General features: G+C 42.2%; 2 protein-coding genes across 7 annotated transcripts; both read left to right on the forward strand.

The window, feature by feature from the left end:
- Positions 1 to 73,409: 73,409 nt before the first annotated feature.
- Positions 73,410 to 195,756, forward strand: FAR2 (fatty acyl-CoA reductase 2). Of its 6 annotated transcripts, none has more exons than XM_066183636.1 (12): positions 73,410 to 73,501; positions 132,519 to 132,744; positions 166,337 to 166,512; positions 169,378 to 169,557; positions 174,753 to 174,930; positions 176,056 to 176,100; positions 180,802 to 180,920; positions 181,981 to 182,048; positions 185,377 to 185,548; positions 189,416 to 189,545; positions 190,409 to 190,536; positions 191,218 to 195,756. In XM_066183636.1, the coding sequence occupies exons 2-12, from the start codon at positions 132,556 to 132,558 to the stop codon at positions 191,378 to 191,380; spliced, it is 1,548 nt and encodes a 515-aa protein (XP_066039733.1). In that variant the 5' UTR covers positions 73,410 to 73,501; positions 132,519 to 132,555; the 3' UTR covers positions 191,381 to 195,756. The 6 variants fall into 6 exon arrangements, with proteins under 6 accessions (XP_066039733.1, XP_066039739.1, XP_066039736.1 ...); XM_066183642.1 differs by lacking the exon at positions 73,410 to 73,501 and adding an exon at positions 73,824 to 73,935; XM_066183639.1 differs by lacking the exon at positions 73,410 to 73,501 and adding an exon at positions 73,968 to 74,093.
- Positions 195,757 to 200,527: 4,771 nt separating this feature from the next.
- Positions 200,528 to 206,919, forward strand: LOC136290250 (zinc finger protein 286A-like). The gene is made up of 5 exons (XM_066184628.1): positions 200,528 to 200,546; positions 200,828 to 200,900; positions 202,675 to 203,298; positions 204,740 to 204,838; positions 204,914 to 206,919. Exons 2-5 carry the CDS (start codon positions 200,828 to 200,830, stop codon positions 205,267 to 205,269), a joined length of 1,152 nt encoding a protein of 383 aa, XP_066040725.1. The 5' UTR covers positions 200,528 to 200,546; the 3' UTR covers positions 205,270 to 206,919.
- The last annotated feature ends 259 nt before the right edge of the window (positions 206,920 to 207,178 follow it).

Below are 207,178 nucleotides of genomic sequence, written 5' to 3' on the forward strand. Positions count from 1 at the left end.
ACCAGTTGCTGGAGACATGGGAGGGTATTCTGAAGAAGTGACACTGCTTTGAGCTATTTTACTTTTTCTTTTTAGCATCCAGTGTGACTGCTGGCTGAAACAAGATACAGGGCCAGTTGACTGAGCTGCTGTGCCTGCTCTGTTTTTCACCGCACTTCACAGAGACTCTTGGTTTACTTGATATTGCACAGGGTAATGAACAAAGGGGTAGACCACCCTGGCCATCAACATAGCCAGGGGTATGTATTCATGAAAAACATGCTTTCTGCTTTTCCCCTGAGACCATCACTGTAGAGGGACTAATAAAGGGACAGCAGCAGCCATAACAGCACAGCTGCCCAGCTGAAAAGGGGCTGTGGCACAGATAGATGGATTACAATACCCTGGGGCAAGCAGAAGAGCAATCATGCAAGGCGCTTACTCCATGTCTTATGCATGTTTGAAAACATTTAGACCACAGAGCCTTTTTTGTGCGAGGTAAGAGATGGATACTGGCCAGTGTTTTTCCACAGAGGGATTGACAGGCAAATATGCCATGTGTAAAGGCTGGATGATGAAGCAAACCTGGATGATGTAGCAATTGCAAACCTGCAGGACAGTAGTCTGACTGTGAGAAAGAAAGAGTCCTTGAATCTCTTCACTTCAATGTGGGTCTCCATAATTATAATAAAGGCTGTAGAAGAAAATCAGACAATCTATTTAAACTGGCTTCCTACTGTACATTTAGTAATACTTTTGTCCAGAGCAGTTTGTAAATGTCATTTTAGTAACAGCAATATTTTCCTTATTTCTCATCAGTTTTTCCCAGCTGAGTTTAATCCTATTACTGCACTGTGTGAACTCTCTAAGTAATTTCTTTCTCATCTATTGTTGATATTTTTCAAGCTTTTGTAGGGTCTTACCTTTTTTCCCCTGGGGCCCCTCCTTCCTCTGACTTACTTATTACTAAGCCAAGTTGCAGACAAATGGTTGGTTGAATCCCTAAAGCAAGTTATGACAGACATGCATAAAACAAACACATGTACACACACCCTGAACTGCCCAGAGCGTAGACAGGATGGAGCAAAGGCTCAGAAATTACTGCTTCTCACTGCTCCAAACTTTGACACACAATAAGATGCTGTGACCTAGCTGGGAGTGTCCTGCTAATCCCAGAATTTTTTTCTGTCTTTAAATTGCACAAATGCAAGAAGCTGCCACATCCACATCTCCAGGTTGTATTAAAATCTGGAGGAAACTTTAACTTAACTGTAAAAAAAAAAAACCAACCCAAACCAAATCAAACCCAAAAAAACAAACAAACAAAAAAAACCCCACAAGAAAATAAACCAAAACAAAACAAAAAAACCCACAAAACAAAAACCCTCTTTAAACTATTTAAAAATATATGTTTTGAATCTCACTGGGTCTGATTATTTCTGTGAGCAAGCAGTCAGATCTATAAAGTATGGCAGAGATGTTTTTGACTTAGTACTTTCTAAAGAGGGTTTTATAAATCGACATTGCTGACATTGACAAAGGCAGGCACAGAGATACATGTACACAAAGGTTTTTTAATGTTCTGCTTATGTGAAAAATACAATGCCAGGAACAAACTGGTTGTGGACTTGGAAGAGTGTTTTCTTTGCCTTGTTCTGCTAAAGATTTTCTTCACAATGGTAGTCAATTCATTTCAAGAGAAGTTGGGGGAGTCAGATGATACAGAGTCACATAAATGTGCACAGGTGTCCCAGAAGCATTTTCAAAGATGCCCATCTATCTAAATTTCAAGCCGAGCACTTCTTAAAGATTCCATGTAAAATCTGGTCTGAATGTCTTTTGGGGGCATTCTCCTTCCTCCCAACTAGAGAACAGAAATCGTAAATTCTTTCCTTAGAGTGTGGGGAGGGTGATTTAGAAATTAAATTAGAAAGGTCACTGAGACTGGAATCAAAAAAGAACAGCTTCTAATAATGAACTAGTATGGAGAGATCTTGTATCAGAAGTATTCTCCGTCTTATTGGGGCATCACGGATTGCTCTTAATATTTTCTCTTTTAATCTTCATACAGTTATGATAATGTGTTCATCCTTTTAACTAAAAAGTCTCTCACTTCTTCAGCTGCAAGAATAAATCACGAGACAGCAAAGGCCACCAGTGAAAGCTGTGTACAGTGATGTACATGATGTGATGCTTTGCTGAGTCAGAAGTCCATGGGGAAGTGGGTCTGGGGCAGTGTTTGTGAAATGAAAAAGCATTTCTGCCCATGGCCATCCTTTCTCTGGGAGCTGGAATTCATAGAATCCTCAGAGAACCACAGAATGTGTTGGGTTGGAAAGGACCTTAAAGATCATCCAGTCCCACCCCCTGCCATGGGCAGGGACACCTTCCACTATCCCAGGCTACTCCAAGCTGGATCCAGCCTGACCTGGAACACTTCCAAGGATGGGGCATCCACAGCTTCTCTGGGCAACCTGTGCCAGGGCCTCACCACTCTCTCAGTAAATAATTTCTTCCTGATATCCAACCTAAACCTAATATCTGTCAGGTTGAAACCATTTCCCCTTGTCCTATCTCTGTATTGAACCTCCCTGTTCGATATTTTGTCTATTCATTAAACAATTCTCATTCCTCTTTTCTGAGTCCAGTCTGCTCAGAAACAGCAAGTTTCTCTGTTCAAATACAAAATCAGGCTTGCCTCAAACCTTTCATTCACCACAGAAAATAGTCCCAGTAAGAATTAAACTATCTTAAAATCGCTAGATTGTTAAATTTCCCTGTTTGAGCCTGACTGGCTGAGTACTATCCTCAGAATTACTAGTAGTAGTAACAGAGAACACAACTTTGAACTTTCTTAATAGCAAGACCTTTTAATAAATAGTATTTAGCTAGTAGGTTAAAAGGAAGTTCTGGATTTCAAATTCTCATATCAAACAGGTAAAGTGTGGAAGCAACATGAATAAAAACTGCTTCTGGGTTAAGGAGGTGTCTGAAGAAAGACTCAGAGCCATGCGCTGGTTGATGTGGTGGTGTTGATTCTGTGTTTCTGTGTCCTGCAGAAAGTTTCTAAGGTAAACATGGCCCTGATAAGGTTTATCAGGAAAAGTGCCATCAAACACCACTTGGTGTGAATTTACCCACAGACACTGAGGGTAACTCTAGCTCAGAATGTGCTCTTGAACTGTAATGCTTGCTGTGCAGCATGACCCAATGCTTTGTGCATTCTCAGGGCCCTCTGATATGAATGTGTGTCTTGCCCAAGGCTAAATCTGCCCGTGCCTGCCCAAATATACGTGTTGTAGATGTACACAATTTTAGTTGCACGTATGCTCAAAGAGCCTCTCGCTAGAGATAACTCTTCTCTTGTGAAAAGTGGGGATAAAAGAGAATGTATTTTTTTTTGTTTTCTTAGAAAATTTTAAGATGTTTTCAGCAAACATCTCAGAAGCCTTTGCTGAGTTACATTTTTAAAGAAATCTATTAAAAATATTATTGTGACTTTATGATGAACACTTTTATTTATTTGACATAAAGTTTTCCTTAAAATGGCCTGGGTGGAAAATATGTGATTTATTCCACTCACTGGAGGTAAGGTCCTGTGAAAATACTGACTGATCATCTGCTCTCTCCATCACCAGACAAAAAATTCCTGTGATCAGAATTCTATTTTTCTCCGCCTATGCATTCTTTCCAATATTCTATTGAGACCTAGATAAGAGCTGATGAAAATGTCACATTTATTTAGACCTTATATAAAGTGGGATTTTGTTTAAAAAAAAAAACAACAACAGGTTTTTTTTCCTCTGAAACTAAAAAACTATGACTTACGTAGTCTTTTACAGGTATTAAATTGGCCTGCACAATCTTTCAAAATTACCAAATCAAACTGGGGCAAAATTTGTACTGAAAATTTGAGATCTGAACATAGCTGTTGACAAGAAAGGCTGAAGTCATAACAACATCAAAGGTAATGGGAATTCTGCCTCTGACTTCCCAAAGATTGAATTTAAACTTTCTGCCCAACAGTATTACTTTTTTTACAGCCTCCAATGACCCCTTTTGACTGGCACCCACTAATCTGCTGCTCTGTTTTTCCTCTTTTCTCCTACATCTGCAATGCCACAGAATAATCTCTAAAGAGAAGCAGGAGGTAAACACAATATTTTTAAATGAATCTTGTTTTGTTAAATATAACAGGTGAAGAGAACATCTGCTATGGTCAAGTTCCAACTCATTAATTTATTTTTTGAAACTGAAATTTTCAAAACTTTATTCATGCCATTAAAAATTTTTTCATTCCCCCATTCTTGAGTTCTCACGCACAAAAAAAAAAAAAAAAAAGATAAAAAAGATATTATCTGTCGCCTGACGGACACAAAAAGAAGGACACTCACACAGTCCAGGTGTGAAAACGAGAAAGAAGGAAGTTTATTTTAGGATCAGGGTTTTTGGGTTTTTATAGCTTTTGGGGTTTGATCAGGGATTGTGAGACGAGGTTAACACCTCTCTGACCCCACTGGTCAAACTAGAAGTCCATCAATTTGTCCTTCCCCCTGGAAGGACCACATAGTTTACAAAACATCATTCTTTGTTTATGTTACAAGTAAAAACTCCAGGACAAAAATGTAAAACATCAGAAAACCGAAAAATCAGGGTGATAATTTCCTTTCTCTGTGAAGAAGTTTGAGAATGGTTGGAGACCAGATCTTCAAGGTATGTTACTTTCTAAAGTCAAGCTTTAGAAATAATGCTAAGTTTTAGATAATAGTTCAGTTATTATCAAATTAAGTGAGTTAACTACCTGCATGTATAGAGGAAGACATTTCTGTTCTTTATCCTTGATGCACTTTCTGAGGATTTTAATGAAGGGATACAAGCATTGAAGATTTGTTGATTTTGTTCCTTCACATAACTGTGCAGTAATTGAGACTACTCTTTCCAGACCAACTGATTTTTAAATCTCACTAGCACTGATGAGCCAGATATGTCAAGTTGTTCAGTTCCGTTGTTTTTGAGTTTTTCCTTTCTAAATGAGCCCATAACAGCCACAGCAAAGACACCCACCATAAGGATACACGGATACCTGCAAAGCAAACACAGACTGGGAGTCTCACTCAGTGTCTGAGCTGCAGTTCTTGTGTGCTAGAGCCTCCCACAGCTGCTTCCAAAAATTTCACACTGATGCTTTGTGGCAGTGGAGTGTCCTCACATGCTCCTTTCCAGGGAAGATGTCACAAAAGCAGTAACTAACAATCAGATTGAGCATTAAATGATTTTCCAGATTGTTTCTGCCAGTCAAGTCAATAACGAAGGAGTACTGTTTTAATAATCCATTTTGTGTATGCCTTCAGGTCTCCCTTAGGCATGGATATCACCTTTGTCCAACAGAAGCAGTTATTACATTTATGAATTCTATTTGTGCTGTTCAGCTCTGGAAATATACCCAGGCAGTTTTGCTTTTGTGCTTTACCGCCGAAGTGCCTCAAGAGTGCTGTCCAAAAGTGGAACTTATTGTGCACACAGGTGGATGCTCTGTTTTTCAGAGAACAGTCACAGGCATATAAAAGCACACAAGACAGGAAACTATTTGGCATGAGGCTCATCTCCAAACACATGGAGAGGAATGCATTCTTAGGCTATTTCTATCTTCTCTACCAGTTTGTGTATCTGTTCTGTAAATTCTTCCATCATTTGCCTAGTTCCCGGAAAATGACTTTACCTGCAACACGACCTTCTTTATATCTCCTTTAGGCTCACAAAAGGCATAGCATGGGATATCTGAGTTATCTCTTGTCCACACTTTTCAAAGAAAACCTTCCCTGTCCTACTTCAATAAATTCACCCCCATTCAAAGAAAAACAGCAACAACAAGAAAAAACAAAACAACAAACCACCAAAAAACACCCAAACCCAAAAAGTTTTCCATTCCTTTTTTGTAACTTATCATTGATTTTTTTTCCCCCAAGAGGTATCAGAAATGGTTCTATTTTTCCATGATGTTATTTAATTTTAGTTTATAATCTTCAGTGTGGGTTATCAATAATTTCTATACATGTCTGTAGTTTCACCTATGTAATTTCTATTACCTTGTTCTATTTTATTACAAATATAAAATGGCCTTCTGTATGAACCAGAAAAAAAAAATTTAAAAAAAAAACTTATTTGGAGACTCATGGTCAATTCTGGCTGTAAACAATTTGTCTGATGAATGTGAATCTTTGAGAGTCAAATCTCTCAGAGTTCCCTTGTCTTTCTCCAGATACTGATCATTGCCTTGGAGTATTTTGTGTGTTCTAGATCTGTTTACAGATTTTTGTGACTTCTGACAAGCTCTGCAAGACATTCTGACATAAAATCCCTGTTTCAACACTCCCCCAGACCTATTTTTTACAGCTTTGGAGTTTTCCTTAGAGGAGTAGAACAAAAAGTTTTATAGCTTTGTTGATAAACCTTTTTCATTGTCCTACCCTTTCTCATGTGTTAATACTGTTCTGGAATGAAACAGCCAGAAACTACTGAAAACAGCAAGCACATGAAAGCAAACACTGTAAAAAATAAGATTATCATCTTGGAGTGTCTCTATGGTTGGTGTCTTTTGTTCACATATATAGACTAATGTGGTGTTCCAAATATTATCTGTTGTTCCCCACACACCTAGGGGAGGTTAACTTGACCAGAGTCGCTCTGTTTTTCAATTACTCAATTAATTTTACTGGTGATATTATACATTTTACACAGAACTGAGATGTGTTTCAAGCGCTATTTTACTGGCAGCATAAAACACAACTAAAAAATTGAGGTAGACTCTGAAAAAGTGTGGATCCCTGTGGCTGCTTGCTTTAATGGTGAATGTTGAAGGTTACAGCAGCAATGTTGAGAAACTATAAGAAGTGAATGGTGAAAAGCTTAAAAAGAGTAGAATTGCATTCCATGGTGTCTGAAATGACTGTAGAAAAATTAAAACTGGGGAGATTTCCGAAAGGTTTGGGTAGATTTTTCAAAAGACACGGAATTGACATGACTGAAATAGGAAAACAGGAGATTTAAGCCTTTGCAGCCTCCATTCTGTGTCATCCTTCATTGCTTCAGCTTCCAGGAAAAGGGACAGATGAGTCACTGTCACTCCCCAGCAGAGCACTTACCATACCAATTCTGACTTTCCAGAGCTCCATTTGGAGGCCAAGAGAACTGGCAAAGAACTGTTCTGCCTTTGCTCTCCTCTCACTTCAGACAAACCACCATGAAATCAATAAATGGCAAGTTTGGTGACTTCCACGCTGAACTGCCTTAAGAGAAGAAAGAGGTTTTTTATGTCTTTAGAACAGCTTGAAGTGGTGTATTAAAGAGGTTGCTCTTGGGTGTTTTCACTCCCTTGGTGTATGTACCAAGGCATGAGAAGCTCAGATATTCTGTAAAGAAAATAATGGAACAAGCCTTAATCTCACTGACTGACTCTATGCAGGACAGAAGTTCAGGATTCATGCAAGCTTTAAAAATGCTGTAGGAATAATATCTTTTACCATTTGGGGGAAGAAGGAGGTGAAGAAAGATGAGTTTAAATACATAATTTAAACAGCTTCCAAAAAGAAATGGAGCCTTTCAGTGATGTTTGAGATGGCAACTGCTTTTTAAATGCTATACTGGCATAGCAGTAATGGAAAATATGCCTCAGTGGGGAAAAAAAAAAAAAAAAAAAAAAAAAAAAAAAAAAAAAAAAAAAAAAAAAAAAGAGGAGGTTTCATCATTAAAGGTGTGGCAAAAGGTTTTGTAAATTAAATCATAAATCAGTCAACTTTTAGTTCAATTAGCCCAGCCAAAAATATGCCTATTAAAAAAAAGTCACTTCAGAGTTTAAGGAAAGCCATAAATCATTGCCTAATCACAGTTTTTAGTACCTTAGAATAAAGTACCCTCCCAGTACTGCCCACCATGCTGGCATGTGAGTGGAGTTAATAGGGAGCTTGCCAAAAGTTTTGAAGTGAAAACCATAGGGGTTTTACTCTTTCATTCAAAAAAACACATTAGAGACCTTGGCTATAAATCTTAGCATGACCTGTGGCACTGTTTAATCAATTTACTTCATGCCCTCAAGGGAGATGGTGTGTATCTTAGCCTGTGGTCCCCTTCTGAACATACACAGCAGACCCCACCACCTCCCCGAAAAATCCAACTGGCAATTATTGAACAAATTCACTCTAGTGTTTTAATTAAAGCAGTATTTCTTATTTTAATTTGTGACACTGTGTCAGGTTACTCAGGGCTCTGTTTATAGTGTAGGGAACATGTGGAATAAGTCAAGATGTTATGGCAGGCGGTGAGCTCTAATAAATAAAAGTTGGCTTCCTATCCAATTTGCAGCAATGTTGTGTACTATGGACACCAGCCTTGTGCATCTGATTCAGGGTAAAACTTACATGCCATTTTTCACAGAAAGTCATCCCCACCTGAGGTGGACCCTTGGAAGAGGACAACGGATGCATGCCAGACAACACAGAACATCCTTTTTCTGAATCCACCTGGTCCAGAGAGCAGGAAGTCATGGAAAACTGCAGGAAAAAAGTGACTCTGCTGTGTCCTGAACCTCTGATTAGTGACAGAGAGTATTTTGAGCCTTTTACTAGCACAGAGTGTCAGCTTCTCATGCAGAGAAGGAAGCCTGACACCGCTATATCTGCTCCTCAACCTCCACAGCACCCAACAATTACCTGCTGCTCTGCAAACACTTCACAGCTGAACCATGGTCATGTCCACTCCTGCTTAGCACAAATGAAGGATGAGCAAGAGTGGGAGTCACATCGTGGTGTCTACACGGCTGAGATTTTCCTTAGCATTTCATACAGGACTTATGCCAGCTTTCTCCAGGTGAATAGATTTTAATCAGGCTGATTTGAGGTGCTTTTTTGTGGGTTATTTCTGTCTTTTCTCAGAATTATAGTGAGCCAACTCTCCTTTACTCCCAAGCTCTTGGGAACTGAAAGCATGTGTGTAATCCCATCACTCTATTCTAAAGTTCCTGATGGCAGCACTAATGCAAAGATCCACTATTCCCTATTCTTTTCATAGCAAAGATCCACTGTTCCCCATTACTTTCACACCAGACATGAATAATTATCTACCTCTAAGCTAACAAGAGATTTATCTAATATTCATCTGAGCTCAGCAATTTTATAGGGGGAATGTGTTTAGGGGAAAAGAAGCTCTTCAAAAAACTGTCTCAAATATGATCTCAAAATTTTATGACTATCTGCAACTTTGATTTTCTTCTGAAAGCCAAATATTTATGACACACCCCCAAAAATAAACAAACAAATAAAAATATTTTCCATTTGCAACTAGGGAAATAGCTAAGGCGAGCTTAATGGATTCAGGATTAGTCATTGTGATTCACTTCAAAAATGAGCAGTTCAGACTATTGTACATTTCCTATATCTAGCTATCTAATTTCCTTCAGGAGACCTATAGTTAGTTGAAAACGGTATAAATCTAAGGCCTAAGTCTTTATATTTTAGGCTTCATACTGAGTGATATTTTGTGGCCTCTTGCTGGCTGAAGATCCATGACTTAATATCTGTGGAAAGTCCAACAAGCTCCTTCTGACTTTAACAACCATTTATCTTCAAAGCCCTCTATTGTTCTGCATTCCCAACGGGCACAGAGCACTGTGGTCAGGACAAGCTCTGTGCTAGAAGAGAAAACTGCAAAGTTATTGTTTGGTTTTGGTTTAATTCCTCTTCTAACTTGTATGGTTTTCAGCATGCAGCCTCCTTTTCTTTCAGCTCTAGGGTTGGATTTTCTTTTAGTCATTAATAACCTTATCTAGTTTTACCCATTTTTCTTATATTTTCCCATCTTTATGATACCATTGCCTGCTTCAAAGGGAATTAAATTTCTTTCACGGTATGTTTCTACTGCTAGATTTCTGTCATAGTATATTTTTTTATGTTTATCAGCTCTGACTTTTTATTCTTTATAGTGTTTTGAAAAATGTATTTGCTGTTCATGAAAGGTACCAGACCATGACAGCACCAGAGACAGAAATTTTCTATTCCTGCTACCTTTAAGGTACCTATTTGAATTCTACAGCACAAGGCACTTGTGGAAACTTTTCCATCTTCACAACTACCTTAAATAACAATCTTCTGTGTGATATAAAATAATCGTTTATTTTACCTTCATGAACAGAGTGTCTTGATTAAAGACAAAGAAGTATCCAAAGCCTGTGTATGATCATTAAAGTTTAGCTAGTGCTCTCTCAGGAAAGGCAATGAAGTGGAAAGGAAAGAACTTAAATGGGGAGAGAGAGGCCATATCCAAGTACTTTTCTGGCAGCAAAGGGGGAACCATTGCTGTAGCCACAATGTGCAGTCAAAAGGATTGGTCTAGTCTTCTCAGGTAGGCATAGAGGACAGGACTATATATGCTTTGCCTGGTAAACAGTTCTTCTCATTTTTCCACATGTAACTTGGAAGAACTTGCTTCAGTAAGTTCCAAAAGCCATGATTACAGATCTCGGAGACCTGGATGAGAGAACTCGAGGAGAAAAGAGAGCAAAGGGCTGTGCAGTGGAACACAGCATGCTTGTGTTCCGAGACCCTGTGTCATTTTTCTGGCCAACACATGCTCCTTGTACCTGATGTGTCATTGCTCAGCAGAAAGAGTTTTCCTTTCAGGGTGGCTGAGACCACCCAGACGTTTAGGAAAGTACCTTGGGATACATGGCCACCTCCCTCAGGCTGAACAGGAGATTCCCTACTGCTGCTGAGAATTGAGTTCATACTCATAAAAGGATCACCAGGCAGCCAAGATGGGGAGACAGCTTTTTCAGGAGTTTCTTAGGACTCTCTTGTATAATTCAAATTTCTGCTTACATACCACTGGTGAGAGTAAAGAGCAGCCGTTAAATTTTTTCCTCCTGCCTGTGAGCAATAAAAACTCCTGGTTTGCCTTGAAGCCCCTCAAACTGACTCCCTAACACTGTCAGTGAATCCCAGATAAACCTTCATTCTGCCCGCTTGAAAGTCAGCAGCATCTTCAAGCATTGCAGGGCTTTCCAAGTCTGTGCGGTCATCCCATTCATTACTCATGAAAGAGACAGTGAAAGACCCAAATCTCAGTGGACCCTCTCATCTTTACTCTGTTTGTTTGTTTGCTTTGCCACAACACAAGCAGGAGCCCAGGCAGTCTCAGAGGAGCCCGTGGCTCTTAAGACCAGGTTTTCTAGAAAGAGCATTTAACTTTTGGGTTGCCATGAGCTTTGTTTTTGAATTAGATCAGCCAAGATTTTTATCCCCTCCACCACACCTTCTTTCTTAGCATGAAATCTAGTAGAGGCAAAGTAAAAGTGTCTTCATTTATTTGTTTAATACATAAAAATAACAATAAATCTGTACATAAACAAAAATGAAAGGTACTTCCTGTAAGTTTCTGAAAACTTCCAAAAATAGTCTCAGGACTCAGACAAAATTAATACTGTTATGTAGTCAGAGTTTCCATGAAAGCATCTGTACCTGGGTGTCTGTACAAGTAAAATTGTGTAAATAACTACAGACTCTTTTCTGGCCAAAATCCTTTAACATCTCAACAAATGTGAAGTCCTTTCCTTACTGGAAACATGGCAATAACCTTGTCTGTTTTTCCCAAAAAGCTCTTCAAAGCAGTGCTGATGGAGAGAGAAGTATGTTGTTTCATTAGGGCTCTGTCACTGTCGTGGTGTCCTCAGCGCAGCAGCCAGCTGCCTCTGCTCAGATATGCAAGCCACAGACTCACGTGCATCGTGGCTTTCCCGGGCTGGGGCCATCTGGCAGGGTTGGCTGCCAAGCAGAGGGAGTGGTGGGACAGGACATACGTCTCTGGCTCAGACTGTTCATTTCAGGGTCCAATTAATTCAAGCTTTCCTTCTCCTGGGTGCAATAGATTATCAGTGGAGATGATGCAAGGCAACTTGTAGCTCGTTCTTTTATCTCTGCCACAGAGCAGCAATGCCCTGTGTTGGGATGGGTCATCCATGGGAAAAGTAGCATCTCAAATTGCCAGAGCTTATGCCCAGGGGAATTTTCTGTCAGTGTCCAGAGACAGATGGGATATTAAATCATTACAGCATGACATGAACTACTCAAGATTCACTAACAGCCTGTCGCTCCCAGAACATTGAAAAAGCAGCAGTACAGCACTGTAGCTGGTGATGTGCCCTAGAATGTGCTTTCTATTGAAAAGTCTTGCCAGGTGCTTGTTCTGCAGCCACTGTCCCCTGAAACTCCCCTCCATCCTCTGAACTACCATGGTCCCTCACCATTGAATGACTTGACATCAGTTAGAGCCCATAAAAGCACATCAGCTTTCCAGGGTGCTCTGCTCTGCTGTCCTCATCTTGCGAGGTACTGTGTATTCCTGCTTCCAGTCTTCCCCAGGATCCTGCTAATGAGCATCCTGGAAGCCTTATTAAGCTTAGCTTTCATCTTGGGGAAAAGAATATTATGGCCTCAGGGCAAAAGAAGGAGAAAGGGCAGTTTGTAAAGGTAACTCACCAGAAACAAATAGAAGTAGGTTATGTTTTGCAGGGAAGTTTTAGTGTTGTCACTTATCTTTGAAAGGCTATTTTGGTAACTTTTGTCACCAGAAGAGTGGCATTTTTTCACTTCTTTTGTATTTGTTTTTATAAATATAAGCAAATAAATAAATGTCTCCAGCCAAATAGCAGCTCTTCCTTCCAACTGCTTTCATAAAACTGTTAAGTAAACAGATGGGCCCCCTGGCATGTCTGAGGGGGATGCTGGATCAAATTGCAGGCCATGGCTCTCTCTATCATCCAGCCCGGATTCACAGCTTTGATGTGCGGAAGACAGCACTTAAGCCAAGTCTCTGGGTAGCCCTGAAATCACATACAGTTGGCTCAAAAATAGAGGCTGGGCTAACTACTTCCTCTCACACTGTACTGGCAGGTTTACATTCAGGAGCCCCTCCTCAGTTCCCTATGCATTATCCAGTTCAAGCACATCTGGCAGCATTCACTCCCCAGGAATTGGGAGCCCCAGCCATTGTGTTCAAAGACAATTACTGCTCCTTTCCAGCTGAGAGATCAACAGACTCTTGTGCAACACTATCTCTCCCTTTACCACACAAGAAGAAAAAACCTCAAACATCCTAAAAATACCTTTGAAAATCTTTTGTGAAGAGCAGACCTTTTGTGATTCACCTTTGAAGATGCTCTCAGGCAGGCTTCAGGGCATAGGTGCAGGAATGCAGGTACCACAGCTTGTCATTGTAATTTTCAATCTGACACCGGAGACAACAACACAGACACTGGCATCATTTTCTCACTTGAAGAACTTTCCAATACATAAAACAGTTACCAGACAGTTATCCTGCAAAGATAGTTAGAGCAGGATACATAGGTTAGAAGCTGAAGGAAGCAAGAGGGGACACAGAGCCGTGTTCACTATAGAATGTGTTATTTTAAAAGAAAAAAAAAAAAAAAAGAAGAAAGGAATTTTTTCTGTCTTGCAACAGGAAGTTTCTGGTTTTGTCTGTTGGCAACTTATTATTTCCAAGTACAAGACAGTCTTCCTTGGGGTATACCTTTCAGATGGAGTGGTTGGGCAATAGAAAGGAGAACTGCCTCTTTTCCTTGCCCTGACTGCTGTACAAGAGGGAAAGTGGGAATATTGCTTCTTCCCTGGGAGAATCTCAACAGATAAATCCTGGGGTAGGGAGTCAACAAACATCAACTCTGAGTCAGGGAGAAATTCATGGGCTGCTGAGGAGAGCAGGCACCAGGCACAGAGCCAGGCCTCCCAGGTGATGGGAAGAGAGGAGCTGTTCCCAGGGATCCGGGGAAGTCTGTGCAGAGTTGTTGTACCCCAGGAAGCAGAGGGTGCACATCAAAATCCTGTCATGCTATGAGTTAACCTAAGTGAAATTATCACCTCTTCCAGTGGGCAGGGAGAATTATTGTCAAATTGCTATGTTTTCATACGTGTTAACCTGAACTCCTTCATTCTCTATGTTGTAAAAAGACTCCTACTTTAATTCAGTCTCTCATAAGCGTCAGCTCTGGAGTTTTGGAGTACCTTTTGGTGTTCTGGGGGAATTCTTGCTTTAAGGAAAATATACAAGCAAGTCTCCCTGAAACTTCTGACTGCTTCAAGGTCCTGTAATAACCATGTTAATCCCAACTTTGGTCAGGTCTAAGTCGAAAGTAAAAGTTTGTAGTATTTTTTACTAAAAGAGTGGTAAGAAATTGCTATCTTCCAAAAACACATCAGCGAAAATATATGGCACTCTGTATCTTAGTTTCAATTCCTTCTCCTTTTATGAAAGCTGTCCTGAAAATTCACTTCTCTACTTCTAACAGTTGAAAGAGAAGTCTCCTGTGTAGGCCATTCTTGAAGGTGGTAAATAGTGCTCTACAAAGGTATAAAAAGTAGTTATCTCTTTTATTTTTAATGTAAATTTTCAAAATTTGAAAATGGTGTGAATGAAGTATACATCTTATAACCAGAAAAAAGAGCAACTGACAGAAAAGTATTTTTCTGCTGACTGAAAAACAAACAACCTACAACCAAACTCTCAAAAACCCAAAAAATTAAAACCAAAACCAAAAATGAAACAAGACACACACAACAATTTTGTAGCTTTGGTAATAAGAAAATGAGGCTGGGGAAAAGGGTTCCTCAGGCCCCATATCTTGTCTCTGGCAGTGGAAATTATTATCTACTAACGAAAAAAATGTGTAAGAAACAGGTGCCTATTTCTTCCAGGTGTGATCTTTCCCTTTGTATGCTGTCTCATTCTCTGGAAGCCAATGGTTTGGAGATTTCCTGATCAGAGGATGAAGTGTTGGATAAATATCAGATTCCTACTATGGCTTTCTCCCACAGTTTGTTCTGTCGACATTTTATTCACTGTGATGCAATAATTTCTAGATAAGTGCCACCAAGTACTGCTGCCTGTTCAGCTGTTCAGATACGGGATCCATTTAGAAGGAAATTACTGTATCATAAAAAAAAAACCAAACAGACAAACAAACAACAACAAAAAAAACAGTGTCAGAAAGCTGTCAGACAAATTTGACCTCTAGAATTGGTTTTGTCTGATAGATGTGACTGGAACCTCCCTTCCCATTGGTTTGGTTATTGTTCTAATCTTAGCTTGCAGATAGGTTCCTGAAATGCATAAACTTGGAGAGCCAGTGAAAGATAACTCTCTGCTGAGAGGAAATACTTCTCTGGCAGGTAAGCCAGTGACAACTGAAAAATATTTCTGGAGTATAAGTGATTTGTTCCCCAAATTCCTTGGGAACTTGTAAATATGCTTTGAACACAAGAACCACAGCTATTGGGCAAGAGTATTTCACTTAACAGCAATCAGTGGTTGTGCTTCAGAGAATACAGAACATTCCCATAATGAATCTGTGGAGTGGGAAACAAGAGAAAAAGGCCAACTTCTTATTTAGTTTCCTTCTTCTACCACACACGGCCTGAGTTTATTCTGGGAGGGAAAATGGGACATTCTGGGTAGTTAGCTTGAAAAATAGATACAGTCAGTTCTTCTAGCATTTGTCTTAAGAATTCCTAAACACATAATTAAACTACTTTTTCCTTTACTGTCTCCTATTGAACCCAAAGACCACCTCAAATTTTGTAGGAATAGCAGAAAACAGATTGCATCTTTCAACTGCTTTCTGGGCCTGATGCTAAAAAGGGAGATACAGGGGTTTTTTAAGCATATGTTTGTTAATTACTTTCTTGATGCTATAGTTGAGACAAGGAGGAAGATGAGAAAGAGGGAGATGTGCCAGACAGATGCAAGCAAGGATGTATTGGGTGAAGAAGTGGACAACCACAGTTACATGCTGAAAAGAGATCAATTTTTTCTCCTGTTTCTCTGAATTTCAGTACTAGTGTGAGGTCCTGGATTGACAAGCCCAGAGACTTCGGTCTTCTGTTTAGCCACAGAAACATTAGACTGTGGGTTAACTTCCTGGGGTATTAAAAAAACAAACAAACAAAACCAACCAAACAAAACCAAACAAACAAAAACAAACAAAAACACCAAAACAAAAACAACAAAAAAAAACCCAAAACCAACAAAAAAACCCCAAAAAACAATGAAAAACAAAAATGAAACAGCCACAAACTAGAAATACTTGAGAAGACTGCAGGGGTCAGAGGGGGTGAAGGAGCAGTGAAGAAGGAGTTGTGCACCAAAAGATTAACTAGACAGCATGAAGCAATGGAAACCAAAGGAGACGAGCAATCCCGTGCAATATTCCCAGCAACAGGATGAGAAAGGGGAGCAGCTGCACTGTGTTCACCAAGGTGTTGAGCAGGCAGGAGGGCAGCCCAGGCTGCAGGACAAGGTGGGGGTCTCTGCCAGCACTCACTCCAGCTCTGTGTGAGACAGGTAGGAGGGAGGCAGGAGCCTTTTCAGGAGAGTGATTTCACCTGGGGTTTTGTGGGAGAGGGAGCAAGACGGGTTTTTCCCTGCCCTCGGTGGTACTGCACTTTCTCAGCCCAGCTGACAGACAGGAGCAGTTACACAGGAGACAGGCTGGTCCTTGGGCAGAGCTACAAGTGATTAATTGTATCAAGAAAAAGAAACAGTGTCTCCTTGCTGAGCTTTGTAACGGGCTTCATATAAATTTGCGTGAAATATTATGTGGGATTACTGCAGCCAGCCAGGAGTTTGGCGGCAGGAGCCAAGAGGAGGATGGGACCCCGGCCAACAGGAGAAGCAGGAGATGAAGTGGATCGTGTTTGCCAAGACCAGGAGGACAGCCAAACCATAGCTACAGTAGCATAGTAATGAGAAATGGGAATTGCATTCAGCATCGGCTCTTCTTCTTCTTATCATGATCATTAATGCTCTGCATCTAATTGTCCTGCCCTCCTCCCCAGCCTTGCTGCAGGCCATGGCAGAATGAGGGACAAGAGAAGGTAAAGAAAACAGCATAGAGGTGTTTAAACATAATGCTGCTGGAGCCCGCAGCTGGTGCCATATGAAACCATTTACCACACCCACTAGTGCAGACCAGACACTGTAACAGATGCTCCTTTCTTGAGCAGCAGAAAGGTGAGCAGGACAGAGGTGACACAAAATGCCATTCTCCAAGTATTTTACTCATGCATGTTAAAGACAAGTGAGAATTGGAACTTCAGGGTGACATCTGTTTGATCCTCCTGCTTTCTCTCACTCCTGCACAATTTGTGCTCACTTTGATTCCCATCTTCTTCCCATCTGGGTTCCCATTCCTCTCCAAAGCAGATCCTGTCCTTCAAAGCTGGAGAGGGCTGCAAGGCCAGCTGAAATGTTGGCTCTTGTCTTATGCCTGCACCTGGGGAGTCCCTGGTTGATTTAACCAGAGATGTCTCACCTGGAGCTTCACATTTATGAAAACATGAGGTGCGGCAAAATTTGAACTGCATATCTCACCCTTATTTCCTTTGGGGAAGAGATTGCACTCTCACATGTGAGCTTTTCTCAAGAAATCTGTGTCTGGATCCAGACTTGGCATCCTCCATCTATAACAGCCTGAACTCAGCCTCTTCCCTCAGAAATAGTTCAGATTTTGAACTTTGTGCTTTGGGACTCTTTCTAGGATTTCTGATTCTGCACAAAAATGCCTTGGCCTTCATGAAACCAATAACCGGCGATGAAAGCCCTGAGCAGACTTTCCCAACATGCATATTCTCACAGCTGAGCTACACACTGAAGGTGCTCTGCAGGCAGCAGCCCCTCCTGGCAAGCCAAAGGGGAACTTTGTCATTAGCTGCGCCAAATTGAGTGGCACAAAGCCTGTCTCAGCCACACCTCGTGCTTTGCCCACCTCTGAGGCCTTCACACCCGAGGATGTGCTGCTTTCCCCCGGGATCAAGACTTTCTTGGCAGGGCTGGGAAGTGGGGCACACTCAAACCATTGTGGAATAATCTACAGTCCCAGTCTGTGTCTGCAGACAACCTCCAGCCTGGCTAAGGAAAGGGTGTGTTTTTTCTCTATTTCCCTCCAGCTGGAATCAAATGTGAAATCTTCTCATAAAGGCAAACTGAGAGATTCTTGTTTTCTCGAAGGACACAGGGCAAAGACTTCAACAACTTCTCCCAGCCAACACTGAGGGAGTTCCCCTCCTGGAGGGAGGGTGCCTGCCAGCCTCGTGGGGTGTCAGAGTGCCTGGAAAAGGGCAGCACTGACCACGAGCACCGTGTGCCGCTGACTTGGGATTCATCCCTTTGCTCTCCAGCAAACATCACTGCTGCTCCCCATTGTGTCACCTGGACAGTGTCTTCTCACCAGTTCTTATTTGTGAGGAAAGGGACATCTGTTGTATTGTGCCAAAACTAGTGCTAGCTCTAGGTTTTATTTGAGATTGCCACTGTCCAGAGAAGCTTTGCAAAGGTCATCATACACAGCTTCTATTAAATGGTTCAGGAACCGTTACGTTCCCATGCACATAGAAATATATATTAAAAATATCACACATGTAGTCTCACTTTGAGACTTAAACTAAACACCGTATGTTTAGAAGAAAAACCCACCACTAAAGTAGCTCCTCTTTAAAAAAAAAAGATTTGAAAATGAACTGTTTTGAGGTTAAGAAAAGATCCCTGTAGAAGTAGACATCCTGGAAGAGTAGAATATACACAGCTGGGATATCTCTCTTGTTTTGTTTTCATTTCCTTTTGCAGTCTCTTTGTATTTTAACAAGTTCACTTGGGCACGGCAAGCCAATGCTGGCTGTGCATCTATGTTCACTAGACTGCCTGGGGCTCTCCCCTTACAGAAGTCAGGTCAGTACCAAGCTCTGTACTGAACCACCCACAATCCCAGAGTGGTAGTTTTGCTTTGTTTTGTTCATCATGCACTGTCCCTGTCGCAGAAAAGCGTTTCTTAATTTGGTCTGAACTGAGACAGAGTGAAAAGTAAATTGTTTGTTCTTTCCCTTGAGACTGAGCCCAGAGTTCTGTTTTCTTAAAGTGTTCAAATCAGCCTCAGGTTTTGTGTTGAGGCCAAATACCATGATCTGTATTTCTCTTTTTCAACAAAAGCAAATTTTCTTTCACTCCTCATACCTCTTACTTCTGCTCAAGATAAACAGATGTATTTCTGCCTGTCAGCTGATGAACTTTGTTTCCATTTCACTAAGCACCTTCTGAGCAGCCATCAAGCCTTCCTCTCTTTTGTCATCATATTTTATGAACCCATATGTAGGGTGTCAGGCAGAAGCCAGGACCTCTAGGCTACTCAGGTCCTTTATTTCACAGCTGGAATACAAGTAGCAAAGATCAACTCCCCTGTGCATGGTATCCCCTCACTGTTCTAGCTTTCTCCAAGAAGTAAAATTTTTCCAACTGCACCCATGAAGGCACCTTTGCATTTGCCTATCAAAAGAAATTATGAAGTGATCCTGTTGAGTTGGTTTTGCTGCCTTTTTTCACTCTGAATAGAGTGCCCTGATAAATAAACAGACATGTACAGACTCCACACCCTAGTAGGGAGGAGAGTCATTACTCCTGGCAGGGAGCAGCCTGATACAAGTTGAGATTAAGCAGCAGTAGAAACATAGCAGAGATGTGATCTGGGCTAGAGAGAATTGGAGTTGAAAGCTGAAAAATAAGCCAGTTTATCTGGGCTCCTCCATAAAAGAGCTGCTGCTGTGACAGATACGCAGCCTAATGGCACTTGAAGGGGTTAATACACCTGGAAAGTGCGTTTTCAAATGAACTCTTTTTCCTCTTGGCCACAGCATAAGGCAGTGCTCTATTAGACTTGACCTTTCTTAATGTGAATTAGCAGCTCAGTGGAACAGGATCCAGAAGCCAGAGTCCCTTCCCTTTTCACATCCATGCATTAATGTAACAAAAGCAAAAAGGTGTCAGGAAGGCTAAGAATAACTGAACAGATCTTATGCCAATTTGGAATAAAATACAGGACCCTCCAGAAGTGGAAGTAACTTGGTTGCTTCTGAACTCTAGGTGAGGCAGGCATTTTAACTCACCCACCTCGAAACCGCAAAAGAAAATGAAACATGGGCAAATTCAGGTACTGAATTTAAAATAAAAAATAAATAAAATAAAATGAAACTAGTCAGTTCATCATTTTGGTAGGACAAACAAGAGGAAATGCCAAATTATTTCCCTAGAATATAAATTACATTTTCTCTCCTGAAACAGATTTGCTCAATGCCTTTCAATAAAAGTATGCCCTCACCCCACTTCCACTGATTTCCTGGGAGGGTTTCCTCACCCATTCCCCTCATTCAAAATGTTTCATCAATCTTGTCACCTTGGTTCTACCCTGTCTCATGAGGAAATGGATGGAGCCCAGCTAGACACGAAGATGTGCCATCCAGGAAACCAGACCAAAACTGGTATGTTTAAAAACGTGTTTGAAGGGAGCACAGGATGACGGGGGGGTGGGGGGGGGGGGGGGGGGGTGGAAAGGGAGCAGGGGATGTTTTTCAGCCAATGCTTTACTTCCCCCCTTCTTCTCACACACACTTGCTGTTGTCCAGCAGCCCAGAGAAAGAAATGCTTTTTTTCCCTTTTTTTTCTTGGTGGGGGTGGGAACAAGCAATGATAACCAGATCCTCATGGCACATCTGTCTTTAGGTTCCTATGGGAGCCACAGCTGTGCAAAGAGGGGAGAGCGAGGCGAAAGAGGTGGAAGGGGGTGGTGTCCAACTTCAACTTTCTAGAGATGGAGTTATTTTAAGCAATATCTTTGAAACAAAAACCCGTGTGTTCTCCGTTCTGCAATGCGCTGGGCAAGGCTCAAACACCGGGCTGGGTTGCCCGGGGTCGCAGGCCCCGCCAAAAAAAACAGAGCTCTGAGGTGGGTCTGAGGCAAAGCCGGTCACCAGTGAGGAAGGGTGATGCGGCCAAGCCGAGGGAGCGTGCCCTGGTTGGTAAACAGGGCCCGCAGTACTGATGGCCCCCGCGGCATTTCCCTTCCCGCACGCCGCTGTGCACTCGGCATGCGCTGCTCCCAGCAAATGTTCCATGAGGCATGGATGAGGGATGGGGGCTCGAGCTCTGGGCACAAGCTTTGTGTGCCTTTCACCCTGGGCCTGCCTTTGGTTTGTTTTTCAGGTTTTGATCCACGATCCACCCGGGTCTGGCCGGACACTCTGCCAGCGAGGAGAGTGTCATGCCGGCCTTCAGGCCCGTCCGGACTCGGTGAGGCCATGTCTGGTCACACGCTGCTTCCCCAGCAGCAGCTCCCACCATTGCACCCTGGTCCTCCGCACCTACAAAATCCCACTCTACACCTACAAAATCCCATTCCGCACCTGTAAAATCCCACATTCACTCAAAGGAAAGATTTTATCCACGGTTCCACACTGAGCTCAGGCCTGCATATAAACTGCCTCAAAGGTGACATGTTTCGAGACAGGGAAGCATTGGTTCAAACACATCCTCAAAAGCCAGGTGTTACTGTCAATTGAGTTTTAAAAGCTGTCTCAGAACAGAAAGGCATTAAACTCCATTTTCAGGTAGAAATAAACCATCTGCTTTTCCAAGAAACTCAAAGCTGTCACATCGGTTTTGAGCAAGTGGAAAACCACATTCTTCTCCCCACATCTTATGAAGGAAAATGGGTACAAGGAAGAAGGATTTCAATCTGCCAGTGGGTTTTGGGGTGTGCTTATAGGCTGCTGAAGCTTTGGGACTCCAGGATACATATGAGAGGGAAGGGGCCATCTTAGAGACTTGATAAAATAATGGTAAAATCCTCACCCTGGTTGCCTTCTTGGGAGCCACACAAGAACATTTTCGTCCATTGGAGGAACAATCAGAGAGGGAGAAAAGAGATAATCAGTTATCAGTCAGTTACTATTAACTGTTATAAACAGTTAATACTTGTTTAGTATTTTAAGATACAGATCGACAAGCTTGCAGATGCTACAGCAGTTAAGCATTGTGGAACTTCTTATGGTTAAGGGCTTTGGCATTTGTGAAAATGCACAAGTTGAGGAATAAAGTTTAATTCAAATTAAGTGAACAAATTTGCCCTTTGTTCACTAAATTATTATTTTCCATCTGAATTTGCTGAATGCAAACACCTCATACAGTCAGTGGGGAGCAGAGGGTACTCAGCATTCCTGAGAACTAGCCCCAGGATGTATAAGTATTGCATTAAGTCTTCTTAACATTTCACAGATTTGGCTGATTTTCAAGATCTTTAAAGCATGACAACATACATTTGTCCCCTTTTTTTCTCCCTTTGGTGTGGGTGTGTGCCCATGGTGGGAGTGCTGGTATAAGAATTTATCTCTAAAGCAATCTTTAAATCCAGTCTCTTGTTTTCCCAGGGGTATTTGTTTACATAAACGGCTTTGTTGTGGCAGCAAGCACTAATGTGTTTGAAAATGTGTCACAGAGTAATTAATTTATGCTCATTGCACCAAGCTGTTGGGTAAGTTAGCATTATCCCCATACTGCAGGAAGAGAAGTGAGAAACAAAAATTAACCCATGAGGGGCCTAAGGAGGCTGTCAGAGAGCCAGAAAAGGAACACAAATCTCAAGAATTAACAGGCTAATGCTTTAACCACATGAAATGCTTTCTAAGGTTTGATTCCTTGCCATATCCTTTTTCTGCTTGATCACTTAGGACAAAATGACCTGTCCCCAGATAACATTTTACATGCTGGAACTAAAAATAGGAATTCTCCTTTCTTACTCTTAAATTGTAGTATTGTAAGTATACAGCATAGGAACTTGTGGGAAAAGAAAACTTCTAGGGTTCAAGAGGAAAAACAGATAGAGACCAAGCGTGGGAGAAGAAGAACAATACAGAGGGAAAGAACCTTTGGTAGAGTGTGCAGGGGATCCACCTCCAAATACTTCTCATCATTTAAGGCTTCCCTTGCTGCTTCCCTCCATGCCCTTCGGAGAAATCAACAAGGGATTGAAGAACATTTTGTTTTTAATCTTCACAGGTGATGCATGTATGTGCAAAGGTGTGCCATGCTACTTCTTCAATAGGAATTCAGCCACCTAGTGGGAGAGGCACAGACCAAAAGCTGCAGGAAAAAAATCAGATATCCTTCATTCTCTTCCTTAGGGTTTTGCCCTTACCTTGAAACACAGCTTTGCCAGAGTTTACTGTAGAGCTGAAGAAAGCCTGAGGCTGGTGATTTTTCTGTTGTCTTTTTAAAGTACAAAAAATATAAGATTCTTTAAACAGAACACTGTCACCTCAAGCTAGTTTTCCAACAGCTTTGCAGTGCCAGTCCCAGACTTGCCAAGTCTCACAATCTCTGGCTAAAAATTCCCTCAGCTGTCTCCTGTCTCACAGTCCGTCAGTGCAGGGCTGGCACTTCACTTGGCATCACATCATAGCTTCCCTCTGGTTCTGGGTCCATCTCATACTGCATGGCACCAAATTGTCTGCCACCCATCCACTCTGCGACTGGGGTTTCCAGATAAGAGGTGATTCATCTACTGTGTCCTGCTAAGCCTACCATTCTATTTTCTTCTGAAGGAATCTGCATAGGGAAAAACCCTTTCAGTGCAGGATGCCTTTAGCCATGGAAAGAAAATCCTCCCCTCCACCTCTCTTTCTGTTGTGCTTTCACATTGTGGGAACCTGGGTGGTGTTAAGCTATTTTATTACGCATTGCTTATTGCCAGTGCCTGCTTTTGTTAAATTAGAGCTCCACAGAAGAACATTTTCAAGCTAGAGTTATGTTCCTTAGGAAAAAAATGTAGTTCCAAGTTACCTTTGGGTCTTGAGGAAAAAGCTGGAACATGCTTAGAGTGAGGGTTCCCAAAAGCACTTGGCTCTGACAGAACAGGCAGCAGCTGTCACACATATGCATGAGCCAAAGGACACCTTTACCTGCTCACAGGGTAAGAACATGCCACATCTTTGGGAAGCACAGCTCCAGAGAAAACTGCCTGCCATGTGGCACACACTTCCTCCTTCCTACCAGCATGGCTCTGGTGTAAGGTCTTTGCAGAGCAGCCCCAGAGAAGATGGAGACATTCTGCAACGTTGTAACTTGGGTAGAAATTTCTGACTAGTCATGCAACCAAAGAAAGCCAGGTGCTACCTAGGTAAGGTCCTGTCCACACAGCCATAGAATGACAGAATCATTTAGTTTTGAAAAGACCTCAAAGGTTGAGTTCAACCTCTGACCAAACACCACCACATCAACAAGACCAAAGCACTGAGTCCAGTCGTTTCTTGAGAACCTCCATGGATGGGTGGTCTATCACCTCCTTGGACAGCCTGTTCCAATGTTTGACAACTCTTTCCAGGAAAAAATATCCCCTGATGTCCAACCTGAACTTCCTCTGGTGCAGCTTGATCGCATTTCCCCTTGTTCTGTTGCTGGTGGTCTGGAAGAAGAGACCAACCTGACCTGGCTGCATCCTCCTGTCAGGAGAGTGAGAAGGTTCCTCCTGAACCTCTACGTTTCTCTAGGCTGAGGGTCCCCAGCTCCCTCAGCCAATCTTCATCAGGCTTGTGCTCCAAATCATTCCCCAGCTCCATTCCCTTCCCTGGACATGCTCCAGCCCCTCAGTGTCCATCTTGCAGTGATGGGCCCAGAACTGTACACAGGATTTCAGGTGTGGCCTCACCAGTGCCCAGCACAGGGGGACAACCACTGCCCTGGTCCTGCTGGCCACACCATGGCTGATCCAAGCCAAATGCCATTGACTTTCTTGGCCATCTGACCACACCTGGCTCAGCTGTCACCAGGGCCTTTCCCACCAGGCACTTTCCAGCCAATCTGCTCCCAGCCTGGAGCTGCAGGGGGTTGTTGTGACCAGGGCAGGCAGACAGACTTGGTGCATTCAGATGGCAGGACCCTGCTTTCAGCCTGGAGATGACAGGCAGGCATCACACCCAGGGTGGTACCTGTGTCCTGCAGCGTAATTAAGTGACAACTCTTAACATCTGACCATGAGGTACAATTGCCGCCTTTGCTCAAGAAGAAACACTGTCTGTGGTTCTTGGAGATTTTTGCTGTGCCAACAGCTGTGATGTCATGGTTACAGGCAGCTACAACATATTTCCTTCTGAAACCAAAGGGCTAATAAAAGTCTAAGCACAATTGAAATATTACCTAATTATAGGGTCCACCTAAGCCTTTAATAGGGACGTCTACATTTATCATTTTATTCAAGATAGACCTTTCTCTACCATGCAGGAGGGAAATTGTAGAAAAAATGGTTAAATAGATCATGGAAGACATTCGGCGTCCTTTGTTAGACAGCACAGCATTTTTTACATTCAGAAATGTGGAAAATGCCTCACTTGGGCTATCAGATTCTAGCTGAACTCTTTCGGCTATGGGCAACAAGTCACTTGATTGTTATGTTTGAATACCCCATGAAATGACAAAGATGGGCAGGCCTTGGGATCATGTTGTACCTAAACACTTTAAAGAGGAACCAAGAATCCATGTATACAGGTCCATAGTCATTTGGTAGAAGCCCAGCCAAGAACTTTCTGTGTCATTAAAAACGAACCCCCATGAGCTGCAAGCAATCTGAAGGAAGCAGGTAATACTGTCCTTCAGCAGGAACATAATTAGCAAGATTGGAAAAATAGTGCATAATGAGGTTTTTGTGTCTGGGTGGATAATGAATGCTTTTTTAATGTCTACAGGGCTTTTACAGGTGAAATTTGAGCCAGCATTATGCCAAAACCAGATCGGCTTCCCTCTAAAATTGGCTGCAAGGCACAATCATATTCTCTGTTCCTTCTTTCCCCTTTATCTCTTAAAAGGATAATTCCTGACAATTTACATTAACAGGCAGACTTGGGTAGGGGGGCTTGCTTGCTTACTTTCTGGAAAGTGCTTAAGGTGAAGTCTTCTGTCTCTTCTTAGGAGCCATTTACTTGCACAAAGGGAGGTAGGATATAAAAGATCCTAATATTCCTTACTCTTTAATCTTCCTAAACAGGCTTAATGCAGAGCTCAGCCCCTGCTGTGAGAGGCAGAGCTCTGTTTTGCAGAGTTCTCCAGACCCACTGCTGAGCAGATGACACAATGGGCAGAGCCAGGGGTGGAAGTGGTGATGTGGAGGAAGGGGCTATGCTTCCCAGTGTCCCAGTTTCCAGCCAGTTGGTGACATTGTCAGTGCTCCTGGGTGATGTCACACTCCTGTTGGACATGGAGCCAGGAGCAGTTTCTCTCTGGGACAGTCTCAGAAGAGGCTGCAGGCACAGTCTAGGTCGGAGGACGGCACACTCATGAATTAAAGTATCTTGTAGGATATGTGTGGCATTCTAGGCAGTGCTCCTGGTGTTCCCAGGCACTTGCAGGCCCTTTAAGAAAAGACCTGGCAAGTGCATGTCTGGAGAAGGCACTGCTCTGTTCTGTGTTCCTCTGGGAGAGCCTGTGTGGGAGTGTGAAGGAGGTATTTTCTCTTTGCCAGTGAGCAAAGAAGCCACCTAGAAAATGACCCACTCACTGCCAGTGTTTCACAGTGACTGTTACCCACATTACACCTTGCACAGAGGCACAGCCAGTCTGGAAACAAACATTATGAAAGAAAAATAATGGCTCAGCATTTCAGCCCTGGTGGTTCGATGGGTTTATTTTCACTGCGCCATGGAATGAGTGGGAGAGCTGAGGCTGCTAGAGCTGAGGCTGCTGAGCTGTACTTCTGGACCTGATCTAGTACCACAGAAAGGCTTTGTGCCATGTGGGTGTGCCAACTTGACTGGAGTAACTTGGAACCTTCTGCCCTGTGCTGCTTTACCTGCTGCCGACATCAGCATTCACATTCAGTTTTACTCAGAATCTCCTCTATACCTCTGCCCTCCCACTGTTTCATTGTAATAATAGCCTCCCCTGGCATAACAGAAGACAAAAAAGGGGTACCTTAGTCTGAATTCTTTCTTTTCTACCAGTAGTTCTGACTTTTGGAAGTCTCTGTCCCAAAATTCAACCTCAATTCCTCTTTCTTCTTTTACCAGAGAGTTTAAGCACCTCTTAGTCACATTTTATGAGATGGATGGGTTCTTTTTTCTTTTCTTGTTCTTGGAATATCATTATAAATGGGACACCGAAAATGGCTGCTTTGAGACTGTTTCATTGCCAGGAAATTAGCTGAATTTCTACCTCACATCAAAAAGCGGATATAACTAAGATACTTTCTTCTTAGCTCCTTGTAGGTTTGTGTTTGTCAAAGAAATTAAACCAGTCGGTAACCTCTGCATAGGAAAGCTTCGGGCTTCAAAACCCAGGAGTTTTCTCATGCATTGGCAATGTTGAGTGGATCTCTGCACGCAAACTATCCCAGGACTTTGACTAACTTTTACTCCAACCACTAACCCTTCACTTTCCTGTCCTAGCTAATAAAAATCAGGCAATCCTCATTCATGTCCACCTCTGGGAAGGATGCTACCTTTGTGGTCCGAAAGACAGTCATTTTGCTGTCGATATGGAAGGCCTTTTACATGGATGAAAACTGTTTCTGATCACATGTGCCTGGTTCAGGAAGATTTTTGAACCAGGTCCACCAGATAACCTAAAACACAGCTCAAAATTAATTACCTTCTGAAGTGTGCTGTAAAAAAAATTTATTTCACCTCATTTGTCTCAGACCTCTGTGTCTCCCTACTTGCATCATATGTTTTGGGGTTTTCTTTTTTTCCCAGGCTAACTAGGAGATACAGAGCAAGTAAAGGAGCCAGCAAAACAGACTATCAGAAGTATCTGCTAACCTGTTGATTCACCATTTCGTGAACCCTATGGTGACTTTAGAAACCAGAGATGGAAAAACTCTGTTACATGATCTTATCTATTCCACTGCTAAAGCAGGTTCAAGCATGGGACATTATTAGACAAGCTACTTTTCAGTTTCCACTTCTGTCTTTTAAGTGAGTAGGCTGTATCTACATCAGATGCTACTAGAGCAGAAGAGTCTAATGTTGTAAAAGCTAAAGCATTTGCTTGCTTCTCCAGAGCCTTGTTTACCAGGTTCTGAGCACAACTGAGCAGATGGTTGTGAATAATGAGCACTGCTCCTGTAAATAAGTGGTTCCCTGGACAGGGATCATAGAATTATAGAATAGTTTGGATCAGATGGAACATTTAAAGGTCGGCTACTCCTCCCTCCTCTGCAATGAGCAGGGACATCTTCAACCACATCAGGTTTGTTAGAGCTCCATCCAACCTGACCTTGAATTTTTCCAGGGATGAGGCATCCACCACCTCTCTGGTCAACTTATTCTGGTGTTACCACTCTCATTGTAAAAGATTTCTTCCTCAAATCTAATCTAAATTGACCTTCCTTCAGTTTAAAAACATCCTCCCTTGTCCTGTTGCAAAAGGCCTTGATAAAAAGTTTGCCTCCATCCTTGTTATAGGCCTCCCTTAAGGGCACTGAAATGTGTCCTGGAACCTTTCCTTCTCTAGGAACAACAATCCCGATTCTTCCAGCCTTTCCTCACAGCAGAGCTGCTCCACCTCTGTGATCATCTCGGTGTCCCTGCTCTGGACTGACTCCATGTCCTTCCTGTGCTGGGATCCCAGGGCTGGAGGCAGCTCTGCAGGTGGGGGTCTCACCTGAACAGGGCAGAGGGGCAGAATCCCCTCTCTTCCCCTCCCCTGCTTCCTATACTGGGGGCTCAGCCCAGCACAGGCGGTTTCTGGGTCCCAGAGGCCAGGGCACAGCCAGCTCTCACCACCAGCACCCCTAGATTCTTCTGCCAGGGCTACTCCATCTGCTCATCCCCATCTGGATTGATCCCAGGGTTTGTCCTGACCCAGCTGCAACACCTGACCTCGTTCTCATTAAACCTCATGGGGTTCCCATGGGACACTTCTCAAGCTTGTCCAGGCTCCTCAGGTTGTCCTTCAGGTGTGCCACTGCCCCCTCAGCTTGGTGTCATCTGCAGACCTGCTGAGGGTGTGCTTGATCCCTTAGTCCATGCCATGAAGGAAGACATCAAACAGTACTGGTCCCAGGGTACCAGTTACTACTGGCGAATTTTACAGATAACTGACTGAGTATGAAAACTGGAAATATTTTGAGAGGAGAAGTGAATAAGACACAAATACAATTAGATGACTGAGCAGAAGCCAAATATAATGTTATGAGGTTGTGTTTATTTTTCACCAGCTAACCTTTGTGTTAAACCTGTCAGCAATACCATTCCCAGAAGCTTCAAAGCAGTGAAGATCGCACTGGGAAAACAATCCTGGTTCCAAGGTCAAGAGATATTCAACTTAGCAGCTTTGTTCACATCATTCTCATCAGTTTTGTTCCACTCCTGGTGTTTGGCAACAGGATCCAGTCTTTTCTGCATGATGTAACTTTATTTCACATGAATTTAGAGCTGTTGAAAGGTACAGGCCTTTCTGTCTTAGATGCAGGCTTCTCTGTATAACTATGAGCTAGGCAGCAGCTTGGGAAGATTTCCCTGGTTGTCCTGCCAGGACATCCTAGTCCTGAGGGCAGAATTCATTGCCCATCTCATTCATACTCAAGCCTCCAGTTTTAAAGATATAATTTCACAAATTCTAAATGTAAGGCCCTGAAACAGTCATCTGAACACTTATTCTTGTCCCTTTTCATGCAGTATGGTTGTGAAATTATATATGGGATATGACAACTTTTACACAGGTAGGTAGGCAGGATTTTTCTACCCCTTCCTCCACTCTCCATTCCAGGCAGCAACAACAGCAATTACAATATAGTGCAATGATATAATATAAATGCTGCTGAGAAACTGAATATAAACTTGATTAGTTATTAAAGGAGATCACCACCAACCGTAGCTCAGTTTCATTCCATGAGTGACAATAAGGCCACCATCAGGTACACCAGGGATGGAGACCCAACCATGTTTTAGTCCACATAACACCTCCAGGAGGAGGAATGCCTGTTGGGCATACTCTGACGGCAAATATACAGAGAATGTGTGAGAGGCCTTTGCAAGACCTGGTGCCTTTGCAAGTCAGAGGCACCTCAGGGACACATGTATCCGTTGCATTGGCACTTCAGAGGAAGATGGATGGTCCCCACGGGAAACCTTAAAGGCTTAACTGATTACAGCAGATCATAATAAGGCAAAGCAAATGAGAAACAGGAACTCTTTGAACGTCAGAGAAAATTCATAAACAGAACCTCATAAGCCTACTCAAGTCTTCTAAGCACCTCTGGGACAGAGTGTAGAAAGATATGTGTAGCCTTTTAAACTCACATAGGAAGACAATTAACATAAAAAGTTCCCTTGGCAAAAATAGAACCTTTACACACATGGGAACACCAGAAGGGTTGCTATATAATTAGTTGCTTATCTGCCTGTGTAGAGATGCTTGAAACATGCTGTGTTCCTTTCAAGACCTGTGTGATTTGCCATTCTAGCTTTTCTTACAGGCTACACATGTAAGTCCACTGACTTCAACAAAAAAATTATTCCAAAACCTTTCAATGTAAACATTAGAGCAGCCTAAGTCAGAATCAGGCTTAGTTTTGATGGACACCCAGATTAGGCTGTGGCACAAGTGGTTTATACCTCTCTGAAATGAAAAAAGTAGTCTTAATTCTAAGGGGCAAGGAGAAAAAAATCAAAATATTGTGAATTGACTCTGTAAGTCCCAAAGACTTGTCTTCTTGTTTATGGCAATCAAAAAATTAGACCCCCTACAGTTTTTCTTTGACATTCATCTCAGATTATTTTTTTCACCCTTCGTCAGATATTATTTACATTTTTTTCTTCCTCCTTCTCCTGTTGCATTTTGTCTTCTAGATAGAAATATTTGCCACCTGAAAATATAACAATGTTTAAAATACATGTGCACTTAAATGAACAGACCACTTAAATTCGCAAATGTGAATCAAAATGTATTGTATTCACTAACTGTTGTCACAACCCAGGAATAAGAGAATATCTGGGGTGTAACTGGTTCTCATGCACTGTTTCCAATTTTGCACTGAAGTGAGAAGGTATTTTCACCTATTTGCTTCTGACTCTGGTCCTGGGCAACAAACTCCGTACGATTCAGGCTTTTGTGTGATGTACTGTACACTTTGATAATGGCATATTGCAGAGGACATCAGTCCCCCAATAGAAGCAGGTATATTAAACCCTGATAAAGGATCTCCTTGGGAGCAAAGCATCTCCTGCATAGAATTACAGACTGATACGCTGCTGAGTGGATTTTATTATTAAAAATACATGGTAAATTATAGGCCACATATGCTCCTGATTTCACTGATTTTAAAAATAGAAAGTGAAAGCTCCCAGCTGGGGGCACAGCTGCTGCTGAACACTGGTAGAAATCATAGCCAGGAGTGTCACTTGCAAATGCAGCAGCCTGAAACTGAAGTGGTGGGAGAGTTTGGTTTCTTCTCAGCCTGCAGTTGAATCTTGGGGGTGGGGTGGGTTTCTACAATGGTTGAAGGGTCAACTGCCTCTTCTGTAAGGCAGATGCAGACATGTTTAGCTGTAAGATTCTCAAGTATTGACGGTACTTAGCCAACACTGTACTTCCGGGAACCTGATGTCATTGTTACGACCTCCTTTTAAAATCATTCAAGTTTGAGCACTTAAAAAAATGTATCCATATGGATTGTCAGGATAGAGGTGGTGCTTCATGACAGCAGGTGCTGGTGAACAAGAAGGAGGACACCTATTGAGGACAGCTGATGGCAATTTTCATCATCTACAGAAACAGTGACGGGAAGAACAGAAGGGAAGAGAGAAATGGAAAGTGGCTGTGTTGTGCCTGTTGTGCCAGCATCTCCCTCAAGTAATATCCTGCTGCCTTTTAGATGGAAGGCTCTGCAGGAAGGAGGATATCATGTGCAGGTTATCAGGCTGGACAGCTGCAGGGATCAAGCATCTCCTCTTCCAGCACTGAGTCATTGCTGCCAACGTGACAGTAGAAAACCTGTCCAGTGCTTGATTGTACTATATTTGGTTTGTTTAAAATGCACCTAGTTGTAAAGACTTATAAATATCAGGTGCAGCTTCTTTCCAATATTCAGTACAAAGCAGAAGGTTTTTGTATAAATGGACTTTAAAATGCAAATGTAAACAGCCCTTTGGCTTCTTCTCTTTCAAAGGAAAGAAAGAATGAAACTGTAAAAAGTGGTTTTAGCCTGTTGGTGAGGCTCTGTGCAGGGCCTGTGTAATGAGAGACTCCAAGGAGAGCAACTGCTGCCTCCTGATCTTTAATGTCTACAGTGCTCTTGACTTGTACAGGAGGGAAAATAAGTAATGTTGTCTTGTTTAATCATGCTGTCTTCTACCTTGCTTAGCGTTTACAAACTGGACTAGACCACCTAACTTGAAGACCTGCTTTAAAGGCAATCCTTTGACGGAAGAAACGCCAGACTGGGGAATTTTTGAAACAAGGGCACCCTCTATAGGAAACGAGAATAACAAAGCAACCACAAGCATTTAGAGTAGGGAACATATATTTTCTCTTCTCTGGGTATTTATGCTAAGCTTATGCAAGAATCAATCCCTCTCCTAGTCGCAAAGGAATGGCTAGATATTCTGCCTTTTAAATGTAAAATGAGAAAGGGGTGGGGTTTTTTTTTTCATTATATATCAAAGCTTACAAAAAAATAGCCACCTTCTGCACAGAACCCAGAACCGCTTCACCAACCTGAAGACTAAAAACCATCTTGGCAACTGGTGGTCCAAGTTGTAAATTAATACAGGAGCTCTGGCCACTGAGGCCAAAGGCCACTTTGTTTAGGTTGCTTCTGTTTAAGCTAACTAATTTTTTTCCTGCTTCAAACTGCATCAGCAGCAAATGAGTTTCTTCTGAGCTGCTGCTGGTATTATAAGAGAGCAATAATTGTTCCACAGCATGGAAGGACATGGTAATTGCTGTTCTGTGAGCACTTGTTCTTGCACAATTAGGCTTCAGAGTTCTTCCATATGAAGCAGTGTGAGCTGCAATCCAATGGCTAAGGCTGTGTTAGCAAACCCTCTCTTACCTATCAGCAGAATTTTTTCACAGAGGGTGAAAAGCAAAATGGAAAGGCTACATCAACATCCAGGATAATTCAAAATGATTTTGCTGCCTGCCCCTACAAGCAAGTTGTCTCCTGATTCTCATACAGAAGATGAATGATGGGGTCCCTGCAAAAGATTACATTCCATGTGTGCTTACCAAGTTTCTTGCCTTAGATTTGCTCCTTCTCATCCTCTACACCATCATGTGGTTTCGGGGAGTGAACTGAGAGATGAGTTTGTCACCCAGGCTCTGATTTGTATGTTCGAAGAGTATCAGAGGATTTTTGGATGGTGCCACTATATTTACTTGCCATTTTATCATCAGCCAATTTCATTTTGCCCCGAGCGCCCACGAGCCTGTGTGACACAAAGGATGTGCAAGCCCTAGGAACCACATCAAACAGGAGAGTGGTGCTCTGTCCAGGCTTGCCGGCTGTACCTACTGAATGAAACACGCTCAAGCATTTCCTGAGAAAGTCTGGTGAGTCAAACCAGGCCAGCAGCACAGCCCAGCTGTGTGCATCTTCTGTTTTTTCTTGTGTTACTGGTCCATAAAATAACTAACACCGATTGCCTCAGCTTCAAATCTTGCGTATGTAAATCAATGCTATGTCTGTACCATAGCATCCGCATGGGTGTTGACATAGTATTGTAGTTAAGGGTTCAAAACAGTTTTTATTCCAAGTCCAGTGTTTTCCCTTGCTCCTGAGTTTCTGAAAGGTTCTACTTTCTAGGCTGAAATTTTCCATCACTCTGCCCAGCCAATGGCTTCTGGGAGAAAGTCTGAGGAAAATCCATTCGACCATTCTGTGAAATTGGAAAACAAAACAAAACTTCTCTGGAAAATTATTTAGGAACGTATTAGCTTGCACATCCAGTGGGACAAACACGAGCAGAAAACACAGCTGGGCTTTGACAAGGAAGCTGATAGGAATTTTTTAAGGACATGATTCCCTGCAGATTTACTCTGATGCATCTCTCCCAGTTTCTCCCTTTGCTTGTACTGAGTTAGGTGACAATGGACTTAGATAGCATTTTACCATAGCACTGAAGTTATCTTTTGGAATGTGCTGGGAATGCGAGTGTGTTGTTACTCAGAGGAATGTAAGTGTCACCACTGCGTAAGCAACGTGTACAGTCCCTACCCTGTGGCCCGTGCTGTGAGGGGCTGGAGCTGCCCCAAGTCAGGACAGACACCACAGCTCTGCTGTACAAAGTGTCCTCTTGCAAATGGCATTGAAAACCTGGAAATCTAGAGAAGACACAAGGGGAAAGAAAAAAAATTAGTTCACTTTGGGTGAATTATATCCACTGCAGAGCTCTCACACATGATTAAGTAAATATCATGTGGTATGCACTCCCTCTGTTGACGTTTCTTGTGCGTCCTTTTATTATTTCTAGTAGCATGGGACACAAAAGGCAAAGAGATGTTCCTAAGGATAATATTATCAACATATTTCTACAAATCTCAATAACAGGCATACACACACACACACACACACACACACACACACACACATCCCTTTCTTTTTATCTGTATCTGACTCCTAGCAAAAATCTAATCTTCAGATGACCCAAGGCATACAGGATGAGTTTCTCCCACTTTTGTTTGGCACACATGCCTCTCTGGTTACCCACAAAACAAGGCCAGCAAGTGGCTGTGGATCAGATCCTCGGTGAAATTTGACAGGGTAACGCTGATGAATTGCATCAGCTAGAAGTCTGGCTTGCTGGTGTTTGGGAATTGTGGTGAGGGAGGTGACTAATGTGTTGCAGTGTTTCTTAAACTTTGAGGCTGAACATCCTGAGGAAACTCTGATCTCAGAGCAAACCTTAAGGAAGTGCCTTGTGTATGTTGCGGGAGAGGAAGGCTAGGAGAATGGATGAGAAGGAAAGGATTTTTAGGGGATTTCTAATGCTCAAGACTTGGCAAAACCAGATCTTGGGACAAGCTCACATTAATAAATGCAGCGTGTTTTGCTGAGTCTAGAGAAAAACTGACTTAGTGAGAAAGAAATGGAAAGATCTTGTGTTAGAAGTTTTAAGACGTGCTAGAAATTTTCATACAGAAAAAGAAGGGAAAAAAAAGGTTGAAGTTCATATTTTCACATCTCTTTTTTTCCTGCTCTTTATCTTCTAGCCTTTTCCAAAGAAGCCATTTAGTGTTTGCACCTTTGGACAGGAAATTGTTTCATGAAACCAGTCTGAGAAGCTAAACCTTTCTGTGAGGATCCTGGGCCAGAGCCTTCGTCATAGCTGACCTCTCTTACCCCATGGGCAAACTGAATAGACCAGTGGGCTGTGGCATTCCTGGTAGTCCTTCCTGATTCATTCAGCTGCTTCAGAGTGATCCATTTCCTATCTGATTTGTCCTATCTGATAAGAAGACCAGGATGATAAAGCAATTGTCATTTGGTTAAGGTGAAGCAGAGAAATTGCTTTGGCCAGTGAAAGTGAATTAGGCAAATTCATTTTACAGGCCTCCATCATGTGGTTCTTTAAGAATATCATCCAACTTACCACACCAGGATTTTAAGTTTGGAAATACTAGGAAATTATGATGGCCAGGAGAACAGTGATATAATGGCACAGACATGGAGGGTGAGCTTCAGAGCAACATAGCCTGGTCATAGCAGCCACTGTGAGTGGCTCAAAGTACAACTGTTTGTTCCCTGACATGTGTGAGCCAGGCCTCCCTAGTGCTGAAGGGAGGAGTGGGGGGAACTAAAGCCCTTTGCATGCTCTGCCAATGTGGTCGTCTCTGGAAACCTTAAACACGGGAGCCCTCCTGTGGCAGCTCTTCAGGAGCGTGGTTTTCGTCAGAATAAACTGTCACCAGGAAAAGTGCTGAAGTACAAGCAGAGACAAACACAGCTATAAAAGAAACCTGTATCCATGCATAGTGGGTGTGACTGTGGGTAAACACAGCTACTAAATGTTAGTGGGCAAGCCAATCCAGGTCACAAAACTTAACCTGACCAGCCCAATGACAACCCAGCAAATTAAACCTAGCCTTGAACATTGAAGCTGTTTGCACCTGTGAGAGCCTGACAGGCTGCCTGCAAGCACAGAGCCTCAGCTCCTGTTTATTTGGAAGGTCTGAGGGTAAGGTGTATCCTCTGTGCACCCGGAGTGCCAAGGTGAGCCAGCCTGCAGAAGAAGGCTGAATGCTACACACAGCATTCCCTTCACACAGCAGCGTGGCCTGAAGGTGAATGGATGACTTACAGGACATATTTAAAGCCACTAAGAGATCCAGATGGACTGACAGGGCCTGAAGCCATCCCACACTGCTGGTCGTGACCTTGGAGATGAGGCTGAGCACCCAGGGCAAGATCCACCAGCAGTGGTCATCGGTCTAGCAGGTCCCTGACACAAGGTATCCATGCAGGGAGGCTCATGTGGTCACAGATGACAAAGGACAGTGGGTACAGCCAAAGCAAAAGCCCCTCTGGGGTTCAGGGATCATCACCCACCCACACCCACTTCACTCAGCACCCACTGGATTTACAGCTGGCATTAGTACCCAAGAGGGATCTGGCGGGTGCTCGTGGGAGTTTGATTCTCTGCTGGTCCCACAGTGGCTGTTTCTGTCACAGCCTCTGGTGTTCTGAGCTGCTTAGGGACTTCCAGGCCACTCCCAGCAGATCACACTTGTCCACAGATGAGGAAAGAAATGCCACAATAAGAACTCTTTTCTCGGTATTTGGGAGTAGAAGAAGGGCAGGACTACCCTTTTGGTTGCATCACACACTTCAAACAACTTATCAGCTGGTCATAAATTCACTTTTAAAAGGGTGGTGGTTTCATGCCTCCTTTGTTATGCACTAATTGCTATAATGGCTGTACCCTGTTAACAGAAATGCTCAAACTGAAAAAGACATTTATTAATTACTGGCACTTTGCTGAGAGGAGAACTTCACAAGCATTTCCCCAATGTCAGAAAAGACAGTAAATTTGAATTATTTTGCTCCAAAGTACAAAACTATTGAGGCTTAATGGACAAACAAAAAGCCTTTTGAACAGAAGTAACACATGTTGCCAGATACTGCAACTTGTACCCCCTGGCTAACCAGCACCTACTCTTATGCAGGTTCCAGACCATGTTCTGAACCTCACTTGGTTAAACCAGTGCTTAAACAAACCTCAGTTTGATTATTCAAAGTAGCAGCATCCAAAGATTAAACCTCAGTGTAATTATGTAAGAGGTGGTGTCCAGGAATTTTAATGCAAAGCACCTGCTTTTATGTAACGTGCTAGAATGTAACTCTGGTGTGCAGCACTAGAAGGTAATTAGGTTGAACAGTTTCTCTAATCTTAAGTGCTGTTTTAAAGGTTTTAGATTTTAATTCAGTCAGAAAAAAAACATTTTTAGAATATATTTTAATCTCTCTGTGTTAATGAATTTGCATATTTGGTGATCCTGAAAGTCAGTGAAGTTAAGAAGGTAAGCTTGTTCTTGTGGATAAACACATGCACAGATATATTTGTACAGATGCATAAATAAAAATCTCTCTAATGCTGTTTCCTTTTAATTATATTTTAATTTTATTTCTTTACATGTCTTTTTGCTGTTATGCTAACCTGTCTGGAAGAGTAGAACACACAGAAAAGCCCAGAGATCACTGATGGCTCACTGTCAGGGGTTCAGTGAGACCTAAGTAACACAGGAGTGCCCACTGCTGGGAAATTTCTCTGACCCATAGTGAACTAATATGGTAAGTCTTCGTATTTTGAAACTGGCAAGAGCTGGCAAGTTAACAGTCACCTACTGTGCAAGTCCAGGACATTTTTTTCCCAAGCAAAGTTTCACGGGCCATCCTATTCTGAATTCACACATGGTAATAATGCAATCGCATATCTTGTTTGTTGCTCCTGCCTAATTATAATTTCCTCCTAGAGGAAAGTACAAATATTTCTATAAGCATAAATCTTGATCATGGAGGTAGATATTTATAAAACTAAAGCTCATGCTGCCCTTGTGGAAGGACAATTTTTCCATCACAAAATTAGTAGTACAAAAAAAGTAGTAAACGAAAGTGGAAGACTGGGATGTGCTGTAACACTATGAAAATAAAAGAAATCCTTTGAGGAGACCACTGATTCTGAATTAGTTAGGCACAAGTCTGACCAGCTGTGGCCCTGATGCCCTGGTCCAGATAACTTTTTTTCTGGAAAGGATTTTCACTGTATATGCTGTTTTAAAAAGTCTTCTTAAACTGATCTTGGGGTTGGGGGGGGGTGGGGGGGGGTTGGTTTAGGAGTTTTTTGTCAAGTTTTTTTTTGTTACAAAATTAAAATTAAAACAAATTTTAAAATTAAAAGCACTGGTCTTTAAAAATTCTAAGCCAGTTTCCCTTTCACACAATATGTTGTAATGGTTGCATTTGACAAATGCTCTTCCTGATTTATACAACATTACTTCATTCACTCTGTTCATGGATAATTGTAAAATGAAGCCTTGCCTTATCATTTTATCAGGGAATAATTACTTTATTACTCTACTGTAACCAGACATCATCTTGTCCACTGCAGAATAAAACCAGAAAAAGTCATCTGGATTCCAGGAGAAGTTCTGTTGCTCATGAAAGTATCTTTAATAATATTTACTCAGAAATGTACATACTGGCAAAGAAAAATGTAAAATGTTTTCCTTTCTGCATGTTTCTCCTAACATGAAAGTCCCTTTTTAATTACTTGCTACAGCTGCCAATAAATATTGGGGAGGGAGGGGGAGCAGGCACACAGAGAAGAGCTATTTTAAGAAGCAAAGAGAAGTTTTCAAGGCTCCTTTCCTATTGTTGTTCTGCTGTGATTTTGCTCCTTGAGAGATTTTTAGGTTGGATGGGCTCTTTGCCGTTCTGTGTGAGTTGGGTTTGTGCAGCAAGGAAGAGTCTCAGCCCAGCTTTAGCCTTGTGCTGCCTTCTCTTTCCTTGCTCCTGGAGACTCCAGAAACCTCTCTAGGTCCTGCCAGGTCTTTCTCCTAAAGCCTGTGCGAATTTACCAAGGCTGGGCACATCCTGCAAAGCCCCTCAGTGCCACCAAAACTACAGGATCATGGGGCTCCTCGGATTTGTCAGAGTTTCAGTAACTCTCTGTTCCCTTTGACGTGGCTTTGACAGGCTGTCTCTTGCTTCTTTCTGCACAACCTGTACTTTTAGAAGTACTTAGGTATTTGTGGGTGTCTGGCAAAGCAATCTCAAAATCCCAGCCAGAATGTAAACAAAACACAGCTCTTCAATAAAATTCAATAAATATTGACCAATAAAAACCTGCAAAAAAAATCAGACTGTGCCATGCAACATTAAACCTTGTGAGCTGCTGAAATCCCTCACCTTGGGCCTTTTTTCAAAAGCACCAGAAAAAATACTGTCTAATGTACACAAATACACAGGGACTGTGTTAGGATGGTATGCAGAGGCCAGTTTGTGTATTTACTCCATATTTTAGGGAGTTGCTTTTGAATGTCTCTGTGCATTCAGAAGATCCAGTCTATAAACTCAGATTCTATTGTCAACAGTATTTTCTTTGGAAAATAAACTGCTTTGGCTGAATCTGGACCTGCTCCCAAATTCAACTTAGCGCTTACTTACTAATAAATGGCAGTAGAAAAATTAGGCCACCTAACATAAGCATTAGTATCTGCGTCCATAGAGAGGAGGTATGTATAACAATAGTGGGTGGGTGGACATCACTCAAGCAATTCTGAAAGCCACTTAAATACTAGAATCCACTGTTCTTTATTTATACAGCTCCGAAAGATGGCTCATATGAAAAATCCAGCTAGGCCATAGAGTAGTGCTGCTCCAGTGGTACTTGCCTAATTCCAGACCAAAAGTATATTTTTTCCCCATGGAGGTCTTATAAATATAATCCATCCAAAAATCCTGTGGGAAGGTCTGCACTTCTGGTGAGATATATATATATATATATATATATATATATATATATATATTTATTATTATTATTTTTATTTTTATTTTTTTTTTTTTTAAGGATCAGCTTGTGGTGGACAGGTGGGGTCCTAAGCCTGGGGGAAGATACAAAGATTCAGACAAGGGGCAGGGATAACACCAAGAAGGCTTTGAGAGCAGCTACTGGATACTGAAAGGATTACCCACCAGATAGTGCTCCTCTCGTACTGAGTTTGCTAGTGAAATGTTAGCCAGAAAATCAGAGCCGGACTTCAAAGCCTCAAACCAAATATAGACAGTTTATTCACATTGACTTCAAAATGGAATAATGAGGTGACTAAGTACCATAGACTGGTATCTGGGCTCTAATGTTTATTATTTGCATTTCCTTAACCATTGTATCTTTTTTATACAATTGAATACTAAGAGAATGAGAAGAAAAAAAGCAATTTCTTCTCTTTTTCTCTTCATTTTGTTATTTCTTGTTTATAACCAAGCAGATATTTTGTCTGTTGTTTTGTTGGTTTTTTGTTTGTTTGTTTTTTTTTTTAATAGAAGGGTCCACACATAAAAACTTCTTGGGCAGAAGTTCTTCTCTATTTCTCTGCAGCCAGATTTTTTTTCCCTTTCCCACATACTTCTTGTGCATTTAAAACAGCAGTGATGATACAATGCACGACTCTGCTAAACAAAGGTGAAGATAAAATACACTGGTGTTTCTGCTCACTGTTCTCACTCACTTAATGGTGTTTGGATATGCAAATCAAAGATGGCTTCCAAGCAAGAGTCTTGGAAATGGTTTCATTTCGTTGAAGTTTTATCATGGCCAACAGGAATTGGGTAAGTTGGGACATTTCACACATCCTGGACGTCAGTCAAAATTGTTCTAGGCAAACTAACAGCCATCAGGCATGTCCCATGTGTCAGGCAGATCATGCACACGGCAGAACTGGGAGCACCCTCACCAAAACCAGCTGTGATACACTTTTTAATTTCCAGGGCACTAATGTCTTGAATGCCTTTCAGTGCCTCCATAATGGAATAAAGGGGAAGGGACCAGAGAAACGAGTGGTCTCCCCATGGGAGGGATCAGCCAGCTCCAGTCTGAGGCAGTAAGTGAAACCAGGAGTCATCCATCCACACCTTGACCCCAGTCAAACAAATTTCTCCACACTGCACACTCGTGGGATTCCTTGAGCTGGCTGTTGTTGCCAGAGTTTCTGTTTCTGGGGGAGAGCACGCTCTGTTCATCATTTGGTTTATGTCCTTCTTTAGGACAGCAATCCTTTCCCAAGCAATCTTCCATGCACTGCACAAACCACTGCTTCATGTTCTGAAAGGCCTTTAGAGATTTAAGAGGCAAGTAGCAGATTCAGTATAGTCAACAGCAAGTCAACATTGAGCTCCTCCTGCTTTGCATTCCAAAAACTCCAGGGATTTTACAAGAGAACAAGAATAAATGCAATCTGGGAAAGGGAGAAATAAGCCAAAGGCTATTTCAGAGACCAAGGAAAATACTATACTGAGGATAATTCCTGCCCCTTCTTAACACAGCAAACACCAGCTTTCACAAGTTAAAATGATGGGTCCAAAGTCACAGGCTGGATGGATCCTTCGGTATGGTGAGCCTGATGGTGAGTACATCTCTTGGATAGAATGGACAGAAGTGCAGCTGATTCCCTGGCCCACCACTGAATGCATCAGGAAAATTAACTGAAGTGACAAAGTCAGTTTTAGCAACACGTCCTCAGCCAACATGCCAGTGATGAAAATTTTCCATCACAGAGCTCATCCGTCACCATTCCAAACTGTTGTGCTGTATTTCCCCCTTAAGTTGCCTTGCACTGGCATGACTGTGAGATGACTTGAGCTTTTTCTTTCACATGGAATCAAAAAAATTTGTTGAACCAATGCTGCTCATGAAATGGCCACAGATCTTGGTTTTACAATCCATCAGAATTTTTCCCAGAACTATGGGGTCTGGAAGGCTGAGAAAGTTACAGAGTTGTAAAACTTGAGTCAAACCAATCAGGACTAAATGTGTCATTTTTGAATAGGCTTCCTCATCTGTCATAAGAGAAGAAGCAAGAGCACTGGCTGAAGAAAACACAAAAATTGTTTAACCTTCGTGTGAGTAAGAAGAACTATGAGTGATCTAGTGTGTGGTGGCTCTCTACTGAGGAGCAGAAACTCACTGAAAGATATTTTATAAAGAAGAAGGAAAGCTAACTCCTCTTTCTGGAGAAAATTGCAATTTGGAGGGGGGTTGCAATCCAGGTGGAATCCCAGTTGAAAAAGGTCTTCCCTGTGTGGGCATCTTGTGGTAAATAACTGAGCCTCAGAAATTTATGCCACTGGTCTTTGAGGAAGATCTGGAGTTCGAAAATCTTTAAAGGACCCTTTCAAACCAAACCATTCTATGGTTCCTTGCTTCTAAGATTCTTGCTATCATGGAAAGGGCTTGGCTGCCCGCATGGCTTTGCCACCCCAAAATCAGAGAGGGATTTTAATAGCGTGTGCCCTGCTCAGAGAGGTACATTGATTTACTATTTTTGCCACATCATTCTGGTTTTATCTCCTTGTGTCCAAGGATTTATTTTTTTTTTAAATTCTTTGTTTCAAAGTGAAGACAGATGAGCCACTGAGTTTCAGCTAATTTACTGAAATGTTGAGTGGAGCTGAGAAGCTGTTTGGTGATGATTGCTACAATGAGCTCTTGATGGTACCACATCACAATGTCTATAAATAAACTCCACACTTGCTTGTCTCTTGCAGAAACTTTGCCTACCAGCAAGTAAACCTAAATAACATAATGACAGAACTACTAACACTGTGATGTACCTCTGGAGATTGCCTGGTCCAAAGCCCTCCTCAAAGCAGGGTCAGCCAGACCAGGTTGCCAGGAAGACGATTTGAATCCTGTTTCAAATAGCCCCAAGGAAGGAGACTCCATGACCTCTCTGGGAAATCTGTGCCTGTGCTCAATCACTCTTGGAGTAAAAGCACTTTTGTCTTCTGTTGAAATGCATTTTATTTTTTTCTTTTTCTTGCAATTTGTGCTGATTGTCTGCTGCCCATCACTGGACAGCCCTGAGAAGAGCCTGGTTCTCAGCTGCCTCGCCCTGCTGGCAAAACTCCCCCTTAACACAGCCCAGGGAATCTCTGCCCTGCGTGGCTACAAGTGCCCATTGCTGTCTGACGTTGATCTTGCCAAGCGTGACCCCCAATGGCTTTCCGCAAAGCTGCTGCTCCTGTGAGCAGCACAAAGCCTTTCTTGTAGTGAGGAACTCGAAACTGACCCCAGGATCAAAGGTGGGGCCTCAGCGCTGCCCAGAACAGGGGGACGGTCACTGTCCTGATTGTGATGGCCACACCATTGCTGACACAGGCCAGGATGCCATTGTCCTTCTTGGCCACCTGGCTACACCTGGGCTCATGTTCAGCAGGTCTTGGCCAGCACCATGTGGTCCTTTCCTGTGGAGCCATTGGAAATTGCACAGAACGGTCAGTGGAATGTGGAGAGTTTAGTGACAACTCCAGGGGCTCAGTCTGATTTTGGGACTCTTTGGCAACAAGACAAGTCGGCCCAGCTCCCTTTAAGGTCTCTGTGGCCGCCTTAAGTACCCAGCCCATAGCGCTGCAGGGTGACAGGGGGATGTTGTGACCCAAGTGCAGGTGTAAACTACTGCCTTGGACAGCAGTTCCCACTCTTCCAGAACGTTTGTGTTTATTTGCCGGTCCCTCGTGCCCGGCGGCCGAAGCGCTTTCGGCCCCGCGTTCCCGGCGAATCTCGCAGCGCGGCCACGGCGTAACGGCCGCCGCACTCCGGCCTACAGCCGAACCCTCGGCGCGAGCCCCGGGCCCCTCGCGCTGCTCGGCCACCAATGGGGAGCCGTGGAACGCGCGGGGCGGGCGGGGATTGGTCGGGGTCGTTGGGCGGGGCCCGGAGGGGTCGGTCCCGGCCAGGGGCCGTTGGTGCGGCAGAGGCGGAGCGGCGGCGGCCGGGGCGGGGCCGGGGAGTGGGCTCTGGCGGGGAGTGACCGACCCCCGGCGAGGGGCCAGGGAGGGATCGACCGCCCACGAGGAACTGACTGACCCCCTGCGAGGGAGTGAGTCCCGGTGAGTGGCCCCTAATGAGTGCCCCTCGCTCCGTGCTCTCGTGTCCTGTGCCCATTACCAGCGCTCTCTGATCCACATCTGTACTTGCTGACGGGGAATAAGCATCTGCCTGACACCTGGGGCAGGACTCCCATGCTGAACTGTAGGGCTGCTGGCATTTATTCCCTTTGGGTCACTTTCCAGGTACGTTATTGAGTTACGATCTGGATGCAGTGTCTGGTTTCTCACAAAGCTGTGGATGAAAACCTTTTGCACGAAGGATGGTGGAATGTTGCACTGGCATTTACTCTTCGGTGTTTCACACATCCCAAGGCATTTTGGAATCCTAATGAAGCTTTTGTACCTAGGAAATAAGTATGTAGGGAATATACACAAATATTCTTTGTGTGACATATTCCTTAATGAGTTTTCTTAAGGAAAAACAAGTATATAACAACAATACCCATTTTTTAAAAATTAATACACAAAAAATAGATCAAAATAAAAGACAAGGAACTGAATTTAGTTACCAACTGTCCTGTCTCCCCACCAAAATAGGATGACAGCCTTACATAAAATACATCTTTAGAGCTGTAGAGTAGGTTAGACGTATTACTAGTTTAAAACCACAACAGGTATATATTGCCAAATTGGCTTACCCAGTACTTAATAGAAACTTACTAGAAATGGTATATGTATGTAAGGGATAGTGTTTTGAGGGGTTTTGTCTTGTATGTATTTATGTGAATACGTTCTTTCTCTTCTGCGTGTTTTTGTGTGTATCTTTTCCTGACTTCTGCCGTAAATTTCTCCCTGGCTATGGGGGAGATGTACAAGAAGGTGGTGTCATCCCTACTAGGAAGGTCTTCCTTGGAATCCATGCACACCATGCAATCTTCTGAAGTTATAGTATGTCTGCTCTTAGAGTCTTTAATAACCATTGTGTAGCCAGAGGAAGCATGGACATAAATGCTCTCACCTTCCTCTCATGTTCAGTTCAAACAAAAATAGAAAGCAATCTATGTCATCTTTTAGAATAAGTTATAGCATTTCTTATAATTAGTAAAACTGTTTCTCTGGTAGGCACCACACCATCAATGGAAAAGTAATAGTTGACATTTTTTGCATTAAAATTGTCAGTGGACTATTGCTGGCATTTGACAAGATAGTTTTACCTGCTCAAGCTCCATTAACCCAAGGGACTTGAGCAAAATGTGTGATGTGAACTGTTAGAAAGGGTATTATAGTTGTTACCAACTTGTTATAATAGTTACTAGGGTTTGGGAGAGAATCTAAAGTCAGTTTTGTGAGGAGAAAAACTCAGCCTAACAAAGCCTGGTGGATACAGCAGAGTCTAATGGAACATTCAGAAAAGTGCCTTGGTATTGAATTTGGAGGATGAAGAGAGAGAAGTCATTTCATGAGCACTTGATGGAGCTCCTGTATTCTCTGCATACCCCTATTAATTAAAAGCTGTAACAATGCAGGGTCACTAACACTTCATTTTTTCTTCATACTTTAGGTGTTGTGAATAAATATGAAATCAATGGACTTCCGGCCTGAATCATTACCCATGTGCCTTGCTTTGCAAATGCTTCTTGCTTCCACTTCTTCTCACCTACCATAATTTTTGACAACTGGATTCCTTTCTTGCGGTGTGCCAGAATCTTAGGATATGCAGTGGCCACACTTGCAATGATTAAAGTCTGCTTTTTTGCCTGCCAGTGCCAAAGACTGGTATGTGAATTTTAGTAATAAGAGAATACTAGGTATCAGAGATTAAAATTGTTACATAAAATTCGAATACATTAACTGAATGACAGAATATATTTCACTGGAACACTTTCTTATATAGCCTTAGAAATTGAACTGCCCCTTTGCTGTTAATGCCAAGGTTATTTAAATATTGCAAGATAATCTGGACTCTTTAATCATGGTAGCTTTGCACAGCATGGTGTGGTTCTTTCTGTTCCCTGAGAAATCTTGGATGATTTGTGGAAGAAATTGCCCCTTCAAGACCAATTAAAAAAAAACATTTAAGTCTGTTCTGTAAACTTCATCCTAACATAAGCACTGCATAAGCAGCGCTTCAAGCAGAATCTGAAGGACCATCAGCTTGCTCATCTTCATGCCTAGCTCACTTCACTGTATGCATGGCAGTGCTGTTAAATGTGTTTGTTTCAGAGTACAAAAAAAAAAAAAAAGTTGAGGGAGTGTATATTGGATTAATTTTTGTACTGATATTTCTTATTTATTGATAATCTGTGGTCAGTATCATCTGTGAAGTTTGAAGATTGTCTATCATCTGTCCAATCTCTGTAATAGGGTGGGAGTTTCAACTACAAAATTGTCAGTACTTGCACAATTATTTACTTATTTATGTACTTTTTTACTTAATTATGTACTTATTTAACTTGGGTTAAATAAAACATAATGGGGAAAACCAGCAAAATCTTCTGGTAATTACTTGGAGCAGTTAACAAAGTAGTTTGGATTATTGTAGGAGGAAAAGCTACAACTGCTCACTTGAAGAGGGCACACGAGGCTGAGCAACTTGCAGATTGCTTTAGATCTGCCTAAGGAACAAAATACATCCCAGTCTCGCAGTGTATAACCTTTATGGATTGTCAGTGTTCAATTTACAGGTGGAATGGCGTGGGGAGAGGGGAACTTGCAATACCTCTGGGAAGGGAGGATGCCTTCACACATGGAAAACCTCTGCTTCCTCTGGCATTTCTGAGATCAGGGCTCCGCCTTTGCAGCATAAGGGTGGTTGTAACGGAATGAGATTGCTCAGTTTCAGTTTTACTCTGACACTGGGAATGACAACAGGAGAATGTGCTGTTGCCTTGTGGTGGCATCCAAAGTGTTTTCTGCTTTTAGTTCCCAGTCTAAGGTTCAAGTGTTAACCTAGAGCTGCACTGCCTAAATTAGTTCTCTTCAAAAATGCAGAGTCTTCACTGAAGGTTAAAAGTGATGTGCAGTTGAAGATAAAACTGTAATAGCATTTTTTTCTACTTTATTTCATACAGGATAAAAAAGTCTAAATGTGTGTGATAAATCAAAAGCTTGCTTTGTTTTTAGATGATGGATGCAGATCTACTTTATGGCTACTGGACAGGTAATGAAACTATATTTCTTTAATAATGCTATCTAAACCATTTTTCATGTATTTTCCTTTAAAAATGTAAAAAAATTTTGGACTCCACAGAAATAAAAAATGCCTGTTTTATCATCGTACCAAAGTATAACCCAAAACAACAAAAAATATCTAATAAGTACATGCTGCAACAGCTGCATCTCTATAAAGTAGTATAAAGGGATTAGAGAATCATTACAAGAATGAATCATAGGAAAGGTCTTCTGAGTAGAGGAAGTGAAAACAAGAAACAGATGAGTTAAGAAGGAAAAGATATAAAACGAAAAAACTGCCCACGTTTTTGCAAAAAAAAAAAAAGACAAATATATGTAACTACATCGGGTCCATAGAGGAAATAAAGAATCATATATTTTAAATTTCTAATCTGGAAAAAGATGGTGTAAACTCTAGGATATGAACTAAAAAGGGTTTCAACAGCTATGGAGCATAGTCACGATAAAGGTTTTGAGAAAGACCTTTACCAAAAATATTGTCAACTGGAAAAGAGTTACAGAAGAGATGATGTATTCAAAGCTGAAAGAGGGAAATCAAGCTATGAAACCCTGTTTCTTAAGCAGAATGTAAAAAAGTGAGCATCCAAAAATGCAATCCTGGTACACAGAGAAGCAGCACCAGTTCTCCTGGAGAGAGAATTTCCAAGCCCATGACTTGCTGGATGCTGTGGGGATGCCATAGGAGAAGAAAGTCGAACTGGTAATAAGGAATATTGTGCAACAAACAAGACAGATGCTCCCATCTCCAGGGAATGCCCTGCACATAAGCACTGCAGGAGCAAGATGAGGAAGATCACACCTTTTGGAAACTTGCAGCAAGAGTCTCCGTCCTTCCCAATGCCTCAGTGAGAGCTACCAGGCCGCCCAAGGAGGAAGCCCTTGATACTGGCGTCCCTGCTCCCTCAGTGGCATGGGTATGAGACAAAGAGCCTGATCCCTGAGGATGCAGCTGCGCAGGAGAAGCCTGAAAGCAAAGCTGTGAGTCCAGCCCAGACCAGCAAGGTAATGGCAGAACCAATATCAATCTGTGCCAGAGGCAGTATCCTGGAGCTGCCAATTCCCAGTCGGTGGCTCTGAGGAACATGCAGTTTGTGCCATGGCAGAAGAGCCTTGGCGTGGTGCTGGACAAGATCCTCGAGCTGCAAAGGCATTTCCATGTGCAGCTCAGTGTCTGGAGCAGGCAGTGCAAGAGCAGCAGGAGGAAGATCTCCACAGTTGTGTCACTATTTCAGGAGTCTCTATCACTGCAAGGTCCTGCCTTGTTTTTGGTGCCTAAGCATGATACCAGGGACATCCTGCAGCAACATCTCCTCTATCCTTCTGTGCATACCCTCAATCCCAAATCTCACCTTGAGCCTAATATCAATTTCTTCCATTTTGAGATGCACTCACGCTCCTGGATTTAGTCTCATACCAACGGCTGTTTGTGCAACCCCAGAGCCAATCTCAAGTCCTGGTCGAAGGCAAATGCCAGCTTTAGCCTTAACCCCAATTCCTGCTCTTACCTAAAACTCAGCTGTAACTTCAAAGCCCAGCCCTAATTCCAGCCCCGTGCTAAAACTCAGCCCTAAACTAAATGCCATATTTAGCCCTAAGCCCAGAGCCATCCCCAGTTGCCACTCTAAGCCCAACCCCAAGGGCAGTCTCAAGCCCTAAATGCAGCTTCAAACCCCATCCCAACCTACACTGTAATGCCAGCGTTAGCTGGAACTCTCATACTCATCCACAATTCCTGCCCTCAGGCCAACACCCTCCTTGGACCTAAGCCCAATGGCAGTCCCAGTCACGCTCTCTAGCCCAAGGCCAGCTCTAAGCTCAAGGCCACTCTGATGAATATATTACAGTGTTGGCTTTAGCCATTGTTAGAGTGAACACTATGTGTTTTATAACACTGACTTTTGTTAAAGAACTTTAGCAAAAGTTTAGAGGTCTTTTAATGCAGATGTGTTGTGATACCAATGTTGGTGCTGAGTTGTAATGTTAGCATTTAACCAATGAAGGAATTGAAACCTGTTGAATGTATCAAAAGGTAACAAATGACCAGGACTGGGATAACTGCACACGCTTCAAAAAGGTGGGACAGAGGAGGAACTACGTTAAAATGATTGAATATGTGTAACCGTTTGAAAATAAGTATTAGGCTGATGCAATATCCAGGCCAAATAAGGAGTGTTGCTGTGTTGAGTGGCATGCGTCTGTCTATGGCTAAGCATCCAACACTCTTCCTTTGCTTTATTGACTTTGTCCCCTATTGTCCCTTATTAAACCCGTAAAATTTCAGGTGAGGAGTGGGCTTTGTTTCTCACAGCCACCTTTAGCCCTAAGGTCAGGCCCGGTTCTAAGGCCGGTCTGAGCCGTGACCGCAGCCAAAGGCAGCCCAAATGCTGGGGCGCCGCCGACCCCTCCCGCAGGCCGCCCCCCGTGCTGTGAGCCATGCCAAGGCACTGCCCATCACAGAGACTCTCAGCCAATCAGATTGCTCGACCACGCCCACCCCAAGTCAGAGGGGTACAGAGAGCCGGACCCCCCAAATCGGAGGGAGACGGAGAGTCCTCGCAAGCCCCCCAGAGCGGTAGGGGAGCAGCGACTATCCCCTGTCCCCCTAAATCAGAGGGGCACAGACACAACCCCGGATCCCCCCGTATCGCAGGGGGACAGAGACAGAGGGCCCCCGAAAGCAGAGGGGGACTGAGACCACCCCCGGTGCAGCAAAGGTAAGGAGGATGGAGAAACTCCCAATCTTCCTGTGGGGTGAGAGAGATGGGGGCACGAGGGACAGAGACCCCTCGAGCATCCCCTCAGGGTCAGACAAAATAAAATTAGCAGAAATCAAACTTAACAATACATCAAATGCTTTGACTGATATTTGCTCTCCCAAGAAGTTACTTGTGATGAAATTGCAAACAAATCCCAAAGCCCCGGCTCTCCCCATGGGAGAGGAGAGCGGAACAACCCCAGCCATCCACAGGGGAGTGGAGGACTGAGGTGCACCCCGGTCACCCACAGGAGACAGGAGCGGGGACAACCCCTGAGCCCTCCTCCTAGGTGAGAGGAGGATGAGGCCTCCTGGCAACCGCAAAGGAGAGGTGAGGTTGGGGAAGCCCCTGGTCACCCCAAAAGAGAGGGGGACAGAGAACCTTCCTCCTGGCCAAAGTTAAGGACTAATGCAGACCCCCCTCCATCCCCCGTCGCCTCCCCCAAAGGGGAGGAGGATGGGGACCCCCAAGCCACCCCCAAGGAGCAAGCGAAAGAAAGTTCTCTGGTCCCCCACAAGGCAGATGAGGATGGAGACCACCCAGACCTCCACAGGGAAGAGAAGAATGGGGACCTGACCCCCCCTGCACCTGACCCCCTTCAGAAGGGAGAAGCACAGAGACCTCCTGGCCACTCCATACAGGAGAGGAGGATGGAGACACCCAGGCCTTCCCCATGGGGAGAGAAGGACGGACACCCCCCGGCGCTCCCAAAAGAGAGGAGCATGGAAACTCCACGGCCACCCCAAAGGGGAGAGAAAGACGGAGAAGTTCCTGTGCCCCCCCCTCCCTTCCCCCATGAACCACTTCAGGCTTTGTGCTGCTCACAGGAGCAGCAGCTTTGCGGAAAGCCATTGGGGGTCACGCTTGGCAAGATCAACGTCAGACAGCAATGGGCACTTGTAGCCACGCAGGGAAGAGATTCCCTGGGCTGTGTTAAGGGGGAGTTTTGCCAGCAGGGCGAGGCAGCTGAGAACCAGGCTCTTCTCAGGGCTGTCCAGTGATGGGCAGCAGAAAATCAGCACAAATTGCAAGAAAAAGAAAAAAATAAAATGCATTTCAACAGAAGACAAAAGTGCTTTTACTCCAAGAGTGATTGAGCACAGGCACAGATTTCCCAGAGAGGTCATGGAGTCTCCTTCCTTGGGGCTATTTGAAACAGGATTCAAATTGTCTTCCTGGCAACCTGGTCTGGCTGACCTTGCTTTGAGGAGGGCTTTGGACCAGGCAATCTCCAGAGCTACATCACAGTGTTAGTAGTTCTGTCATTATGTTATTTAGGTTTACTTGCTGGTAGGCAAAGTTTCTGCAAGAGACAAGCAAGTGTGGAGTTCATTTATAGACATTGTGATGTGGTACCATCAAGAGCTCATTGTAGCAATCATCACCAAACAGCTTCTCAGCTCCACTCAACATTTCAGTAAATTAGCTGAAACTCAGTGGCTCATCTGTCTTCACTTTGAAACAAAGAATTTAAAAAAAAAAAAAAATCCTTGGACACAAGGAGATAAAACCAGAATGATGTGGCAAAAATAGTAAATCAATGTACCTCTCTGAGCAGGGCACACGCTATTAAAATCCCTCTCTGATTTCTGGGTGGCAAAGCCATGTGGGCAATCCCAAGCCCAGGACTGAGGTAAATTCCACGTTTAGCCTTAAACGTAATCTCAGGCTGTCATGGTTTGACACTGGCTAAATACCGGGCACCCATGAAAGTCACTCCCTCACCCTTCCCTGTGTTGGGGGTTAGGTTTGTTCCTTCTTTCTCTAAAGAATTTTTTCCCCATAAGTTACCAAGGAGACCAAGTGTTGGGTACTTGAGAGTACTTAACCGAAACAAAGAAGTGGACAAAGTTGGAAGGGAGAGATAATGCAGGTAAAAGACAGAGCTTGAGGCAGCTGTGGGCTCTTCTTTTTTCCGTCGGGGGGGGGGGGGGGGGGGGGGGGTGGAGAAAGAACGGCTGTTGCTGACTGGAAGAGTTTCACTGTGGCCAAAAGGGATCCAGTCCTGAGAAATCTACTATCACCGGTTCGGCCTGAACCGGAGTTTTCTCTGCCACTCGCGGGAGCTGGGCCGGTTCTGTCTCGCCTTCGGCTTCTTCGGTGCTGCTCCTCTTGCTACAGCGTGACCCTGCACCCCCTGCGCTGCCGGGACATCCTGCCTCTGCCTGCCGGGACACCCTGCCATCCCAGCTACCAGCCCGGGACTTTTCCACTGTTTCAGCTTGGTGCTCTGAAGATCCTGCAGAGACACTGAAACCAAACTGCCCTGGGTTTTGTGAAACAAAGCCCTCAAGGTTCTTGGTACTGTTTTCGTTTGTTATTAATGCTGTAGTTGTTTGGTGAGGTTTTTTTGTGTTTGTTTGCTTTGTAATACATACTAGTAAAAAACTGCTATTCCTATTTCCCAAATCTTTGCCAAAAAGCCTCTGATTGTAATTTATAATTGAAAAAAAAAAAAAAGGGAGTGGAGGGGGGGGTTTACACTCTCCATCCCTAAAGAAACTGCAGTTGGTTTTTTTTTTATTACCTGGCAGATACCTGTCTTCCCAAACCAAGACAGATTTTGGCGCCCAACGTGTGGCTTGAGGGCACTGAGAAAAGAAAAGGGAAGAGAAATAGCAGTTCTTAACTAACCTAGTACTTTCTTTTGTGTGCGTTGGATATAAAAACCTCATTAGGCTGCATCATGTGGTCTAACTTAGCCTGGTTTGGATGGCATGTGGTTGCGGCTGTATTCCTTCCATTTGCAGGCCCTTATCTAAACATGGGCCCTATAACTAAGGCTACTGTGACTGTCATCCAGTTTATTTTATGGCTTAATAAGGTGAAGAACTCATAGATTTTTAATTTCCTCTGAAAAGCAGGCACATGGATTCAGGGCTATCGTACACTAACTGTGTGTTTTTGGAGTTACTTTAACAATGGTACCTACTGCGAGGAAATGACACCGGGGGAGTTTTTTTCCCAACCTTTTACCCACCTCTTTGGGTCTGCCCCACCAGTTTTTGACGGGTTTAAATCCTCTCTGAATGCTAATGATATCATACAATGGCTGGTGCTGCTAATAGGCGCATTCTATTTAGCATTCAGAGATAAGGGAAGATTGACCTGGATAACCACCCTGATACCTACCCCACAGAATAGGGATGATACCCCAGAGCCTGACTCTGCCCCACAGCCTGCCTCAGAAAGGACCCACCCGGATTGGGTTGAGGTTCTGGTAAAAGAGATGGGCCAGATGCTGAAGGAGTACATTTCCCCAGCTCATAAAAAACCCTCCCCCTGCCCCGAGAAGGCAGAGACTGATGGTGCAGCAGTGGAACCCACAGACGTTACAACTGTCCAGGTTCCAGCTGAACCACAAGGGCAGCCACAGCCAGCAGCAGTCGCCCCTGTGGAAATAAGGAAGTGTAAAGTAAAATCGTCAGATCCTGGTATTAAAGATAAGAAAAGAGGGCCCTCACAATCCACAGATGAGCCACAAGTTGAGATCATCACTGAGTCCCTGACGTATGAAAGTCTACGTAATCTGCAAAAAGATATTGTACGACGAGGACGTGAGGCTTATACAGCCTGGCTACTTCGAGTCTGGGACCTTATGGGTACAAGTGTACAACTGGATAGTGCTGAAGCAAGGAATTTGGGACCCTTGACTCAGGACTCAGGTATAAATCAGGTATTTGTAAGAGAGCAAAAGCCCCTTTCCCTTTGGGAACGACTTCTAGTGAGTGTGAGAGAGAGATTTGTCCACAGAGACAGAATGCAAGAGCACAACAATAGAATGCGATGGAAGACCCTTGAGGAAGGAATCCAACAGTTGAGAGAAGTGGCAGTATTGAAAGTACTTTTTGGGAGGACCGGACAGCATGATAATGACCCCGACAAGGTTAGATACACAGAGCACATGTTGTGGAATCTGGCAACTCATGGACCATCTCAATAAGCCACATTCATCGCAACAATTAATGCCGAAGATAACCGAGAAACAGTGAGTTCTGTTGCCAACAAGCTCAGAAATTATGAAAGTATGATCAGTAGCCCAATGCAGGCTCATGTCTCTGCGGTGGTGAAGGAACTCAGAGAAGAGATGAGAGAAATAAGAGAAGAGATAAGAAGGAACAGTTCCCATGTAGCACTGGTGCGAGTCACAGGCCCCAGAACCAGAGCCCAACATCCCCCAGCGAGAGAGAGAGAGGGTATACCCCTCGAGCTGACCTGTGGTTTTATCTGCGGGACCATGGGGAGGACATGGGAGTGTAGCATGGAAAACCGACTTCTGTCCTGGCAGCACGAGTACGTGAGCTCAAGGAGAGAAACACTAACAGAGAGAATTCCACTAGAATAAAAGTAGCCTCAGCCTCCCATGAGCAAGCTGCCAGGTATTACGGAGGTGGGAATGCTGTGTCAGATTCCCTCGAAGGAACCTCTACCATGTATGTCCAAGAAGGGAATAATAACCAGTGCTAGAGGGCCCTGCCTCTAGGCAGGAAGAGGCATGGGAAAATCGAGTTTTTTGGACTGTGTAGATTCGATGACCTGGCACATCAGAGCCACAAAAATATGAAGCTTTGGTAGATACTGGGTTGCAATGTACTCTAATGCCATCGGGACATGTGGGGGCAAAACCGATTTCCATTGCCGGGGTGACGGGGGGATCACAGGAATTGACTCTGGTTGAAGCCGAGGTGAGCCTGACCGGGAAGCAGTGGCAGAAACTTCCGATTGTGACCAGCCCAGAGGCTCCGTGTATTCTGGGCATAGACTTCCTCAGGAATGGATATTATAAAGACCCTAAAAGACTCAGATGGGCTTTTGGAATAGCTGCCATGGAGACAGAGAACATTAAGCAATTGAACACCTTGCCGAGACTATCAGAGAACCCATCTGCAGTGGGACTCCTGAAAGTAAAAGAACAAGTACCCGTTGCCACCTCGACGGTGCACTGTCGGCAGTATTGGACAAATCAAGATGCCGTGATCCCCATCCACAAGATGATCCGTGAGCTAGAGAGCCAAAGGGTAGTCAGCAAGACCCACTCACCCTTCAACAACCCCATCTGGCCTGTGCGCAAGTCTGATGGAGAATGGAGACTGACTGTAGACTATCGTGCATTGAATGAAGTGACTCCACCGCTGAGCGCTGCTGTGCCGGACATGCTGGAACTTCAGTACGAGCTGGAGTCCAAGGCAGCGAGGTGGTATGCCACTATTGACATTGCCAATGCATTTTTCTCCATTCCTCTGGCTACAGAATGCAGGCCTCAATTTGCTTTCATCTGGAGAGGCGTGCAGTACACCTAGAACTGACTGCCCCAGGAGTGGAAACACAGCCCCACCATCTGCCATGGGCTGATCCAGGCTGCACTGGAGAAAGGTGAGGCTCCAGAACATCTACAGTACATCGATAACATCATTGTGTGGAAGAAAACTGCAGCTGAAGTGTTTGAGAAAAGAGAGAGGATCATCCAAATTCTGCTGAAAGCCGGGTTTGCCATCAAGAAGAGCAAAGTCAAAAGACCTGCCAGAAAGATCCAGTTCGTGGGAGTAAAGTGGCAAGATGGACAGTGGCAGATCCCCACTGAGGTCATTGATAAAATCACAGCAATGTCTCCGCCGACCAGCAAAAAAGAACCACAAGCTTTCCTAAGAGCCATAAGTTTTTGGAGAATGCACATTCCTGAGTACAGTCAGATCATGAGCCCTCTCTACCTGGTTACCTGCAAGAAGAACAATTCCCACTGTGGCCCTGAACAGCAACACGCCTTTGCCCAGATCAAGCAAGAGATTGCTCGTGCAGTAGCCCTTGGCCCAGTCAGGACGGAACCAGATGTGAAGAATGTGCTTTACTCCACAGCCAAGAACAACAGTTTGTCCTGGAGCCTTTGGCAGAAAGTGCCTGGGGAGACCCGAGGCTGACCACTGAGATTCTGGAGTCGAAGTTACAGAGAATCTAAAGCCAACTACACTCCCACTGAGAAGAAGATCTTAGCCGCCTATGAAAGAGTTCAAGCCGCCTCAGAAGTGATTGGCACAGAAGCACAACTCCTCTTGGCACCCCGACTACCAGTGCTGGGGTGGATGTTTAAAGGAAAAGCTCCCTCCACCCACCATGCCACCGATGCCACATAGAGCAAATGAACTGCCCTCATCACACAGCGTGCCCGTATTGAAAACCCAAATCGCCCTGAGATTTTGAAGATAATTACAAACTGGCCGGAAAGAAAAAACTTTGGTCTCACAGACGAAGAAGAGCAAGAACAAGTGACACAGGCTGAAGAAGCTCCTCTGTACAACCAACTGCCAGCAGAAAAAACACACTACACTCTTTTCACTGACGGTTCCTGTCGCATCGTGAGAATGAACCGTAAGTGGAAAGCAGCTGTATGGAGCCCCACACGACAGGTTGCAGAAGCCACTGAAAAAAAAAGAAGATCAAGTCAACTTGCTGAACTCAAAGCTGTTCAATTAGCCCTTGACATTGCTAAAAAAGAGAAGTAACCAAAGCTCTACCTCTACACTGATTCGTAGATGGTAGCCAATGCTCTGTGAGGCTGGCTAGAAAGGTAGAAAAAAGCCAACTGGCAGCATAGGAGAAAACCAATCTAAGCTGCTGATGAATAGAAAGACATTGCCACTCGTGTAAAAAAGCTGCCTGTGAAAGTCCGCCATGTAGATGCCCATGTTCCCAAGAGTCGGGCTAATGAGGAACACCAAAACAACAAGCAGGTAGATCAGGCTGCCAAGATAGAAGTGTCAAAGATAGATTTAGATTGGCAACACAAGGGAGAGTTGTTCCTAGCTCGATGGGCCCATGATGCCTCAGGTCATCAGGGCAGAGATGCCACCTATAAGTGGGCCCGAGACCGAGGGGTGGATTTAACCATGGACAGTATTTCTCAAGTTATCCATGACTGTAAGACATGTGCTGCAATCAAGCAAGCCAAGCGAGTGAAGCCCTCATGGTATGGTGAGCAGTGGTCCAAATATAAATATGGGGAAGCCTGACAGATTGACTACATCACCCTTCCCCAAACCCGCCAGGGCAAGCGCTATGTGCTAACCATAGTGGAAGCCACCACTGAATGGTTGAAGACCTACCCTGTGCCTCATGCTACTGCCCAGAACACCATCCTGGGCCTGGAAAAACAAATCCTGTGAAGACGTAGCACCCTTGAGAGAATCGAGTCGGACAATGAGACCCATTTCAAGAATAGTCTTATAAGCACCTGGGCTAGAGAACATGGCATTGAGTGAGTGTACCATATTCCTTATCATGCACCAGCGGTCAGGAAAGTTGAACGGTGCAATGGCCTGCTTAAAACTACCTAAAAGCACTGAGTGAAAGAACCTTCAAGAATTGGGATATTAATTTAGCAAAGGCCACCTGGTTGGTGAACACTCGAGGTTCCACCAACAGAGCAGGTCCCGCCCAATCTGAGCCCTTGCAAATGACAGAGAGAGATAAGGTTCCAGTAGTACACATGAAAAGTATGCTGGGAAAAACTGTTTGGAGTTTATTGTGGAATATCACCGACCAGGGTGTGCAGCAGGTCTAGATGATGACAAGCATCCTCTTTGCACAGAACATTCCTGCTAAGAAAGGAACAGACCAGATAAACTGAAACTACTGAAATAAATAAATAAATAAATAAATAAATAATTTGGAAGAGACAGCACCCTTTATATCCCTTGCTAAAATAATTTTTAATTATTCAAGTTCCTTTTCAGCCAAACCATTCCAAAATCAGTGACTTGTCATTGGTGCTGCTTAGTGATAGCATGCATCAAATCCGTTCCTGGTAATCATACAACAGGCGATACAGCCAGCACCTGTGATACTGCTCTCTTGCTATTCATGTTCTTTAGGCTGAGAGTTAAGAGTTAGTGTTGAAAAAACTTACAATCGCCCAAATTTAATTTTAGATATGAGGCACAACTTTTTCTCTCACCACCCATCAATTATATCAAATTAATTGTGACAGCTCAAGCTTTTAACCCCTGATAAAACAGGAGTTGCCTAATCACTGTCATTTAACATGACCAGGCTAAGCCATGTAGCATGAACACCTGTTTCTGTTTGGGGCTGGTTTTTGGTTGGTTGGATGGTTTCCAAAGCATCCAAACATTTCTAGTGTTTCCAAATACTGCCTTCCATTTATCCTCTTGCTTCCACAGAACAAGCCACAGCCACCACGCAGGGCTGTTCTGACATGCTTGGTGTTCTGCAAACACAGACTCGGCAAAGGAAAAGGTGCCTTTGTTTCCTCGACTGGTGTATTTTGTTACATCCAGCTTAATCAGAGCTCACTGCAAAAACTGGCAGAGCCAGCTGAGCTGCTGATGGATGAGTGAGCTGGAAGGTTACTGATCTGTCTGGGCTGGGACTGCGTTAACCAGAGTCAGGGAGTTGTTACACCCTTCTCGTCTCTCATTAGCATTTCCTAGGTGCACCTTCAGGGCCTCGGGATGGAGAAAGCAGTTCATGGTGAATCCCTTGTCTACACTGTGTCTCCACTCCTCCCTGCTGGTGAATAAGCTGAATTAATCCCTCTGACATATTTTCCTCAGCTTCAGGAAGAAATAGAGATCTGGACCTGCACGGATGTTCTCCTGCATTGTCAACAAAATAAATTTGAATACACAACAAAGCAAAATGGAAAATACATCTTCCCAAACCCAACTACACAATGCCACTATACATTTTCAGAGATTTCATAGGAGCTGTGCCCTGCTCCAGCACTTTCCAAAACTGCTTTCAATGAACTATGCAGCAGCAGTATGGTCACCTCAGCGTTCTGCTGAAAGAATTTGACTGCCATTAAAAAGTGTTCGAGAAATGAAAAAAACCACAGGGAAATACTCGTACAATTGCTTTGCACCTTATTCAAGTGAAGGTTGGATGTTACTATTCTGCTTCGGGAGCATTTTGTGCTGCTGTAATTGACTGTGCCAAGTAGATGGCAGCAAAGAATCCTTTTGAAAGGAAAAATAAAAGGAGAGTGAAAATGTGCCAAAGCAGTGTAGGGCAATAAGCTGAAATCAGAATACACAGTAAGGCACTGGTAATTGGGTGTATCCTAGAACTGCTATGTAAGTGTGTCAGACCACGCAGTGCAATGCTGCAGGAAAATCTAAGCTTTCACAGAGCTCATTCAGTGGATTAAATCTCACATGCTTGCACAGCTTTGAAAATTGAAAACAGCATATAAGGCTTTTTCACAGCAGCTAACTTTAGATCCACAAGGAGAATCTTATTAGGCTTCATCTAGAGCAGTAATTTTCAATTTCTTTTCGTTGCTGTCCTTAACAATTTCTTACTGCAGGTGAAAAATCCTGTAAGCTGAATTCAAATACACTGTGAAAAGGTTTGCTGCTCTGAGATACACCTTGCAGCACCCTTAGACGTACCTGTGGAATACAGGATAAGATTATTGCTTTACGGTTGAGGAAAAATGGAGAAGTTGTCCCAGTGTGCCTTTCAGGACTGAAGGAATGCACTGCATTGGACTCTGGACGAGCCTCCCTCTTTTCAGGGTCTGCAGAAGGGCTCTGTGAAGACAGGTTTGCTGTGGCTGAAGCTGCCCATTGGAGGACAAGGAGGCAGCCTAACTATATTAATTAATGAACTAATCATTCACTCTAATCATGATGTGCACTTCACAGAAATTTAATACACACAACACAACCCCCAAATGCCCCCCATCTTCCTCCTTTCCTGAGAATGAACAACATGGTCACAGATTATCTCTGTGCAAATTCTTATTTATCTAATTAATACTGGCAGAGATGAGGGTTATCCTATTCTGTTTTTCTCATTTGTTTGTTCTCTTTAATCTGGCCTTACTCAGACCAGACACAGGACACCACAATCACCTGGATGAGCTGTTCTCTTGACTCATCATCTTTTACAAAACATTTTATCACCTCTGAACTCTCTCTGAAATATGTGTAGTTAAGGTGACTTTGCTGTTTCCTCAGTGTTCTGTAAGTGACAAATAGTGTTCTGTAAGTGACAAATTTATTCCCTTACAAAGTCAGTGTGTGTTAAGAGGCATCAGGAGTGGCTGAAGGGAAATTTGGAGATGAGATCAGGTGGCTGCAGATGGAGGCCAGGACTCCCAGCTTGTGTTACTGCTTTCCTATTTAGACATATCTGACAATCTCATGTGTGAATCTGGGTGACCATGCCACACACCTCAGCTAAAGAAACTCTCTAAACAAGGAGTGAAAGGGATGAATGCTCAGAGTGATTCAAGAGCATTGGGAAGATCAGATAAAGAGGAAAAGTGTTTATTCAAAAGTTGTCTACAAATAGCTTTGGTGCTTATGCATGTGGATTTATTTTTTGCATGATTTGTAACTTCATGATGTATTGAATGATTTCAGTGTCTTCTGACAATACTGAAATATAACTTCTTTCATAAGATTATTAAATACAGTAGCTAATTTGTACCAGGTGAAACATCCCCCCCCAAACACTTGAGCATTTATGCTGTAGTAATACAAGTAACACCCAGTCTAATTTACTAGAGAAGATATCGAGACAATTTTCCATAATACTTTAAAAACCCTCAAATGTTTTATTTCGTACTAAAGTAGAGTACTGGCAGCAGTATTACTCTAATGTTGTTATTAGTAGTGGAAGATAACTAAATAATAACTTTACATTTTAAAAATGCCATATTCTGGTTGACACTTCATATTTCAAAGTGCAATTTAAAAATGGCAAATTCCCTAAAGCAATTTTCTTCAATGACATTTTCTGAGCTCTGCAAAACAAAACCAAAGGAAAACTGGTTCCACAAACTGATTTTCATTTGTCATTTAAACAAAGACAAATTTCGAAACTTAACCAAAAAATAGAAATGCAAATTTCAATCAGTTCTAATGAATCTCTGCAGAATGCTCTATTTTATAGCTAAATTATACAATTGAACCATATTCTTTTGGAAAGGACCTTAAAGCTCATTTTGTTCCACCCTGCCATGGACAGGGACACCTTCCACTACCCCAGGTTGCTCAGAACCCCATCCAACCTGACCTTGGACACTTTCAGGGATGGGGCAGCCAGAGGTGCTCTGGGCAAAAGAAGCTGACAGGATGGGATCCTTTCTGGCTTTTTTTCTAAAAGAAGGGCTGCAATAACTTTATCATTTGTAAAATGTTCCTGCATTGGAATTTACTATAATAAGAGATAAAGTACAAGCCAACCTTTTGGAATTTAATAACAGCCACAGAGTTGGTATAAATTGCTTGAAATATCTGAAAATTTTATCACCTCTTCCCTCTCTGCTGAGGAAATTGAAACAGCAGGGAGTGCTAGGAGAATGACAGAGCTGGGTACAGAGAGCAGGCATCATGACTTCCAGGTCTTTGTGTTCCTTGGTCCAGTGGTTAAAGTACAGGTAGTAAAACTAAATGGACCATGATGAAGTTTTTATTTAAACACAATAGCTCAAGAAATGAATAGGAAACATATTCCAATTTAGAGAAGGTGCTTTAGAGTTAAATTGATTCAGGAGTGATGCACATGAAATCTTTTCTCTTTAAAAAGATTTGAGTTCATGGTACTGAGCTTTTAGAACTCATGTCGTAGTACTAATAACCCCTACTGGGATCCAGGGCTTTACTGGTAAAAATAAACTGTGTTCAACACAGTGCTATGAAACCATTTGTTAGATGAACAAGGGAAAAAAACCCAACTAAATCAGGCAGACATTAATCTGGCATTTAAAGCAGGTCAGACAAAGCAATGCATTTTATTTTTATATTTTATTCATGCTACTTCATTCCCCTCTCTCCATCTCTGTTTAGAATATACAAATCATTGAGTCACACAAATTTTGCTTCCAGGCAATCTAACTCATAGCAACAAACAGAACAATTAGGAAAAAACCCATTAAAATATTAATCTAGAGAAGGAAAGTGCCCTTCTTACAGAATCCAGAAGAATGGAGGTCCAAGGGCAGAAGATGCCCCAGCCCAAAATATTAAATTAGACTCTGAGAATGTGATGCAGTTTGTGGTAGCTGGAAGTTGCCAAAATGTATGGCTAAACATCATCCCTCAAGTGGTATGTTTAATTTGCTCTGCTAACTGCTCCCTTGAACTCACAGCAAGTTTTCAAAAGCATCTTTATTTGGGGCCAGTTATCAAGATATTTGGGCATCTTGTGCCCAATGATGGTTTTTCAAGCCTCTTTTAAAAATTTTATTTAATAGATGTACACATTTTTTCCTTGATTTGTTTAATAATGATTTTGAAGTAGTTGTTATGAGCTGTCTCCTTTTTCAAGCTGCCAAAGCTATCACTAGGCAGAGATTTCAAAGTCTTAGTTCTAAAAGTCATGTTCAAGACTTAGCTTTTGTTAATATTTCTACTGAAATCATAAGACAGTTTTAACCTATCTTTCCTTAGGGCCCTGCTGGGATGTGCAGATCAACAAAGGTATACTGCCTCATGGGGAAATTCCTTGGAATTTCAGAAAGAATTATGTGAACAAGATATTTCACACTTTTTGCAAAATGCTGAAAACCTGCTTGCTTGGGTATATGCACAGATTTACTTCTTACAAAATGGAGGGAGTCTTATTTATGGCAACGTCTGTTTTCAAAAAGACTGTGGACCTTGATCCAACAGAGCTTTAAATCCTCATGATTTAAACTGTACCCAGGTGTACAGTTTTAGCCAATACACTGGTAAAGGCTCACAGTTTTTGTCAGGAAAAGTGCGTATCCAAAAAAGGTCTGCAAGTCTTTATGAATATTTTTACATCACGCCTGAAGTGCTATGGCTTTAGTAAATACAGCTAAGAAAACAAACTTTGAGGGACTATATTCACACATTGAGAGTATTTTTAGAATTTTCCTCTGCTTTAAATGATCTGCAGCTTAAAAAAAAAAAGTTTATGAAAAGCTGGAGCAACATATTTGAAAAATGGTAGGCAGCTGAAGAAGAAAAAAGTTTCTGGAAGTAAACAGTTTCAAAAATTCCTAGTCTCTCAGGATTCTTGTAAAAGCAGATTGATTAGTCCTCCTGCCATATTTTTGAGGCTGACAGATTTTTATATATTTATCTTCTATTGGGAGAAACTGAGGTTCGAATAAAACAAAGTGAAGAGATCACAGTTAATGTACAACAGTCAAAAATAAACAATTGGGTACTTTGCCTCATCATTCACCATGTAAAATGTTCTTCTGTGCTCAAAAATGATCAAAGCTTTGGGTGATAGTCAGACAATATAAATTAGGAGCAGTTCATTGTGTCAGCACACAAACCCCCAAGGTATATTTTCATCACAGCACAAAGCCAGTGTCACTTTGAGCCCCAAACACTGGCAGTAGATCACCTGAGAAAGAACTGTTCCATCCTCTGTAAAAAGTGCTGCTCTGGAAACATCAGAAGTCTTGAGAGGTACATCTCCCTCAGGGAACTGATTCTGGCAGAATCCTTATAAAATAGAGTTAATGCTACACCACCTGATGCACAATTACAAGCCAGTGTTGTGTACATGCAATTTTGCTTTTCTGTAGAACAATGAATAATGCTGTTTTATATGCAGAGGGTTTTAGACCTCTTTTACAAATGTCTTGGAGCTTTGCAGTAATTAATGGACAGCATATATTTTCACTGCAGTTTAAAGTCATGGCAGGAGTGCTCTTTCTTTTTCCTCAGAAGTCCCAGGAGCATTATGGGGTTTTTTTCCCTTCCTTTCCTCCCTGGATTGCAATATTCCACATATGTCCCCTGAAGTCTCACATTTTTACTGAAGCAAGTGTTTCAAATGGGCAGGAGACAATGTTTCCTCTTTAATTGCCTTTATTGATTTCAGCTCTTCGGAAGGGGAGGGGTCTCGAGGGTGGTTTCTGCCCCTCCTGCTCGGAGCTACACTGCTGAGAAGAAGGTGCAATCCATTCTGCAGCTCTTACCGCGAAGTGAGAGTTCTCCTTCTCCAGAATTCCCAAAGAACTGTCTTGGCTTGCACCGAGCCCAGGGATGTCCTGCTCTCTAAGTACTTTGAAGTTACAGCAAGATACAGGAGGTTGTCCATACATCCTTCTGGGTGTTGCGAGTTCAATGCTGTCCTTCACAGATCTAGATTCTGAGTTGGCTCGTTTTCATAGGGAGTTTCTGATATCGATTCAGTCCCATCATGCACCTGGGCTTTGTAATTTACATACTAGGGCTGGCACTGGCGAGCAGGGGGAGTCAGCGTGGGCAGAGAGTAGCCGGAGGAGAGGCGGAGAGTAGGGCTCTGATGGACGGGTCCAGAGCGACAGGGCAGAGAGGAGAAGGAGTCTTGGTGAGGAAACTAAAATGGGGGGGGGGGGGGGGGGGGGGGGGCGGGGCGCCAATGTTGGGGGGAAACAGCAGCAGTCTTACCTAACAAAAGTTAGTAGGATTTTTAAGGCAGAGAGTACAAAAATTAATACAAACACTATTTTATTTAATACTATCGATACAATTTTTAAACTAACTGTGACCTTGAATTTATAACTTTGTAACTACTTTAACATCTGTGAATTGTTTAGACTTCATTTCTCACAGCAATGGTAACAGTAAGTGTTAGCAGTGGGATTGTTTTAGCATGTAAATTCAATCTTGAAGTAGGATGACATGACGAAAGAACAAATTTCATTTTAAGCATTTTAACAATCTTTCTCTCAGTTATCATGTCTTCCATTGTCAATGTGATACTAATTCACTACTCCTCCCATATTAACATTTCAAGGTGCTAGGATAATCTTTTAGCAAAATAGATGAAGAAATTTTTGAAATTTAAAACCCAGAGCTGCTTTATTGATTGATTTTTGTTTGTTTTATTCCTCTCTGTTTTCCTCAGGAGTTCAATTGTTCAATTATTTTTTTCCCCAGTTCCCTTCAGGAAAATCCTATTCACATTCATAAAAGAAACAATTACATGCCACAGAAGCCATATGAAATTCTGCTGAAGAAAATGTCATGCTAGGAATGGAGTGAATAATGATGACTGGAGATTTCAAAGCCAAATGACTGGTATGGATGAGGATTGCAAGGAGTTCAGGAAAGAGAGGCTCCTGCTGCCAAGTAAATCTCCCCCTCAGGGTGGAAAGCTGTCATTCTGCCTCCATTAGGACTTCCCTTCCTCTTCTCTTCTCTTCTCTTCTCTTCTCTTCTCTTCTCTTCTCTTCTCTTCTCTTCTCTTCTCTTCTCTTCTCTTCTCTTCTCTTCTCTTCTCTTCTCTTCTCTTCTCTTCTCTTCTCTTCTCTTCTCTTTCTCTTCTCTTCTCTCTCTTCTCTTCTCTTCTCTTCTCTTCTCTTCTCTTCTCTTCTCTTCTCTCTCTTCTCCTCTCTTCTCCCTAATGTTGATGAACATTCAAACAATGCTTTTTAAACAACTTTGCAGGTCCGATAAATGTCGGACATTTGCATTTGTCCTGAAGACTCAGAACTCGCTGCTACAAGAAAGGTTTGAATGACAGCTGTGAGGCCCGCTCAACACGCATTTTTGTTTTTTTCAGTGTCGCTGCCTTCAGATCTAAACTGCTCTAAACAGAGGGGCTGAATCATGCAATGCATTTCCCATCTGAAGGGGAGGGAATTGTTTTCTGCAACTTCTTTCAAAGCTGGATGATAAATAACTCTCCTTTTTTGCATCAGTCCTCGTAACTCCAGCAAGGAGAGCGCTCAGCCTTCTGCACTGCAGGTTTCGAGGAAGGCGATATTTCTAAGGCATGTATTGCAAAGCTTAGCCTAAGGTGTTGTTTGAAAAAGGAGTGGATAGAGATTGGATGTCTGTCCAAGTCAGATAATACAGACATCCACCACACATCCCTGGGCTAGCTTCTTCTATAGGCCTCTTCAACCTCTCCACCCATTAAATCTTTTAATTAAACTAAGCCTTCGCTTTTCCTACTCCACACACAAACAGTGTTTTCCTGGACGTTTTGGTGTTTTTGTGTTTTTTGTTTTTTTTTCCTCCAAGAATCCTCTTGGACATGATGGAATAATTCATCTCTAGCACTCTCTCCTCCCAAAATTTGTACATCAATTCATCTTTGCTATGAAATCTGATCTTTTTTCTCAAGTTAATTCAGCAGAAGCAGGAAAAGTTATCCTTTAAAAAGCCCAGATTGCTGAAATTGCCTCTGCTGTCTATAATCCATTATATAAGGACTTCTAAACTCAACAAGAGCTACAAACAACAACAAATCTCAAAGTTAAGTTTCAAATATAATTTTTCTTTATAATTCTTTTAACCACGAGCAGTGAAATCTGCAGAAGATTATGGCTTAGTTGGTTTTATTGCTTTCTAGTCTTATTTGTAATTTCTGAAAGTTAATTTCCTCTCTCTCTCTCCTTCTGTATGATAGACAAGCAAATTTACCATTCTCTCCAGCTTTTCTTTCCTTTTCACACAATCAAATAAATTTTCATGTGAAGAAAATGAGCATTCTCAGTGACCAATCACAAAATCACACAGGCAGCTTGGCCTTCTTTTTTATTTTGCTTTGATTTTTTTTTTTTAACGTTTTAAAGTGCTAAAACTCAGTCCAGATTTATCTACTCAGAAACCTCCTGAGGGCCATGCTTGCAGGGTCATAAATGGTAAAGCCTGACAATCACCACAATTATCCAGTGAAAGAGTCAAACATCCTGATTGCCCAAAAAGCCCTTGCTAAGAGAGAGTATTTATGCATAGAGGAGGTTGATGCATTTCTCTCTCCTTGCTTTATGAAAACAGCTTTATGAAAGTACCTTGCTGTACTACCCATAAGGTTTGACTGGATGTGCCATCCTATCAGCTTCTGTTGTGGCAGAACATTCCAACACAAGGTAGTCAAAACAAGGGCTTGAGCAACACAGTTCATCACAAATCTGATCACATCACTGGAAGCTGAAGAGGTGGAGGGATTTAGTAAGCAATGGAATTGCTGAAAATCCACACACACATGCACATGGCCTTCTGAGGTGTTTTGGGCTCAGTGTTCTGTTACTTCATGTGTGCACATGGTGGCCTGAGATGGAAATGAATAACATCATCTCATGCTTCAAAAAATTGTTATTGTTTATTCCAAATGCAGTATTGGCTACCCCAGGTAATGCCAGGCTGTGGCAACTAAATACAGCAGAATACAAGAGAATGAAGCAGCCTGTTTTGAAATGAACTATCACTGTAAGCTATCAGTGAGATTTTCTGAAGGCAAAATAATGATTTGTTGATATGATAAAAACATTCCTACCAGAATAAAAGAAAATAGATCCTGGTCACATGTGAGAAATAAATATTAATATCTAGCTATTATCTCTTTGTACTCAGAAGGTTGTGTCTGTATTTAAATGTTTTTACATATATATTATTTTTTCACAGTGTTGCTGTTATGTGATAGTTAAAAGGACAAAACAAAACCATCCAGTCATCTTTCAACATCTTAGTCCAACTTCCCAGATTACCACAAGCACTTGAGCTCTCTGATCTTTGTTTCAGTTGCATGTGGTGTCTTCTTTATGTTGTGGTCCTCATTTTTATTTTTGCCAGTTCACAATCAGAGGTCTTTGAAAGAGGAATAGCTAAAATAGCTGAGTGTTCTTTTGAATTTGGAAAAATTGAAAACGGAAAAACTTTTGATCCTGATTTTTTTCTGACAACTCATTCCTGCACTCCTGCATAATTGGTAATTTAAGGTTCCCTTTTGTTAAACTATGGCTATCTTAGTTCAGCTGTGTTTACTGTGATCTGTATATCTTCCTGCAATGAAAACAATGCAGGAAGGAGGCTCATCAGGGCAATTTATGCTGCCTGAAAATTTGATTCCTTAGGTTGAATATTTTGCTGTTAAAGGGTTCTAGTTTGTTAAGTTCTCCACACAGCCTGAGGATTGTCGGTAAGTGCAGCTTTCATAAAATACACACATCTTTTCACTCATTTAGATTACTTTTTACAAAAGGATGGAGATCTGTTCAAATATGTTCCTGTCTTTCTTCTTCCTGATGAATTAGATTGGGAAAATGCTGGGAATAGAGATCTCCAGAGGCAAAGGAATCCTATAAATCTTCTTGAGAAGGCTACCCCCACAGGTACTGCCTTTCCTAAAAGCCTACCACTCCCATGCACACAGATGTTGAGCCTGCTTGCTGGGCAGCTGGCAATCCATTGGGAAACTATTGCCCTGTTAAATATTGCTATTTAAACAGGATCATCCTAATTCTTGCTGAGTTGACTTCTGACTTTACAATATTACAGCTTGAGGTTATCTTCCATGTTGTTATTTTTTCTCTTGATTCTCTTTTTCTCTCATTGTCGCTGTCTCAATTTCACTTCAGTCTTTTCTTACGTTGCATGAGATGTAAAAAAAACTCAGGAAAAAAAATCTTCTTTCAAAGCTGGCTGAGATCACACAGCCTGTGCTTCTAGAAAGCAGGCATTGGTCAGGGATAGGTGAACTCCTGTATTGTAGATCATGGCACAGTAATTTTTTCTGGAACTTTAAGTGTTTTGGAGCCAAAAAATTTAATAATTAATTAATAATATTTACAAGTTGTTTGGTGGTTAAGTCTGCTTCTAATGGTCTACTAAGAGTTTGCCACACTGTGAATCTCTTGCTGAAATGCTGAAACTCCCTACTCATGCAAAGACAGTTTATAGCAAGGACTGTATCAGAAAGAAATGTCGGTAAGGAATTGAAAATATCTGAAGGAAGAGCCTGTGCTATCCAACTGCAAAAAGACAAAACATCAGCACTTGTAAAAAGTTAATATTACCAAATGAGATGTAGAAATAACAACATGAATATTTTAGCTGATTTTTATGATGATACAATATTCTGTAATAATTTCATTAATAAACTGGGTTTATGCTTTCTTTAGAGGGGTTGCCAAGGTGTCTGGACTTTCTCTAGCATTCTCAAGGAATATCTGGAATATCATACACCAAACATCAGTAGGGAATAATGGATAGCATGATCTCATATATCTAAAAAATTTGAATGCCTTCAGAAAATGTTGTGTACATTTCTGACTTTCTGCAAAATACTACTAGGTATTCTTTCATGGTAGTATTTCTCTAATTGTATTCCAGGATGGGAAAATCCAATAAAATGAAAAAGTCTTGTAAATGCATACCCCAAAACCTGGTTTTGCCCTGACTTCTGTAAGGTTTTGGAAGCTCAGTTTCATTTCTGAAGCACAGGAAATACTGGGATGCTGTCAGCTTACATTTCTGTCCTGATTTCCAGATCAAACTGTTTTGGATACAGATCAAAATAATAAAAAATTCACAGAAAACTGCTCACAGGTGAAGATTTACAGGTTTAGAGATCAGCCAATCAGGAAATAACCAATCTACCTTTGGATTCCCATTAAAAAGTTGAAAGATTACAGTACAAACATTGTAAGGTCTGTGGTTAAAAAAGCAAGATTAAGGCTTGTGTGACAAGTAGCCTATTTGTGTCTGGCATCAATCACTTAATGCAAAGTGGCTTGGCATTTTGTGATGTGAGGCACTTCAGACATGCACAGACTGTTATTTGTTTAGGCATAATTTGACCTGAAAACATGAGATGTTTAACTAATTATTTGCAGCACTATGACATTTCACTGCTGGTTACTCAGTACTCAGTGCTGCCACTAAATTGGTGAAAAGCGGCAATGAATTTCAAATCACAAAATTATGGAACCATTTTGGTTGGAAAGGACCCGTAGAGATCATCCAGTCCAACCCTTAACCCAGCACTGCCAAGTCCACCGCTAACCCGCGTCCTCAAGTGCCACATCTACATGTGTTTTAACACTTCCAGAGACAGTGACTCCACCACAACTCTGGGCAGCCTGTGCCAATGCTCAATAACCATTTCAGTGAGGAAATTTTCCCTATTATCCAATCTAAATCTCCCCTGGTGACACTTGGGGCTGTTGCCTCTTGCCTGTCCCCTCTGAGCACTGCAGTAGTGGCACTAGTAGGATCCTTTTTTTTAAAAAAAACAACTTTATTAGTATTAGTATTAGTATTAGTATTAGTATTAGTATTGGTATTAGTATTAGTATTCAACAATTTTCCACCTCCTCTTTCTCCTCAGGTATTATGTCCACCTGAAGAAGCTATAAGTGGGTTAAATTACTTTTATTTAAGAAATCTACCTGTCCAAAGTCTCTTTGGCAGCTTTCCATGCATAGCTATGATTTTCCTTCATCACAAACACCAGGTTTGATACAACTTGATCAGGCTGACAGATGACAAGATCTGTAATAACATCTTCTTACTTTTAAATACTAATTGCATTAATTGTAGGCTCAATTTTAAAATTTTCTTCTGAGACCCTAATCTTCACCTGTAGCTTGGCTGAAGACTAACACATCATTGGAAAAAAAAGTGAAACTGTGAAATGTGAATTCCTTGTATTAAGAAAATAAAAGTCACTTTACTTAATTAATTCCCTCCCTCTCATAAGGAAAAAGAAAGAAATATTTATCAGTAGCAAAATGATTTTTTAAAACATGTTTGCAGTATGTGGCAATTAATATTCTGTTTGGAGTTTGACTCCTTTATGACTCTTCAATATATGTTACTCCATTAATCGGAATTTTAGTATTTGTCTAATAGATGATTCAAAAATCATCAACATCTTCCATTAGGTTTCAGTTTGCTTCACTTGGTCTGTATTATAGAATCATGGAATCATTTAGTCTTAGGCATCTAAAAACTGCAGAAGATATACCCTTTCCAAATCCAGAGGAACGACTAAATTGGAGAAGAGGTTAGAGGGCAAGCTGACTTGCTAAATCAGAAATATAAGTGGGTATTGGGAACCACAGAGATAACAGATGTCCTTGTAACTTATTGTTGCTAAATAGGCATTATGTAAAAAGATTTCAATTCAACCCCAGATCATCGAAGCTAGGCAGCCATAAGTAGGAGTGAGTGGTAGGTAAAAATCATTTTAATAAAGACACGATTTTCTGCTTAGAATAAACTTAATAGTTATTGCATTTGACTTTTTTTTTTTTTTGTCAGCCTCAAAGCAACACAAATCTCATAGGTCAAGCTGCTATTTTGTAAAGCTACAGGTACAAATTTCTGGGAGGAAAACCAAGGTTAATTACTTTTGCATGTTTTCTACTTCTTTTTCCCTCTGGATGCTTAATGGAAAAATGATTGCTTTGCTCAGAGTGAGTACCTCACCAAGATTGAATCGCTTGCATTGGCAAGAATTCAGAGAAAAACTGACATCTGGGAAGGAGCCAAGGAAAGCTTATCTTTTAATTAAATGAAGCAAAAAACAACAACAAAAAAAGATGCTCCTGAGTGAGTTTTGAGGACCTGTAGCATATTTCCCAGTGTATCAAACTACTTGCAGTCCTCTTTAGAGGCAACTGCAAGGCAACTGCAGATGTTTTGACTCTGTGCTCTTCTCACACAGTTCATCCTTGTCCATCTCATTCCAAAAAAGCACTTTTTTTTCCTACAAACTCCCACAAGACTTCAGACAGATTATTATTGCTTCTTGAGCTGAAGCCTCCACATTCTCCCCAGCCCTTGACATAGTTGAGAGCTTTCACTGCTACCTTCATTTCCTGGGTTCAAAGGGCAGCCTTTTCATGTTGGCACAAATTCCCTGTTGTTTCTTCATCTTCTTAATCAAATTATGCTCTCAGCATTGCTTTTTTTCTAGAGATTTCTGGGAAACTGTCATGTACCGACTCTGACACGCGAGCAATTTAATGTTCTAATTGGTTCTTAGTTGGGAACTGTTCTTCTAACCTGCCTGCTTTTCAGAAATTTCCCAAAGGAATTTCGCTAAGTTTGCAGATTTGTATGCCTCCTATACAATGTCTCTTGAAAGAGTTTCTGCAGGAACTGATACTTATCAAGCTCTCTATTCAGTGTCCTGAAAGATAATACTTGCAATAGTTCTCTCTCATTCTGGGCATCCCAAAACCAGCTTCCTTTCTGGTTAGTTTTTAAACTGCAAGATCATGGTCTTTGAACAAAGCCACCCCTCACTGACTATTCTTTTATTTCACTTCTTTGTCTATTTGTTCCTCATTTTGGTGTCAAACAGTCACCATCAGTTCAGGTATGGCCTTTTCAGTTTCGACAGAAGCCTGGCCAGCCTGTCCAAGGCAGATGTTTATGTTAAAGAATTTGCCTGTGATGCAGGCAACCAAAATTCTGTTTACTCAGAACCATCCCAGTCACCATCAGTCACTTTCTGCAGACAGCCGGGGCTTCCTCCGGCAGAACCACTTCCTGTGGTTTCTTTCCTTGCAAGTTTCCTTCTGCTACATTTGCAGTGAATGAAATCTGAAACTCCTTTGCAGGAATCACAGAATCACTGAGGTTGGAAAAGACCCTTAAGTTCACCGAGCCCAACCAGGAAAGAAGCTGTAGGTTGTTTTTCCTCGCAAATGCAAAAATGAAATTAAAACAGAGCTTCCACTCTTCTGTTGAGTGCTCCAAACCATTGTGACAGCACCTGGGTATTGGAGAAGGCAGAAGCTTTTCTTCCATCTGTATGAATTCGGTATGAATTATGCTGCTTTACATCCCACCCATTTCTGTGGGATGAATTCCCTGCACAGCTCTCTATGACCCTACTTCAATCCATAGGTGTAATGTAGAAAGCAGGAGACACAGACCTTTTGTCCTGGTTGGATTTTTATGGTCTGCCTGGGTCTTGCAGCCCTATGTCCTGTGTTACATGAAGGGAAGTGGCATGTGTACTGCAAGGCCATCTGGCAGAACGGGGTGAAAATGAGGCAGCTTTGGAGACTCCACCTAGTCTTAGACGGCGCCCAGATGTGCCAACAGGCACTGGTAGGTCTCCTGTGGAAGTGGCAGGCACCTGTAGCCTATAAACTCCCCAGGCAAGGAGCTAGAGGTGGGAGAGCTGCAGTTGTGGGTGCAGTACCTAATCCCTTTGTGTGGGGTGTTCTGCTGACAGCTCTCATGCTGACTCCGTCACCAGTGAGCAACTTACCCAACGTCTCTCGAGCTGGCTTTTCCCCAGCACTAATAAACTGAAGGAAATAATGAAATAAACACAACCTTGTAAAACTCATTAATGCTTATACATGCTGTAAGTGTAATAAGAGCCTATAAAACCGTCACATCTTGCTAATTCTGATGCTGAGTTGAAGATCTGAGGATGTATCTTCTATGGCCGTAGCGAGAAAATAAATATCGGTGGCAAAAGCAGGTATTCCGGACCGAGTAGTTATGCTGCACATCTCGGTTTTTTCCCTAGCGTTTATAAGACGAATTGGGTAATTACTTAATGTGCCTATTTTATAACTCTGTTTCTCTGCACAACATTCCTCCTGACCATTTTAATCGAAACCGTAAATTCTGCTGTAAGCTGAACAGGGTAAGGAGGTGTAATAACCTTGAAGGACACCCGAGGGACCGCTCGCCTTGCCCCTTCACCATGGATTTAGGAGCTTTCGGGGCTCCCCCGCCCTCCCCTGGGTGCCTGCGGGGCTCCAGCGCAGCCCGGCCGCGCTTCCCGAATTCCCGGCCGCGCTTCCCGCATTCCCGGCCGCCGGCTCACGCCGACGCAGGCGGAGCGGGGGAGGACGAGGGTGGGGAAGGGGCTCGGGGAGGCGCTGAGGAGGAGCCGCCGCCGCCGCCGCCGCCACTCGCTCCGGCCCCAGAGAGCCCGGAGGCGGCAGAGGAGCCCCGGCAGCCCGGTAAGGAGGGGAGTCCTCCGGGAGGAGAAGGGAAGGGAGAGAGGGAGCCTTTTCTCGCCTGCCCTGCTGGTTCCTGCAGGGTTGGCGCGGCGTGCCCGCAACCCCCTGCGGCACGGCGGCCGCGGGGAGCGGCCGGGCCGCCGAACGCGCCTGTGCCCCACAGCTGAGTGGCGACGCCGGCCGCGGAGGAAGGGGGTTCTCGGGCACACGCGGGGCCGAGCGCTGCCGGGGGTGGCCCCGCTCTCCCGCCCCGGCGGTGCCCGGCGGCTCCTGCTGCAGAGCCCGCGGCGCTGAGCCGGCCGGCCCCGGCCCGCACCCCGGGCGGGCGCGCATCCTCCCCGGGTCCGCACTCGGAGCAGCGGGGCAGGCACTGCTGCTCCCCGCCTCCCTCCCCCGGCCGGATACACACTGTCACACCCGGAGCGCCACGAGAGGTTTGTGAATTTTGTGTGGGGTTTTGGGGCTTTTTGCGTGATTCCTTGCTTTTTCTCTTTTCCTCCTCCTCTTCGTTGCCGGGAGCTCCTTGCGTGCTGGGGAAGGTGGGGGGCAGAGCTTTGGCAACAGGAATTGGTCGGAAAAGCGGCAACTGAAGGTAACAACCCTCTGGGGCACGGCGGAGGGAAGCAAAGAAATAAAAACCAAAAGCACCCAAGAAGGTGGTGTGGGGGCGAGGGAGAGGAGGAGGCGACGCTGGGGAGGGAGGATGCCCGGGAGGCCGGGGGCCGGGCCGGCTGCAGCGGCTGCCGCGGGGCCGGGAGGCTCCGGCGGGGCCGTGCCGGGCAGGTACCGCGGCCGGGGAGCCGGCGGTGGCCGGGTCGGGCCCCTGGCACCGGGTGCTGCGCCGGGGGCAGCGGCGGCCCCGGCTCCGCCGGCGCTCCGGCTCTTCCTTGGGTGACTTGAAGCCGGGGGGCGACCCTGTGAACGAGGAGAGGATGTGGCGAGCGGCTCCCGCCCTGCCTCGCCGCAGGGCTGGCTACGAGTGGGGGTAAATCGACGGTGCGATGCTGTTAAAAATAAAGGAATATGTAATCTAATTTTGGGGGAGGGTTGCCTTAACGTTGTTCTTGTTTGTTTGTTTTTAATAGAAGTGTGGTTTAGCAATTAAAAACTCTATTAGCAATAGAGTTTTAATCATACGAGGAAAGTGCCTTACTCAGAGCCTTGGTGCTGTTTTCTGTCGCTTGGCTGGGAAATGACTGGTTATCCTTGCTACCCCCCACCCGCAGGGCACCACAAAGATGTAATACAAATTTTGGTACAGAATCCTGTGAGGATATCCTCGGTTCTCTGGAAACTAGAGATATGTGACCTTGTCTTGTCTTATACAGTCCTTTACCTTAATGTTGCTACTCAGAGCAATTTGCTTTTACGTGTTTGCCTTGGAGCCTTTTAAGGGCATAGCTAGGGAAACAACTAAAGACAGACCATTATCTCGTGGGGGGAAGCAGTAAAACTAAATGGGAGTTCACCCAGAAATACTGCACTGTAAATTCAGTCAAAAGGCCAGTTTTGCATTTTTATTTAGACTAGCATGTTTATTTGCTAGCTCTGAAGGTAATTATTAGGCCAGAAAGATGTGTTCCAAAATCCGTATCAGCTCTAATCTTGGTTCACTTGAATTTGTTTTAAAACAAGTGTACGGTTGAACATGATGATCCCAGAAACGTCACAAAATACGAGGCCTTTCAGAAACTTTCAGTACCGAAGCTCACATTGTTTTGGCTTGTTAGTTTAGAGTGTAACTTTCTGTGCCTGCTGGCATTCTGGAAACCACCTCTTAAGAAGTTGGTGGCACAGAGATCTGCTACTGGAGTTTGTTCTGATTTGCACTGCTGTATCAAAAGCGTCATTGCTTCCTGCTTACCTGTAATGTTCTTGACTAGAAAAGTGAAAGTTCTGTTCATTACTGAGTTAGGTACTCATCTTCTGTTGGAAGGAACTACGTAATTCAAAAGCTGCTCTGATAGTTGCTTTAGTGAAGATGTAAAATCCCTTCTGCAATGTAGTGCTTTAACCTCTAGATCTTTTGTGCTGTTCTGTCAACTTGTTTCTGCATAACTAGAGTGCTTTAAAACATTTCCTCTGTGTTTTAGGGTGTTTGTCTAAGGTAAAGTCACCATAAATTTCAGTACATAGGTGATGAGAACTGTGGATGAGAAAACTGAGGGGTGTGGGGATGCATTCACTCAAAGGTATCTGAATTAAACATGAAGCGGTAGCAGATTTAGGCCAACCTTCTGCTATATTTAGAGTATGTTTGAGGATGCATCTGATATTGCAACAAAGCTGCAAATTCTTCAGTTCTTCCAATTCAGGATTCAAGTCTAATCTCTGTCAAGGCTTGTTTAAATTAGAGGTGGTGAAATGTAGTTTTAAAACATCTTGAAGACCATGTGAGAAAAGGCTGAGTAAATAGAACCCATAGCATGTCAGCTGGGGAAAAAAAAAAATCCAGAGATCAACTGCTAGAAAATAGGAAATGGCCTGTTAACAGAGGCACAAAGTTGGTGGCTCTTTTACAGGAAGCAGCTTTGACTGATAAGCTTCTTGTACTTTCCCCAAAGTCAGTTCAGTTTGACAAACCTGAATCTTGGGGAAGTGGGTGAGCTGGGAAGGTGTGGGAGTGTTGGCAGGGAGAACATGGATGATGACAGGGCAGAAGGATTGTGACAGGTACTGTTTGCAGTAGGACCAAAGGCACCGAAACTCATTTGTCTGCATGGTGCAGTAGAGAAAATGAGCAAGTGATCATTGCCTTCAGAAATCTGCTGGATATTGATGATTTAAAGTTCAGTGGCAGAGTTTGGATCCTTGCTTCAGAGGAGCAGCCTGAAGAATTAGACTGTCATTGGAAAACAACTTCCCCCCCCCCCCCCCCCCCATAGATTTCACATAGAAAGCTCCTAGTTCTGAAGAGTTTGCCGGGTTTTTTCCCAATAGCAAGTTATTTTGACCTATACAAGCAACAGATCATGTGAGCAGCTCAGTGGGAGGGGAGAAAACTGTGCTGATGAGTACCTGACTTGTCTGGGGACTGTTGCTTATCTTACTATGTTTTTTGGTTTTGCTGCGTTTCGAAGAAAATATTGGGAATAACAGCTGCAGGGGATAATGTTAGCATTGTCCCATAGTTGGATTATTTTTCACAATGAAAAATTATAGTATTTTGTTTCCCTAAGGATCCTGAGTCCACAAACAAGGCTTAAGAAATGGAAGTTTTAATATTGTCCAGTGATATTAAAATTATTAAAGTTACTAGGAGTGGATCATGGAAAGAGTCAGGCATCACCAGATGTGTCTGGAAATAAGGATAATCTGAAGGACATTCACTTCCCTGGCTGAGGCAGCTATTTCACAAAGGCAGTCGTCGTTTGGGAGCTTTTCACCTGTGCCCAGGTGGAGCTGTGCTGGTGCTCCCCAAACCTTGCTCCCTAAACGTGGGCTCCTCCCTGACCAGGGGGTCAGCCTGCCTGCCTGCCTGCCTCACCTCTGGCTACGCATTCCTGCCCTCCCGCTTGGGATGGGACTATTACTCCTGGCCAAATGCAAATCTGCTCTTCTTGTTGTTCTTGGCCTGGTTTTCAGTTGGATGAATTCCTGCGTCTGACTCAACGCCTGACTAAAACATGCCGAGGGATCGGCAGAGATGAAGATCGCGTGGTTGGGGGAAGAGCGGGCTGGTCCTCCTCACAGCAGAGGACATTCAGCCTCATGAACTCTCTTGGTGCTGTGCTGATGCTTCTGATTTAATTTGGCTCCTATCTGGCCAATTTGGAGAGGGAAGAGAGGTGCCTGTCTGTCTCCAGTTAGCTGTGTAGACATACCCTTCAAGAGTCTGATGAACTGAGTCAAAGAGGAAACTTTATGTCCTTCAAGATAAAACTACAGCGGATGCTTTTTCTTTTATTACAGTTCTTTTCCATTCAGTTTTTGAGTGGTAAGCCTATATTTCCCATTTTTAAGGCCATCTGAGGCAGACATTTTGTCTGTGGCGTTTTTTGTATTTTTTTTGTAATTCTTATTTTCGTAGTGCTTTAAGGCTTTCTTTAGAAAATGGAGCTGTCTTTGAGTGACGTGCAGCATTAAAATTACAGCCAACTAGGTCTTTGCAGAGTGAAATAAAATAGTAGGCATGTAATTAATGTTCTGTTGATAATTACCGAAAACTGGAAACCCTTTTCCCTCAAATCTCTGGCTACATTTGTTGTTAAAGCATGAGGCATATTGAAGGTTTGGCAAAAATACCTGTAATTCAGTTATAATTGTGTTCTGTTCTAAGCTTGTATTAGCTGTGTTTTGCAAAAGTTGCTTGAATGTGTTTCTCTTTGTGTGTACCTCTGCTTAGGCCGTTTCAAGTGCCTGGATATTGCGTGGGGCTCTGTTCTTCCATCCATGGTCACAGAAGAGGTATCTTGCGCCTCAAAAATACTCTTGTTGTGTTTGACTCCAGAGTTTTCTCCTTCCCAGTAATTTTTCTCCTTCTACAGTGTAATTGTGGTGCAGCTGTGCCCATAAAATATGGTTATATTAGGTTTTCCTCAAAGTTCAATTAATTTTTAACCCTCTATACCAGTATCCATCTTCCATATCCACTTTAAGTAGCAGGTGGTTGTCTTGTGGGGTTAACAGAAAAAATACAAAACTTGATGACTGATTAATGTATTCAAGAATGGCAGGACTGGTAACAAACCCAGATGCTTAAAATATAATTTCTGAAGCCATTTTTCAGCCTTCCCTTTGTCCAAGACCAGATCCATGTTTTATTGTGTCCAAAGGTAAGAGGCAATTTTACCATGGGGTGTTCTCTGGAAACAGACAAAAGGTTTTGATTCCAGTTTTGAGTGGCTTGTGTTTGTTTACCTTTGCAACAGACTCAGTTTTCAGTTCTGTTTCTGCAGTGCTGGAAAAAATTGGGACTGGCTGGACCGACAGCTCCTTTTTTTTTTCATTTGTTTGTTTGTTTTGTGTTTTACCTTCCTGAAAGAAGCCATAAACCTAATTGTTGGAAGGAAAAAAGCATTCCCTGATTTAATGTAAATTATTTATTTTACATTAATTTATTTTGCTGTAGATGGTTAAAATAAGCCTTTTCTTATTTGAGGGCTTCTGAATATAATTACACAGTAGTGTTACAACCCTCTCCAGAGTATTCCTCCCAAAAGTACCTTGATACTGTTGGTGGAATTATGTAAACGTTAATTTACCGCAGTTTTGTAAACAGTGCAATAGATAAACAACAAGAAAAAGGTTCTTACAAAGCTCTGAAGTTGTATTGTTTAAAGAAATGTAAAGCAAGAATAAGCGTTACATTGATAATGAGGCAATCACTCTTGTTTCTGAGGAAAATCTAATAAATGGAGATGCTGTGTAGGAAAAGTACCAGGCCTTTTCAGGAGTGTAGTTCCTACCCTTCACTTTAGTAAATGCTGAAAAAAGAGATTCTTAATTTACTCATAAAATGTGTGGGTACTAACAGACCAGAACAGTATTCTACAAAGGTCTTTGGTATGTGTGTACTGTGGAGTTAATGGTGGAGATGGTTACAGGTGGTTCTCAGAGTAGCCAGAGGTGGCTCCATGTAATGATTCATTGGCAGAATAAGAAATTGTCTGAGTCATGTTTATAGGTGTGCAGTGATAGCTCAGAGGAGAGTTACAGCTGACTGGAGCTGATGCTGTGCTCCAGCTGAGGCAGCATGCCCAAAACGACAGCGTGACGCTGGTGCTGTCTCTTCGTCATTAGTGGGTCCTTGTTCCCTGAGCATAAATAGCAGTAACTTGGAGAAGGTTGTATCTGTAGCAGTCAGCATTGCTTTGGCCAAACACACAGCACTCATTGGAAGTACATTTTTCTGTCGCTGCTGTCGTTTACACGTGAAGTAATGTTTTTTTGCCCACTTTCTCTGTTTTGAGCTGTAATGGAATAGCTGTACTTCATGAGCTTTGCTCCCATTACAGAATCGCTCTGTGATTAATTGACATTAAGTTATTCACCATTTGTCAAAGGTTGGCTGTGTAGGGTTGCAGCATCTGAGATGTCCCCATCATCACTAGGGCCTTCAGAAACGGATGCTGGTGCTTTGGGCAGAGCCTTGGCCAGTGGGCAGGTGTGTGTGCTGGGGTGCAGCACTGGAGTGTGCCATGGGGCTCTCTCGTAGGTAACCATCCTTTGGTGTGGTTCGTGGTCTGTGGTGGGTGACTGCCAAACCCAGAAACTCTTCCCACTCTGGTCCTGGCTGGCACCAGCAAACATGTTGGGTGGGTTTGTGTCTCATGTCAGGTGGGCACTCGGCTGCTCAGCCTGGAGCAACGGCTTGCATTCAGCTGGGCTTCTACAGAGAGGCAAAAGCAGTTTGGAGGTGGGATGAAGAACATGAGTGAGTTTTGCCTGTCCTTTCCTGCCTTTGTGGCAACCAGCAAGATCAGCTGCTGCTTTTCTGAAGTAAGGAAAGGAACCTCTTCTTCTGCCAGTATCCTGTGGAGCTTCTAGGATGGTGGAGCCAGGGACTGCCGCAAATCCTTTCAAAACCATCTGCTTTTACCACCTGTCACTGCTTATTCATGAACATGTGGTCTTGTTGGGCATTAGTATTAAAAATCTTTCTCTGTAAGTACAGAAATGAAGAGGTTTCTTCTCCAGTCCCATGCTTGAGCTATAGGTGTGTAAGGCAGGAGTTTCAGAAGTGCTCTGTTCTGAGGGAGAGTGGGGGGAGAGAGAGATAAAAGGACTTGCCTTCCTGACATAAAGCACTTTCTGATGTAGTACACGCTCAAAAAGCGCTTTTATTTTTGTTATCTGTTGGTATGATTCTGTTTAAACCTAATTTTAAGGACAATTTTGAGGTTGAAATTTTGTTACAGAAGGAGCCCTTAGCAAAACTATTGCATATTACTGACATCAGCTTTTTCATTGCTTCTGGCTTTAAGTCAAGGGGAACATCACAGTCCAGGACTGCTTCTAGATTTCCTTTGGCTATTGAATTAAATGTCATTGCTGTAAAGGACCCAACTCCTTTGTTGGACAAAAAATTTTTGAAGAGGCTGAGGCTATTTGTCCCCAGGCCATTAATAAGACACCCAAACTCATGTGAAATGTATTCACATTCCTAAATTGAATGTGACAGACAGAATTACACCCTTAGTTTATCCTCAACTCATATAACTGCATCCTTGCTGCTCTACTTTTGACCCTGCAGACTGCAAAGAAACAACCTGCTTGCTCTTAAGATAAAAGATGTGTTTATACAGCCTCGAAGCTCTGATAGCCATGCAGTGTGTGCAGTAGATCCTTCTTTATTCCTGTGACTGCAGCTGGAACTTCTCAGCCTAGCTCTTTACATGCCCTGTGATCCTTTCTCCAGTAACGTACATTATTGCTTTGATGTGGTTCTGCTTCTACTTCCCTGTGGAGCCCTGCTGCAGGAGGAAGTGAAATCCCAGGTCAAGATGTTACAGGCATTGAACGACACTGGTTTCTACCAGTGACCTCCTTGGAGTCCTCATTGCTGCTATCTTCATTAGATACTCCAGAGCAGTGCATTCATAGTATGGAACAAAATGTCACTGATCCCCTCTGCACTTCTTTGTGCCTTTCTTTGCATCTGAAATAAAGTTGATGACACTTGCAGAGGGGAGAGGGTGAGGAGCCTGGGGATGCAAGGTTGTTTATGCCATGCTCTGCTGTGTGTAGCAAAGTAACCATCAAATCTTGCAGCTAGATGCAGTACTCAAACCTGCCACCTCAGTGGAAAACCTTTGTGGTTCTGCAGATAACCAGTAACATTTGCCATAAAAGTGTTTAGCTGTGGTTGTAATTTTTCTTTATTCTTACCTTTATGTTCAGTGGCTACTGCCTTGTGTTTCCTCCAAGCAGCCAGTGGGTTTCTGCTATACTTGAATTTAAGGTTTCAAGGACCCTAAACAGCACTGTGATTTAATAGGAAATGATGGATCCTTGATTCATTTCCTAGTTAATATTTTTTCATTTCCCCTATTTCCTAATCTCTCTGTCCTTTCCCAGGTGTTTTGGTTTGTTCCTTTGCCTAGTTCTGCTGTCACTTTGCTAAGCTGAGAGAGCTCAGGCTGTGTCCACAAAGACTCATTTCCTGCCAGAGGTGGATCCCTTCACCTTTGTTTTGGCCTATTCCCAACCCCTCATTCTTCTGTATCATCAGACGGACTCCTAGCTGCGTATTACTCTCTTTGGCTCAGAGTAGAATTGAACCATCTCCACCGTGTTCTAAAGCTGTCTGTATTTGCACTAAAATCAGTGTTTTACAGGCACCTGTCTCAAATCTGGCATTCTGCTGTTTGCCACAGGGTCCAAATCAGCTGATCTGTAGAGAACTGTCAGTTTCTTGTACTGGAATGCTCCATACATGGGGCCTCAGGTGTTTTGGCCCAGCATTTTTTTTTCTGCTGGATGTTTGTACTGGCCCATATACAGCTGAAATTGTTTTTCTGCCCTTGTGGATGCTGAGTTTTCCACCAAGGGGAAAGCCTATTGCTTTGGCTGGCTTAGGGTTTTTCAAGAACTGATAAGGCATTGCTTGCAGCTGATAAACTTTTCCACAAAGAGTTTCCAGCAAGCAGATCAAGGAGAAGGTGGAACTGTGTGCTTCCAAGATGAGGCGATGACAACCCACCCATATTTTAAAGATGAGACCTCTGGACTCTGCCAACACAGTAATACTGTTGAACCAGCCACATATGCAAAACTAAACTGTGATCTGACAGCAAGTCAATCACAGCCTACAGATGCATTAGCTGGTCATATTATTCCACTTGGACAGGGGGTGTGTGCCTTAATTCTCAGGTTCTTCTTGGAAACTTTTGCCTGTCAATGCTACATTAACTGTGTTATTGGTTTTCAAATAGTGAATATTTGTGTTTCAATTGTCACCCCTCTGCTGGTGAATGATCAACAGGCTGAAGTTCCATTAATACTGAACACATTTGTCACCTTTTCTGGAAGGCCAGAATTCCCCCAACCCAGGATGCTGATATACACAGGAGGAGAGGTTGATTTGCTCTTGACATTCAGTATGATTTTAAACTTCCAGTCTTAAAGGTTATAGGTTAGCACATCTAGCTGTTGGTATTTAACCTTAAAAATTAGATAAGCATGTTGAAAAAAAGAAAAAATAATACTCAATGCCAGAGATTCTGTAACTGACCATAGATTGCATCCTTGAAGATGGGGAAGTTGTTGCCTTCTGAAGTGACATAATCTGCGTTTATCAAAACCCAGCTCCTCTGCTTGTCACTAACATTTAATTTCCCTGGCAGCCTAGGTAAGTCTTTTTCTGGGAGATGAAGTAAGGTGATCTGGAGCCCTTCGTAGGAACTTGTTTCTGATCTGAGGTTCATGTGTTCAAAATGTTAAAACTGTCACAATACTGTAAGTCTTTCATTAAATGACAGGGTGCCTTCAAGGAGAGTAGTTCTCTTAGTTTCTACATACGCCTACACTGAGCGTGACTAATGTGATTGTGACTGTGAGCCCTTAAGTAAAAAGTGGAATTCTAGAAGTGGGTCTTACAGCATTCCTAGATACAGGGCAGGAGACTTGTACCTTGTCTCCTCAGTAAGCTGAATTTATTACATCTGATCGTTGGAATTAATTAAGACAGTAGGATTTGGTTTTGGGAAATGCATGCAAGTCCTCATATGGATTTTTACTCTAAACATATAATTTTCAGTGTATTGTCTATGTTGTCACTCTAGAGTAGCATTAGCAGCATTTGGTGCTTTGCTTCATGCAGCTTCGTAAAAATATCATCCAGTACTGCTGACTCATTTATAAAATAAAATGGGCATTTCCTTGCACTTACTTTTTCTCTTTTCTTTCTGTCTTTCATTCTTCAAAGATCCTACCTGCTGTGTGTAATCTTACGGCCTTTCCAAGCAAAGTATAGTGCCCAATATATCCTTTAGATGCTTTTTGTCTGAAGTGCTCATAATTGCTAGCAGCAGCTTCCTTTAAATCATTCACAGACTTTTCACTGGAGTGTCCTATAGATAGATGGGTTTTTATTCTGTACAGTGCTATGCAAAAATCTTAGCCAACAAGAAAGTTCCACTTGCACTTACAGAGATTTTGCATCTACTTGATAATTGTTTTGAAAGTTCGGGAAGATGAAGGCCAGGAAAATACAGCAAGGATAACTAATTCCATGATGAAAGGTCATACTTCATTGCCTTAGCTTTTTAAAATGCCATGTTTTTCATACTTTATGAAAATTTACCTTCATTCCTTCAAAAACCAAATTCTGATCTGAGTGCACTGTTAGGGTAAAAGATATCAATTTTGTTTTCATTGTCTTCCTATTCATAAGCTGTAAGCCTACAACTGTAGAGCTCTTTTTTTATTATTTTTTTAGTGTTTCTTCATTGATAAAATAATTTCTTTAATATCTTGCAAATAAATACCTGGTGTAGTATTAGCAATGGAACATATGTCCTGATGTTTTAGCATGAACATGAAAGATCTAATATTTTTCTCCACCAGAACTGCATGCTACAAGAACAAGTTATGCTGGGCCACGGGTAGTGTGGTCTCTATCCTCTTGAGAGTGTTCTCTGCCAGAAAATGTTGATTTTAGTGGTCCTATTAAGTCTGCACTTCGTATTTTTTCACACTCTCATTGAAAATGTGCATTTTCTTTGTAAGAGTGTGGCATTAGTACTAGAAAGCAAAGGAAACATAGCAAAGCACACGAGTGATAATAACTGGTACAAAGTAGGTGAAAATTAGGTAAATGTGGTAGATTTGAGATCAGATACAGAGATCTGCCAGCATGACACAGGCTCGATGAAGAGGAGCAAGGCAGTACTTTGCACTTGTGTTTCCCACTTCACTGTTAACAAAGAACATGAGATTGCTTAACTCTGTTCAGCCCTGTGAGGCACATCTGGAGAGCTGTGTCCATCTCTGGGCTCCTCAGCACAGGAGGGACAGGGAGCTCCTGGAGCGGGGCCAGCAGAGGCTGCAGAGATGATTTAGGGCCTGGAGCATCTCTGACAGGGAAAGGCTGAGGGAGCTGGGGCTGTCCAGCCTCGAGAGGAGCCCCAGCTGAGAGGGGCCTCAGCCCTGGGTGTCCCTGTGAGCAGGGAGGGCTCCGAGCAGGGCCCAGGCTCTGCTCTGGGGGGCCCAGCAATGGCACCAGAGGAACGGGCAGGGACTGATCCCAGGAGGTTCCAGCTGGACATGAGGAAGAACTTCTTCCCTGGGCAGAGCCCTGAACAGATTGTCCAGAGAGGGTATGGAGTCTCCTCACTGCGGATATTCCAGAACCAGCTGGACACAATCCTGTGCTCTGGGATGGCCCTGCTGGAGCAGGGAGGTGGGACCAGCTGATCCACTGTGGTCTCTTCCAACCTGACCCATCCTGGGATTCTGTAACACAGTGTATGCATTGTCTAAACACATGGAGTAGGGAGCAGTGTTCAAAAACTCCATATGGTGGAAATGGCTTCCCTTAGTTTGTTCTGGACACTGAGAATTGGCAACCACATAGTGGGCTTTGTCTGAAGACCTCTGGAAATGCTGCCATTAGACAGCATTTGGGTCCTCCTGTTTTTCAACTCCGAAACAAGTAGCAACTAGTCTGCAGCAGGTCGCTGGTGAAGTCAGAGGAAAGGGTAGATAGCAATCTTGCACTGAGCATTCAGGAAGGTATCCTGGCAGATCTGTCACGACAGCAGTGAGGTTCTTTAGTGTCAGTGAAGGGGAGTCTCACTGGGTTGCCACTGTTACCCTGAAGGAACCACAACCTAGCAGAGTCTAGGAATGTGGAATCTAGTATTTTAGTCCTAAGTTTGAGGTCATGTGTCGGAAAGGTGAGTTAGTATTTTTCTTTATTCCTTCAGTTACTTTGGAGATACTATTAAGGGAAGGGTTGAAAGTTTTCTTTGTGCTGTGAGTATTTCTCTTTTCCTTTAATCAGTATTTTGAGGCTATTGCTCTGAATATTTGGGTTCTCTTCTTTTTAATATCACTGGCTAGTTGTGAGAAGCAATTTTGGTGCTGAGGACTATGGGATAGATGCTTATGGAGCTTGAGGGTAGAGTCCTTTCCTGTTTTAGAAGGGTGGGGTGGGGATAAATGCTGTGTCCTCAGAGCCCAAGCCATGTGGGATTGAGGGCACAGGCAAGAGGTAGCCTGTGTTGCAATTTTTCCCACCAAGCAAGAGGCATAATACCTTCTTGTTTGGAATACAGTTTTGCACAAAAGCAAAGATTGTGTAGGAGAACTTAAATAAGCAGTGCAGCGCAGGAAACAGAATATTTTACTACTTGGAACTATTTAAAAAAGCTGGCTATGTTCAAATCCATCAGGCTGGATGGGATTGATGCTAGGATGCTGAAAGACATAGGTGATGCAACTGCAATTTCTGCAGTTACAATTCTCAATGAAAATATATCAGAGTGGTTCCTGAAAACTAGGGAAAGGCTTCATTTATTACACCCATATTTTTAAGAAGAGAAAGAAAGGTAGTTCAGGGCTAATCAGCCTTCTGCAATCCCTAGAAATATTATGTATCTTGTCTCCAGGGAATTTGTTTCCAAATGTGAGAAGAATGAGAAGATAATCAAAAATAGTTGACCCAAATGTACCAGGGGCATGAAGTATTTGATGAACTTGAATGCCTTTTGTAATTAAATGACCAAATCTGTAGATGTGGGCATATTGGTGGATAAATTCCTTGCTGTGAGGGTGCTGAGGCACTGGGACAGGTTGCCCAGGGAAGTTGTGGGTACCTCACCCCAGGGATGGAACTTTTAGCAACCTGGTCTAGTGGAAGGTATCCCTGCCCACGGCAGGGGGGTTGGAACTGGCTGGTCTTGAAGGGCCTTCCAACCCAAACCATCGTGTGACTCACTGACTCCAGTGTTTCTTATCTCTCACTGAGGAAGTATATGGATTGTTAGATTAATTGAAATTTGCATGTATACTGGAGTTCAAAATGTAGTCTTCCATGGCTCAGTGTCTCACTGGAGACTAATAACAAATGAAGGATTGGGCCAGTGATGTCACCTTTCGGTTAATTACTTAGATGGTGAGATGGAATGCACCCAGAGAAAAGTGATAGATCACATTAAATTGGCACGAGAGAGAGTTCAGTGCATCAAGTGATAGAAATTCAATTCAGGTGCATCTTGGGAAGTCTGAGATTTGGCTAACAGAAAGCTCTTGAAGTTCAGTGAGAATAAACATGAAGTTCTGTGCCTGTGCAGATCAACTCCTTGCACCAACGTAGTCTGGGAGGCAACTGGCTGAACAGAACATTTGTGGGAAAGCTATGGGACATAATGATTGCTGCTAAGTCCGAAATAAGTTAGTGATTCATTTTCATTGCAAATAAGGCAAACAGCATAGTGGTCTCCATGGTCAGCAGATCAGGGGAAGTAATTGTCTTTCTCAGAATTGCTGAGTACTCTGTTTCTTCAGTCAGTCCCAAGGTTCGTCAAATGAAAAGCACAGTGTTTAGAAAATGAAGAGAAGACTACTAAGGTGATTCTAAGCCATGGGAACCGTAAGTAATGAGGAAAGATTAGAGTCTTTGGGCTCTTTTAGTCTGGCCAAAAAAAATAGGAAATGGGGCCATCTTATAGAATCCTGTAGCTTCTTGAAGACAAATTATTACAACTATGGAGATGAACTCCTGTTTGAGGCAGATCATAAAAATAAGGAACAACTGTCACAAATTGCAGCTCAGACTGGTCATTAGGAAATATTTTTCACCACTGAGTAGCACAAAAATTTTAACATGCCACCCAGAGAGATGGTGGGATCTTTCCTTGGGTGTTATGGAGACTTAGCGTGGACCAAGCTGTGGCAGACTTTATCTACCACTGATGAGCATCCTTCTCCAAGCAGAGAATCGAGCTCCTGATCTACCAAGAATCACAACAGGTTTTTCTGTGATTCTGCCCAGGACATCAGGGCTGAGCAATGAAGAGAAAGAATTTTGTACAGCTGTGACATTCCTGTGTCTATGAGGGTGAATCTGAAATGATGCACGAAGGAAGTACTTCTATAAAGACTTCCTCCTTACTGTCAGCTTGAAATGTATCCATGTACCAGGAGTCCTTAACTTTGCATCAGATGTGGGTTTATATTGCCTAGCTATTTTAAAATTTTCTGCTCTTTTGCCATGCCTTGGGAATAAACACCACAATGTTCACATGAACATAGGAAAACAGGCAATTTGTATTTCATCAGAATTATTTAATTTGAATTATTTATTGAGCATTACATCTACTGTAGTCATTACTTCTCTCTTTGTAGGTGTTCTAGGAACTGTAGAAATACAGAAATCTGTTTTTGAAACTTAAGTTGTCAAAAGTAAGAGAAAAAGATGTGAGAAAATCAGCTGTCAGAATCATAATAGATCTGTTTTCACCAATCGGTGTTGATGATTGTTTTCAATTGAGTTGATCCTTTTTTTAAATCTGACTATGATTGATTGCGGGTGCTGCAAGATTTAATTGAAGAGGCCAACTCATGGAAAGTTGAAAAAGTAGTCAGCTAAAAGCCAGGATAATTAGGAGCATGATGTTATCAGTAATCGAGGGTAGGAGCGGAGAGAGACAGAATGGGGTCAACCTTTGACAAGCTAAAAAGAAACACCCAAAGTCCTGGTTCCCCAAACCCACAGCCCAAGTCCCATTGCCAGAAATATGTGGGTGGAAATTCTCTCCCTTGAGGCTGGCCAGGAAAAGGTGTTGCAATGGTATGTTGGTCATCCTTCATGTTTTACCTAACTCTCAGATAAACACTGATGCCAGCTGCATCAGGGGTAGGAACATGCAAATGTGCCTGTATTCACTTCAGGGCTGATTCCAGTTCCAAACCAGTTTTATTTCTTTCACTTACTGCCTGAGCCAAGAAATCCTGCAGACCTAAGTCAAGCCAGTTTAAGGAGGATCAGATCTCATGTAGGTTGCTTGGGATTATGTATAGAACAGGGGGAAAACACCCAATGAACCCCTAAATATTTTGTGTTCTGAATCCAGGAGAAGTTGGCTTAGGCAAGCCTGGATTTAAACTGTTGACTTTAATTGACATAAACTGAAGGAAAGCACTAAACTGAACAAAACCTTGCTTGATGTGCGGTCATCCTTTCCTCATTCAGGATATATCTGTGAAATGCTTTTCCAGACTATGTCTATATGATTAAAATTGGTGTTACTCTTGATTTACTGCACTCTTCTGTACTAAAGGGCTTTGCCATAAAAACAATCCAATGTAGAAATGCTGCTCTGAGTAGATACGGATTTCCTTCTTATGGTTGGTATTGCTATAGCAACGTTTCCCTCCAAGCCATGACTGTAATTACAAAAGTTGCCATTGATCTTAGAAGTAGTAAATTAAATCTGTATTTAGCAATGGACTCCTAATGTCAAATGAAATAAGTACTTGCTTTTCCTATTCATCCCCCACCAAGCCTCAATTTTCATTTCAACAAAATAATTTTATTTTTAGGAATTCAGTTTTTCAGTAAATTGTTTTTAGATGTGAACACAGTTTTTAAGTCTCTGGATTCAGTATGTTTATTGTAGCTTAATTTAAGCATCAGTGATTGCTGTGGCAGTTTTTCCGGGAAGGTTCTTGTTAGGAATGTCTCTGCCTCTGCTGGATGTATTGGGGGTTAATTACGACCTTGTATAGATCTCAGAGGAGGCATACGAGAAAAAGGAAATTATTTACGTGTAGAACATCTTGAAAATACATTTCAAAGAGAAAATGTTCCTGGTAAACATTTCTTGCGTACATCACATTATTCATGTGATAGGAATATGTCTATGTTCATATTTCTGTTTTCAGTCCAGAATTAGGAAGAGCAGTCAGAAGTAAGGGTATGCACAAGGGGTAGCTAAGAAGACAGGATCGGAAGGTCAGTGCCTGTCTTCTTGAGTATGCTGCCTGGAAGTGAACTCTGTGACTGCAGCCAGCAAATCTCACTGTTAGACTACATGCATAAACCCACAAGCACATAGAAATTAGAATATACAAACGTGATTCTGGTTAAACCCCATACATTATGCAAGAGCATTTATGAAATGAACTTAAGAACTCCAGAGTGACAGCAGCTAAGGTAAGAGTGCAATCAGTGTGTAATCATATTTTGCTCAAGATGCTGAGGGGTCATTGTTATGAAAACAAAAGCATAAATCAGTTTTAATTTCTTGGATATGATCTGCTCTTTCTTGTCTGAGCAGCCCAACTGGAAATTCTGAGCTGAGTTTGCAGCTTTGAAAGAAATTGTACCTTTACCTGGATTTCTTGGTTCTGTTCGTCTTGTAGTAAGTGGCTTGTTCATTTAAAATTCCTCTTTGTGCTTAGACTTTAAACTGGATTTTATTTGAGAGATTCAAGGCTCTTGAGGTGTGATATAAATACAGTTTACTGAAGGGCCTTTGTCTCCATAGAATAGTTGAGAAGTGGTTTTGGGCCCCTAGTACCAAAGGTATATGGTGTTAATATCATCCCACCCCTTCTCTTTATTTTTCAGTCAGTTCTGAGAACAGACTCATCTCTACCTCAGGCTGTAACTTAGTTGCCCCTCTCCTGAAATTGCCCGTGCAGAAGAGCCCTGCTGATACCTCTCTCTGTGTGCTTGGTGCCCTAAACCGAAAGGAATGAAGATATTTTTGTCATAAAACATGTAGAGTAGAGGTAAAATCACTTGTGTCACTGGAGAGAAGGAGAGGGCGTGAAGCATATGGCTAAACTTTATCATCAGGGAGCATCACATTGCACAGATGATTTTTTGATCCTAAACATGTTTAAAACAAAGCTGGTTGATGTGTGACTATTGTCCTCACCATGTGGCCGCCTGAGAGTTATTGGAAACACACCAGTACCTCTAAATCTTGTAGTTAAGCTACTTAACCCAGGAGTCTGCATGAACTTTATACATATGATGAGTGTACAGTCTGTTCTGAGTTTGGAATGTTCCTAATGGAAATTTTATATGGACACTAGCATGAGATAACAAAGTATAACATGGTATTTGTAGGCAAAACTTTTTATGTGTGAATGTGGGTCCCAAATGCTGTGAGCCACTTCTGACGCAGGCCTGTTGAGTCTCATGCTTCACGTGTGAGACTTAGTTCATTGGCCTCTCTTCTCTAAAATTCTGTCTTTGTGGATGGTTTCCGTCTGGCTCCAGGCTGCTGCTGATGGTGAATTGGTAGAGTTGGAGAGGCAGTGTTATATGGGGCTGTGCTGCAAGCCAGATTTTGTCTCCCAGCCAAGCCTACCTGTGAGATGTTGAGCATGGAATGCTCGCTTTCTTCCTGACCTGAAAGCTTAACATGTGCCCTCAAGACCCTGAGCTATCACTTCCTTCCAATGTGCTAGTGCGGAGTCTGTCTTTCCCATTGGTGCTAGAATAATCTGGACGGTGTAATTTAATATTCTGGTATTATTTTTAGATTATTATTATTATTATTTTAATCTGCAATGGAATTCCAGAAGAATGAGCGATGTGCATTGGTTTATGGTCACTGAAGATTTTTGGTTAACTCTTTTCATGGTTAAAAAAGGCACTTAAGTAAACTAGAGAACTTAGTAACCAGCAGAAATGGTTTTTTGTGCGTCGGTGTGGGATAACTTAGGGAAACAAAAAAGTGCCAAGGTTTGTTCTGATCTCCTGCTAGACAATACATTATTTGTAACCTTAATATCATGACTACAGCAACTTTCTTTTCAAGGCCTTAGCTGGTACTTCAAAAGATAGGGCTCTATATATGTTTTGCTCTGCTTGCCACACTTCTTGGTCATGAATTCTGACCTTGTCAAGTGGATTGTTTTCATAACTGCTAAGCAACAGCAAAACCCCAAACCACAATGCATTACCAGAGCAGTAGTCTGCATTTCTGTGGCCTCCTGCCATGGGATGGAGTCAGTCTGCATGCTGCAAGTGCAACAAACTGCAGAAACACAGTTTGGCCAGGTTTGAAGGTAAAGCTTCCTTTGGTTGTCTGTGCTATACCATCTTACTAAATACCCTGATTGTGAAGGCATTCAGCGTCGTTCTATAAACCAGAATAATGCAAAGGCTTGGTAAAGGGAGTGTGCTGTCCTACATGGTAGTTACTTGGGTAGATCTAATGCCTCAAAACTGCCTAGTGTGTCCTCCAAAGGCCAGAGGGTATTAGTTCCTGTATGATGCAAACTGAAAGGGAAGTGCATTATCATGCTGAATGTAAGTTTAATACATGACTCAAGTAAATGGTTTTCATTCAGGTATGAATCTTGTGAACTGTAGTAGTTTAGGGGTTTTTTTAAGTTGTTGAAAATGCTTCATTTTCTTGCTAAAAGGTGTTACGAAATGCTGTGTAAATACAACTGCGCAGTGAACTTTTCTTTTTAAATTTGCCTGCTGTAAATTTAGTTTTGTTTAATGAAGCCTATAAACTGAGCAGATGAGTTGGGAGTGTGTAACCTTGGAACCCTTCCTCTTTGCCTGACTCACAGACATTTTGATTTAGCTTCAGGGATGATTCTCCTTAGATTCTGTTATCCTCAAATGGCACTAGTTTTGCCGAGCTTGGCTATTCAGGAAACATAAATCATGTCCTCAAAAAACATGAGAAAGCACTGAATGAGAAAACAGTCAGACAAATGAGCAAATCTTTTTGAATTCCTGAGCTTTAGTCTTCTCACTGCAGTAATTGAGGCAAGAAGAGTAAAATTCACATGTAATCAGGGAGTCCAGGAGCTGGCTGTTCAACAAAAATATTAGTGCAAGTATTGTTCTGGTATTGCTAAGGGTGGGAATACTGTAATATACGTATAGTCTGTAACAGATTTTAGCTAAAGCTAAAAGCAATATATGTTGTGTTGGATGATGTCTACTGGTTCTTCTAGATTCAACTTTTTCCATACATAAGCTGTCGATTCACTTTGCTTACAAGCAGGGCAGTGTTTCTTTCTTTTACTTAGTTGAAGGAAGAAGACACTAAAATCACTTAGGGGTTTACTTATTGCAAAAATTGTTGTGCCATGGGTACAAAACTTGTCCAAAAATGTAACTGTTTTAATCTTCTCTATTCTTCTTGATGCGAAATACAATCACAGCTCACCCAAAAAGATCCTGACAAGGTCTGGCTGAACTCTGTATGGTTTTCATTTTCATCTTTCTGATTTGTTTGGTTTAGGGATATTTAAGCACCTTGTTTCCTTTGAGCGCGTGGTTCTCCACTCAAAGCTTTAACCAGAATACCAAATTTTGGTGATATGCAGTCAAGTGCTCTTTTGCTCCCTAGACTTTGGATGCTTGTATTTTAGAAGTATAAAAGGATAAGAGGACAACCAACTGGTTCATGCATGAGCGAGAATTTTAATTTATCGGTTGTCTTACAACCCCTTGTTTTCCTCAGTTTTCATTTTGAGCTTGTATTTTAGTGTTGCTGAGGACGGAAAGGGAAGTAAAACAGGTTTTTCCCCAGCCTCATGTGGCAGTCATCTGTCAACTTCAGATTTTAGTAGTATATGTCTAAACACCTTTTAGGAAATGTGGTCTGGATAGTTACCATTTCAAACCACATTAACTTTACGTGGCTTAATGTGTGGGACTGTGGGCATTGTGCAGTTTTATTATCTATAAACACCATTTAGCTACTGGTGATTTAACCTTAATTAATGTTACAGTTCCTGGAATTGTGTTTCAATGCAGTCATGGTGAACTTTAAATTAAGATCTAGCAGTCCTGTGCATAAGCATCTCCTAAAGGGTTTGTTTTGTTGGGTTTTTGTTCTCTTGAGTAGGGAATTCTTATTGTCTCTGTTCCAAGGACTTCCACATCTAATATGTAGCATTTTGATTTACAAAACAATTCAGTTACATTTTAATTTACAAAACAATTCACTTACATTTTAATTTTCATTAAAAGTCTCATGGGGTGTAATGGTTTTTAGTTGCAAATTTGGATGGGCATGTAGTGCTGTAATCTTTCTTTTGACTATTTGCCACAGGCCAAGTGAAATTAAATATTTTGGAACATCTTAATTTTGCTGTCTGACAAGTTTCTTCTAAGTGAAAGCAGATGGGTGTTCATCATCAGGAAGGGAAAGGAAGTGTGGCATGCATAACAACAACAACAACCCAATGAGTGTCTGTTCTTTTTATGCAGACTTGTGCAGGTACTTACAGTCTGTGTCTAATAGTGAAATGCAAAGATCTGAAGTTCACTTAAGGTGTGAATTATCATAAGAGTTAGAGAGTGTTGTATTTTATTCATTAATATTTTGCATTTAAGATTCTTGGGCTTTTGAATATTTTGTGTCATCTGTGATTCATATTTAGCTAAAGTCCTATCTAAACAGGTACATATAGTCCTAAATCTCTTTGAAGGGGTAACCTTTTAGAACATTATAATTTGTGTCCAGTTGAAAGAAGTGCTTCAGATGCTGTCCTGACCAGGAACACTTTCCAAATTCATGGATTTAATGAGGTCAGCCTGTCTTATTCTTTACTGTGTTATAGCATGCATTATGTCCTTGTAATTCTCTTACGAGCTCATTCATTATGAAACTCTTAACAATGATGTTTCAGATGAGGCCAATAAAATTAAACCCATTTGCAATTTATGAAATGTAGTCAAGCAAGCTGAGTATGTTCCAAAAATGAGTGTTACAAAATTTCTCTGGAATTGTTTTGAAGCGGTTTCCTAACAACAGATTCATTTCTGTAATGTGTTTTAAAAAGCAACTCTTTATGCTCATAGAAAGCTTAAAAAATTATGTTCTAGCATGAATTCTAGATATAAGAAATTAAGATTCATTGTTTCTTTTAAGATAAACAAGTTCAGAAAATAATACTTGAAATGAAAAGCCATCCTGACAGTTAAGGAGCATTTATAGCAGCTGCATATAACATCACCTGTCTCACAGAGTATTGCAGTCTGCCCAGAAATAATTAAAGGACATGCACTCCTGGGAGAAAGAAGGTATGGCCGAGCTGGCTAAGGGATGCTGCAGTTTTGGTGCAGCAGCTGTGGTAATTCAGTACTACTCAAAACATAGACCACTGAGGGCTTTATCCCCATGTGTATTGCCTTATTTCTTCATCTTCTACTAGTGTGAGCTTTAATTAGTGCTGAGCTTACAACTTCATGATGCACTTGGAAAAATCCTTGCACTTCACCCTCCAAGGCCTTCACCAGTTTCCTGAGAGAAGCTTGCTCCTGCTCACCCTTGTGCTTCTGAGGGGATCTTCCAGTGGAGACAGAGTTATACAACCTGATAATGAGGTTTTTCTGGTTTGGTTTGGTTTTACTCTAAGAAATGGCCTGTTATTGTGTAGGGTATGGCCTGTAGCATGCTTGAATTACTTTATGGGACTTGATTTGGTAGTTGGGAGATTTGAAAGACTTCTCAGAAAACCATTAATTTAGATGACAAATGAACGCATAACTTATTTTCCAGTATTTGTGGTCAAAAGTATGCTTAAATAAAACCTCAAAACAAAACCTGTTTCTCTCCAGGAGGGGTGATACCCATTGCACGCTAAAGTACAAAAAAACAAAAGTGTCATTAATTACAAAATTACGTATCTTGGGGAGTCTATGGTGAGCCATTGAATCTACTCCCTTGATTTCCGGCTGCATTGAGTGCTACTCAGTTGTCCTTGCTAATTTGCAGTTAAATCTAGTTTTGGATGTGGTTGGCTTTTTGATTGTTTATAGGCTTTTTTTCCTCTTGTTAAGCAGTGCATTAAAGTAAAACCTCTTTCATCCCAGTCATGCTAAACGTGCTTCAGTGTGATCTGAGTCAAACAAATACTTGACAACCAAGAGGAATTTTTGCTCCATGCTTGTGGAGCAGCTGAACTTCAGGTGCCACAGACCACATCGTGGAATGGTGTTAAAAGAAACCAGCTCCCACTGAGCATTTCCGTCCAAGGCAAAAATTCTCACTGGGAGAAGATGCATTCCAGTTCTGCCCTAAAAATCCTACCAGAGCACAAGTGACTCTTCTCCTAAGCCACTGCAGATCTTTGCAGCTATTTCTGGATACTGCTCTGAGATGAGAGGAACTGGGTGGGTCGAGAGCATCAGTTGTGCTCCTGTCGGTAGCATCTTCTGTGGCTGGGTGCTGGAAGCTGAGCCTTGACCCAGAGTGGTTGGCAAGAAGTGGAGCAGCTTCTGAGGAGTTGCCTATGCCAAGAAGTGATTCTTTCTTTTGAGGTTTGGCTGGGGATGCAGCTCCTGGAGGGCAGTACTGCTGACACAGCGAATACCGAACTGCTATTCAGAGCTGAACAGCTGATAAAAATGGGGGATGAGAGTGCAGCACTCTGCAAAATCCATGTGCTTAACTCTCAAAGCTGTTTTTGAGAAGATAAGAAAACAGAGACTGAAGATGCCACTTCCACTAAGCTGTATGTCTGTATCTTTTAGAATTAAAGCTTCACTAGACTGTAAAAGGCCCACAGGACCTGATAAATGTGCATTTGAAAAGTGGAAAGGGCAGCACCATCTCCATAATTCCTAACTGGCTTTGGAGCCGAGCACTCCTGGTATCATTTCTTTGATTCATGAGAACAGCTAAAACCTAATAACATTATGGAACATAGTCATCTCTCTAACAGGCTTCCTTTCAGACAACTCAAAAGTTTTTTAAAGCTACTGTTCAAAATTCGTTTCACAAGTCAGGCTCAGAATAGAGATGGAAAAGTTAGGAATTTTTATTTTGCTAATTCTGAGTCAAACTGTGCAGAAGGAAAAAATCCTTGGGAAAGTCAGTTTTCAGGCTGGCTTGAGAATATATTAACTTGGTTTGTCACGCTGTCTTTCTGATTTTTAACTCTGAATTATTTCTGAATTTATGAACATTGGACAAATTTCTTGTCATGCATTTCATTTGACCAAGACCTGCTCCCCGTAAGTGCCAAGGAGAATCAAAACAACCACCTTGTCACTGTTATTCAAAATTGTGCCTTTGAAACTGTTCTGACACTTGTCCAGGCACCCAGGCACTGTGTTTTACAGCTTCAGCCAATCTATTTACATATATGGCAGAAGGGAATCTAATAATCAGATCTAGCTGGAACAATTTCAATAAAACAACTTCTGCAAGTGTTGTCTTCTGGCACATTTCTGCCTGCCTCTGAAGGATCCTCAGTGCCCAAACACTGCTGCTCTGTGGGCAGCGCCTGGCCCAGGATAATAGGGTGTTTGTCATGGAGAGGGAAAGGGATAAAAAGCCTGAGAGCCTCCTTTCCTGGGAGGCTGTGACCTCAGCCCTCAAGGCTCTCTGGAGCAGAGAACTGTGAGGGTCATTCCTGAGGATCTTTCAGCTGTGTATTAAAGATTAAAGTGGTTTTTTTCATGGGAAGGGCATGGTGTCAAAAGCTGAAATTACGGGGTTTGGCATCCTTTAAGATTTTTTTTTGGTTATTGCTGTCCTTTTTCAAATTATTTAAAAGGGTTGTGGGGGTTTTACTCCTGGAACTGTGTTAGTCTTCCTGGAAGGCCACTGCAGCCAAGAGCTGCTGGGTGTTTCTTACATCTTGCTGTGAATATACAGTAGTATCTTTGAATACCAATACTGATAAAAATAGTAATTACAAATAATTTAAAAAGCCCTTGGGAACTACTGTCTGTCCACCTGCAGGAGCACAGTAGTGCTGCAGACTTGAATAGAGAATCTGGGGTCCCCAACACAGGAAGGACATGGGCCTGTTGGTGCGAGTCCAGAGGAGAGACCACAGTGACCAGAGGGATGGAGCAGCTCTGCTGGGAGGAAAGGCTGAGGGAATTGGGATTGTTCAGCCTGGAGAGGAGAAGGCTTTGGGGTGACTCATTGTGGCCTTCCAGTGCCTGAAGGGAGCCCACAGGAAAGATGGAGAGAGACTCTTGACAAGGGCCTGGAGTGACAGGACAACGGGGAATGGCTTCACACTGACAGGGAGGAGGGTTACATTGCGTATTGGGAAGAAATTCTTCCCTGTGAGGCCCTGGCACAGGTTTCCCAGAGAAGCTGTGTCTGCCCCATCCCTGGAAATGTTCCAGGCCAGGATGGATGGGGCTCTGAGCAACCTGGGATAGTGGAAGGAGGGTTCCCCATGGCAGGGGGTTGGAATGAGATGGACTTTAAGGTCTCTTCCAACCCAAACCATTCTGTGAGTTTATGACCATACGATGTGTATGTGCCTTGCACATAAGATAAACAACTCTTTCCTAATTTGTCTAACACCTGTAGGAGGATGGAAGGTGGGATTTTTTTACATCCTTGCCAGGGCACTAACCCTCTTTGTAACTCTAAAGGTTTTTGGCTCAGATGAACAGTTGGTAAAATTAATGATCTTTGGAATTAGTGATAAATGTACCTCTTAACCACAGTGCAATCATGACTCTGTGTTCAGGCTGACTTACTACTTTTGTCTTCTTTCACGCATACTGCTTTATCTCTCTTTTTAAAAATCCTGATAAAACTTTAATTGTCCCATTATTGTCCCACATGTTCTGCCCTCTAGCAGATCTCAGGGATGGAAATGTACTGGCTGCAAAGTCAAAGGTGAATAAACTAAAAAAGATGTATACACATTTTTTCATTTGGGTTTGTTCTGTATTTCTTGTATGTCGTGTTTCCTGAAACATTTACTAAGGAGTTATCTTGTTTATACTGTTAAGCATAAGAAAAGATGAACAAGAATGCTTTCTTTTACTGTCTTTTGAAGAATTTTCACTGCAGAAAGGAAAAGGAAAGAAGAGAAGGAATAGCTTACTTTTTTACCAAGCATTATGCAGTAATAACTGCCTTGGCTTCTAGCAGACATGGTATTTTACCTTTCTGGTGAAGAGCAATAGTTCTTAATGTGTATGCAGCATCCCAGCATGACAGGATCAAAAGAAGTAGACCCCATGTGACAACAGGAACACCACAGGAACTTCATCTCGTGTCTCAGTGGTGCTAATACATCAAGGTTGTTGTGACCTCTCTCTCAGAGTGCTTAAAAAGATAACTGTGTTTAATGATAGCTGTTTGGGGGCTTTTGGGGGGCTTTTCTTTCATCTTGAACTCTGTTTGATTTTATATTTTTCTTTTAGCTGTGTATCTACCAGTATAGAAAAATTGGAGTGTTTTCTTTTTTATTTATTAATAAATGCTGGAGTGAAAGCTTCAAGGGGTCAGGCTAGGTTTAGATAAGAGTATGTAGGCGTGGTAATGTGAGAGCAATCTTGAATTACAGCATCAAACCTAAGGGCAAGGACACGGAAAATTCAGATAAGTACCAAGACTTGTCATCTCCCCAATTTACTGACTGTTTTATGTGTTTCATACTGCCCCAAGCTAGGATGACATGAAAAACAGCAGAAGGTACCAGCATCTACAAACTCTTCAGCTCGGGACCTGATGTTACTCTCCCTGCCTTCCAGTCTCAGCCCCTGGTATGGTGCACAGTGTGAACTCCTTTCTTTCCCAAGCAGTAAATTGGTGGAATTGGCATAAGCAATGTTTCTGAACCTTTTTAGATTTGTGGAAATTACAGTATCTTTCTGGAAATTCCAATGTATTAGCTATATTACAATATTTTTCTCTGTCCCTTCTACCTTCAGATTTTGGCAGTGATTCATAGACCCCCACAGGAGTCTCTGTGTCTGTGGCCACAGTAAGGGACCTGGATCAGTGGCAGGAAACCAGAAGAGAGATGTTAGGAAAGAATAATGTTTGTTGCCTGCTAATTTGATAGTGTCAGGCTGAGAACATCTTAATGTAAACTATGCAAAGAGTGATTTCCAGCAGAGAAAACTGAGCAGCTGCTCCTTTCCTGGCTCTCCTTGCTTCAAAGCCACTGATTTTGCAGGTCAAATGCTACTACCTGGAGTTTTATTGTCATTCACGTGCAATATGTGCATCTAGCAAATCCACTCGCTGGAGATGGTAAGAATTTCACTGTTTCCATCACCTATCCACCTGTGGGAGGGGAAAAGGAATGCGGGCTTTTTAAATTTGGGAGATAAACTTAAGTTCCTTTTCCACAGTAGCTGGAAGGATGAAAACTAAAAGGCAGCCAGACAGGGGTGGCTGGAAGCATTTGCTCAGTGCTGTTTAAAGATATTTCATAGAAATACCATGGAAAGGCAGAAGCTTAATTAGAAGTTCCTAACAAGACCTAAATCTTCCTTAAATGTAACTCTAAATGTGGTTTCCTAGAAGCATTTCAATGTATCTGAGAAATAGAAGGAATCCTGCTGTGATTGACTTTTTATGTAATGCCACATTTTCCATAAATGAGATCTACAGAAAGTTTTTCCTTTACTTCCCCCTCCACTCTGATATCATAAAATAAGCAGAAGATGGTGTATTGTAGAATGCTATCTTGTGCCTCTTTTTAAATTTTTGAATAGCAAATACTAAAATAGAATTTTCATTTCCATGCAAACTTTCCTATTAGCAAAAGAAGATTACAAATACATGTGTGATATTTAGAAGGGTTTTTTTTCCCCCAGGTAGCTTATTATAAAAGCTTATGTGATACTGTGTCACACTGGGTTTGTCAGATAGGTACACATAATTAATTACAAAACTGCCATACATAAATTATTGTTCCTGCCATAATGTGTTAACTAGAACTAATTGGAGTGTATTTTCTTCCAGATGTGCGTATTTTCACTTTCAAAACTAATTTCCTTACAGGTACTGTTTTAAACAGTTGGGCTTTTTTGGTCAAGAACTGTTTCATTGCTTTATACTGATGCAGACTTAAATAATGAGTTCTGGGTCCATGGCTGCAATTTAGCGATGTGAATTGGAAAACAGGATTTTCTGTAGCTTTCTGAACCAAGCTGGTAAACTTTCTGAAATAGATTAACAGAATGAAAAACACTGCTTCTCTGATAAAAAACAGGTTGTTGTTTTCTGCCAATCATGATGTCACCTCCTTGTTTTTTAGATTTGTTTGGCTTCTTAGACTGAGAATTGCACCTTTTCACCCCTGGAAGGGATAATTTCACTCCCATAAATGTACCTATAAAGAAATTGCAGTCTTAAATCACATTAAGGAAATTACCTGTTTCACAGTTATCTCCATTTGTTAGGCACTGAAGCCCAAACGCCTACAGAATACAAAACTGTAGGAATACCCAGGGGAACTTTGTAAATCACTAAAAAAATTAGTAGCGCCAGCCAGAGTTGGAGCTGTAAGTTGTTTCTCTTTCTTCCGGGAAAGGGCTACAAGTTAAAGGTTCTCACGGAAAAAAAGCACATTTATGTTTAATGAACACTGTGTGCACTTAGCTGACATCTTTCCCATTGTTTTCTTTGTCCTTTTTCTTAAAATATTGGTAGATGTGTGCTAGTAAAAAAACCTCTGCCTGCTGACTCTTGTCTTCTTCCTCTCCAACCTGATCAATCCAGTAGTAAGAATGTAATTGAAAATCAAGTTTGTAGGGGCTGTAAAGTGGGAAGGGCCATGCATCTTGTATCAGATACCTTTAATATATTCTCCCACGTTTATTTTTCTCCTGATGTCATGCAATGGCAACAACAAAGTGATAAACACTTCATCTCATCATCCTCCACCCTTCCATAAGAATCACTGGTTGCTGTGCATGGTCTTACCACGCTGTTGCTTTATCAGCTGCTATCATCACAGCCATGGTATCAGCCCTAAAATGGTAATAGGCAGTTTTGATGTTGCACTGTTTGCTTACATTTTCTATGGCACAGTGCCTTCCTTTTGCCAAGTGAATTCTGCAGTACAGGGGCCTGCTAGAGTAGGTGAAGGTGCCAGCTGTTCCTGGAGGTAAGAGCCCCAAGGCAGCTCTTGAACAGGAACCAGAATTCTTGTGTGACAAAGGGGTTTGTTGTCCTGCTTTTCCATGAAGAGAGAAAGTGATCTAGATGTAGCTGTCAGAAAGAAACTGCTCATCCTTGAACACCAGCAAGACAAGGATGTCTTGACTGGGCTGTGCACTATAAACTGCATTACAAAGATGTTGATGCACAGATTCAGTCCACCTTGGGATTGCTTAAAAATAAAAAAAGCCTTTCTGTCTATCCACATCCTGTGGGTGCAGCAGCACACACCCATGATAAGGCAAAGTTCCTAACATAATTTGGGGTGCCTGGGAAACACTGGAGGATGTAACAAAGACTGCAAGATACGTGCAGACCAAACAAGTTATGTGAACTGCAGGTGAGTTCTGGAGTACTCTTTGTGCCTCTCCGGGGCTTTTGAGGGCAGTGTCACAATCAGTCCTTTGCTCATGTAATGTGAAGGGTTTAGCCAGGTTTGTGTCGAAGGTGTGATGGCATGGAGAAGCAATGCAACCAGAGAACCTGCTTCCAGCAGCCCCTTCTTCCTGCAGCTTCCTGGGGGAATGCTGCTCTTGTTACCAAATCTAGGTTGTGGACTCCTGGATGCTGAGTGAGGAAAACACTATTGGGAGAACTGTTGAGTATTCTGAGGGGCTCTAGCCAGCCATCTGCTTTGCTCAGCAGATGCTTCCCAGATACTGGATATGAAATCACGGAGTCATAGAATGGTTTTGGTTGGAAGAGACCTTAAAGATCATATTGTTCCAATCCCCTGCCCATGGCAGGGACACCTTCCACTAGACCAGGTTTCTCCAAGCCCCACCAACCTGGTCTTCAACATTTCCAGGGAGGGGCCAGCCTTAGCTTCTCTTGATAAACTGTTCCAGGGCCTCACCACCCTCAGAGGAAAGAATTTTTTCTTGCTATCTAATCTAAACCTACTCTCTGTCATTTTGAAGCAATTCCCCCTTGTCCTCTCAGTCCAGGCGCTTGTCAGTAGTCTCTCTCCATCTTTCCTGTGGGCTCTTTCAGGTACCAGAAGGCTCCAATGAGGTCAACGCAAAGCCTTCTCTTCTCCAGGCTGAGAAATCCCAGTTCTCCCAGCCTTTTCTCGTAGGAGGCTAAGAGAATTTGAATAATATAACGATTGGGAGCACGCAGTTCATCTTTCAACAGCCCTGTCAGTGAGAGATAGATGAAAAATGAGTTTCTTCTGTGGCATGCTCAGTCATGGGCTGTCATGGGCCGCAGTGTAAAAGGCAAAATGTGTGTCTGTAGATAGGTAATAAACCTGTAATACTTGATCTTGTTCCAGTGGAGGGGGAACTTGTCCTCCTTTTCTCTGGTTGTTTATGTCCAACAGGAAATGTCACTGTGGCTGTATTAATGGAAATTAAGAAAAAGATTCTTGGAGTCAAGGGGATTTTTAAAAATTATTATTATTATTAAAATTGCTACATCTTTAGAGTCTGCAGTCTTAAACCAGAGTTGAGGGCACGTATACAATATAAGCTTGTTATTCCAAGAAGCTAAAATAGCACAAGCAGTAGTATACAAGCAGTAATTCCATTGATTAAAGGAAAGTTTAATTAACACAGGAGATACAGAAAGGGAGAGTCCTGCTCTTGGTAGCATTTTGCAAAGATGGCAGATGATAGCGGATCTATTAAGTGTCCTTCACCTTGCCACACCACAACTCATGCACTGGCAGGTAAGGAAAGCCTGAAGATGAAGAGTCTGCATTCCTTTGTGGATTGGGAGGGAGAAGCTAGAACCCGAGCAATTACTCCACATTTTGATTTTTCACACCCATCTGGTGAAGAGGAGGGGAGCACATTGCAACTCAGATTTGGATGGCTGGAAACATTTCTGTCCCTCATGCTTCCCCAGTTCTGCTCCTGAATTTTTGTCTGCTGGTGCAGGTGGGAGCTGGGCAGAACAAAAAGAATCTCCTTCTACAAGTTCTCTTTCTGTTTTCCTTTCCTAAGCAAGGATTGGTTGGTTTTCTGCAGTATTTTGAAACATGAAAGAAAACAAACCATCTCTGGGCGGATTACCCAGGTGAAGGTGCAGTTATTGGCTAAGAATTATTTGCCATTAGAATTCAGTGCTATCTGAAAAATCAGGAAAAATTACTGGCCTGTGAATTTGAGGAGGAAAACTGTTCTGGTTAAACTGTCCAGGTTCTTAGCGCACCTTTCCACAAGTTATAAGTCAAAGGGATAACACTTAAAGAAAAGCTGTTTAACTTTTTGAATTTTGAAATAAAACAGTTACAGTTCTCTATCCTTTTGAAAGTCTGCTCATCACCCTGAAGTATTAAGCTGTGACATATAATTAACATAGTTTTGAGAATATCTGTTCATTTTAGAGAGACAGCAGTGACAATTCAGTTGCTTGTCTGTTGTGGCTTTGCAAGTGAGACTGTGACTAAGATTTTCTCTGGTTGGCCTCTGAATTTCTGCTCAAGGAGCAGATACCAAGTCTTGGGTTAGCTTCAAGTGTTGGGCTGTCTTCCTTGCACGCCAGAACAATGCTGTGGCTGCTCTAGTAAACACATCACCCAGGTTTTGCATTAAATCAAGCCTGTAGACCTGGCTCTTCCCAGCAGGTAATAAGGGCATGAGTTCTATTCTTTGGTCAGTCCTGGAAAAACTCACCTTCAGAGAACTTCCTATATTGCCAGCCAGCTGCTTTTGAAACAGTCCTAAGCCTCAGGGTTGGAAACACGTTTGTCAGCCAGCTGGGAATCGGAGCATATGTCTCAGTTCCTGCACCTCAGTGGTATTTCATTACGGTGTGCATCACAGATGCCTTCCTGCTCCTACACCCCTTTTTCTTGCAAAATATCACCTCCCTCTCACTTTTGCTTGGGATTCCTCCTGTTCTCTTGTCAGGAGAGAGCTGACTCCTGTTAAAGGAATCAATCTAGGAAGAAGGTCCTAGGTCAGTTTAGGTGAAGTATCAGTTTGCAGTGGGTACAAAGCACTTCAATCTCTGTAGCCAAAATCAGATCATATCCATCTAGATTAGACACAATAGCTGAGATACCTGTTTCTAGGTGGATCAAATTGGGGACAGAGCTCAGGTTCAGGGCTGACCTGTAATGACAAGCTTTACTGCCTCTTGTCACTGTGCCCTTCATAAGACAGTAGACATTATCTTAAGCTTAACACACTAACGCTGCTCACACTTCTGCCAGCTGGAATGGAGCCTTTAGTATAGGAAAACTCCCCCTAAATATATATTCCAGAAAGGAAACAAGCCTTTTACCTTTCATTTTGTTATAAGAAAGCCACCAAAATTCTGATAGCTTTATCTAAAAATACCATAGACTTTGAGAAAGGAAATGACAGGTTTGTCAAAACCCTTTACGTACCAGCACTGAGTAAAACTCAGTTGTTTGGCAATTTCTTATAATATTGATGCTGTGGATTTGGTCTTTTCTCCTGGTTGCATTTCTCCTAACTAAGCTGCATTTGTTCTCCTTGGAGAGTCTTATGTTCGTGTCTCATTGCCATGGTACCCATGTGGAAAGACTTCCAGTAGGTAGAATTTACTCCTGTAGTCACACACTTCCTCATCAGAACATTGATTCAAATTAAGTTGTGACAAAGCCAAAAGAAGTTTTGTTACTGAAACTTTCTCTCAATTGCTGGCAAAATCTGTTCTGACAATACAAAGAGGAGGAAACATCCACCACCACCCCTTCCCCTCCTCCACCCACCCCCTTATTGGCTTTACAAGTTCCTGGCAGAATCTGACAAGTTTTGGGGTGGTTTTTTGGTGTGTGTTAGTGGTTTTTTATGATGTCTTTACAGAACTCTGCTTTTTGGTGTTGCTGGTGAATAGGGCAAGCTCACAGTTAACTGGTAGGCACAGGAAATGGCTGAGACATGAATTCTGAATGAATTCTGATTTGAAACCTTCATCCTGTAACAGCTTCATTGAGTCAAAATATGGTTTGGCTTATTAAAAATTAAGAGTCTTCCTGGTGAGGAAGAGAAATTGTCTTTGTGTTGCAAAGACCCATTTTCCTGAATGTAAAATGGTCAAAATAGGAAGGTACTGCCCACAGCTCTAAGTCTTTTGCAGCCCTAAATGTTGCACGTATTCCTATTTGTGTTCTCTCTTTCAAATCACATCTGTCTGCTTGCTACCTGGGGTTCTTCTTCACGAGATCCAAAATGACTGCCCCAGCATTCAAATCCACTGCTCTTGCTTGGCTTGGGGCAAGTGAGTTTGCTCCAAGCCTGTTATTTTTGCTGGCTGAGGTGCTCCCTTTCCTTTGTGCAAAGAGACTGCTGTTAGATAGAGATGTTAAAATGAGAGGGCTAAGAGGTTGTGTCTGTGCTGCACCTTGGTCTGGCAGTGCCATGGCACGGTATGAGCTGAGAGCTTCAAAGGGACATCCAAAGTGTCAGCCGGCATGTGGGTTAAACGAGCAGTGTTAATTAACTGAGGAACAGTGCGGTCTGGAGGGGATTTTGGTACTCCTTAGGTGCCGGAAGCAGCTTGATCACAGCTAGACCAGGTTATCCCTGCAGTCCTCTGCTGCTTCAGGGTCATTTCAGATGTTCTCCCCTTGGCTAGTGGTTTGGATGGTAGTAATAAAAGGGTTTGGTAAACACATCTCTGTCTGTTTTGCTTTGGTGAGTGTATCGTGTCTTTAGAGCACTGACAATGTTGGGATTGCCTTCGGGTATTTTTGTTTTGTTGTGGGAAGAAGGGTTTGTTTTTTCGGGTTGGTTTGTTGTTTTCTTACGCTGGTGTTTTGGTTTTTTATTAGTTAAAACAAAGGATCTGGTTTTAGTGTGTGACAGAAGAGCATTGTGTGAAGAGTGCTGTTAAGAACGGTAGTTGTAGAATGATGTGTGCTTGTTGTGTTTTATTGTTTTGAGAACAAACACGCCCCTCCTCTCTAGCTGCAATCTGCTGATTCAGTTGAAGAAGCAAGGCCAGCTTTCATCTCTCTTTTTTTCCTTTCTTCCTGTATTCCAGAAACATTTTAGAATATTCATTGTTCACTGCCAGAGAGCTTTGTGCTCTCCTTCTTAGCTTTGCAGTCACCCAGGACTCCTGGGTGCTTCCTGCTGCTTCTGCTCCACATACCACCACATTTTGAGCTGAAGCAAGTAAAAAAGGCCAGTAGTTGGGAGAGAAGGAGGAAGGTTACAGGTATCCAGTCAGAAGAGGTGGGGTTGCCAGCAGCAAGGGGATAAATTGAATTCATTTGTATTTGTGTGAAAGATTTTAAAACTGGCCAGTGACCCAGTGATCAACACGATGGTCACTCCCATGCAGTGACACAGGACTTGCCTTACCCTTTTCTGCAAGGGGCTGCAGAGATTCACGGCAGAGAATGGCAGTGATTCAGTCACTCTTGGTGACATCAGATTTCTGAGGATCGCAGCTGGTGCTTGGCAAAACAAGCATCCTCTGACGGGAAGAGTCAAAGACGTGCACAGGGGGAAGGCCCCTAGACCCGGGGGGAGGATGAAGATGTTACCTCCTTCTCTTGGTGAAGGCACCTTCCATGCCACATAAGATGTCTTGGGCAACAAAGATTTCAAGTCCTCTCCCAATTACATGACTGTTGCAATTGAAAACAGGCAAATCCACACCTTTTTTTTCCAGGCTGTTGTGAAAAAATGAGGAGGTGTTTCTGATGGTGGCAGGAGGGTCAGGTGGCTTGGAGAGAAGGCCTGAATCCTTGGTTCTGTTGGAAGGAGCAGTCCTTCACCAGTGTCTGCATTGGAGCCAGGATTTCTTGGGGTTTGTGTCTTTTGCCATCTGTTAATCTCGTGAGGGGACTGGGAAAGAAAGCATTGATAATATTTGCAGTTACAGTTGAGAATTGTCCACGAGTGCCTGTAAGATAAGAGCTATTTTCCCTCATGAACTTCCTGGTCATTTGCAGTTTGGTGGCAGGTGATGGATGGCAATATAGCTGTTAGAGCAGCCAGATAGATGAGCAAACTTGGAAACTTGCCCTGCCTGAACAGATGTTCCTTTGCACAAACAAGTCTGGAAAGCTCCTCTGAATGGAGAGTACAACCAGATCATTGTGTATAATAGCTCTGAATTTCATGTCAGAGAGATCAATAATTTTGAGAATGGAAAACTTCATAAAATTACTTTTACTGTTCTGATTTAATCAATGAGAAATACAAAAAGCACTCAGCTATGAAATAATTAAAAGTGACAGGCCTGTCATAGGATTTTATCCTATTTCTGTCTCTTTCAGCAAGAAGATTATTTTAATGACGTAATGAGTATTTTACTTTGCAGTGATGTTTGGAATAGAAAAGTTCAGTGAAAGATTGAGAATATATGCTCAGATGACATTGAAATGGTAAATATTGCACCGTTATGAAAGAAGTCAATTTTTAAGGTTTCCAACATTTGAAGTATTCCTTTAAAAGCTGACTTTTTTTGTGTATCTGAAAGTAGTTGTAAAAGCAATACCTCACTGACTTAAAGATGCTGCTGCTACCCAAACCTTTGCAGTGAATTCTGACTCCAGCTCTCATCCCCTGCATCTCACCGGTGTCTGTGTGTGGGTGTAACTTCTGCTCATGTGAGTGTGTATTGTTGTCTTAGAATGTGCTTGCTAAACACCTGGCCTGTGGAGGGGTTCCTATGTTTTCTCAGGAATTACAATAGAACTTTGTAATTTCTGTTGCTGCCTTTGCTAGATTCTAAGCTTGAGAACAGAGGAGCAAGGTCCAACGGATTTACTTAAGGATTAAATATTTATATTGCATCAGGGTTTTCAAAGAGCTCCCTACTTAACTGTTTCCATATAAAACCATAAACGGACCTGGCCTTGAAGAAAAAATGTTCCCCTAACAGTGCCAAAAGATTAAAACCAGTATTTTTAGTATATACTTGGTGGCAGGAAAAAAGCCTAGTTCCTCAGCGCAGGTGAGGACAGTCTGGGGACTTGTACACATTCTGCCGGTGGTTATCCAGCAAATTCCATCTCTAACTAGATGCCTTTCTGACTTGTGAATTAGAAGAACTCTTAAGTCTAGGCTTGGATTAGTTGGACTGATTGACTCAGAAGTGTTCCTAGGCCTGCCTGTAGCTTAGGTCAGGGAGGAGTTTGGTGCCTCCAGAGCAGTTTCACTGACAGTAAGTATCAGGCTTTTCAATCTTACTGAGTTTCCAGAGGAATGCTGTTAACCACTTAATATCTGTCTCTTATGTGTCTCCCCAGCATGTATCCTGTGCTCCTCACTCTTCATGCTTCCTGCTCCCTCCCTGGCTGTAATGCAGTGGCAGTGCTTAATTCTGGGAATAAAGGGAAGCACAGCAAGCTTCCCTTCCCAACACTCAGGCAAATTCATCCCATCATCCCTCACTGAAGGGAGAGGCAGCCTAAGAACAGATTTGATGCTGTGTCACTTGTTTGAAAGAAACATCACACTGATGTCACTGTGCTTTAATACACTGATGTCACTGCGCTTTCATATTAAGACCTACAGATTTTTCCTCTGCCACTCTTAAGTTGGATGAAATCCATTTGTGTACTAGCTCTCTGGGAGTGCTGAGAGCCCCCTTGGGTAGGAAGAGCTGCAAATAAGGGTTTTTTAGTTGGCTTTAAGCATAATTGTGTCTGTGGCTTGTTCACCAGGACAGGTGAGGAAGTCCTGTTTCAGATGGTGATGAAGTGTAGGTTGCACTTCAGGAGTGATTCCTGTCCTTACCTTTCTAAACTAACAGTGGTTTTGGGGAAAGAATGGACAAACCAGTTCAGAGTGTGTGCAGCTACACTGGCAATTTTGGCTGTTTCAGTTTTGGAGTTGGAAGAAGGAGGTTATGCAAGTCTCAGCCTCTACAGCTACAGAATTGTCATACCTAATAGTAGAAAGTCATGAGTCATATTATCACCCTGTTCCATTTTCCTGCCTCTAAAGAGATCTAACACACTTAGAAGCTGAGTGCTTAATGATATCCTTTGAAGTTATTAACTTTGCAGGACAGGCTCTTTAACTGGTCATTCTGGTACAATTAGAAAGTCAGTATTTCAAGTGCACAGAAAAACACTTATTTTCTGAAGACTCCTCAGAGGTCAATGCCTTCACTTGTCCTCCCTTAACCCACACACTGCTTTCAGTCCTCAGCGAGCTCAGGCTGCACTTGTAGTCACCCTCTCCTTTCCTGTCCTCTTGCCACGTGGCCTTCTGCTCACTCTGTTTACAGCTCCCTGGACGACACAGCGGGTGTGTTAAACTGCTTGGTCAACAATGCCTTGTCCTCTGCTTCTCACTCCACATTGTTCCTCCTTCAGTTTTCTCTGGAACCCCTCCTTAGAGCCATAGAATTTTAGAATATCTGGAGTTGGAAGGGACCCACAAGGACCATCCAGTCCAGCTCCTGGCCCTGCCCAGACACCCCAGCAATCCCACCCTGAGCATGCTGTCCAAATGCTTCTAGAGCTCTGGCAGCCTTGGGGCTGTGACCATTCCCTGTGGAGCCTCTTCTGTGCCTGACATCCTCTGTGGGAAGAACTTTTCTCTGATATCCAACCTAAACCTCCCTGCCACAGCTCCAAGCCTGCAGGATACAGTCTGATTTTGTCAATTGCCATAACAACAATTGCTCAGCATCTTCAGCAACTCCAGCAGCTGTTCTCAGTTTCTCTATTTGAGCAGCTAAGAACAAGGTTTTTCTCATAGCTGGGCAGTAAAATTGTTTTGCATATGGTTTCTTAGAAGTTTCTTGCTTTACAGTGTTCCTTTTATGTCAGAGGGAGTGCACTCAAACCTAGGTGCATCCACATTCCCGCCTGAATTACTAGGCACTGAATGAATGCTATAGAAGAATGAAGTCCACCAGAGCAGATCTTTTCTGCTTCTTTTTTCCCCATGTGACTTCTGTCTCTTTTGATCAAATTCCTTATTCTTTTATTAGAATATAAAATCTGAAATAAATACAGCAATGTATCTCTGCCTTACAATGATGCAGTGAGCTGGAAACTGCTGTGTATGGCTTAGATTAGAAAAGAATAATATGCAGGAGAGGTTAGTAAAACTCATAAAACTCTTTTGGATTTGACTTTGTGGAAGGTTGTCCACAAAGAGTGCAATGACTAGGAATAGAGTCCAGTCGTTGTTGGGTCTAGTCTACCAGAGGCCATTCTTGAACCAAAAGCCATATCATGAAGTTAAATTAATTATTACAGTGCATATTGTATTAAATACTACCAGCTGTCCTGCACCTTTTAACAGTTCTGAAAGTAGCTCCACATACCTTCCCTTATTCCTTAACTGTGCTTTTATGTAGGAAAGTCAGAGGGTCAAAATCAAAAGTGGCAGGGTGATATGAAATAACTTTCTTAGCAGCAAAGATGCATTTCATGCATTTTAAAGTAAATTAATTCAAATCTACCATAGCTATTCAGGCAGCTTTATTATAGTACCATTTCTCTGCAGTCTGTTTCAGAGGATTCAAGAATTCTGAGTTGTAGCCATGCATGTTTCCCACTTGACAGGGCTTTTAAATGTTGCATCTTTTCTGGTTTGACTTAATGAAGAAAAGTAGAAAAGGCCGGGTCAGGTGGATGACCCAGGAAGCAGCATTACATTGAAAGTCCTTTACTGCTGCCTCTGGGAATGCTCTGGGGAGGCAGCAGTTCATCTATATTTATTTTAAAAGTGAAATATTTCAGAGTTAAGGGGAAAAGCACTCAGAGGAGACGGAAAGAGTTCTGCAGAAAAGGAGAAAAAAGTCCAGAGCAGCAAAAGGATCATGGGAAGACAGGGAATGATCAAGACAAGTAAGAAGTATTCACAAAACAAAGACAAATTTATTTATCTTTCGGTGGTCAGGAAAATATTTTCCCTTAAAAACTTTTCAAGACACCCTCTCAAAAAGCAACTTCCTGACTGATACCTTTTTGTTTTATTGACACACCAGAACATCTTCTGAAACACTTGTTCATCTCTAATCATTTCTCTGCACTAGGTGCTGATTCCTTTCTTACTTTTTGTACTCTTTCCTTTACATTTTTTGGCCCTTTTTGGGGCTAGTGTCAGTAATAGTAAAGTAGTATTATGTAGGCACTCTGGTCTTCCATATGAGACCTCAAAGTTAGGGCCCAAATACTGCTTGCTCCTCGTATTTTCAGTGGGCAGAAAGAGGAGTGTCCAACAAGGAGAGTCAGAGTCACTTTCCATTGTTTTTTGCTGTCTTTTTTTTTTTTTCTTTTTTTTTTTAGTATTTTGGGCTGTCCACAGTACTGACCTTCAGTGACAGCAGCAGCCAGAAGGAAGAGCACATGGCTGTGCATGGAACAGAGCCATTGCTCATCCCAGCTTCCCACAGAAACCTTCATGGCAATATTCTTAGAGTAGTGATATTACATTTGGGGTTTTCATTCTGATAAAACACTTCAGAAAGGTGTAAAAATCTGCTCCCAGGGTAAAAGGAATAAAATAAGCCAACTCACAGGCTGTGGCTTCCAGAGGGCAGAGACAAAGCCTTTTTTGCTGAATCAGTCTCCATGCTTGGACACTCCCTGGTTTTAGTCATTCAGTAGCTATTTGGAGGCTTTCCCAATGTGGGAAAGATAAAGATATTTGGTTTTGGTTGTCATTAGACAGGCAGTGTTCCCTCAATGAAAAGGAATTGTTTTCTGGGGAGCAGGTTGAGGCAGGAGACTAAGACATCTCCGGAAAGCCTTTCTGGCCAAAATAATTATTGGGCTCCATGGTAACCTGTTGCTCAAAACCAGGACTTGTCATAGTCAGAATCTAGGTGTTTGATTAGTACACTGAAAAAAAAAAAAACAAACAAAACCAAAACAAAACAAAAAACAAAAACCCCAACAAAACAACAACAACAAAAAAAGCAACAAACTATAGAGAAGTTGCATAACTCTGTGAAACTCAGTGGTTTTGTAAGTATTTTTATTTTTTTCTGGATAGAGTTCCTTATTTAGCTTGGAAAAATTAGCTACATGGAAAATTAGCTGTATTTATATCTATCTGTAATATTAAAGTTGTTTTTGCCTAAGCTACAGGATGATTTGTATTGACTTTTGGGGTTGTTTTTTTTTCCCATCATCTTCATTAGTGCTAATGAAGGTTGGTTTTAAGGCCTGTATTTGGAGATATTTGCCAGAGGCCACCGTACCATTTACAGCAAGCAAAACTGAGTGTCAGCTCAGAAAAAGAAACTAAACTTCAGCTCCCCTTTCCCCTTTTATGTGTTTGTTTTCTTCTTCCCTGTCTTTTTTGAGGAAAAATACTATGAAATGTGGTTAGAAGCAGAGTAATATGAAACACAGAATTACAGAAATACAGAATGGTTCATCTTCCAGCTCTAGAAGTTTCTTTCTTCTTGCCCATCCTGAAGATGATCTCATAGGACATTTGCCTTTTATTGTCCATGGGTCTGTTCTCAGTGTCCATTGCATTCCCAAAATACCAGATTGTTTACTTCCAATCAACAAATTCATTCAGGCCCCTTGGATGCTTCCCATCCAGTGCGTCCTGTACCAGGGGTCACACTTTTCTTCCTCAGATTCCTCTATGAGACAGGCACCTGACAAGTCTTAGAGTGCAGACTTACAGATTTATATTTTCTACACAGATGTAGCAAAAATTAAGAGAATTTCCTTTACTGAAGTTAGAGTTTCAATCAAAATACCTGTGAATGGGCATCAGGACTTAGGTAATTTAGCAGAAAAAAAAAAAAAAAAGCAACACCAAAACTAACTGATGGAACCCTGGTTTTCTCACATCCCATGCATCAGTGTTTGTCATTTTTGCAAATAATGACTTATTCCCCTCAAACTGGGCAAAAGCAGCTGTTACTTCATCAGATTTTTTCGAAGGTTTCATTATACTGGAGTATGGGGTGTGATTTGCCACAGTGCATAAACAAAGGGAAGGAGAAGGCAAAATGGAGAAAAAACCAAAAGAGTGATAATTATAAAAAGAAGATCTATTTCAAGTACTTTCACATACTGTATAAAAACATACAATTTAAAATGTTGTACTTTAAATATAGAGGTTTCCACATGGAGTTGACCTAAAGCAGTTTGAAAAATAGAGTTTCATTTGACTTTCAAGTTGCAGGAAACCTGAAGCGGTGTTAAAAAGCTTGTGAAGGTTTGGTTGGTTGTGGGGGTTTTTTTTACTTCCAAGGTGAAGACTTTTACCTTAATCTCTTTGCAGTTCTGACTACTTTTCCTTCTGTGATTGTGCAGTGCCTGGAGCACGTCCTACCCCACGATTCTCCAGCTTCTGATGTAACTGATGATGCCCCACTCTGACTGAGCAGATCTTATGGGCAATTTAAGACAATTTTTACTTTGTACATAGGCAGTCCAAAGAAATTAAGGGTTCACAGAAAGTAATGAAATGAAGTCCACCTTTGTGGCATGATGGTGGGCAGGGGGGAGGGCTGAGAAAAAGTCAGATGCTGCTCCATGATAAAGATACAGGAGAAGCCCCCAAGCTGCTGAAATATGAAATGGAGATGTACCCAATATAGTTTCATGTGTTTAGGCAAAGGCCTTGTGATGCTTCCCTGTGAGGGAGGACTGTAATTCTGTGCCTCATCTCACTCTAATAACAGTCAGCAAATCAGAGAGTTTTTAAAGAACAGCTTAAACAAAAAGATTTGACTGGGAAAGATAAATGAGAAATAGTCTAATAGTAGAAGACATAGCAAGCACTGATTGAGAAGAAATGAGGAGGAGGAATAACTAGAGCTGATTTAAAACTTGGTGTTTCCTTCCCTCAGGGAATTCTCTTGACTTCAGCATTTTATGTTGGGTAGGAATAAAAAAATAAGTTCTGATTTCTTTGCTGGAATGGAGGGTTATCAAAAATCTTGGTTTTCAGAAGGATGGTGTGATTTTTTTTAAGGACCAGTTTGACATTTTGTCTTCCCCTAGCACTCTGAATGGGAATTCAGAGAACTCTGCATTGACCACAGTGAGCTGGGTTCACTGACCAGGCATTTTGCCCTGATAAGTGATATTGATGCACCTCCTGCTCTGCATCTGGAGAGCTCTGGAGGAGTGGAGGTCACAGCACATGCCAGGATTTTGCATGAGGGTGTCTCTGTTGGGAAATACAGCCTGTCAAAATGCACAGTTGATGGTGATAATGGATTGTAGGTTGTAACAAAGGAGGAACATTGGCATGTTGTGTGGAAGAAATGGAGGAAGGTGGTGTGTGCTCTCAAAGGAAAACCATGACACATGTGGTGTTCTCGGTAGAAAAGGGAAAGTAAAATACATCGTTTCTGGAAGCTTACTGAGATGACAAGGAGGTTTTATAATGAGAGAGAAAAGCAGGACATTTATGCAAGCCTTTATAAAGTTCATGTTTAATTCAGCTTTGCCATGAAGATCTCCAGACCAGCAGATGTGCTTCATCCATTGGCTGTACAGCAGCTGTCAGCTGTTATTCTGCAACAAATACTTCTGTGAAAGGGGTATTTATTCATGTGGAATAGGTTTTAGTTGAGATGCTGTTTATGTAAATTTTTTAGGGAGAAAAGGTATCCATAGGAGCTCACACAAATTTCTCTCTTCATTGAGAGTCTCTAAAACACCTGCCCTAGGAGTCACAATAACAGGGGAAAAAAACCCCAATTAGCTCACTTGAGGTATCATGCTACAAAGATAATCAGACTGTTACTTCATTAGTTTTTAGCCTGTGGGCTAAAGTGACTCCTCCAAGGGAAATGGAAGTTGCAGTGGGTAATGTACAATGTAGGCAGCTTGGGGCTGGTCCCTTGATCCACAGCTGCTTTTGAGTGGTCCAGCATTCCAGCAGATCTTGGAAGCCCCAGTGGAAACAAGGGCCCTTTCCTGGGTCTCAGAGCGAGGAGGCTCCCTGTGCTGATGCCGAGACAAGAGACAGAGGGTAGAGATCACTCATCTTTCTTTTCAAGGTGTTTCATGCCCTTCTCTTCTATCTTCCTCCCTACATCAACAGCCTGGGAGTCAAGGGAGGCTGGTTTCAGTAGGAGGTTAGAAACTGCTCAGTCCTTTTGCTTTGGATTGTGGTTTAAGGTCCTAACAGTAACAGCAGCAAGCTCTTCTTGTATATCTTGACTGTGTCAATATTGTACTTTGTTAGTGGGAGGGCAAGTGGCATAAGTAAAACATGCATCTTTTCACTTGGACTTTACAGTGCTTTTCAAGAAAATATGTTGGACACAGCTGAGATAAGTCTATTCTCTGTGGGGAGAGAAAGGGATTTTTTTTTTTCCTGTGTTTCTCCTGCTTTCTTGCTGAACTGAATTTTTTCTCTAAGATAGGGCACAGGGAAGACTTACAGCCTGAGATCTGTTTGCTCTGGTATGTGGAGAAGAACATGAAAGTATTGTATTAGGCTATTTCAGTGAAAACAAAGATACAGTAAACTCTGGAATAAAGGGGCTGTTTTTTCCAGGCATTAGGAAAGGATTGTCAAATCATCTTTATAGATTATATTGTGTGTACAGTAGTTCTGCTCTCGCAGGCTGAAACCTGAGCTATGCTGGAGTTGTTCTGTGATAAAGTGACTTACCTTTCAATTCAGCTGAAAATGAAAAATGCCAAACTCATTGTGGAAAGAGCAGGGTATGTTTTCTAGAAATAGCTGTCAAACAAAAAGCTCACCTGGGCTATAGTGTCAACTTGTCTGTAGATGTTGCAATTCTTTTTGTGTGGTTCATGGTGTGCCATGATTGTGTGTGTCCTTAGAGCCATTTTATTTCCTAATAACATAATGGCATCTACTGCAAACCTCACAGTACCTCCCTGATGGCAAACAGGAGAGGCTACCTGATCCCCACACTGTGCAATAAATGTTTCCATGTTACCTGAGAGTTTGGCTGACTTGCTGGACCAAACTAGCTGCTTGCAGATAAGCTTTGGTAACAGCTGATTTTTTCAGGTGAGTCATGTTCCTAAATCCTTACCCCCTAAGTGATATTAGACCTCCTCTTCAATGTTGGGCTGGGATTTTTCCTTTTAAGTGATCCTTGGTCCTCTCTTCTCCACTACTGGCTGTGACTGTCTCATAGAAAGGATGGATTAAGGCTGATGGTGGCTATCAGGAGTTTCTTTTATTCCTTTCTTGCTTTGTGGCCATAGAGGTTCTGTTCCTACCATAAGTTTCCTAGTTTGGAAGACAAAACTGCACGTTGGACTTAAAGGTCTTTTCCATTCTAAACAAAGTTATGATTCTATAAATAAGGGGAAAGAAAAGGAAGTCTTTGAAGGAGAATTGGCAGAGAATTGGCAAAACATCCACAAGGAGATGGAGGGAGAGTCTGAAATTATTTGAGGCATCATGCAAATCCTGGGGAAAGTTGCTATAGCTGTTACAATTGTTAAATAGTAAAACTGGAGTACTTGCTGAAAAAAGGTGGATGAAATGTTCCTGCTGAGAGGCCAGTGTTTCACTGTGGGAAAACTTTGGCAGTGATACAGGACCTGCAAATTCTTGCTCTTTCCTGCCCCTGCCTCATCCCACTGCTGCTTCACAACACCCTCAGCAGTGCTGACACAGCTCTTTCTCAAGCCACGTCATAAACCAGTTCAGTGTATTTGTTTAATTCACAACATGATTCCACAGGATTTCTTCCTACACATGTCAGGGGACAAGAAAAATATGGCCTGAGCTGCTAAAGGTAAGAATTTCTAGAAAACCTTAAAGCTACTGCCAAACCCTCTGTTTTTAAGCATAGTGCATTTTGGGTTTCATAAAAGAGAGCAGGAGAAGATTGGGATGAGTTTCCCCTGTGAATACACTGCATTGCTTGTCCTAGGCTTTCTGTCAGACCTGAAGAGTATTGAAATTAAGGCTTGTGAATGTACACATTTAATAAATTAACAGGCCCAGGCTCTATCTCGGAGTTAAACTACAGGTAGTCTAAATCTGGAAGAGTCAACCTGCTATAAGAAAACTTTTCTGTACTGTAAAGATGATCTAAGAATTTCAGTATCACTGAGACATTGCTCTTTGGTATGGTGATTAGAGCTCCTGATAGCTTTTATGGAATTTTTGGCACCTGGCAAGCCTGACAACCCACAGCCACCTGGGAAGCCTGGCAGTGCAAAGTTGTCTTTCTTCTACTCTTCCTTGAGTTCATCATTTGACTTAAAGGTCGCAGATAATAGTTTTCATCCTCTGTTACTATTTCTAAGATGATCTACTTGTTCTCTGAAATATTTACATTAAGTTCTTTCTGTCCTGCTAAACACTGTGACTTTCTAGGCTGAATTTGAATGCTGAAATTTACTGAAGAGGTTGAAAATCTACAAAACTTCCTGACTTTAATTTGTAAGAAACAGATCATCCAGGCTCCTTAGACTTGATCTCTTTATATACTTTGAACTTGCGGTACACAGGATCACTCTATTGCATTTATTCGTCAGCCCCTCCTTTTGTACGTCAACAGCAACCATTTTATCCCGTGTTTCTAGGAGATTGCAGCTAGATCAAATAATTCCCAAGTAAGTAGCATCTAAACAAATTTTTTTCTCCCAGCACAAATCACCTACCATCTCCTTCCTGAATCTGTGCTTAAACTTCCTTCTGTCAAAAGGCTCATGCTGCATTCCCAGACATGATTTCTTTCCTTTCTGGTCGTTAAGGGCTGTCTCTTTTACAGGACATCTCTGCCATTCAGTTGTTAAAATCCAGGTTTCTTGGCATGCATTCAGTGTAAGATCAAAGAGGAGGGATGTGGTGGCTAAAGCTACAATGGATGTGCTGGCAGTCTCCCAAAACCTACACTGGCTTCCAGTGCAAATTGAGGCCACCTTGGTGCACTGTTTACTGTGGTTTCAAACACCCTTCTGATAAAACGGGCATCCTTGGGTTCTACTGTTTCTCTGACTGCCACCTTTTTTCTCTTCTCCTGCTAGAAAGGGGTCAAGGAAGAGAATTGGCAACAATTTTAACAGAGCATCTCTGTAGGCTGTGAGTACTCGGCCAGGAAAAATTATCAGGAAGCCAAATACGCTGAGTTTCAGGCCGTTTTATACTGCTGGGGTGGGTGGGGGGGGAGAGGAAAACATGTTTTTCCTAAAATAGTATTTTTTGCTACAGAGATTTCAGGAACTAAAAATTTGAGCAGAGTGAAACACCACTCCTGCTTTGTTTTTCTTTGCTCTCATGACAACAGAGAAGTTGCTTTATGCTATTAAACTGTAGAAAAAATATTGTTGCTGCTACCATGTACTAACATCTACTACTTTCCTAAGAGGTGTAGTTGAGTGGGAGCCCTAATCTGTGGGCAAATTTCAGTAAATGTCTCTGTATTGCACGAAGTATCCTGCCTTGAAGACTACTCTTTGCCAAGGTCAGTGTGTGTTTTGGCTGTTAATAATAAAACTTTTTTCTTTCTTGTGGCAAGCCTAGTGGGGTTACATGCTACTTTTTATGTCCTTGCCCAACTGAGCTGTGTATTTTGGCAGCAACCAGCCTGGCAATCTGTGTGTACCTTGCATCAGCCCCTTCTAATACTACTCTTATCTGGACCTAAGATTAGCAGGAAGAAACCCAAGGTGAGGGATAGCCAACAAATGTCACAAGGCTTGGTGAAGGTGGACAATAATTCAGTTGGTAACACCGGCAAGAGGACCTTGTGCCTTTTGGCTGCTGTTTAGAGAAGCAGGGATTTGTAAAGGTTTAGTTGCTACACCAAGTCATTTAATATTTATTTTCACAGCATCTCCAGGGTTTGGGCTAAGGACAGACTGATCCCGTGATTGCAGAGATCCAGGGAGCTAAGAGACCTGCTTGAGGTGCAGATCTTTTGTATTTCTGCTTGGCACAGATTAATTAAGAGAGGGAGATGTGGCTTATTCTGAATATCAAAGTTTAAAATACACAGAACAGAGAGGTTTAAGATAGAATGTGCCTGCTTTGCATGTCTTAGTGTGATGGAGCTAAAAGCTCCAAAGCAACTTGGTAGTGCTTCAGAACTGGTAACACTTGATATTTCTGTCTTCAGACTATGGGCTTTGTCTCCAAGACCATGAGGTCATGCAAAAGTTAAAGAGAGCATAATTTCTTGGAAAAATAAAGAAGTTATTAAGAAAAATTGAGTAATAAGGGGTTTTTTTCTCAAATGATACGGATAAATCCTTCCTCTTAGATGGGTCCTAAATACCTTCACTTCGGCACACAGCAATTTCCTGTCCCTGCAAGAATGGAAAGGCTTAAAAAAGAGAATAATTAGGAAACATATTTATTTCTGTACCTCTCTGTGGTCCATGAAGCCATGCTAATTTACCAACTTTGTGTGGTCCTGTGAGTTTTCATACTAGACCCTCCAGAGGCACTACCACCAGATAGGCTTCAAAGATTGGCATTGGATTGTTCCATGGAATTTGGCTTCCTGAGGCCTGTGAAGTCAGCACACATACCTCATTTTCAGCTTGGAAATTATTTCAAAATTTAAAATGAGTCAGCTTAATAGGACCAGGTGGGATTTCCTAGAAATAAAAACGATGTCTTTATTTTATTTATTTTTTAAATAGATCATGCTAAGATGAGTTTGGGGGGTGGGGGAGCCAGCATTTCAAACTTTGTGGATATTTTTCTCTATCAGATAATTAAGATATTGTTAAGTATATTAAAAAGTAATTAAAAGCCTCTATTCTCTATAAGAACATGGAAATTTTGAATGCTTCATAAGGGTGAAAATGAAGATTAAGGCAAACCTGTACACTAACTTGGATCTGGCACTGGTTACAACAGGATTATTCAAGTACTTTAAACTTAATTCAGACTTTTCTCAGAGGTTGAGAGCCCAATCATCATTGAATTTCTTCTTTCCATTCCCTGCTTGAACGTCAGTGCACGGAGAATGTATTAGATGACATTGGTACAGTCTGACCATCCTTTTCTGATGCTGCTCTTATGTTTTATTCAGTGCTGGCGTTTTTTTTGAACTTCTGTAAATGTGCCTTGTCATCTCTCATCAGCTTGTCTTCTAAATATTGGAGGAGAAGAAAAGAATCGGTCCCTTCATGTGCAAAAGGAGGAAAAGTTTTCACTGTGCCAGTGTGTGCCAGCATGTGCCAGCCAAAGGGCATTTTCTATTGACATTTTATTGTCTCTTCTTTCTGGAGAAGTGTGTTTCAAAGGCTCCCAGTGCTGCAAAGCTCTCTGCTGCCTCATTATTCAGAGCTGCTGATGTGAAGAGGAAAAGTTCCTTAATACAGATTTCACTAACTCCAGGGAATTCTCTTTAGTTTCCTCTTCCTGCTCTTTTCCCTTTATCTGAAGAGTAAATGTTTGTGTTTCTTGGAGAACTTAGGGCAAAAAAATCTGCAGGCTGTGCTGCCTGTCTTCCACAGAAACCGAGAAGATTTTAAAGGTTTATTTTCCTTGCAGCTCGTGAGAAAATCTAATTTGGAAAGATATCATTTTGATCTTCTAGTTTGGTTTCTTCCCCGTATAATTATAATTTCCCTCCTGAATCCACAGTTTTATCTTTTTTCTCTTGAGTGGAAGGAGTAACTGCATGGCAAGAAAAATAGTCTATCAGGAAACCAGAACTCACCAAGAACCAAAACAAGAACAACAAAATGCTTCTTCATATTAACATATGCAGTCGATAAGGATGAAATTGTAATACTGTAACAACAACTTTGATGAAATCATTATGTCTTACAGCATATATGGTTTTTCTTGCTTTTGTGCTCTTCGGCTTGTGAAATGGATGTTGATTCTGATCCCTGTTGTAGTGTGACCTAAACAATCTCAAGGAATTAAGCACAACTCTCCAAAACACCAGGAAGGTGTTTGGTTGGCACTGCATCATTAATTCATTACCAGCCCCTTAAATGGCCATGTTTCTGATAATGGGAATAATAAAATACATCTTTGCATTGTTTCTCTGGAGTATTTCAGAGATCATTAATTAAGGTGTATAAAACAAGGATTGCACAAAATACAGTACCGCATTGTAAAAATGGTTTTTAGCAGCGGGGGGAGGGATAAACATTGCTGTGTTACTGGTGAAAGATTTTGTGAAAGTTTTCTCAGTAGAAAGAGTTCTGCATACTCGTAGCTGAGTTTCAAGTAAGGAAGAGCTGATGGGGTAGAAAAAGAAGTGTTTATACATTTATAAGAGCAAATAACACCATGGTTTCTGTATTTTGTTGATACCTTCTTGCGAACTGCGCCTTTAAAATCTGTCACAAAATATTGTGGCAGTGGATACCAGATGTCAAGAAATGAGAGGGTCTGAGTCCGTTTCCTAGTGAACTATGTCCTGGTTGACCAAAACCTGCTTTGATCAGCACCTGTGTTAGCAGACTGTGTTGTCACCTATCCACAGCAGGCCAGCTGGCAAATTCTATGAGAAAGATGAATTTTCCAGAGCATGTGAAGAGACGCTTATATGTGTTTTTTAATTTCTTTCATCTCTTGGTCTTGGTGTTGAGGAAACTGTTTTCTGGAAGAGCTCCTTTTCCACTTCATCCATGTTGCAGATCGCCAGGATATCTCCCAGGGGTAGTTTGGTTTTGTGTGTTTAGAAATCTCAGAACTACTTGAAGTTTGAAGCTGCTGTGGGTAATTCTGGGTGTAGCATGGTGTAATCTCTTGGATTGGCACTCCCAGTTCACTGTGAGGTGTCTTCTAGTAAAAGCTGAATGGGAAGTCCTCCACAAGCACGCTGACTCAGATGCTAATCATGGAGTCCTACAGACTCCTCTTTGCTGCTCTCTTACTTTTTTTTTTTTTTTTTAAAGGTACATTTTGTAATCGCAGCATCTCCAAGACATGTTCACCCTGTCCGTGCTCAGTGGGTTTCCTTCAGTTTTCCACTTTGATCAAACAGTGCTTTACTCTGAAAATTATAGCTACTTTGGAGCTTTCCATTAATACCTGACTTGCTTTCATATGGCCAGTGAAGGTTCCTGCTTAGTTGGGATGCTTCTGTATTCCCTGTCAGAGTTTCCAGAGGAGAAAGCCTGCATGTTGTGCTTGAGATCCGAATGAAAAACAAAACTTGCAAACTCTTAGGATAATGTTTGTTGTTGAAAGGGGCCAAGGTGAAACCAGTAGTCTTACTGGGCATGTCAGCTCTTAAGTTTTCATTCTCTGGCCCTGAGCTATCCCACATCCTCAGGAGGAGCAGCAGGGATCAGCCATGTGTGTAACTCCATGCTTCTCTTGCTAGAAGCACTAGATCAAGGATTAAAGAGGTTGGGAGCGCATCCAGACAGGGACAGTCAGACAAAGCAGTGGGAAAAGTCTACTCAGAGTGGTCAGCGATAATGGGAGACAGAAATATGCAGAATATGCCTTTTGTCTCACTGGCTCATATCTTAAGAACTTGTACAGTTTATAATTTTTCTGCATTATGCATCTAAAGTCTAATTTTTTTACTGCTGCCTTTTCCTCACTCTCTCTCCAGAAGCCCACAAGGCCCATACCAGTGTCTCCATTGCCCCTTCCCAAAGCTTCAACTCTGGATCCTTGTAGGAGGAAGCAGCCTCCTAGATTCTCCTCACTGTGGTTTCCTGCTTTTCCAGAGGGTGAGTGAGGTGTTTGTCAGTCCATCACATCTGCACAGTGAGAGTCACCACAAGGCAACAACCAGGCTGGACCTGCCTCAGTTCTGCTGCTGGGGCTGCCGTAGTCTCTGCACCTTGTCCTGCCTCGTTATTCCAGTGCCAAGGACTCCAACAGCATATCTGTCAGTTTGTCATGGTTCTGATTCCAGTAGTGCCAGGATTGTCTTCAACAAAACAGGGGATGCAGGGAAATACTGGAATGCTGGTTGCAGGTGCTGATTTCCCAGCTTGCTGCAGAAGAAGCCAGCTAGCAGTGTGCAATAACCAGTATAAAATTCCCTGTGGACTTCCTGGAATTATATAGGCTTTGGTCATGCTTCTTCCCTGCTCCTGAAGGGTTCAATCCTGCTCTAGACAACAACTTTTCCAGGTGCCATCAAATGCTCTAAGCCTGAAAGATAGAGAAATGTGGGGAAAATGAAAAAAAAAATAAATGCTATTTGTTTGTATTTAGCCTGAGGTTTGAGTCAATGATGAGGGAAAAGGCAAAACTATGGTCTTTCTATTGATAATGTTCTCTTTCAGGTTTCAGTTAAAAAACCCCAACCTGCAGGTATCTTAAATATTTGGGTTTGAAAATGTGTGTCTATATACATATACTTTGCTATGAAATGAATAGTATAGACTCTCATATTCATCTGGTGATCCATTTAAGACTCTTCTTGGTGGGAAATACTTCAAATATTTTGTCTTTCAGCTGCAACCAAGACAAGAGTAGGGTTCTAGACTGCACTTCTTAATGAAATCCCAATGTAAAACTACTCAGGCTGCTGAGCTCGGCTTCCTGTTGGAAAGAAAAATAATTGGAGTTACTTAGTTAACCTGAAATCTGTGTCTGAACACAGCAGGTAATTTTTTCCACTCTGTTAGATCTGAGATCTAAAGTGTGAAATGTCATTTTAGCTTGCTGTCACAGGACTGCTAAACTTATTATTGCAGTCACCACAGCTACTGTATTATCTGAACTCATCAAGACACTTCCCTCACAACATGTCAAGCGCTTCTCAGCTGATACGTGGTTTCCTCTGTCTTATAAGGAAGGTATGAACAAGTTCAGATGTCATGGAGGGGTAGAGGAAAAGGAATATTTGCCCTGTTACAGCTTGTAAAAGTTCACAGTGTGAGGTATTCTGTAGCCACTGCCATTGTGGTCTTGATGACCCAAAAATGGATGAGGCTCAAGGAAAAAAGCAGTTGCCAGATTTTTCTGTCTGCAACTTAAAAATGGTTTTCTGTGCATGAACTGCACAAGTACACACATATTCCTAAAGAAAAGGCTCCAGTGAAAGCCTTTGTGCTGTGGGGAATCCAGACAGACTGAATGGGTGGACTCTGTGATCATCAGAAACTGGGAATGGCTAATACGTGCATGTATGTTTGAATCCCTACGGCTGTCTTGCTTTCTTTCAGCTTGTGTTATTCAGCCAATTATTAATCATTTTGCCTTTGTTTTGAAGCTTAATACAAACAAAAATGCACTTTTATAGTGATAAATCTGCACAGGAGCGCAAAGCTATTTGTATTTTCTATTTACGTCTGCCACTGGACATAGCTATGGGAAAAAGTTGTAAAACTAGAAAGGTAGCATGGCTTAAATATTTGTTTTTAAAAGCATGGTCATTAGGAGGGACATCATTTTGACCATGTTCCTATAAATGGTCCTCAGTTTCTTCTTTTATTGTTTTCTGCAGGGGGGGTTTTTTAGTGGTTTTTTGGGGGGTTTTTTGTGGGTTTTTTTGGTGTTTTTTTTTTTTTAGTTTTCTTACAAAACCTAAATGTAGTTTCATTTGATTACATTAATACTTTGGAGCATTGTGCTTAGATATTTATCTGACAGGAGCACTGGAGGGAGTGACAGTAGAAAAAGGGAAAGCAGTCTCAGGAAGGCAGTCTCTCCATCATTCCAGGGCATGAATTTACTTACTAGATAATGATTGGTGATACTGATTTACTTGGTTCAGTATTGCTGTTGACTCTAAATCTTGAGTGAAGACCATTCTTCTTTATGTCATGACAGTGCCTTTGTGAAGAACACAGTTGCTGTAATCACATAAGTATTTGCACTGCTGCTGGCAATCACCACTTCATTTCCATTTGCTACAGAAATGTAGTCAGTTTTTAGGCACCCAGTCGTTTTTGGGGCTACTATGGGATAGTTTTCCATGAATGTGGAAATTGCTGGGAGGGAGCAATCCTGTAGCTGCTGCCCATCAGAGCAGCTGTGCTAGCCAGACCTTTTAGAAGCCTGGAGAGGGACTTTTCACTTGGGTAGACAGTGACAAGGGAAGATGGCCTTAGGCTGACAGAGAGGAGGTTTAAATTGGATATTAGGAAGAAATTGTTCCCTGTGAGGGTGGGGAGGCCCTGGCACAGTTTGCCCAGAGCAGCTGTGGCTGCCCCATCCCTGGCAGTGTCCAAGGCCAAGTTGGATGGGGCTCTGAGCAACCTGGGATAGTGGAAGGCATCCCTGCCCATGGCAGAGGGTTGAAATGATATGATCTCTAAGGTCCCTTCTGTCCTGAGCCATTCTGTGGTGCTATGCTTCTAACATTGCCAAGTCCACCACTTAGCCACGTCCCTAAGTGCCACATCTACACATCTTTGAATACCTCCAGGGTTGGTTACTCCACCACTTCCCTGGGAAGCCTTTTCCAATGCTTGATAACCATTTCAGGGGGAAAAAAATCACAAATGTCATAAACGCTGGTGCCACTATTTTTGATGGGGGACAACAGCAAGTAGTAGAAAAGGACAGAAAATCTTTGTTAATGCATTAGCTGCTGGGTGCTAAAAGAAGTTATCAACTAAGATGTCTAAAATAAAAAAAATGTGCCAGACAAGCCTGTTATCACACAGAGTTAACTCTAGACTTTATGAGACCTCCCTTGTGCAGTGAAGTGGTGCAGAGTGATTGGTGTGCAGTGGGTATGGCAGGGGTTTTGATTTAGGGTTTTGGGAGAGGTCTGCTGGTTGTAGAGATCCTAGGAGAAGTAGCAAGAGGAAAATGGCTGTGAAATGTGAATTGGGGGAATGATAAGGGGAAGGATTGCCTGCAGGAAAGCTCTGATGTAGGATGTCTGCATTTAATTAGGCTGAGGCCAAGCAAAAATTCCTTTCTAGTCCTGATCTATGCTTTGATCCTGTAACCTGCTCAATGGCTTTGCAACAGCTAGCTTTAAAAAAAAAAAAAAAAAAAAAAAAAAAAAAAAAAAAAAAAAAAAAAAAGGGGATTCAATACATATGCTGGACTATGTGATGCAGAAAGGAGCCTGCAGAAGCTGCACCTTTGAAGTCTCTGGTAGCTGCTGTTCTTACCAGGTGGATAATTCAATAGGGTTGAGGCAGAATACATTGATATTTGGGCTACTGAGAAATATTTGTTCTTTAAAATCCTACATGACAGACGTAATATGTCCTCAGCACCATTGCCTCACCTCTGCACCAAAATGTTTACAGGCTTGTTTTCCTTAATTTTGGAGAGAAAACAGTGAGACAGAGCAAGACTAACAGATTTCACTAAAAAATCAAGAGGCTCCTCCTGCATCAGTTGTGTTGCATCAGTGGCTCTTCTGTTTCATTCTGTTTTCTCTGTTTCTTCATGGTGGTCAAACAGTTTGTATGCTCGGGAGAGTCAGAACATCTGTGCAGCTGTGTAGGTAATGCTCAAGCAATCTGGAAATTCCAGCTTTTGCCCACATCTGTCCTGAGGGCAGGTCTTTGGCCCAGCAGCCACAATTCCCAGAGGTTTCCATGTCTGTCTGCTTGTCATGTAGCATTCAGCAGTGTGCAGGATCTGGCTGTGCACACTGCTCATTGTCTCCAGCTCTTAATTATGCTGTCACACTTCCCTGTCTCTTTAGATTTAACTGCTGTAAATTAAAATGAATTGCAAAACTGGTGTGGTTTTTCAAGTCATGAAGGGTTTCCGGGAGCAATGAGTTTCTCCTTGCGTGTTGCTTCTTGGGGATGCTGTTACGGATTTGAATTGCTACTGTTGGCAAACAAAAAATAATTTGAAATGTATTAGCTGGAGAAAAGTTATTTAACCTTCAGGCTTCTAACAGCAACATTTATATTTGGTGTAAATTGCTTGGAGCAAAATCTCTGTTGCAAAGAGGATTATCATCAGGAGTTCAGTCTGGCTGTAAATGTGCCTATCTTTGAATCGCAGGATTTTATTTCTTTATGCTGCATTAGCTTCTATAGTGCCTGTACAGAGGGTGGATTATGACCTTCCTTTGAATCCTGTAGCTAAATGAGAGGAGGTTTATCTTTGTTGTTGCTGTTAGGTGACGTTAAATAACTGGAAGTTCAACAAACTGTGAGGAACTTCTAATTTTTCCATGGAACTGCCATTTTATCATTCTCTTTGTTTCATTTTCTGTCATCAGTAAAATCTCCCTGACTTCATAGGCTACACAAATCTTTCTGTGCCTAAAGACCTTTGGAAATGCATTATATAACTTCAGTGCCTCCTTGCTGGTACTTTCTGCTTGTTTATGTCAGCAGCGCTGTTGTCACAAATGGTGTGCAGTGTTGAACTACAGCCATTTTCTGCTCTGATTCCCTGCTGTTTATTACTGAAAATGCAGGAAATATTTTAAATCCAAAGGCTCAAATCTGAGCTAATTCACATTAATCTTCACTGAAACATTGGTCATTGCAGTGGAACTTCCCTGGTCTTGAGTTTGGCCCAGAAAATGAAATCAAAGGAGCTGAGTGACCTTTTGATGGTGTTACTGAGGAGCCAGGAGTTAAGTCAGTATGATGTAAAACAAGTCACTATTTCAGCTATTTCTAGTATGCGTGGTGTGTATTATTTTCTGATGATTAAACAAGCAATAAATGCTTTCATGCAAAAAAACACGTATTAGAAATAATTGCTTTTATGTATTATAATTACTTGCCTACTTTGGAGAGTCTCTGTAATACATCCTGGGACAAAATGTAAAAGAGAAAATAATTATATGAAGATGTATTGTTCAGGCATCCCCAGTGATCAGCCCATTTAAAACTCATAAAATAATTAATAGACTGAAGAAGTAAATTGATGAGACAGAAATAGTCTGTGACCACTTCATACTGCTTTTTCTGACCGCAGCTGTACCAGTTCTCTGAAGCAACAGAGAAATTTTTCTTTCTCTGCATGTTCCAGGTTAATTACAACTCTTCCAGAACCCTGATTAAAGAAAACTGTCTTACGTATGATTGGATATTTTCACCCAAGATTAAAAATTTATTTTCAGAAAGTGGCCAAGAATTATTTTGTCTTAAAGGACTCCTGCTGTCTGTAGCTTTGTTTCAAAAACTATTGCTTGTCATTCAGTGTAATTTTGGTTGAAGCTGGTTCATTACATTTAATATGATGTCTGAAAGACTCATCTGAACAGGCCGACCTTCTTGTTTATGGAAATTACTTCCCTGCATAAAGTTGTGTAAGAAGCTCATCAAAACCAGTCTAAGTACAAGGAGATGCAGGGATACCATTTTTGAATCTAGATGTACATTTATAGGCATATATGGTCCTTTGCTCTTGCACAAAACTAATTTTTTTTTTTAATTTTCATTCTATGCAGTTGAGTTGAAAAGACAGATATCTCAACACATAAGTTTCTGAAATGGCTGCTGGCCTGTTTGCATAGGGCAGTGATCCGAACCATACTGAAATAGTCATCTCTTCCAGTCCACCTCCATTGCTCATCGTCCCTTTTGCTGTCCCTGTGACACCCTGCAGCCATGGGGCTGCCGTGGGCAGTGGCAGCATTCAGTGAGGTTCAGGTCCACATTTCCCTTCCCAGCACTCTGGCTCTGATAGCAGCTGACTCTCTGCATTACGCCATTGCAGTCTGGTTGCAGCTTTGGCATCACTGAAATATGTGAAAGATGAGGACAGTGGGGTAGTTGTTCTGTTAATTATCAGCTCAGTCGTACCTGCTCTGGGCGGTAGGAGGTTCTCCTGTGCTATTCAGCTGAGGATATGAGGGTTGCCTTTTGCAGGAGGGAAGTACCAGGTTGGTAGGATTAGGATCCCCACCTTTCCCTTTGCTTGCCCTTTTAGCTCAAGATCATGGCTTTGTTTGTAATGCAGCACTGTAGCTCGTCCTGTTTGATCCAGAGGAGACTGTGAGAGGCAGCAGTATCCTCAGAGCAGCTTGTGCACTTGTGTCTGCAAAGATGCTCAGTGGGATTCCTGGCCCGTGGTTTTTTCATGCTCTGGCTGGAGATGAGTCAGCATCAGAGAGATTTGTGCTGCTGCAAAGATGCTGCGCTCAGTAATTCAGGTGGCATCAGTGATTCCTTTCCTGCTCTGATTAGTGCCTAAAACATCTGAGTTGCCTGTACATTCTCACTTGAATTGGGATTCAGGAAGCCCTTACGTGAGCTTTTCTCCACAGTTCAGTGGCTTTCTCACCTCCAGTCAGATTTGGAAGAGCCAGGTACCTCAGCCTATGAAATGGTCTTTATCCTTCTCTACCTCACTAAGGGTCACCTCACTGCAACTTCTGACCATAGTTCAAATAGTTCTACCAGGCACTTAATCCCTTGTTAGTTTAATTGACTGGAAAATAGTCAGAGCTCAGTATTGACTATTTGTTCCTTAAAATGAAAGGCCAAGGTGTAACCTTCTACAGGAAACAATTTGAGTGTAAAAAGCCAAAAAGGCATGCATGTAGTTCTCCTTGGTTTGAAGTTGACCTCCAAAGAGTCAGGTCAGCAGGCATTACTTGGGTCACACCCTTTGACCTCAGAAATCATCTGCTTCCTAAAAATTTCCGTATGTTCTTCAGTACTTTCTTTACAAAGGCCAAGTAAAATCAATAAAAACAGAGAAAAAGCAATCACACTCTTAAAAATATAAAAAACCAAAGATAGTTGTACAAAATGAAAAATTCAAGACCAATTTGAAAGGAAAAGACCTTAGCAACCCTGAATATAAACTGGAATCTGCCTTTGAACCTGGAATGTAATAAAAGCCTCTTTAAATTTGCTTGAACAGTAGAGATTCTGGGATCTATCTGAACATTCCAAATTGCAGCATTCTGGTTTTTGTGTCATGATCTCAAAACATGACATAGTTTGTGTGCATTAAACAAATTCACAGATTTTCTTTCCTGATAATTAGCATGGCATCGGATGGGTACAAGATTTTTATAATTTCTTCTGAAGCTCACGCAGGAAATAGAAAAATAAATGTACTGCAAAGAGACATGAATCTGCTCCCGTAACAGGCAAACACCTTCTCATTCTTTGTGGCTTTTTATTGTGGATGAGGCCCTGAGCAACTGGATCCAACTCTGAAATTGTCCCTACTAACTCTAGGCTGCCTAACTTGGACTGCTTTGTTTTGGAAAATAGAAAGGATGGACTTTTTCTTCCTTTTTCATTTAATCCTAGGAAGATAAGTCAATAATCAAGAGTAACAGCAGATTGCCTTGAAAGTTTGTTTTTTTCTGTAGCTGTGTTTGGTACTTCCATTTTCATCATTTCACCAGAATGTCTTAGGAGATTAAATTTTTGGGTTTTTTGGAATCAGACATTCAAAATTGTCTCAGACTAGATGGAGAAGAACTGTCAGATATGGGCATGTCATCCTTGTCAGAAATACTTAATGAAACATGGCTGCATGATTAATTATAGGGACACTTCAAAGTAGTGTGATTTATTTACCTTACTGTTCTAGCAGGCATTGAACATCTGGCCAAAACAAATGAAGCCCCTTTTAGATAACTGAAGGAGGGGACCCAAATGAAACAACAAAATAAATTGACGTCCACACGTTGAAGCCTTTTACGGTTATTTGTGCAGTAGTCTACAACTCTTGAGGCGAAGCAGCAGTGCTTAGTGATGGAGGTTGGAAATGCTCTCTACTCCTGAAATGTGGGAAGGAGAGTAACTCCTCTGGTAATCTCCAAGTTCCTGGTGCAAATTAGTCTATAAATGTTCTATTGTTTGTGCAGTTATGGTCTTCTGGATGTGAATTCAAAGGAAGTATCCAGGGGCTGGAAGTGGTCCTATTATAAGTGGTCCTTTTTGTTTCCCACTGTTGTTCAGTGGGATTGGTTTGTCCTCTAGTGACTAAGGACTTCTCTCCTTCATTTTTCTACATTGCAGGGCATGTGTCATGCCAAATTTCTGAGGTCTTTTGTCTTCATCGGGCTAAACTACTACCTTCTTCTGGTCCTAAAAAACTTTCACACGCCTTCAGGCTCTGCAAATTCCTGTCTTCCAGTATGAGTCAGTTTTTCTGAACCAGAAGTAGATGTGACATTTTGGTATAAATAAGTTAATTATCCAGTAGTTTTAACCTGTTGGTTTAGCTTCCCAAGTGGCCAGCTCTTTAATAAGAACAGGTTTTTAATAGGCCTAGATGAGCCTTCTGCACTTATCTAAGTTATAATCTAGATGACATCTGAAAGTAGGCTAATAACCAAATCACAGAGCCAGAATACCCACAGCTATTAGGTTTTTTGTAAAATAGTGTTCCTGAGAGGTTATTCTGCTTGACCCACTTTCTAAACTGGATTCTATACCTGATGATTTGTCATGGATAAAGAAATTTGGGGATTTTCATTTGTTTGATGCTGAGTACTGTGGTCCCAGGCAGCACTGGGAAAGAAAAGTAAAATTTTGTTAGGCTTGACTCCTTAGTTTGTGTCTCTGAAGCTTTTGCTGGAGGAAGAGTTTTTCTGGGATACTTGAAGATCATTGTTTTGGTTCTTGAATATGTGATTGACAGCATTTTGCTATTCTTGTTTCTTTTTGTTTCAAATTCAGTAGGCTTTTTCAAAACATTTCCTGGTGTTTTTCATGAGCCTTTTCCTTGCAGTGTGTGTATTGTGCTTGCTGTGGTCTGCCCCACTTCAAAGATGGTTGTTTTGCTTCTGTTAGGCTAATAGGGGAAGAGGGGCTTTTCTAAGAGGATTCACTCCAGCCTTGTTTGCATTTAATCAACTTAAGAGTTTGAATCAGGATAGCTGGGAACATTCAGGCCTGGAAACCATTGCATCTAATTAAAATATTTAACTGGGACACGTCATGTGGGAGCCTGGTCTATGTCAGTGGATCTCCAAAAGGGAGCCTATCACGTCTACACTCCTTAGGGTGAACTGGGATGATTTCTGGCTATAACAGCTCATGAAGGGTGGTGACCTGCATGTCGTATTGCAGTTGTGCAGAGCAATGTCATTGCACTGTCTCATCCATGAGAAGAGCTTTCTTCATGGTGTTATTCCAAGCCAAGGCAACCGGAAAAGACTAAGCATGTCAATGAGTGATGGCTGACAAGGAATGCCATAGGCACAGTGGAATTGAAGTGGAAAACACAGCAGTGTTTGTGAGGAAATTTCTTTCTCCTTTGTCTTGTAGGGATAGCTGCATATCTTCATGGCTGCCGCTTCACAGTAGCAGATAAACACTGTTCAGCACTGCAGCGAGCATCTCCTGCTGGGAGCCTTGGACAGCACAAGCTGTGTTTGACCTCTGTGTGCAGCTGTGGTGTCATGTGGAGGATAAGGCTGAGCTTGATTTTTTTAAGCTTCTCAGATTTTTGTGCTTTATTTTCACAATAAAGACTTAAAAAAAAATTAATGTTGCCATTGACTGAACTAATTTGAGTTGACATAGGTGACTAAAAAGGTTACCCAAAAACCTTTAAAGCTTTATTTCTGCATCTTCTCAGGTACCTGCTGCAGGAAGGGACAGAACAAGAAAGCACCATGTCTTCAGTCTCAGCTTATTACAATGGAAAGACCGTACTTATCACAGGAGCTACAGGTTTCATGGGCAAAGTACTGGTGGAAAAACTCCTGCGCTCCAGCCCTGAAGTGAAAGCAGTTTATATTCTTGTCAGGCCAAAGGCTGGACAGTCCATGCAAGAGAGGGTGGCCAACATGTTGAAATGTAAGGTAAGTTCATATGGTTTATTCTGGAATCTAATCTAAAATCCATGTAGCTGAGTGAAGCGAAAGGGCCTCTGTTTTACTCAGTTCATGAAGAACAAAATGCTGACTTCTGCTGTAACAGCTGTGTATCTTTGCTGTGTCTGAGACAAACAGCCAAAAGAATTGTACATGAACAAACCTGTATGTTTGTTTTTGATGGGTGCCACGGCATTTTACACTGTAACGATATAATCTTTCTAATTCCCTTTTTGCATGACCTCCACCCATGTGTCTTGATCCTATTTAGTTTGCCATCCCAGTGAGGAAATCTCTAGTGGCAAGAGGGATGTCAAAGCCCTGTGCTGTATTTAATGTAAACATTTGTATGGAGACATTGACTTGGCCTGAGGCTCTCAAGATTCTCAAGATCCTCCGCATCTTAAGCCAGTGGTGAGGTTGTGAACTTGCTCAGACTCCTCCAGCTATGATAAATGCCAGAGTTCAAGCTCATGCCTAATGCTAGTGTGAATTTGTACATAGCTGATGTGAAATGAGAGGAAGGGACAGATCTGGCCCTAGCAGGCAGGGAATTACTTGGAATTAATCTGAGAAATGTCAGCATATTTTTATGGAGTTTTGGTCTAAAAGTTTGAACAAGACTTGACTGGAAGAAACCACCTCCTTCTGTGGAAATTAGAGGTAAAATAAGTGACTTTGAGACAAGTAAGTGTGGCAGAAAACATGCTTTTTTCCTTTTAATGTTTTGAGGCATTTAGCTAGGAAAATCTTATGTATGTCCAAGAACATAGTTTGTTTGGTTTTGGTATGTTTTTAACAGAGGGTAGATTGTGTTCATATTCAGGAAAATTTTTGAGTGATATAAAAGGAAACAATCCCATTGATTGCTTTTTGCAACTCTGTCATAGAATGATTTAGGTTGGAAAAGACCCCCAAGGTCTTCGAGTCCAACCCTTAACCTCACATTGCCAAGTCCACCCTCAGCTTTCATCACGGTGGATAATGTTTTTTATCACCAACGAACACAATCCCAAATGTGGTGCATTTTTGCCTTTTGTGTTTTAAAACACTTGAGGAAGTGATAAACGTAGGTATTTAGCAAGACTTCTGTAAACTCTGTTTGCATTTTATATATAAATACTACTGGCTTATCTCTTCAGTTGGGCAGCACAGCTTGGAGGTGTTGTTAGCTCTAGGTGAGGCTCCCTAGTAGCTGTTTTATTGCTGCAGCTGTATTAGATGTACCCATTTTTCTTCCTAGGATGTGTCACCAGTTTTAGACATGCCAACAGCAAACAGGACCTGATTACCTCTCCTTGAACCTTTGGCAGCCTGCTCCAACGTATGTCAAATGAGCAAAAGAAGAAGGCAGAGCTCCAAGTTAGGCAGCTAAGTTAGTTAGCCTTGTGAAGAGAAAAAGCTCTCACAAGTCATCCAGGTCCTCTCAAGGAAAGAAGGTGTCTTTCTGATGCTGGTAGTTTTAAAATTACTCAAAAATCCTTGCCTAAGACAGAAACTGTACTCCTGAAAGGTGTTTGCCTTGTACAAGTGTTGATCACCCTGTTGATCACCCTTGGAGATTTTTTTTTCTAGAAATGCAACTCTTAATTCCACTAGAAGTTAATTTAATGACATATGAGGAGGGCATTATTCTTAACATTTTTCTGATCTTTTCTATTTGATCTCAATCTAGAGACTGCCCTTCCATTTACAGTTGTGGTTCACATCCTCCAGTTTGAGAAATCCTTGAGGTATATAATGAATAAAACTGCAGCAAAACTTTGTCCCAAATCTTCAGACAGCATTCACATTTGAAATTTCTGGTCGTAATCTGATGAGATATATTAGAGTAAACACAGGAAACTTCAGAATAAAATCCTTTCCCTTGTTTATGTGTACTGTTTACATGTACCTTTATAATTTCTAAACTCTAGTGAATAATTATTACTTTTCCCCACAAGCTGCTGATTTAATGCAGAATAGTATTTGTATCTTGGTTTAGGAGAATATACTTTATTTCTTCTTTCATATCCTACCCTGTGTAATATTCTCTACTGACCCATGACACATTCGCATTGCAAGGAACTCTTTCTTCTTTTGCATTTAGCTTTGACCTAATATTGTCCTCTGAATTTTCTTGTTTGCACATCCAGAAAGGACGTATTCCAGGAACCAAAGGAACAGAGCAATACAGGTTGCCAACTGCTAAATACTCAAAACAAAGAGATAAAATGAGTATTGAAGATGAAGTAAGCTCAAAGTGAATCAGATTGGTTAGAATTAGTTGCATAATGATTAGGTTCTTCAGGTAAGGTCCTCTGGGGATTCCTGAATTTTGGTAGTACCTAGAAATATTTTGAAAGAACTTGCCTAGAATTTTGATCCCTTTGCATATATCTCTGTGAAATTTGTGTGGCTTCTGTCATTATATCTACAAGGGTTTAAACACTGAGGTGTCACATTTGTGCCCTGTCTTGTTTACAGTGTGTACCTGTGAATATGCTGGAAGATGACTCCTGTTAAACAGAAGAGCATCTGTGGGTTACAAAAGGGTGATACAGTGTGAACAGGCAAAATAACTTTGTGGTTTTCAACAGTTGGTTACTTGGAATTTTTCAACTTCTGAATCCAGCATGGAAGGCAAAATACAGAAAATAGCTTGGGCGTAAATCAGAATTTTTTTACTGCATTCTGTAACTGAATAGGCATTGAAATGTAATATAAAGCTGCTTTCTTTAGGTCTAGTAAAATTAGTTTTACATGCAGGTGCTTTAGTGCATTAATATTCAATGTGTAATGAACACATACTCAATTATCTCGGCATCAAATCCAAAACAAGCATGGTGACCTTGCCTATTTATGAAAGGAGATGTTCTATTTTCCAGCAGCAAGTCCCTAAGGGAATCAAGCTATTACCCTGTGCTTAATGAAAAGGCATGTCTGCCTTGCACAGAGCACAGCTGTTACACAAAAACCCCCAGATTTCAGTACTGGCTGCTGCCTGGATGTGTCCAGAGATGTGGATCATGAGGCAAAGCTTGACAGGGCTGTATAATTGTTAGTTGAAGGGAGATGTGTGTTTATCAGAGAGGTAGGGAATTGTTTCAAGGAGCGTTTTTTTGCTGTCTGATCCCTCTGTGCACAGAAATAGGCAGGAATGCTTGGAGGGGTTGTCTTGGATTCCCTGGAGAGCAGTTTCTGGGCTAATGCTGAGTCACTGATTGTAGCTTTCCCGTTGTCCCTGGGAGAGCGGAGCATTTTCCATGCCCTGCATGCAGTGAACCAAGGCCGCTTGCTGCTGCCAGGCTGTTTCTCAGATGTATTTGTTCAATGTTTCTAGTTAGAAAGATCAGACAAAGTGGGGAGTGGAAAAGACTCCTATTAATATGTCTGATAATTCAGGGAGAAAATGGGGAGGCTGTGAATAAGGCTGCTGAAAATGGGGAATTGGGTGTGACAGTAAAATGCTGCTGCTTTTTCCTATGACCATCCAGTTAACCCTTCTAGTTACAGTGGGTGCTACAGACAAAACTTCTCTCCCCTGCAAAGCTTTGTCTGGAGCTGTACATTGGGATGGGCAATGCTATTAGACACCTTTGTCTCTTCAGTGTTTCCTCATGAAGTGTGCTCTGTTTATCAGTAACCATCCAGCAAGGCCCTGTAAATTTCGGCAAATCATTCCAGATTTATCTTTCCCCACCTTCTATGACTGTCCTTGTCTTTGCCCCCTCACTCATCACCACAAGCAGTAAAAGCTCTGCCAAACAGGTGCAGTGTGACTCCATCTGGAACAGCATCCCTGAAATCTGCTGTGACCACTGTAGAGGGGCCTGTACTTGGATCAGGGTTAATGAGGTTTTTGGGTTGATGGAACATGGTGGTATTAGGTCATAGGTTGGACTCGATGATCTCCGAGATCTTTTCCAACCTAACTGATTCTCTGATTGTGTATGTGCCCCATCCCCAGTGCTCAAGGCCAGGACTGAATATTTTTTCTATTTTTGAGTGTTTGAAGAACAAATGAGTTCTAGAATCATAGAATCAGTTATCTTGGGAAAAAACTCCTACGGTCATGGAGTCCAGCTGTTAACTCAGCACTGCCAAGTCCACCACCAAACCATGTTCTTAAGCATCACATCTTCACATCTTTTAAATATGTCCAGTAATGGTGACTCAGCCACTCCCAGCCTCTTTCAATGCTTGTTAACCCTTTTGGTGAAAAACCTTTCCTGATACCCAATCTAACCCTTCCCTGACGCAACCTGGGACTGTTTGCTTTCCATTCTATCACTTGTTACTTGGGAGAAGAGGCTGTCCCCTACTTTGTTAAAACCTCCTTTCAGGTAGTTGTAGAGAGCCATGAGGTACCCCCTGAGCCTTCTTTTCTCCAGGCTAAACAATCTCAGCTCTCTAAGCTGGAGGAGTGCCTCCTAACACTTGTGCTCCAGACCCTTCCCAAAGGCATTTCCGGATGCAAGAAATTGTGTCCCTTATGTTTTATGGCTTCTCCTTGTACTCCTGCATGACTCTCTCCCTGAAATATCAGTCTCTGGTTTCCAAGAGATGCAACTCGGTGGTGGTATCAGCATGGTTCCTGCTGATCTTGCCCCTTAAAAGCAGAACCTGCAGTACTGGAAGCTCTAGGAAAGATTATGACCTAATGGTGTGATACTTTGTCTTTTATTAAAAGTAGCAATGCTTCTGAAACCCAGACAAGCCTTGGGAATGCCTTGAGTCTCCAGGTCTCAAGCTCTGCCAGATAGTACAGAATTCAAACCTCAGTTTTATCACTGTCAAGGAGAGGTCACAGTGTAATACTCCATCTTTGCAAACTGTCTCCAGTCCTTCTGCTCCTGCGGGTATTCACAGTCCTTCAGTTGAACAAAGGTACACAGTAAATCACAAAGGAATTAAGAATGTTTAAATGACATAAGGTTCTAAATGAAAGGCAAGAACACAGTATGATATAAAACTGTAGAAATGAGGTGGATTACTTTGAAATTAGTAAGTCATTGAAAGCAAAGATGCTTCTCAGTTCATTTCAAGTGTGTTCATCATTCTGTGAAGAAAAATGTTTTGGTGTCAAAACCTGACACATCAGTTTCCTCATTTTCCACTGGAAAGAGAAACCCAGCATGAATCAGGGTAGTCCATCATCAACCGAGGGCCACCTGCCTGGCAGCAGCTGCCAGCTCAGCAGAGCCTTGATCCTTGCAAGGTGTGTGTGCAGAAAACAAGCCTTGAATGAAGGGTAAAGCATGATCTTTTTGTGCAGGTCAGCTTTCTCTCTGCCTACTTGCTCAGCTGCAGCAGCAAGGGGTTTCTGTCTTCATGTCATTTTACACACATAGTCACCACCTGCGGAGCTATCTGTAAAAGCTGCCCCATACTTTTATCTTTACTTCTTGGTTTCATGCAATTCTTCTGTGGCCTGGATTGGAACCACAATACATTACCAGATTTCAGAAGGTTGGTTTTTTGTTGTTGTTGGTTTTTGGTTTTTTTTTTTTTTTTTTTTTTTGGGGGGGGGGGTGTTGTTGTTTTCTTTTGTTTTGTTTTGTTTGTTTTTTGTTTTGGGGTTTTTTTTTTGTTTGGTTTGGTTTGGTTTTTTTGTCTGGGTTTTTTTCCCCTTAAAATCACTTCATGATGTCAAGTAGATTGTCATCTAAACAGCAGCACCTCCAGGAGAGAATACAGAGCCTCAAATAGAAGCATTCCAGAAAAATCCCTATAGCCAATTGTATGCTAATGCATGTGCTGCTCATGCAGTAAAGTTTAAAAAAAGCTGAAAACCAAGGAGAATTTTCTCAGTTTCACATAAGATACCTAGAAAGAGACATGCACATGTTTAAATATTAATATTCAGTTTTTCGGCTAAATTTGTGAAGATATTGTGGTTAATAGTATGCTGTTGTCTGGGAACTCTGATGGTCAGAGACCTCATTTTGTCCAAGGAATGTTACTGACAAGCTTTTTATGCAGCCAGCAACAAAACTGTGCTCTGCAGCCCAATGAACATACACACATTTGTATAGACACAAATGCACACATACACATAAGGGCACTCTTTCAAGGTAGCCATTTTTATTTTATTTAGTGGTGGGTATCACAAAGGATTTGTGTGTTAGTGAAGATGCTGCATTGAAGATTCTCCTAGCTGATGAATGACAGAATAAAAGTTAAGCCCTTGAAGCAAATGAGCAGGCAGTACCTTGAGAATGATGCAATTAAAAAAACATCAACAATAAGATTTTCTCTTGCCAGTAACAGCAAAGAGGTTGCAGTTAAGCTGCATTTGCTGCCATCTGTAAAATGAAATGCATTTTTAGTGCTCCATAAGCAGTGATATTTTGGGACACTTACAGCCTGTAACTTCACAATATTTTTTCTTTAATGTGCAAGGGTGTCATACTGAAGAAAGAGGGAATCTCATAAGGGAGTTAGCAAACTAAGATTGCAGTTGAGTCACAGCTTTAAAAAATCTTCACAACATTGCTTGAATTTGCATTTATGCCTACATACTTTCTGGTTTGCAGCCAAGGCCCAGTTCCTGGAATCAGTGGAATTTTCTCTTGGTACCTTCATTTAGCTTTGGTTAAGTATCTTGTGAAGGGTAGATTTCAAAGAGGTGATGGGCCCAAACAAGGACTTTACAAAGTCTTCCTTTTAATTCTGTGACATTCTGGTGGATTTTCTTTTTGTTCTAGATAATGACATGTATGAGTTTGATTTCCCTGCCAGTACTTCAACTTCAGATGACAGCAATTTAAACACGGGGAAAAGTGTTTGGTACAGAGATGAAAATGCAGTTAATCACTCTTCTAAATCTGGGAAACCAATACTGTCTGATTCCAGCCTTGGAGCATAAGCAAGCTAGACAGTTTCTGGGTTTGCAAGCTACCAAACGGAAGAAGTAATTGTTTTATTGGTACTGCTGCCCATCCACCTTTATTGGTACTGCTCTCACCTACCTCTTTTCCCATGTGATTGCATCTGAATTCAGCCTTGTGTGTCAGCTTGGAGATGGAAATAGTATCCTAATGTTAGAACTTTTTTCATGTGACTAAAGGAAAGCTTTAGATTCTCTAATCCAAAAAATTTACTTTTATGCCAGTCGGAGATCTCTCCATCCAGAAAGTTGTGCCTTTCCAGGTCTCCTTGCCAGGAGAAAATTTTCAGCATCACCACTACTGCTGTCTACATATCCTAAAGGAAGAAGTCAAGGAAGTGGGAGAGTGTGCCTGAGAGGGATGGAGGAGTTCAGCATGGCATTTTTAAAGAGGATGCGTAAAGAACAAAGAGTGTTGTAGAGAAAAGCTCTCCTACGCAGGCTTCAGAGTTCTACATCAGTAGCAGAAATCAGAGCCATTTCCCAGCAGCTTTTGCTGGCAGCAAGGCCATGGAGCAACATCATTAGAGAAGTCCTGTTGGGCATCCTTTGTAAGCCACTGATTTCTCCTGGATCCTGGTTTTGCTCAGGCACACGAGAGAGCTGAGCTTTTAGGCAGCTGCACAGCATGCCTTGTGTTCACAGTTTTGCCAAGTGACCCGTTCACCAACAAGGCCTTCAGCAAACATGTTTTTAAACAATGTTTGTCATTTTGCTGGAGCCTGGGACTTGGCTCTTGATGTGTGCGAGTTGGCACAATTCCTTTTTGGGCTGTTGCACTTCAGAACCGCTCTGGACACCGGCGGAGCTGCTCATGTACCACAGCTCATGTGCAGGCGTGGGTTCTCTGCTTGGGATTGGGGCTAAATGAGGACAGCTGACCTCAGAAAACCTCTGGGGGCCTACAAATCATAGTTAAGAACACAGGCTCATCTTTTTCAGGAGTGGGTTGGCAATGAAGCCATCAGTCAGCATCCGAAGAGCAGAACTGGCTATTTGGTCATGCAACACAATGTAAAGTTAACTCATGTTTTATCCTTTGTATCTGATTTTATTCCATTTTATCCTCAGCTGTTTCTTCCATTTTTTTCTTAAAGGAAACTTTTCTGTTTTCCTAAATTGAACTCTGGCCTTCCTTACCAGTATTTTTTCTTCTCTGGCAGCAGACTGTGACAGAATGATGAAGGCTAAGACCAGTTTTGTCAGAAGACCCTGTGTAGTGGGTTGAGTGGGACACCCTGCAAAGAAATAAATTTTGTTGTGAACAAAACACAGCAGTTTAAGAAGAAATCCTAAAGATAGTGGGGCAGAATCTGTAACCTTCTCTTTTTACTTCCCTCTCAAAACCTGATCCCTAGCTAGTACAAAGTTGTTGAAATACTGGGGAGAAGAGGGGGAGTACTCTGATCCTTTGGGCCTCTGAGAGAGCTCCCACTTGTGACGCAGGGGTACATTTTGATATTCACAATCCAGAGCTTTTGGTCTTCTGGGTGTCCCACAGTTGATCCTAAAATCCATCCTCCAGAGGAGCACACAGCTTAAAAGTTGTCTGGAGGTCACTTTGACTGCAGTTTACTCTGGAACATCCAACCTGCTGTTTTTATTACATTTACCAGACCCATAAGAACTGCCAGATATATTAGGGAGATTGCTTTAAAAAGCTGTGAGGTTCTGACTCACATGATTGCATACACAAATCAAAATGTCTGAATTGTGCCAAGCCTGAAAATTGGGCTTTGGTAATTTTCTGGGGGCTTGTATTAGGCCTTTTGGGGTTTTTTTTAAGGGAGCTGGGAGCTAGAGTATTATTAGTGTTGTAAATTAATTTTGCTTCTTAAAGCAAAACAGCTCTTCCATTCATAGTTAAATGTGAACGATGGTGTGACTGTGAACAGCACAAACTGATTGCAGCCAGACTCCCAGAATGAGCTGGTCTGACTCTGCAGAGGGAAACCCTATTAACTCTGGAAACAGGGATGATTCACTGCCGCACTCTGGACTGTGGAGGTGGTTGTCCAGATCCTGCTGTTCTGGCCTGATTTGTGTTCGATCTGGAGGTGGCAAAGGGAAAGGGTTGCTAGTCTAGCTAAATATTTTTAAAATCAAGGCATGCTTTATTAACTCTATGGAAAATTATCATTAGATTGATTTTTGACCCTGTATATGTTCAGTTACTATAAGCTTTCACTTGTTTTCATTGAAGAAGGTTGGTGTGTCTTCAGTGGTGCATCAGTCTTGTGCTGCAATTTGAGTCTGTTTTATCCTAAATTCCAGGAGATTGTGTAGAAGTAGGTGCCACTGAAGAGTTAACAGAAACTTGCCTTGTGTTGTTACAGTCTCTGTTGAGTGAGTTTTGCCAATAATAAGTGTGGCTTATTATTTATATGACTGAGATGAGAGAGAAAATTTAGAGTTTTCCTCAAACATGAAGCTTTGGGATAGTCAGTGTCTGATTGCATTGAGATTTAAAAGCAGGGAGTGAGCGTGGGATGTCCAGATGGGACTTCTGGGCACTGCTGCAGTACAAATATGAATAACGAAAACAAGCACTGACTCGTGGCTTGTTAAAAACCAAACAAACCTTTGATACTAACTAACTGTGTGTGTGTACTTTTGATCTCCATTATTTTGTGCCTTCTTCTCATCTTTTTTGTCTGTTCTGCTGGTTGTGTCCTTGTGTTGCCATCTCATCATAAAAGTGGGATTTCATACCTTAGTTTAGGAACAAAGGTCTCTTATTTTGGTTTTGTCTCTGCAAAACATGAAAATGTGTTTTCAAGCCTTCAATCTATTGCTGAGCTCAGCAAAACAGAAGCCTGGATCTGGCTCCAAGCTGGGCATTACTGGGATTACAGTTGTGTATAATACTACAAGTACTTCATCTGTATCATAAAATGTTTACAGTGAACAGTCAGTATCTTCCTAGTTGAGAGGGGGAAAAAATGCCTCCCACGTGTTTTTTGGCCAAGAAAATACCGGTAAGGACAAGCAAAATGGACTTTTTTCTTGAATTACCTCGCTTGCTTTGGTAGAACTCCCACCCCAGGGCCCTAAAAAGAGGGGAAAAAGAAAATCCCCAAATCCCAAAATACTCTTCCTAAGTAACAGTTTACTTCTTTAACTGTTTCAGTTTTGTTTTTTTTTTTTATATATAATTGCAGAACTAAAGCTCTAAATTACAGCAAAAATTCCTAGTCAGTTGTCGGTTTTTTCCATGACATTGAAAATTTCCCCTTTGGATGAAGCAAGAATAAGTTATTTATGTTCTCTTTTTTTTAGTGAATGCATCTTAAAAAATTAGGATGTCCAGAGGGCTCTGTACTTCTCTGACGTTTATATTAATGTTTTATTTATTAAAGATGTATCAAAATCTGCTAACACACACACATACACTGCAAGTATGGGTAATTACACCTCCACTCAAAAGTTTCATGATACTTTCTGTAACAGCTCTCAGTCTGAGCGCTTTAAACCTTTTTTAGAAGTACTTCACTCAGTTGAGGTGTTCAAGTATAAAGCAGGCTGTGAGAACACAACAATAGGGATGCAGGAGGGTAAGAAAAGGGTTTATCATTCTTCATGTGATATGCTCATGTTTCAGAAAACCAGGTGAATACAACTGTGCCACTTCTGGCATTGTATGTGTGCCCATACCCAAGGAATTAACTGCCTGAACCATCCATCCACAAATAATTTCAGCACTGGGAAGGGCATTTCCATACAAAGTGTGACAAAATTCTCAGTGGTGAAAGAGAGAGAAAACATTTTTATGGGTAGATAACTGCTTGGGGAGGTTGCTTGCAGAAAGGCAATAACCTTTTCAGAAAGCTGATGTGTTCCTTGTTGTGCCGTATCCGTGCCTAGAGGCACGCTGTCTCCCTGATGGTTGACTCCCCATTGGATGTGGGCAGTTCCCAAGCTGCTGCCCTTGCTTTGATCTCCGGGAAGCTGACTTTACTAGAGCTCTGTGTGTGGGTATGTTTTGCAGCAAATTTCTTCGCTGGGGGGGTAAAGAGAGCATGAAGAGCTACGTGTTCCATTTATTTCAGAAGCCTTCAGGATCGCTACATTGTAGAGAACACTTATGGCTGGAAAAAAGGGCAAATGCTTCACCCTTTGTTAGAAGGGGCAAGAGGGACAATTCAGGCAGCTGCAGGCCAGGCAGTTTCACTTCTGTCCTTGAAAAAGAAAATCATGGTGTGTATTTTCTTGATGCATTTCTGGGTAGGTGAAGGAAAAGGAGGCGACTTGAAGGTCAGCATGGATTTGCAAAAGAGGTGACCTAATTGCAGCCTTCCAGTACCTGAAGGGAGCCTGCAAGAAGGATGGAGAGATTTTACTGACGAGGCCCTGGAGTGACAGGACAAGGGGGAATAGTTTCAAACGGAAACAGAATAGATTTAAATTGGATGTTGGAAAGAAATCCTCCCCTTTCAGGGTGGTGAGGCCCTGGGACAGGTAGACCAGAGAAGCTGTGGCTGCCCTTGGATCCCTGATCTTTAAAGTCACTTCCAACCTAAACTCTGCCATGATTTTATGGTTTACTCTTGGTACACTTAGCTGGACCAATATGGTCCTGTGATAAAATTATTGAATCTGTGGGTGAGGGGAAAGTCATGAGTAAAATGGGAAAGTAAAATGATGGGAAAGCCATCATTTACCTTGTCAATAGTGAAGCTTTCAGCATTGTCTCTATCAGATTGCCAACATGCAGATAAGAATGTTACAGTCAAGGTGAGGAAAAGAGACCTGCCTGGACATTCAGACTGCAAGAGTTTAATGGTTCGTGCTTTGCCTGGAGGCAGAATTCCCTAAGGGTTTGTCTGGGACCTTACCCTGTTTAGTACCTTAAAAAAAGAAAAGATCACCAGGTTGTAGTGCATTCTTTATGCCACAGGTTCTGCTGATAACTGGCAGTGCTGTCATAAGTAGTATCTTACATAAGAAGCTGGAGAAGGGAAACAGGATCTGCATCTCTGAGCTCCTGAGTGCTGGTAGCTTTCCTAGGCTTTTTATATATCCTTTAGCTTTTACTTTTCTGGCTCTGCTGGGAAGTGTTCATTACAAGGAAGTTTCTGTGTTCCAGAGGTCACTCCCTAAACAAACCTTAGTGAGATAAGTTCTTCCAACTGCCTCAGCATGTCCTGACTGGGTGTTTTAAGTCACAGGAATTACTGCACTTGGTGATAGTGAAGCAAGTGAGTAGCTGGCAGCAAAGGAATTAGAACAGAGGCAGTGCCATTGACAGCACTTAATATTCATATTCACAATCCCTGGTCCTCATGGGGGATTTCAACCACCCAGGGAACAGGTTAGGAAGGACAAAGCCCTTCCAGTGACTAAAGGAGACCCATGAGAAAGCTGAAGAAGGACTTGGGAAGATATGAGACACATCAAAACCTCATATTCGTCCTTCAGGACAGCTGTTTAAATATCTAGATTAATCCGTTATCCCTTCTGTCAAATAAATGAAAGTTGTTTTCCCTCTTTTAATGTGGGATAAACCAGATGTGCAGCTTACAGATGCAGTGTGTCAGAAGTTCATATGAAATTTTGCAGTGAGTTCCCATTTCTACAAATGTGCTTGAAATAAAATACTTGCTTAGGCATTTTCCTGGAGCAAGGTTTATTTGACCTGTGTTAGCAGAAAGCAAGCAAGGAGCTTGTGTCTCATGACTTTTTTAATCCTAGAATACAAAGCTGTGAAATCTATTCCCATGCTGTGGGTAGAAGCTCTAACACAGCCACAGAATTCCACATTGTGCTGCCAGAGATACCCAAAACGTGCTCATTCATGTGGCTGCTTGTTCAAATATGCTCTTGGCCAGCTGGTTTCTCCACCAAACTTCATGCTCAAGGTGCAACTCAGCTTTCCAGGTACACTATCCAAGTTACCCAAGTTTCTAAGAATGTGGAGGTAAGGCTTGCAACTTCTTCCTATAAAATGTCGTTGTCACTTGACACGTCACATTCTCTCCACATATGTGGTATCAGGAAAGTGGTGCTTTTTTTTGAGTGGTAAGGCCCCAACATGCCTTCTCTGAGATGCCCAGGGGTTTCCGCTGTGAAAATAGAGTTTGCTGTTTTATTGTTGTCAAGGTAGTAGAAAAGCTGAGATGGTTTTGGGGTTTTTTGTTCGGTTGGTTTGTTCGGGGTATTTAGTTTGTTTTGGTTCGGGAGGGTGTGTGTGTGTTTGGGGTTTTGTTTTTGTTTTCCAGAAAGGGCAGAGAATAATAAATAAATGTACATGTAACTATTAATGTCATCAAGAGTGGTGAAACATAGAAATAGCCTGCAGAGAGAACCCGTATTGTAGATAAGAATTTGAAGAAGGAGGTGAACATCGCTGAGTGTATCCAGAAAGGTCAGCAGGGAAAATACAGGCTCGCTCAAAGGACTGAGAGATAAGACTCTCTTCTTCTTCTCCATCCTTTTTGGTTCATCCATCTCCTTCATGTTGTCACCATACAGGTTCCTCAAGGACGGGATTTTCTCTGCATGGTGCTCTTGCTTTGTCCGATGAAGAAAGGGCAGTCGGTTTCTGATTTCTGTCGTTCCACCAATTTAAAGTTCTAGTCCTTACCATTTCCTATCAATGACCATCCTTTTTTATATCTGTGTAGAATAAATAAAAGATTTTAATCACTTCATAAACATCTGCCAAAATACTGCTTTAGCATCTCTTCCTAGCATCAAATAAGTGGTTCTTTAAATATAATCTATTTAAAGGATTTACACTAAGGAAGGATGCACAAGGCATGAATTTCAGAGGGGGGAAGAATTCTTGTATGTGAAGACTTATATTTGTTAAAAATATGTTGTGGCATGTAGATCTGAGTCACATTCTAATATTTTTAACCCATTAAACCTGATTCTTGAAAAGATTAATGTCCCCACAAATCCTGAGTACTGATACTGCTTGTTTCTGTTTCATAGTGAGCAGAAATGCAAACTGATCAGAGGCAATGGGCTGGGTTCTGTTGGGATGTCCAAAGGGCATCAGGACTCTGCACTGTAGCCTGAACAGGAAAGGAATAGAGAATAAATCAAGTTTGCTGCAATTCAGAATTGTTAATGTAATGCCTGTATGATTTTGATGGAGTTTTATCAATGGAGAGTCTCTGAGCCTTTAGGGAATGGTAATTAGATTCTTCACTGTCAGATTTTTTATGTGCACAGTACATTGAGTGAGAGGACAGTAACCATTCTTAGCAGCATGGAGACCTTGAGCTTCCATAGGGCATGGAAGCAGTAAATCATTTTGTCATCCTTCCAGAATTCTGCCTTTCAGCCCTTCCTTTTGAAGCTTGGAAGATGATCATTCTTTCTGCCTTTCCCCTCTCTCACTTCTTCCATTTCTTTCTGACAGACAGGATTTGCTTCCTTGGGGCCTAGCAACCCATTTCCCCACTTTCCACTAACCCCAGAAATCTCCAGGGAAGGTTTTGGTCAGAACATCACTCAATCATCAGCAGTTCTAGCGGCACCTTTTCCAAGTCAACTCTGCCCCAAATCCAGTGTGCAGCTCTACTGCTCATATCTGTTTAAGCATCTGCAGATCCTCACTGCCATGATCTGCTCGGTCCAATCCTCACGGCGTGGAATGGTTTGGTTTGGAAGGGACCTTCAAGCTCATCTCATTCCAGCCCTCTGCCATGCTGGGACACGTTTCACTAAACCAGGTGATCTTAAAGGCCATCTACTTTTAGGAAGCAAAGTCTTTTATTCCATACCCCTCTGTATATCTTTGCTGCCTCTCAGCATAATACAAACCTCTTATTCCTGAGTGTCTGCCCTTTCCCCAGATGGGATTAACCATTTATTCTCCTTTTCTTGCGTTTTCTGTATGCCTCTCTTCCAGTTCATAGCTGAAGTGCACTGCAGGAATATTAACCATGCAGCCCCTGGGTACCAACCAGGAAAATGCTCTGTGGTTTGGGATTTGTCCAGCTGGGAAGACTTCCCAGCAGAACTTCCTCATATCAGTGTCTTGATATGCTGAGCTAACCCCACATTGTCTTGTGTCTTACTGAAGTAAGTGGTTTAGGTGGTATCCGTATCTCCATAATGAGAAATTGTAGTCATAAAGATATAGATCAGTTATTGAGTTGTTTGATGGAGACAATTCTCAGTTTTTACATCAGGCAGCTGATGTGTTTCAAAGGTTATCACTTTACTGGACGCCTCAAAAGGAAAGGTGTTGGCCTCAGGTTGTTATCTTATCAAATAGGAACGTATTTAATGTTTAATGCTGTGAAATATTAACCATAAATAAACAATAGAATTTGTTGATGGACATACTCCATCTCCTGAGGCACACTGCAAATACATTCACATCCCTGGTTAGAAGGTGTGTCATGCTGAGAGCTAAAATGCATAAAATAAATGAACCTTTGTAACGTTGGCTATCAACTAGGTGAATTTTGCTGCAGGCTTTAAGTGAAATGACAGCATTTTATTTCTCCAACAATTTCAGTGTTGATTAGTACCAAAAATTATTCTGCTCTTGTGCTACCCACAGTTTTTCCATGATTATGTAATACCTCCAGATAGTTTAGCTCAGGAGGGAAAGGTGAGCTCTTACGGTGTTTTGGCATTCTGGTTTTAATGATGTGATTGGAGAAGTTTCACCTTTATCCTTGTAATTCAAAATTATGGAGGTCTAAAGGGAAAATTCATGGAGTAAGTGTTGCTCTGTGGGAATCAAGGAGGCCATTCCACAAGGGCAGGTTCAGCTCATAGCAGCATAGGTGCATGTGCTTTCTATGCAAGCAGGGCAGGTCTTGCTCCAGTTTTGAGGTTATTATGCCTGGGTCATCACCCAGTTATTAACATAAAGCACAGTCTTTAATCTCTGCTCCTGATTACCTTAATCATTACTGGGTGCATGAGCTGAAGGAGTCCTGTGAAGTGCGATGGAAAGACACTGGAAATGTTGTCTGTTAAAGGAGAAACAAAAACAAAAAATAAAAACCCAAAAACCCAAACAAACAAACAAAGAACAACAACAACAACAAGAAAAAACCACAACAACCCCAAAATACCAACCCACAAAAACAGTACCTGCTTGAATGCCCATTTTTTGACTGAAACAACTGAGGAGGGAGACTGGGTATTCCATGGGCATTAAGGAAATAACTCCTAGAAATTTTCTCTGGTGGCTGAAGGATATTATTAGTAGTGTCCTTAAAAAGAGCCATGCCAGCCTTCTGCTACTACAGTGGGTTTGGAACAGGTAGAAGAGCTGCAAAAATACTGCAGTCTGAGCTCCGGTGAATATCCTGGGCAGAAGGGAGGGGTCCAATCTCCTTCCTCCAGGGGAGAAGAGGAAGGGAACCACCACCACAGCTGCCTGTATTTTTCCCTGCCAAGGCACAGAGAAAGAGCAAGCAGAAACATGAGTGATAACAGAAGTAGAAACAGAAGCAGTGATATATTTTTGAGTCCGCATGACTTCATTAAGCACTGCAAGCAAGGCTTCATTTCTGTGTGCGTGAAAATGTCCAGCTTCCCTCTCTTTCTCTGGAGCAATTATATTTTTTGGTAAGAAATAAAGCCAGGAGGGTTCCAGACTAAGGCACTGTGCCCAGGTCAGTGCCTGTCTGTGGGGCTGCGACCTGTTTCCTCTCCTGTAGATACACTCCAGTGTGCTTTGCCTCTTGTCTTCAAAGAGCAGTGACACTGAGGATAGATTTTCTGCAGTCCTTGTTGTCTTAATGCTTTTAGAAAATGCAGGTGTTCTAAAGGGTTATAAAATCTCACCTAAGTAATGGCACATTTGGTTAGAAACCTGTGCACATATTCCTAAATTCTTCCTTGTTTCATTTTTGTTTTCAGAATATGTTTATGCTCTTTTAAATGGCAATGCAGAAGCCCATCTGTTTGTTAGGGATAAATAGTAAAATTGTAGATATCTCTAGCAGATATTTATCAACATTGTGCAGACTCAAACATATACAAATCTGGATATCACATTTTAAATTAATTCAAATAACTTCATTTCATTTATTCTTCTTAAATCACTTTGTGTCTCTCTTTTGGGGAAGCTCTTTGGGAAATACTGATTATTTTGCATGTATTAAGGAACCCTTCCCCCTATATTAGATGTATTTCAGTAGGGAAGACCAGATGATAAAAGAAGTCAAACTGATGGACTGGGAACAAAGGAAATCATGGGCTTGACAGTCAACCTGTGGCTTCCACCAATAGTAGCTGGAAATGTTTCCTAGGAAACCAGGCTGAAAACCAAATTCTCTCATGTTAAATTTTCCATTTAACTGAGAAGCCAGTTGTATGTGATATTAACTCTCCATGTGTACCATTGTGTATTTTAAATGGCAGGGCATAACCTGAAGTAGGCGCATGTGGGATATGTTTCTGTGTTCCTGTGAATCTGTGCATTGGTTTTGATTCAAAGGCGAACATTTCTCCAGTAACAGTAGGAGAAAGCAAATAATTCAGTAAGAAGTCCCAACTTTTGCACAAAAATACATGCTGTGAAATTACCCTTTGTGCTGGACAGAATCAGTTGCAGAAGAAATGCACTGGTATGTAATTTGTCAAAATGAAGTTTAATGTTAGTTTTCTTGGGAGGATCCGGATTTTAGAGAACGTGATGGGTTCCTTATTTGGAATAAGAGCAGGGGATGACTGAACAACTGTTGTAAGATGAAATATTTTTTTGTGCTGGAGGCCCAAAGGTGTGGCTGAACTGAAGCCTTGCTTATGTCTGTGATAAAAATTAACCTCCTGCTGAAGTGGACATGAAAAAACAAGCACCAGCAATCCCAAGGCATCACTTCCCTGCTGCTCTTTATAGCAGTGGTATACATTTAACCTCATCCAGTTGTGTGTTACCCATCCATCTGCACAAAATGGACTCTATGAAAAGCTCTGAAATAGGTGCTTTTGAGATCTGTGACTCTTTCTGGTACAGATCTGTCCTTCATGTACCATTTCAGCACTGATTTGGGGTCTGTGCTGGATCAAACGAGTTGATACAACTACCTCTGTGCTCATCTGTGCATTACAGAGAAGATTCTTTTGATCTTCTACCTTAGTTGCTATCCATCAGTTTTTTCCATTTACCAGTGTCTGCTTTAGTCACACATCACTCACTCCTTGGTCCCTCTCAGATGTGTCCTCTGCTTTCCTTTGGTTTAGATAAACCCCCAGATCACCAAATGGCAATTTTTATGATTCCTATCCATGTTAACTCTGCAGACCCATCAGGATTACTACCTCTGGGCAGTTTTCCTCCAGAAAAATGTTAATTCCTGATTAGAATGGGTCAAAAGCAGTTTATGGTGGGTATGAAAGGCATGGAGAGCAAAGCAGTTAATTGTATCCTCTTTCTTAGTAAGTTTGGAGCTGGAAAGAGTGATGTTCCCAGCCTGCTGGGATGCAAGTGGCATTCCCCAGTTAACTTCATCTTTTCCCAGGGCTTTTAGGTACTCTCTGGTGCTGGCATTCTTCTGCCTCACCCGTGTGTTTCTCCCTTGTGTCTCCCTGGGGGCTCTCCCAGCACTGGACTGAAAAGCAATGAACAGTGTCAGAGGAGAGCACATGGAACCTACAAAAAGTAGATTTTTCCACCAGCCTGTTACCCAAGTTTTCTGCAATTCACCCCAATGACTCTTGCCTTTCTTAAACAAAATTTCTTGTTATCCAGTTACAGAGAGATAATATTCCCAAGCTTAAAGATGTGCTGTATTTTTTTTTTTTAAGCATAGATTTGGCTTTGAGTTAATGCCAAAATTTTGATGTTAATTTGACCCTCAAAAGGCAGCTCTCAGGAAAGAAGCACTTGGTAAAGGAAGGCATATTGCCTCCTAAAGGGCTTTAAAATAGTTCAGTTCTCCTTCCACTTTGTATGACCTTGGATAAGTCACTCCAAATCTATGTGACTGTTTCTTCCTGTGAAAAATTATGTGGCTCTTCTTTATAAAGAACTTACTGATGAAGAAGACTATGTAATAGGCACTAATGGAATATTTAATAAAAAAACCTGTTTGAAATCCAAAATACATGTCTGGACACCTTTAGTTACCCTTCTCTCCCTTCTGTGTAATATCTGATCTGGAGTTTGAGGGACATTTAATCAGTGTCATTCCCTGATCACTTGATACAACTTGGAGACCATCCTCTTTCAATTTGCTTTCCATGTGCACCCATGGAAGCAGGGAGTTCCTTGGAGTGCAGGTGCTCTCTAGGAAAGCAGTCAGCTTTGTGTGCTTGTCTGCAGATTGTTCAGGTACTAATAGAAGTTCAAATCCCTGGCATCAAGGGAATCAGCAGAACATGAAACCAGAGTGGTGAGAGACATCTGTGCTAAAAATAAATAAACCCAAAGTAAGATAAGCTCAGTGTCCAGGAAAGGCAATGTTCTGTGAAAGTAATTCAGCACTGAAGAAGGAAAGAGTACTTGACTAAATAATAGCTAGATTTTTAACTTAATTATGTAAGATATTTAGTCAGTGAAATGAGGCTTTAAGCTGTACTAAACATTTGTATGGCTAAAAATACATATTTTAATATATATAGAAGAGAATGTTGTAAATGAAATACTTAAACTACTCCCTTTCTTCTATAAACCATGCTGAGACCTGGCTAGGAGGATATAGTTTGCTGAATTGCCTCTTGCTTTGAAACATTTCTTGCAGCTCTTGTTGCATGGTGGCTCAAATCAAATACATCTTTGCTCTGCTCCTGCGTGGTAGTTCTTGTGCCCCTGGATAATTTCTCTGTCTACACCTGCTTTTGTGCTCCCATCCTCTGACAGGAGCTGCATTTAATTAACTCACCAGTCCTTTTCCCTTCTTTTAGTTAGTTTTTATTCTGCCAGCAGGGCTAGATGGATTCCAGCTCCAAAGGCACAGCCGAGCCCGTGCACTGGGAAGGTGCCAGGACTTCTGAGCTGCAGCACTGAAAAGAGGAAGTGGCAAGAAATGCCATTTCTGTTCTGAAAAGATTGATGTTTTGTTAAAAGCGATGAGATTTTTTTCTGAGGCTAGCAGCACACTTCCAGGGTGTTGGTTCAGCAGGTCACTTTAGGGACTGAGGGAAAATGTTGTGTAGGTGAGGTGGAAGTGCTGTCTTTAACCTGAAACCAGCAATTCCCTTTCTCAGTCCTTCCCAGGAGAGAGTTATTCCTGTTGAAGGAAAGGCATGTATTTACTTGCTCTCTCCTCCACTGCAATTTGGGAATTTGGCTTCTTGCTTGAGTGGCAGAAGTGAAGGTGACAGCTACCCAGGGTGCACTTGATCCTGGTCTTGGAACACCTGGCACAGGCTACAATCCAGCTTCTGCCTGTCTGTGTCCTGCACTTGCGATAAGGCTCCTACTTAATTGCTGTTATTTGGCAGATGTCATGGATTTGATGTGAGGTGATACTTTCATAATAGATCTGTTAGCTTGTTCAGTTTAATCTGATTAAACTCTCCCAGTCACCTACTTAGGTAAGATAGATGGGATGAGTCGGAGTCAGAAAGATTAGGAGACTTCTGCATGATCATGAAAAGGTTGAAGGCTGAGGAAGGAATTTGAGGAGCATCACCCCTAAGTCACATAAAGACACACTCCATGAAATCAGGGCCCAGGCTGTGGGAGGGGAAGAAGGGCTGCCATGACATCATCCAGTCATTCCCCATTCCCACTTCTTGGACAGGTCTTGTCCTTTTGGTACTGTTCATTCCCCATTCCCACTTCTTGGACAGGTCTTGACCTTTTGGTACTGTAGCAAGAGACTGGGAGGGAAGGGGTAGACAGGTTCACTTACCCTCCAGAGTCAGTCCTTGAGCAATGGGTATTGCTTTATAATAATAATGAAGAAAGTTATGAGTTCGTGTGTTGTCTCCCTGGGGACTCATGTCACCCAGCTTGTTACAGTCGTTTCTTTCCTAATAGAAGAAACTGGTTGTAGGCGTAATTCTGCCGTGGTGTGTGGGAGGGAAATCTTGGGGAACAGATGGTTCTTGGTGAACAGACTCCAGTGACTAAGACCAACTCTCAAAAAAGAATTAATCTATCAAGCTGATTTGCCGATGAACAGAAATAGGAAAAATAACCATAATACAAATGCAAAAATGAACGATGAAGCAAGGCTGCCTTTTGTATGTTTGACAGCGGTATTTCTTTCTGGTAAAGAAATTGCTTTTCAATAGCTTTCCTATGGAAGGGATTCTCTACGCTGTTTCTTTTTCAAGTGCTAATGTATTTATTATTGAGCAGAAGAGGGCAGAAAACCAGGCACTCAAAACTCAGAATGAAAAAAAAGAATTCTGCACTAGGAGAAACTCTGCATCCGCACATTTGTGTCTGCCTGCTTGAAGGTGGAAACCATTAAGGATGGAAGACCCACCAAATATGTACAGTTGGAAGGGACAAATTCTTCACTTAAGTCCACTAGTGGTGATAAAAACTCACTTATCCCTTAAAGGTCATGGTTTAATTATTGACACCGATAACGACTTTCATGGCCAATACTGAACAATTTCTGAGTGGGTGGATTAAAGTCTATCCCCATGAAACAGGTTTTCCTCCACAAAAGAAGTACCCTGGACTGTGGGCTACTGCTCAGTCATGAGTAATCTCTTAAGAGCTTCTTGTCAGCCATTTGATATGCTGATGTTTCATCGTCAGGGTGTTTAACAATCTCACCAGCTGGGAGTTAGCATGTCAATTTTACCAGTGTGTCATCTGAAAGTGGTTCAATCGAGTGGCCCTTTCTTATATGGCAGTATTTTTTCAGGACTTCTTTGGTTGCTGTATTGATTGAAATGCAGTTTTAGGTCTCTTAGGCGTGCAGACCCAGCACAGCTCAAGGGAGATTATTTGGAAGTCCATATCTATGGCAAACTTTGCAGTTTAGGGCTGACTGCAATGTAGTAGGGGATTCCCAACCTCTTATGTTAACCAGCAGTCCAGGATACTCTGCTGCTGCTACCAAAAATGTCACCGGCAAGGCAGAGTTTCACTTAGGTTTAATAGAACCAGTGCTAAGCAGTCTGAGCCTTAAATTCTCCTTCCCTTTGGCATTACAGTAAAAATGTCCATTTTTAAAATAAATGACTGTACATCTTCTAAACCATTCTTAGGTACAATAACTGATATTAAACTGCAGAGCTAAGGGCTATCCAGTACAAAACATCCTGCAGTAATATTTCAGAAGTGGAATCTGTCCTGGTAAAATCATACCTAAACTTGGCAAGGTCTTTTGAGCAACATGCAAGGAAATGCAGTTTTCCATGGCTGCAATGCTGAATGTAGACTAGCATCCTTTTGGAATTGGGCATTAATCTTGGAGATGATCTCCTGAGCTGCTGTTTCTCTGGTGGCACATCACTGATCTTCCGTACCCTCTAGGACACAGACGGCTCCTGCATTGTCAGTGTTGTATATTAGTTGTTATTTCTCTTAGTTTAGAGTGTGATCAGATGTTATTATATAAATTGAGCCTTCTCAGGAGATGCTTTTTAGGCATGTGGGTGGGAAGGAAACACAGCGTTTTGGAGAGTCATCTCTTCCAGTGTAAAAGGGAAGAAGATATTCTTGGTTTAGTACATTTTTGCTCCCTCTGAATTAGACGAAATTGAAATGCTCCGAGTGATGAATTGAGCAAATTATGGAGAGATAATAGCTGTGCTGTTATCCCTGAGAGAAGATGCCAAAATGGAATGCCTTTCATTTGGCATTTTATTGCTATAAAATGTTCCACGTGAGGAAAAATTGCATGGACTAGGATTTTCCTTGTGTTTTCCTCATAGTTCTGCTGACCTGAAAGTGAGTCTGAAGGCAGCATATCTCTGCTGTTAGAGCAGTCTGTATGTGAGATACTTGGCCATTAACTCAGATACTGCTGGAGAACACAAAACACGCTTTCACCACTGGGGCACATGCCACCTCGGGGGTCATTTTCTGCAGCTGCAGCACAGCAGTGTTTCTCCTTTCCTGCTTGGGCACCCCATACAGCTGCTCAGGGGACCCCGACTCGTGGGTGGTGCAAAGGGTCCCAGAGAGGTGGAGATTCAGTGGTATGGCAACACCAAAAAAGGGCTCTGCAAAAGAAAAGCACAGAGAGGAAGGTGGAGGGCCAGTGGAGTACGAGAGGCTTCCCAACCCCCCCCCCCCCCCAGTTACGACTTCAGTGGTGAAGATCTGTTCGTGTTGTCGTGGTTCCCTCAGGCTGACAGGGATGACGCTACAAAACAATTCCAGAATCTCTCTTAGATCAAAAAACACCAGTGGGCTTGTCATTTTCCTGTACAAGTGTGAGAAGCAGAAATGTCATGAGCTGAGCACAGAATATCTGAGAACACCAAGATTAGTGTTTTCTCATTCTGTTACAAGTGCTCTGGAATTACAGGTGTGATTTGGTGGGAGGATGGAGACAGAAACTTGGCTGGGTGTGAGGCTGAGCATCCATCTGGAGGTGGGTTGAAGGCTGTCCCTGTTGATTGAAGGGTAGAACTGGTCTTTCAGGCTGGTGAGCCAAAGCAGGTAGCCGTACATTACCTTATGAGCCTGGCTCTCCCCTTCAGGGTCCAGGCTTGAGACATAACCTGGATTAAGGGATTATGATGATATTAAATTAAGCAATACACTGCTAAGAGACTAATAAAGCAATTAAATTATAACTAATCTAATAGCACACACAACTATAAAGCTTCTAATTATAATTATGATGAATCATGTCCAACTTCTGTTGAGTTATAACTCTATCTCCCTCACCACTTCAAGTCTTTCTCCACTGTTTCACACCAGGTCTTTTCAGATAAAGACATGATGGAAGCGTCCAGCAGGTTATCCACTAGGGGTCTTTTCAGCATCACTGTGGACTTGGATTCATCACCATTTGCAGGTGTCCACACTCCAGAAAAAAAAAAATGTACCTGATTTTATATCTTCCTGTTTTCTATTTTTGGATATTTTATTTTTGAACTACTACACTTGCACTTCACTTTCTCTGTCCAAACTTCTCTCAAACAGACAGTCTGTCCCCAGTTATTTTTTCTCCTAGTTGTTCCCATTACTGCTGTTTTACTCAAGTTTGGTGGATTATTTCAGTGCTGTTACTTAGGCAGTCTTGATTTGTATAGTTTTACAAGATTTTTATAGTTTATGATTGCCTAGGTACAGGTGACTTTGAAGACTTTGCACCACAAAACTCCCCTGGTAACATCCAGTTCATGCTGGCATCATATTGTTTACTGTATTCACTCACTAAGACAATTTTATTTTGGTCTTGACTCTTCTACCCAGTTCTAATTAAGCACAAGCAGCTTTTCCTCTTGTGCGTAGCCTTCATAAAACAGCACCAGAGTAACCCATTTTTCACACTCTGGTTCTGTGCTCCTGTAGCTTGTTGTCCTTGAGCTGTTTTAATTGCATTCCTCAGGAAAAGCATTTCTTGGTGCTGCATGAGGACCTCCTCCCTACACCTTATCACACTGTGGTAGCTGTACTGTATGCCCTAGAGATCCTAACTTTACAACCATGTAGTTTGGGGCAGGTCTTTTACATATTGAGTTGGTTTTTTTCCCCCCAGGAATCTGGAAAACCAATAGGCTGCCTCTACCAACTGTAGCAGGACAGGTGGAGAAATGGCCTGTACTTCTCCCAGTTAAATACATAGTTAGGATATATAGTGTAGCCTCATGCAAGTAGTATTTGCAAACATTGCGTATTTCTTACTTCTGTGGGGTGAGAGGTGCGTTTCAGTACTTCAGGGTGGTTGGTTGGGGTACGTTCTGTTTGTTTCTCCTCCACTCCTTCTGCCAGGATTTTTTCAGTGGTAGATTAAAGCTTTAAAGGAATTTATAACCTCGTGGGACCACAGCCAAGGACACAGGCTCATTACTGGTAATCCCTGCTCAGACGGATGGGGAGGCTTTTGTGTACAAACAGCTTTTTGTTGTTCATAGAATCATAGAATCATAGAATATCCCAAGTTGGAAAGGGCCCACAGTGATCGTCAAATCCAGCTCCTGGCCCTTCACAGTTTAACCTGGTTGGAAACCAAAGTTTAACCAGGTTGCTCATTCTGGTGACACATGATCAAGTGATTTGTTACACCTGAAGCATAATTAGCCCACGTGTTCACTCTTCTACCTTGTGTGGACTAGGTAGCATAAACTTAATTGGTGCAATCTAGAGCTGGAAGCTAAAGGCAGTGAGCATGAATTCCAGTTCAGCTTACATGGATTATCCTCTTTGGTCTCCCTTAGAAGCAGTATGAGTTGAAAATATATTTGCAGAGAAAAGTAACTTTTCTTTTGATAGATGTATTGAAAAATGCATGTCAGTGTGAAAGATGTCTTGAGCCACAAATCCTGTGCTCAGAAAGTTTTAACATTCTGGCTTTAGCTGGAAGAATTAGTTGAGTGCCAGAGATGATATGTTAGGCTTCTTGATTACCCTTCAGTAGTCTCTGAGGTGCCAGAGCAAGTTAAAACCTGAGCCTGGCTTAAGGACACTTGATTTGGCTTTCTTGATCCTGTTTAAAATGTATATGTGTTTCTTTCCATACTAAAATACCTGGATTTCTCTATTGTTAAAGAAAATAAAAAAAAAAACAAACAAAACAAAACACAGACAAAGTCCTACTTGACTGCAGACAAAACTCATCTTTCCCTGCCTTAAAGAGGAGCAGTCTTGCCGGGTGTGTGAAACATCATCTGACTTGTCTTTTACCATCAGGCCTGTCAGAACATTCTAGTGGGGTGCAACTGCAATGGCAGGAGAGGGAGAAACACTTGAGAGGGTGTAGCTGAGCCATCTGTGGCAACGTTCTGATCTTTGTTCGGAGAAGTGAGCGACATCTGCTCCTGACAGACGTGTTACTATCGCACGCTGACGGGAAATGGCCCTCCTGACAACAGGTACCTTTGTTGTGAAACAAGACAACACCTCCTGCTTGATGAGACCCAAGCGACTGGAAAAAGGAAGTCTGCCTGCCAGAAGGTTGCTACAGACTTCCTGGGACAACTCTGCCTTTTCCTTACATCCAGAAAATTTGACAAAGTTCAGTGAAATTGATTTTTTTAATAACTTTTTTGTTTTGTTTTGTTTTTACCTGTGGCCAGGAATTGGTGAATTTTAAGAATGTTCATTATGGGCAGAACTAATTGAGCCAAGCATTGTTAAAAAGGGGACCTTATTTTGAATAACGTACAAAGATGTTGGATTCGGAGAGAAGGTTTGAGCTGTGATTCCAGAGGGGCTTCTGCAACCATATCCAAAAGGTCTCTATGGATTCTTCTGAGAACTGGCCATAATCAGAGGCGTTGGTTACAGTTTTTCTCCAGTAGCAGGGGTACTTGCAGCAAGACTGTGCTGTAAGTAGCTGTCTCTATTTGGACAGATGGTTCTATCTTCTTAAAGAAGTTTTAATTTCCCTAAGCTGAAGGCTCCTTGGATGGAAATCAAGGATTACTTGTAACTCTCTTACTTCCTTGCTTACTTGGAATAGTGACACTACGGAAAATCGGTTTACAATGATTAAGGCATCCTTTCTTAGATGTTTTCTTAGAATATCAACTGTTTTCTGCTTCACTGGGTTGGTGTCTTGTTCACAAGGGCCCTCACTTCTAGTACTATCTCTGCTCTTCCTATCAGTCTTCTAAATTGCATTAGCTTCTGATAATCTCTCAGGGATTTTCCTGTTTGTTTTCTCACTGTGTGCTGCCTGTAGCCTGACTGTGGGAATATGGTCCTAGTTAAGTGAGATAGGAAGGAAACAAGGCAGGTATTCAATAGGCTGGGGTACCCCAACTTAGGGCCTTTCTTTTAAGCACCACTCAAAAAATTACATTGTCATGATGAAGATAACAAAAATATATGTGGGATGACATAAGAAGGCCAGAATATTTGTGTCAGATGTGAAGAAAAAAGAAAAATGCTGAAATGAGAAATTGTCCTAGGTGAATCACAAAATCACTGAATGGTTTAGGTTGGAAGGGGCCGTAAAAATCATCCAATTCCACTCCTTGCCATAGGCAGGGACACCTTCCACTATACCAGCTTGCTCCAAGCTCTGTCCCACCTGGCCATCCCAGGGATGGGGCAGCCATTGCTGCTCTGGAAAACCTGTGCCAGGGCCTCACCACCCTCACAGGGAGGAATTTCCAAGAATATCTCATCTGAACCTCTTGATGAGAGCAGGAGGTTGCTGAGAAGGTCCAACACAGCACCTCTCCTCACTGACTTGTCACTTGGAGAAGGAAGTTCTCATCAATGCGTTCCAGGAACCTCCTGCAAAACTTCCATCTTCAACTGATTGTACTGTTTGACACATCCATAAATTCAATATTCTTGGCATGAATTTCAGTCACTGAGACCAGCTGGCCCGAAATGGCTCACATTCATGCCAGAAAGCTTTCTTACCTTTCAAGACATCATGGCCGCAGGTAGGCTATCTGTTGGGAAAAGCCCTGGTTCCAGGCTAACGCCTTACTTGTGACCAATGACTTGTTCTTTTTTCTGGTAACCTTCTAGCTCAGTTCATTCTAGGAGTGCGAATTATTATTCTACTGTATTAATTTCCCAGATGTTCAGCTCTCTACGCTTGAGTGCCCTCTCACTGCAATGTTTGAAGAATCTCTGTCTTTGAGTAGTTTTAAATATTTGATGCATTTGTCTTGATTCATTCAGCTTCTGCCGTGTGTGACATCTAAGGATTTTTACCTCCCTTTACCCTTTTAATTAAGGTGCACTTTGGTGGCCACGTTACTCCTGATCCTCTTCACGGTGACGTTCTCTGCTTTCTGCCTCAGGAGGACAGGGGGAGGAAGTGCAGAACACCCACCCTAGGCTGCCATTCCTTTGGAAGAGCTCTTTGAAGGGGCCCAAGTTCAGAGGACTGCATCTCTCGACTTGCCCAGATGTACTCCTAGGAGCTGAATGGCTCAGATGTTTTGTCCTTGAAGCAAAATCTGGAATTGAATCCCAGCATTGTGTTTAGTGCTGCCTTCCTCTGCGTCTGTGTGACAGCCAATATGCTCTCAAATGAGAAAGTAATTTTTTGGTAATTTCTTTAAATATCTTTCCATGTCCTTCTTGGTAATTTCTAACAACATCTCCTAAAAGTAGGAAGCTGTGTTTGACACAGCCCTTAGTCCTAGGTAGTGATCCTCAGGAACTCAGTGAACACTCCTGAAGTTCCCTGGAGTCCAGGCAAATCTGCCAGTGAAACTTTGAAAATCTGGGATTAAAGGCGATAGGTATGGGCAAGCAGATAAAGATCCCGTGTCTGGGTAACTTTATACTTACTCATACTTGCAAGTCCATACAGTGATTCTCAAAGCCAGTGGTAATCAATTCAGCAAGGCAGGAACTGAGGAAGGGCACAGGGATCTGACTCCGGTTGTGACTGCTGGCATTCCTTGGCAGTTGACTCCTGTTGACCCGTGGCCTCATTGGGGCATAGTTAAGGAGAAGGATGGGATGGAAAACAGTCCAAGGAAATGTGTGGGAAGAAACATTTTCAGTGGTTCCTGTAGGAAAAGCTTCAAGTGTTGCCATTCTCCTGCCCTGCACTTACATTCTTCCCCATCAGACACTGATGCTGATCTCAAAGTACCACCCAGGAGCACCAGGAACATCTCTGATAAACATCAGGAAACTCCTTGTTCTATCCCTGACTTGTCCACCCGCCTATAAGATGGCACTAGAGAACATGGAAAGCTTTTCCATGTCTCTCAAATCCCTCATGCTCCTGTCTACAGCATCTGACTCAGAAAGTGTTCCATATTCACTGCTGTGTACTTCAGTATTCTTGCTAGAAAACAGCAGGCTTGGTCAGCAGCCAATTTTCAAGGAAACTGGCTATTCAAAACCACATCCCAAATAGCTGGATGTGCATATTAGTCTTAGCTGACCTTTATTGAAACTTTCTGTCCCTCTCTTTGTTTCTGTAGCCTTCATCTTTAAATAATCAACTGTTTTGTTTACTAGATGTTGGTGGTGGGTCCTGTATTTCCACTACATTACCTCTACTCAGGGGAAAGTAATAGCTCTGGATTGAAGCATAAGCCGTTTGTTTTTCTGTAATGAGGAACGCTCTGCTGCCTGCTTTCCAGCTGATGAGATGAGTTATGCTTTATTTGCCTTGAGAAGAACTGTATTTAAAAGCAATTTTCTGAAGAGGAAATGAGGCAGAGAGTGCAAAAAGGGGGAAAAAAAGAGGCTCTATCCCAATTAAAGCTTCCTGATCTGCATTTTCACACATTTCTTGACAGAATAATCCTGGTGTTTATTGCTGGAAATCTACCAGGCTAAAGATTAATTGCTGGCTAATTACTTTGAAGCTGCCGAGTTATATCTCAAATTTGTTACAATGGCAATTCAAAAATAGTTGTGTACCTTCCTTCCATAGATGTATTGGAGGATTTTATCAAAAGCAAACACAAGTGATAAACCCTTTCAGCAAGACTAAACTGCAGACATCAGGTGTTTTTTTAAGAATTGTTTTCATGACTTTGGTACCTTCAGTAGTTTAGATTTGTGATGATCACTTATATATTTATGATGCTGTCATTGAAATCACTGAGGGATAGATGCACACCCTGCAGAGTGTTATTCTGTGTATTTATATATATAGGCTGTTCCCCTGCATTTGTACACCAATGCTCTTTTCAGAAGAGGGATTTCAAACACCCTGCGTTTAAAATTGTTCCACACAGCCAGTGAACAGCTTTTTCTTTGAAGAAATTCTCACCCTGGTATTTTACCCCTTGGTCTCTCTTAAAATAAACTATATATTTCCTTCACAAGGAGAAATTCTTTCCTATATTCTCCTGAATCATGTTAAACAATCACTTCCATTTCTTTATCTGAGAAGTGGAAGCTTTCTTTCTTTCTTTCTTTCTTTCTTTCTTTCTTTCTTTCTTTCTTTCTTTCTTTCTGTCTTTCTGTCTTTCTGTCTTTCTTTCTGTCTTTCTGTCTTTCTGTCTTTTCTTGTCTTTTCTTGTCTTTTCTTGTCTTTTCATGTCTTTTCTTGTCTTTTCTTGTCTTCTTTTTTCTTTTCTTTTTTCCCTTTGTTTTGTTTGTTTTGGTGGGTTTTTTTGTTTGTTGTGTTTTGGTTTCTTGGGGGGTTTTTTGGGTTTTTTTCTTTAATTGTGCTCTCTCGAGCCTAATGTTCTCATTGGTTCATCATATATGAGTTCCATTTTGTGGAAATTCTCTGGATTTTCTCCATTTTAAAGATTGTTATACAGTAATGCCTTGAAATGTTCATGTTGTAATGTAGGTTACCCATCCTTCTAGAGAAGCCTGATTTCCTGGCACCTATTAAACACACCTGAGGAAAAAAGGTTGCCTGTCTTGGCCACACTTAAAAACTTGATGCTTTTGAGGTCCGTCACCAGTGCCTGATGGAGTAGAGGGTGATCCAGGTGTGATGTCCAAAAAAGAAAGGACTGCCCAGACCTTTGAAAGGCTTTTACAATACCAGATTTGTGCACGTTCCTTTTTTAAAGTGGACCATGGCTTAGGTACTCTACTTTCCATTAGTTTGTATTTGCTTCACTGAAAATGCATCCTTGAGGAGGATGCGAAGCCATTGGCATTTTGCACAGTTCAACGGTTCCTTTATTTTTCAGCTGTGCTGTTCCTCAGATGTGCAATTTGCCCTTTCTTTGAGATTTTTGTATCTTTGTGGCATGGAAAAATTTCTGATTGAAGGATTGGTAGGCAGAAGGCTCTCTGAATTATTACATGCTTTAAGGCAAGAGCAGGGAACACCAAGAGCTGCAGATGTCCTTTGGAAAGGGAGATCAGAGCTTAGCAGAGCAGCCAAAAGGAAAGTGTCCATCAGACACACTCAACTAAAATGTTGGGAGAAATTCCAGATGTCCTGTTTTCACGTTTTTGACAATTTGTAGTGAAAACACAGAGATTTCATTAATATTATGAATGGGAATTGCCTGATTATAAAATGAGAAATAAGAAAATCTCCCCTCTGTTGAGAGGCAGCATAGTCCATGCTGAACTTACATCCTATTTTGAGGTTAAAAGTGAGAATAGCAGCATTAGGATGCTCAAAAAGACACTGAAATCAGGGTAACATTATTGCTGATTTCACTCAGTTTCATTAATATTGGACAACTCGAAGTCAAAGGCCTTTCCTTTCCCTTCACTGTAATTTCGTGGCAATTCCTGTGTCCCTTCAGAAGTGCTGCTGACCTGGCCAGTCTTTTCAACAGTACATCAGGCCAGTCCACTGACTGTGTTTTATATTGGCAGATGGCTTCTAAAAAGACAAGACAGGACAATCCTTAGGTCTCACACAGTTACTGGGGATTTATTATTTGTGCTCTTGGTGAGTTCATCAGAATTTAGAGATGCAATTACAGTTTACCTTCAGACTAAGCATCATCTTTATGTTAAGTACTCCTTGAACTGCAGGAAGCAGTATAAAATAAGCTGCATTTCTTTTGCCTTTAAATCTCACCTCATTTCCCTGTAAAGCACTGACAAGTCTGAACCCTTCAGCTTCCATAAAAGAAGCAGCAGACTTTGATTAAACAGCTGCTCCCGTTATCTGATTTAATGGTGACAATGTACTGAATGTTCCTGTGGTGCAGAAGGTTTCCAAAGCAGTGTGCTGACTTGTGCACTTGCATTTGGAAATTGCCTTCATCCTTCAGAGGAATGCAGTGAATCATTGGAGGGCATGAAAAGCTGCAGCAGCTGAGTGGCACGTGGTAGCAGCAGGCACAGAAACCGAAGGGGATATTATCTGCAGTGGGAATGTCAGGAGGAGATGTAGGAAGGATTTAGCTGTCCGAGGCTGGCACTGCAGAAATACTACTCTTACTTTATATGCCGTGACCGAAATGGAGAAAGGGCTGATTCATTCTTTCTCTGTCTTTGCATTATTTATGCTAAACAAGTAGCGAATAACTCTCATTTCGTGGCATTTTGCACCCCCTTTGCAACAGAACAAACAAATGCAAAATAATATTCCTGAGAGTCACACAAGATAGATTTGGTCTCACGTGTAGCGAGAAATCTTTCCATTTTGTGTCCTATCAGGTTTTTCTGTCATCTCTCAGGAGATGATGCATATTTGGAGAACCAGTGTAGCATCTTGTTAGAAAACAAGCTTTTTGTAGACATTAAGGCTGTTGGTGCCTGGAAATTTGGCTCCTACAACCAGCACCTTTGCCCATGAATAACTCTCTCTAGAGATCTCTTTTCTGGCCTAGCGACACTGATGAAAGGTGTGTACACTCAGGTGCAGCTGAGAACAGTGAAATGGCTTTGTCTTGTCCTAACTCAGACTAAAGTTTCATGTTTATGAAGGATGTGCAGCTGTGTGGCAATTTAAAATAAGTACAGAGTGTGGTGCATAATGACCTCTTTATCCCTAAGAACCTCAAGGTTTATCTAGATTTGCTTGTCAGATAAGTGGAAAGATGATAATCCCTTAGTCAAATAAACAAAAAAATACTTCTATTAAGATCGATTTAATCTTTCAAGTGTCTTTTAGTGTGTTTAATTTATGTCACGCAATTTCTGCTTGTTCACAAGCACTGGGCACATCAAAGACAGAAGAAAACAAGAGGCCATGATAGTACAGATATTTCCAAACCCAGTGTTATTGGTGTGTAGGCTACAGAGGAGGGGAAACACCCCAAAACCACAGAGCTACTGAAAAGTCAGCTGGTCCATCCTCCTGCCCCAAGGCAGGTTCAGTTGTTCCCTGCCTTTCCTGGCACTGCTTATGTAGACAGCTCTTAAAGGTGTCCAAAGGTGGTGTGATTCATCCTGTGTATCCCTGAGTAATCTCTCTCTGTATTAGGTGTTCCTGTCAGTAGACTTGTTACCTTGGAGGTGTGATTATCCTTTGGAATCTAGATTATACCTCTTTAGATCCCACAGTCTATTCATTGATTCTTTCTACCTCTCGTGATGTTGCTTTGCTCCACCCCGTCGTCCCCCCCCCCCCCCCCCCCAAAAAAAAAAGGATCTTTTTGTACTTAACAGTTTCTATTAATTCAGTTGAAGTGGCTCAAATATAATAATGCAGAAATGTGTCTTGGAAAGAGCTGTGGATCATACTTGTAGGGAAGAAAGGGATGGAAGATGGCTTGAGCGGCCAACCAGCTGCACACATGTTCAGTCTTGCAGAGCTGCTGGTGGCACTCAGCAGCTTCAGCAGCAGGGATTATTGAGATGACACATCCTTCCATCCCAAAAGCAGGTCCCCACTGGACTCCTCTGACATGAACTAAGAGTGACAGTAGAGGAGGAGGAGGAGGAGGGGCAAGACTGTGCCTATTTCCCCTCTCTGCAAGTCCTTTGTAGTCTAGCCTGAGTCTAAAGCTGCACAGGCTTTCCCACTCCATACTCTGCTCTCCTCCTTTTTAGCTCCTGTTTTGGTCCTACGGGCAGCCCTCGAGGTGAAGCGGCAAGTGGTTGCAGGAGATGTGGACGCAGAGGAATTTTGCTGGCTGTCTGAGGAAATGAGTGGTGGCAGAGAAGATTCATTAATCTCTTCAGAGCAATGCATTACCCCCTGTATTTTTGTTCTGTTTCCCTTGGGAGGGAGCAAGTGAATGGACTATTTTATCATCTCACCTGTGTCCCCCAGACAGGAATTCTCTTTTGTGCCGGTTGCATTGATTGATGTAATCAGACTGGCTGCTAATCAAAGCGATCTCAGCAGCCTAATTATGTACCTGATCTCTCTCTGTTTGTGCTTCAAGGTCTTTGACAGGGTCCGAGAAGATTGCCCTAATTTCCACGAGAAGATTAAGCCTATTAATGCTGAACTCACTCAGCCCAAGCTGGCCATCAGTGCTGAAGACGAGGAGGAGCTTCTGACCCGGGTCAATGTTGTCTTCCACTGTGCAGCCACAGTTCGCTTTGATGAACCCCTCAAGTATGTCCTGCTTTTCTGTGTTTGCTGAGTGTGATCCAGGGTGCACCATGGCACTGCCCAGAGCATCCCTGGTACGGCTGCAGTGCTAATTCCCCACTTCCATGTTCGTGCTCCCCTTGGTTCCCCTCTGAACATGCAGAGGATGTGCTCTGAAAACGCCATGTGTGTGCATGTGTGTGCATGTCAAAAGAGAGCTGTCTTGGCACAGTCCCATGGGAACAGAAGGAAGAACTGCAGGATTGGGTTGTAATACTGTAAGGGAGTTAACTATGACCTAAAATTGGGGTGGGGAAATGTGTGGTTTAGGCCATCAGGGAGATGTTTTGGCAGAGCTGGAGACAGCTTGAAGTGAAACTGTTGTGTCTGTCTCTAAAGCTGGTGTTATTGATGGCCTTTCTTTGAGTATCTGGAGAGGGAAATGAGCTGTGGTTTGAGAAAACAGCCCATCACAACCTCTAAAATACCCAGCTCTCACTGTAATTAACTGTTTACAAAAAGTGCTTGGTTTCTGAAGGAGTTCCCTTGGAAGTGCCTGTCCAGGCAGGCTTTTCCATTAAGAAAAACCAGCAGAAATAAGCCACTTAAACAAGATTAGATGTGTAAATGCTTCTGTGGAGATTATCCATTTCAACATACTGAGGTAGATGATCTTCATTGCCAGATCCTCATAGTTCCTTTGAAAAACACTAGAGCTGTGATAGTAGAAAACACAATTTATAATATCAATCTTTATTTGCTCATAGGCTAAAGAGGTATCCACTATGTCCACCATAAATACTTGCTTTTTAGAACAACTAATTAGAGAAACACCAGAAAGAAAGCAGCTCTTGATGTGAACTTGAGTCAGTATTAAGTAGCTACAAATATTCTTAAATCAATGAACAAATGAACCCACTTTAAAAATAAGTCTCAGTAGCATGAAACATCAAAGGGAAACCACATTTTTAATAGGGAGGATAGCTAGAAAGACATTAAAAGCTTCAAAGGTCATCAGCTTGCATGCAGTGTAGGTACTATTTAAAGATTGTATGTGATCTGTCAAAATCTCTTTAACAGAACAAGGAAAATTATGATTAGAAGGCAAAATATGAGAAGTTCTTCAACTCAATTTATTCCTGACTGAATAATAAAATATATCAGATGAGTAAAAGTTTTAGCAAGTTAAATGTGAAAGCACAATATTGCTGCTCAAGAATTTCGAGCAGCAACTTGATGATGACACAAATAAAATTATTTTTTCAATATGGCAGAAGCTCCAAGATTACAACAGAATATGTAAAGCCAGTAGATATGGAAGGGGCAAAAGCATTGCTGTGAAGATACTGGAGACATTAAATGAATTACTGGCCTCAACATGCAGTACATTTAGGGAATTCTCCAGGTGGAACTCTTGAGGGCAGAAATCTCGGAAATTGTGTTATATTGAAATATTAATAGATGCTGTTCTAATCGAAATAGAAAAAAAAATAAAGAATGAGAAGAGAAATAACGAACTGCCAGGGTTAGATGATATTCCCTTTGAAGGCTAAAGGAACTCTGAGCAACTCAGCAGAAATCTGTGCTAGGCCCATATTATGACCACAGTTCTGTTCACCACTTCTCAGAAGGGATGCAGTCAAACAGAAATGTGCATGGAAAAGTAAGTTTTGTCTGAAGGGTAGCTCGAGTAGAAATATTCGTCCTGCTAGATGAGCAGGAGAAAATAGAAATCTACAGAAAGTGGTTTTCTTTAATAGCATTATGTAAAAAGAAAAGTATCTCTAGCTTTAGATACAGTCATCCAAATATTGATTGTACTCTTTAGCTGATGTTTTCATTCCTTTGGACTTTTTACATTTTCTCTTCATCATAATTAAGGTTTTTTAGTGTACACTATGCTTGATGGCATAATTCCTAACATTGTACGTGTCTTTGAAAGCTTCTGCTCCTGGGATGAGCAGATTGCATATTCCTGAGCTTTCTCCCTTTTGTGCAGGAAAGTGTCTCTATTCCAGTACAAAGCATGCAACAGAGTCTGCTGGCTGAGATCTGTTGCAGATTGTCTCTAGGACAACATCTAGCTATGCTGAGTGCTTGAAGGTCAGCCTTGCTAACCAGGACATTCTTTCTCTTAAGCTTATCAGTTCTCATCTCCATTCGTTGGGAACTTAAGCTGTTATCTCTAATTGTGTCTTCTTTGGTTATGAGTAGTTTCAAACTGAATGAGAGTGGGTTTAGATGAGATATTAGGTCGAAATTCCTTACTGTAAGGGTCCTGAGGGCCTGACACAGGTTTCCCAGAGCAGCTGTGGATGCCCCATCCCTGGAAGTGTTCAGGGCCAGGTTGGATGGCGCTCTGAGCAACTTGGTCTGGTGGAAGGTGTCCCTCCCCATGGCAGGGAGTGGGACTGGATGATCTTTAAGGTCCCTTCCAAGCCAGGCCATTCTATGACACTATGAATCTGTTTTTTCCTGGGCCCAAGGACCCTTTCCTGCTTTCTGAAACTGTGTGTTCATCTGGTTTAGCAGTGGTCCCTCCAGAGAACAATGTGTACTGTAGGAGCCACAGTGCCTCAGGGGTTAGAAATACATGTTCCAGGGAGGGGTGGCCAACATGTCACATTTAGAGATGTTTGTGAAGTCTTACTTGTGACCCTTCAAATTGAGTAAAAATATTTGAGAGACATTCAGTGCCCAGAACAGCGAATCCAACAGTGTTGCTTTCAAAACTGGTTTCACACTTGCATTTCACTGACACTTTTCTGCTCCACCATGTCCCCTGTTCTTCCCTGACTTCCCTTTCCATGATGAGGTTTGGATAAGGCTCAGCCTTTATACATTCTTCCCAGTGAAATACTTTTTGCTTGTTTCCCCTGTGTTCCTTAGACATGCCCTGCAGCTGAATGTGATGGGCACACAGCGGCTCCTCGAGCTGGCCCGGCAGATGCGGAACCTCGAGGCCTTCATCCACATCTCCACTGCCTATGCAAACTGCATCCGGAAATGCATTGAGGAGATCATCTACCCTCCCCCAGCCGAGCCCCAGAAGCTCTTCGATTTAGTAGAGTAAGTAGGAACTGCATTGCCTCTTCCAGTGCTGGCTTCCCTTCATCCTGCAGCAAACCTGGGAGCTGCACACAGAACTGGTTGGGTTTGTGTTCAGAGGTGCTGTTACTGTGTGGGAACTGACAGTGATCAGTTTGGATTCTTAGGCTCCAAATCAGATGGATTCTTAGGTTCCAGGCAGTGGCTTGAAGCCTGTGGGAAAGCCAAGAACAGAACTCTCCCAATCTGGCCTGGGAAATCCTAAGGAGGAACCGAAAACAATCCTTGTAGATACAGTCCTCCTCAGCTGGTGTTTTTCCAACTTGTTTACTGGTAGAGATGTTTACAAAAAGGTGGTACCCTAAAGGACCAATCCTATTCATTGTACCGAAACACTGTATAAAAGAATCTGTCTTTCAGTAAACTTTGCTATAATGCCCTCCTAAGAAATTGGAGTTCCACGTATCATTACTCAGCCATCCTGAATCGTACCGATAGTTACTGCTGTTTCTTTGTGGGTTTTTTTAAGAGTCTGATTTAATGAGAGTCCATTATTGAGTTCTGCAGGAGTGTATTTTCCAGGAGCGAAGCTGCTGCTTTCTGTAACACTCACCTCTGCTGCTGCCTTAGTAAGAACTGATTTTTTTCATATACCTTATTTCTTTTTTCTTTTCCACTTCCCAACGTTGTTTCCACTTCTTTCAGAAATCCTGTGGTATTTAACTGGATTTACATGGGGATGAGTGAGAAACAAGCTTTTTTAGACAGTTCAGTGTGAATCATTTAGGTTGGAAAAGACCTCTAAGATCACCAAGTCCAAGTTTTGACTGGTCACCACCTTGTCATCTAAACCAGAGCACAGAGTGCCACATACTGTTGGGTTTTGAATATTTACAAGATTGATGACTCCACCATGTCCTTGGGCAGCCCCTTCCAATGCCTGGCTACCTTTTCAGTGAAGAAAATGTTCCTGATTTCCACCTGAACCTCTCTTGGCACAGCATGAGGCTGTGTCCTCTCAACCTGGACAGGAATACAGGGCTTTGATGAAACAACAAAAAAAGCTCGGTTAACTGAATTTACCAAAATAAAGAATAATTAGAAAGAATAACAAAGTCAGCTGATGAAGGCCCCAGGAGACAATCTCCTTAAAAGAATTTTCCCACAACTGTTAATGTGTTTTCATTAATTTTCTAGTGGGTGATATAAGAAACTGATCTGTGATCTATTAACAGATGGATTAACAGATTTTATACCAAAGAGCAGGTATAAAATCTCTATTCATCTTGATTTAGGGTAATGGAAGATGAAATTAATTAATGCCCACTAAGAGAACTGGTGATTTTTAATTTTTTTTTTAATTTTTTTTAATAAAAAAGTGTGTCTTAAGAATTAATTTCACTGTCTAAGCACTACTCCAGAAAAGTTAGTACAAACTAGTTTTTCTATTTGAACTTCTCTAGTAGCCCATATTCTTGGATATGTTTACTTCCAGCTAGTAGTCATCAATCATTTATCATTTATTCAGTAAGTGGAGCATGATAAAAGCTTGAGAGCTGTCTTATTGCATCAGAGCAATGGGCTCCCTGGCCCAGTATCTTGCCCTCAAGAGTGTCATTGAGAGATGCTTTTTAGGGTAACTACACCAGCCTGAATACTGCTTTCTGTTTCCCTCACAGAAACCTGAAGAGTCTCAGTCTTTTTACTGTCTACTTATGTGCTGATGGATCTGTCCTTGTGCTGATATTAGTTGTCCTTCCTCTCTCCCTTTACTCCTTCCCTGAGGTGTGGGAGTCAGACAGAACTTCATGCAGTATTCCAGGTGTGGTCACTCAAAGTTTTATTTAAATAACTTCAAAATTACAGCACTGGTCTCATTCTCAGTACCTGATGATGGCCAGCATTTCACTGAGATATATCTAGATGGATAAATAGATAATAGATAGATGGATAGATAGATAGATAGATAGATAGATAGATAGATAGATAGATAGATAGATATGTTTTTGTTGGGGGTTTTTTTTGTTTGGGTTTGTTTTTTTTTTTGTTTGTTTGTTTGTTGTTTTTTTTTTTTTGGTCTGCTGCTGCTCACTGACATGGAGGTTTCAGAGCTGTGAGCTGTGAGCTGTGAGCTGTGATTCAAGAACTTCTGCTGAGCTACAGTTGCCAGTTCTGAGCTCAGCAGCCTCTAACACCAGTTCTGGTAGACTGCTTTTCCCAAGAAGTGAAGCTGCTCTGTCATCTTTTTGCCCTCCGACTCAGTTTTATGTCCTTTGGTGTTCATCACTGTCAAGACTCCATTTCACTGTCCCAAAAAGCTTACTATCACTTGCAGCTCAGAAAACAGTTAGTGTTGATGGCTCAGATTTAAAAAAAGACCGCAGCACAGGTCTGATTGCGAGTCAGAAGTGTGGAGAAGGGCATGGCTACCTCAGAGGTTGTTACTTGAGCTGCTTCATAGAAAACACTAAAAATTTATGTATCATACCTTGAAAATGCAGCAGAGAGGATGATGTTTGAGATGTACCTTTACAATTTGCCATATAAGTGAAAGAAATAGTGTGGATATCAGGGTGCAGAAGGTTTCAGAGAGGGTACTGACAGGTATTAGAATTTTACCTTTGAAGGGGAGGGAGGGGAAGCAGAGAAGGAAATATAAACTACCTTCAAAAACAGGGGAGAAATACAGATTATGTTTTGCATCAGCTAGCTGTGGATGATTCCCTTCACAGCTAACCCGTGTCTTAAGGTGCTGCTCTGCAAGTGCTTTAAAAGGGATAATTGAACAACTGGATGCAGTAACAGATCCATTTAACAGTGCTCTTGGCCATGCACTTGATATATGCTTATGATTACTTATTCACTTGAAATCTCAAGGAGGACTCCCAGCTGTTTCTTTTTCTGCTCTTATCCTCCTGTTACATCTTGCTGTTTCAGTATTCTGATATTTAACCTGCAAGTAAACCCTGAGGCTTAAGCTGTGTAAACCAAAAGTCACACTTCTAAGTGCTGCCAGGCCAATAGGGGAAACATATAATCTGCTGCATCAAGCATGGTTTGCCTTAATCTAAAGCTGAAGGAAATCAGCTTTGAAGGGTGTGCTGAGGTAAGGAACACAGCACACAGCAGAGTCTCGGCTGAAGCTGTGGGTTGGTTATTGCAGAAAATATAGATCCATCATTGCTTACAAGAGTCTTACTAATGCAAAGCCATTAACACAGAAAGCTGTGTTTTCCTGTGGCAGGGTAATTTGGTGCATATAATGGAGAAGTTATTAATTGTTTAATTTGCATCGTTTGCTAGGAAGGGGCAAATGCAGCAGTGAGCAGAAGCAGCAGCTTTTGTGAGATAGCATTCCAGAATCTTCCAAGTAGGTCACAGGGCAGTTCTCCTTGCTGAAGTGTCAACTCAGCTTCCCTGATGGGAATGTTGGTCAATCAAATCACCTGGCAAGCTGGTAGCCTTGGGACAGGTCCTCAGGTAATGCAGAGACCTCTCTGGAAGGAGAGGGCAAAAGGACATTGCCTCTGCTTGTACTAATGCACTTGTCTTTGCTTTGTGACAATGCAAACCTGCAACACCCCATTACCAAAATTTAAAAAAAAAAAGGGGGGGGAAAAGGCTTGCACGCAGCTTAAGGTGAGTTCCCAAATGAACTCAAGTCTTCCTCCAGGCTCTGCAGAAATAGCCTTCTCCTTTTGGTAGGCTGGTAATTAGCTACTCCACAGATTCAAACAATAGCAGTTTAGCTGAGACCCTGAGGTTCAATGGCTGCCTAAGCGGCTTTGCAAATTATGTCAATATTATGTGCTGCTTGTAACCTCTGCATAGTTTATATCTTATGTTTAAATCTTTCTTCTGCCTTGTTTCTGCAGCACAGGACCAGACTTGCAAAGGAAGGTGTTTGTGCATCCAAAGGCCTTTTTTATTTAAAAAAAAAAAAAAAAATCCTGTATACTTCAAATTGTCATATTTTTAACACATTCCAAAACTGAGAGATTTGCTTCATCAGGCCTCCCTTGTGAATCAGTGCTTTCTTATACAACAGTTTCCCATCTGTGCCCAGTGAGAGCCATCTGAAAAGTGCTGTGCCACCTGAGCCACCATGTCTTTGAAGGGTAGAGAGAATCAAGCAATTTTTCAGGTGCATCAGTCAGCATTCTCTCCCCTTGACCTCTGCCTTCTTCTGATATTCAAGACAAGGAGGGGTGAAGTGAGGATCTGCAGGAAGCAGTATCCTTGCAGTGCCCCTGGGAAGAGTCCACCCCTTCAGACTGAACTGTAAGTCCGTTGACTTAATTACAAATTGGATTATAAGAGCTAATCTTCGATTCTGTGGTGTAACACCAGGCTGCTGGGAGCCTGTCAGGGACTGGCAGCGAGGGCTCTGGAAGCACAGCCAGTTCTTGTCCTTTAGACCCAGATGCTGGCAGGACCTGTGAGGTCCTGGTGCTGTGCCAGGGAAGAGCCTTTGGGCATTAGGCCCTTCCTGCAGCTCCATAGTGGTAAGGGCCACTTCTAAAAAGCTATCTGCATAACTGCTGCTGATGGATTAGGTACTTGAATATCTTCAAAACATAAAAAACAACTTGGCAGAGTTCTTTTGGGGGTTTTTGGTGGTTTGGTTTTGGTTGGTGTTTTTTAAGCACCAGCAGTTTCCTGTGTGAACAAACCTGTGGAAAGCCTGCTTGAAGGAAAGTCTAACACTGCAAATGATGGAAATCCACTGTTGGAATAATATCCCTGTAGGATGTTGTTCCAGCTTTCGAGACCTTTGTGTTGTTACATGACTTGCTAACTCAAGGTTACCTGGAATATCCAGAGACATATTTGGGAGTATACAGGGACTGTGCTGGCTAAGGATGAGCACTGCCTAGTGGAATTCCTAGGCTGGAGTGCTCCATCAGGCTGTAGACCACGGCAATATTTATGTTACAGCTTTCAGTGAAGCATTACCCATGCAAGAGATTGCTCTGAAGTGAGTTTGTAGAGGTACCTGAATTGCAGCCGGGCATTGAAACTAACCAGGGTTTATTTTGAACCTTAAAAACAAAAGTAACCTTCTCCCCCAGAGCTGTTTTAAATCCAAACCTTAAATAGCTTTGACTGGCTTGTCCTCTGTTTCAGGTGAGGATTCCTGTCTCACTGGTCTGTTTTGCCCGAATCTTTTTCTCTCACTGCACTGTCGATGATGATGTTCTCCTTGTTCCTTGTAGGTGGTTGGATGAATCCATCATTCAAGACATCACACCCAAGCTGCTTGGGGAGTGGCCCAACACTTACACCTACACCAAAGCCTTGTCAGAGTACCTGATCCAGCAAGAGAAAGGAAACTTGAACATTGCTATCATCAGGCCATCCATCGTGGGAGCCAGCTGGCATGAGCCTTTCCCAGTAAGCATGCATACACAATTCCCTACCAAGAGCCTTTGGATGCAGCTGGAGCTGTGGTACTGTCAGGAATCTGTCCCTCCTTGTAGCAGTGTCTTCAGAAACAGGTCTCCAGTTCATAGGGAAATGCATGGAAGAGATGGAGATCCTGTGCTGGAGTGGAACAGCAAGCCTTCTTCAGCATTTTCAGGAAGAACTCCTGTGAAAAGACCACATTTAAGCAATAATCACAAGAGCTGGGATAGTTATGGTGCAGAATGTTGGGCTTGCAATTGATTGTCCCTTCAGGCACACCAGGGGAGTTTCTGTGCTCAAAACATGGGATCTGAGGGTCAGTCGTACTCCTGGTGCATTCTGGTTGAGGTACAAATGTCAGACAGTCAGTAATTAAATGCAGCTGTACTTGGGAATGAGAGAATTCATTAAGCTAAATATACTGATAGGAATAATGTGCCCTAACATTGCAGCCAAATTGGAAAGGCAGCACAAAGTCACCTTTGGCTCTCATGCAGCCTGAAGTATGCCAGAGATGACTGAGATACAGCCAAGGCTCTGGGCCAAGCTCCCCATCTTGGAAAGACAGAGAGTTCTGTTTGGTGTCACAACCTGTTCCAGGTCAAACAGCTCATCACTGCTCTGAACTCCAGCTCCCACAAGTGGCAGCTTCCCTGACCTGAAGTAGGATGGGATTCAAAAGGAGTGGTGTGGTTTGGTTTGGTTTTGGGTTTTCTTTTCTTCCTTGCTTTAGACGTTAGCTGCAGTGACCAAATCACTCTTGATGACAGCTGCATGTTGTCTGTCAAGGGTAAATATCACTCCAGCTGTTGGCAGCAAGTGTGCCAGCACCGAGACACTGTGGTGTTTAAAGCCAGATGTTATTCCTGAGGCCAGGGAACAGGAAAGAAGTGGTTTCTAAGAATAAACTTAGATTCTGTTGATGAGTAAATTGCAGGCAATGCATCCCCTGGTACTGGTTGACATTCTGGCAGCTGCCCCCAGATGGGCTGGCATCCATCTAAAGTGGTGTCTCTTTCCTTCTTTGTCTACACCACATCACAGTCATCATTTAGAAGCCCGTGTAAGCAGCGTATCCTTGAAGGGAACACTAATCATTCTTCTTTTCCACAGGGTTGGATTGACAACTTCAACGGGACCAGTGGAATATTTATTGCGGTACGTCTGGTTACTATTTAAGCTCCCCTTAAAGGAGAGTTTGAGTTACTAAAAATAGCAATTCTGATGTTACTCTACAGCCCCACTTAGAAACTGTGTGCAGTCGAGGGCCACAGGAGTTTTCTGAGTCTGGGAGAAGTATGTCACACACTTGCCACACATTTGTCAGCTGGTAGGACCCAGAGGATGGTCTGTTTGTGCTGAGCTCAAAAAAGGACATTGAGAGACTATTCATGTTGCTGGTTCACTAAAACATGAATTGCAGTTCCTAAAAACTCTGAAAAAAATAAAGGTTTGGACAAATTTTCAAAGAAATGGCAAAAGATGTATCCCTAAAATGAAGGTAATGCACAGGTGTCACAGCTTGTACATTTTAATACAACTTTAACACAACTTTATTTTCTAGGCCAGGTTACCACACTGCCAATACAAGGCAGCAATATTTATCCTTCCTTTTGTCTCTGTGTGTATTGTTTCCAAATCCACTGCTATAACTTGTCTTACTGTCTTATTGATATTGTGGTATCCCTCCACAAAAACAAAGATTCTGCCTCCCATTTGCCACTGCATTGTACAGGATTTCTCCCTGTACACACTACACCTTAATAATGTGTATGATTGATTCAGACTCTGCCAGTTACATGGATAATTCACTATTTTTTCCTAACTTGATAAAGTGCTCTCCATAAGATGAAAATAATCATTATAATTAGTCCATGAAAAGAGTAAAGTTGCATACCTCTTCTCCTGCCTTATATATTTTTTTCTGAACTAAAATCACTGCCTTAGATCTCTCTGTCAATCCATAATGCTGTATAGCTGTGGGCAGATATTTATATTCATGTATGAGTTGTCCAACTTTATTACTTTGTCAAAACTATGTTCTAATCAGCCTGGTGCAGTGTATAAAAGGATTAGTGGTCTGCAATCATAGGAGAGCAGAATACAATCAAAATATGATCTTGTTAAAAATGCTGATTTATATCTGAAGTAGATCATAAATAGAAACTGTTACAGTTATGGAGTGCACAGGACAAATAATGCTTTCATCTGAACCCCATCTATACATTCCAGAGGCATTCAGTTTTTGTTCACAAATTATTAACTTCCAGTCATGTCACAGTTTCTTTAAAAAAAGCCTTCTATTCCATGGTGACAGATCAAGAAGCTTGTACTGCCTTTCTGCTCTAGTCCCAGCATCTTGTCCTGGTTTCTCGATGATGTCATAAATATCAAGGAATGTTTTGCAATTCCTTAATTTTGCAGATGCACTTCTTACATTTTCATGTGTCAGGTTCTAACTTTCGTACTGACACGAATTTTATTTTGAGCAGGTTTTTTTGTTTTGGTTAGTTTATTTTTTTAATCATAACCTTTGATGATGTCTGTCAAAAAATTTATCTAGAAGTGGTTTGCAAGAAATCTTTGGGCCAGGTTTTGTATGCAGATGCAGCCTGTATCATTAGAACCGAGTTAGCTCCTTGGAAAGCAGAGATTATGAGATTCTGGGGTCACTGTGGGAAATAGCTTCTCTTTTTTTATAAAAGATTAGACTTGCACTGAGATTTGAAAAAGAGGTGGTATTTTTTGGTCCAGGTTTGAAGCTCTGAGGTTTTTCAGTATAGTAGAAGAGACAATGAAATTTGTGTCATCTACACTGAGCTCTTGGGTGGTGAAATGTGGTCTGTAACTACATTGAGAGTTGGCCAACAAAAAGATAAAAAACAATGACAAGGATGCAGGGTGTAGAGACAAAGTTGTTTGGAATATTTTGTGGAAGGGAAAAGTGTTTATTATTAGGGACCCAAGAGACTCTTTTCTTCTGAAGGGGGGGAATTAATAAGTACATGAATTAATGTGTTTGAATGTGGTGAGTTGTTTGAAAATGAACCCTTAAACATCTGAGTGATGCATCAGTTTTGATTACCTGAAAGTTGTGTCAGTACAAGCAGCTCTCCTGGCCAAATGTATTTTAAACTGTGATTATTAGATGAGTAGCTTACTTGCTTTAAGTGTTGAAAAAAGCAAAAGGGAAGTGGTTTTGGTGGTTTGGTTTTGTGTGTTTCAAGCGTCCCTCCATACCAAAATACTCACTTTCAGCTTCTAACCAAGCTCATCCTATAGAGAGAACATCCACCAGATTCAGATTTGGTTCAGATGATCTTTGATGTCACTTGGGGAGAATCTGGACTCCAAATCTTGCGAAGACATTTTTTCCTCAGTTGCAGTGTTTGAGTCTGATCATTTCATTCCATAAATAGTCACGTCTTTTAAATATTCATGAAATATGGGAGTCCGAGTTGTTCTTGATAATCTCATTATGTTTCTTTCGTCTACAGTTGCTCCAGCTGTTGTGGGGAGCTGTGTTTGTTGATTGAGGAACAAAATGAAATTAATTACATTTCTGCTGGAGTGCAATTAAGGCATTTTGTCTCGCTGTTCCCTATTACATGCAAAGACCTTCTTCCCTGCAAGGCAGTGAAGCTGTAGGGCTTTACTGGTTTAATTTGTGGTCTGGACAGTGACTGGCCCCAAAGCACCTCAGCTGAGAGGCTGTCCAGAAACATCAGACTCTGACCAGGAAATTATTTTGGAGGGTTCACTTTGCAGTAGCTTCTGTTTCACTAAAGAGAAAAATGTCAGCATCTATAAATAGAAACCAAGCTATACCTGACAGAAGTACCAGTGAACCATTTTTGATGTAACAAGTAACCTTAAAAACTTAAGCCTTTGTTAAATACAAAATGTAGGAAATCTTGAAATCATTCATGTGTGTATGACCATCACATGCTGCTCTGAACACATTTTGCAGCAGATCCATCAAACATCCTCATTTTGAAGACCTCAGAAAGGTCTTCAGTGTGAAAATGCGATAGTTGATTACACACTGGTCTCTAGTGGGCATGTGTTCATAGCAGTGGAAAATTCAGAGCTGAGCTTGGTTGCCTCCTTTGTTTCTTTCTGCCCTTTTTTTTCCCCCCTTGGAAAACCCCAGTAGTGTAAGAACCCAGAGAAAATCATAGTGATGTTGCAAGTTGAAGTTTTAGTGTCTGAACCTAACCATAGCTCACCTTAGGGCAGCAGAATTAAATGCATGACACAGATTTGAGGAGGATGGAATGAGCCATGTGGGGAATCTTGAACTGTTGTCTATGTCATGTGATCCCTCTGCCCAATGCACCAAGTATGAGATGGGACTGCTCAGAAGTCCTAGTTCCTGATGAAAATTAAATCAGTCACAAGCAGTATTCCCGTACTTGCAAGGTATGAAATGCAACAAACACATCTGATTGCAGAAGGGGAAAGGAGGAGAACAGTCACCAAAAAGACCCAAGAAGATAAACACCTCCCAAAGAGGGGATACAGTATCCCTTAAAATCCACCAATGACCACTAGATAATGGCATCTGCTTTACAAGTTAATAGCAAGTCTTAAATGCGTTTTTAATTACTTTTTTCCTCTTCTCAGACTTCAGGCAAGGGGTTTTCCACAACTAGACACTTCCTGTTTAGTTGCTGTATAAAAATTTAATCTATTTTATAATGAAATTGGAGTTTCAGATTGTATAAAAATAATTTGGGAAAAGCTGTAACATTTCCTTTGCCCTAACTTTTAGATATTGATGGATCTGCAGCAGATGCTCTTTTGCTCCTTCACTTAGTCCTTCCCTCTGCTTTTGCACAGCTCTGAATTACAAGAGCTTTTATCCTTCCTTGCTTCACCTGCACTTTTATCCTCTCAGCTTTTTCCCTGGCTCCTCAGCTTCAGTGCATTGTTTCCCACATGAGAAATACCTTGATTGCAGCCTTCACTCTGCCATGTGGGGTTTCTTCTCTTATATGCTGTGTTTAGCCCTCGTCCCTGACACACCAAGTAAAGTTCCTTCACCCCATTTCATCCTCATGTTTCTGTATTTTGCCTTGTCCTCTCTGATGCAGTCTGTCATGCTGTTGCCGTGTCTCTCTTGTGGAACCTCCAAAGCTTGATTGGTCATCATGGAAACCCCTTGATAAACTTTCAGGTGAAATGTATATATTTTGGGGAGCCTGATCCCCTGAAAAATGCACTTCCAGCCAAAGCAAGAAAATTTTTTGCTCTTGCCTATTTCTTCTTTTTTGGTTGTCAGTATTTTGTATTTGCACTGATTCCTTTTACTGAGTTTTGGTGGGTGATGTGCTCTTCAAGGCAGAGGCCATCCTCTGTATCTTTGTGCTTAACAGACAGCTTTGGAAAAGAGGACAGTGTGAATACATCCAAAGGAAAGGTGGTCAGCTTTTCAAAAATCCTACTGCTGTAATTTCCAAAGTGACTGCAGTCTCTGAGGGACACTCAGACCTCTGCCTGCCTATGCCATTTAAGAAAAAACAGCTTTCAGGCATCACTGGGAACTTCACAGCAGCAAATTCAGATACATTCCTTTCCTCGGGTATTTCTTTCATACTGAGTTAAATTAAGAGTCTCAGCTTTTCTTCTTGTACACAGCACAGACATCATCATGTTTCCAGATGTCCTCTGAAAATGCAAGACAGTGGGATCCATGGGAGATCCATCTTTGTTGTCACAGGAACCAAATAACCTGCAGCAGAAAAAACTTGCTGCAGTGCTGGCCCATGCCCAGTGCGCGCTGCTGGAGCCCTGCCAGTTAAATCTCAGCCCAGCCTGAGGTGGGTGACTTTTTCCCTGTGTCCCTGTGTCCCACAGGCAGGCAAAGGAATCCTGCGGACCGTCATTGCCAACAACGAAGCAGTGGCAGACATGATTCCTGTTGACGTCGCCATCAACCTGACCCTGGCAGCCGGGTGGTACACAGCTGTGCACAGGTGGGAGGGCGTCCCTCTTTGTGTCATTCCTCTTTGGCCACACTCCTGGAATATTTGTTCCCTGCACCAGCACTTTAAAGAGAACCAGGAGCTGATTAAAAACCAGTGCAAGAGGCTGGTTGATTGATTTTCTGGTTGGTGTTTTCTCCCTACGGGTGGGCAAGGACTGAGAGTGTAGAAGACACAATAAAGGCAGGGTTCAGAGTTAGGAAATCTCTACAGCTACAGGTGAGACCTGCTTCTTAACCTCTCAGAAGTTACTCACTCTTCTGAAGGCCAAGAGCTTTGCAGCAGTGGTTTTTTGGGCCTCCTTTTCATTGAGTTGCTTTTCAAGTGTCTTCTGGAGTTTTCTTGGTAAAAAAGCTCTGTGTGTTATCCTTAGGAAACATTGCACCATGTAAATATATTATGGGCTTATGGGTTATATGATCTAAAAAATCTCCCTTATTTGCATTGTTGAGAAGAGTATGTAGAAGTGATATTAAGGATTTAACGTCCTTTCCTGTGAACCTTTGGCCTTGCCTTTGATCATTAGGTAGGAGTACGGAGAATAAACCACATGAATTATTCTTGAGGTTTTTGCAACTCTGAGAAATCAAACCCAGGCAAATAAAAGGCACAGAAGTGTTTTACTCTGAAAGACAGAATAAGCCCTCTGAGCTGAGGGTAGACCTGCATCCAGAAAGCTAAATAAGGACCTTAAAAGGACCTTGAAAAGCAGCTCACCAGCTTTCCCCTCAAAGCATTATTAAGAAATCCACCAAATTAAAACTGTGCAGTTTTCAAGTATATAGTAAGAAAAATGCTGTATTGATGTCATCGTCCCTTTACACCCTTGGCATAGCAGGCTTAGGTCAAGAAAACCGTTTCATTAATTTTGACTTATGTTGAAGGAAGAAATAAAACCAGTGTGATCCATGTTTAGTTCCACACCAAAAAATGCAAACTTTGTTTGGTATTAAACCGGGAATTTTCTTGAAATTGATTTTTTCATACTCCCTTCCCTAACAAATGGAGTTTTTCTTCCCATCTCAAAATAATACCTCTTTCTGTTTTCCAGACCAAAAAACTTGTTGGTGTACAACTGCACAACAGGGGGAATCAACCCTTTCTTCTGGGGAGAAATGGGTAAGGTCTCATTTAAATGGAGAACATCCATAGTGTTCCTCACACTTTGAAGAACTGGTTTCCACAATTTCGGTGGCATTTGGTGTCTGCCGTTCAAACTCTATTTTGGGGACCTAGCTGCAGTAGGTGAGGATCCTGTGAGGCAAAGGGTACTTCCAAACCAAACCATTCTAGGATTCTGTGATATTATGGAAGTGAAGTGATCTTCCTTGCCCATCAGAAAATTCTGAACAGAAATAACAGGTGTGCACTTGAGGAGGAAAACGTTGAGATGACACATGGGCTTTAAGAACAGTTTGTATTCTGATCATGAGTTTTGTGGGGAAAAAAATCAAATTATTTTCATGGCTGACTTTTCTTCAAGTGGATGTACTTCCAAGGCAGGGGTGAAAGAAAGGGAGACAGTTTTTCTTGCAGAGAAAAACTCATGCTGAAGCCAAGCAGCGGAATTTGTCTCAGCTGTGTACTGTGAAATACTGAGTATAGTTAGTACATTCATGGACACATGTACTGGGCCTGGTTTACTTTCTGTTACCTCTGCATTCATATCTCAATGCTTTTAAATACAGGAGGCTGGCTACTCCATCTCTCAGCCTTTGCTTTTCCCCTTGCATTATTTACATGGCAAACTAAGTCAGCAGCGAATGAGACCATAATTGCATTTACAGAATAAATGTCTTAACCATGATATTTGATCATGTGGCCTAGCAGGGAAGAGGTTTCAGCAGTTGGCTGAGTGCTGAGGACATCACACCAAGTTCCTTGCCTTTTTTTTTTTTTAATGAAAAATGAAATGTTGTGGTTAGTCACAGATCTGTGGCTTTTTCACAGGAGTGAATGCAAAGCTCTTTACAGGCTGCTACATCAGCAAAAGCAACCATAGCACCACTTTGTGAGGTTTGCCTTTCTTAACCCTTTTTCAGTGTAAATTTACTGATGAAAACAGCAATGTATTAGTGCATTGTCATTGATTTTATTCTGTTCCTCTGCTTATAACTGTGGATTTGGTAATGAAATCATCTGGATCCAGCAGCAGCAGCTTCCATGAACAGCTCAGCTGCATGGTGGAAGTGAAGGCAAAATTTTCTCCTTGGGTGACACTATGAAAGCTCTTTCTACCTCATGTTGTAGCCACAGTTTTCCTGAGAGCAGCATGCTGCGGAGAATTAGGATGGAGTATTAAAGTGCAAAATTCTTTCTTTAAAGATGCTGCACATCTGAGGAAATGAGTTTGGGAAAGATGTACTGCATCACGATGTTATATGACTGCAGCCATCCAGTCTGAATCTGCAATTCACTTTCCTACTAATTTCTTTTTGGGAAATAGACATAATTCTGTTCAGGGAGTCAGGATGTGTGACTGGTCATCAGGGTGGAGGATCCTGAGTGTCTGGAAGCTGTTGAGAAACCAGGGAGGGGAATGGGAGTCACCTGGCGTGGGACTGAGCATTTTACTGCAAAGCAGACATGGGATTTGCAGAGTGAGGGGCCTGGGCTACCTGGTTAGGCCAAGTGACACCAGGGCCTGCCGTAAGAGTGACAAGTGGACAGAGAGGAGTAGGGATTTTTCAAGGGAAGAAAGATCAAACAGAGAGAAATTGAGACTGGATTAGGCTGAGAGTACCAAGGGTTGGGAACAAAAGTGACTGAGATGGTGATGCTTTGAGCACTCTTTGAGTGATGAGCTTGGAGGGAGGAGAAAGAGATGTAGAAGAGAGTTTATGCTTAAACATTCACTGCAAGACAGTTCATTCTAAAGCTCCTCGGACACAGATAAAAACTCCTAGTGTTAAAAGGCACCTTAACTGATTTACTTCTTTTCCAAATAATGCTATCTATATGCTTGCGGTTTTTTCTTTTCCCTTACTTTGTCATTACTTTCCCTGCTGTTACAAAGATGTGGTCAAACAACTAAATTTTTATCTGAAGAAGCATATTCTGCTTTGCTGCAATGTGAATCGGGTTAGTCTGACTTTGTGAAGTACATTTTGCAGTTTCTCCTCAAAACTAAACCTTAAAACAGGTGGGAAAATGATGTTCAGCATGGCAAAAATTAAGTTCAATTTATTCTTGATAGTCTACCTGGATGAGACCTGTGTCTGATTCTCTCCCTGCAGAACTTGCCTTTAAGTTGTAGAATTTGCTGCTACATTTTTGTGTTGAGGTTGGAGGGGAAAGACCACCCACCCACTAAGTTGTTGCAGTAGCTCCTAGAGGTGACAAATTTCTGGTTTGGGTTTTATGTTAGAAGAAGTACAGTGAAAGTCACTACTTGAAGTGCAGTAATGAGCTGACCACAGATACTGGGGAGTCCTTTCTGAATGTTACGAATGGAATCTGCTTATCTGAGGATGATCTGGATGTTTCTTGTGGCTTGCAAATTCTCATCTGATTTTCTATTTGTAACATAAGCTTAGAGACTAAACTATAATATGAGCACAGATTGATGTCGTTAACTCTCAAATCAATTTTTGAGAAAGTGAAAAAAGCCCACATATTCTTCCTTCTTGAGCTTGCTGGTGCTCAGGAATAGGAGCACCATCTGTTTATCAGTCTCTAGGATGATAGTCTTACACTCAACTGCTGCAGTTCTATTAAGCGTCTGCAATATGCAAATGCCCCAGATATGCACATCTAGATGCCACTTCGTGGCACTGTGCCATTGCCAGAACTCAGAATCAGACCCGGCATATTTTGTGCCTTAACATGCAAAGGGAAGGGAAGATTCCCACCCTATAATTTGTTTTTGAGTTAAGAATGCAGGACAGTTTGCTGCCTTAGAGCATCCAGAGGTCTTCTGAAAACAGGCAGATGTTCAGTGGTGTGGATCAGATGTGGTTTGAAAGGATATAATGAAGTCTTTTTAAAGCTATCACCTTTAAGTGGCAGACTAAATCAGACATCAGCCCGTTGGAAAATCTGATTGAAAATTAGAAATGTCTTTTTCTTTATGCTAGCAGATAAAAATTTGCTTTCAGTGATCTAAAGAAATCAGAAAAATCACTTACCAATTTCTTTTACATCTGCTGCAGGTGAAAGCAGAACTGCAGTTCCTTGTAGCTCTCAGAGCTGCCTGCTTTTCCTCCTTTATGTTTTGGTGCTTTGACAAGGAGGTTTTTGTCTGCCAGTGTTAAGTGTGGAGAAGGATTAGGTTTCAAACAGGCGATAGCTGGAGTCATCAATTTTCATGGCAGAAGGGACAACCTGGTCCAAGCCCTGGTGACACAGTTCAGAGAGCTGTGGGCTGGAGCTGTGAAGCACAGCTTTGGGCTGTGCTGCACTGTGGTTCCAGCCCAGCTGGAAGTGAAAAATGCCTGTTCCCTTGCAGGGCAGTATGTCATGTCCACATTCAAAAGGAACCCCTTGGAGCAGGCCTTCCGAACACCCAACGCTCACATGACCTCCAGCTACTTGATAAACCAGTACTGGATCACTGTCAGCCACAAGGCACCTGCCATCCTCTACGACCTGTACATGAGGCTCACGGGGAGAAAGCCCAGGTAAGAAATGGTGCCCTCAGCCTCCTGCAAACCTGCTGCTCTTGTGGAGAGCAGAGCTCGAACCAGAGATGAGAACTGGAGTCCTTGAGCTTCTTCCCGTCTCCATCTCTTGAGGAAAAGGAGGAAAATGCATGGCTGTAGCTAAGCACAGCCTAGGGCTCCCACCCTTCCCACCACCTGGAGAACAGCACATCTTTTGAACTCAGTTTAACACACTTCAGAGCTTCTGAATGCAGAGGAGGACTGGTAGTCTTCTGTCTTCTCTGTATCCAGATCTCTACCCCTTCAGCTTTCCAACGGGATCACCCCTATCTGTCATGAGCTTGCCTAAGGACTTGAGACTGGCAAGGTTTAGAACATACCAGCTAACACATTTTTTCCCCATAAATCAGATGCCTAAGTAGCTGTTTTCAGCACTGACCTGAAACCTAGGAAGCAGTTGTTTCTGAGTGTGATTAAATTCTAATTGTATTTAGGAGGGCAGCTCACTGTTACGGGTGGTATTTGAGCCCTGGCAGTGGTGTGGCTTGGAGCAACAGCAATATCCATGTCTCATGTGGAAGGAATCTTCTTGTAAGTAGCATTACTCCAGATATTGTCCTCCTTTATTCCCTGCCACCACAGAGGGGGATTTATTATGCAGTGTAAGAACAAGATGCCAGTGCTGTGTTGATGTCAGCTGCTCTTGTGCTCCTCTGCTAGCTAGAAAGCTGGCTTCAGCTGTTTGCAAAGAAATCCCTGGCATTGCTCTGATTTATCCCTGATATTCTGCTTTGGAGGCAGATTGGTCTGTAAAAAGGCTTCCAGTTTTCCAGGAGGAAAGAATTACGCTAGGAATAGAGGTAAACTGAAAATGAGGCTGGAATCTTCAGTCTCTGTTGAAATAGGCAGCAGTAAGATCTTGGCACTGCCCTTAAAATTGACATTTCTTTTCATTAAGCTGATTGGCATAATTAACCAGTGGACACTGCCTGCAATGCTGTAGTTAAATGTCAAACAGACCTCAGCATGATCTTCTGAACTTTTAAGATTTGCAGCCTCAGCAAAGACAGCTCACCAATGAAGTTGGGAGTTATCCCAGTCTTTTTTTTTTTTTTTTTTTAATATAATTCTCCTTTTCTTTTTACATACTACTTCATCTTATCCAGGTATTGCTGCAATGTGGTAGAAAGCACAGTAACAGCTCATTGTTTGTTCTTTTCCCAGCTACCTGAATATCAGACCTTTATGGTCTAAGAGCAGTAAACCACATCAAATAATAATAAAAAAAACCCAAAGAAGCCTTTTTAGGTGTAAGCTCATTTCACATAAATTTCCAGATACCAAGCAAAACTTCCCTAAATGGTTTCCTGTGAGTGCTGCACATCCATCCATGACTTAGAGCATAATGTGGTTTATACCCTTAGTAGTCTCTTGGGGCAATCCTGTCTCACCTGAGGATCTGCTCGTGCAAGGCTCTGTATGGAAGCAAATAAAGAAATCATTGCTGTAAACAGTTTTCTAGAAGACAAAATGCATGTCTGAAGTGTGGCTACAGTGAGAGCTAATACTCGATTTATTCCTCTCAGTTCCTCCACAGTGGAGGACGAGACTTCCTGGAAGAAATCTTTGCCATATTTCTACTCAGTTGATGTTTTTCAGATGACCTTCCTGTCATACAAATTATTGGTCAGTGTTTTGAATATGGTCAAAACATTTGAGCTCAGGCAGTTGACATGAAACACAATTTTCACACACACATCTTCAGATCATATAATCACAGAATGGTTGGGGTTGGAAGGGACCTTAAAGATCATCCAGTTTCACCCCTGTCTTGGGCAGGAACACCTTCCACTAGCCCAGCTTGCTCAGAGCCCCATCCAACCTGGCTTTGGACACTGCCAGGGATGGGGCAGCCACAGCTTCTCTGGGCAGCCTGTGCCAGGGCCTCACCACCCTCACAGGGAAGATTTTTTTCCATATACTGAAGAGTTTATTCTCTTAGCCTTTCTTTTTTCTGGCAGTTCCCATTAGTCCTAAGCACTTTAAAGATTTTGGGGAGTCAGCTTGAGGGGCAGCTTCAGATCTTTCCAGTCTAGCTGCATAATTTCTTTTTCCCAAGTTCCTAAAATGTATTAAAATATTCACAAAGCTTTGCCCCATGGTGCTTGCCCTACACAGGAAGATTAAGCTGAAATAATTTTAAAGCAGTAAAGATAAACTGCATTCAGTCAATGTGCACATAATTATTCAGAATGAAGGTGCCTTTAATCTGATGGTCTGCTTTGCTTCTAAAATGAAAGCCACTTTAAGAAGGAGTGTCTGAGGTTTTAGTGCTCTTTCCAGTTGCTTTGGCTGAGCTGCATAGTTCTGCTCTGAGCTGATGGACTCATTGTGTCTTTCTGTGCTGTGCTGAGTGCTTATCGCTGTGGCAGTCACGTCTGCGTGGGGAGAGACCAGCCTGGCACCATTCTCCCCCTGACTGCCGCCTTTGATTTGTCACAGCAACTGTGTTACCCTCTGGGCAGCTCAATATTTCACGTGAAAACAGCTCTGTTTTCCATGAAAATCAGCCTTTTAATGCTTTCCCTTGCCCTTACCCAGTCTGAGAGGATGTGGTGTCCTCTCAGAATTGACTGAGCCCTGTACATCACACTTTAAAACAACTGCCAGAGGCCTGTTTTACTCATGACCACTGGGACAACTGAAATAATCCTGCAGGGTAGGACAGCATTACTGTCATCCACTTTTATATAAAAAAAAATAGTAAGAAAAGGCCAAGACACATGAGAGGACCTGAACCTACATTTCCCAAGTTCTCAAGCAGTTATGCTTCTGAAGCAAGACAACAGTGACAGGGAGCTGTTGGAGTGGGTCCTGAGGAGGGTCATAAAGATGGTTAGAGGGCTGGAGCATCTCTCCTGAGGACAGGTTGAGAGAGCCAGGACTGCTGAGGCTGGAGAAGAGAAGGCATGTGGATACCTATTAAACCCTGGTAGACAGTTTTTCAGTACTTTAAGCAGACCAGTGGGAAAGAAGGGGAGGGACTCTTTATCATGGAGCCTAATCACAGGATGAGGGGGAATAGTTTCAAACCGAAAGAAAGTACATTTAGATTATATAGAAGGACATTCTTCCCTGCGAGGGTGGTGAGGCTCTGGCACAGGTTGCCCAGAGAAACTGTGGCTGCCCCATCCCTGGAAGTGTTCCAGGCCAGGTTGGATGGGGCTTGGGGCATCCTGGGATAGTGGAAGGTGTCCCTGTCCGTGGCATGGGTTGGAACAAGATGATCTTTAAGGTTCCTTCCAACCCAAACAACTCTGTGATTCTTTGGTTCCATCTGAAAACAGAAGTTGAGCAAATGACTTCTGAGCTCAGTGTCCATATTGCAGATGTGGTCACCAAATAATGGAGCTAATACCAAAAATCAGAGCCTTGCTTCAGTACACAGGTCAGGCTTGGGAGCAGAAGAGAAGTCCTGTGGCAGAAAGAGAAGTATCTACCTTGGGAACAGAAGTACTGTACCTTTGTGGTGCTGGCTTCATGCTAGCTCAGATGGGCTTTTCCCTCCACAGCAGTACATGAGGTAGATGCAGCTTCCAACCCTTACCTTCCAAACCTTGGGTTAACCAGTGTGTTGAACATCAGTGGCAAACACATTTGCTCCCATGTTGGAGCCAGCAATAGAAGCCGGGTAGCTCCAGGCTCAAGAGGTCAGCCGGAGCAGTTTGGACCTGCTGAGCAAGTTCTCAACCTAGTGAGTAGCAGGGCACTGCTCAGGAGGAATTGCGGTGTTTGTTCACCTGGGTTGGTGGAAATACAAACCAGCAGCTTCTACATAAGGTCAGACCTCCTGCTCACCTCTGATGCTTTGATTCTTTGTTACAGAATGATGAAGATCATCAATCGGCTGCACAAGTCTATGACACTCCTGCAGTATTTCTCCACCCAGTCCTGGAACTGGTCTTCAGATAATATGAATATGTTAATGAGTCACCTTAACACAGAGGACAAAAAGGTAAGTGTCTTGAATATGGGTTGCTAATCGCAGATTCTGTTCATCTGCAGCAATTATTTTTGGTGTACTGTTGAGCTTTTAAATGATATGTAGATGATTGGGATTTATTTTAATTTGAAATAATTTATTTATTTCAGGAGCTTTCCATTCATTAGAGGAGAATGTGTTCAGGTCCCTTACAACCCAGCCTATTCTGTGAAAACTTCTTCCTCTCTACAAAGCCTTTCTTTGCTCTAAGAGACAGACAGCTGCCTGAAAGCTTGCTAACAATTTGTCCAGTATGAGCACCTAAAATGAACTGAGGTAGTTGGCTCTGCAACGAGATTCTGTTTCTGCCAAAGTGACCCATATGCTGAACTTCTGTTGATCTAGCTGCCAAAAGAGAATGCAGCACAGCTGAGAGTAACACTGATGCAGAGACACCTGTTGACTCAATGTCCAGTTGATTATTTACACATAATTCTGGTGACATGATAAAACTGCGTGGAGGTTTTCATTTGAATCTGTTTGCCTGTGTGAAATGCCATTTTTCTTCCATGATTCAGTGTGTGTGTGTGTGTGTACAAATACATGTATTTATGGAAAAGTTGCCACCTGAAAGATAAACACCTTTATTTTCTGCCAGCTAGCACTACATTTCTGCTTGCTTTGCCCAGATTCCCAGCTCGGTGGGATATTAATCAGCAGCTGTGAAACACAGTCTTGTAGTGTTTGGGAACTTGGTGGCTTTGGGAACTTGGTGGGTTTGAGAATTTCAGAGAGAGGGCCTTGTCAGGAACAGAGATCAATGAAGAATTGATGCTTCAGGTGAACTGGTTTTGAGCTCTGGTGTTCAGCTTTTGCTCTTTGTCTTTAAATCCCAGTTATACAACTTCGATGTTCGCCAGCTGCACTGGTCAGAGTACATCGAGAGCTATTGCATAGGTGCTAAGAAGTACTTGCTAAATGAGGACATGGCTGGCATTCCAGCAGCAAAGCAGCATCTACGCAAGTAAGTCACACCCAGGGATAAGAGATTAGAGCTCCTGGCTACCTTTGGGGAAAATAAGTCTAGCTACATTGCAAAATTATTATTATTATTGATTAAAATGGAGATAACTTATTTCTTATCACAGTGATTTGTCAGTTTTTACAAACATAGAATCAGGGAATAGTTTGCCATAGCAAGGAATACTGAAAGGAATAAAATGATCATCATTCATGGATCATTTTTAGGAGGTTTATAAGGACTTCAAGAATGGGCTAGTGACTGCCTCAGACTGTGGGCTGTGGCACAGTGATAAAGTTTACCTTAAAATAAAAGGGCTCTTATAAAAATGGAACAAGTCTTGAGGTCTTTCCCTTAGTCAGGCACTGGGAAAATGAGAATTAGAGAACCACAGAAGCTTTTGCTTGACAGAAAGAAGACAGGATCATTAGGATCTGGAAAATGCAGTAATACCACTGAAATTGATGCTGTAAACTAACCCACTCCCCCCAAAAGAACAAAAAATCCCAGTGGCGCAGTGTTGCAACAGTGAAGACCATTTATGATCATCATGTAATTTCACAACTCTAAAGACCCAGGGCCACTTGTAAACAGGATTTATTCCTGAACTACCTGTAGGAAGTGCAGGGGGCTGGTGAGCTACTTGGTGTTTGTGTGTTTCTTGATAAGATGCCTCTTTCCCAGGCTGAGGAACATCCGATACGCGTTCAACACCACCCTCCTCGTGATCATCTGGCGCATCTTCATCGCCAGGTCGCAGATGGCTCGAAACATCTGGTACTTTGTGGTGAGCCTCTGCTACAAGTTCCTGTCCTACTTCAGGGCATCCAGCACCCTCAGGCACTGAAGGCATCCATCAGCAACCAGCCTCTTCCAGAAGGACCTCCATCTCCTCTAATCAGCAACTGTGGGCATTGGGGTCTGAAAGTAGCAGAAAAATCCACTCCCTCCAACAGCAGCTGGCATTTATTGTGCACTGTTACATGCTCACCTTTTTAATTTTAACTAATGCTTTAATACATGGTGGTCTTTCTTCCATAGGACCAGGCCAATTTTTAAAGCCATAACTGAAGCTTTAGGAACACCTCAAGCGGGGACCTCTCATCTAGAGTCTGATGTGCAAGAGTAAGGATTAACCAAAGTCATCGTCTTCCCACTTACTACTCTCTAGGCTATCTTAATCCCATCTTCTTCCTCAGAGGAGGCAAATTTAAAGCATGACCTTGGAAGACAAGGATGCCACCAGAGAAGACTCAGCCAAGGAAATTAACATGTAAGAGGTCTTCTAAAGCAGCTGTTCCTTCATTCTCATTCAGTGAAATGCTTCCTTATTAAAAGAAAAAAAAAAAAAAAAAAAGAAAAAGGAAAGATTGAACCTTTTCAGTTTTTCAGAACTTAGGAGGGGGGGAAAGATCAATCACATGAGGCCAGTTAACACACAGAACCGTTTTCAGATCTTGTCTTGTATTGCTGCTGAGGACTGATGCTTTCAAGCCACACCTGAAGACACACATAGAATTCATGCACCTGTGTTAACTCTGCTCACTCACAAGCTGCTTTTTTACAGAGAGGTCTTCTTTTCTCCCTGTGGTTAAGGATTCAGTCTGTTAAAAAATTCCTGGTCTTGCATTTATCACATTTGCTTGGAACATTTTCGGGATCTTGAAAAATGCTGTATTAACCCTGAGAATGAAGAGAAGACTTCATAAAAATTGGAAGAAGAATACAGAAACCTGTCATTATTTTTGAAGTATAGGTCTTTTTTCCTCGGCAGGAAATCTCTCTCCTTGTAGCTGAAAACCAGCCTGATACTGGGCTTTCATTACAGTTAAATCACTTTGCAGTTGATCATTTCCACTGGCAAAGAAAGTGGAAAGACACACATGGAGGAAACATCATTGGGCCTGTTCTGCTGCCACTCCTGTCAGCAGGCAGTAAAAAGTCTGAAACTTGTTTTTTTTGAGAATAGGTTAAATGTTGGATTTAATGATCTTAAAGATCTTTTCTGACCTAAGCAGCTCTGTGATTCTTTGACTTCTCTGTAAGGTCAGGCAACTGTGAAGGTAACATACTTTGCCCTGCAGTTTAGAATTTTCAGAATTTGATTTTTCAGAGTTTTAGAATTAAATTGCAGTTTAGAAAGGAAGCCAAGGACCTTCTCAATGGCTCGTGGCTGTTGGAGATCCTTGTTTCTTGTAGTGAATTATAAATTCCTGTGGGGGCAGAGAGAGAGAGCCTTCTTCCAAGTAGCAACAACAGCAACAAATTTTACTGTTGTCAGATTTTAAGAGTCAGATCTTACACCAAAATATTTTTTATTCAGATAACACCGAATAAGGACTTTTAAGATGATCAGTCTTCAATGCAGCACCCAATTTCTCTAGTCTTATGTCATGCCATCTGTCTGAAAAACTGTGACACAGTTGCTCTTTTGTGAGCTGAGTAGAGGAGAGAGTATTTACAAACCTGGCGTTCCTCAAAAATTATACTTGGTTTTGGTAGTGAAGGTAAGAGCAAATTATGACAGTGTATTTATATCTGAGCACTTCAAGCTGGTTCAGAAATCTTTCTAAAGGTTGAATTAATTAATCTTGTCCCATATTCCCCAGAGGTCTGGTTCCAAGCAATTGCCAAAGGATGCCTGCAGCAGAACCTGACCAGAAATTTGGTGTCCAGGATGGCAGGGCTCTGGCATTGCCTGCCACAGACCTCTGTGTTTGTCACACACTGCTTTTGATCTGTGCTTAAATAGGTCAAGCACCCAGTTTACAAAGATGCAAATTTCTGAAGCTCTTGCCTTGGAAATGTGCTTCCTGTAGTGAAACTGGTTGTTGAGTGTGTGTTTTGCAGCTTCAGGGCTGGAAAGGTGTCAGCACCTGGGAAACCTTGGAGCTATGTGTTCAGGGGCTGGGGACCAACGTTCTCTTGTCCTGCGCTGCCACAGCAATATTTTGGTAAAGGTTGTGGCATTGTACTTTGCTACCTGGGTGGGGCTGAGGCAGGTTGCTGCAGGGATTCCTCCAGGAAGAGTGCATTCTCTCAGTTACATAATCGGGTCGTCAGGCAGCTTGCAGTCCTCACAGGAAAGGCTAAAAACAAAGCTAACCAAAACTGTAGATCACTTCGAAGCAAACTTCCATTCAAACATAAGGAAATAATTTCAACACTTATCTTGAAAGTCTTTTTAAGTGCCTGCCTTATGGACAAAGATAAGCAACAGTAAAGGGGGTCATAAGTCTTGGGCTGTGCACATGACAGACAAAAGCTTGGGTCTCAGAAAAGTCAAAGGTACAGAGCTGCTACACCAACATCAGTCAGCTTTCCTGAGAGTAAAGTGTCCCACCTTTTATTCCCCTGCCCTACGCATGCCAGGAATTCCTCACAATATGCCTAGAGGCATTCACAGTTGTGTGCACTGTCTGTATTGTCCCCACAAGTCTGAGGTGTATTTTTTGCCCCCCTGAGCATATCCAGACCTGGTTTTCTGAACACACAAAAAGGTGCTGCACTCACAACAGTGGTGGTGTGACATTTTAAGGCTCTTCAGCGTTTTGCTGAAGGAAACAGCCGCAGAAAAGCTACTCAGCCCTGAAGAAGCAGCAGGAGTTGTTTGGGTTGGAAAAACAGAGTTGTTGCAGATGGTGTCTGCTCTTCTGGAGACCTTTCATAGCCCACACAGCATTGTCAACAGCTGGCTCCAGAGCTCTGGCCTTGCCTGGGGCAGATCAAGCTGTTAGCTTGTCTTAACACACACGTAACATGCAGGGGAACTTGAATCTTTAATCCATGTTCTTGTGGCTTGAGATGTTTCCAGCTGCTTGTCTGAAGCCCAGACAAAATTCAAAAAGTGCCAGTTGTGACTGTCATCACAGGGAGCTGGGCATACAAACTTGTTCTCACCTCGAGCAGTGGCTGATGTTTGATGATTTACTTCGTGCTCCTCAGTGGATTTGTTTGTGCTCTGAAGAAACCCAAGCCTTTGGGGGAAATACCTGAAAGAAACACTGAATATCATTTCACCATCAGCAATGGGCAGAAGCTCGCAATTAACAAGTATCCTTTTCTAATTAAACAGCGATAACAAAACAAACAAACCACAACAAATCCCTACAATTAATCTGTGTTTTAACTGCCTTTTGAATGACAACCAAAACTGTTTATCTTCAGCATGTCTGTTACTAAAAAATAAAACGTCTTACCCCTCCACCCTCCTCTGTTCCTTGTGAAGAAACAATTCTTCCACAGTAGGGAGGGAGGGGTAATAGACCCACTGATAAATCACAGGTTGTTGGCCCATTACCCACCTCCTGCAGAAATGTGTTCTTTTACATTTTCTAAGGAAACATGAGTACTTCTGCCCATGTGTACAGCTGCATCTTCCAGCACCAGACAACAGACGTGGTAAAAGCAGTGGAGCTCATCCTGAAATGCCAGGCTGTGCTTGTTTGGCGTGCCCTGTTCCACTTCAGTTCACCACCAAGTGATTAAAACACACCCTCATTTCCAGTGTAAAAGGAACCTAACCCGTAGTTGTTAATTGAGTCATTATCATGAATAAGCAACTGGGAAAAGAGGGAGGGGGGCATCCTTTTGTTTGTAAATAAGCTACAGCTTCATGGTTGAAAGCATGCTGTTGCTCTGCCAGCGTTGACGTTCTACCGCTGAAAGCAAGGATGAACTTTCAGTACAATTTTAGTACAATTGGACCCCTTATTCTAGCACAGAGCAAATAACATTCCCCAGAAGGTAAGTGGTGAACATCCCATTACATGGTGCTAAATATTGGTATGAAAGTGGTACAGATTTACTTAAAAAGAATTAAAATCCAAAAAATAAAGCGTATTTGGGGAATAATTAAAGATGTAATATCCCACTTTCCTCTATTGCTTAAATGCCAACTACGAATTGTTTTTTCAGATGAACATGAAGCCACTTACAAAAGGTTTCTTGTCCTTACATGACCCTGGCAAACGCCAGTTTATAGTAAAATATGTACTCTCCCACTGTCCAGAGTTTCTACGGTTCTATCTGCTATTTCTATCCTCTTGTTAGCTACGAGACAACTTCCTGTTATAAATCTTAATTACAGAGTTTCTAATGTTAAGGCGTAACCTTTTGAGCTCTCAAATCAGATAAAATTATCAAACCACAAATTACATGAACCTCAGCCATAAAATTGTTAATATGATGTTTATGTTATTTGAAACATTTAATAAAACAAAATATTTTAAAGCTATGGTCACTTTGCATTGCTTGGTTTGCTAGAGGAGGTGGTTACTTGCTGGCCATCGCAGTTGAGCAGAGGGGGCTTCTCCAGCACATCTGCCCACATCTGCAGCACAGCTGTTGGTGGAACGGCAGCCCCACCTACAGGAGGGAAACCCAAATTTTCAAGGCTGTGATAGACTGTTAACCCTGATAACAGAAGACTGGGAGGTCCTGCTGTGATGAGTGTCCTGTGGAAACTCACAGGGATAGGTCTGCAGCAAAGGACAATTGGGAGTAACCCAGCCAACTTCGCTGAACAACATCCCATTTTTTAAATTTTTACCCCGTTTTTTTTTAAGTGTAGAGACCTCACCTCATTTTGTTAGTTTTCTGTCAAGCAAGAGTAGATAATGTCTAGAAATTATCTCTCACTTCCTTGCAATACAGCAGATTTAAGTGAGAGGAAAAGAGACAGCATTATCATGACCCTCTCCTTAATGAAAATTATTTCCAATCCTGAAATACAGGGCATACATCAAAGATACCACTTTCATTTCTTTAGCAAATATTTCCTTAAAATATAATTTTCCATTTTTTATATGTAAATGTGATCTTCATGGAGAAAAAAAAGAATCAATTTTCCATTAAGATGCATCAATGAATTAAAGCCATCAGCAAGAAAGTTTGAATTCTTTCCAAGGAAGAGATTTTAAGGTCAACCTGCGGACTTCAATATTTAAAGGTTTTCTTCTGACATTCTAATTGCCCAGTATTATCAAGGCAAATAATCAATTAAATAAATGAGGAAATTTGCATTAATCTTCTTTTTTTAGGGGAAACAAAAATAGGGGCGGAGGAAAATGACGTAAAGTAGGACAAGTCCTTAGCTGATACGCTGTAGGTCCCACGACAGAATAAGCACCAGGTGTCAAGGGAAGGCATCCCAGCCAATTTGCAATTTTCCCTATCTCCCTCAGTTAAGGACAACTGGTGTTCAGTAAGAACTGAGCCCACAGCTCCCTCTTCCTAACTCCCAGGATGATTTGGCTGTGAAATGTGCTCCAGAACAGTGATAAATTGGATTTCTCAACTCATGCCCTACCTATGGAATGGATACCACAGCAAAGGAAGCTGAATCAAGCCAGAGCCAGGAGAGGGCCACACACTCATCTACTACTCCTGCCACAGGTGCCCTGATGATACAAATTCCTGCAGCTGCCTGCACTGCAGTCTCAGAGGTGACTTGCTCCTTCCAGGGAAGCAGCAGATAACACCCAGCCCCAGATGCAAGAGCCACAGCAAAAGTACACAGCAAAGAAATGCATCTTCTATAAATGAAGATTAGGCAAGAGGGGATCAAGGAGCTCTGGAGCTGCCAATGTGATCCATCTTTTCCCAGTTTTCCCTGATCAAGGTATGCAGAGAGCTTTGCAGAGGGCTTTCAAACAGGAATTCCCACCTCAGCTTGTGCCCTAACTTCTGTATTCCTGATTCAATTCTCACTGAAAGCTCCTCCTCTCCATCTGGGGCTCATAACCACTCTAGAGAATACAAACCGTTGAGAACCACTGGCTTGCAAATATGGATTTGAAACATTGACAAGCTTTGCTTATTTCTTTGAAGGTTTTTTCCAACATCAGTGATCCTGTGAAATGTGAGGGGTTTTCCTTATCAGAAGTGAGACAAAATTCTGAGAGAAAAGATCCCAGGCAACATCCACTGCCCCAGGGCACAAAAAGCAAGTCAAAATCCTGTTCCTCACTTCTGCTGAAAAGATGGTGAGAACTAGATAACCACCAAAAAAGAAAGGACTGTATTTCCAGAAAGCAGGTGTCTGCAGTCCCAAGAGAACCAGCAGTAAGATCCCAAGGCAGGTAAATGCCTGGAGAACAGCTTGGGGGAAGATGTGGACTAAAATGTCCTTTAAGAAACTGCTAAAGAATGTACTGTCTCCTACTCGAGAAAGGAGAAAAAAAGGTTGAGTAAATCTGACAAGCCACAAATTTCCCTACTGGTCTGAAATCATGAACAGGAATGGCACAGGAGATTACAAGTAGGTCAGATTACATAAAATAATATATTTTAAAAAACTAAATAAAAGAAAGAACAGCCAAGCAACAGAATAACTGGAACATAGAACAGTCCAAAAACATTTTATAACATTACTGACTGGAAGACAACAGGAAAAAAAATCCAACAAAAAATCTGTGTCTTTGCTGGAAAGATTAGCATAAATTACATAATAAACACAAGATCAGCATCAAAAGGGTAAGAACTCAGAGCAGGAACTCCGAGCAGACAGAGAAGGGGTTACAGACTACTTAATTTAGATTTTTTACTGTCACCTATAGGCTGGAACAAGCTGAGGTAGGCTGGTAGATATCCTGGAGAGCTCAGGAAAGATGGACAAGATTGAAGAAGACAGAGGAAATACAAGAGGACAAGAACATGGGAACTATTTTTAGTGAGCCTGACTTTAGCAGAAGAACAATACTCAGCAGTCACACAGCACTTAAAAAGGAAAAGAATAATAGTGTAGAATTCCAAAGGCAAATTATGTCACATCAAATCTTCTCTTACAATAGAGTGAGAGGCATTGTTAAAAGCAGAGGAGTTGGAGATGGCATACAGTCTGTGCTTTAAAAGGTTTTTATCTCACATGATCATTCTCACGAATAAGCTGAGGCAAGGACACTATGAAATTAATGCAAAACCTGACAGAAAATCACAATACTTATTTGCAATTCAGTGTTAACCTGGGAAAATACATTATGTGTAATGCCAGATGAGAGGGAATGCTGAATGCTGGGATAGAGAGTAGGCTCTTTAAAACCTTCACCTCAAGGTGGGAAGGCTGTGAGCAGTGCAGGGGACAGGGCTAGTTAGAACTGAGAATATTCCTGTTAAATTGAAACCCAAGGCTCCTACTTAAGTTAGTGAAAATGATATCTTTCAAATTAAAAATACTTGCACGGACATCTAATATGGACTTGTCTAATTTGAGATACAGTCTTGAAAGGATTTTATATAAATGAATATTATTAATTTACCAAACTCAAGAATTTAAAATGATAAGCTGCCATAGCAATGTGTTGTAACCTACTCATGTATTATAACAGGCTTATTTATTACTTACACACTATTTTTGCATGAAGAGGCACTGCTTTCTTCAGTGAACTTGAGGGATGAATGAGAAAACTCTTCACAATCTTTTTTGCACCTCTATTACCTGGTGGTCTTACAAGCTATCATGCCATACAGTTCAAGCTCTGGTGGGCCAAGAAAATAATTCATTTCTTAATTAATTTTTCTATGACACTCATCACTTCCGTATCTATAGGCCAGATTCATTTAGATAGTGGGACTATTAATCCTTTCACCAACTTCCAATATGTTGAAGTTAGTTAATCCAGGCTTCCATTTTTCCCTGCAGGGAAGAACAGACCTTGCTAGAATGTGATTTATTAGGATGCTGCATAAAGGTCTATTGACAACCAACAGCATCTAATGCATCTATATCATGGGCTATGAAATCCAGGGAAAATAATTGTGTTTTATTGCAAAATACTGGCTGTTACTGTGGATGGGATACCTCTATCCTCCAAAGCACACAACTGCAGAAAGGGAAAAGCTCAACCAATGAGCAGCACCTGAGACTGCCATAAAACAAGGTCACACCATCAAATCACAGAATATCCTGGTTTGGGAGGGACCCGCAAGGATCATGGAGTCCAGCTCTTCCCAAACCAAAAGTAATCCTGACAAATAAGGGGAAGTTGCCTGAAAGCCAGAAGTTAAGCAAAATAATCACCTTAGTTCAGAGCAGCACCAAGGAGTGGCTGCTACTGAAAGCACATGGGACTTAAAACTGTGCCCTCAGCTGCAGGATATCGCTGTCAAAGAGCTGCACCATGGCCCTGGTGTGTGCATGAACAGACAGAAGGTCTGGAAGGAGCAGCCATGATCCCACAGGGCAGAAAAGGGCTGGCACAGTGAAGGCTTCTGGAACTGGGAAATACATACTGTGAGTCCCTCCACAATCCTTTATTAACAACTGCAATGAGCCAAAAGGACAAAACTGGAAAGCCAGCACTGGCCCAGAGGTCTTGTTGCCTTAGGAGTTTGTTATTTTTAAGAGTCCCCAGGATGTGTTAATACCCAGATATTTGATGTTCCCTTAACAAATTTAGAGCACCTCTCCAGTGAGAAAACACTGAGAGAATTGGGATTGTTCAGCTTGGGGGAGAGAAGCTATGGGGTGACCTCATTGTGGCCTTCCAGTGAAGGGAACCTACAGGAAAGATGCAGAGAGACTCTTGACAAGGGCCCGGAGTGACAGGATAAGGGGGAATGGCTTCACACTGACAGAGAGTAGGGTTAGGTTGGCTATTGGGAAGAAATTGTTCCCTGTGAGGGTGGTGGGGCCCTGGCACAGGTTGCCCAGAGCACCTGTGGCTGCTCCATCCCTGGAAGTGTCCAAGGCCGGGTTGGATGGGGCTCTGAGCAAGCTGGGCTAGTGGAAGGTGTCCCTGCCCATGGCAGGGGGACTGGAATGAGATGGCCTTTAATGTCCCTTCTAACTCAAGCCGTTCCCTGTTTCTCGGATGATGAAACTCACTCCGGGCAGGAGCGCCGGGATGTGCCGGGAAGAGCCGGCGGCACCGGGGAGCAGCCGCAGCGGGGCCGGGGCGAAGCGAAGGGCGCGCAGGGCAGGGAGGCGAGCGGGGCCCGGAGCCGGGCAGGCTCGGGAGAGGGCGGAGCGGCCCCGCGGGAGGGATTAAGGCTGGCCGGAAACACGAGGGCAGGTGAGGAGGCTGAGGCGGGCCCGCAGCACGAGGGATGGTCGGCGCTTCCCAGGGAGACTCAGTGTGGGAAAAGGCGCTTCTTATCACGCTGGTCTCTGGGTGAAGCTCACGACTCACCCGGCTTCACGTCTTTGCGGAGGGCTGCCCTCTCTGTCCCCGGGGGGCTCAGTAGCACGGGCAGGTTTGCTGCTCCTAGGCCGGGGGCTGCCAAAGTCCGCCTTCCCCCATCTGCTCCCGTCCGCTGGAAAAGGTTCCCCACTCCTTGTCCTCTCCTCTTCCAGATGGAGCCAGCGTTGGAGTCCGTACTTTCCAGTCTTCAGAGCCCCAGGAGGAGTGATGGTGGAGGACATCCAGGTGAGTTGTAAGCTCTTGCTAGTTAAATCCTGCAGGGCAGTGTGGTGCCGGCATTCCATCCCCGGGATGCCATGGGGTTCCCCCCTGGGATGCCACGCTAGGCCGAGGCAAGGCTGCAGGGGCTCTTTGGGTTTTTTTCTGCTGGGGTTTTCCAGCACCTCTTCTAAAGCAAGACAATACAGTTCATTAGGAGCCAAGGGCAGCCAGCACACTTCCCTTTTCCGGGGTTTCTCACAGGTGAGGAGGGTCTAAGGGAGTTGTGGAGCTGCATCCAAAGTGTGTTAGTGCCCAGCCCTGGGTGTGGGTGGGAATGGAGGGTTCTGTGGTTCCCTGTCACTGTCAGGGACCTGCAAGGCTCTCGGGGAACAGTCAGCCTTGTGGTGATAGCATGAGGGATGAGTGCTCCTGCCAGAGAGAGCCTTCTTCATCTCTCTGGGAGAAAGCTCCCTCTTGGGTGTAATTCCTTGACGTAAGAGAGAGGAGTCCCTCTCTCAGCAAGTTTGCCTATTTTATTACTGCTATTTAGCTGTTGGTACCCGTGTCCATGCAAACAGAGCATTTTGCCTCTTCAAAGACACGTTACTTATGAATTTTGTTCCATTGTATCATAGAGGTAGGACTGAAATTGCCCTGCAGAGTTTTATCTTGAATGTAGAAAGCCTGGTTTGGTTTTTAGTGGATTAAACAAACTTTTTTTGTGTTAAATGTGTGAGTATTATTTTAGTGCTAGATCAAAGATGCTAATTGCTAAAGCGTCTGCTTGAATTAATAGTAAACACCTGAAGTTGCTTGCAACAATCAACCTTGGTTAAGTATTTATTAGGTGATCCTTATAATTCTGTTAATACTGAACAGCTGTAAATATAAGATCTACCATCTGAATATGATACCTAGAGCTTACTGTGGGGTGTATGATGGTGCATATACCCTTGTGAAATAAACGGTGCATTCTTTAGAAAAGAAGGGGACACGTTTTAATATTTCTGGTGAGTTTCTTCAGAATGCAATTTATTTAGCTTGTCATATTAAAGAAAGTAAATATTATGTTTAGGTCTAGCTATGAAAAGAGATTGTAATAGTTAATTGGGAATTAGCAGATTTTTTTAATCAGTAAAGTGCCCTTTGACTTCTGATGCATAAATATACAGATCCTTATAATCCTTACAAGTGTTGTTGTGATGGAGAAAAAAAAAACCCTGGTGTGCCAACCTACCAAAGACATAATTTCACTTTTTTTTTTTTTTTTTTTTTGGTAAATATGAACTGGCACAAGTGAGAAACAACCTAAATCTCCCTGCTAGTCTTGCCTACTGAAGGTTACATGGGCTCTTTCGTGCTGAAAGATCCCCACCCAAATACCCAGCTTTGAAACAGTGTGTTAATGATAATTTAGCAGGCTGGAAAGCTTTAGAGCTAAGCTTGCAGGAACAAATAGCTGAAAGTAGATATTTGGGATGGGTGAGATGCTTCAACATATTCCTTTCCTTCCTTCCTCTTGGCAGTCTTCATTTTGCCATTCTCTGAAGGGAAGAAGTACGAGGAAGTGGGGAGAGGAAGGAAGAGAAGAGGAACATTCCTTCCCTTTCTCTTCTTCCCTTTGGCACTTTTTTCCCCCCTTCTTGTCTCAGTCTTTAGAATTTCCATTCCTCTTTGGGAAAAGGGAATCTGGTGGAAGCTGAAGGTAGGCCTAAGAGATTGAGTTATTTTACAAGGAGCAGCTTTTCTACCTCAGGGAAAGAGGAGTGTTATTGAGACGGGTCTCTTACTCCATCAGGAGACTGTGTTTTGGGGGACAGTGAGAAGAAGGGCTTCCCTGAAGAGCTTAAGCAGGAAGAACTGCCTCAGGTGTGTGAAGCCCAGAGCCCAGAGCAAGGAGCAGCCTGTGATGATTCCCCTCATCAAAAAACAGACTCCAGGAAGGTCATCCTCAACACTGATGGCCACAAGCTGCACGGGGAAGAGAAACCCTTCAAGTGTCCAGAATGCGGGACAGGCTTCAAGGGGCACTGCAGGCTCCTGACCCACCTGCAAATCCACACGAGAGAAAAGCTATTTGTGTGTGCAGAATGTGGGAAGAGCTTCAGCAGGAAGGCCAACCTGGTGATTCACCAGAGAGTCCATACAGGGGAGAGTCCATACAAGTGCAAGGAATGTGAGAAAACCTTCAGCCGTGCCTCGAGCCTCCTTGCTCACCACAAAACGCATCTGAAAAAGAAAACCTTTTCCTGCACCATCTGCAGAAAGAACTTCAGTAGGAACACAGCTCTGCTGCGGCATCAGAAAGTCCATATAGATGAGAAGCCCTGTAGGCATTCAGAGCATGGAAATAGCTTCGGTGTGAGCTCAGACTTCATCAGACACCAACACCTGGGAGAGAGACCCAGTGAACACATGGCAGGTAACTGAATTAAGTTGTGTTTATTTCATGTTATACAGAATCTCAGGGGATATATGAAATATTCTGGTCTCTGTTTCCTCCTAAACAATTTTCCCTCTTTGCTCTGGATATGAGTGTTGGGAGTTGATTGATTTGGTTTTGATACTTCCCCCCCCCCCCCCCCCCCCCCCCCATCTCTGCATTTATCTCTGCCATCTGAGGAAGTTACTTGAAAAAGCTGAAGTTGAAATTTAGGTGTTACCATGGAGGTTGCCTGTGCCTGGCATCTTAGGCTCCCCAGAGCTCTCACATCCCATTAATAATAAAGATCTCACTAATTCCTGCTTCATAGTGTTGCCTGATGACTAGCCTTAGATCTTTAGAAGTGCTCAGCCATCAAAATGCTAAGCTTAGGGAGATGCAAGGAATTTTGACTTGCAAAAGGCTGTAAAAAGTGCTTTGGTCATCTCAAGCAGCTAATTTTTGTTATATATGGATATTGGATCCTAGATTTTGTTGTCTGCAGTGGGATATTCTTAGCACAGGCTGTCAGACAAAGGGATTGTTTCAAGTGGAGAGTTTTTTGGATTTTGGAATATTTTGTGTTGTAGTAATGACCTGAAACTCAGGGATAAAAACTGGCATTGTGGAGTGTTTTTCCCTGTTGTTGTACCTTTACCTGGGTAGTCCCTTTATCCTTGGTCAAAAATGTTTTAAGTTTTCAGCTTGGGTCTTGCCGAGACACCCACAGAATTGTTGTGGGTGTTGGCATGAGAAGCAGGTGTTTTGTGTGTGAGGTTTTTCTTTGGGTTTTGTGGTTGGTTTGTTTGGAGTTGTTTTACTTGTTTTTGTTTGTTTGTTTCTTCTGGAGGGGGGAAAAGAAGAGCCTTTCACCTTTACAATGGGAGTAATGATGAAATTGTAAGTTTGTGATAGAATCACAAAAGTGAATTCTTAATGAAGGGTTTGAGGCCTCTCAGTCCATAGATACAGAGAAGTGGCCTAGAAACCCTAAGAACTGAACCTTATGCTCCTGAAGCTTGTATTCTTTCTTCATGGCTTTTACAAGATGAGCTTATAATTTCTGAAGAAGTCTCATTTTTGCCCTGTCAGTTGGACACTGAGTAGTATCAGATTAGTCTATCACTGTATCTGCATCTAAATAAAGCATGCAAGTACAAACCTATTTGTACTAAATCTCAGCTGCCCTTTTCCTTAACAGATTCCTTGCTCCAGATTTGTTTCCTCCTTTCCCTTTCCTCACCGCCCCCCCCCAAAAAAAAAACAACCCACCAAAACCCCTGTATCTGCCTATTCTTTGGTTTTGCTTTAGTTTGGACCACTGTGTGACTTGAATGAAGTTTGAATTTTAAGATGAGAGTGAGAGGAAGGGTTGTTGCTGAGCTGCCACGTTTGGAATACGGACCTTGCAATTCTTGACTTGGCAGTGTCTTCCTTTTAGATGCAAACCGACCTGAATTTACATCTCTGCGTCAGAAAGAAGAGCAAAAGTGTGCAAAGGAAAGTGGGAGGGATCACTGGAATCTTGTTTCTGAAGAGTGTAAGTATAAAAAGACTTATAAACTGCCTCATGTGTTTACATAGCAGGCATTAACATTCGCTTCTCTTTGTACAGTGAAGAAAATGAGGGAAAATATGGATATGCTTCTCCTGAATCAGCAAAGTCAGCTGCAGGTGCTTCAGGAAATTCAGAAGCAACTGAATACACTGCTCCCAGCCAATGCTCTCCTGAATTCCAATGTTTATAGCTTAGGACTCCTGCTAGGACAGCAGGCAGCTGCTGCAGCATCCATTTCTTGCCCCCTTCTTAATCCCAGCAGTCTCCTCTCCTGTAAAGGTTCCAGTGCATTATCCCTTTCATCTGCCTCTGGAGCTCTGCCAGCACCTCAGCTCCCAGTCTCTCAAGATCCTGTGGCTTCTGCAGCTTGCTCAGCATTGTGCTGTGAATGTGTCCAGTGTAAACATGTGTGACTGTTCTGGACTGTTTTGTCACTTGGGGCAGGTGACTTCTGGGCTGTGGTGTTGCAGTTGTTGTACCTGTGAAGGTGCTGACTGCACACTCAGATGCATCAGCAAGCAGCAGTTGATCAAATCCGTGCCCTGTAGCCTGCAGGGATTTTGGCTGGGAATGACCTTTGTCGAGGCAGCTCAAGAGATCGTTATCACTGGGGTGCAGTGAAGTACAACATTCATACACAAGATAATGCATCAAACTTGAGTGTATTTTTTACCTGATATGTCTTTCAGCATGTACTTGGGTGATTGTACCTCTCCTAATGAGTTGAAACTAATGATAAAGTCCTCAGGGATGATTTAAGTATCTCCTGTTAAGTCTGATTTATGTAGAGGGAAGCAACATGCTCATGTAAAGATGTTCAGTTTAACAGCATCCCTATTCCCAGTGTCTGCTTGCAAAAGTTTCCTTCCTTTAGGAAGTCTTTAAATTAGCTGTCCTTGACTTAGCTGATTCTCAGGCCAGCAGCACTGCTGAAAATAGAAAACAAATACTTTCTGCTTTTTGTTTGAAAAACAACCCACCCCCCCAAAAAAAAACCCCCAAAAAACCCAAAACCTGAAAACACAAACCAAAAATCCCTCAACAAAATACTACATTTCAAGTGTACCTTACTTACCAAGAGTTCATGAGGAAAAGCCAAGTGGGTTTATAGGGCACTTGTTCTTTTGTTCAAAGGTGAACTCAGTTGAGCCTGGGTTTAGGTGCTCTTGTCATATCCTGTTTGGACTATTACATGGTTTTGGCTGTTATGTACTAATTTGGGGTAGGAGTAGGGTAGATAATGAACACTGAGAGGCTCAAGTGTTACATCTTGTGAAAACAGAAGAGGAAACAATTTTTTTTTCTTTGTTTTTCTTTTTTTTTTTTTTTTCTTCTTCCTGTAGGACTCAGACATTGGGCCTGTCAGGGTTGGAAAGTGCAGTTTTAAGACATGTTGGTCTGGTCTACCTTGTTCCATCAGTGGCAGACTTGGGGCAGTCTCAGAACCTTTAAGCTTCAAAAGTGCGAAAAAAGCTCCTTTACCTTTGAATTAGGATAAAGAAACTTTGGGGCGTGTACCTTTGCCAAAAAATCTTTCTCTTGAACTGATGCTGTGTTTGTGCATGGTTGGTTTTGTGGTTTGTAGTTGTGTTTTTTATGTTACCTTGTTAAAAGGATGCACTCCTAGTAATTAATAAAATAAAGTTTAGATTTTAGGAATGGGAAACACTGGTTCTCTTAACAAGTCTTCTTGTTGACAGAATGTCACATTCTGTCCCAAAGCTAAAACTGGGACCAGGTATGTCAGTTCTGCTGTGTGACTAGACTGTGAAAATCACACCCTCGTTTCTACTGTGTGGCATTTTGGATTAGTCTTAACTCATCAGGATATTAATTTAAGCCAAATTAAGAGGCCTTAAAAGACATCCTTTCAATGTGATCTTGTGCTGGTATCTTTGACCTCTAATTTCTATCAGTAGAGCATTTCAGAATCCTGTGCCTCCAGGCTTCAGTAAGAGTTGCTACTGTTCCATGGAAACTCAGGGGTATTGTTCATAACTTTTTATGGTGTTTGTCACTCTGCATAAAGCAGAATCCCTCATTAAATCAATGGCTAAAGTCTATATTTCAGTTGGATTTATGGTGTTCATTATTAAAATGTTCCACATCTGTTAGGAATGAATCTTTAGTGAGTTTTTGTCCTTCCTAAAAATTTTATGTAGAGGTGGCCCCTGGGAGTCCAAGGCCAGCCAGAGCTGTTGGTCCTGGCAGCTTTTGTCTGGGTTTTCCCTTTCTCTGCTGATCACAAATCTGGAGATGTCCTGGCTCCATTTTCTTCTCTTTGAATTATAATAATAACAACAGAATGGTACAAGTATAAGA

The sequence above is a fragment of the Chamaea fasciata genome, unplaced genomic scaffold (genome assembly GCF_029207755.1).
Source record: "Chamaea fasciata isolate MVZ Bird 193981 ecotype frontalis unplaced genomic scaffold, bChaFas1.0.hap1 SCAF_5, whole genome shotgun sequence".
Lineage (NCBI taxonomy): Eukaryota > Metazoa > Chordata > Aves > Passeriformes > Sylviidae > Chamaea > Chamaea fasciata.

Coding starts and splice junctions, on each gene's coding strand:
- FAR2 (XM_066183641.1), top strand. CDS start 74,434: ATGTGGCGAGCGGCTCCCGCCCTGCCTCGCCGCAGGGCTGGCTACGAG. Junction 166,513..169,377: donor CGCTTTGATGAACCCCTCAA/GTATGTCCTGCT, acceptor TGTGTTCCTTAG/ACATGCCCTGCAGCTGAATG. Junction 182,049..185,376: donor TTTCTTCTGGGGAGAAATGG/GTAAGGTCTCAT, acceptor GTTCCCTTGCAG/GGCAGTATGTCATGTCCACA.
- LOC136290250 (XM_066184628.1), top strand. CDS start 200,828: ATGGAGCCAGCGTTGGAGTCCGTACTTTCCAGTCTTCAGAGCCCCAGG. Junction 200,901..202,674: donor TGATGGTGGAGGACATCCAG/GTGAGTTGTAAG, acceptor TTACTCCATCAG/GAGACTGTGTTTTGGGGGAC. Junction 204,839..204,913: donor GAATCTTGTTTCTGAAGAGT/GTAAGTATAAAA, acceptor CTCTTTGTACAG/TGAAGAAAATGAGGGAAAAT.